Source organism: Sorex araneus, chromosome 7, assembly GCF_027595985.1.
Source record: "Sorex araneus isolate mSorAra2 chromosome 7, mSorAra2.pri, whole genome shotgun sequence".
In the NCBI taxonomy this organism is placed as follows: Eukaryota; Metazoa; Chordata; class Mammalia; order Eulipotyphla; family Soricidae; genus Sorex; species Sorex araneus.
In genome coordinates this window covers 58,397,422-58,671,065 of record NC_073308.1, presented here as the reverse complement: position 1 = coordinate 58,671,065, position 273,644 = coordinate 58,397,422, and the positions used below count along the sequence as shown (strand labels likewise).

Here is a 273,644-nt window from a genome sequence, read left to right as displayed (position 1 = left end):
GCAGGCCCAGAGGGCTGGGCTCAGGAGTGCCAGGTGAGGCAGCTGGGCATGGGGCCACTTTCTTCATTGACAGTCACATGTGGGGAACAGACACAGCCAGCTCGGGAGGGCGTGTGCTTCCCAGTCCTGGGGGAAGTAGACAGCAGCTTGCCTGTCTGCACTGGGAGAACTGGTTCTCTCCATTCTCTCCCCCCAGTCAGGCTAGTTACAGGGGGCCACACTAGCAGCCTGGAAGCCCTAGGAAGTGCCTCGTTTCTCTCTGAGGGGCCATATTTTCTGCAGGTAAAGCTACTTGGGGGTTCACGAGTGCCAGGTTGCTTTTTGATTGCCTGTATGCAATCAAATGCCTGTAGCATTATCTGGGTGTCTACACTCAGTATTTTCTAACTCTTAATAAAAGTACCTTGGGCTGTAACTAAACTGAGGACTGAATAAATTTATAAAATCGTGCTTGCAGCAGAAGCCCTAGTACAGCAGGTAGGGCACTTACCTTGCCACAGCCAACCCTGTTGTGGTCCCCATGGAGTGATCCCTGAGCACAGAGCCAGGAGTAAGCCCTGAGCGCAGCTGGGTGTGGCCTAAAAGCCAAATAAATGAAATAGTCAGTTTTGTTTTTATGTCATGTTTCACCTTTACTGGGAATCCAGTAGGAGAGGCTTCTTTAAAGAGCATTGTGGGTATTTTTTTTCTTTGCCAGAGTGGGATGGACAAGAAAGGGAAGTACAGCTCAGTTGAGACCATCCTTCCTCCAGGAAGCAGCAGGTCCAGCCACTAAACTGTCACACCGGACTGCTCTTAGTCTATAGAAAATCTAACATGTACCATCAAGTGGAGATAACCAGGAAAGCTTTTTGCTGAGTGAAATAATTCCATCACAAGGAAACGGGTACTGTATGATTGCACATACATGAGAGAGTCTTGGAGACTCAGAGATGGACTAGAGAGATAGTACCAGGGTTAAGGCACTTGTATGCGGCTGCCCCTGGTTCAAATCCCCAGTATCACATAGGGTTCCCCAAGCACGGTCCGATTGATACCTGCGCACAGAACCAGGCATAAGACCTGAGCTTCGCCAGGTGTGGCCCCGAAACAAAAACAAAACATTTCACTGAGACAGTAGACTGGAGGGTGGGCTACCTGCAGCTGGGGGTGAGGGGTGGGGCCCTGCGGAATTCATGGGGGGTAGCACCTGGGAAGAAGCCTAGGTGCTGAGGCTGGAGGGGGATGATGGCCACGCAGCAAGGGACATACCTGATGCACAGCACTATTTCCCCCCCCCTTTTTGGGTCACACCCTGCAATGCTCAGGGGTTACTCCTGGCTCCGAATTCAGGAATCACTCCTGGTGTTGCTCAGGGGATCATATGGGATGCCAGGGTTAGAACCTAGGTCGGCCACGTGCAAGGCAAGTGCTCTGCCCGCTGAGTACATACCATCGCTCTAGATCATGACTGTGGGATTCTTGAGGGTTCTGTGGACTCAGAAGCCCCACGCCTCACCTAAGGACAAATGGAAGGACCTTCAAAACCCTGAAAATGCCTGGCTTCCCCTTGTGGGTGCGGGATGATTGCTCTTAGCCGGCTTCCCACACCAGCCTGAGGCCCTGCGACAGCGCAGGAAGCTCTGTGGCCGTCACTCACTTCCTGAAGGGGAAATGTCGCATGTGAGCAGCAGGAGAATTTTCTTTATTTTTCTTAATTTATTTTTTACTCGAGCAGGCACAGAGCTATTATTTTTTAAAAATTTATTTTCACGGGGCTGGGGCGTTTGCCTTGCACGCAGCCGACCTGGGTTCCAATCCCAGCATCCCATATGGTCCCCTGAGCACTGCCAGTAGTAATTCCTGAGTGAAAACCCAGGAGTAACCCCTGTGCATCGCCGGGTGTGACTCAAAAAGAAATAAAATTATTTTCACTACATTGGTATGTTTTTGTTTATTTATTTATTTATCTCTCTATTGCTTTTTGGGTCATACCCGGCAATGCACAGAGCTTATTCCTGGCTCTGCATTCAGGAATTACTCCTGGCAATGCTCAGGGGACCATATGGGATGCTGGGAATCAATCCGGGTTGGCCGCATGCAAGGCAAATGCCCTACCCGCTGTGCTATCACTCCAGCCCCACAGCAGGAGAGTTTTGATGCACTCATGGGAGTGCCTCAGTCACAACAGGGTCCCGCCTACTGCGACCAAGTCCTAAGGCTTAAAACACAACTCCTTGTGTTTCCCTGAGTGGCAAGGCAAGCTTTCTCAGGAGTCATCTCATTCTTGGAAAAGACGGTCCACAATGGCCCTTTCCCGGACAAAGCCCAGAACTTGGAGTGTCTCTCCTCAGGAAAGGACAGAATGAGCCACAGCCGGGCCTGCAGTTCCCCCGGAGGTCTCCCTAGACAGAGAGATCATCTCTGGTATCTGAGGAAGTTTCCGCTCACTTCCTTTCCTCCTTTCACTGTCACCTCCTCTTTCACAGATGCTGCATGTTCTCCTTTGGGAGGAGGACACCCTGCCCCAGCCCCAAATACTTGGAGTTCACGGTCCCAACAGAACCTTGAACGAGGCCTTCCCTTCCACTCCAAATAGCACCTCCGCTGGCTCCTAAGTGCTTTCCCCGTCTGAGGGAAACCTTTCATTGGCTGGTGAGAAGATAATGGTGGTCCCCCTAAGTGGTTCCATTCCTTAGCACAGTGGCCTCTTTATCAAAGGATTTATTCATCTAGAGGGATTTTTTTTTTCAATTTAAAAATTGGACAAATAGCACAGGAGGTAGGATGTTTGCCTTGCACACAACCATCCTGGATTCAATTCCTCCGTCCCTCTCGGAGAGCCCTGCAAGCTACCGAGAGTATCCTGCCCACACTGCAGAACCTGGCAAGTTTCAGTGGTGTATTTGATATGCCAAAAACAGTAACAACAAATCTCACAATGGAGATGTTACTGGTGCCCGCTCAAGCAAATCGATGAACAACGGAAGGACAGTGCTACAGTGCTACTTTTAAGTTAAATTTTTTTTATTTTATAAAGTATTTCACAGTATTTGATTACATTTAATATTCAAACACCAATCCCATCACCATTATACCTTCCCACCACCACATTTCCGGATGTTTCCATCCCGAACCCCAAACCCTGCCCCAAAGCAGAACCAAAATAAAATATTTTGTATTGTTTGTTATGAAAGACTTGCGGAAACTTGAAGTGCGCTTTCCAAGGAGAATTGTAATTGGCTAGTAAAAGCTTTCCTCGGCCTTTGGGGGAAAACCTTCCCGGGAATGCCTGTCTCTGGGAGAGTGAAATGAGGCAGAGTCCGTGATCCTGAACACCGTCTATAGTTCAAAGCAGGTCCTGCCTCTCCTTGGCCCTGTTTGGGGACTGTAATCGGGTCATTTCTGGCAGTTGTTTAGAGGCAGATGCTTTTTAAAGAAATAGCGAAGGGGTTGGGAGGGGGTTGGGAATCCACCCAGATGTCCACCCGCCTTTGCCTTCATTTCCTCTCTGAATTTTCCTTTGCTGCCCACACGGCTTTGTAGCTCTGTGGTATCAAGTTCCCCTGTCCACTGAGCTATTGCGAAAGAGAGAGAAAATCCCCTTTCTTTTTTCACTTTTCGAATCTTCTCGTCCTTTGTCAAGCCATTACCATTTTTCATACGCCTAATGTTTCTATCATGAAAAGCAGGCTTGATTCTTAGTGCTTCATAAAATAAATGTGGGCACTCCCTGGGCACTGCTACCAGGGCAGCACAGTCCAGGACTTTAAAATGTCAGACCCTAGCTGGAGGCAGGGTGCTTGCCTTGCATGCTGTGGACCCAGGTTCGGTCCCAGGCATCCCATATGGCTCCCCCAACCCCACCAGAAATGATCCCTGAATGCAGACCCAGGAGTAAGCCTTGAGCCCGCAGGATGTGGTCCAAAAATAAAAAGAGCCTGTGTTTCAGTGTGAGTGCAAACAACAATGAAAAGTGCAATGAGCCAAGAATGCCAAGGATGGTCTAATGATGAGGAGGAGGAGGATAGCTAACCATGAGCTCTTCCTGGATGCCAAGCATTCTGTGAGGGACTCCATGAAGAGCCTAGTTTTAATAAGAGAAAGGAACTGGCATTGGAAAGTGCCCCATGCTTGAGCTATTACTAATCATCATTTAACTTCCTTCTTGGACTTAAAACTGCAAATGACATAATTTCAGACAAGGATGTTTTTGCTTAAGAGTTTCCTGTGAGCTTATAATACTTAAATGATGCCATGCACCTGAGCAACATTTGTCCAAAACTGAAAAAAAGGGTGCTTCTTCACATCACTGTATCACTGTCATCCCATTGTTCGTGGATTTACTCGAGCGGGCACCAGTAATGTCTCTATTCCTCCCAGCCCTGAGATTTTTTTTTTTTTTTTTTTTTTTGCTTTTTGGGTCACACCCAGCGATGCTCAGGGGTTACTCCTGGCTTTGCACTCAGGAATTACTCCTGGCAGTGCTTGGGGGACCATATGGGATGCCGGGGATCGAACCCGGGTCGGCCGCGTGCAAGGCAAACGCCCTACCCGCTGTGCTATCGCTCCGGCCCCTCAGCCCTGAGATTTTAGCAGCCTCTCCTTACTCGTCTTTCCCAACAGTTGGAGGCTCTGTCAGGGTCAGGGGAATGAGACCTATTGTTACTGTTCTTGGCATATCGAATACGCCACAGGTAGCTTGCCAGGCTCTGGTGTGCGGACAGGATACTCTCAGTAGCTTGCCGGGCTCTCTGAGAGGGACGGAGGAATCAAACCCAGGTCGGCCACATGCAAGGCAAACGCCCTACCCGCTGTCCTATCACTCCAGTCCTTTACATATTGATCGAAAAACTCTTATTAAATCCCTGCTATGTACAAGGTACTGGGTAGGCATTGAGGATGCGGTAGGAAGCTAAACCAGTTCTGGATTCCTGTTCAGGGCCTAGTGAGAGACAAGCCCGGCTTTTCAGGTGAGAGGCCAGTTACAGACGGAGCTCAGTGCCCTGAACTTGAAAGGAAGCGTATCTAGGCCAAAAGAGAAAGGAAGCGGAGACCGGGAAGAGCAGTGTGGGTCTAAGAAAGACATTATTTTATTTTTGACTGCTGGAATCTTTATTCTGTTCCAAAGCAAAATGCCAGCCTGACTGCACCGTGGACCTGAGGGTCACAGGACCTGGGGAAGCTGCCCCCAAAATCCCATCTGTCCCAGGGCCGGCCCTGGCTCTGGGCAGAGAGGGATTCTGGCTCTGTGTCTTTTGTGTTTTGGCTTCTGGGTTCACACCTGGTGATGCTCAGGGTTACTCGTGGCTCTACCCTCAGGAATTACTCCCGGAAGTACTCATATGGGGTGCTGGAGCTAGAACCCCGGTTGGCTACGTGCAAGGCAAACGCCCTCCCCCCTATACTATTGCTCCAGCTCCACTGCTCTCTGCTTTGAGCTCGGCCCAGGCCAGCCGTGGGGAGCCAACCGAGCCTGCCTGAACAACCACGGGAGGCGTTGCTGGGAGCCTGCGAGTGACTCCTCTGGGTTTTCACCTCCCGAGAGGGGGTTTTCAGAGGAGGATGCTTCTTCCCTTTTCTGTGAGGGGAAATTCAGTCACGACATGCCAGAGGAGCCGGATTTTCAAGTGAGACTTCACCACAGCAAATGCAGGGAGGGGAAAATGAAGTACTTGGGGTCCTGGAAGCCAGGGGAGGGAATGTTTGAAGAAGGAGGGAGAGGCTGGCACTGCCCTGGGCTCTGACAGGTCCGAAAACATGAGGAACAACAAAGAGCGGGGGGGTTAAAGCTCTCACAGAGGTCCCTCGGCACTGTTTAGCAGAGAGGGCAGAGAAGGGAAACCGGAAGAGAGCGAAGACCGAGCAAGGAGTGAAGAATCAGAAGCAGGAAGTGCAAATGGCTCCGTCTGAAGTTGGACTGTGGGAAGGAGAGAGCGAAGCTTGAGGGAGATTTTTGTTGTTTGGTTTGCAGTCCACACGGAAGAGAACCGAGCATGTGTTAATGTGAGGGGAAACCGTTTGGAGTGACAGGAAACAGGGGGCATAGGATGAGAGAGGGGTGGGGAGAGGCGAAGAGCAGCTGGTTCCTGAGAGACAGGAGGGTGACCATCTTGACCAGACAAGGCAGGGGCGGACACCCAGCAGAAGAACCCCCTTTCCCTGGGGGCAGGAAGAGTGTGGGTAGAAGTAAGAAGTGAGAAGTGGGGGAATATCTTTTTGGGGGGTAGTTTCTCAGAGAGCTAAAAGGTGGAGTTGTCGCTGAGAGGATGAAGGAAGGCAGAGCGCGCCAACACCTGGAAAAGTGCAGGAAAGCATGGCATAGTCTTGTGGCGGGCGCAGGCTAGAGACAGACAAACGGCTGCTCTCTGCAGAAGCAGGAGGCTTCCAGCCAGCTTGGGAATTTGTCACAGAGGAGAAAACGGGAACATAAAGGAGAAAGATGGCGGGGAGTGGGCTGTAGAACTTCAACAGGGGGGCTGGAGCAATAGCACAGCGGGGAGGGCGTTTGCCTTGCACGAGGCCGACCCAGGTTCGATTCCCAGCATCCCATATGGTCCCCTGAGCACCACCAGGGGTAATTCCTGAGTGCAGAGCCAGGAGTAACCCCTGTGCATCACCAGGTGTGACCCAAAAAGCAAAAAAAAAAAAAAAAAAAAAAAGAACTTAAACAGGGTACAGCTTCAGACATGGTGACCTCATCCGCTGCTGGTGGGACGATGTGACACTTTTTGCATTTCACATAGTTTTAGAGTAAAGAAATAGTTTACATCAAGGGACAATGAAGACACACAGGGGCTGCGGGGGAGGTCAGGTCCCCTCCCCTCTGTATGGACATTACAGCAGGCAAGAGTGTCAGTGGAGCTACAAGAGTGTTATGGAGTTTGTTTCTTCCATATAGGAAATACTATAAATTTCATCACAAAGTTACTTTTTTTTTTTTTGCTTTTTAGGTCACACCCAGCAATGATCAGGGGTTGGTTACTCCTGGCTCATGCACTCAGGAATTACTCCTGGCAGTGCTTTGGGGACCATATGGGATGCTGGGAATCGAACCCGGGTGGGCCTCGTGCAAGGCAAATGCCCTACCTGCTGTGCGATCGCTCCAGCCCAAGAGTGTCATGCAGATCTCATGCTCTGTCCCTCTTTCCCTGGGGTTTGGGTGGGCACCCAGCTCTCCAAGCAGAAGTTATGCATGTTCAGATGCTCAGGGTGCGACTTCCAGTCTGGATTTTCCCTGTAAAAAGGGGAAGGAACCCTCTCCTGTGAAATCAACAAAATTTGGGTCAAGTATGACTCTCCACCCAAGGCCGAGAGAATGGTCCTTCCCTCTGTGAGCTCCCACGTTGCCTGGCGTTCGCCCCAGTCCACACAAGGTAAGGGAGAGAAGGAAAAGGATGACTGACAGACAGGGAGGCAGCAGAGGGCCGGAGGCTGGAGACTCCTTTGGAGGCGGGACAGGAGTGAGAACAAGCAGGTCCAGGCAGTGCCTGCAGGCGCTAGAGGACAACCTGGTGAGGAAGGAGCTGAAGGGCGCTGGTGATGGTGGCTCGGTTCTGTTTGCAGGGAGAGAGACCACCGTGGTCCTGGAAGGGCTTGGAGAGAAGTGGGAGTCCAAAAGCAGGTGCCAACCTCCTTAGCCATGAGAGGGAGGGGTGAGATGCCAACATGGTGGAGGGCATAGGTCAGATGGCGCCCGCTGAGACCAGTCTTAGAGGAAGTGGTTTTTCTTCAAAAAGTGAAGGAAGTGACAGGGATTCTCATACCTGAGCAGGAAGTGTTGTTCCTGGATCTGAGCTCCTTGGGCACATGCCACGCAATGCCATCAAAGACACTGGAACTTCTCACAAACAACCTCTGGGTCATCTGAGTGGGCTGGGGCAGGGAGGTGGCAGTGGACACCTGGTTGGATTCAGACAACTAATTTAAAGCTCAAAACTATCAGAGCCGAGGGGCTGGAGCAATAGCACAGCGGGTAGGGCATTTGCCTTGCAAGCGCCAGACCCGGGTTCAATTCCCAGCATCCCATATGGTCCCCTGAGCACCGCCAGGGGTAATTCCTGAGTGCAGAGCCAGAAGTAACCCCTGTGCATCGCCGGGTGTGATCCAAAAAAAAAAAAAGAAAGAAAAACTATCAGAGCTGAAGGATGGGAAGGAGGAGCCGCAGGACACCCGGGGCAGACAGGAAGGCAGGCTGGAGGGCGGAGGGGTGACGGGGCAGAGGGAGAGCTGCAGTGAACCCGGTGGGCGGGGGGAGGTGGAAGCCATCTGGTAAGCTTTGTCTTTGACAGAGCATCCCTGAAGATCATGCAGGGCTCAGGTGTGCCTCCCTGAAAATCAAAATGTGCTTGGATGTGCGGGAGGATACGCAGGCTTGTTGCTCGGTGGGGTCGCTCCCAGTGGTGCTGGGGACTGAACCCAGGGCCTCCCCAAATAGAAAACCCTGACGTCATCTTCCGGACCACTAAGTTTTGGTGGTTTTTTGTTTGTTTTGTGGCGGGGATGGGGACAGATGAGATAGGCCACCGCCTGCATACCCAGGGACTATTTCTGACTATGTGCTCAGGAGTGACCCCTGGGGTTGCGCTGGGGACAGTGCACAGGACTGAACTGGGCGGGGTCAGTGAGCTCCAACACCCGTGAGTGAAATCCCCCTGTACTAGTCTCAGGCCTCGAAGTTTTTTCTTAAATGACTAATTTTGTCAATGTTCTCTTTTAAAAAAATATGCCCTCAGAATGGTTTTGTGTGAAAGAGATTATTCAAGAGTTTGCTCTTTTTTTTTTTCTTTTTGGGTCACACCCAGCGATGCACAGGGGTTACTCCTGGCTCATGCACTCAGTGCTCAGGGGACCATATGGGATGCTGGGAATCGAACCCGGGTTGGCCGTGTGCAAGGCAAACGCCCTACCTGCTATGCTATCGCTCCAGTCCCCCGAGAGTTTGCTTTGACCTTAGGATTTAATATCTAAGTTACTGATTTTTTTGGGGGGAAGGGGCTTTTTGGATCACACCTGGTGATGCACAGGAGTTACTCCTGGCTCATGCACTTAGGAATTACTCCCGGTGGTACTCAGGGGACCATACGGGATGCTGGGAATCAAACCCGGGTCGGCTGCATGCAAGGCAAACGCCCTACCTGCTGTGCTATTGCTCCAGCCCCTGCAGTAGTGATTTTAACATATGTGTTTCTGACCTGTTTATAATAATCAGAACAATCAGAATGGTAACATGACTTTTGGCACTGTTTTTTTTTTTTTGGTCTATCCTTTTTTACAAGCTGATCCAACTAAGTGTCTTCAATGGTTTAGACAGTGTTTATAAATACACAACCCTTTCTATCCTCAGTGTCTCGGCTGTCTGACTTGTCAAACTTCCCTGAGTCTTTAAACCACTCCCATATTACTAAAAAGGGAAAAACCTGTTTTTATTTGTTTGGCGACTACACCCAATGATGCTCTGGGTTATTCCTGGTGGGGCTATGTGGATCATATGGGACTGAGCCTAGCTTGGCTGCCTGCAAGGCAAGTGCCTTACTCGCTGTGCTATCTCTCTGGCCTTGGAAAAAAAAAAAGTGGGGTGGGGGGAATCTTAGAAATTAGCTACTGAGGGCCTTTCCCCTGCAGCCTCTGAGCCGGCTGGAGTTCCCGGGCCGAGCTCCAGACACGTGCGAGGGGCCAGCTGTGGACTTCAGCCAGATGTGGTCCCAGGATGACTTGAAAGAAGGGCATCCTTGTCCCTCCTGAAGCAGTAATTAGTGATGGCCTTCATCAGAGAGAACCGCACCTACAGTGGGGCTTCAGCCACCTGACAGCTGTGTGATTGACTGTAATATATGTCGTCATTTTGTCATGTAAGTCCTAGAAGCTGCAGCTCAGGTTGCTATAGTGAAATCAAGATTTTTTTTTTGGTCTCTGCCCATAGTCCCTGCCTGAGCTATTTAAGTCATCCTTAAGGGTACAGAATACCTCTAGTTCTGTGTTTGGTTCCTTGATGCTCAACAACTAAATCCCTTAGAATTTTCCCAGGTGAAAACTGTCTTGTACTAATGAGAACCGGTCACCAGAAAGACTAAGCAATTTGGGAATTGAACCCGAGCTCCTTATTCTCCAGAGTGATTGGGCTGGATAATGAAAGTCTCAGTGGATGGGATTGGTGAGCAGAGAGGGGCATATCTCCGGTGTGGAAGCTTGCTACCCCTTCCCACGTACTTTGTTAGAGACATTGATAATGTCTCGATGTTTTCTGTATCTTTACCATAATTATTTCAAATAAACTGTTCAAATAGCAAGTAAAAAAAAAAAATTAGCTACTGAGGGGCCAGAGTGATAGTACAGTGGCACTGAACTTGCCTTGCATGCAGCCAACCCAGGTTCAATCTCTAGCCCAGACCCCACCTCCCCTTCCCAAACCCTCAGGAGTGACTCATGAACTCAGAGCTAGGAGTAACTCCTGAGCACCACCGGATGTGATCCCCAAAATAAAACAAGGAAATAAAACCAATAGTCACAGATTTCTTAGCACAAAATATGCAAGTCCTTATTGTAAGTCTTTGAGAGAGGGACTCCAGGAGTTTATTTGGGCCAGGCGTGACTGTCTGTATGGCGAGCAAGAACCTCCTGGCTTTAAGGGCACCTGTGCAGCAGCAACATTTGAGCATCCCTGGAGACCAGCCTGGTGAGAGCAGCAGGGACATGGGCCATTCTGGCCCGTGCTGGTAGCTGGTAGACAGAGGTACCTGGGCCTTTCTGGAGCGTAAGGGGTGTGGAGCAGGCGAAGAGAAAGGCCTGGATTGAGGGTAAAATTCTGGTGTCAAGTCTCAATTCTGCCATCTGCATGTTGTGTGACATATTCTCCTGGATAAAGGAGAGGCAAGAAGGCTGAGGTTTCTCAACCTTTAATCTCAGGTGGTGATGACCAACTTTAACGACAGATAGGTAAGGTTCATAAAATGTCATTTATGACTCTTACAAGTGGCCAGATTTTTATTTATTTATTTAGTTAGTTAGTTAGTTTGGGGGCCACACTCAGCAGTGCTCAGGACTTACTGCTGGCTCTGCACTCGGGAATTGCTTCTGGCAGGTTGGGGAGGGGAATTATCCGGGTGCCAGGAATGAAGCAGGTAAGCCCCCTCCCCTCCCCGTTATACTATTTCTGCATTCCAAGCGGCTGAATTCTGAAAGCGTTGTTTTCATTTCCCTTATCAGTGTATCTCACTGTCTGATGCATGCATACTAGATTCAGTGACCATGTAGAAATCCAGTCTCAGATTTTATTTTATTATTTTTTTTTTAGCAACTTACTTGGAGAAACACAGACGAATGCAGCCCTGGAGGAGCAGGTTCTAATCTTAGCTCTAAGAAATCTTCCCACCACTCAGATGGTGAGGGGATGTCAAGGAGGGTCACAAGACTGAGGGGGAAAAAAAATTCAGATTGCTCATCTTGCAAAATCTTGCTGCCTTTTTCCCGATGGATGATCTTTCAGTTCTTTGCAGGCCCAAAGACAGTGGCTACAAATCGGGTGAGCGAAGACAGGTAAAAGGGGGTGGGATGAGCAGCAAACGCGGACTCGCAGGGACGGACAACAGCGCGGGAGAAGAAACGGAGCTGGACGGCTTTGGAGGCCCCTGACTTTGGGGAAATAGGGCTGAGTGAGTGGCCTTTTCACCAGTTGCGCAATTTGGCATCTGCGACCGGGGAAGCCCCACGTGAGCGCAGCTGGCATCTCGGTTCTCTTTTCCCTGCCCCGCGGCAGGCACCCACCCAGCAGAACCCACGGGCGCCGAGCTGGCCCGCGGGCGAGGGAGACCGCGCGGGCGCGGGGCACCGGGTCGTCTGAGCTGGCATCACGCGTGCGACCCGGTGTGGGCGTGTGGGCACCCCGGGAGCAGCGGGCGCTCTGCAGCGCGCATTTTGCGTCTGGACTCTCTTGCGGGTGTCTCCCCAGCAGGCCCCGTCAGTCCAGGAGCAGGGAGAAAGCGCGGTTTGGAGGCGCTGCGGCGGACACCCCAGGTAGGTCCAGGCGGGAGGCGCTGGGCATCCCGGCTCTGCGCTCGGCTGCACCCGGACCCCAGCTGGGCAGCAGGACGCGGGCGGGGAAAGCCCCCACCCCTAGCCCCTCATCCCCCAGCCTCTCCCGCCCTAGAGCATCCATTCCCGCGACCCCCGCGTGCTGCAAAGGCTGAATGTTGGAGGGGCGGCTGCACTCCCCGTTCCCGCGGGCAAGGTGGGATTTCTGGGTCTCAGGAGGCTTGGAAGAGGGGCAGGATTTGGGACCTGGAGCCCAGCACTGTCGAACCCGCAGCCCGAGGCATGGTTGTTCGGTCAGACTATCAGGTTAGAAAAGAACGTCGAGCACTGAAGCAGAACCAGATTCTTAGTTAAGACTCTGGAGTTCCCCCTAATTGTACTTGAATTTCTACCATGAGAACTCTTGTTCAGATCGTGTTTAATCCTGCGGAGCATAAAGCTAGTTCCTGGGGTGTCCGCAGAGCAGCTGCAGGGGTTCAGATGCTTCTAAGTTTGTGAGGGGTCTTGTCTGTATATCATGTCTCTCCCAGATCTTTGCAAAACAAACCGGTGAACAGGACGCTCTGACTTGAAAATAGAGACCGTGAGAAGGAAGTGGCCAGTGATTATTTGCAAAGGAAGCATTCATTGGTATTTTAGGTTCTTCCTGTTCTGAAAGGGAGAGGGGGTATTTATCATTTATTCATTTTCTGAAAGTTACCCCAAGCTGACAGCTTTATCCATTTATTTCCCCTTTTACTTAAGAACAGGATTTGGTTGTTAAGTATCTTTTTTTGGCTTTTTTGACTGAGCTTGACTCACAGCCACTGGTCATATAGCAGAATCATCCGGAGAAGGGCAGTTTGGTTCTTTGTGGGACTGTCACAGAATAATCATACACCCTCGATGCTCTGGTCTGCCTCATGTCCAGGTTTTATGTGCCTGGGTTTATTGAGACCTGGTAGAGTCGGTGATTCCTCCACCACACTGTATCGAGTTAGCAATTTTATCCTAAATATGTTGGGGGTGACCTTATTCCTTCCCAACAGTAAGTAAGCTTGCTTGTCAAAATTATTTCACCATTTAAAGTTTCACTTCCTTTTTTCTTCAAGCTGAAAAGCTACTGCAGAGTTGTTGACTGTGGTCTTTTTTCTTTTCTAGTATTACAGTAAAAAAAAAAAATACTCTTTGGCCCTTCTTACAGCCTACTGATTTTTGTTTGTTTGAGGGCCTTTCTCTGTGGTGCTCAGGGCTTCCTCCTGGCTCTGCACTCAGGAATCCCTCCTGGTGGGCTCAGGAGACCATATGCAGTGCCAGGATTTGAATTGAAGTCAACTGCGGGCAAGGCAAATGCCCTACCAACCTGTTCTTGCCAAGTTCCTTTTTCCATATTATTGAAGACCATATACTTAGAAGAGTTTCTCTCAATGAGAATCTATGAATAAAAAGTCAGTTTTAAGTCTTTCAATGTCTGGGTAGACGGGTACGTTTTCTCTGCCCTAGAAGGTTATTTTCAGGCAAGAGGTTTTGCTTTCTTTATTGCATGGACTCCAATATGCATTTGTAATCGGGGGCTTATGCTTTTCTTCAGTTCTGAAAAATTCTTATTCTCTCAGTATATGAGACAGATTGGGCTGTCTCTTCTCTCTTTCTTTCCCTTCCCCTTCTTCCCCCTCTATTCCCATCCTCTCTCTTCTCTCCCTACACTCCGCCTTTGTGCTCAGGGATCACTTTTGGCGTGCTCAAGGGAGCATCCGTGGTGCCAGGGATTGAACCTGGTTGGCCAAAGGCAAAGGAAACTCCTTACCCACTGTCTCACTGCAGCCCCCCTCGATTCCTTACAGATTTCAGGTGAGCCAGCTTTCAGCTGGGTGAGATTTTTGGGCCAGAGGGTGGAGATGTTTCAGGTTCCTACTTACGTCAGGCTCACTCTCTCCCTGCCCATGGCCTCATGGAGAGAGTGCTTCAGTTCTCTATTGGCCATTGGGCATGAGAGGTTCCCCAATTCCCCTCACCCATTCACCACAGTCCTAATAACCCTGACATTCATTTCTGGTTACGGTTTCACTCTGAGCCACAGGGTTTAAACTCCGCTGGATCAGAAGCTCACAGCACTTTGTCTCTAATGCCTGTCCTTTCCCAGGCCCGGCACTAGAAGTCCTCCCTGTTCTGGCAACATTCTGGATTCTCGAAGCAGATGATACTTTCCCTGCTGTGTCCAGACCCACGTCTCTCATTAGCGAGGCATCAACCCAGTCACTTAGTCACTGTCCTTAGTCGCTGTTCTTTCCTTTCTTGGTGTCTTCCTTACATTGAGTTATCTGCCCCATGCTCTAAAGTACTGGAGAAACCGGAAGGGAGATGACATGTCAAGTGATAATGATGAAAATGGTATGCTTAACTAAGATGGCTTCTGGAATACTAGTGCTCACAGCAGCTGCAGAAGAGAAAATTGTCTTTAGGAAAAGATCAGGGATGTAGCAATAGTACAGCAGATTTGCCTTGCATGTGGCTGACCTGGGTTTGATCCCTGGCATCCCATATGGTCTATCAAGCAGAGAAATTCAGGGGTAACTTACCCCTGAGAACTCCCTTGTATGGCCAAATATATATATATAAATCAATAAATAAATAAAGTGAGAAAGAAAGAAATAAAAGAAGGGAGAAAGAAGGAAGGAAGGAAGGAAAGAAGGAAGGAAGGAAAGAAGGAAGGAAGGAAGGAAGGAAGGAAGGAAGGAAGGAAGGAAGGAAGGAAAGAAGGAAGGAAGGAAGGAAGGAAGGAAGGAAGGAAGGAAGGAAGGAAGGAAGGAAGGAAGGAAGGAAGGGAGGGAGGGAGGGAGGGAGGGAGGGAGGGAGGGAGGGAGGGAGGGAGGAAGGAAAAAATCACATCAACTCAGAATTAAAATTTCTTTCTACAAACAATTTTGTTTTTGTTTTTTTTGGGCAATGCCCAGGACTTACTCCAGGGATCAAATATATTTCACAGCTTGTAACTTCAAAGGACTCCAGCGATGCTGAGGAATTTAAATGGTTTTAGTATTAAATTCTTAATTTAAAAATTAAAAATTCTTAATTTTGGGTTACAAATTAACCATAAATAACTTTTATTTATTTATTTATTTATTTATTTATTTATGAAAGCCATGGGGGTTAAAGCCTTTTCCTGGGATGTGGCTACCACAATTTGATCCCCAGAACTGCATATAGCTCTCTGAACACTGTCAGGAGTACAGAGTCAGGAGTAAGCTCTGAGCATAGCCAGGTGTAACCCAAACCATGCCCCTCCACCCAAAAAATCCCCACAAAATTGGAAGTTATGGCTTTATTAATAAATCAATAGATTCCCAGTTGTGATAGATAATTCTTTTTGTTGTGGTAGGGGTGTTGGGGTCACATACTTGGCAATGTTAGGTGGTGCAAAAGATTGAACTTGGAGCTACACTCATCCAAAGCAGGAGTTGTGCCACTTAAAGTTCTTTAAGAGGTGCTTGGTCACTCCCATTGGTGCTCAGGGTTTACTCCTGCCTCTGTGCTGGGAGTCGCTGCTGGAGGGACTTGGAGGACCATATATGGTACTGGGGATCAAATCCGGGTCACTTGCAAGGCAAGTACTCGCCCCACTGCACTGTCTCTCCAGCCCTGATATTCTTTTTCTGTCCCTTTCCTTACATTCCTTCTGCTTCACTGGTGTTTCCTGCAGCCATGGTATCTGTGCATGAGTGTACCTGCGCGTGTACCTGCTCATCTGCGTGTTCTGCCTCTGTGAAACGCTTTCTCGAGAACTCAATGACCATAGGCGGTCAAACACAATCACTCATTTGAGCCTTTGCCCTCTGTAGGTTGAACTACTGGACAATGCCACGTGCTTGGTGGACACTGTGGACATTGGGGGCCATCCTCATCCTCTCCCAAGGAGGGGTCCCCGATCAGACTACCCTATCTTGTGACCCCAGTGGCATCTGTGATGGCCGCTCTAGAGACTTCCACAGCATTCCCTCTGGGCTCACAGCGGCAGTGAGAAGCCTTGACCTGTCCAATAATAAGATCGCCTCCGTGAGCAAGACTGACCTGCAGGGGTGTGTGAACCTCCAGACTCTGAAGTTGAGGGTCAATGAAATAACCAGCATAGAGGAAGATTCCTTCCATCCTCTGGGGCTTCTTGAACATTTAGATTTATCCTATAACCAACTATCAAATTTATCATCCTCCTGGTTCCGGCCCCTGTCTTCCTTGAAATACCTGGATTTACGGGAAAATCCTTATCAGACACTTGGGGCAATGCCTCTTTTTTCTGCTCTCACCCACTTGCGAGTCCTGAGAATCGGGCAGAGCTCTACCTTCACGAAGATTCAGAAGACGGACTTGGCTGGGCTGATGTTCCTTGAGCAACTGGAGATCGAGGCTTTCAGACTGCAGACATATGAGCCCACGAGCCTGGCATCCGTGCAGCGTATCCGCCACCTGACCCTTCACCTGAAGCAGCACTTTTGGCTGCTGGAGATATTCATGGATCTTGTCCATTCTGTGGAATCCTTGGAGCTGAGAGGGACTGACCTGAAAGAGTTCCACTTCCCAGACCTGCCTGTCTCCAAAGGCAGTTCCCCGATGAGAAAGCTCACCTTTAGAGGCGTGGAGACAACCGATGCAAGTTTCACTGGGCTGCTGAGTCTGTTTAATCACGCCACAGGCGTGCAGGAAGTGGAGTTTGACGACTGCACCCTTGACGGACAGGGAGCCTTTTACCCCTCTGAGAGGCAGGTGAAAGCCACCAGGAGCCTGGAGACGTTAACCATCAGGACCCTACAGATCCCCAAGTTCTTCTTATTTTATGACCTGCAGAGTATCTATTCCCTCATAGGTGGCATGAAAAGCATCACGATAGAAAACAGCAAGGTGTTCCTGGTCCCCTGCTCCCTTTCCCAGCACCTCAAGTCCTTGGAGTACTTGGATCTCAGCGACAATTTAATGGTGGAGGAATACTTGAGCAACTCCGCCTGTGAGGGCGCCTGGCCCTGCCTCCAGACCTTGATTTTAAGGGCGAATCATTTGACGTCGCTGGAAAAGACTGCCACCATCCTGCTGACACTGAAAAATCTCACCAAGCTCGATATCAGCAAGAACAGTTTTCTTTCCATGCCCACAACGTGTCGCTGGCCTGAAAAGATGAACCACCTGAATTTATCCAGCACCCGGATGAACAGTCTGAGCTCCTGCCTCCCCGCCACCTTGGAAGTGTTGGACGTTAGCAATAACAACCTCCAATCCTTTTCTTTGAGGCTGCCACAGCTCAGAGAGCTCTATCTCTCCAGAAACAAGTTGAAGACACTCCCCAGTGCCTCCTGCCTACCCGCCTTGCGAGTCCTGAGCATCCGCAGGAATATGATCAATACTTTCTCCAAGGAGGAACTCGACGCTTTTCAAGAGCTGAAAGCGTTGGACGTGGGGAACAACAATTTTATTTGCTCCTGTGAGTTCCTTTCTTTCACGCGGGAGCAGCCAGGGCTGGCCCAGCTCCTCAGAGACTGGCCTGACCACTATCTGTGTGACTCGCCCGCCTATGTGCGGGGCCAACGGGTTCAGGACACGCAACTTTCGGTCTCTGAGTGTCACCTGGCAGCTCTGGTCTCCGTCACGTGCTGTGTCCTTCTCCTCTTGATCCTGCTCATTGTGGTTCTGTGTCATCGTTTCCACGGACTGTGGTACCTGAAAATGACCTGGGCCTGGCTGAAGGCCAAGAGGAAGCCCCGGAGGGCGGTCCCGAGGGACATCTGCTATGATGCCTTTGTGTCCTATAGTGAACACGACTCCTACTGGGTGGAGACCCTCATGGTCCAGGAGCTGGAGCACTTCGATCCGCCCTTGAAGCTGTGTCTGCACAAGCGGGACTTCATTCCCGGCAAATGGATCATCGACAACATCATTGACTGCATCGAGAAGAGCCACAAAACCATCTTCGTACTCTCGGAAAGCTTTGTGAAGAGCGAGTGGTGCAAGTACGAGCTGGACTTCTCCCATTTCCGGCTCTTCGACGAGAACAACGATGCTGCTATTCTCGTCCTCCTGGAGCCCATAGAGAAGAGGGCCATCCCCCAGCGTTTCTGTAAACTGCGCAAGGTCATGAATACCAAGACCTACCTGGAGTGGCCCCCTGATGAAGCACAGCAACAGGGCTTCTGGTTAAGTCTGAGAGCTGCAATCAAGTCCTAGCTTCCTCCCCAATAGGCCAGTGTCAGCCTGACGCGGGTCCTCCTGGGACCTACTTCCACCGAAGCCCATCTGACACAACAATCAGTTGCACGGACATAGCAAGTGAGTAGGACTCACTTGCTGAAACCACTAACCTTTCCAGTTGTATGGAGAGTTCTGTTCTATAAAAACTGCTAGAAGACTGGGAAGACATCATTTGAGGTGGGGTGGGTCCTCTATCCTGTCAGATCATCATCAAAATTTACTTCCATTATTACTGAAGTATTTATAGCAACTGAGCTTCTCTGTAGCAATTAGAAATGAGCAGAAACCAACAGAAGATTTCAAACCAAGCTGGTGGTTGGCTCTCTGCAAATGACCGCGGGCATTGTCGGTGCCAGTGAGAAGCCATTGTCAGTGCCCTTTCTCTACCACTGCTTTCTAGAGCAGCAGGAAAAATGTTCTGGTCACTCTGCCAAATGTGTTGCTAGGAAAACAGTGCTCCGTGCCCCATTAAACATTCCAGCATACACGAGGGTTTGTTTTCATGCCTACCAGGGATGAATTTCTGGGATTACATTGGTTGCTCGAGCTAGAGTTACTTGAGAGAAGGTCCTGAGTCCCAGAAACGCAGTGAATGATGTCTCCCTATGAAAGCAAGGAAGAGGAATACATCCACGTCTCAGCCTAGACGCAGAGGAATGACGCCTCTGACCCCCTGAGTGCCCTTCAGTCTTCCCCTGCTGTGAAGTGTAATTTGGGGTGTTCACTTACGCTTACAGTCCATGTTTTGGTCTGTTTTCTGCAGTTCTTGACTTTTCCTTCTTTGAAAAGTCTTGTCTCTAATTCTGGCACTTTCCACCTGTGGACTTGCCCTCATCTTTTGTACTTAAGGCCTCTGGAGAAACCTGTACTCTCTCTTGAATGTCACCCCTCCCCCTTTTTCCCTTCTCATCTCTCTCTGTTTCTCTAAATAAAACCATTTCACTTAAAAATAAAAGTCTTGTTTCTAATTCTAAAGCAAGACTCTCCTCCCCTTTTCCCTCTGAAACAGTACATATGTTTAACTTGATGTTTAACCAAGTACCTTTTTAGACAAATGCCTCCTACTGACTCCAATAATATTTGATGTGCAGTAAGTTTTAAAGATGGTGGCACTGCCACCACTAATGCCTACAGTCAAGATTTCATGAGTTCTTTATGGGTCTGGTGTGATTCCTGAAGCTGGGACCCATTACCTGCCTCTGGGTCTGCAACATCCTCAGCCCAGCGGGGTTGATGTGGTTACCTGGGATCTGGGGGACAGAAGGATCAGGCTTAGTGTCGCCTCAGGTCATTCACTTCACCTAACTCTCAGTGCTTTCCTGCCCTGAAAGGAGGGTGTAGACTGTCGCTATCAGTGCCCAGAAATGCCAGCAGGTCACTGAGAACATATCTTGGGTCATCATTGCCTCTGAGGGGTAAGGAGAGCAAAGAGGATCTAGATAAGGACTTTAGGTGTTTTCATGGCATGGCAGAGATGTATAGAGTCAGTGTCAGCTATTGTTATTATTATTAATATTTTCCAAGAAGTAATTAATCTCTTGATATACATTGGTTTAGAAAAAAATAAATATTTCTGTGATGGGTAACTGGTAGTGATGTAAGTGAGCGATATGTTTATAAGGGTTACACCCAGAAAACTAGGGTGCTCTGGGGGACACTTGGGAGCAGTAATGAAATATTTCCTGGGCCTGGCAGTACAAGGGACCAACAGGGCTGTGCCCTACTGTGCTCAGGGCTACAGAGTGCTCAGGGAAATATCCCACATAAATGCATCCATTAGTTGGGGTTGGCTACCTTCCCTCACTTCCCAATACTCATGGAAGCACTGGCAGTCACCCCCACAAACTAACTCCAGCATCACCATGTAAGTTCTATCACTGACCTTGCTTCAGAGACCCATAAATAAATCTCGAAAGAGATCAAAAACTGCAATTAATCTCGGACTTGCATATGACTAAACTAGACAGAGGTAAATCAAAGGGGGCAGGTCAACCTGGTGCCTGCCCAAACAGACCCCCCAGCAGCCACTTGCTTCCACAATCCAAAATCGCCGCTATACCCCCTGCATGACACCACCATCTCAGGACAGATATCACCGAAACATAATCTGCTAAAAATTCTGGTATGCAGGTTTTGTGACTGAAATCTCCAGGCTTTCTCGGGGTTGGGATGGGCTACCTTCCCGAACCTCTCTGTACTTCCAGAGGCCTTGGCAGTCATATCCTCACCTCAAAGCTGCCACCCAATTAAAAAGCTACTCCAGCCTTATCGTCCCAATAAAAATACCAAATGCCCTGAACAAACACCATGACCTCTTGGCACCTGTATTGCAGACCATAATGCACAAAAGAAAAAGGAGAGCGAGAGCAAGAAGGAAAGTGCCTCCCATAGAGGGAGGCTGGGGGTGGTGGTTAGGGGGCATGGAGGATGGTGGTAGGGAAACGGGGGACATTGGTGGTGGGAAATGTACACTGGTGGAGGGATGGATGCTGGATTATTGTATGACTGAAACCCAATTATGAACAGCTTTGCAATGGTCTATCTCATGAATATCCAATTTAAAAACTTTAAAAAAAAATAATGTGGAGTTCTGGTGAATTAATAAAATAATTAAAAAAAGAAGATATTTGATGCCAAAAATAATAATTTTAATAGTTCATAAATATTTATAATAAGACCTGATTTATACAATATTTAATTCATGCTATTATTGCCATATATAAATAATTTATTTTTCCTTTTATAATCTATGTTTGGAAAACTAAAACTAAAAATAATAAAATCTCCTGGGGAAAAAAAAAAAGTAATGTGGAGTTCATGCCCAATTCAGTCAGCTTAATCAATGGCTGAATAAATAGCAGTACTCCTACATCAAAAAATAAATAAATCCATTCATTAAGAGCATAATAGGCTATAACTCTTAGAAGCTCATTAATATGGTCCTTTTCCATATGAATTCCTGGGAGAACATTTTGGAGGAAAGAGCAGGCAGTCCATCAAACAAAATGACAATTCAGGAGAAAGAAACTGAGCAGGTGCCATGGAAATCAAATACAGGAATGGATTTTTTGCTTCACTCCTCTTTGCTACATAGAGCACACAGTTAGTTAGACTAATTTAAATATGGGCTTGATCTATGACTTGAATTTGCTTGTTTTGGGGACACACCTGGCAGTGCTCAGAGCTTACTCCTGGCTCTGTGCTCAGGGATCACTCCTGGTAGGGTGTGGGGACCACATGTGGTGTTGGGGATCGAACTTGAGTTAGCTCTGTGCAAGGCAGGTGCTGCTATTGCTCCGTCTCAATAGCATGACACCATAGATAATTGGTAGAATTATGTAACAATGTTAAAGTAATCTTGTTCTTTTTGCAAATGTTAAACAGATCCATCCACTGTAGAATTTTGGGAGATGAGATAAAAGCAAATATAATAAGAATCAGCTATTATCCCTTTACCTTAGGAATACGTTACCATTCATGTCATGTATAATTCCTCAATCATTATTAGAACATTATATATATTCTATATATAATCATAGATAGTATAGAATATACATATAGAGATAGCTTATAGTACTTTATAAAATTAAAATCAGAATTTTAAATAATTTCACTATATAAAGTAGCATTTTCTTTATACAATGAATAATAAGAAAAAAACTAAGAATATTTTTCTATTAGATTTTTTCTTGAGGTTATCTTAACAGTTTTGAACTTGAGAGTCACTCAGAATTTCATGCAGGTATCTACAGTTAGTTGGCCCAGAGTTCTAAAGGGTTATCAAATCCATACTTATGCAGTTGTCCATAAGTGACAAAAATGTCAGAGATTAACTGAAGGGCTGTTACAGAAGGAAAACTCTCTTTTCAGGAACACTTTAACTGTGATGTCTTTTATTGCTCAGTAAACTCTAATCTCAAGAGCCTTCTTTTAGTTCCTTAACCCTTGTACAGACCTAGTACATAACAAGTACTGAATTTTTGAATTGTTTGCTCAGTGGAGAAAGTGATAAGATTAAACCTTCTAATAAGTTGGATGGAACCAATCAAAGTAATGGAGCTTTGAGAAGTTTCAAAAAGGAAAATTACTGATGGGAAAAATTTGCTCCACCTCATTGGATAGAATTTGAATTGTATTAAGTTCAATTTTGGACAACTGGGGTGCTTCCATTCTGCTTCATCCAAGTGGAATGTCTTCAAGGACTGCAGAGCGTTCAGATGTCTGGTGTTATGCAGACAGTGGTGGCTGTTCTATGAATGACCAGCATTTAAAAGGAATTAACTTGCAGAGACCAACATTTCATTGTCAGCTTTACTTTCCCTGACGGTCTTCTCAAATGACAAATTTGATTCCTTCCTGCTGGACCAATTCATTCTTTCAGCAAATATTTACCGAATGCCATCTCACGCCGGGCACTGCTCCAGGTGTGGGAGATACAGCACGGAGCAAAGTTCCCTGCCTTGATGGAGGGTTAGAAGAAGAGTCACGAAGAATAACAAATACATCTAGGACTCGAGTTCAGGAATGGAGAAGCGCTTTGAAGACAATAAAAGCAGAAAACACCGAGGGGGTGTGTGTGTGTGTGTGTGTGTGTGCGCGCGCGCGTGTGTGCTTGTGTGTATTTGCAGAGTGGTCTAGAAGAGTGAGTCTTCTCTTCACTGAAACGCAGCCATGGGAAGGGGTGAATGCAGGGTAACCTCAGGAACCTCAGGGTAAGTTGAGCCCATGGGGTGGGCTAGATCCTGGAGGTCTCGGTACAATCCTCTCAATACAGAAGAGCTCTCTGATGCCTCAGCTGGCACGTGGTGCCAAGCATTCACTGCAGGAAGACCATATCCTGAAACTATACGTGACCTCACACCCTGCTGCTGCTTGGAACATGCCGAATGGACGAGAAGGTGTTGGTAGAGCTGAAGATTGCATTCGGGAAGTCCTTAGCCGACTTCCAAAGCCTCTCCCCTGTACTTCTCTTCGCTTTGTTGTTGCTGTGATGGCCAGAACTGCCCACACTCTCGGTTGTGGTGCTCATACACTTACCTCAGGTGTTCGCTGGAGATAAAACACTTGGTTGTGGTGCTGGGAGTGCCAGCAACGCTGCCTGGGTTGCACTTGGCATGTGGACCCAACTCTCAGCCTTGCAAGGCTGGCACTCTACCACTGAGCTATCCCTGGGAGCCTCCAGGAAACAATTGACCGATTAGATCATTATCAGCCAAAGTAGAGGCAGGACGTCCCCCGCGGGGTGTAAGCAAGTGTCTCATATGCATGGGCTGGAAAAGGACTGTAGTGTGGGTGGGGGAATGCCAAGAATCCTTTATTGTTTATTCCATTGTTCGGCTACTCTTTAAATTCTTTCCACATGGACAAATTACCTTCTGTGGAACACCAAATTTTATTTGGCTTTCCACACTCTTGGGGATCATGTCTCAACTTTTGAAAAGAACATCTATATTAAATCCAGGGACAAGGATTTTCTAAAAATTGCAGCATGCAACGTATTGCTTCTGGGGGCTCTATTCCAGCCCCAGTGAATAGTTAATGCCTTGAACTACCCCTATCACCACCGGTTGCCAGGCCACCAAATAACGAAGCCAATCCAGGATTTGTCCATATAAAATATGCGTGCGCTCCCAGCTAAATCTCAGTTAAGGAGGTTACTTGATATGAGCCAAGTAGCAGAAATATTCATAAATATCATTTGCAAATATAACCAATGTAATGAGTGTGTATTTCCTTTCTTTTGGTTTTTGGACCACACCTGGTGGTGCTCAGGGCTTAATCCTGGCTCTGCACTTGGGAATAACTTCTGGCAGTGCTCAGGGGACCATATGTGGTCACAAGGATCAAACCCAGATCAGTACATTCCAGCAAGAATCTAACCCCTTACACTAGCTTATTTTGGTCTTTTTGGTCAATAAATACTCACTTAAAAGCTCTTTAAAAGACCTTTGAAACATTTGGTTATCCTTATTCTTTCTACCATACCTAAGTCTGCAAACATAAATCAAAAGTTTATAACATAGTCCCCAAACAGAAAGAAAAGCACTGGGGTCACAGTGATAGTACAACATGTAGGCATCTGCCTTGCAGATGGCCTAGTAGGTTTCAATCCCTGGCATCTTTTAGGGTCCCCTGAGCACTGCCAGGAATGCTCAGGAGAAACCCCTGAGCATTGCCAGATCTGTCCCCCAAAAACAAGAAAGAAAAAAAATAACAGCAAGGGCCATGTATGAACATGTATGAACGAATAAAAATAAGAGCGAAAGGAGCGTATTGGAAAGCCCAGGTTAAGGGCAGCATGGCCTGGCTCTAAGACTTAAAGGAGGGTTGGAGCAATAGTACAGTGGGTAGAGTGTTTGCCTTGCATGCAGCAGACCCAGGTTCAATCCCCGGCATCCCATATGGTCCCCCCAGCACCGCCAGGAGTAATTTCTGAGTTCAGAGCCAGGAGTAACCCCTGAGCATTGCTGGGTGTGACCCAAAAAAGTAATAATAATAATAATAATAATAATAAGAAGAAGAAGAAGAAGAAGAAGAAGAAGAAAAGACCTAAAGGCCCTCCAAGCCCACTGTGGCTCTGTTGGAAGCCTGTCCTTGACTTGCAGCCCCAGAGGTGAGCTCGTTGCTCCCATGGCCATTGGTTAAAGCCGTGCCTTTTGGTTTGCTGAGAAACAGGGAGAGCACAGACAAGGGACGTGCTCACCACAGCATGGGCAGCTCCGTGATGTGCTCTGAAGACCCTCCCTTCCATAACTGTGGAGACCCTTGGTCAGTGGAAATCACTGTTCTTCTTTAGTAGAGATGTTTCCATCCCACTGACTCCTGGGAGAGAGACAGCAGGGCTGGGAGCAGGAGGGTGAAGACGAGTCTTAGTAGTCACCTCAAGATGGGGCAACTACCGTTTGAGACAAGAATGATATTTGGGCTTATTCACTAGGGATTCCTTAGCATCTCTGAAAATCCAGGTAGATGGGGCTGGAGCCATATGACAGTGGGTAGGGCACTTGCCTTGCATGTGGCCAACCAGGGTTCAATCCCATTTCATCCCTGAGTCCAGCAGGAGTGGTCCCTGAGTGCCACAGGGTGTGACCCAAAAGCAAACCTCCCCCCAAATCAAAGTTGCTGCTGTAAATTGACCGAGTGAGATGAGCCTAAGAGAAGATGAGACATGACATGGAATTTTCAAAAAGCCAAAATTGAGTGGGGGGAAAAATTCTACCTATTTTTTGGTACAAATAAAATCTGGAACATACTTAAATTACAACTGCACATTTGGGGCTTTAAAACATTCCATTCCACATTATTTATCCACTCAGACACCATGAATCTAATCTATGCATTATCTAACTATTATCATCATTGCCTCATGCATTTCCCATCTTTTACAATTCCCACCAGCATTCCCTTGAATGTACTTAAAGTGGAATATATAGAACAAAAAATTGGGATATTTCAATTTTGGCATCCAACTTCTTAACCAGAATTGTAGTACATAGGCACAGCATGAAAAAAGACCAGTAAATTGTTTTAAAATAGGTGGTTAGGTAAAATGTTTTCTGTTTTGATGAAAGATCATATAAGTAGAGGTTGGAAACTGTATCACCAAAAGTCATAAGATAAAATACTACCACTTAAAGAAAAAGGATATGGGTTACTGATCATCCTCTTCAAATCAACCTTCTCTTTGCAGTAAGGACAAGTCTGCTTTTTACCCACAATACACCATCCTCGGATGCAGAATTCATGAAAGCTGAAGCATCTTGTTAGGGAAGTTTCTAGAACTTAAAGGGCAACATCTGCATCACGATGATTGAAGGAAATGACTGCCAGTGTAGGAGATTGAGGTGGAGGGTGGGAATGGAACCCCCAAAGAGTGAGCTTGGACACAGAGAAATTTAACTAAGGAATTTACTAAACAATTTGGTCTTGCACATTTTTTTCCTGGCCTCACTTGACTCTCATATGAATTAAACCAGATTGTACCTGCCGTACTATCTCTCTGGCCCCTTGGATTTTGGGGGTACACATGGCAGTGCTCAGCACTTATCCCTGGCTCTGGGCTCAGGTATCACTCCTGCCAGTAATTAGGGGACAGTATGGGGTGTGGAGGATTGAACCAGGTTAGCCACATTCAATGCAAGTACCTTGCATGTAGTACTATTTCTCTGACCCTGAGAATCAGTTTTTTAAAAAATATTTTAATTATTTTGGTTTAGGGACCATACCCGGTAGTACTTCTGAGGGCCACTCCTGGCACTGATCAGGAGACTTTGTGGCCCTGAGAACATCAGATCAAACGTGGGTTCTTTGTATGCCAAGCGTACTTTGCATGTGCTTAGCCTGTTGAGTTATCTCTCTCACCCAAACCAGTTATTTTAAATACAACATAAGTCTAATAAACTGCTGAAAATCTAGGCATTTACAAATCATCCCCCAGTCAAAAAAAGTTTGGTTCTTTGTCCCCAAGGTTGGGGTGAACCCTGTAAAAAGCACCAGTACCCTGCTCTTCTTAGCACACATCACACAGAGGCATGCCTTTCTGCCCAGCTCCGTGTCACTCCTGGGCCATATGTTACTTCACTGGGACATCTCACTCATTTATCATGGTCTCTGCACCTTATGTGGTCTCTAAGTGCCTTTTCATTGGAAAAATATTTGAGGGAACTCAAAACTGATTACTTTGCAAATAAATTTGTAGATTTGGAGGGAAATTATTAACTCTAATGAGTTCTAGCTTATCACTTTATTTACTTCCATGCTCATGATTCCAACATGATTTCTGGGGTAAGATCTCAATGTTCATACACTGGTGAACAGCAGGGATGTGCAGCTCCCATCACCAAAGATGGGGTATCATGAAGGTGCAGACACGATCAGGCACCCCATATGATTCCTCGTCGTTAGATCTCTGTGCAACTAGGAGTTTCCATTGGTTGGAGACTATAATATCACTGTATCACTGTCATCCCATTGATCATCGATTTGCTTGAGCGGGCGCCAGTAATGTCTCCATTCATCCTACCCCTGAGATTTTAGCAGCCTCTCTTTACTCGTCCTTCCCAATGGTGCCGCATTAGAGGCTCTTCAGGATCAGGGGAATAAGACCCATCATTGTTACTGTATTTGGCATATTAATACACCACTGGGAGCTTGACAGGCTCTCCCCCGTGCGGGCAGTAAACCCTCAGTAGCTTTCCACTTTCTCCAAGAGGGAGAACTAGGCTATCAGATGTCGAGTGGCCACATTGCGGCTGTGTGCTTCTGAGAGCTTGGTTTTATAGTCTCTAGATGTTGGCTGTTGATGGAATTACACAGCATCGGGGGCAGTTTCTGGGTGTAACTGCCTAGCTACTGGAAAATGGGGGATCTGGGTGGAAGAGGCCGATCCGAGCAGCCTTGGAGATCTGGGCCCCGCACACCTGGGTTCCTCTGCCAGTTCCTTCATGTGTGAGGCTTGTTAGAATGTGTGAAGAATGGCCTTGAGCAGAGCCCCAGCAGTTGAAGACCTCCAGAACCCAGCCACACAGCCATGCTCAAGGCCACTTTCCACACATTTGGAGGCTATAATATATAGTATATAATAATTATAATTATTTATAATAATTTTATATAAATATCATATAGCACTGTAGCACTGTCGTCCCGTTGTTCATCGATTTGCTCAAGCGGGCACCAGTAACGTCTCCATTGTGAGACTTGTTACCAGTTTTGGCATATTGAATGTGCCACTGGTATCTTACTAGGCTCTGCCCTGTGAGCAGGATACTCTCGGTAGTTTGCCAGGCTCTCCGAGAGATATGGAGGAATCGAACCCAGGACAGCCGCATTCAAGGCAAATGCCCTACCTGCTGTGCTATTGCTCCAGTCCTAAATATAATAAATATAATAATCTTATATTCTTGAAATGGGGGTCCTTTTGTGACAAACTTGAGTTGCCAAGACATGCCCAATTCTAAGAGAGATTTTGGACCCAACCTCTTTCTTCCTTCATTCAAAAGGATTGGCTGAGAGTCCTATCTTCTAGGTGGGTCTAGACTTCAAGGTCACTAAACATTACATTTCTTTTTTTTTTTTTTGCTTTTTGGGTCACACCCAGCGATGCTCAGGGGTTACTCCTGGCTTTGCACTCAGGAATTACTCCTGGCGGTGCTCAGGGGACCATATGGGATGCCGGAGATCGAACCCGGGTCGGCCGCATGCAAGGCAAATGCCCTACCCGCTGTGCTATTGCTCCGGCCCCTAAACATTACATTTCTTTAAAATTCTCTGTCATCTTCAAAATCTCAAAGTTGAAAAGCTGCCACTGAGACAGGTTTGCAGAGCCATATTCAGGTTAACCCTCTTCTGGTTAATATAACTTATACTTACCCATGACTCATACTAAAAGGAGCCATTCATAATACTCCGTCAAAGCAAATTGAAAGGCGACTACATTTTGGATTACATAGACACTCACATCCAGCAACTCCAAAGGGCTTAGAGAAAAAATATTTCCATTTATAAGTGGCAGAAGGGGCTCTGTTCCAACCTTTGAGAAGTAAATCATATCAAAAACTAGAGCCAGACATGAAAAATTTCCACTAAGAATGATAGATTTAGGGAAAGGTATCATAAAACCACTGAAGAATTCCATGTGGGCTATCTTTGGGTTTCTTCCTTTAAAGTGTTAAGGTTTAAATGCTGAAGCAAATGCTCCTATTACATTTCAGACACATTTGGTCCAGTCTTTCACCATCCAGATTGTATAAAGGGCCGCTATCCAGATTAAACAGAATTGAATCATTGCTGCTGCATATTGAGGGTATTACTAATGGAGTTAGCTGGTAAAAGGCAGATAGATGGCTTACACCGTTGGCAAGACCACATCTTTGAAACAACTGGACATATAGCAATATTATAAAATTGATATTTTATTGTATAGGTGTATGGTGACTCTTTTGGACTTAGAATACAGATGATTGGCCAACTCAAGGACAACTTGGGTGCCTAAGAGTATTGTGTTAGGTAGCACAGCTTGCTTCTCTCATCACTCTTGATCCCAGCAACTTGGCACTAATGGAGGAGTTCCTTAATATGTTGGAGCATTGATGCTGGCCCTGCAATTTGTGTTAAGCCACATTTAAGTGTGAGCCACTGGTGGTGCACACCAGTGTCAATGTATTTTAAAGGTTTCTGGAGTAGATGGGTGATTACTGGTTTCCAGGTCTGTGCTTGCCTGGTCCCTTATACCTAACCCCCACACTCAGTAGATGGTCACTTGGGGCCAGAACCCATAGGAGGGGAGGCTGGTTTATGAACCATCTGCTAGTTCAAGTTTTGATCTTCACTTTGATAGTTTTTATCTCTACTTTTATCATCTAAAGGGTCCTGCTGTCTAAGGGGCCTTGTCTTCTTTGCAAACCCAAATCAGAGAGTTGATTCTCCTCACTTCCGTACTGACACGAGGGGATTCCTAGAATTACTTCTAGGTCAAGCATGCTTTGTTCTTCTTAGTGACTGGAAAGTCAGACACGGGACCCATCTGAGAGCCCAGATCTTCCCCGAATTGGAAACATTTTCTTTCCAAGCTCCATACTGTCTGCTCACTAATGACCAGCTTCCTCTAGGCAGCCCCAAGCCTACAACCTCCCTATTCAAGTGGTAGTGGCATGAAAGTTTCGTGTGTGTGTGTGTGTGTGTGTGTGTGTGTGTGTGTGTGTGTGTGAGGGAGGGTGGCTCATATACAGGGATGCTCGGGAACTACTCCCTTCTCAGTGTTTGAGGGCTGACTGTCGTCAGGGGACCACACAGTGGTGGAAATCAAATTCAGGGATTATGAATGCAAAATGCATGCATGCTCCATCCTGGAAAGGGGCTGGTGAGCCCACCACCTGCCCAAACAAAGCCCCCGTAGCTGAAAACATCCAGAACCCAATTGCTGCCATCCTCATTGTTGATTTCCACAGAATCTGGACTAGCCTCACGCATGAGAATGAATCTACTGAAAAGATCAGGCATGCGGGTTTTGTGACTGAAATCTCCAGGCCCTCATGGAGTTGGGGATGAGTGACCTCTCCCCATTTCCCTGTTCAGTCATGCCCACAAACTGCCTCTGGTGCCACATAAGCTCATTAAAAGGCCATGATCTAGAGACTCACAAATAAATCTCAGAGAGAGTAACAAGCTGCAGAGATGCCTCTGGACCACAAATCACCATCCAATTAAAAATTTAACTCCAGGGACTGGAGTGATAGCACAGCGGGTAGGGCGTTTGCCTTGCATGCGGCAGACCCGGGTTCGATTTCCAGCATCCCATATGGTCCCCTGAGTAACTCCAGGAATTATTCCTGAGTGCAAAGCCAGGAGTAATCCCTGAGCATTGCCGGGTGTGACCCAAAAAGCAAAAAAAAAAAAAAAAAAAAAAAAAAATTTAACTCCAGCGGTATCACCCTATTTAAAATTTTAGAATTCCTGGAGCACATGGCCACATTTGCAGCCACACGACCTCTCATAATTCAACACCACTGATGTACCCGGAGTAGCACACCACATTGGATGTGGTGTGAAGTAGAAGGCAACCAATCTTGATAATATATGTGTGTGTGTGTGTGTGTATGAATATCTCACAAGTCTCAACCATAACAATATGTTAGCAATCTCTTATGCAAGGGCATAATGGCTTCAGGGTGAGATACAACAATCTTCACACACTTTCCTCTAAAGAAATCTTTTGGGATCATTTTTAGCAGATCAGTCACAATAAACAATACAAAATAAACTATTTAGGACTTGCTTTTAGGGCAGGCTTGGGTGGTGGTGGGAAAATTTGAAAAAATGGTGGTGGGATTGGTGTTGGAATATTGAATGTAATAAATTATTGTGAACAACTTTATAAAAACAAAATAAAATTTAAATAAAAAAAAGTGCTCCAGCATGCAGCTGATTTGGGTTCAATTGCTGCACACCATATGGTCCCCTATGCACTGCCAGGAGTGATTTCTGAGTGCAGAGCCAGGAGTAAGACCTGAGCACTGCCAGATGTGGCACCAAAACAACAACAACAAAACAAAATAAGATATATCCCCCACGTGTTTCAGCTCTTAGGACTATCTTTCCACTCCAAGATTCCTTTTGGGGGGTGGCTGGCGATGTTTGGGCCACATCTAGTTGTGCACAGGGCTTAATCCTTGCTCTGTACTCATGAATCACTCCTAGTGATATGACATATCATATGTCATATGTCATACATATGGCCTGGGGCCATATGTAGAGTTTGTGTTTGAGGCCAGCTGTGTACAAGGTAAGTGGTCTAACCCCTCTAGTAATTCTCTAGCCCTCAATTCCTTTTAAAGGGAAGAGCTGGAAAACATCAGTCTGTGCTCAGGGATCACTCCCGGAGGTGCTCAGGGTACCATAAACAGTGCCAGGGAACAAACTGAAGTCATAATATGCAAGGCAAGTGCTTAAATCCATGTACTAGCTCTCCAGCTCTCAAGTTTTTCCCTTCTGTGAGAAGGGGATCATTGGAGGGGAAGGAAGCTCAATTTAATTAAGAGTTCCTATTTAGAAAGGATGATAAGGAAGTCTCAGAGAAAGACAGAAGAGGAACGGCCTAGGGTGTGGAGATGGAGCTAAACCAGCAGAGACAGAGAGAAGAGGGGGCAGGGAGGAAGCAGGTTCCTAGCCAGTCTTCCCCGACTTGCCATCTCTTGAGTCCAACATGGATTATTTAAAGATTGCCCCTCACCAGTGGCTTGATAAAGCCCCAGTGGTTTCTGGTGCAAAGGATACACGTGGTTGCAGGAGAGCTGGTAGGTGTTCTCAATGAGCCCCTCTTCCTCCAGCTCCACAATGATCTCCTGCCCGCAGACGGCACAGATATTATCTGACAGGCTCCTGGTGGGAATCCCGCTGACACTGTAGAACTGTTGGGAGAGGCACAGGGCACCGTGGGAAAAGAGAGCTAAGTCATTCCAGGAGGCGGGACTTACAGCGGGCTTTGGGGTAGGTGGCTGGGTTAGAACTTGAAACACTTTCTAAGGAATGATGCGACAGGGGCGCTCAGGATGCCAGACCCGCAATGGCTCCAAGGCACATTGCAAATCATAACTTCGGGTTCACTCTCTGCTGTGATGGATTCTACTGGGAAGCAGTGTTATTCAGAGCTGTATTTCATTCACACAGGAAACTTTCTATTTCTTATTTCCTCCTTCCTTCCTCCTCCTACTCTTCTTCCTCCTCCTTCTCTTCTTCCTTTCCTTCCTCTTCTTACCCTTCTTCTTTTTCTTCCTCCTCAGCTGCAGTCCAACCTTTCCACACTTGAGGTCGAAGTCGGCCAGGATTTGTGCCACTTGGCTAATGTTTGGTGTTATTAGAATAATATCATCAGCGAAGCGGAGGTGTAGTTCCCAACCATCTATCTTCACTCCCATTCCTTCCCATTCCAGTTGTTGCATGATGCTCTTGAGGGTGGCACTGAAAACTTTTGGTAAAATGGTATCACCCTGCCAAATCCCTCTCTTTACATCAATGATCACTTGTGAATGGTGAGATCCTGGTGGTGAATCCATAATGTAGCTCGAGAAGGATCTTGATATACTGAGTTTGAACACTCTCTTTGGCTAGGACTTCAATGACTGCTTCAGTCTCAACAGAATCAAAGACCTTCTTTAAATCGATGAACATTAGACAGAGCAGCATCTTGAACTCTCCAGAAACTTCAATGAGCTTGGTCACTGTGTGGATACGGTCTATTGTGGTGAATCCTTTTCAGAATCCAGCTTACTCTCATGGTTGTCCTTCATCTAGTGTTCTGCCTATTCTATTCAGGATGACTCGAGTGAACAACTTGTAGATGATGGACAACAGGCAGATTGGCCGATAGTTGCCAATGTCATGGATGTCTCCCTTCTTGTACGATAGAACAGTCCTGCTGGTTTTCCATTGGGACAGAACCTTGCATACAGACAGGTATTGTGTGAAGAGCCGAGCCAGTGTATTGACAAATACTGGCAGCAGATTCTTCAGGTGTTCGGGTCTGACCTTGTTTGGACCGGGTGTTGTACGTGTTGTTACCGATGAAATGGCGTGTCAGATTTCGGAAGGGAGGACATTGGGAACGACATATCCATCCTGCGGAATTTGATATGTGGACAGGTGAAGCTGGCTGTCAAAGAGATCTGAGTAGAAGTTGTGAATAATCCTCTCCATTGCCCTTCTGGAAGATGTGATAGATCAATCAGGACGTCGGAGAGCAATCATCTTGGTCTTGTAGTTGGTGAAAGACAGGCACATTGCGAATACTTTTCCTGGCTCCTGCCACATCGGCCAACACTGCTGCTCTTCTCTCTTTGAGGTCTTCCTTTATCGCTTCTCTGGACAGCTTTGTGAGTTCAGACGTTAGCTTGTGATTGCCTGAAGCTCCTGCCAAACCACGTTGGTGAATGAGCTCGAGAGTTTCTAAGGACAGGTGTCTGTTTGTGGCTTTCCCACTCTTGGCATTCCTTGCTCAGTCATGGAGGTGCTGAACCAGTCGATCATATTCCTCATCGATGTTGTCAATTAAGGCATCTTCCCACGTTGCTGCAATAGTGCCAAAGAGCTCCCAGCTGGTGGTCATTCTGGGAGTTCTCTTCTTAAACTTAAACTCTGCAGTCCTTTCTCCCCGCTCTGTGAAGTAGAATTTTGCATGAAGGAGACGGTGGTCTGATCCCATTTGGAATTTTGGGACAACAGTGACATCGGTCAGGCAAAACCTTCGATTGAATATGATTTGGTCAATTTCGTTGTGGTACTGTCCACCAGGAGACTCCCAGGTCCAATGTTTAGATTCGACCTTCTGGAACTGTGAGTTACCATGGATGGTCTTGGTCGACATGATGAACTCAGACAGTTTCTCACCCTGTTCATTCTATTCTAGGCCGTGGGTTCCAATGTGGAGTTCTTCGGGCGACCTTCCCGGTCCTACCTTGGCATTAAAATCACTGACAATGATCTTGAGGAAGGTGTAGTCTTCTTTATAGAACTTCTCTAGCTCCATGTAGAACTTATCAATTTCTTCTTTGAATTGATCAAGACAATTAGCGTGTGTGTGTGTGTATGTGCATGTGTGTGTGTGTGTGTGTGTGTGTGTGTGTGTGTGTGTGTGTGTGTGTATGAGACCTCCCAAGTGGTGCTCAGTGGGCGTGGGCCTGTCCAGTGACTCCACCAATCTTCCAGCGGTTCAATGTGAGGGCCAGAGGCTACTGCATTGTGCACTGTGTGGGCCCCGTGGTGCTAGCCATAACCGGGGCCAGCCAGGATGGTGCTTAGGGGCCTCCAAGGTTGCACCTGGTGATGCTGGAGGTCGGCGGGGTGCAGGGATTGAACTGGGGTCAGTTTTATATGACTATCCCCTATATGATCACTCTTGCCCCCTGACCAATACAATTCGTGATACGAGGAGAATTCAGGGAGCAACTGGTCTGGAAAAATCAAAAACACTTCCTCTTGCCCACACGGGACCACTCCTTCCTGTGTCCAGTGGTTCCTGGCACCCATGGAGCACTTACCCCTATGGTGGAAGCCATGTAATCCGAGCAGATCTCGGCAAAGTCTCTCCCCATGACGCCATAGTACAGGCCGTAGAACAATGACACGATGCCAAAGTCCATGGAATCTCGAGCCCGGATTCTGCTGGGACAAGAGTGTCAGGAAATCAGAACTCCCCAAGGCAGAGGGAGAACATGAAGGATCTCATATCCTGCCCCAGTACCTAACAGAGCTTATGGAGTATCCCCCCATTTACTTTTTTTTTTTTTTTTTTTTTTTGCTTTTTGGGTCACACCTGGCAATGCACAGGGGTCATTCCTGGCTCATGCACTCAGGAATTACCCCTGGCGGTGCTCAGGGGACAATATGGGATGCTGGGATTCGAACCCGGGTCGGCCGTGTGCAAGGCAAACACCCTACCTGCTGTGCTATCACTCCAGCCCCCCCATTTACTTTTTATATGACTATGAAAGGGTGAAAAATTCTCTAAATTTCCATTTGACCACACGCACAAAGTCTTTGCCATTATTTTCAGTTTGGGGTCACGACTGTGTTTAAGGCTTGTTCTTAGCTCCGTGCAGGATCACTCCTGCCTGTCCTTGGGGACCATTTGTGGAGCCAGGGATTAAGCCCAGTTAGGTCACGTGCAAGCCACGTGCCTGACCCTCCAGACTATCTCTCCAGCCCCAAAAAGTCTGTCTTGAGGGTCTTGAAACACTTTTTAGGACTCATAAGTAACTTCACTTAGACCAAGTTCTCAAGCTTCACTGTACAGAGAGACACACAAAAAGCTCATAAAAATATCCCTGAGTTGTTTCCAGACAAGGTTTTAGAAGCTCTTGAACCCAAGGTGCAGCGGACAGCAGGGTGGGGGACTCCATGGGGGAATCAAGAGCCTCTTGGGTGGAGAGAAAGAGGAATCTCAGCTGGAAATAGAGGCGAAAGTCACCTGGAGCGGGTATGAACACTTCCCTGAAGTGGACACCTCATATGACACACCCTATCCATACTCTGAGAGTTCTGCACCACATTTGGTAGGGTTCAAAGTAGAAAGCAGCCAATCTTTAGAGAAAAATATATTTTTTACATATATATGTATATATATATACATATATATATACACACACACATATATATATATAAAAGCATATGAAAACCAGTAACAATGATGGGTCTCATTCCCCTGACCCTGAAAGAGCCTCCAATGTGGCACTGTTGGGAAGGATGAGTAAAGAGAGGCTTCTAAAATCTCAGGGCTAGGACGAATGGAGATGTTACTGAGACCACTCGAGAAAATTGATGATCAACGGGATGATGATGATGATGACGATATATAAAAGCACACAAGGCTCAACCTTTAACAACATATTAGTGATCTCTTATAGAAGGGCTTAATGGCCCCTGGGTGAAATACAACAATCTTCACACTCTTCCCTCTAAGGATACTTTTTTGTAGCATTTTCAGCAGTTTTTCATAACAAACAATAAAAAATATAAATATACTACTTTGGTTCCCCTTTGGGGCAGGGATTGGGGTTTGGGATGGAAACATCCAAAATATGGTGGTGGGAAGGTGTAATGGTGGTGGGATTGGTGTTTGAGTATTAAATGTAAGAAAATATTGTGAACTTCTTTATAAAATAAAAATATTAAAAAAAAAGAACTGTAATCTGCTGGGTGTCCGTGGGCTGGGGTTGCCAGGGTGTGTATTTCCAGGTGATGAGTCCAGAAATCATCCCCTTATTGGGGCCGAGAATCCTTGCTCTCCAGCTCAGGCTTACAGGCAGCCTTCAAGGAATCAATCTTGTCGGACAAAAATATTTGAATTAGCTATGATCCTATCTGCTTTACATTTGACAAAATGGACATCTAGACAAAAAGGATTTGCTTAGAATGGCCATTGGCACAAACTAAAAGCAGGGACCAAGCTCTGATGTTGAAGTCCCCGGACACCAGGCAGATTCTGCCCCGCCCTCCCCCCCAAGGTTAGATTTTATCAAACACTCTAGGGCTCTTTAGGGAAAATATCTCTTGTTTGGGAGGCCCCTCCCCCAAACAGTGCTGGGAGGCTGCAGAGGTGACCTGGCAGTGCTTGGGGGACCCCGTGCTGGGGACCAGGGCCTGCTGCGTGCAGAGTACGAGCTTAATCCCTGTACAGTTTCTCTAGCCCCAAGGAAGAGGTGTCTTTAAAAGTGGATTTAGGGGCTGGAGCGATAGCACAGTGGGTAGGGCATTTGCCTTGCACGCAGCCAACCCGGGTTCGATTCGCAGCATCCCATATGGTCCCCTGAGCACCGCCAGGGCTAATTCCTGAGTGCAGAGCCAGGAGTGACCCCTGTGCATTGCCGGGTGTGACCCAAAAATCAAAAATAAATAAATAAATAAATAATAAAAAATAAGAAAAAAAGTGGATTTAGGGGCCATATTGTTAGTACAGCAGGTCGGGTGCTTGTCTTGCACGAGACCCATCTGGATTCGATCCCCCACATTCAATATGGTCTCCCAAGCTTGCCAGCAGTGATTCCTGAATACAGAGCGCGGAGTAACCCCTGAGCATCGCCACGTGTTACCTAAAAACCTAAAAAAAATGAAAAATGGATTTAGGGTTGGAGATAGCACAAGGATGAAACTCCTGGCACAGCAAGACACAGACTGCTTGCAGTGTCTCCCTGCCCCGGAATATTAGGGAAAAAACTATAGAAGGGTAAAATAATTTCATCGACATCCCAAATACTATCATTTCTATACAGATAACATGACATTTACTTTCCACACAGACTTTGAAATTCAGTATGTGTTCCGCCTCCTATTTACAATGCTCAGTTCCCAATAGCCACCTGAGCCAGTGGCTACTGCTGTGGAGGCTCCACGTGGCTTAAGGAAAGCAGATACAAAAAATATATTAGTTGGAAATGCTCACTCTGGACAAGAACTGAGTGTTGAAAGTAGAGAAAGGGATATAGATGATAACCTTTCAATACTCGCATTGCAAACCATAATGCCTAAAATGAGAAGAGAGAGAGAGAGAGAGAGAAACAGAGAGAATGAGAGAGAAACAGAGAGAGAAACAGAGAGAAAAAAAAGAAAGAAAGAAGAAAGAGACAGAGAGACAGAGAGAAGAGCGGTGCTGCCTTAGAGCAGGCGGGGGTGGTGGGGTGGCATGGAGGGGTGGGAGGGAAATTGGGGATACTTGTTGGCTCTGGGAAATTATACTGATGGAGGGCTGGTGTTAGAACATTGTGTGACTGAAACCCAATAATGAATAGCTTTGTAATGCTCTATTTCACAGTGATACAATAAAATAAAAAAATAAAATCTGTATCATAAGTTTTTTTTACAAAAGAAAAGAATTGAAACTTCATAACTTTTTCATCTTTTGTTTTTCAGTCCACAGCCAGTAATGTTTATGGGTTATCCCTGGCACTGAGCTCAAGGATCACCTTTTTTTTTTTTTTTTTTTTTTTTTTGCTTTTTTGGTCACAACTGGTGATGTACCAGGGTTACTCCTGGCTCTGTACTCAGGAGTTACTCCTGGAGGTGCTCGGGGGACCATATGGGATAATGGGAATGGAACCCAGGTCAGCCACATGCAAGGCAAAAGCCCTACTCACTGTGCTATCGCTCCAGCCCCCTCAAGGATCATTCTTAACGGTGCTCAGGGGTGTCAGGGATCAAACTAGGCATGATAGCACGCAAGGCAAGTGCCCAGCCTGCTGTACTATCTCTCTGGTCATGACATTTCAGAGTTTTATGGGAAGGAAATTTCTAGTTCAGTAAGAATAATTCTCTCATATATGGAGGCCAGTTGTTAATGATGATTTTTTTTTTATAAATGTGCAAATGGTGTTTAGATTCTCTATAAAACTTATGCTCGGAAAATACTCTTTGGGTGTTTTCTTTTTCTTTCCCTTCCCAATGACTAGACCAATAATAACTACTAAGCACAATGTTTACGTGGAAAGTTATAGGATCGAAGATGGCTTTGCACTGCAGAGAACTTGACTAGATAAGTGTTGCAAGCAAGGGCTTGGAGATACAACTGTCTTCATTGCAAATACTTACTTAAAAAGTAAGTTGAATCCACACATTGTAAACATGATGGCCAAGTAACCCATCACGCCAAAGGCATAGCTGAGTTTATAGATTAGGAGAAACCATTTGTAGACCAATCTAAGAAGTGAAGGAAGGGGAGAAAGAGAGAATGTGATATATTACAATACAGCATTTATCTAGTCCGAATCCTGCTATGTTATTTTTACTTCTAAATTTTATTAATTATGGAATATAATCTAATAATGCTCTGAGCTAAAGTCAGTGAAAAAGGAATTTTAATATAATTTCTAAAGCACAGGACTGTAGCGATAGCAGAGCGGGTAGGGCGTTTGCCTTGCACGCAGCCTGGCAAACTACAGAGAGTATCCCACCCACATGGCAGAGTCTGGCAAGCTACCCGTGGTGTATTCAATATGCCCAAAACAGTAACAAGTCTCACAATGGAGACATTACTGGTGCCCGCTTAAGCAAATCGATGAACAACGGGACGACAGTGCTACAGTGGTAAAGCACAATATAAAGAACTCCATATGCATGTGCACACATATGCAGACATTACAGTGTATTACATGACAAGTACTACAAGTATGTTGTTCCTCTTATGAAAATGGCCTTCACAAATCGTTGATTCTGTCTAGAAACTCTTTGGTCTCTCCCAACCTTCGCATTTCAAGGGAAAGTTGCTATTCATCTCCTCCACATTTTAGAGGGTGAAAACCAAACATTTAAATGGTTCATCATTAAAATATTTCACAGAAACTTAAGTTATCCTCCAATAAAAATTAAAAAATAATCCTTATCTTTTTGCCTTTTCTTTTTAAGTAAATAGATTTTATTTGGAGGGTTTCTGAAGGTGTGGGGAGAGAGTGAGAGAGGGGGAGAGAGAGAGAGAGAGAGAGAGAGAGAGAGAGAGAGAGAGAGAGAGAGAGAGAGAGGAATGCGCTCAAGAGAGAACATGGGCTTCTCCAAGGGTGGAAGCCCCTAGACGCATCTCAGCATTAGACAGGAAAGCATCATGAAAGTACACATCTCAAGAGGGGAGATGCGGGCAACACGTGCTCAGGCACCACATGTGCTTGACCACACGGGTGCAAGCAGCACACGGGCTTAGGCAGCATAGGCGCCTCTTTTTGCCTTTTCAGACTTTACAGTTTCTCTTCATCCCATCAGACTGGTCTGGATAGAATGGAATTCTAGTTCACGGAACAAAGAGCAAGCTAATGAGCACATGATGCGATTATAAATACTTTGGAAATGATCTGAAAATTCACAGAGATTGACAGTGATTTTTCAAATCAGCATTGGGATACTAAGGCCTCATTTTGTTTGTTTATTTGTTTTTTGGCTTTTTGGGTCACGCCTGACGATGCTGGGGGCTACTCCTTGCTCTGTATTTAGAAATTACTCCTGGTGGTGCTCGTGGGGGCCATATGGAATGTTGGAGATCGAACCTGGGTCAGCGCATGCAAGGCAAATGCCCTCTTTGCTGTACTATCACTCTGGCCCCTGCCTCATTTTTTTTTTCCTTTTTGGGTCACAGTGGCATTGCACAGGGGTTACTCCTGGCTCATGCACTCAGGAATTACTCCTGGTGGTGCTCGGGGTCCCATATGGGATGCTGGGAATCGAACCCGGGTCAGCTGCGTGCAAGGCAAATGCCCTACCCGCTGTGCTATCGCTCCAGCCCCTGCCTCATTTATTTTGAAAGTAATAAGTTGTTCGTGACTTAATATTAATCAGCTAGTTTCAAGTTGAAATACTCACTTCTAATGCTTGTTCTGCTTCAAGATGCGTGGCACACACTTTCTAGCAGAATAAAATTAACTCCTAAGCTGAAAGCAAGCATGCAAATAGTGCTCTGAGGAATGCTCACAACACTTTCACTTCTCTTTCTCCAGGCTTTACTAGCCAATAGAGCAAGTAATAACTCTCCCCTGTGTGTTGCATGACCAGTAAGGAATGAAGGTGAGTGAAGAGCACCTGATCTCCCAATACCCTGCTTCTGAAGGTTAAAAAAAAAAAAGCGCAGCACCCTCCTGCCTGCTCATGGAAATTAACTGTCATGTTACAAGATGAAAGGGATCTTGGGCCAGCAGAGGCGACCTACCGTGGAGTTCTCCCTGAGAGGGGCTTGCGTGTCGCTCTGAAGAGGATGTAGCTGGTGATAACCGAGAACATTCCCCACATAGACAGAAACCGCCACCAGTAGAGTTTGATGGTGAAATACAAAGGCACAACCCACATCTGCAGCAGCGTCACCAGCTGTCGGGAAACCAACAGAGAGTCAAGTTCGTGAGTAAATGACTCAGAGATCCTGGGGTTGTGAAGGTGGTGGGAGGGATGCTGGGATCATTGGTGGGGGAAATGGGCACTGGTGGAGGGATGGATACTTGACCATTGTATGACTGAACTGTAAGCACGGAATTTGTAAGTCTGTAACTGTACCTCACGGTCATTCACTAATAAAAATTTTTTTTTAAAAAAAGGAAGAATTTGACCCAGCTCTACATTTCTCCCTATATATGCTGAAGTCTTTAAAAATAAAATCCTAATTTTATGGAGGTATGTTTTGTGGCCCAGAATGTGGGGAGGGATGGGTGTTCCATCATTGTATGATTTAAACTCAAACATGAAAGCTTTGTAACTGTATCTCATGGTGATTCAATTAAAATAAGTAAATAAATAATTTTAAAATAAAAATAAATAAATAAATAAAACCCTAAGAATCAGTTGATTTTCAGTTCAAACTATCATGCTTCTTCATTTTATACTTCTGACGATAAAACAGACTATTTAATTTCATCATTGCATGGCAGAGCCTGGCAAGCTACCCATGGTGTACTGGATATGCCAAAAAACAGTAACAAAAATGGTCTTCATTCCCCTGATCCTGAAAGAGACCCCAATATACCATCGGGCTACACTAGCATGCGACAGGGACGAATGGAGATGTTACTGGAGCCCACTTGAGCAAATTGATGAACAACGAGATGACAGTGATACAGTGATTTAATTTCATCAACTTTGCAGACTTACAATCTATGATCATTGGAAACAATGATTTGGTTTAATTTTTATAAAACAAGTTTTCTCCCTGTGAATCTACCATCCATTTCTAGGAGATCTCAAATTATTCTCTCTTGGTGCAGGAATCTGTAATCAATACTGAAGAACAGTGGTCAAGTGTATGAACATGCTACTTTTTAAAAATAGGCCTTGGAGTTCAGAAATAAAAGGAAACTATCAAAAACTATGGTGCTAGGGCTGGAGCAATAGCACAGCGGGTAGGGCGTTTGCCTTGCACGCGGCTGACCCGGGTTTGATTCCCAGCATCCCATATGGTCCCCTGAGCACTGCCAGGAGTTTCCTGAGCACAGAACCAGGAGCAACCCCTGTGCATCGCTGGGTGTGATCCAAAAAGCAAAACAAACAAACAAACAAAAAAACTATGGTGCATTATGCATGTGGCTATTCAATTTGTTAGCTGTCTTTAACGTGTCTACCCAACACTCTATTTTATTGATATGTCAGGGGAAAGGTAAGAACTTTGCCTTAGGAATTCAACAGTTGCATGAGAAGTCAGTTTTGGGATAAGGATTACACTTCATTGCAGTTTCAAAGATACTCCAGAAGTTCCAGAGTCGTTAAAAGTTCTCATTTTTAGTAGCAACTGCTACTAAGAAACTAGGAATGTTGTGCCTCATAAATAAACACCAGGAGCAAGGGAAACCAAGGTGCATGCATGCCGGGGGGCGGGGAGGCCGCAGCTGGGAAGCATTAATAGTGCCGGAGGGGTCACCATCTGGGCATGCGCCTTAGTAACACAGCTGCATTGCTGGCACGCACGCGGCAGCCCTGCATCTGGATCCCATCGCCCACCTTCTCCCCACCCCCACACGAGGGCAGTAGGAATTTCCTGATGAGCCCAGATACTGCCCAAAGGTACCATGTCACATACATGAGGAAATGGCAAGGAATCGCGAAGCAAGACCAAACGAGATACCTTCTTATTTGTCTAATTGTGTAAAATGAAAGGGTTATAAATAGAAAAGAAATGAGGGGGACAGAGAGAGACGGAGGAAGGGAAGGAGAGAGAGAGGGAGGGAGAGAGAGATGGAGGAGGGAGGGAAAGAGAGAGAGGGGAGAGAGAGAGAGGGAGGGAGAGAGAGACAGGAGGGAGGGAAGGAGAGGGGGGGAGAGAGAGGGAGAGAGAGATGGAGGAGGGAGGGAAGCAGAGGGGGGAGAGAGAGAGGGAGAGAGAGATGGAGGAGGGAGGGAAGGAGAGGGGGGAGAGAGAGAGGGAGAGAGAGATGGAGGAGGGAGGGAAGGAGAGAGAGGGGAGAGAGAGAGAGAAAGAGAGAGAGACAGAGAGACAAGAAAGTTTCTGATGTTCATCTCCTCAGGGCTGAAAACCCCAAACTATCTGGGGGGTCGTGGGGGGTTGTGGGGGGTTGGGGTTCGGAGGAAGAGCAGAAAGATGGTGAGAGGTAAGCTGATTACTATCATGTGAATAAAGAACTCCAGGAAGTGTGCTGCTTTCAAAAGCAGTGAAGGAAATTGTGAACCAAAATGGAATAAGTAGACACTGGCCTCTGGGTGTATGAAGGACTGCGGATACCTTGGGGCCATGCTCTTGTTTCGAGCTTCGGCCTGTTCAGCTGTTTGCTCTTGCTACTCAAACCCTACAGGAGGCTCTGCAACGCTGTGTGTGTCGGAATGGGAACATTTGTATTTTGCCTCATTTCAAAAAGATCTGAGTGACACCCTTCTCTGTTGGCGTGTAATAGGTTCTAGCGTTACATCTCGACTAGCACATGCCCAGTCTTTGGGTTCTTTCTCCAGCCCCCCTGATTAATAAATATTCTTTATAAATAATGTTTTTTCTTTTTTTTTTTTTTTTGTTTTTTGGGTCACACCCAGCAATGCTCAGGGGTCACTCCTGGCTCTGCACTCAGGAATTACCCCTGGCCGTGCTCAGGGGACCATATGGGATGCTGGGAATTGAACCTGGGTCGGCCTCGTGCAAGGCAAACGCCCTACCCGCTGTGCTATCACTCCAGCCCCTGTTTTTTCATTTATGTCTTGGCTGTCCCCAAAATATTTCTCCTACTCTCATGGGTCCAGAGGTGTGAAAGTTGGGAGTCAGTGGACCCCCGAGAGACCCTGGTTCTCTGTTGCCTCCAGCCTGGCTCTTCCAGACCCTTGCACAAGCAGGGGCCCCCAATTTCCACGAAGTTGTTTGGTACCTCCACAACACCATTTGATTATCTTTCTTTTCTTTTCTTTTCTTTCTTTCTTTCTTTCTTTTTTTTTTTTTTTTGCTTTTCGAGTCACACCCGGCGATGCACAGGGGTTACTCCTGGCTCATGTACTCAGGAATTACTTCTGGCAGTGCTCGGGGGACCATACGGGATGCTAGGAATCGAACCTGGGTTGGCCGCATGCAAGGCGTTTGCCCTACCCGCTGTACTATCACTCCAGCCTCCCATTTGATTCTCTTGTGCCGTCTTCGCCTCCCTGGGGTTTCCCCAGCCTCCTTAAATGAAATTTGAAAACTTGCATACATCAAGGTCCACTCTCTGTGCTGCAGAGTTCGATGCGACTGGAAAATGCTCAGTGTCTCTGGGTCGTAACTGTAGGGCCATGCAGCTCTGTTTGGTCCCCTCTCAGGGACTCTGGGGGCGGCTCAGTGGTAAAAGTGCCTGTCCTGGAGAGGATGAAGCCATGAGTCTGACCCCCAGCACAGTCTGTTGCGAGCTGAGGGTGGTCAGATCCAGGTGAGTCCCCAGGGCCACGAAAATAGAAAAGGACAGACTCCCCAAATCTGGAGTCAGGAAGTTCCTCCCGCCCCTCTCTCTCTGCTTTTTTTGGGTCACACCCAGTGATGATCAGGAGTTACACCTGGCTCTGCACTCAAGAATTACTCCTGGCAGTGCTTGGGGGACCATATGGGATGCAGGGATCGAACCGAGGTCAGCTTCAAGGCAAACACCCTGCCCTCTGTACTATCACTCCAGCACTGAGGTTTCTTCCCTTGTGGAGTGTAAACTTCGTAATTCCTCAATGTTGAATGTTTCTCCCCATCTGGCCGGCCTCTGTCCCCAGTCACAGATCTCCCTGTCTTTCTTTTGACTTTCCAGACTGGGGCCGCAGTTTGTCCCATAACTTCAATTCTCTGATAGGGCCAAAGAATGTTCCTGATATTTAGTCTGGCTTTTTTAAATTGTAAGACGGGGGTGAGGTCTTTGAGGCTGTTTAGTGGGCCGGAAACTGGAAGCTCTTATTTTGAAAACGTCATTCTTTGAAAGATCAGGAAGTTAAGGCTCACTCTGGCTCACTGAATTAGACTTTTATTTTGGCACGTCAGCTGGCAATCCTCAAGGGTTACCCACTGCTCTATGCTCGGGTTTGCCCCTAGCAGTGCTCAGAGGACCAGGCAGCAGCAGGGACTGAATCCGAGTCTTCTACACACCACGTGTGAATTTCAGCTTGAACCATTGAGACATCTCTCAGGTCCAGGCACAGCCCTGTAAGCCTCAGCTCATCTTTTTTTTTTTTTTCCCTATCCTGCCTGGCTTCATCAACAGAGTTGTAGATTAATGAGTGAATAGTCACATTTGCTCTGGGAAAGTGTCAGGGAAAGGAGTCGTTTGTTAGGAAACTGATTTTTTTTTTTTTTTTTTTTTTGCTTTTGGGTCACACCCGGCGATGCACAGGGGTTATTCCTGGCTCTGCACTCAGGAATTACTCCTGGCGGTGCTCAGGGGACCATATGGGATGCTGGGATTCGAATCCGGGTTGGCCGCGTGCACGCCCTCCCCGCTATGCTATCGCTCCAGCCCTGGAAATTTCTTTCTTTTGGGAGGTGGGTTTGGGCCACACCTGGTGGTGCTCAGGGGTTGCCCCTGACTCTGCACTCAGGAATCACTCCTGGTGGTGCTCTGGAGACCATGTGGAATGCCGGGGATTTTAACCACGTCAGCCACATGCCAGGCAAGTGCCCTGCCTTCTGTACTGTCTCTCCAGCCCAGACAGGGTGACATCTCTGAACTGCAGCAACTTTAGGCAATAGATTCCTGTCTGCAGTACTGCCATTTGCAGCTAAGGAAACCACGGTTCTGTTCCACTGCTGGAGTTTATCCTTATCTTTGATGTAAGAAAAAACAGCTAATGAGGAAGGACTCTAGAACCTCTGTATAACTTATGAAGTTATTTAATCCATCTGAACTATATTTACAATGGGAAGAAATAATTACCTCCAGGCTAATTTAAATAATGTGCAAAAAAGCACTTATGACAACTACAATAATGTTATACGTAATTAATACATGCAGCTACAAACATTATGATTAGGACTAGTATTGTAATTTTAACAGTAACTTGCTACAGTGATTATAATTAACATCATAGATATGTAACATTACTATGGTTAGAGTTTGTAATACTAATTAATAGAAATAAAATTTTCTGTATGACTCTTCTAAAGAAGGCAACTTTTTTTTTTTTTTTTGGTTTTTGGGTCACACCTGGCGATGCACAGGGGTTACTCCTGGCTCTGCACTCAGGAATTACTCCTGGCGGTGCTCAGGGTACCATATGGGATGATGGGATTTGAACCCGGGTCTGCTGCATGCAAGGCAAACGCCCTACCCGCTATGCTATCACTCCAGCCCCAAGAAGGCAACTTTTAATTAATTAATTTTATTTATTTATTTAGTTTTTCTTTTTGGGTCACACCCAGCGATGCACAGGGGTTACTCCTGGTTCTGCACTCAGAATTACTCCTGGTGGTGCTCAGGGGACCATATGGGATGCTGGGAATCGAACTTGGGTTGGCCGCGTGCAAGGCAAACACCCTACCTGCTATACTATCGCTCCAGCCCCAGAAGGCAACTTTTTAACTCTTCTGTTTGGAGGTGGGGTGGGGTGGGGGGGTCAAGGCTCACTCTTAGCTCAAGGCTTTCTCTTAACTCTGTGCTCTGGGAAGTCTCCTGGCTGTGCTTGGGCAGGATCACCCCAGGAGGTGTCTGGGGAGTCATCTAGGGGGCTGGGGATCAAACCCGGGTCAGCAAGTGCCTTATCTGCTCCGCTATTTCTGCAGCCCCAACTTACGTGTCCAGATGACTCTGAACTCCCATAGCTTCCCTATAGTCTTAGATGCCGAGAGAAAAAAAAATTCACAGTGAGGCTCTTGCTGGAGGATAGGACAGCTTAGATGACCCTCTGTGGAACCCTGCCCATCAAATTCCAGCCCGGGACGCGAAGTGGAGTGCAGCAGGAAGTCCGTGGGTGTCCTGAGACAGTCCGTGCAGATGGCCAGGGGAGAGCGGGAACCAGCGCTGAGTCAGCAGCTGATGCTCTGGCCCATTCCCAGCTCTGGTGACGATGTCCCTGGAGTTCCCGGGATGCCTTGAGTTCCCTGTGCGCTGGTGCCTGGCTCAGGCCGTGAAGCACAGGCAGGGAGCAGCAGGGTGGGAAGGCCCAGCCGGACCATTAGTCTCACCTCGAGCCAAAGAATGTCAGCAGAGGCCACGGGAAGGAGGGCTCAGCCTCCTGCTCCTTGGGACAAAGATGATCATCGATGCACGGATGGACCAACTAGTAGAAACTATCTGAAGTATTCCCTTCTTTATTTTTCCACTTTTTAGGTCACACCTGGCAATGCACAGGGGTTACTCCTGGCTCTGCACTCAGGAATTACTCCTGGCGGTGCTCAGGGGACTATATGGGATGCCGGGAATTGAACCCGGGTCGGCCGTGTGCAAGGCAAAAGCCCTACCCGCTGTGCTACCCCTGAAGCATTCTTAAGGCCGGGAGTCTGTGAGCCTCCCCCAGAGTCTCCAGGGGCCACCCCGAGACTCCTCCCCATCCGGGGCCACAGCCGAGGCCTCTTCCAGCTCCTGGCCAGCGCCAGTGTCCTGCAGGCTCACTCGGAGAGAGCTCTGACACGGCTTCACACTCGCTTCCCAGGGAGGCCTCCGGCCACCGCCCCTAGGGCGGCCGTACACTACAGGGACTGTGGGATTTGCTGCAGGAGCAGTGACCCCAGGGAGCAGCAGGGAAGCGACTCGGAATCCGGTGAGGGTGGGTTGGGTGGTTTGAGCAGTAAAATCAACGGGGCTGGAGAGCTGTGATGGCACAGCCTGTGAGGGGGGCAGCGGGAAGCAGGTTGGCACCGGCCTCTCGCTGTCAACAGCAGCCATGCCCGGGGGCAGGAGGGGGGTCCCCTGGGTCATCCAGAGTGAGACTGTGTGGCAGCAGCAGTGCTTCAAGGGGCCTCTGACCCTCAGCTCTCCCTGACTCAATGATACTCCACGGCCTGGCTCCGCGAGGCCCCTCCTCCCTGGGTAACTCAGAGCTTCCTGTTCAACAAGGTCAGACTCTGTCGGCTGAAGCCACCTCCCAGGTCACTGGACTAAAAACGGTGGCAGAGCACCGGGGACCCAGTGGGGGTGTGCTGGGTCCCAATGGGTCCTTCCCTTCTTCCCGCCTTCCTCCCTCCTCCCTCCCTCCCTCCCTCCCTCCCTCCCTCCTTCCTTCCTTCCTTCCTTCCTTCCTTCCTTCCTTCCTTCCTTCCTTCCTTCCTTCCTTCCTTCCTTCCTTCCTTCCTTCCTCCCTCCCTCCCTCCCTCCCTCCCTCTCTCCTCCCTCCTTCCCTCCCTCCCTCCCTCCCTCCTTCCTCTCTTTCTTTCTTTCTTTCTTTCTTTCTTTCTTTCTTTCTTTCTTTCTTTCTTTCTTTCTTTCTTTCTTTCTTTCTTTCTTTCTTTCTCTCTTTCTTCTTTCTTTCTTTCTTTCTTTCTCTCTTTCTTCTTTCTTTCTTTCTTTCTTTCTTTCTTTCTTTCTTTCTTTCTTTCTTTCTTTCTTTCTTTCTTTCTTTCTTTCTTTCTTTCTTTCTTTCTTTCTTTCTCCGTGAGATACAGTTACAAAGCTTTCATGTATGAGCTTCAGTTATACAGTGATTGAACACCCATCCCTCCACCAGTGCATATTTTCCACCACCAATGTCACCAGATCCCCCCATCCCATCACTCCCTCCTGCCTCTATGGCAGACAATTTTCCCCATACTCTCTCTCTACTTTGGGGCATTATGGTTTGCAATGCAGATATTGAGAGGCCATCATGTCTTTTATCTACTTTCAGCACACATCTCCCATCCCGAGTGAGCCCTCTAGTCATCACTGACTTAGTGATCCCTTCTCTATCCCAGCTGCCTTCTCCCCAGATCATGAGGCAGGCTTCCAACTCTGGAGCAATATTCCTGGCCCTTGTGTCTACTGTCCTTGGGTGTCAGACTCATATTATGTCATTTTATATTCCACAAATGGGTGCAGTCCTTCTATGTCTGTCCCTCTCTGATTCATTTCACCTAGCATGATACCATCCACTTATAACCAAATTTCATGACTTCATCTGGGGCACTTCCTTTCCAGGTGAGGAGCTCGCTATGCAAAAAATCCATGTCAGTGTCATGCTGGAAATGGAATTAAACCTATGTCTGAGCGCACATGTCTGTCATTCACTGATGGACTGAGTCATAAGAAGAGAGGCTACAGGGCTATGAACTGGTTCCTTGGCAGTCCAGGCTGGTCCTGATTTAAGGACTGTCTCCAAAAGCTTGATATTAAGAAACCATGATAAGGTGTATTGAAGGAGCTTTTCTTTACTATAAAAGGGAATAATTAATAAGATTTGGTCCCAATCTCCTTCAACAGAGAGGGTGTACACATGAACAGAAAAGACAGTTGGTGATGGGTAACGGATTTGTGCATTGACTGAAAAAACAAGACACAGAGCCAGAGAGGTAGTACAGGGGTTAAGGTGCTTGTCTTGCATGCAGCCCACGTCGGCATCTCATACGGTCCCCCACCAGAAGTCACTTGTGAGCACCACAGGATGTGACCCTTATATTCCCTGGGGGTGGAAAAAAAGATTTCCTCTTCTAAATAAAGTTACTTAAATGCAAACATTATACAGAACTCAAAAGAATTCCTTCATTCCTTCCATTTCTGTACTACATGAGACATAATTTTAAGGATGTGTAAGAGAAGAATAGAATCCTAGTCTAGAGGCTGGAGTGATAGCACAGTGGTAGAACGTTTGCCTTGCACATGGCCCAACTTGGGTTTGATTCCTAGCATCCCATATGGTCCCCCGAGCACCGCCCCGCCAGGAGTGATTTCTGAGTGCAGAGCCAGGAGTTAGCCCTGAGCATCGCCGGGGTATGGCCCCAAAAGCAAAAAAAAAAAAAAAAAAAAAAAAAAAAAAACCCCAAATCCTAGTCTAGCCCACCTTCACATGCTACAGCCAAGTCTTCTTTTCCCGAGACCAGCCACGACCCAGGTGGGGTAAAGGTTGCCCGAAGACCTACTTCCTGTGCAACGTTCCCTATTCAGGGCCACATGTAACGCCCAACCATTGCTCTGCAAAGCCAGGACTAGCAGCTAGCAGCTAGGTCCACTGTTGGACATGCAAATTCTTGGGTCCCCATGAACTCAGAAACTGAGTGGATCTTGGGGGTGTGACTAACAACCCCTTCAGATAACTGTGGTGGACGCTGAAGAATCGAGGACCACGTCTTTAAACACTGACCTGCCAAGGGTTCCACAAGCCCAGGGTGTCCCCAAGGCCCCCACAGGGCAGCAGGGCTGGGGACTGGGTGGTGAATGGGTCCTGTGACCTGTGCTGCTGAGATGGGTTGCCACGGACCTTCCGTGGGGTGAGCGAACCCCTAAGCCCAGGCACGCTTGCCTCCTAATGAAACAAAGGCAGACGGCCTCGTTCCTGCTCCCCCCTGCCCTGAGACCCCTATGTTGGTTCCTTAAACCAGGGTCAGCCTCAAGGGACAGACCACTGTGTCAGGAGGGAGGGACGGTCTGGTTCATGTTTAGCATCACCCCCTTGCCTCTCTCCCACTAGACATCAGTATCTATGCCTGGGAATGTCCCCCAGGTGTGTCCTGGCTGTGCAGTGGCATCCAATTGAGGGCCACAGACCTAAGCAAGCCATTTACTCCAAAGTGGCAGTGAAGGAGGGAACCTGGCGAGAGAAGCAGCGTCCAGCAAGCCCCGCCCCCCCCTGCCACGCGCCCACCCCGCCGGTGACTCACGTTGTAGGACCTGCAGTGCCTTTGTCGCCACTGCACCAGCACCACCTGCGCGAGGACCAGGGCACAGAGGAAGATCAGGATCATCTCCACGTGCATGGACTCGTGGCCGCGGTGTGTCGTGTCCATCTGCTCGGGCTGCGGGGCTGGAACCGGAAGACGAGGGCGTCTGAGCAAGTCCTCCTGCGCGTGCGTTCCGAGAACAAACCCAAGGAAGCAAAACGAACGAGAGCCAGAAACAACTGGCCACGGTCCTGAGAGCAGCCGCGCTGGGTAAACAACCCTGAGTGACCGGGGGCAAGAGACCAAGGCTGGGCAAGAGACTGTGGCACACACACAACCAGGGTACGACTGGGCTGTACGAAGACAGGGCATCCAGCCATCTGCCGCTGCGTGGGTGGGTCCGAAAGGATTATGCGGAGTGAAAGTTAGCATCAGAGGGAGAGGGGCAGACACACAATGGTCTCTCTCAAATGTGGGGTATAGAGAAACACCGGGAAAGAATAACGAAGGCCCAAAGGCAACGGAAACAGAGAACTCATGTGGGGGCTGGGATTAGACTGGGGGTTGCCTGGACAGTGGGGGAGAGAAGTGGACACTCTGGTGCAGGATCGGGCACTGCGGTGTTTTATGTGTGAAACCCTACCATTAACAGCGTGGAAACCGTGATGCCTAAAAGAAAAGCGTTTGTTGAAAGAGAAGCATTTGAGAACTTCAGATGTATGTGTGTGTGTGTGTGTGTGTGTGTGTGTGTGGTGTGTGTGTGTGTGTATGTGTGTGTGTGAACTGCCGTGGGGTCACTGTGGGGTATCAGGTGCTGGGAATCAAACCCAGGGCCTCCCACTTGCGAGGTATGGGCTTTACCATTTGAGACATGGCCCTGGCACTCAAAGGTAGGGGTTTGAAAGTTGTGACTACAAGTTTCCCTGTTTTTCCGGGTTCTCCTATGGCCCCAGGTGATCAGAGAAGGTGTCTGAATTTGTCAGGAAAACCAACTCTCAGCAGCCTCCTGTTTCCCCTGGATGGTATGACTGTGGCCTGGCCTTTGTGTCTAGGCTGAAGAGTCGCTCTTGGGCCTGGGGAAATCGGGTTCGAGTCCCTGACTGGCCAGGTCCTTGCCCTGTAGCCTGGCGAAGTCACTCAGTCTCTCAGTTCCTCACTTGCGAGTTTAAACTACCCCACTGCCACCCCACCGCACAGGATTGTTCAAAACTGTAATCACAATCACAATATCCCGTTAATCACCAATTTCTTGGGCGGGCTCAGTAACATCTCATTTTGTCCTTTCCCTGAGATCTTAGAAGTCTATCTCGACTCAGCCCTCCTAACGATGTTGCACTGGGGGCTCTTCAGGGTCAGGGGAATGAGATCCAGCTTGTTGCTGGATTTTGCATATGAATACACCGTGGGAAGCTTGCAAGGCTGTCCCATGGGGGCAGGAAACTCAGAAGATTACCAGTTTCTCTCAGAGGGAGAAGTAGGCTAAAGATATCTTCTGGGAGCTTGCTCTTAAGTCTCTCTCTCTGGATGTTGGCCGTTGATGGGATTACATGCCTCATGCATGAAGGTACCGGCAGAGGAACCCAGGTGTGTGTAATCCCCAAACTGGAAAGCACCTGTTATTTGATTTGTTTGTAGATGAGGAATAATCATTATTCAATGGGATCGTATGAAATCACCATTTAAGAGTCAAAAGCAGAGGCTGAAAGATATTACAGGGGTCAAGACACGTGCCTTGTATCTGAATCTCCAGCACCGCAAGTGATACCCTGAGCATCACCAGCATGGCTCGCCCTCCTCCGTCTCAGTTCACTGGCACGGAACACTCTCCAGTAATTTTCAATATCCTCAAGTGGGAGCACAACCTAGAGGTGGCATCGGCAGAGATGCCACCCGTGGAACTAAGGAAACCCTTGAGTGAGCTGTACAAATTGTCTCCGTTGTAAGGAGGAAGACAGCTCCGCACGACCGGTGACAGGCGCGAACATTCAGAGGGTGCCCAGGGCTTCCGCGTCTGCCGGACTCTTAGTTTTGTGCAATGTGAGAGCGCCTCTTTGCGCGGTTCAAGCTCCTACTGCTTCTACTGCGGTGTGCAGGGGCAGCCTGGCTCTGCCGGCTGGAACTCTGGAGAGGGTCGGAATCAAGCGGCGGCCCAGACCCACAGCCATTGCCATAAGGGCTGAGTGTTTATCTCCACAGACTCATAGGCTCAAGGACCTCAGGACGTACATGTGGAACTAGAAGACTTAGTTTTTTTATTTGATGTTTTGGGTTTTGGCTCACACGTGGTGGTGGTGTTCAGGGGACATTCCTGGCTCTGCATTTAGGTGTCACTCCTGGGGGGGACCACAGATGGCCACAGATGGGCTGGGGAGCAAGGCAAGAGCCTCAGTGCTCTCTCTCTCTCTCTCTCTCTCTCTCTCTCTCTCTCTCCCCCTCTCCCTCCCTCCCTCTCCCTCCCTCTTCCTCTCCCCCTCTCCCTCCCTCCCTCCCTCTCTCTCTCTCTCCCCCTCTCCCTCCCTCCCTCTCTCTCTCTCTCTCTCCGACCCCCCCTCCCCTCTCTCTCCTCTCTTTACTCCTGGTAGTGCTTGGGGGACCAAATGGGATGCCGGGAATCGAACCCAGGTTGGCCGTGTGCAAGGCAAACGCCCTACCTGCTGCACTATCACTCCAGCCCCAAGAGCTAGAAGCTTTAAAGGGGTAAAATCGGGGCTATTGGCAGGCCCCTAATTTAGACTGACCAGAAACTCAGTTCCAGACACAGAGGAAACCCAGGAGAGGATGAGGAGAAGGCGGCCAAGAACAGAGGCCCCAGAAAAACCTACGACAACTGGATTCTCCCACCTCATCAGTTAGGAGGAAATAAACGTTGGTGATTAAATCTCCCCGAGAGGGGCTGAAGTGATAGCACAGCCGGTAGGGCATTTGCCTTGCATGAGGCCGACCAGGGTTTGATTCCCAACACCCCATATGGTCCCCTGAGCACAGCCAGGAGTAATTCCTGAGTGCAGAGCCAGGAGTAACTTACCCCTGTGTATCGCCAGGTGTGACCCAAAAAGCTAAACAAACAAACAAACAAACAAATAAATAAATAAATAAATAAATAAATCTCCCCGAGAGCTGCAATGACTGCCCTACCAGACAAGTGCAGGTTTCCAGGAAAGGGGGGGGGGGGCAGGTAGCCTCGGTTGTGATTTTAAGGTGCAGCCAAGATTGCGAATAAGAAGCAAGAAGAGCCCAGAGTTAAGACAAGGGAAAAGGGCTGGAAATGACAAACACTGTCCATGACTTGTAAATACTGATCACGGCTGAGGAGACAGCTTAAAAGGCTGGACGCTGACTTTGCACGGGGGTGCCCTGGGTTCCATCCCTGACACGGCAAGGTTTCCAGGCACTGCCTGAGCCGGGAGGAGCCCCACAGGGGCCACTGGGTGTGGCCCTAAAGAGAAGTAACCAACTCTCACCCCCACTCAGAGCCATCAGTCACAAACTCCTCCAAATTCCCGCTTCTGACTAGCTAGGGCATGCATTTAGTTTATAAGCCAGAAGAAGCTGCCAAGTTAATGTTCTGGGCTTCAAGAGTGCAACTTTTCAGCAGCACTTGTCCTATTGTTGGGTACTTCCGGTCCCCCTCTTGACTGTCATTCAAGGGCTGAAAAAGACCCCGCAGCTCGGTATAGGCCCATCCGAATCCCGGGAGCGCCCCCTGCTGGACGAAGTGCCAAAAGGACACCGCAGAGCCTGGTGAATGCTAGGCCTGAAGAATGCCATCCACTTCAGGAAACCCCCTCATTTGTCAAACCAAGAAGCTGAAATCTACACGATGTAGGACATAGGAATAAAATTACAAGGACATTAGCGTCTGTGGTGGGAGCTGAGCTTAGGAAATGAGAATGATTTTCGAAGCTCATGAAATACAGTGATTCTGCTGAAGAAATGCAAGTCAAGAAAAATAAAATGGGCGCAGGAGCTTGCATAGAGTTTTTGCAGCCCTAAATCCAAAATACTGACCTAATAGTCTATGTAATTAGATTTTCCACTTAGGCCATGAGCTGGAAGAGTGAAATTATCATCAAAGAAGACTGTAACGCGGATATAAAATGAAACATGCTGTACGCTATTCATCCTTTTTTTTAATATATATATATATGTACTGAAGACATTTCTAAAATAAGGGAAACTTTGAATTTTGTAATGGGTAATGGAATATACAAATGTAATACATGCTTCCTATTCTGATTAGGAAAACAATCAGAACTGATGCTCACGGGGGAACTTTGCATATTTATTTCATTTCCTTGTAAGGACCTAATGGCCCCACAGTAGGTACCAGAACACAAGGGAAATACCATGTAATGGAAACCAGATGCGTCATATTCCTAAAAGAAATGCTGATGATGCAATTGTGAGGAATGGAGCCCCAGCTCGGTGGGGATGCACAGGGCTATGACTGGCTGACGTCTCCGAGTACCTACAGCCTTGCAAACCCACCTTCTCCAGCCTGGGAAACTGGCACATCAGATGGCGATGATGGAGGTTTTTTTTTTTTTCTTTTTGGGCCACACCCAGAGATGCTCAGGGATTACTCCTGGCTCTGTACCCAGGAATTACTCCTGGCGGTGCTCAGGGGACCATATGGGATGCTGGGAATCGAACCCAGATTGGCCGAGTGCAAGGCAAATGCCCTACCTGCTTTACTATTGCTCCAGCCCCAGATGGTGATTTTGAGTTTTCAGACTGTTAAGTGGAAACTGAGATTTTCAGTCTAACAACTATTAAAAAAAAATCAGAATCACTTACTTCCATTCTTCAGCCGCAGAAAACTTTGTGTGAGAGATCTGAAAAACAGAAAGGAAAAAAAAAAACCCAAACCTTTCTCAAAATGTTTTTGTTTTCTTAACTTGTACTTAACATGGGAAACTCAAACTATGAGAAAAAGTGGTACATTTTCCCTAGTATGGGAAGAATTTAGGATAAAACCCCTGATAAGATACTTGCTTATGGAATGACACACAAACAAGCGTAAGTACGCATGCACATATGTGATGTGTGATGTGATGCCATGATTAATTATAAACCAATCCTCTCTTAGGTCACATGACCAGATGAGGCTCAGCAATTCATCAGGGCTGCAGGGAGCAACCTCCCAACGGGCACTTGCTCACCTTGGCTTCTGGGCCCAGGTGTGTTTCTATTTTGCTGGGGTCTTAAATGACGGCACTGAGGGGCCAAAGATATCATACAAGGGGTTCAATCCCCAGCAACACACACTCCCCTGAATACTGCCGGGGTCACTTCTGAGTGCAGAGCCAGGAGCAGCTCCTGAGTACAGCCAGGTGTGGCCTCCTCCCTACCCCCACCCCAATGAGGCCAGTGAGTATGAGCACAGTCAGGTGTGTGCCCCACCCCCTGGGCCCACCCTACTGATGCCAATGACTATCACCTCCAGATCCCAGGATGCAGAAATGAGAATTTTCAGTCTTGTGTGGAAGCTTGGCCTAGGGAAGGCAGGAGTTTGGCCTTGGCCCTACAGAGCCAGTGACTGTCCCAGAAACGCTTCTGACAGGCCCACAGAGGGTCTCCGTGCCTGCCCTAGATCGCTGTGCATCCCCAGTGCTGGGTCATTTGAAACCCTCCAGCCAGTGGCAGGAAAGGTCATGCTGTGCCCTCTTCAGGCGCAGAAGCTGCTGCACTGCCAGCCCGGACGTGTCAACAGGAGTTGTTGGAAAGTTAAACTCTACAATGAAGGCAAAGGTGTAGGGCAGCAAAATTCTAGCACCCCCCAAACATGCCTTTGGGAGATGGCTGAAGTCAAAGATTGATCTTATGGCGGGAGCTCTGAAATCTGGTTGGAGGCCACCTTTGCAACCTCATAAACACCAGCCTTTCCCACACTCGACCCTAAGATTTTGATCGCTGTCCACTGAGGAAGGCAGAGTCTAAATCTGGACTCCTATCTTGTTGTGCCTTCTTTCCTATTGCTCCAACTAATAGCTGTCAGACTGTCTCAGCTACTGTAACCACTGTTGTGATGAATTTAGGTGTGACTATATGCAGATATATCATAAATTATAATTATAAATAATTGTAGCTGCTAAAATGATTATTAAATTCGTGTTTTCACATTCTTTGAATTGATTCTAAGAGTAGACTTGCTGGATAAGATGAGAGATCTATTTTTAATATTTTGAGGCAGTTTCAAGCTGTTTTCCATAGAGGCTGAACCAGCTTACATTCCCACCAATATTTTCTCACTCTGTTTTCTAAAATTTCTGAATAGTAATTTATGTTCAAGGAACATTTCATCGTATGAAAATGAGGCAAAAATATCTACTGGCCAACACTCAAAGCTGGCTGTTGTAAATTAATAAACATTATAGAACATGTTCTTATACATACGATACATAAGGTATGGGACTTTACATACCTTAAGGTATGTGACATATAAGGTATGTGACATACATGTATGTGACTTTATTTTGTGCATACTCTTTTTCTTACATAAAGTATGTGATTTTATTCTGTGTACAATCTAGAGAAACATCAGGCTTGGGTACAACTCTATGCTTACATGCATACAAGTGCACAACTGTTTCATTTACCTTCCCTTTGCTGGGGTAAAGGTGTTATCCTTGTAAAAGCACAAGAACAACTGAATATAAAAGAGGGGCTCTATTTACTCACAAAGCTCGATGACAAAAAAACCTCAACACCTCCATACGGAAACAGCGAGAGGAGATAGCCACTTCCCCAAGGAAGACATACAGATGGTCAATAGGTATATGAGAAAGTGTTTGTCATCACTTATGATTACGGAAATGCAAATCAAAACAGTAAGGAGATGTGATCTCACACCAGTGACACAGCATATATCAAAAAGTCTGGAAGGAGCTAGTTGGGGTGGAGTCATGGTGAGAAAGGAACCCACATCCACTGGCAATAGGAATGTCATCTGTTCAATCTCTATGGCAAGCCGTATGGAGATCTCTGAAAATAAATGGGAATAAAACTCCCATATTATATCCAGCTATTTCACTGTAGGTGTCTATCACCAAAACACAAAAACATTAATTTGAAAGGATGTTTGCATATTCATGTTCAACACAACACTTAGTATTATAGCCCAAACGTGGGAGCAGCCCAAATGCTCAACTATGGGTGAACAGAGGAAGTTGTGGTATATATACACAATGAAATACTATGCAGCTACGAAGAAAGAACAACATCATACAATTTGCTGTGACATGGCAACATGGATAGAACTTGAGGATATCATGCTGAGTAGAGTGAGTCAGAAGGACAGAGATAGAGACAGAATGATCTCTCTCATATGTAGGATTGAACCAGACACAGTAAGGGAGCAACAAAAGGCCAAAGGCACAGAACTGGAGAGTTGGCCCACAGAACTGAGTGTGTGTGATGCGGTGGGAGAAGCAGGACTAGAGGGAGGGGCTCTGGGACCATGATGGAGAGAAACAGGTACTCTGGTGATGGGTGTATGCTGGAAGCAAATATGCATAAAACCATCATTTACAATATTGTAAAGCACAGTACTTACAAAAGCAAAAAATAAAATTAAATGAAATGAAAATAAAGGTATAGTAGTAGGAAATCCGTAAGTAGAAAGTCAGTAAATAGAACAAAAAAAGAATTGCTTTTTGGGCAATGAAATAACTGGTGGTAGGAGAGATGACTATTATACATGTAAAGGTGTGACGTTAACCCCTGAAAATTTTATACTATTATGGATTTTGGAAGTGGGACAACACTAAAATTTATCTGGAAGGATAAGCACGTAAGAGCAGCCAGGAAAATCCAGTATAGAAAGAAGCCCGAGGGTTGGCCTTCCAGACACTGAAATCCACCGCGGAGCCGCAGGAATGAGCTGAGAGCAGTTCTGGCCAAGGAGCGGGAAGAGATAAGTGACCAGACCACGGGGCCGGAAATAGATCCGAATACATAGGGCCGATGAGTCACTGCTAATAGTGAGGAAAAATGGATTATTCAATAAATGGTGCCGAGACAATTGGCTAGACATTTGGAAAAAATGCAAAGCTGGATCCATACCTAACTCTACTTCAAAATAAATTCCAGATGGGGCAAATGTTTACATGTGAAATATTCCTTTACGTGTTACTTGAAGGAAATATGGGTAAACATTTGTGTGGATGTATGTGGAGATGGCATTTCTAACTACGGTGCAGAGCCCAGAAGTGATAAAATTTAAATTAAAAATAAGCAGATTTTGAAGACATTAAAGCACAAGGAGTTTACTGGGGAGAGCTGAGAGGACGGGAACTCATGCTTGGTGTGCAGAAACCCTGGTACGGGGGCCGGGGAGATGGCAGAGTGAGGAAGGCATTTGCCTTGCATGTAGCTGACCCGGGCTCAGTCCCCAGCATCCCATATGGTCCCCTGAGCACCTCCAAGAATAAGCCCTGAGCACATCTGGGAGTGGCTCATATACCTAAATAAATAAATGAAAAAAATTAAATGGAAAAAAAGAAAAGAAAAGAAACCCTGGTGTGAGAATCCCCAGCCCTGAGCAGTCCTGACAGGGCAAACTGTTGAACACCAAGTGGGAAGAGGGTCCTGAACGCCACCTGGTGCAGCCCCCAGACAAAATCCTCCCCTGAAAAGTCCGATTCGCTCTAATCACTGTTATTGGAAAGGTACAGGGGAAAGTGGAACACCCCATCTGAGAGGGGGGTATGGCACAGGTGGGGTAAAGATATGGCCCAGCTGTATCTCCCTTGAACGGACGCCTCCCACTTTCCACTCTCCCTCCATGAAGCCCCGTGAAGCTCACTAATGTGAGTGGCAGAAACCCACCAGGAAACTCAAGCTGTACTTCTGCATTGCTTAATGTTCTGGGCCACACACAGCACCACGGCTGCTGGTCATATTCGGTCGCCCCACCCACCCCGGGTGGCACAGGCACAGCCATCTGGGCAGAGAAATCACATTCCATGATGTTCGCATTGTGACAGAGCCGCGCAGTGCCTCAGAACACGTGCCAGACAGCCACACCCTAATCTGCGCACTATTAGTGTCCTAACACGCCCATGGCATAAGGACTGCGGGTCTGGAGTGAAATTCATGTCACAGGGACAGGACGGAACTCCTGTGGATAGACAAAGTGGCAGTAGAGGCGGTGTATGGTTTTCTTTAAGGCAGAGAAAAGTTTGGATACAGAGGAGGGTTCTATGGTGAAACATCCCCTCCCTCCCTCCCTCCCTCCCTCCCTCCCTCCCTCCCTCCCTTCCTTCCTTCCTTCCTTCCTTCCTTCCTTCCTTCCTTCCTTCCTTCCTTCCTTCCTTCCTTCCTTCCTTCCTCCCTTCCTTCCTTCCTTCCTTCCTCCCTTCCTCCCTCTCTCCTTCCCTCTCTCCTTCCTCTCTTCTTCCTTCCTTCCTTCCTTCCTTCCTTCCTTCCTTCCTTCCTTCCTTCCTTCCTTCCTTCCTTCCTTCCTTCCTCTCTCCTTCCCTTTCTCCTTCCTCTCTTCTTCCTTCCTTCCTTCCTTCCTTCCTTCCTTCCTTCCTTCCTTCCTTCCTTCCTTCCTTCCTTCCTTCCTTCCTTCCTTCCTTCCTTCCTTCCTTCCCCTTTCCTCTCTCCTTCCCTCCCTTCTTCCCTCCCTTCCTTCCTTCAGAGTGCCAAGCCTGTGCTCCAGCCCTTGAGTCATCTGCCAGGCCCTCTTGCTTCTTAAAAATCTTCTAAACCGAGATGCTGGAGCGATAGCGGGTAGGGCATTTGCCTTGCATGTAGCCGACCCGGGTTCGAATCCCAGCATCCCATATGGTCCCCTGAGCACCGCCAGGAGTAATTCCTGAGTACAGAGTCAGGAGTAATTCCTGTGCATGGCCGGGTGTGATCCAAATAGCAAAAAAAAAAAAAAAAAAAAAAAAAAAATCTTCCAAACCGAGGGGCCAGGGAGATAGCACAGCGGGGAGGGCATTTCCACACCAAGCCCCAGACCTCGACCAAGTTCGCTCCTGGTCACCCTATTTGGTTCCCTGAGCCCCCCGCCAGGGCTGATCCCCAGCACAGAGCCTGAGTCAACCCTGGACATCATCGATGTGACTCCCCCCACCCCCCCAAAAAAAATCCCTCAAAACTTTTCTGGCATTTCAGGAAGTGCGTCCCCAGTAGCCCAGCTCCTGGCCCTGGCGAGGCCCGGTAAGCAGCCTGGGTCCGCAGACCATCGCGGCCTTACAAAGCGCCTCCTGCACCGGCAGGTGGACAGCCGCGGCCCCGGAAGTGGCTCGATCGGGTCCCGCCCACCGGCAGGGAGTGGCAGGGGGCCTGGGGTGGGGGGTTGCGCTGCCGGGGGCGGGGTACCCGGGCGGCCACATGCTTTGCGGGTACCGAAGCTCCCCGGGTGGGGGGCTCCAGAAGCATGCTCTGGTTTGGGGATGCTCCAGCCAGATGTCCCACCACCCCGAAACTCTCCTGGGCTGGCGGGCCCCGGGCAGAGCTTGCGAACCAGCTGCAGAAACGAGGCCCCGGAGGGGGCACTCGGGGGCCGGGAGGACGGTGCAGGGGCCGGGTGGGAAGGGAGCCGGGAGGAGGGAGGGAAGGGAGAGGAACGGAGGGCGGGAGGGATGCAAAGAGGCTCCCCCCGGGCGGCTGCCTGACGACCCCCTGGGTGCCCAGCCCGCCCTGCGCCCCCCGCCGGTACCTGCTCGTGCTGCGGGGGCGTCTCCAGCACCGGCGCCGCCACCCTGCGCGCCCCCCCGGCCATGCCTCGGCCGCGGCGCGGAATCGGGGCGGGAGAGGGTCTCGCAGATCCGCCGGAGGGGGCGGCCCTGCCTGGAAGCCGAGCCGGGCGTGCGGCTGCGCCCTGCCCGCGCCCCCCGCGCCCCCCGCGCCCCGGGGGGCCCTCCTGGGGGAAACCGGCCCCGGCCACCCGCGCTCCCCGAGCGACCTGCGCGCACAGCGGGAACCGGGCGCTGGCACCCCGAGGCTGGGCGGGAAGAGGCTCAGGGGGGTCGGTCGTAGAGAAATCGGTGGAGCAGCGAGTGAGACGCCGCGGGGGTCGAGGGGGGACAGGCCCTCGAGCGGCTGGAGGGGGCTTCCCAGGGGGCTGGGGTCGAGAGGGTCGTCCAGTCTCCGGGAGACTGAATCCCCAGTGGACTTCCTGCCCTGGTCCCCCGGACCCTCTTCCTCCATCGATTGTGGCAGTCCCCTGCTGAACTTGGTTCCCGCGGACACTCCAGTCTCCCCAAGCCAGGGGGGAGAACACAGACCCCCAGGGTCCTGAGCCCCTCAGCACAAGCGCCCTTTCCCGGCCAGCTGCTCTACTTTTATTTATTTGCTTATTCATTTTGTTGTTGTTGGTTTTTTTTGCTGTTGTGTTTTGGGGTCCTCGCACTGAACTAATGTATCGGTGAGTAGTGGTATATGAAGACTTGGCACATCTAATAAAGAACCGAATCATGTAGTTTGTCCAACATGGATGGAACTAGAGGATATTGTGCTCAGTGAGGTCAGTCAGAAGGAAAGGGATAGACGCAGGACGATCTCTGTGGTGTGGGGGGCCTAAAGATCCTCATCAGGGGCCAATGGGGCTTTTCTTCTTACCCTTCCAAGAAACCTCGCTGTTGCTTCCCATAGAATGAATGGCCAAAGACAACAGAACTGGGAGCTGGACCACAAAACTGAGTTGTGGGCTTTATGAAGGGGAGGTCCTTGGGATTTTGCTCCAGAGGAGGTACTTTGGCTATGGATGCGGGGTTGGATCAACATCTGCATGAAACTATCATTGCAGTACATAAATTACAAATATAAATAGGCAAGCAAAACCATAATGCCCGAAGGGGGGGGGAGAGAGAGAGAGAGAGAGAGAGAGAGAGAGAGAGAGAGAGAGAGAGAGAAGCAGCAGAAGCAGCAGCAGCTCTGTGGCGTGGGGAAGAAGAGGAGGGAGAGAGGAAAATTGCCTGCCATAGGGCAGATTGTGGGTGAGGGGCAGCAGGAGGGAAACTGGGGGCACCGTTGGCGGGGAAATATTCACTAGTGAAGGGATGGGCGTTGCAACATTATATGACTGAAACCAAGTCAGGAGCGACTTTGTAACTATGTATCTCATGGTGATTCAATTAAAAAAAAAGAATTTGGGGCTGGAGCGATAGCACAGTGGGTAGGGCATTTGTTTGCCTTGCACTTGGCCCACCTGGGTTCGATTCCCAGGATCCCATATGGTCCCCTGAGCACCGCCAGGGGTAATTCCTGAGTGCAGAGCCAGGAGTGACCCCTGTGCATCGCCGGGTGTGACCATAAAGGAAAAAAATAGAATTAAAAAAAAATGCTTCGACTGGTTGAACTCTACAAGAAGAAAACATCCAACCCCATCAAAAAATGGGGCAAAGAAATGAACAGAAACTTTACCAAGGAAGAAATACGAATGGCCAAAAGGCACATGAAAAAGTGCTCTACATCACTAATCATCAGAGAGATGCAGATCAAAACAACCACGAGATACCACCTCACACCACAGAGACTAGCACACATCCAAAAGAACAAAAGCAACCGCTGTTGGAGAGGATGTGGGGAGAAAGGGACCCTTCTACACTGCTGGTGGGAATGCCGACTGGTTCAGCCCTTCTGGAAAACAATATGGACGACTCTCAAAAAATTAGAGGTTGAGCTCCCATTTGACCCAGCAATACCACTGCTGGGAATATATCCCAGAGAGGCAAAAAAGTATAATCGAAACAACATCTGCACATGTATGTTCATCGCAGCACTATTTACAATAGCCAGAATCTGGAAAAAACCCGAATGCCCTAGAACGGATGACTGGTTGAGGAAACTTTGGTACATCTATACAATGGAATACTATGCAGCTGTCAGAAAAAAGGAGGTCATGAATTTTGTATTTAAGTGGATGGGCATGAAAAGTTTCATGCTGAGTGAAATGAGTCAGAAAGAGAGAGACAGACATAGAAAGATTGCATTCATCTAGGGTATATAGAATAACAGAGTGGGAGACTAACACCCAAGAATTGTAGATATAAGTACTAGGAGGTTGACTCCATGGCTTGGAGGCTGGCCTCACATTCTGGGGAAAGGGCAACTCAGAGAAGGGATCACCAACTATAATGTAGTCGAAGGCCATGTGGGGGAAGGGAGTTGCGGGCTGAATGAGGGCTAGAGACTAAGCACAGTGGCCACTCAACACCTTTATTGCAAACCACAACAGCGAATTAGAGAGAGAGAACAGAAGGGAATGCCCTGCCACAGTGGCAGGGCGGGGTGAGGGGAGATGGGATCGGGGAGGGTGGGAGGGATGCTGGGTTTACTGGTGGTGGAGAATGGGCACTGGTGAAGGGATGGGTTCCCGAACTTTGTATGAGGGAAGCATAAGCACAAAAGTGTATAAATCTGTAAATGTGCCCTCATGGTGATTCACTAATTAAAAATAAATAAATTAATTAAAAAAAATAAAAATAAAAAAATAAAAAAAATGCTTCGAGCCTGAGAAACAAAAAAGGCAAATGAGAAAGACAAGAAACAACAAGTGCAGGTGAAGGGGTGGAGAAAAGGGAACTTTTGTGGGAAAGTAAATTGGCCCGCTACTAGGGAAAGCAATATGGGGCGGGGGCCTCAGGCCAATTTTAGAGATAGAAATCTTTCAAAGTGTAAATTAACAGAAAATGATCAGGAAATATAAATTAAGGAGAAGACGTGAAATGATGAGACACTTTTGTAATTCTAGAAAATTAATTCTTGCATGTATTTCAGTGTGTTGGAATCCGGAGTTTCACAGGAATCCTTGCATACGTATCAAATTGTGATTCCCCCAGCGTTCTAACCTCACTGACCACTCATTCAGCTTTTCCCTGTCTAAGGGAACGGTTTTGAACCACTGGTGCCACCTAATGGTTAGATCTTGAATAAGTCCATTCTAGTTAAGTTCCTGCATAGGAAGTGTGCAGGATGTGCAAACTGTGACTTTAAGGAGTGTGGGTCTACGGCTAATAACATCATTCAACATGGGCTGGGATTGGTTATTTCCTCATCAAATTATAATGAAATGAGGCTGAAGGGAAGAGCATTCCAGAATCTGCAGACGTTGCTTGACAGATGAACTTTTCCAAGTAACTTTCTTTTCCACTTCACGGCTGTCCTCTTTTCTCATGTCTTCTTCCTGGTTATGGATAAAATGTGGTTTTGATCCTCAGCATGGCAGCTACGATGGGTGACTCATAATGTCTGCAGCCTGCATGAGTTGAGGTCACGTGGAAAAGGACTGGAGTGAACGTCTAGAGGATGAGTGGGTCCCTCTCTTCTCTGGGGGGAGGAGGGCGAGTCAACGTGGTCTAAATGGGCCAGAGGGGCAAATTCAAGACCACCAAAGCAATGTGAGTAGCCAAGAGCTTGTCTCCCCTCAGGTTAAAAGAACCACCCACTGTGATTCTACGCTTCAGTGACCTTTGGGACCAAGGGTAGACTGGATATCTATGGTGGCCATCTGTCCTTATGGGAGAGGGATGCTGAAACCAATCTCCAGGTGATGAAATGGTGCACTGATGCGATTAGGTCAACTTCTCATTGATCACTCCACTTCCTGGACTCTTAGAGACGGAAGATATTCCCTAACAATTGGCAGAAATTGGGCCTTAGTGAGAGAGGAGGTGAGATGCTGGACTTGCAACTTAGACCCTGGTTTGATCCCCCTGTGTGATGTACTGAACCATGAACCCACCCGGTGTCACTCCTCACCACAGAGGCAGGAATAGTCCCTGGGCAACTGCTGGACAGGACCCAAAAACTTTTTAAACATCAGCAGAAATTGTGTAAGCTAGTTTGATTCCAACTGTCAAGATTTGGGGCTGGAGTCCCAAATTTCCCTGGGCCAGCAGCCATAGAGGACCACCCCTTTTATCCTCCCTTAATTGATATGCTTTTGGGAAGCATTAATATTCAAGACCAAAGAAAGATAGTCTTTCATTTTTTATGCTTTAATTATTAGCATCACAACATCAGTATTTATGACAATATTTATAACTTTCACATTATACTGTGTAAATAAATTAAGGCTTTTTTATTTATTACTTCAATATGATTATCATCAAACAATATTTATTACATTATTTCAGCACAGCATTATTGTCCATAGTCACCGTATTGTGCTTAGGTAGTTCTATGACTTGTTTACGACTTGTGCCAAATCTGTACCCTTCAACTTCATCAATTTTTTTTTAAAAAGAAATTTTATTTTATTAAATCACCATGTGGAAGATTACAATGCTTTCAGGCTTAGGTCTCAGTTATACAATGCTGAAACAACCATCCCTTCACCAGCACCCATATACCACCACCAAAAAAAAAAAAAACCACACACACACCTCCCATCCCACCCCACCACCCCCCGCCTTGTAACTGATAAGTTTCATTTACTTTCTGTTTACTTTGGTTAAATTCAATATTTCAACACAAACCTCACTATTGTTGTTAGGAGTACCCCACTAGATTCAGACCTACTGTGAAGACAAATGAGGTCGCGCGGCCGCACTAGCGGCCGCACGGTTTTGAATTTCAGGACTTTAACAACTAAGTCCAGGGAGATTTCTTCCAGATATTGGATCATTGCAGGCTTGAAAATCCAATCTGTGGTCGTCATAATATGGCGGACACCGCGCCCTTCATCCCCGGAGAGAAAGAGGAGAGAGAGAGAGAGAGAGAGAGAGAGAGAGAGAGAGAGAGAGAGAGAGAGAGAGAGAGAGAGAGAGAGAGAGAGAGAGAGAGAGAGAGAAATACCTTTCCCCTCCAGGGCGGGCACGGGGCCGAGGCTTAGTTCTCAGGCTGGAGACATTCTGCGAGGAGTTGCCCATGCCGAAAGAGGTTTTGCTGGGTCTGGATTCACACTCGTGCAGCTGCGGAGAGGCCGCACATGCGTGCGGCCCCCGGGATCACATCTCAGCGGTGGGAGGGGCCGGTGCCTCCCACCTTCCCAAGAGCACCCTCGTGTCCTTTTGCTGCAGTTTTTGTCGTAAATCCCATCTGTGGTCGTCTTAATATGGCGGACACCACGCCCTAAATCCCCGGAGAGCCAACTTCATCAATTTTTTAAAATTTTATTATTACTTTATTTTTTTTAGTTATATGGGTAACATCTGTTGATGCTCAGGGGTTTCTCCTGGCTCTGCACTCAGGAATTACTCCTGGCATTGCTCAGGGGACCATATGGGATGCCAGGGATTAAATCTGGGTTGGCTGGGTGCAAGGCAAACTCCCTGCCTGCTGTGCTTTTGCTCTGACCCCCAACCTAATTGACCTTATATCCCAACTTCCCACATTTTGATAATCACCATTTCCCCTCTGTTTATTTATTTTTTTTGTAGGTTTGACTTTTTAGATTCCACAGATACATGTTATCTTACAGTACTTGTTCTCAGGTTGATGTTTTTGGACACCTGGAGATGCTCAGGGGTTACGCAGGAATCACTCATAGCAGTGCTCAGGGGATCATGTGGGATGCTAGGGTTTGAACCCAGGTCAGCTGTGTGCAAGGCAAGTGCCCTACCTGCTGTACTATGGCTCTGTCCCCTCTCTGGTTGAGTTTACTAGCTTGTGGTCCAGAATGTTTTGGGTGCTGGGATAGTCTCCTTTCTCATGACTGATTGGCCATTGGGCACCCAGACCTGATCCTTTTAGTTCATTCACTCCACAATATCCTTCTGAGTTGTTTTTACATCTTGACTATTGTCAATAATACTGAGGTGATTATGAAGACACACATCAAAATCCCATTTTCTTTTCCTTTCCTTTGAGTCCGTGCCCAGACGAGGAATTGCCAGATCATTTAGAAGCTCTATGTTTCTTTCATTCTTTCTTTTTTAAAAAATTTTTTTTAATGAATCTCCATGAGATACAATTACAAACTTACACACTTCCGTGACTACATTTCAGTTATACAATGGCCCATTCTCCACCACCAATATTCCCAGTATCCCTCCCGCTACCCCCACTCCATCCCCTCTGTGGCAGGTGCATTCCCTCTTATGCTCTCTCTCCTTTTGGGTGTTATGGTTTGCAATACAGGTATTAAGTGACTATCTTGCTCGGTATATAGTCTATTTTCAGCACACATCTCCCATCCTTAGCAAGCCCTCCAAGCATCCTTTGCTTGGTGGTCCCTTCTCTATCTCATCTGCTTTTCCCCCATCATGTGAGGCAGACTTCCAAGCCATGGTGGAATCCTCCTGGTCCTTATATATACTATCCTAGGTTTAGTCTCCCATTATGTTGCTTTATATTCCGAAAGTAAGTGCAATCATTTTATGTCTGTCCCTTTCTTTCTGACTCATTTCACTTAACATGATACTCTCCATGTTGATCCGCTTATATGCAAATTTCATGACTTCATCTTTTATAACAGCTGCATAGTATTCCATTGTGTAGATGTACCAGAGTTTCTTTAACCAGTCATCTGTTCTCAGGCACTCAGTTTTTTTTTCTAGATTCTGACTATTGTAAATAGAGAACAGCTCTGTATTTCTTAATTTATCCTCTTTCCTATTCTTCATGGTGGTTTGTACACCTGATTGTGGTGTGTGCTGGGGTCATGCATTTCAGTTCCGGAGCTTGCACACATTTAGTTGAGGAGATTGCATGCTTGTGGTGCAAATAGCAGTGCCACTGGGATCAGACATGGCATGTGGGGTGGTGGCTGGGATCTCACTGGCCCCAAACCTGCAAGTCAGGCCTCGACCCTGGAGACATATCCCCAGATCTGGCGTTAATCTCTTAAGACGTCTCCTGAACCAGTTTATATTCCATCCCAGACAATAGAATAGAATTTAACCCATCTTCAGGCAGAAACTCTTGCCCTGTATTCTTGACAGAGGCCAATCTAACTGATGTGTGTGACATTTCACCGCAGTTTTGAGTTTCATTCCCCTAATGATGAATGATATTGGCCATCTTCTTTTTTTCCCTTTCATTGGTTTTGGAGCCACTCCTGACAGGTCTCAGGACTTACTCCTGACTCTATACTCAGGTATCATTCCTGGTGGTGCTCCAGAATAACATATGGGGTCCCAGGAATTGAACCTGGTGGGCTGCATGCAAGGCACACACCTCTGTGCTATTGCTCTGGGCCCAGGAACATCTTTTTTGAGCATCTGTTGATCAGTTTGAGGTCCTCCTTGGGAAAATATCTACTTAGTTCTTTTTTAATTTCCATCTTAAAATGAGATTTTTTTGTTTGGCTTATTAATTTCTTTATATACTTTGAATGTTAACCATTGATTTGATATACTCATAGATTATGAAAATATTCAGATGACATGCCTATTCTGTAACTTTCCTTTTTTCTTTTTTTTGCAGTTGGGCGTCCGCCTTTCACGCGGCCGACCCATGTTTGATTCCTCTGCCCCTCTCGGAGAGCCCGGCAAGCTACCTAGAGTATCAAGCCCCCACAGCAGAGGGGGACGTGCGTATTGGATATGCCAAAAACAGTAACAATAAGTCTCTCAATGAGAGACGTTACTGGTGCCCGCTCGAACAAATCGATGAGCAACGGGATGACTATGTAGAAACTTTTGAGTTTGATATAGTTCATTTGTTGATTTGTTTCCTCATTCATTTTTTATGCTGATTTTTTTGGCTCAAGATCTTGCCCCCCAAATCATTTCCAAGATCAATTTATGTGTTTTTTTTTGTTTTGTTTTGGGGAGTGTGGAGAGTTAGGCCACATATGCTGGTGCTTGGGAGACCATATTTTGGGCAGGGACCGAACCAGAGTTGGCCACACGCAAGACAAGTGCTTTAACTTCTGTACTGTCTCCCCAGTCCCCAAGACCTGTAGTGGCGAGCAGCTTGATCTGCTTCTGAAGGTGCTGTGGTACCAGGTCTCATGTGGTACCAGGTCTCATGTGGTACTAGGTCTCATGTGGATGGTGTCGATCCATTTTGAGTGCATGTCTTGTGAGTGGCGGGAGACAAGCTTCCAAACACTGTAGCGCTACTGACCGCGTGTCCTCTTTCGGCTACAAGGCTCAGGGTTGGTCCTGTTCTGATGCTGTGGAGTTTTGGGAGCTGCGTTGTGGCCCTCGTCACCCTTTACCACTGTGCTTCTCTGGGAAAGTGCTCTGTGACTCTCCAACCACAGCCGCCTCTGTGCACGCTGGGACGGCAACCCGTTTGTGAGCTGTGAAGTCTTTGGATTCAAGTCTCTTGGCCCAGGGAAGCCCCACAACCAAATGACATGTGGTTTAAGGTTCACGTAACAGCCGGTTCATTTAAATAATGTTGGCCGGACTCAGCGTTCAGGGTCTCGGGTTTCTGGCTAATTTGGGAGAGAGGGCACAGCCATCAGACAGCGGATGGGCCCCCCAGACCCCCCCCAGAGAGAAAAGGCACATTCCAGCTCTTCGGGGTTTGCCCTGCAGGTTTTAGGACTGCGACTCTTCCCAGGGACAGCTTTTCAGCTCGGTGGGACAATTGATCTTGTAAAAAGAACTCCTTTCAAACCCCCAGCTCTGCTGCCTTCAAGCTGAGAGTTCAGCTCGGGTCATTCGAGTTTATTGAGCATGGGGGCCCCCCTCTCAGCAGGAGGGAAAACCACATTTAAGCCCTGGAGGGGGTGCCTACCCCTCCCCTCCCCTTGTTTGCCTTTTCTGGTGCCTCTTCTAAGAAGTCTCATCCTTGCTGAGTTACAAGCCAGACAGCCCGTCCCAGGCAAGCCCGTCTCCACCGTCCTACCTAGAACAAGAGTTAATATTTGTCAAACTCCTGCGCTAGGTGCCGGCCCTGAGCTCAGAGTATTGTGTTGGATAGCATTTTGGCTTCAAAGAGACCCGCGGTGACATATACCACCGTAACCCTGCACAGAGGGGGCCTCTGACTCCCAGAGACTCCGCGCTTTACTCCTCATCAATCATTCTCTCTCCAGCTCCCGGGGTACCCCCAGCAAGCCCGGTCCTGGCGTGCCTGTTGTCCTGTCACTTCTAGTGAAGTCCCAGCACTGGCTAATTATTATTCGCCCATGCCAAGGGAATCACAGGAGCCCTCTTGTCTCTCTTCTACAGAAGTCACATCCTGGGGACGGGAAGTTGGGAGTTTCTGACTTTCTCTTGACTTCAGAGGCTTGTTGCACTGCTTGGGGCTGAGACCACAGCCGTGGTCGCAGTGAGAGCTCACTGGAGCGCCGAGCCTGCTCCCGGACATGCTTTTGGCCTCACAGAGCCTGCTCTGTAACAGCAAACCCCTTTTATGCTCTCTACTAAGGCCAGGCCCTTTCCATGAAGGTCCTTCTTAAAAACACCCTGTTTGGTTGATATACTGTTATTAGAATTTTAATTTTGTCAGGGAGGACTATGGGGCCTGCTCTCTGCTTACATATGTCTTTTACCTTCCTAATTTAATAATAATAATAATAATAACAACAATAATTTTACTATTACATATAACTGTATACATTATGATTTATAACAGCATATTTATTATTATATAATATTATATATTACACACAATATATTTATATAACTATATTTATATATTTATGTATAATATAATTATATATAATATATAATATAATTTAAAATTGTCACTGCACTGTCACTGTCATCCTGTTGCTCACTGATTTGCTTGAGCGGGCACCAGTAACGTCTCTCATTGAGAGACTTATTGTTACTGTTTTTGGCATATTCAACACACCACGAATAGCTTGCCAGGCTCTGTCATGTGGGCTTGATACTCTAGGTAGCTTGCCGGGCTCTCCGAGAGGGGCGGAAGAATAGAACACGGGTCAGCCACATGAAAGGCGAATGCCCTACCACTGTGCTATCGCTCCAGCCCATAATTTAAAATTATATTATATAATTCATATAAAATTATATTCTATATATAAAAAGTTAAAATAACAATAATAATGTTCCCTTTCCTTCCTTTTGTTGTTGTGAGGACTTGGAGTTGTGATGTTGTGATGCCGAGAATCATTAAATGCAGCCTGACAGGATGACCCCATGTGGGGTGGACCGGGGATCAAACCCAGAGCCTCCTGGCTGCAAAGCAGGTGTTCTACCATCAAGTCACATGCCCAGACCCCTCTTCTTATTTAATCCTTAGAAGCTTCTCATCCACAGACCCAAAACACTCCGTTTGCTCACCAGGCCGTCTTAGACCTACAAGGAACACCCCTCCCGGCCTGTGCCCTGACAGAGTGGCAGATTTGCCTCTATTCTGCACAGTGTTGGGTTCAGGTCCAGGACCTGGTCTGCATGAACCTCTCGATACACAGCTCTGGAAAGCAGAATCCTGTTCTGATCTATATTCTTTGGGGTTTGGGGGCCTCTGACTTCCAGAGATATCCTACAGTTGGGTATGGAATTGGTTTGTCCTTTCTCCCTGACCACAGGGAGCTTTGTTTATTGGATTACACTCATCACAATGCTCCTGAGGCACTCCCGTTCCTGTGTGTTTATCTTTTTTTTTTTTTTTGCTTTTTTTGGGTCACACCTGGCGATGCACAAGGGTTACTCCTGGCTCTTCACTCAGGAATCACTCCTGGCAGTGCTCAGGGGACCATATGGGATGCTGGGATTCGAACCTGGGTCGGCCTCGTGCAAGGCAAATGCCCTACCCGCTGTGCTATCGCTCCAGCCCCCTGTGTGTTTATCTTTAACCTCTTCTCTGTGCTCTGCTTCCCCAACCGGTAAATCACCTTTATCCCCAAATCAGACTCTGTTGACTTGTAAGGACAGATCCTCCTAAGGACTCTGGATTTGCATTTGTAAGTGAAATATTGCTTTCCTCTTCTCCTTATGTCCTTTGCATAGTTATTTTAGGGCAATGTCCTTTTTGTATAGTCACAGGAAGACAGTTAATGCTATGCTTTTGTAACTTGGGAATTAATTGAATAATATTTACTTCTGGATATCTGTTTACTCGACTTGAGCCTCAGTTACTCTTAGTTCCTAGCACCCCAAAAGCAGGGTCCTGGCAAGGGACTAGATGGACCCAGGGCAAGCTGAGAGCTACCCTGGCATCAAAATGAGTCAGGCCAAGTACCATAATACTTAACTATAAGTTATGAACATGGTTCGTGGACAAATTCTAACATGATCTAAAGAGTAACAACTGGATTAGGACCTTGCTAGAGTTAGGAAAGACTAATCTTGCCTGAGCATTGTAGTCTGATATCTATAACAAGATGTCCACAAGAGAGCCACCCTATAAGTTTAATATATCTCTTACTGTGGCCATAAAAATTGACTGATATTATTAAGAAGTATAATTAAGATGAACGTTTAAATGGTTGTTGGACTAAGGAAAGGAGAAACACACTTAGATCGTATTATGCCCTTAGGCAGGTCCTCTTGCTGCTTGAGAATTTGTCCTAGAAGAAGCTTCCCCTGAGGGAAGGACTTTACATCTGTTGATTGTATGATCACACCTATGTGTAATTGTTGCCCCAAGCCCTCATGATTTGGGAATATAATTAAGGCTGTAATAGTGGGCAGGAGGAGAGGTAAGAGAATTGAGAGGGATAGAGGAGGAATACGGGAGTGGGTGAGACTGGAAGGAGGCAGAGGGAGACAGACGGGAATGGAATAAACTACAACTGATCACCACCAGCCTGGCCCTCATTTCCTCCTTCATCCACCCGTTGCCTTTGGGGGTGGGGAAAGTGGCCCAAGACCACTGACTGCAGGTGGCCAGAGAGCGCCACAGCTTCATATTTGCTTTTTGAATACACACCCGACCATGCTCAAAGCTTACTCCTGGCTCTATGCTCTGGGATGACTCCTAAAAGTGCTCAGGGTCCATATGTGGTGCTGAGGATGAAACCAGCTGTACTCTCTGGCCCCGTCTAATCTAGGTTCTGTCATTGCTTTCAGAACATGTCTGGTCTGGAGCTCAATCTAACTGACAGAGTAGTCATTCTGCCAGGTTACCTAGAGTCTACCCTGAGTGCTAGAGGGAGTGAGGGCAGGAGGTTTCCTGTCCTGTAATATAGCCACACCTCCAGCACCTTCCCACGCCTAGAGAACCAGAGAACTGAACATTGCACAGGGAGGCAGATGCAGACGTTGAATAACTGAAAGACCTCAGTGCATTGGCATTGCTTTCTGTAGCTCAGAATGTGCTTGTGCTACATTTTACTCTATAATGTGCCATTACTGGCGATCGTGAAAGAAGCTGAGATGTGGCAAAGGGGGAAGTCTGGGTCTGTTGCAGTCCACCTGTTTTCCTCTCGGGGAAGCCCGTGGACATCACTGTTATGTTCAGCTCCAACAGTCGCTCAAATTATGTGGAACATGGGAGTGTTGGCTCTGTTTTTGCTTTTCCAATTTACTCTATAAAAGCTGTGTTTCTTAAACAGCCGATAATAGTTGAACAAGTGCACCCAGGGGAATCAAGCACATATTTACATGCTTTGGGAATATTAGAGAAATGGAATGTTTGAGCTCTTGGTGAGTTGATTTGGTGGCGGGGTTGGAGGGGGGACAATTTTTGTTATTCAAGCTATCAAATGATTCTCGGCACAATTTTGCCCAGGCAGTTAGCCTAATTGTGACGCTTGTAAAATTGCTTATAGATATTTAATTTTTGGAGTAAAACATTTTTCTAAGTCTCCAAAGAAGGAAAAGTGTTAGAAGTTATCCTCAATAAAATAGTGAGTGACTAAGGACATAATTAGATTGTGATTTAAGATTTTTAAGATTTTTTTTTTTGCTTTTTGGGTCACACCCGGCGATGCACAGAGGTCACTCCTGGCTCATGCACTCAGGAATCACCCCTGGCGGCGCTCAGGGGACCATATGGGATGCTGGGATTCGAACCCGGGTCGGCCGCGTGCAAGGCAAACGCCCTACCCGCTGCGCCATCGCTCCAGCCCCTAAGATTTTTAAATTTAAGATTTTTTTTAAGTTTAAGATTTTTCCTGAAGATTTTAAGGAAGTCCATCCAAGTGGCCATTGTTTGGGGGCAGGGTTAAAGGACATTTTATCCTTTGGGAAGTGTGGAGAAGTCAGGGACCTGCCTCTACTTGTGGCGCTTAGGGTAATTTGGAAGAAAAAAGAAAAAAATTATGGGATTGGAATGATGGTACAATAGGTAGGATGCTAGCCTGGCACATGGCTGACTGAGTTTGACCCTTGGCACCCCATAGAGTCCCCCAACCCCTGACAGAAGTGGTCTCTGAGCACAGAGTCAGGAGTAAGCACTGAGCACCACTCTGGGTGTGGTCCAACCGCCCTGTCTTTTTTTTTCCAGAAGAAATGAGTTTATTTTTTTTTTAATTTAAAAATTTTTTTAAATTGAGTCACCGTGAGAACAGTTATAGGGCTTTTAGGATTGAGTCTCAGTCATACTATGCTCAAACACCCATCCCTTCACCAGTGCACATGTTCCACCACCAATAACCCCAACATAGCCCCCTTCCACTCCCCCTCTGCCTGTGTGGCAGATGATTCTCACTTTACTCTTTCCTTACTTTGATTACATTCAATTTTCGACAGGAAGCTCACTATCATTATTTGGAGTTTTTCCCCTAACAGTCAGACCTGTTGGATGGCATCATTAGATTGTATGTTTTCTATGTTGGTAACAAAGAGCATATGATGTTGCACAGTCGCGAAAGTGGCCACCCAGATTTGGAATTCTGGTATTAGGTCCAGAGGTATTTCTGCCAGCAGCCGCTGCATTCCGAGATTGGTTTCTGTGGAGCTGGGATCATGGAGGATCTGTTCAGGAGCAGAGGAGCTGTACATGGGCGACCGCTTGGGTCTCATTTGAGCAGGAGGCAGGGCCGGTTCTGCCTCCCCCATTGTAAGATTCCCCATGCATCCCGTCCCATCATTGCAAACTCCTACCTCTCTGTCCAGTTGGTTCTGAACGGTGGCAGTCGCCATGCTGTCCAGGGGGGAAAAGGCCAAGGGACAGAAACCTTTCCCCTCCCGGGACTGCACGGGGCCATAGCTTAATTCAGAGTCCAGGAGTATATCTTCCAGCAGCTGCTGCGTTTCTGAGATTGATTTCTGTGCCTCTGGGATAATGGACGTTCAGAGGCAGCGGAACCATTCCTGAGCATATATTTTGTATATCAGGAAAGGTCGCGCGGCCACATAAGCGGCCGCACAGTTTGGAGATGTTCCAGTCCCACATACCAGAGCCGTGTTAGTAGAAGCTCAGTGCTGCCAGGGCTCCATCTGGAGAAGGCGTGCTGGCTGTACCTTCTCCGTCTGGCACCCCGGTGTTGTTGGCCCGTTCTGGTCCGGAGCGATCTCCAGCTGGCGGTGCCTGCTGGAAGGGCCCGGTTTCTTCACTGCTGGATGTGGCAAGATGGCGCCGAGGGAAACTGTCCTGTCTTAAAGTAGGGTTTTTTGGAGAAAGGCTTTTATTTTTTCCCTTCGTTATTTAGTGTGTTTCTAGTCAAAGTCTATCCATAAAGCATTACTAACAGTGAAATGGGAAAGATCAGTCTCTTGGTGATGCGTCATCTGTGTGAAGTGCTATGTTTTACTCAAAATAATAAACCAAAACATTGGTTTATAATTTTTCAGTGCCTAATTGTTACATGAGAGAACGCTGCTCATCTCAACACTGAGAAAGCAAAGAGGAGGGCTGGAGATTCAGCAGCATTCAGGGCTCATGCTATGCTTGCACCAAGCCAAGGTCCAGTTCCCAGCACCATATGGTCCCCCCACCCCTCCATGGAGGCCCCCAGCAGCACGCGAGTGGACATAGGTTTGGTACTGGCACCACAGGCTTGAGTAGCACTTGGGTGGTATTGTGTGCTCTGGCTCTGGCATTGAATTGCCATCCCCTTAGACTGAGAATCGCTGATCCCTCCACCCCCATCACCACCTGAGCTACGGAGGCCAGAGCTTGAGCTCCCAGTGCCCCAAAGGTAAACAGAGCATGGGGCTGGAGAGATAGCACAGTGGGTAGGGCGTTTGCCTTGCACGCGGCCGACCCGGGTTCAAATCCCAGCATCCCATATGGTCCCATGAGCACCGCCAGGGGTAATTTCTGAGTGCAGAGCCAGGAGTAACCCCTGTGCATCGCCAGGTGTGACCCAAAAAGCAAAAAAAAAAAAAAAAAAAGAAGGTAAGCAGAGCAGCAGTGTATTATTGGTGGTTTGGGGTGAGCCTATGTCTTTCATGCTCTGTGAGCTGTGAGTCTAGATTGTGTTTAAAGTGCTGCAGTACTAAGGGGGACATTTCATTCAACCCAATGAGGAGGTTTTGGAGCAGGGGGGCAGATAGGAGACCCATGAAACTGATTTGTGTATGTCACATGATCTATTAAGATAAGACTCCTGTCTTTGCAGCTAGCTAACCTGTCATTTGTCTGCCAGCAGCACACCATCTTAGTTTTCAAGGTCACACACAATGGAAGCAAAGCAACTTCTCTACAAAAATAAGGGGCAACTGGTAGTATTCCCATTGGTCTTGCATTTGTCCTGCAGTCACTGATAAGCAAGCACTCCAAAACCTACCTGCACCATTTCTATAAGGAGTGAGTGATGCACAGTAGTTGCCAATTGTGAACTCTGGGAAAAGTAAGAACATGTTCTTGTCATGCATATGTGCAGCTAAGACTTGGGACCTTACACCAAATGAAACAGTCCTCAAGAGCTTTGAGAAGATGAGGATGTTGAATGTACTAGATGGATCCAAAGATGGTGGAGATGTAGACACATCTGAGAGGAGAGATGCTGAAGATGGCATATCAGATAACAAAATTAGTAGCAGCAGTGAGAAACTTCAGATTCAGGGTCAGTTTTTTAAGTCCATACCATACAGCACTAATACGTTTTCTCATATGTAGTATTTTGGTATAATGCACAAGTCAATGGCAATTAACTTGTTAAAATTTTGTTTTTCAGACCAGAAAAATGTTCCCTAAACCATCATAAAGAAAAGATGAATGTTAATTTGGACTATTCAATTTTAACATGCATTTACAAATATTTTGTGAAACTTAATTTTGCAACAAGAACCTTTAGTAATAAATTATTTTTAAGTAATACTGGCACAATTAAAACAAAAACTTCACATGATGGTCATGTTCCATCCTTTGAGTCTTCCTTCCTTCCTTTCTTTCTTTCTTTCTTTCTTTCTTTCTTTCTTTCTTTCTTTCTTTCTTTCTTTCTTTCTTTCTTCCTCTTCCTTCCTTCCTTCCTTCCTTCCTTCCTTCCTTCCTTCCTTTCTTTCTTTCTTTCTTTCTTTCTTTCTTTCTTTCTTTCTTTCTTTCTTTCTTTCTTTCTTTCTTTCTTTCTTTCTTTCTTTCTTTCTTTCTTTCTTTCTTTCTTCTCTCTTTCTTGTCACACTCAAGAGTGCTGGGGGAGGTATCTTCTCCTGGTTCTGTGCTTGGGGGTATCACTCTCAGGGATCCTCAGGGGAACAAATGATGCTGGAGAGGGAACCAGAATTCTTGAATATAAAATATATTCTTGAATATATTTCTCCCCAGATTGGCAAAAACCCCTGCAATTATGTGGTTAAATACAGTCCCTTTGGAGAGAATGGCCAGAGCCAGAAACCCAACCATTTTCTGGACCTAGGATAAGCTAATGATCTGGCATGAGAAACCAAAATGGTACCAGTCAATGAGGAGGTACTGCCAGGAAGAGTTATTGGTGAAAGGAAGATAAGATTGAAGGTGGGTTGATGTGGAGACATTTCCAGGCCTCACAGGCACAGTATTCACAGTTAGATACTGTGGATAAAAGAGTGACTCAAGAAAAGAACCTGTGAATAGAGGCAGACAGTAGGTGTCAGAAAAGGTTCTCTATGTTGAAGTGCTGACGTTCCCAGAAAGTCTATAATGTGAAAAAGACAGAGCCCCAGGGTAGAGTTGATCATTCAAACAGGGGGATACACTCAAATCAACTTGGATCTAAGCCTCAATTCAAATACACTTGCCATCTGACAAGCTTTTCTCTTTCCTCTCCATCTTTCCTTCCCCCTTTCCCCTTCTCCTTGCCTCTCTTCCTTACTCCTTTCTCGCCTTATTGCCATGATTAGGAAAGGGAGGCAAGAGGGAATGTAAACATTTCCCCCTAATTGTAAAGGGAAAGCATTTGGACTGTCCCCATTAAGTGTGGTGGTGACCATGGGGGTTAACTAGATGACTTGATCACATCGTGGTGGAGCTTCCTTCATTTTTGTAGTTTGTGAAGGGTTTTATTCTGAAAGGGCATTAGATTTTGTCACATGTTTCTCTGTATCTATTGATAAGAACATGTGAGATTTGTCCTTCATTCTATGACTGTCGTGTGTTACATTGATTAGTTTTCATATGTTAAATCAAACTAGCATTCCTGGGATTAATCCCACTGGTTATGGTTTATAATTCTTTTAATATGCTGCTGTATTGTTGAGGACGTTCACATGTATATTCATAAGACTACAGTCTTATTTTCCTGTGATTCTTTTTGTCTAGTTGTGATATCAGGATGATATTGGTTTCATAGAATGAGTTGGAAAGTGTTTCCTAGTCTTCTGTCTTTGGATAAATTTGTGAATGACTTTAGTAAATTTTTCTTTAAATATTTTTAGAATCCACTAGTAAAACCCATGAGCTCTTCTTCATGGGACTTAAAATTAATAATTCAGTGTCACTGCGTGGTAGAGATATGATTTGTTTTTAAATCAAATTGGTCTTGCCATGCAAGTTATTGGCATAAAATTGTTCATAATAGTCCCTTATAGTCCTTCTGCCTTCTGTGAGGGTGGTAGCAAATATTCCTCTTTCACTCCTTGTTCTAGTAATTTGGAACTTTTCTCTTTTAATTTTTTTATTATTATTATTTTTCTTTTTGGGTCACACCCGGCAATGCTCAGGGGTTACTCCTGGCTCTGCACTCAGGAATTACTCCTGGCGGTGCTCGGGGGACCATATGGGATGCTGGGAATCGAACCCATGTCGGCCGCGTGCAAGGCAAACGCCCTACCTGCTGTGCTATCGCTCCAGCCCCTTTTCTCTTTTAATTTATAGTGAATTTAAAGTCTTTTCAAACTTATTGATCTCGTTAAACATTTTTATTTTCAAATTTGTTCATTTTTTTGCTCTAATCCACCATAATATCTTTCTACTTGCTTTGCGCTTAATTTGCTCCTCTTTCATTTTGCTAAACGGTCAGAGGGTAAGGTATTTGCTGTGCATGGGGCCAACCTGAATTCTTTTCTCAACATCCCATATGGTCCTCCAGACACTCCCCGGAGTGATTCCTGAGTGTGTAACCAGGAGTAACACCAGGCGGGTGTGGCTTGCAATGCTGCCTCCTTGGAAAGAAAGAGGAAAGTTAGCTTGTTGATTTGAGATTTTTTTTTGATTTTGTGATATTATATTTCCAGGCACTTCTTCTGAGAGTTACTTTATCTACATCTTAGACATTTTATTATACTGAGCTTTCATTTCCTTTCATTTAAATTTCAAACACATTTAGGAATCTGCTTAAGTTTTACATATTTGTAAATCTCCCAAATTTCCCTTTGCTATTTATTTCTAATTTTATTCTTTTGTGGTAATTGGCCTTTAAAATATTTGAGGCCTGTTATATGGCCTGATGTATGGTCTGTCTTGGGGAACATCCTCTGTACACTGTGCAGTACGTTCAAGGATTTGGGTTGATCAAGGAGGAGCACTCCCTGCTTCCTGCCTGCTTGATTAATCCATTGTTCAAAGTGAACTTTGGGAAGCTCCTGCTACTATTGTCAAATGTTCTTTTTTTTGGGGGGGTCACACCCGGCAATGCACAGGGGTTAGTCCTGGCTCTGCACTCGGGAATTACCCCTGGCGCTGCTCAGGGGACCATATGGGATGCTGGGAATCGAACCCATGTCGGCCACGTGCAAGGCAAACACCCTACCCGCTGTGCTATCATGCCAGCCTCCTATTGTCAAATGTTCTATTTCTCCACATTGCCTTCTCTCTGGGACTTCTTTGCCTGAATCACTCCTTTCCATATCATAACAGTCATTTATGATTTATGTTGGTAGTCTGGCTCTGCTGGGCAGAAATTGCTTTTCTTGTTTGATGTATTTTTCAGTTTTATTTTCTTACTAGCCTCAGATCACAGGCTGCTGTGTATATTTTGTGTTTGTGTTTGTTCTGGGGCCACGCTTGGCAATGCTCAGGGGTCACTTTTGGGGAGGGTGTTGGGGGATGGTGGGAGGGAAATGGGGGACATTGTGGTGGGACATGTACACTGGTGGAGGGATGGGTGTTGGATCATTGTATGACTGAATAGCTTTGTAAGGGCCTATCTTTCACATATTCAATTAAAAAAATACTGTATACTGGCAAGACAGGATTCTAAGACATGGGGCCCTAGAAAGGGAATTTGTGTGTTGGTCATGATCGAAACATCAGCACCTTGGACAGCACCCAACACACAGTAGGTGTTCAGTAGAATATTGTTGAAAACCTGACATTCTGCTGCAGTGTGGGAACGGATGCTATTAGTGAAATCTCACGAAGATGGAGGTATTTGTATCCTCTTAGAGGACAAATAAAAATCTCTGTAGAATGTAGAAGGGAGGAATGCATGGTTTTGATGACTTCATTTCTTTTCTTCCTGGAGGAGGTGGTAAAATGAGGCACTGAGTGGCTCTACACCTGAACAATCCAATGTGCTCAAGAGCTGTAGAGCACGAGGGGCTGGTGGGACAGAGTGCTCAGGGTGGGACGAGACCTGGAGGCAGAACTGGTGCTCCTTCCTCTAAACCCAGGGTTTAGAGTTGTGTTGCACAGATGCGCAGCAAAAACCACTGAGAAAGGACAATGGAAGGCAAATTCCTGCCTCCCTGCCATGTCCCAGGTGGGAAACCTGCACATGACATGAGAAAGCTGGGAGATGGAGGGAAAGTCACTTGGAAGCATATTGGTGACTGTCACAGAGCCCATGCCCCAATTCTTTCCACTAAGAAAACAAGACAGGGGCCTGGGATAGCTCTCTGATGGAGTGAAGTCTGGAGTTCTATCCGTGGTACCCCAGCCCAGCCTGGTCCCGCACACCTGTGCCTGGAGAGACTTGGAATCCCAACACTAAAGAGAAGTGTGAAATCTCTGGGGCATCATAACTAAGGATGTGCGCACAGTACCAAGTACTCCAGCACTGCAACCAAGTGTCACCCCTGTTCCTCGCAGTAACAAGGAGGGAAAAATAAACTTAAAGGGACTGAAGAGATAGCACCGCTGGTAGGGTGCTTGGCTTGCATGTAGTTGACCTGGATTCAAAACCCTCCATGAAGCCCCAAATTGTCCCTCCAGCCCTGCAGATGTGATCCCTGAGCACACAGCCTGGAGTAAGTCCCAAGGACCACTGGATGTGGACCCCAGGCAAATAAACAAGCAAACAAACAAAAAAAGGAAAAAGAAAATAAAAGCATTCTTTTTCTAAGAGATTTCAAAAAAACAATCCCTCAAACCAAGACAGAAGACAAAGGAAGTGTAGGTAAAACAGGCTGTCAAGTTTATATACAAGAATATAATGTTTATCTGAAATATTTACAGTGATGGTTAAAGCAATATTTTTACAACTTTTAAAAGGTCAACTACTAAGTATCTTACAGGTCAGCTACGATGGTTTAATTTGCAAACAAAGTAATGATGGTTTACACGAAGCTTAAAGTACATAGTTCAATTATAAAAGTGGTCTGTTTTGCCCTTTATTTGGAGAAATCATACTAAGATGGTTAATGTGTTTTTTATAAGTGGAAGTCTTCTACCTGGAAATGCAATACATGCTAATGTCATAACTTCCCAACAAGGGTGGAAGATGACAAGTGGGTTGTTAGGAGATGTCAACACTGACCTTCAGACGGAGCTGAGAGGTGCTGAGATAACAGCCAGCTTTATCTCAACAGGGCGTGTGACCCAAACAGTCTGGGATCAGATAGAAAAAAACTTTTTTAAAAAGAAGCTATTTGCACGCCATGGACATTGTTAAAAAAAAAAAAAGTGAAAACCAGTTGCACCAAATCATATGAGAAAAAAAAAATTGAACCCAAATCACAGCTTAAAGTGTGCTACTTAAAAACTGTATAAAAATATAGTCCTGATTTTATTTAACTTTTTCTACAAGATCGAAATTGGGTTTTCCGTGTGTGTGTGTGTGTGTGTGTGTGTGTGTGTGTGTGTGTGTGTGTGTGTGTGTATGAAAACAGCTCTCCATATCTGAGACCTCCTGGGGCCTTACTGCTCCGGATATGCTGGAGGTGCAAATGTGCAAAGGGCAGCACGGGTGGATCTGCAGGGACTGTGCTGTGGAGAGCCCAGCCCTGGGGGGCGCAGTGGTCAGCGGCTCAGAGCGGGCCTGTGGGGAGTGGCCGCCACCAGCACGCGTGTGCAGGACTAGCACTGCAGTTTGCGGATGCTTCGGGAGATTCGCTTGAACTCTCTTTGCCCCTTCTGCCACCGCTTCACCGAGGTGATCACCAGCTCCCCGCCCAGCTTCTGTCCCATGACCAGGTAGGGGGCGTTGATGTCATTCATCTCCTCGCAGGTGCACTGCAAGCTGTCTTTAAGCCACAGCACCGATTTCTTCAGGTCCCTTTCAGACACGCCGTTCAGCTTGTAGATGGTCTTGCTCTTGGTCTCCAGGATGATCTTGGTATCTCTGTTGATGTAGGTGATCTCCTTCACTTTTATTTTCAGTGCTGCAAAGACCAAGGGGACAGAGTCACAGTAGTCAAGGAGGGAATACAGTGTAGACTGGATGCCTTCCTCACTCCAACCCACTGTGTGTGTGTGTGTGCGTGTGTGCGTGGGCACGTGCATGTGCATGTATTGGGGAGTGGGAACAGAGTTGGGGGCTTGGCCTGGGGAGGAAATAAGAGCTCCCTTTGGTTGATGGGGCTATCAAAGGGGTGTGGGCTGGGGGCGGCAGATGGCCCCATTTCTATAGACCCTAGGAGTCTGCGGGCACTTTGTTCCTGATCAGCCTTCCTTTCAAAATGCTCTTCTGTGGAACTCAATTAACTCTCCTTCCTCACCCTGGTGTTTCTGTGTAGGTTGCATGTGGTTTGTGAAACTTCAGCAGGAAAAGAAATGCCTGACTCTCGGGCGAAACTTGATCCCTCTGTGGCCATAAACTTTAAACTCAATTTATTACATCGGAGAGGTTTTTGGACAAACCTGTAAGGAAATTATATCACACAATCATTGTTTTCTAAAGAACAGACTACAGGGAAGGAGAATTGATCTTACAGCTGCATTTGATTTGGTAAAGTAACTAGGAAGAAAAAAAAAACAGCCAAGACTCTTTTTAAGAGTACAACATGTTTAGCTGTAAAAGTGTTTTTCTGAAGACCTCATCCTCATATGCTATTATTTGCCTGTCCAAGGCCAAGATGATTACAGATCATATATGCACCGCTTCCAAAATGGATATGTAGACTCATTAGAATGCTAAGCTCCAAAGTAAGTGGTTTACTATAAAAGACACTTTTTATAGTCATGAGCAGTATGCTGGAGAAAAGAAAAACCCTACAAATATACATTTGGGAATTAAATTTCAGGACACTCTGAAGGCAGGGAAAGGACAGCTTTAAGTTGGAAGAGTTCATCCAGTTCGGATCTGTGACCGGAGTCAAACGCAGAGCAGTGTGGTGACCTAAGTGCCATCATCCAGTAAGCCTCGGCTTTGGCTGGGTCTAGACCTCAAACTCCAGCTCCACATCTGCCTTCCCTCGAGGCAACAGCCAGTCCCCTGTCCTGGCTGAAACACTGACTTGCCCAAACGTGTCCTAAAACCCTTGGTGCCATTAACAATGGTTCAGTATAGGTGATGTGTGAGTGTGATTTCCTGGCTTTGGGGAGTATCATGCATTATTTAAATTAGTAACAGAGAAAGAGTTGTGTTTGTGCAACTACTTTGGGGGGGGGGTCCTTCCTCTCATGCATGTATGTACACTACCACACCACTCCCACCCCCACATACTTTCTATCTCAAAAAAGGGAATTGGGCTGAGAATAAATTTGCTGGTTTACCATGGAATGACTGAAACTGTATCTGATAAATCAAGGATGCTGTAATTTGGCTATCCATGGTTTTGTCTGTTAAACATATGAACCATGGTACTGGATTCTCAGAATTGTTGGAACTTATGTCATGAAACCAGACATGGAAAGGTCTCATGCTTCTATGGTCTCTGCAGATGGGGTGGGGAACTGGGAGCATCCCCCATAGCACATGGAGCACACTGAGATTTCACCTGCTCAGGGCAGACATTCTTGGGGCTGGAGCGATAGCACAGTGGTAGGGCGTTCGCCTTTCATGCGGCAGACCCCTGTTCGATTTCTCCGCCTCTCTCAGAGAGCCCGGCAAGCTACCCGTGGCGAACTGGATATGCCAAAAACAGTAACAATAAGTGTCACACTGAGAGACGTTACTGGTGCCCGCTCGAACAAATCGATGAGCAATGGGATGACAATGACAGGGCAGACATTCTTGAGCTCCCTGGATTAAAAACACCATCACACTCCATCAAGGAGATTTATTGCTCTCCTTTCTACAGATAAAATATTTCCATGGAGGGAACATTAAGCCACATCCCCCCTAGATTTAGAGATAGGGCCTGATATAAGCAACTGAAGTCCTGTGGTTTCTTTCCTGCCATGGAAGTGGTGAACGGGGATTCAGCATGTCGGAGAAGGCAGAGGTGATGAGAGGATCTGACCTCCCGGTAGGCAGACCCCCTGAGGCAGGCCATTCTGCACCTCTTTTTTCAATCAGCACCCTCTCCGTGACTAGGAGGGATTTTCTACTGGCCCCGAAAGGCAGAGTGCACAGTGAAGTGTGTAACACCTTCATGGATGGTTCGAACTAGAGAGATCAGATTGTCCCCAAAGGACAGAGGCACCATAGAACACACACCTTTTTGGGGGTGTACAGGTTTCAAAAGAGCATTCTTAGAAAAGGTTAAGTTATAAAGCAAGCAGGCAATGTGTGTGTGTGTGTGTGTGTGTGTGTGTGTGTGTGTGTGTGTGTATCTCCTCTAAATTCAGCTGTTTGGATCTCCATGCTAGAAACAAGATTTTCCTTTTTATTCCCCCCATGGAAGTCGGGGAAGAAGATCTGGTGCTTAAGCTGCCAGAAGAAATTGATATATTATATACAGTTCATTACAATACTATTTTGCTCTGTTGCCCTTAATTTAATCTTGTAGCAGTTTTATTTTTTTGGGGGGGGAACATCTTTGGAGATTTAGGATGGTCACTATCAATGCTCTTGACCCCTAACTCCCTTGAGGACTGGATATATTTGAATTTAGATTTACATTGCATGGGAGGCTTTTACTGAGCATAGGATATAGTCTTTCTCCTTGTTATCTCCCCCATCTTTCTTATCAATATAACCACTGTCACTGTCATCCCGTTGCTCATCGATTTGCTTGAGCGGGCACCAGTAACATCTCCATTGTGAGACTTGTTGTTACTGTTTTTGGCATATCGAATATGCCATGGGTAGCTTGCCAGGCTCTGCTGTGCGAGCTGGATACTCTCGGTAGCTTGCCGGGCTCTCCAAGAGGGGCAGAGAAATCGAACCCGGGTCGGCTGTGTGCAGGGCAAGGGCCCTACCTGCTATGCTATCGCTCTAGCCCTGGCATTGTAATGCTTTCCCTAAAGCTTGGGCTATGATGCTGTGGAACCAGTCTAAGGCAAACCCCATCCTCTTTCTGGAAGAGCCGGGGAGGGCAGGTGTGAGGAGCAGAGATAGGCTGGGTCTCATCTCAGAATTTCAGGGACCTGCATGGGCCTGTGGATAGCTAGGAAGGTATCCTTCAGCAGGGCTGAAGGACTGATTACTATCACCAGTACTTCCCAGGGTGAATAGAAATATAGTATTTCATTATTGCTTGAAAGAGCAGGGCACCTTACCAGCAAGTTTATTCCTCAAGTTGCAATGTTTTGAAAGGGCACCCACTTTTCAAAGCAAGCCAAAGGGGCCTGCTCTTGGAATATGATGAAACAAGAGTGGCTCAGACGTCTGGGTGAAGCACTTGGTCATGCCCAGCGCCAGATGTGAAATAATGGCCTGGATCTAGGGGCCGAGGGCAGAGTAGATGAGGTGCCAATGGCATCCTCTGTGGATAACCTCCAATGCCCTTTCCTTTTATAATTCTCCTGCAGGGCAGTGGCTTAAATTCTCTGGGATCAAGGAAACCACACAGTGTTTATTATCCTCAAGTACTTTATCACCAGAGCATCTTTTGTGTATCCTGCCAAAGTAAATTCTGTGTCCTTTTTTTTTTTCTCTTTTAAAATTTATGAGCTCCTCTATGCATCCCAATAACTGCCCAGTACCTTGGATAGTCACTCATGTTGGGGTATGAATCAAGGTCCCAGCATTCCTACTTGGTATTAGAGTAAAGTTTTGTGGTCAGCTGGAGCTAAGAAAATGGCCCGGAATTTATGCTCATTGCAAGAAAAAAAAAAGCCAAAGTGGGAAAAATAAAAGTACCCATTGCAAGTCTGAATTTGTCATTTGACTAAGGATCATCTCACAGAATATTGAGCTCACCTGTAAAGTTCCAACTCAAAACTTAATGGTGAGAGGGAAGAAATGAGGTAGAATAAATGAAGCATCGTAGGGAAGAGGGTATGGGTCTTTCCTTCCACCCCAATTTAATAAACAAGTTAGGGATTAGTCCCTTAAGGTCTTTCAGTTTTGTGATGTTTTGTGGCGGCCACACCTGGCAGAGTGGGCAGAGCACCTGGCGCTAGGGACAGAACTCGGGGCCTCACGGGGAAAGCTTGTGCCTACTGATCTAGAACATGCTCGAATATGGAATTTTGGTCGCTATAATTGGCGAATAACTTACCAAAGTCATTTTTACAAAGTGTTTCCATTATGTCGTTGTCATCCTCATTTTTATTTTTGCAGGCTTCGCATACCTTCGGAGCTAGAAATGCGAAACATTAGTTCAGTTTGCTCGAAAAGGAAACAGGTGGTGTTTGTAAACAACCCAAGGGAACTTTTCCAGACAAGCACAGCCACTGCCTGTAAGGCCCAGTGCCTGCCTCCTTTAGAGAAGGAAACTTATTTCTATGGCACTCATCCTGTTTTCCTAATTTTGTTGACGAGCATAACCCCAACCCCCGCTCTTAGGACAAATGACAAACACTAAAGCACAGAGCAGTTGGAGCCAGTCATCTGGGGCAAGTTTTGGCTTTTGAGCTCTTCTCCTCTAGACCCAGGACAAGGAGTCTCTGAAAAAGCAGACCTTTCTCTCTCTCTGCAAAAAAGTTCCAGAAGACTTTCCCCGAAGGATTTTGGAGAACTGGTAACCATACACGGTGACCAAAGCCTCTTCTCTGCCATAGGACAGCCGAGTAGCCTGAAGCCTGCAGGCTTTTGCGGGGGTGTCATTTCAAAATAGCTTCCGTTTTGCACCAGGAGAGGGGGGCATCGTGGGTTCACACCTGGCACCCTCCCAGCTAGGAGTCGCTACTCTAACGGGCAGCTCCAATAGGTCTGCCCATCTCACTTGTCCTCCCAAGTCTGGCCTTTCCTTATTTCTTTCAAGGTTACCTTTATTTATTACGTTTGTGCTTTTGTTTTTGGGCCACGCTGGCAACACTCGAACGTTGTGGTGCTTAGGGACCATTTGGGATGTCAGGGATGGGACCTGGGTTGGCCATATGCAAGACAAATGTCCTACCTGCTATACTATAGCTCTGGTCCCCGAAGGTTACCTTTATTTCTGGGACAGGCTCTTCCCCTCCCCCGCTACTGTTTCCAACTCTTAAATAACAAACAGAAAATCAAAATACCCACCAGGCAAACAAACCCAAAGCTTTTCTTGAAGCTAGCTGGAGCTGAGTTTAATACAAACCTGGAAATGTGCACCTTGATGGCACAACTCATGAAAAGACTCTCCTAAAAGGTCTGTGACTTTTGGGAAAAAAGATAGAAAGGAAACGTAGGTCCCTTTCTCCCATGTAGACATGTGTGGATTTTCATTCAAATACAATGGAAATGTTTGCAGGAAAAGAGGGAAAAAACCCAATAAGTGATGCATTCTATTAGAGTTTTTGACCAAATTAGAAAAGTTCAGAGTATTTTGAACAGGAACTGAACTCTGAATAGGGCAATGACTTTCTGGAGAAATGGGTGTCATGTTGATGCTGATACTGGAAAGAAAAGAAAAAACAAAAGCCACACACATAAAACTGCTCTTAACTCCTCCTCTCACCCAAACAAAATGAAACAGTTCCAATTAGGAGCGCTGGGAATGTATATAAAATGTTACTGACCTGTACTGGTTGGTCTGTGGTACATGTTGGACAAATGTTTGAAATATGCCAAACATTTGCAATAAATTAGAAATCTAACCAATAAGATGATTGCAAACTCACTGCGCCTGCCAGGAAAGATTGCTAAGGAACTTTGCATTTTCTTTAACTAATGATGGCTGTAGGAAAACAATTAGGGATGGAAGAGAGAGGTTGCTGGGGCCCCCAAAGGGATTAGGAAGCCCCTTTCCATCCCCTGGAGACTGAAATCAGCTCAAGGCACATTGTCTATGTTTTCCTTTCAGGAAGAGTATCAAGAGCCCATGAGGTTTTCATTGCTTTGATGGTTTTTGCACAGGAACTTCTCTGTTTTCTAAAAACGTGGGGAACTCTCGTTTGCATGATTTTCTCCAGTTAATTAAAACCACTCCTGAGATAGAAAGAAGCTTAGTGACAGAAAAAAAAAAAATCCTTCCCGGGGATTCCCTTTAGGGTCTGTCTTCGAGACACCAGAGCGGCCACAACCCAATATTCAATTTCCAACACAGCCCGAGCCGCTCGTCTTCCTCAAGTGAAACAGGCAAAGAACAAAAGTTCCTTCAAAGACGTGCGTTTGGGTTACGCTGCTGGTAAGGGAATGTTCCAGGTACCTAGAAGCCTGACCCCAGGAGCAGAATTCGGTTCCGGCAGGGCAAGCAGCACGCGGCTCGGGCTAGAGAGTTCACTCCCATCTCCCGCCGCCCTCTCCAGCCCCCCTCATCCCCTCGAGATCGCTGCTCCCCACTAGCATCTCCAACCACTGCACATCTACAGGGAAAAAGTGCGTTTCAAGCTCTGCCTTTCTCCTTCGCAGAATTTTTTTTCTATATAAAAAAAACAACAACAAACCACGCCACCCAGGAAAGATCAACTGCAAGGACGGGAGACGCGCGTGTGCGTGTGCGTCTCTCGATTCGTCGCGTGGACGGACCCGGGCAAGGGGAGGGACCGAGGCTCACCTTCCTCGGTGGCCGGCAGGAGATGGTCGCCGCTGGCGAGCGGGATGCAGAGGTCGTTGTCCTGGGGGAAGCGGTCGCACTCGAGCATGTCGGGCCAGGGGAAGCCGAAGGCGGACATGACCGGGGCGCAGCGGTCCTTCACCTGGACGCAGAGCGAGTGGCACGGCTGAATGGTCTCGTCCAGGTCGTCGAGGCACACGGGGGCGAAGAGCGAGCACAGGAACTTCTTGGTGTCCGGGTGGCACTGCTTCATGACCAGCGGGATCCAGGCGCCCGCCTGCTCCAGCACCTCCTTCATGGTCTCGTGGCCCAGCAGGTTGGGCAGCCGCATGTTCTGGTACTCGATGCCGTGGCACAGCTGCAGGTTGGCGGGGATGGGCTTGCAGTTGCTGCGCTTGTACGAGAAGTCGGGCTGGCCGAAGAAGAGCCCGCGTGCCGAGCCCAGGCAGCAGTGCGAGGCGAGGACGAGCAGCAGCAGCGAGCCGGGACCCTGCGGCATCGTGGGCGCGCGACCCCCGGGGGGGTGGGCAGAGGGAGCCGGGGCAGCGAGGGGGAGGGGGGACAGCTGGGGCCCGAGCTCGTCCCGGGCCCGCTCGCTCGGCTCCGGGCTGCCGACGCGCGGGGCCGCGGGGCTGGGGAGGCCGAGACGCTGGGCGCCGGGAACGCGGAGCGGTCGACGCGCCTTCGGCTCCGCAAAGCCCGTACGCAGCTCTGGGGGGCTCCGACCCGGGGGAGCGCAGAGAAACGCGGCTGGGGCCCAGCCAGAGTTTCCTTGGCCTTTTTTATGCAAATCTGGAGGTGGAGGAGGGGGCCAAGGGAGGAGCCAGCGGGGAGAAATCCGAGGAGGCTTGGTCACTGCGCTCCAGGTCTGGTTTTCCGTTGAGAGTGCCCTTCGAGCTCCCTGGAAGGAAATTCTGTTCCCCCCCACCCCCCCCTTCACTTTTTAGAAACCGTCGAGCGCGTTCTCTGGCATGGCTTCACCCAGAGTGCAAACCCAGAAACCAACCTGTGTGTGCGGGGGTGGAGGGGGGTGGTCGCCCCGACAGTGAGCGTGCAGAGCTCAGGCTGCAAAATTTGGGGGTGGGGGGTGGGGTGGGGAGCGAGCCAGCTCCGGGCCCGAACGCGCTCCGCCCCCGCCCCCCACCCCAGGACCGCGCCGGGCCTGGCGGGATCCCTCCAAAACCTGAAGTTTGTGCGCGGCGGGCTGGGCTGCAGGCCAGAACTGCACGCCCTGGAGACGCGGGCCCGCAGCCCTTCGGCTCTTCTGTGCCACGGTCCTTCCCGCACGCCCGCCGGACGCCCGGACGCCTCTAAGAATCTCCAGCCACAGCTCCTGGCCTGGCCCAGTCCAAAAAAAAAAAAAAAAAACCCAGAAGGACCGAGTCGGAAGGGCGCAAGTCTTTCACCAGGGAAAGAGGCAGAGCCCTGCAGCGCTGTGGCTATTCTTTTGGTGGGAAAGCCAGTGCGCGTCTCGATGATCGAAGGCTTGTAGGCCCGGGGACGCACACAGGCCCTTGCCCGGGCCGGGGGCTCGGCTGGGCACCTCCTACCGCTACCATTTCTGGTGCCAGCGACCGTCCACGGGGGGTCATCTTGGCCCGGGAGAGGCGGCACCAGGGTCCGAGAGACACTGTGGGGGCAGGGCCAGAGGCCGGTGTGCGGCCTTGGCAGAGGCATTTGCTTGATTGCGGGTAGGGCGCTGCGTAAGCGGTGTGTGTGTGTGTGTGTGTGTGTGTGTGGGGGGGCGGATAGTTAGAGGCCGCGCGGGCTTCCGTTGCTCTCCTGGAGCTGGGGGGGGGGCGGGGAAGGGTCGACCCTGCGCCCCCAGGCCCGACCACTAGTCAATTCACTGCTGTAATCCGGGCTCCGGGTGCCCATAGAAGGAGGGGGCTGGGGGTGGGGGGTTTCCTTTCCTCTAGCCGCCTGAATCTTCTCTAGAAGCACTTCGCGTTAGCCCTCCCCCCGACCCCAGCCTTCCTGTCGGGGAGGCGGTGCAGACCCCCGAGAGCGAGCCCGCCGGTTCTTTCATATGTAAGGCGGCGCATTGTTATTACTTCCCGCTCTCCCGCGCCGCGGTGGACAGCTGCCCCCGCTACCTCCTTCCCGACCCTGCGACGGCCGCGCAGCGTCTCTGGCCTGTTGTTTGTGGTCACACTGCCCAGAGCCTGGGGGATCCCGTGTGTGTGTGTGTCGGGGGTCCAAGCCCACCCCGTGTGTTGTCTCCTATCCCTTCCTGGCCCTCAAGCATCTGGGGCCCTGGAAGCCCCATTTTCCCTCTTGGATGGGGGTGTTGAGCAGATAAGGGGAGGGGCGACCCCAGGCACCATGCGTTGAACTGGAGCACCCCAGCGTCGTTTGGGGGTGAAACCCTAGCGGGAGCACACACACTGGGTGGAGGAGCTGTAAGCATCGTGCGTCTGCATTCAGGATACAATCGAGCAGCCCAGCTCTGCGAGCGCTTGGACTCGCGCCCGGGGTGCTGAGGGGACACCTCCAACCTCCCCTGGGGATCGTCTCAACACGGGGTTTACGGAGCCCGAAGCCATTCGGGCGGTTTGAGGCAGTCCGAGCCCTCCCGCCACGGAAGCTGCCAGCGGGGGCGCGGAGACCCCGGGATACGGTTTCCGGAGCGCACACCGCCCCGCAGGCCGCCAGGGGGCGCCGAGGAGCCGCAGCGGCAAGCCCAGGGTCCCCTCCCGGGCCGGCCTGGTTCGGGTGCCCGCAGCCCAACCTCGCGCCACCTGGGGTCGCGCCCCGCCCCCTCCCCCGCCACGCGCCGGACCCCACGACAGGCGCATCACGGGCTGAACACAGCCTGCGCGTGGCGAAGGGAATGAAGAGCGGAGCGAGCAGGACGCGGGTGCCCAACGCCGAGGTTGGGGGAGCCCTGTGCGCCTCCACCGGCCACTTGCACCCGCAGATGCAGGTCCGCAGCCGGGACTCCCCGCGTCCTCGGACCCGCGGGACTTCTCGATCCCTTGCACTGTTCCAACACCCGCCAAAGACTTGTGCTTCTCCAAACCGAGAAGCAGCCAATGTGCTTATCTCTGCCGCCTCCCCGGCCCGTTTAGCCCCGGTTCTTTCCAGCAAGGGAAACTGCCACCTGGCTGAGGGGTGATGCGTCCCCTCCTCTGGCCACCTGCTTAAAGGGCGCGGCCCATGGACGGTGGGTTGGCTTTCGCCCCCATCCCTCTGTGCCCCGTGCACATTGTTGCAGGCGGGCAGAACCCGGACGATCGTGCGTTGGACTCGGGCCCGCTTTCCGGCTCCCGGGTTTCCTGTTGTCCAAGCACTGATGAGACTCGGGCATCACGGAGGGTTCCTCCAACCCCGCCACAAATGCTCGGTGAAACCCTCAGGAGCCAGAGGAGTTTGGGGCAGGCGGGAGGCTCAGGCTCCAGTCTTGAGACCCTGCCCTGTGGAAGGGGTCTCCGAGCTCACGGCCGCCCCCTATCCTAGACCCTTGCGCCGCTCAGTCTCGGCGGGGAACCGGGGGTACGGGGCGCCCCACTCCCTCCAGTGAGTCGGGCGTCACCATCCGGCGCACCGACTCTCCTTTCCCCGAGGGCGCGCAGGCCGGCAAGGGGAGGGCGACACGTGTGCTATGTGGGTCCGCAAAATCCCGCACGCGCGGCGGCCTGGCTGCTCGAATTTGAGGGTCACCGCTGCTCCGAGCCTTCCCGTAAGTTCTGAAGCTCGGTTTTCCGAGTCGCCGATGGAAATGCACCTGAGGTGCACGACCACAGCGATTTCTGAGTCCCGGGATTAAAGCGATTCTCCAGGACAGGCCCGCAGCTAGCGCGGGAGGCATCGCGAGGGGAGGCGGCCCGCAGCGCACCGAGAGGCTGCAGCGGCCGGCAGAGGGCCACCGCCTGTGTCGAAATCCTCACTGCCACCCGCGGGTGGAGGCGATCACGATCATTTTGCACATAAGCGGGAACGAGGAAACTGAGGCACGGAGCGGTTAAGTAACCGGGAGTGCTCACAAAGCGTTAGGTGGGAGGGGCAGCTGCTGGCCGCCCCGCACTGGCGCTGGAGAGTTACGGCGGCCGGGACGGGCTTTGGGGACACTTAGTGCTGGAGGTCTCTGATCGCTTGGTCTCTCTGCTGTCCTCTGCCCACCAGCCCCTTTGGCTGGGGGAGCGACGCGCCGGCCCGCGCAGCTCTCCGTGCCATCCGCCGCAACCACCTGGGGGCGCCATCCCCCCAAACGGACTGGCCCTCTGAGCGCGCCACCGCAGCCTTTGCGTTGTCGAGGCTCTAAGACCGTTCCCATTTCCACGGTGACCACGAGGATGACTTTTCTCGGGGTGGTGGGGAGGGGGGCTGCTGGAGGGATGGGGAGACCCCGTCCCGTTCCTTCGCGTCTGGTCCCGCCCGTACCCGCGCTAGCACCCGAGCGCACGGTGGACTCGAAGCTCCTTGGGGGCAGATGCGCGCAGGCTGGGTACGGCCCCGTCCTGGCCGCGGGCTCCTCGCCCCGCTCCCCCATCCCCGGGGGGTGCAGACGCGCGGATCTCAGAGTAGGACGCCCTGTTCTGCCACGCGAGAGCCTTAGGGGCTCAGTTTAGGAAAATGAAGTGTCGAGTTGAAAGGTGAACCGTCTGCCCGCAGCCGAGCCAGGCGTGCGCGTTCAGGTGTCCCGGGAGCCAGTCCCGAGCTGAGCAGACTAAGCAGACACGAGACGCGGGGAAGCCCAGGCCAGGCGGGTGAGGAGATCTCTAGAGTGTCCAAACTCCTGCCCTGAGCCCGATAGTCCAGCCCGGGCCGCGATCGATGCCCGACCAGGCGACCCCCTTTTGCCTGGAAGCGTGAGCTGGCCGACGGCGGGCCCAGGAGGAGGCGCGGAGCTTATGCCCTGTTGGAGTTGTCTAGGGTGAAAGTTCCCTGGTGCCAAGTCAAGAGTCATCCCTGGTCTCTAGGCTTGGGGTCCTCCCTGTCCCCGGGCAGGTCTGTGAACTCTCTGCTTGCTCAGGTGAGCCCCCACACCCCTTTATTTGTTTGTTTGTTTTGGTCACCCCCGGTGATGTCCTGGCTCTGCACTCGGTGGTCACATCTGGAGTCGCGCGGGGTACCACACAGGATGCTGGGGTTGGAACCCGGGTAGGTTGCGTGCAAGGCAAATGCCACTTGTACTCTCTCTCTGGCCTCCATCCCTCCAGGTCTATGTGTTCCGGGTGCGGCTCCCGGAGAAAGGCTGAAGACGCACGGACACTTGTGGAGCTCTGCTGAGAGAGACTAAAGTCACCTCCAATGACGCGACACCTACACAGCACAGGCCTGTCCTGCGGCTCCCCAGCTCCCTCCTGTGCTGTGCCCTCGCCGCAGGGACCGGAGGCTTGGGGGAGAACGTTGCTGCTCGCCGCCAGCTCCCTTAGCAGTGGAATAAAAAACAGGCCCTTAGATCTGGAGTCAGACCTGGTGGGCACGGAGGCGTGTCTGAGTCGCAGCCCTGGGCCGCTTCTGCTTGAGAATCAGAGACCAAACACCGGACAACTCAATCAAAACGCCCGTGGCCACTCCCCGGCCTGGGCCTTCGGGAAGGAAATTGTGTGGCTGTTTAGAGCTGTCTCTTTCCCACAGCCTTTTGCTTCCAGCTTGAGGTCTCACACACGCAGCCCTAGTGTTGGGGGGGTCAACAAATGGAAAGCCGCTGGGGAGGAAGTGGGAGAGGGCAGGAAGAGACCACCAGACAGAGAGAGAAGGGACTGTCACTCTGGACCAGGCTGGGGTGCTGATAGGGAGCAAAGTGATATGCACCATGCTGTGTCAGTAACAGGACTGTGAACCATCGTGCCTAAGAGGAGGAAAGAAAAAGAAAAAGGTACCTGCCTTAGAGGCAGAAACTGGGGACCTCGGTGGAGGGAAGTGGATACTGGTGAAGGCATTGGTGTTGGAACATTGTACATTAAAACCCCAATCATGAATAACTTTGTAGTTCACAGTGATTCAATAAAAACATTTTTTTTAATGGAAAGTCCTGCACAGTATGGGCATGGAGTCTACTTTGTACACTTTATTAGGAAACTGGGTTTTTTTTTTTTTTTGGAGCATCTTTTCTATGCAAAAAGTTCTGCCAGATACATTTTCTTTCCTCTCCCTTTCTTCCTAGTTTTCTTGCCTCTGGGGCCTCAGGAGTTTATTACTCACTGATGTGTTGCAAATGCGGATAGGACTCTTGAAATGAAGCATCTCCTAATTGCTCACATTAGGAGATCCTGAATGGAAACAGCGAAATCTCAAGGCCATTCATGGACAGCAGCGCAGAAACGGGGCTCCATTGTTGGATTTGAATGGCAGGGGTCACCAGCTAAGCTGGTGTTTCGCTCTGGTGGGAATTTATTGCCATTAGATAAGAACACAAAGTCAGCACAATAAAGCCAGTTGGTTCTAAAGGAGCAGATGGAACCTGCGATCCCGCACACACATGTTTGACTGTTGGAGACAGACCCCAGAAGAAAGAAGTCCTTTATCATTTTTAGCATGCAGTCTTTTAGAAACACCTTTCCACATGCCATGTATTTGTGTGTCTATCTGGGTCTTTCTCCGTAATGGTTGATTGGTACATGGCCCAAACTAAAACATGGGTCAGATTATGTTAAGTGGTTCATCCTTTTATGACATACTCAACTTCAGTCAGTCACAGATATCCACAGCAGCAAATTAGAAAATGCATTTGTTTGGGGGTGGTTGGACTGAGAATTGAGAGCTAATAGCACAGTTTGTAACTTCAAACTATAGTATCCAGTGCACACAGTCTCTGCATGCTGTTGGAATTCATTGGCACAAAAGGTTAAGAAAGTGTCCTCAGAAAGGCTAATAATTCTTCATGGCTTGTAAATCTCCAGCAGAACAATGGGGGCGGGGTGAGGGAGTGAAATATTACATAGAAACAATAATTCCAAATTTAAATTGGGCGTCTGGTAGGTGGCCAGATTGTGACATGTCTAGTTATCCATTTGGCCTTGCTGCTCAGAGCTTTCCTATATCCATTTGGTTTCCTTGAAATCTTTAGTTTAAGAAGTAAATAAGTTCTGCTCTGGAAAGAAAAGAGGAAAACAACATCTTTGTGAATATTGTTGATTTGGGACTAAAGCAATAGTACAATGGGTCTTGCACAGGGTTGACTCAGGTTTAACTTTGGCACTCTTTTTTAATTTTTTTTTGCTTTTTTGGGTCACACCCAGCGATGCTCAGGGGTTACTCCTGGCTTTGCACTCAGGAATCACTTCTGGCGGTGCTTGGGGGGACCATATGGGGTGGCCGCGTGCAAGGCAAATGCCCTACCCACTGTGCTATCGCTCTGGCCCAGCCTTGGCACTCTTTATGGTCTCCTTTTTTTTTTTTTGCGTCACACCCGGCGATACACAGGGGTTACTCCTGGCTCTGCACTCAGGAATTACCATATGGGATGCAGGGAATCGAACCCATGCCGACCGCTTGCAAGGCAAATGCCCTACCCACTGTGCTTTCGCTCCAGCCCCTCTTTATGGTCTCCTGAACCCACCAAAAGTGATCACCACTATGAACAGTTTCGTGTGTGTGTGTGTGTGTGTGTGTGTGTGTAAAAGATTGTATTATTTCCAGCTGTGGCTCAAAAACAAACAAAAAATTGTAAATGTCATTGATTTGTCATTTTCTGTACCAGTTTCTAAACTGGGCTGGAGTGCTAATACAGCGGGTAGGGTATTTATTTGCCTTGCATGCAGCCACCCTGGGTTCAACCCCAGGCATCCCAGATGCTCCCTGGAACGCTGCCAGGAAAAATTCCCGAGTGCAGAGCCTGGAGTAACCCCTGAGCATCATTGGGTATGACCCCTCAAAACAATAGCAGCAACAATAAAACTATTTAGAAACACTTTCCCAACAAACTATTTAGAAACACTTTCCATGTCTAAATTTGCCTGGATTAGACCCTGGACTCCTCGCCAGGCTGTTTTCACTTAGGGCGTCCAGAACGGGGGCAGGTGAGAATCCTCCCCGCCCCAAGGGACCCAGCCCTGGCAGCTGACCTCCACTACCCAACTGCTGCCATGCTCCAGGCCATTTTCTGGATGCTCCGGCTGAGCCTCACGCATGAATGAAGTCCCACGGAACCCAGATAATGCAGAACTTCGTGACCTTGCACTCTGGACTCAATGGGACCTGGAAGCAGAGATCCTCTGCCTGCTATCCTCCAATCTCCGGTGACTCAGGGATCATACCCATAAGCCACACTCTGCCACATCCTGCTGGCACCAGATAATCTTCTCATTGGTCACCCTCCAGACCCCACTGGCTGCTCCTCCCAGACCAGAGTATAAAATGAGGCCTCCATAGCCATACCACTGGACTCTGCACCAGGCTGTTTTCGCTCAGGGCGCCTCAGAGGGGGGTGGGTGAGAATTCTACCCACCCCAAGGGACCCAACCCTGGCAGCTGACCTCCACTACCCAACTGCCACCATGCTCCAGGCTGCTTTCTGGACACTCCGGCCGAGCCTCACGCATGAATGAAGTCCCATGGAACCCAGAAAATGCAGAACTTTGTGACCTTGGACTCTGGACTCTGGACACATTATAAGACACTTCCGGGGTTGGAGCAATAGCACAGCGGATAGGGCATTTGCCTTGCATGTGGCCGACCCGGGTTTGGTTCTCAGCACCCCATATGGTCCCCTGAGCACCGCCAGGGGTAATTCCTGAGTGCAGAGCCGGGAGCAACCCCTGTGCATCGCCGGTGTGACCCAAAAAGAAAAGAAAAAAGACACTTCCTACCCATTTTCCATAATTACCACACCATATTTGATGGAGTTCAGACAGTAGGCAACAAATCATAGAGAATAATATACATATAGTATATATATTATTGTATATATGTATATACAATATACATATATTGTATATTGTATATATACAATATATGTACATACAATATATGTATATATTGTATATATACAATATATATGTATATATACAATGTATATATGTATACATGTATATATATTGTATACACATATATACATATATGTATGTATATGTATATATGCATATATATGCATACTATGTATATATGTGTATATATATATAGTATAATTCTCGGAGAGCCCGGCAAACTACTGAGAGTATCCCACCCACATGGGCAGAGCCTGTCAAGCTACCCGTGGTGTATTCGATATGCCAAAAACAGTAAGGATAGGTCTCATTCCCCTGACCCTAAAAGAGCCTTCAATCATTGGGAAAGATGAGTAAGGAGAGGCTGCTAAAATCTCAGGGCTGGGAGGAATAGAGACAATACTGGTGCCCGCTTGAGTAAATCGAAGAACAGTGGCATGACAGTGATACAGTGATACAGACCCTCAAAATGAGTTAGACTGAAGTTTTCTATGAGGTTTCTCTAGAATGAGTATCCTGAACTGGTGCTAACACACTCAGCCCAGTGCTCACTTGGAATTGCACACTTGTCTTGTGGTGCTTGCACCCCAAGTTGTGGTGTTCTAGGGACTGTACATTGTCGCCACACAGGAATCCCAGACAGTGGAGCTGGGGACCACTCTAGGGCGTAGGGAAAGGGCCTGGGGTGGAACCTAGGCAAGAGCTTTCATCACTGAGCCACCCCTGAGCCATTCCTCGGGTTATTGTTAAGTTAAAACTTTCTTCCTGTTATTAAGTTAAAACTTTTTTCCTAATGTTAGTTACTGATCCATTTTGAGGTGATAGCTGTGGTGTGAATATCGGGAGCAGGGAGTCTGAGGGTCCATCTTTCCTGTATCCAACTTTAAAACTTGATTCCTATCATTTGGAATCTGTGTATGTGTATGCGTGTGTGGGGGTGGGGTGGGGGGTGTAGAGTTTCGTGTGTGTGTGTGTGTGTGTGTGTGTGTGTAAAAGATTGTATTATTTCCTAGATGTTCTCACGGTATCTGAAAGACATGGCCATGTAGTTACTGGAATGATGATTTTCTTGGAATGTCCTAGGTCACCGGGCAAAACAGGAATTCTGCCCTGCCCTGCTCTTCAACCAGAATTGATGTAATTAGCAGCCTAAAGCCTCAAAGTTCCTTGTGGGGTTTAATTCCATCTATTCAATCAAAAGATAATTGAACTTCTACCCTGTGATCTGAGGTTAATCAGAAGGTCCTTGCACCTCTTTAAAGGACCTACGACTAAGTAATGGTATGTAACAGTAAAATCATCTCTTTGCATTTAGCTTAAAGTCAAAAAGGTGCATATTTCTGAGGATAAAGGCTTTCCCCCTTTACTCCTAAATAAAGGATAAAAGTCTAAAGATGCAAAGATCCATGTGAAGTGTGTTGCTGGGAATGAGGACCAAAAAGCCAGAATAACCACATGCTTTTTCTGGTAACTGATTTTTTTGAATTATGATAAAATACAGTATTTTATGTTTGTAATACATATTAGCAAATAATGAAAAAAACCTTCTGTAAAAATCATGTGCAAAGCCTTCTTCTGTACAAAAGAGGCCTTCTTTGGCCTTATGTAAAACCACCTTAAACTCACAAAGACGTTCATAGTCTGTTCAGTGTACATTTACTTTTAGAAAACATTTCCTTTCAGAAGATAGTCTCAGTGTTCTCAAACTCTGTCCCTGTGGAACAGACATAGGGAAATTCTCATCAGCTAGAAGATAGATGATGTATCCTAAATGGTTGTATGTCCCAAATCAACAGCAGTCAGATGGATAGAAGACTGAAGGGATGGATTAAAATTTAAATCACGAAATTTTTGTGTCCACTCATGAGTTTCTTTTCTGCTTTCAAAAGCTTCTTTGTTGTTTATAAAAGTAATACATATCCAGAATTAAAAAAAAATTCAGGCAGCACACAGAAAGGTCTAAAATGGAAAGTGGAACTTTCTTTAATTTCACCATCCAGATGTATGCAAAAATTGTGAAAAATAGTTACATTTTTATAACTGAAGAGAAAATTGATTCACACAAAACTTTGTAAAAGGCAACTGAATGAAATATACTTTTGGTAATGACATTCTATATATGAACAAATGGGGATTAGTCTTAATAAATTACTTTTTTTTTTCGGCTTTTTGGGTCACACCTGACCCAAAGCGCACAGGGGTTTCTCCTGGCTTTGCACTCAGGAATTACTCCTGGTGGTGCTCAGGAGACCATATGGGATGATGGGAATCAAACCTGGGCTGGTCGCGTGCAAGGCAAATGCCTTACCCGCTGTGCTATTGCTCCAACCCCTAAATTACTTTTGGGGCCAGAGAGATAATACAGGGGTTAAACCGTGCACATGACCAACTCTGGTTCCATCCCAACACCACATATGGCCCTTTTAAGCATCACAAGGAGTGAGCCAGGAGCACCATTGGGTGTGGCTTAAAACAATGACAAAGGTAAATAAATTAAATAAATGATCTTTGCCCAGTCTGAATTATGATGGGAAATCTGTTCAAGTCTGGAACTGGCAATTCTTGGCTAACTGGATCAACAATTCAATGCAAGGGCCAGAGGATGTGACGATGCTTGGACCGAGAGCAGCCAGGGATTACCTTGGTCCCCTTGGTTGTGCTAGTTGTGCTGGGGCTTTCCAGAAATTGCCAGTTGTTATTCCATGACTTCAAGACTTGAGTGGATTCCCCTGCCCAGTTTCTGACCATTTGTAGGGTGCTGCTTCAGTAGGGGTTGCATTATGCATGCCTCAGTCAAGATCAGCCTGCATAAGCACTTTGTTAAGTCTCTTCCAAGATGGAAGCTTGATTTTAGTATCTTCTGGCACTTGAACAAGTTGGCCAAAGTGCAGAAATGGTTGTCAGTATGTGCCTCAAGATGTTATTTTTCATATCAATTTAACTGAAGAGAGGAGTATTAGATTCGCCACGAAAAGAAAAAAAAGTGGCAACGGAGTTTTTTTGTGTTTTGTTTTTCTTAACCTCAAAAATGGCATGGTTAGAACTTGAGAAGGCTTCGTGCTTATTTTCCTAAGCTGTCTTCCCCATTCATGTTCTTCCAGTATTCTTTTGTGCGAAGAAAAATGTGCTCTGGGAACCAAAACATGCTGGTTCTTGGAGCTTTTACTTGGAAGTTTCCATTGTGCCCACAAGGAAGCTGATTGACACGTTGGAGTGGTGGATGGTGGTGTCCCTCCACAGTTACCCTCTCTTCTGGGACAGAAATGTCTTCTCTCTTTCTTGTGTCCTTCAAAGATGTGATCGGGAGAAGCTGAGGCCCCTCTGGTAATTCTTGGCCAACTAGATCAATGAATGGTTCAATGCAAGGGCCTGATAACATGGCACTGCTCAGACCCCAGATTAGCTTGGCCACCCTGATTGTGTGTGTGGGGCCTTCAGGGCTTTACTCATTGCTGTCTATGAACCACATGGTGCCCAATATGGAACAACAGTACTCTCTCCTGTCCTGAGTGGAGGAGTTTGGAAAGGGGGCCGTGTCAGGCGAGGTTCCTGCCTTACACATGCACAGTGATGCTCCTTTTGTTTATCTGGCTTCTGCCTGCCCACAAGCACTCTAGTGAGGATCGTCATGCTGGCATGAAAACTCTGGGAACCATTGTAAGGGCCATGTCTGTCTGAATTCTACTTTCCAAATTTATTTAGCATATTTAGGCATTCAATAAATCATCCAGTAGCTCAATCATCCAGTAGTTTCATCATTCAGCAGCTCAATCATCCAGCAGCTCCATCATCCAGCAGCTCCATCATCCAGCAGCTCCATCATCCAATAGCTCCATCATTCAGCAGCTCCATCTCCAGCAGCTCCATCTCCAGCAGCTCTATCATCCAGTAGCTCCATCATCCAGCAGCTCCATCATCCAACAGCTCTATCATCCAGCAGCTCCATCTCCAGCAGCTCTATCATCCAGTAGCTCCATGACCCAGCAGCTCCATCATCTAGCAGCTTCATCCAGTAGCTCCATTATCTAGCAGCTCTATCATCTAGTAGCTCCATCATCTAGTAGCTTCATAATTCAGCAGCTCCATTATCCAGCAGATCCATCATCTGGAAGCTCCATCATCTAGCAGCTCCATCTCCCACTACCTTCTCCTCCCCCATCTCCATCTCTACCATCCCCTCACAGTTCCCACCATTCAACTCCATGGCTGGTCATCCTCCTTTCCCACTGCCTATCCTCCAGCTCCATCATCTTTTCCTCTGCTCCACTGTTCACACCCACCTCAGGCTGACCATCTGGTTCTGGTCACCCCCTAATTCCCTCGAAGTGCCACTGGCCTCTGTTTCTTTGCTTATAAAAAATATTGCAATGCACTGCTACATTTAAATAAGGTAAACAATATTAAAAGATAAAAGTAATACTAAAATATAAGGATGTGCAAACATAATATTAAAGATATAAAGGTATATGTTGATTTTTATTTATATAGAAGTATATATGAACGATAAGCCAGATAATCTCCTGCCAGCGCCAAATAATCTCCTCATAGGCCACCCTCCAGATCTCATGGCCGCTCCTCCCAGAAAGGAGCATAAAATGAGGCCCCCATAATCATGCCACCGGACTCCGCACCAGGGGTGCCCTAGAGGGGGGCAAGTGAGAGCACTCCTAGCCCCAAGGCACCCAGCCCTGGCAGCCGACCTCCACTACCCCACCGCTACAACGCTCCAGGCTGCTTTCCCACATGCTCGGGCCGAGTGTCACGCATGAATGAACATACTCCTGGACACATCATCATAAAGGGAAATACGCATGTGCCTCTCAGAGAGCCTGGCAAGCTACCAAGAGTATCCCGCTTGCACAGAAGAGCCTGGCAAGCTTCTCGTGGCATATTCGATAGGCCAAATACAGTAACAATAACAGGTCTCATTCCCCTGACCCTGAAAAGGGCCTCCAATTGTTGGGAAAAACGAGTAAGGAGAGGCTGCTAAAATCTCAGGGCTGGGACGAATGGAGATGTTACTGGAGCCCGCTCAAGTAAATAGATGAACATTGAGATGACAGTGATGATAGTGATTCAGGCTTTAATTTGAATATTTACTGGGCTTTCATGTGCAAGGACAGTCTTATTGGCTATTTATCATTAAGACAGCCATCTTGCCATCCCTTATTTTTTGGGGGGGTGTGGTCATATCCAGTGATACTCAAGACTTACTCCTGGCTCTGCACTCACGGATCACTTCTGGTGGGCTTGGGGAACCATATAAAGTGCCTGGGATCAAACTTGGTTGTCCACGTAGAAGGCAAGTGCCCTACCCACTGTACTATCTCTCTGGCTCCAACATTTTGCTTTATAGAAACTAACAGAAGTGATGCTGCTTGGGTCCAGTGATCTTTCTAAGTTCTGTACTTGCACACAGAGCTGCTTTTCTGATGGGGCAAAAGGGAGTTTGGCACCTGACTGAGAAAGTTGATGGAGTGGCTCGGCAATCACACCTTGACCCCGGTTCTGCTTTGGTGTCAAGGATGGATTCTCTACAAAATTCTCTCAACCAGGAGGGGTGAAACCGTGACTCTCACTGCTGCAGTGGCAGAGGTGGGTCTCTCCCCAGTGCAATGATGGCTATGAATTGGGGGCATTTGTGGTGACTGGAGCAGTTTTCTCAGCTCTGCACTGTGAGCTGCTTTCTTTGATGCTCATCAACCCGTGGTTGCACCATTACTAAATAGCTGAAGACAGGGTTGGGGGGCCCAGGCCTGGAGGGGAATGGTTGCTGTGGGGAGGAGCCCAAATCAGTAGAAGGTCACTTCTCAACTCAGAGGGATGGACTGCGGAGTCCTGGCCTGTGGCTGGAAGTGGCAAAGAACCAGCAGTGAGGAGACAGCATCACAGCTGCATCCACATTTCATATCTGGTCCCATGTTTTTTTTTTTTTTTGGGTGGTGGTACATTTGGGTCACACGAAGTGCTCAGTCTATTCCTGACTCAGTGTTCAGCAGTGACCCCTGGTGGTTCTCAGAAGACTGTGTAGCGTCAGGGACTTGAACCAGAGGTGTGGCCATTAGAGCTATAGGTACGGATGACCTCCAGGCTGTCTCTTCCACCGTGATTCTGTTCCTGGTGTCAGGCTTAAACTACTGTTGCTGGTGGCTGCCTGCTGGGAGTGCTTCAGGGTTCTAGATTAGGATGCTGTCAAATTGGGGCTGGTGAACAAAACGGCACCTGGTATAAATTACAAGGATCTTTTTCTATGGTTATGCTTTGATTTGTGTCAGAGCAGAATCATTGGGACTGTAAACTTGTTTCTATCCAATCCCGGCATTTGTGACTGGGATGGCCAACTAACCTGCGGAAATACAGAGAGGCTAATGTTTGGAGGGTGAGAGAATAGAAAACTGCTCCCTCTTACTGAGAAGCCTTTTATGACTCCTATAAAAGTTCTTCAATATTGACCTCTCAGTGTCTGTGTTGCAAGCCATAATGCCCAAAAGTAGAGAGAGAGAGTATGGGAAATATTGTCTGCCATGGAGGCAGGGGAGGGTGGGAAAGGTGGGGATATACCGGGGATATCGGTGGTGGGGAATGTGCACTGGTGAAGGGATGGGTGTTTGGTCATTGTGTGACTGTAACCCAAACATGAAAGCTTGTAACTATCTCACGGTGATTCAATAAAATTAAAAAAAAAAAGTTCTTCAATGTTTTCTAATTGTCAGTTTTTTTTTTAGGGGGGGAGTGGCATTTGGACCACATGCAGAGGTGTCCGGGGGGAACTCAGGGGCTACTCTGGCTCTGAGGTCACAGGCCACTCCTGGCAGTGCTCAGGGTACTTTATGTAGTGCTGGGGATCAAACTGGGGTTGGCCACATGTAAGGCAAATACTTATCCTTGGACAGTCTCTCAGGCATCCAATTAGCAATTTTAATGAATCCTTATAGGAGTTTTCCGCTAAAGTGCAGAGGCAGTCAGAGCAAGACTGGAAGGATACGACAAAGGAAGTATCCCTTTGAAGATTTTATTTTATTTTATTTTTTTTATTTTATTTTATTTTTTTTTTAATTTATTTATTTTTAATTAGAGAATCACCGTGAGGGTACAGTTACAGATTTATACACTTCTGTGCTCACACTTCCCTCATACAAAGTTTGGGAACCCATCCCTTCACCAGTGCCCATTCTCCACCACCCGTAAACCCAGTGTCCCTCCCACCCTCCCCAATCCCATCTCCCCCCCACCCCACCCTGTCACTGTGGCAAGGCATTCCCTTCTGCTTTCTCTCTCTAATTAGCTGTTGTGGTTTGCAACAAAGGTGTTGAGTGGCCGCTGTGCTCAGTCTCTAGCCCTCATTCAGCCCGCAACTCCCTTCCCCCACATGGCCTTCGACTGCAATGTAGTTGGTGATCGCTTCTCCCTTTGAAGATTTTAGACACTAGCTAGCTGAAAAAAAAATGAGGACATATAAGAACCCGAGAGAGTAAAACATTTTTTCTTTTTAAAGAAAGAAAATGACTTTATGAATTAATTATTTTTAGGTGGTGCTGGGGATCAAATAAGTAAGGGTCTCATATAAGTAAGACAAGTAGTCTACCACTGAGTGATAGACCCCAAAGGCGACTATTATTAGCAGCAGTTGCAGAAGTGGTAGTTGAAGCAGCAGTAATTTTATTTGCTTTTTTTGGGCCACACCCTGCTGTGCTTGGGGTTTCTCTGGGCACATTGCTTGGAGAACCATGGGGTGAATTCACTTCCTTTACTCACATAAAATTCTTGAGCAAACTGAATTGTGTGGGGGCTATAACTATGAATACATATTTACGATATAATTTTTATAACATGCATTACAGGTCCTGATAGATTAGATTTTTTTTTTTGGCATTTTGAAGTGATCCAGCTATGAAAATACATTCAATGAAATGTAAATTGCCAGGAAATTAGATAAAGACGTAGATTGAGGGAAGGAAGATAAAGGAACCCTCCAAGCTATTTTGATGCTCTTGTTTTCCATGGAACCAGAAATGCCAAAAATTAAAAAAAAAAAAAAAAGAAAATGAGGCAGAACATGCTTCCAAGCTCCCCAGCGGAGGAGACGCCGAGTCTTGTCATAGACAGGAAATGAGGATTGCAGATGTTTTTTGAGATTCTTGTCCTCAGCATAGTTGCAACCCAAGAAAGCAAATCCTGCGGTTGAATTTGAAGTATATATTTGGTCCTGGGAGACAGCAGCATTTCCCAGGCTGATAAGTGGGCCGGGATGATGGAAAAAACTCCGACTGGTTCCAATCTGACTCCACGACCTGCTAACTGTGAGATCCTGGACCAGTTGTCTCCATTCTCCGTATCTCCATTTCTTTATTGAACATGCCAGCTGGAGAAGGCCAGCACAACATAAGGGTTGCTACTTAGTCATCTTATTCCACCTGGGAGCCAATAGTGCTCCATGTTCACCAGCTCTAACCCTCTGAGGCTTCCTCTGGGAAACTCCTCCATGGATAGAACAATGTGTTTGGAGATTTGCCCAGGTCACAACAGGTTCCCGTGTCACTTGCAGAGTTGTAATGCCACTCAGCTGTGCCGGAGGGGCTGGGACGGCAGAACACACCTCATCCCAGGGCAGAGGAATCAGACTCACTTGTTTCCTGGGCACGTTCAAGAGAAAATCAGACTCCTTAACTCCCTCGTTTGAAAGCGAGCTCATTATTTTTAAAAAATGTCATTACTGTTGTTGGAATTTGAATTTCAAGTCAAAGTTGTATACAAAATAGATGACCAGTAGATGAAATATTAACTGAAGGAGATGATTTTGCCACTCTGAGAAAAATCCTTGTTATTAATCTTCACCAGAGTGTTCTTAGGGCAACTGTTCCTAATTAAAAGCAGGTTAGGCTGCCCCATCCCAGCACTGTCTGGGGATGACAGGAACCAGTTTGTCTGCGCCCAGATTGACGGATGTGTTTTTGCACATGGCCAGTGTATAATCCATCCACTTTGTCACGACTCGGCAATGGTTGCTGATCCCCAAATGACACTCTGGAAGATGCAGAGCAGAAGAGTTTTGGGAAGGGAGCCCTTCCTTTTTCCAGCCAGGTGGGGGAGTTTGAGAGGAAGCAGTGGGTTTGGTGTTGACATGGCTTGCCAAACCTGGGGTCGGATCCCTCAGCCTGGTCTGGACCTCTGTGAAAACCAAGAGACAAATAACGCTTCTAACCTGTCTTCTGAGCTGGGGAAGAAGGCAGCTGGGCTAGAGAAGAGATCACTAAGTCAATGATGGTTGTAGAGATCACTCGGGATGGGAGACGTGTGCTTAAAGTAGATAAAGGACCAAACAGGGTGGCCTCTCAGTATCTGTATTGCAAACCATAATGCCCCAAAGTAGAGAGAGAGTAAGAAGGAAAGTGCCTGCCATAGAGGCAGGGTCTGGGGTGGGATGGGCGTGGCGGAAGGGATACCGGGAACACTGGCGCTGGGAAAGTTACACTGATGGAGGGTGGGTGTTCCATCATTGTATGATTGAAACTCGATCATGAAAACTTTGTAACTGTATCCCACGGTGATTCAATAAAAAACAAAAACAACAACCAACAACAAAAAGAGACATTTATATCTCCTTGATTACAGAGGATAGAATTCTCTACATTTCCTGCTCCACCATGCCAACCAACAGGACCCTGTAAGACAGCCACATATGTGAGTCTCACTGTGTGATCACAACTTTGTGTTGCTTTGAAAAAAATTGTGACATAAAATTTATGATTTTTTTTTTTGCTTTTTGGGTCACACCCAGCGATGCTCAGGGGTTACTCCTGGCTTTGCACTCAGGAATTACTCTTGGCAGTGCTTGGGGGACCATATGGGATGCCGGGGATTGAACCCGGGTCTGCCGCGTGCAAGGCAAATGCCCTATCAGCTGTGCTATCACTCCGGCCCCTAAAATTTATGATTTTTAAGTTCATTAACATTAGTAACGTGTTAACTTTTTAATTGAAGCACTGTCTGCATTTTAGGGTATGTTTGGTTCATTCCGACTATACCAAGGTGGCCTGAAAAGCAGATCAGAGCACTTTTATAAATGAGTTCTTTCCACAGCAGTGATCTAAAAAGACTTGGTGACATAGGAAACAGATGCCTTCCTTCCTTCCTTCCTTCCTTCCTTCCTTCCTTCCTTCCTTCCTTCCTTCCTTCCTCTATTTCTAGGTAGCTGACCCAAAGCATATTTATTTTATGATGGAAGCAATGGTTTGTCTCCAGGAGAAACTGAACTTAGCAAAGAAACATAACAAAATAGAAATGTTGGAAGACCTTGACCCCAGTGTTTAGAGAGGAGAAGGCAGAGAAGGAAAGAAATCAAGGAAGGAAGAAGAGAATGGGAAGTAATGGGTGAACAGGGATCAGGGGCAGTTATCCTGGTGATCTGTGTGAGGGGTGTAGCCATATATCCAAAACACAGACTTAATAACACTAAAAACATGAGATTGAAGCTGAACTTTGTAATGTGCCTGTCAAGTTGAAGGCAGGGGTTGGAGTGGGGTCAGGATGGGAGATGTGTGCTGAAACTAGATAATAGACTGAACATGATAAACTCTCAGTATCTGTATTGCAAACCATAATGCCCAAAAGGAGAGAGAGTGAGAGAGAGAGAGTATGGGGAATATTGTCTGACATGGAGGCAGGGGGAAGAAGGGAAATGGGGGGCGGGGGTGTATACCAGGAACATTGGTGGTGGGGAATGTGCACTGGTGGAGGGATGGGTGTTTGATCATTGTGTGATTGTAACCCAAACATGAAAGCTTGTAACTATCTCACGGTGATTCAATAAAATTTTAAAAAAATGTAAAAAAAAAAGAACTATGGGAACTTGGAGGGAAGTTGGCACTGGTGGTGGGATTGGTGTTGGAATATCATACACCTAAAACTCAGCTATCAATAACTTTGTAAACCACAATGCTTTAATTAAATTAAAAATTATTTAAAAAATGTTGGAAGACATTCAAGAGCAGCTGGTTACCCTTCCCACCCCCCACCCCACCCAAAGGTGATATTCCTGAAAGAGGCTCAGCCACTTTTTCCTCGTACCTGAATGCGAGGCCCTCTTGAGCATCCTCAGTTTTCCCGTCTTGAGATCCTCCAGCTCTCTTCTTTTTCCACTGTATCCACCCAGCATCTCTGTGATGGGAAAGGCGCTTCCACGGGAGTCAGCTCAGGGAGTCATTAAAAGAAGAAGAAGCTTAAACGGTAGGCATTTATGTTCTTTGAATTCCCAAGACTGGAAATTCAAAATCAAGACAGCAATGAGGTGGGTTTCTAAGGTCTCTCTCCCTGCTTTGTGGATTCTCATCTTTTGCTGCCTCCTCATGTGACAGACCCGCTGTGTATGGGCACGCCAGGTTCTCTTCCTTATTTGAGGGGAGGTTTGGCCACACCAGTCATCCTGATTCAGTGCTCAAGAGTGAACCCTGGTGGTGTTCTGGGGGATCACATGTGGTGCTGGGGATTGAACTAGAAAAGTGACTATTGTGATTGCTTGAAAGGAAAATGCCTTTACCGCTGTCCACACACACTTTCTCTCACTCACTCTTTTTTCCTCTCTCCCTATTTGGGTTTTAGGCCACATCCAGCTATGCTCAGGGCTAACTCCTTTTTCTGTGCTTAGGGATCACTCGGTGGTGCTCAGGGGGACCATATATGATGTCAGAATCTAATTAATGTGTGCAAGGCATCAATGCCATTGGGTTAGGACCCCCTCCTGATGTGCTCATTTAAATATAATCACTTCTTTAAAGATTTCATCTAACTAGCAGGTCCTGAAACATGGAAGTCCTACCATTCCTGCCTGGGGTTGCTAAGAGGTATCATCATCTCAGCACAACCCAATGCTCAAATGAACCACTTCTGAATGAATTAAAATGATGTCTTTTAATTTTTTTCAACAGGCTTCAGAAACCAAAGGAGGACTGGATCCCAAAGCTGGGAGAAACACAAGAAAACAGCTTCACAAGGGTTCCAGGGTACATGGGCACTTGAGCTGCTTTTTTTTTTTTTTTTTGCTTTTTGGGTCACACCCAGTGATGCACAGGGGTTACTCCTGTCTCATGCACTCAGGAATTACTCCTGGCAGTGCTTGGGGGACCATATGGGATGCTGGGAATCAAACCCAGGTTGGCCGAGTGCAAGGCAAACGCCCTACCTGCTGTGCTATCATTCCAGCCCCTTGAGCTGCTTTAAAATCATTGGTTTCCCAGATGGTTTGAACACCTGATCCTGTTGGTAGGTCTGAAGTGTGGGATTGTCTTTGGAGGTTTTCTGCTTACCCGTTTGCTTTCATTGCACCGAAAGATGTTCATATCAGAAACAGTGCCAGTTGTACTGGGATGATTTCTCATTTCCAAGCCAGCAAGGGTCAGATAATTGCAGGTATTGGATAAAGCCAACAGGTTCACGCTACATGGTGCAATGAACTGCTTCTTCCTTTCAGAGACAACTGTTGCCACTGCTTATTTATGACTCTTGAGCAGGTTAGGGGTCTTATATGCAATGAGACATATAAGACATTATTATTTCTTGCTTTTATCACAAATGAAATTTACAAGGTCTTGTGTGTGAGAGGTTCTTCACAAGCTGAAGATTCGTCCTCCATGGATTAATCATTAATCACTCAATTTTACTCATCACTGATTGCCAGCTCAGTGCACTCTGTTTCTGGTTTCCTGTTTCTCTTAAATGTTTTCATGTTGTGATGGGCACTTGCATTTCCTCTATTGACTTCTGTTTCTATTATTCTCACTCCAATTTTTTATGTTCCTAGTAGTCAAAAGGTCAGTCATTAAAATTAATATTTCAATGTCTTTTTAATTTTCACATTAGTTGTCAATTCTTTTCATTTGGACCTACTTAGGTGAATAGGGCAGATAAAGATTGTCTTTTTTTTTCTTTTCTCTTTTTGAGTCACACCTGGCGATGCACAGGGGTTAATTCTGGCTTTGCACTCAGGAATTACTCCTGGCAGTGCTCAGGGGACCATATGGGATGCTGGGGATCAAACCCGGGTTGGCCACGTGCAAGGCAAATGCCCTATCCACTGTGCTATCGCTCCAGTCCCATTAAAGATTGTCTTTATTGAGCAAAATATAGTGGTGCTTCCTCTCCTTAGTTTTCAAATATATATATCACAAGGTTATATAGGTATATTCTCTAGGACTGAAAAGAAAGCTTACTGAAAAGAAAGATCACCCTGTGTAATCTCTTGAGACCACAGAAAATTATGTGGATCAAGAAAATGCCTCGGGGGCTGCAGCAATAGCACAGTGGGTAGGGCTTTTGCTTTGCACGCGGACAACCCGGGATTCCCAGTATCCCATATGTTCCCCTGCACTTCCAGGAGTGATTCCTGAATGCAGAGCCAGGAGTAACCCCTGAGCATTGTCGGGTGTGACCCAAAAAGCAAACAAACAAAAGGCCTGGAAGTTCTGAGGGAAAATCCTGTTTCTTTCTTTTCTTTTCTTTTGCTTTTTTAAATTGCAGTAATCTCAGGATAGGTTCAGTATCGTGACCTTTGTGGTGTGTGCATCACAGATAAGATACTTAATCTAGAAACCACAGGAGACATATGTGATTTTCCAAGCTGAAGATCCATTCTCCACTTCCCAAACTAAAGGCCCACAGATAAAGGGGCCATTTCTTTAAAAAATTTTTTTATAAAATAGTTCACAATGTTTGATTACATTTAATATTCAGACACCAATCCCATCATCATTATACCTTCCCAACACCATATTTCAGATATTTCCATCCGGAACCCCAATCCCTGTCCCAAAGCAGACATGAAATAATATATTTTGTTTGTTATGAAAAAACACTGAAATGCTACAAAAAAGTATCCTTAGAAGAAAGACTGTGAAGATTGTTGTATTTCACCCAGGGGTCATTAAACCCTTCTACAAGAGATCACTAACATGTTATTAAGGATTGAGTCTTATGTGCTTTTATGTATATATATATATATATCTGTAAAAATATATTTCCCTCTAAGGTTGATTGCCTTATACTTTGAATGCCATCAAATGTGGTGCGGTACTCTCAGAGTATGGGTAGGGTATGTGGTATGAAGTGTCGTGTGGCCGTGAATGTGGCCGCCTGGTCCAGGAATAGGTTCACTCATGGGGAGGCTCAACCTGGGCGTGTGGAGAGCGGCCATGAGCATGGCAGAGGTTAAGTTCTGGAGGTTCTTGGCTGCCGCGGCTGGGTCCCTTGGGGAGGGGAGGGGCCTCACCCACCCCCCTCCGGGGCACCCTGAGTGAAACAGCCTGGTGAGGGATCCAGCGGCACGGATATGGTGAGTGTCATATTATGCTTCCTTCCTGGGGAGAAGGACATGTATTCTGGATGGTGGCCAAAGACAAGATTATCTGGTGCTGGCTAGAAGTGGCTTATGGGTGTGACTGCTGAGTTAAGGGGCCATTTCTTGATGGGGAAAGCCTTCTACAAAATATCAGATAAAACTTATTCCAATGAAAATAAGTTGGAATGCCCTCAACATCAGAAAAAGACTGATGTGGGTATCTTCAACTTAATTTCCATAAATACTTTCTGAGATTAAAGCATGATATAGAGTCCAGGGGGAGAGCTAACGGGCATGGCTTACATGAGGCCCAGAATTAGATTTTTGGCATCTCATGTTCCCTCCTTCTAACCCAGACCACTGAGTGCAGCCCTGGTGACCTTGGGTACCACAGTTCCAGCACCAAAGCCTGCCAGACCAGCACAGCTGCTCAATGACAATGTGGGTGTCCCCTTGGCCCCTGAGGGCCCAGGGAGCTTCTTTCTCCCCAAAATATGAGATAAACTTCACAATAGATATAAAAGCAAAATAGCTACAAAAATGAAATTAGTGGCAGGCTGATACAGCCACAACAGTTAAATCCTTCAGTCAAAGAAGGATTCAGAACAGAAATATTAGAAAAAATGGTAAATAATCTACCCTCAGGACTTCAACAATGAATAACAGCTAATGTCTCAGGCAACAGAAATAGGTCACTGTCACTGTCACTGTCATCCCATTGCTCATCGATTTGTTTGAGCGGGCACCAGTAATGTCTCTCATTGTGAGACTTATTGTTACTGGTTTTTGGAATATCCAATACGCCATGGGTAGCTTGCCAGGCTCTGCCGTGCGGGCGTGATACTCTCAGTAGCTTGCCAGGCTCTCCGAAAGGGGCGGAGGAATTGAACATGGGTTGGCCACATGAAAGGCGAATGCCCTACCACTGTGCTATCGCTCCAGCCCAACAGAAATAGGTAGGATTAAAAAGTAATTAATGGATTTAATCTCCAGTACCACTCACAGACACACAATTAGAAATTGTTTCTCCATGTGGAACTTACTTGACTAGGAGGCTTCTAGAAAGTACTCTGAACAATACTTCACTATTTCTCTCAGATATGTGCATTTCTGCAATTTTTAAAAAAGTGCCTTTCTGTACTGCATAAAATATGTGTATAAGAGAAGCACCTGTGGAGCCGGAGTGACAGAACAGTGGGTAGGTCATTTGTTGCACATGGTCTACAAGGTTTGATCTCCGGCATCCGCTCTGGTCTCCCGAGCACTGCCAGGAGTAATTCCTGAGTGAAGAGCCAGGGATATGCCCCGAGCATTTCCGGGTGTGACTCAAAAAGCCCCCACCCTCCAAAAGAAAAAGATACATATGAGTAGCATTCTTAGGGGCAGATTGGACATGAAAGTTACCCGAGAGGGGAGTCTCTTGCCTTTCTCTGTCAGCAGAGGTGAGGGGATGTTCCTGAGGGCGGGGGGATGTCGTCACGAGAAAGAGCAGGTGTGTCCTGTCTATATTCTCCCACTAATTGTTGTTTCAGTTGAAAAGTGAATACTAACACAAGCCCTTGTGCTCCTGAGGCCGGGCTGACTAGCAGCCTCCTGAGTTTGCCACGTGGCCCCCTGTTCGGATGTGACAGCCCAATGACAGCCACCTGTAACAACACTGACACTCCACATGGCTTGTCAGAAATGAGTGGTACCTCCTCGTGCACTGATAAATAGCTTGTCCCCTCCCCATCTTATAGGGTGATGATTTGGGACCCTTACAAAGGCCAGAGGCCACCAAGGCCAGGGCCCCCAGTGAGTGCATTACCTCACTCTTGAGAAATTCAGCCTGTTATTAGGCAATCTTTTTTTTTTCTTTTAGAAGAATGCTTTCCATTTTCCATTTCTGGACTACTTTGCATGTGACTTGGTGACATCATTTTCCTCTTAGGCTTATGAGGGCAGCTGTGACACTGAGATGAGGCCGACCTGGAAACTGCCTGGTGGGTGGCTCATAAAGAAATACAACCCAAACTGGTTGCAAGGTATGCAGAGGCCCTGCCTTTGGTTTTCCCATGGAAGCCCCTATTTCCACCAATTTCATGTCTGCGAAGGTGAGTCTCATCTAATGCCTTTCAGGTAGACCTTGGAGATTGCGCAGGTGACCCTGGAGGCCACGTTACCTAGAACCCCAGGCTCTCCTTTTCCTTTTCCTGGCACTCCTGGGAGCAATTGACAGTGGACCGGGGAGCAGAGAGAATCATAATTATGGCTGAGCCTGGTTCATCACTCAATAGGGACCTGTATTTCCACATGTGCCCTTATAAATCTCTTCACTAAATCAGGACCCTGATGTAAAGACCTGTTTCCCAAGGGAACTTTTTAATGTAAGCCAAAGTTTGGTTTGGGCTGACTGTAAAACAAAAACTTTGTGAAATGGGCTTACTCGTGATCATTGCAGCGTTAGTAGAAAATCTTATTTACTCTGCCTGAAAAGCTAAGCGAAAACCATCCCCAGTGAACAACAAAAGAAATAGTCTTCAAAATAATTAATAAAGCTCAATTTCTACATATATTTGTCCTATGAAAGTGAAGTGTAGAGTTGGTGGAGTAGGAAGTATATAACTTGGGGCAATGCCACTGTTATTCTGTTGCTTTCAAACTGAATAATGTTTTTCCCTTCTTATAGTAATTACTCCTAAGGGCTAAGTAATGGAACTGTGACAAATTGCATTATCTGGTTGTTCTGTGTCCTGGGACAACCATACAACCTAGAAACTGATTCAGCTGGATTCAGTGTGGATTAAATCTTGAGCAAGTACTGTTGTGGAGTTAGCCGCCAAAGGCACTCTATCCTGCTGTCTCGATTGTCCTCAGAGGAACTTCTGTCTGGTCAGCACTCTGAGAGCCAAGTCGTCCTTTAAAACCTGGATTGGTTGATGCAGTATGTCAAAATGCAGACAGGCTGCTCAAGCAAGCGCGCATGGAGGGAAACCAGTGCTTCGATGGCTGCTGGCTACATGATTCGTGATTTGTTTGGATAATGCCAGTTCTAGAGCTGTGCCTTTCGCTTCCTTACACTGACCCCTCAAACCTCTGAATCTGAACGGGAAAATTAGTCACTGAAACTAATATTAAAAATGACTGTTAAGAAATGGGCTTTGGAATCTTTGGAATCCTACAAAGAGAAATAAAACCAACCAACCCATCAGCCCAGGGGCCCACTCAATGTTGTGTGAACTTCTGGGTTGAAAATAGCCTGATTGGAAGAGGTAGTCCAGCAGGTGGGATGCTAGCTGTGCACAGGGCTGACGTGGGTTCAATTCCTAACACCCCATATGGTCCCCTGAGCTTCCCCTCCCCCTGGATTGAACCTTGAGCACAGTTAGGTGTGTCTCCCCTCACCCCTCTCAGTAACCTGCCTTTTCTGCAGGGAAAGGCACCCTCTGTGCTCCTATTATCATTTTAGAGATGATTTTGTGCATGACCTATAAACCCCAGAAGTCCTTAAAGTCCACAGGAAACTTTCCAGAGACACGTTTGTTAAACTTGGGCAAAAGTCATCCATTTGCCCAATTCCAGATTTCTTGGGATGGGTATTTGTTGCACGTCAGTCTTTGCAGTACTTGCTCTGACCATTGAGCTTCTTCCCTCCATTTTCCTTTTAGATGCATCGAGCACTGCTTATTTCTCAATTAGCAGAAGTTAGTTTGACCGTAGGGGAGAAATGTCCTTTACACTCAGATATACACGTCACTTAATCCAGACTGAGCCTCAGAGAGATTATAATATTATGTTTATGTTGTTAGTGAAAGAAAGCTTTAATACTGTAGTACACTCTTTAAACTGATCTTCTTGTTTATATTAATGCATTTTGAATTTCCAGCTTTTAGTCCAGTGTCCTTCCAAATTGATTTTCCTGTTTCTAATGCACATTAGGAACTAGGTTCAAAAGGCAGTGGGGGCTGCAGAGGATGAGTAAGATAAATGAAATAAAAATAAATAATTGACTTATGGAAAATGCTTAGCCTTAATAGATATCAACAAATATGCCTTAAAATCCCCCTATCAAATTATTTACAAAAAATAAAGAGAGTTGGCAAGGCTCTGATACTGAGCACTAGATTAGACTTCTGTGGGAGTGTCTTGAGAGAGATTCAACTCAAAGGTCTGGAAGGAAGGACAAGGTGGGAATAGGAGGGAATGTTCTAGAAGGATGAATTCTTCTGTGAGGACTTGAAGAAGCAATGAAGGCTGGCAGTGAGGGACCACACATATGTCATCCTACTATGGTTGACAGTTTTCCTTCCACCACTATCAAGCCTTGGAGATGCATCCTTGGCACATGAGCTTAATCTCATTCATTTGGATATTTCCATGATATACTGTAGGTTGAATAAAAACTTTATCTACCCATTATCAAAAGAATGGATAATTAGATTGTTTCCAAACTTTGTAGTCACTAACAAGGCTACTCTGAACATCTTTGCTTATGTTTTCTTCTGCACATTGAAGAATAATTTTCCAGGAGAGACTAAGGTGAGTGTTCACTGAGTCATGGATCATGCAGTAGGTAGCTTAATCACTCTAAATGTCTGTGCTAATAGAAATGCCCAGTAGCAATGCTCAAGGACTCTTATTTTCTACTAGCAAATAGGATCCAACAACTCATCAAAAAGATCATACATCACGACCAAGTGGGATTCATCCCAGGGATGCAAGGATGGTTTAACATTCGGAAATCAATCAACATAATCCAGCATATCAACAAAAGTAAAGATAAAAACCATATGATCATATCAATAGATGCAGAGAAAGCATTTGACAAGATCCAACATCCTTTCATGATGAAAACCCTCGCCAAAATGGGGTTTGGAGGAACTTTCCTCAAGATAGTCGAAGCCATCTATCACAAGCCAACGGCAAGCATTATCCTCAACGGGGAAAAACTAAGGGCCTTTCCTCTGAGATCAGGCACAAGACAAGGATGCCCACTCTCACCACTCCTCTTCAATATAGTACTGGAAGTACTTGCGATAGCTATTAGACAAGAAAAAGAGATTAAGGGCATCCAGATAGGAAGGGAAGAAATCAAACTCTCACTATTTGCAGACGACATGATACTATATCTAGAGAAGCCTAAAACCTCTACTAAGAAACTCTTAGAAACAATAGACTTATACAGTAAAGTTGCAGGCTACAAAATTAATACCCAAAAATCCATGGCCTTCATATATGCAAACAATGAGGCAGAGGAAAGGGACATGAAAAAAGCAATCCCATTCACAATCGTGCCCCAGAAAATCAGGTACCTCGGAATCAGCTTAACCAAGGAAGTAAAAGACCTTTACAAAGAAAACTACATAACGCTACTCCATGAAATCAAAGAGGACATGAGGAAATGGAAACATATACCCTGCTCGTGGATAGGGAGAATCAATGTTGTCAAAATGGCAATACTCCCTAAAGCATTATACAGATTCAATGCGATCCCTATAAGTATACCCATGACATTCTTCAAAGAAATGGATCAAGCAATCCTAAAATTCATATGGAATAACAAACGTCCAAGGATAGCTAAAACAATTCTTGGGAAAAAGATGATGGGAGGCATCACCATCCCCAACCTCAAACTTTACTACAAAGCAGTAACAATTAAAACAGCATGGTACTGGAACAAAGGCAGAGCCGTAGACCAATGGAACAGGGTGGAATATCCCTACACACAACCCCAAATGTATGACCATCTAATCTTTGATAAGGGAGCAAGAGATGTGAAGTGGAGCAAGGAAAGCCTCTTTAACAAATGGTGCTGGCACAACTGGACAACCACATGCAAAAAAATGGGTTTAGACCTTGACCTGACACCATGCACAAAAGTCAGATCAAAATGGATTAAAGACCTCAACATTAGACCACAAACCATAAGGTACATTGAAGACAAGGTCGGCGAAACCCTCCACGATATTGAAGATAAAGGTATCTTCAAAGGTGACACGGAACTAAGCAATCTAGTAAAAACAGAGATCAACAAATGGGACTACATTAAACTAAAAAGCTTCTGCACCGCAAGAGATACAGTGACCAGAATACAAAGACTATCCACAGAATGGGAAAGGATATTTACACAATACCCATCAGATAAGGGGTTGATATCAATGGTATATAAAGCACTGGTTGAACTCTATAAGAAGAAAACATCCAACCCCATCAAAAAATGGGGCGAAGAAATGAACAGAAACTTTACCAAGGAAGAAATACGAATGGCCAAAAGGCACATGAAAAAGTGCTCTGCATCACTAATCATCAGAGAGATGCAGATCAAAACAACTTTGAGATACCACCTCACACCACAGAGACTAGCACACATCCAAAAGAACAAAAGCAACCGCTGTTGGAGAGGATGTGGGGAGAAAGGGACCCTTCTTCACTGCTGGTGGGAATGCCGACTGGTTCAGCCCTTCTGGAAAACAATTTGGACGACTCTCAAAAAATTAGATATTGAATTCCCATTTGACCCAGCAATACCACTGCTGGGAATATATCCCAGAGAGGCAAAAAAGTACAATCGAAACAACATCTGCACATGTATGTTCATCGCAGCACTGTTTACAATAGCCAGAATCTGGAAAAAACCCGAATGCCCCAGAACGGATGACTGGTTGAGGAAACTTTGGTACATCTATACAATGGAATACTATGCAGCTGTTAGAAAAAAGGAGGTCAAGAATTTTGTAGTCAAGTGGATGGGCATGAAAAGTTTCATGCTGAGTGAAATGAGTCAGAAAGAGACAGACAGACATAGAAAGATTGCACTCATCTATGGTATATAGAATAACAGAGTGGGAGACTAACACCCAAGAACTGTAGAAATAAGTACCAGGAGGTTGACTCCATGGCTTCGAGGCTGGCCTCACGTTCCGGGGAAAGGTCAACTCAGAGAAGCGATCACCAACTACATTGTAGTCGAAGGCCATGTGGGGGAAGGGAGTTGCGGGCTGAATGAGGGCTAGAGACTGAGCACAGCGGCCACTCAACACCTTTATTGCAAACCACAACAGCTAATTAGAGAGAGAGAACAGAAGGGAATGCCCTGCCACAGTGGCAGGGTGGGGTGGGGGGGAGATGGGATTGGGGAGGGTGGGAGGGACACTGGGTTTACGGGTGGTGGAGAATGGGCACTGGTGAAGGGATGGGTTCCCAAACTTTGTATGAGGGAAGTATAAGCACAAAAGTGTATAAATCTGTAACTGTACCCTCACGGTGATTCTCTAATTAAAAATAAATAAATTAAAAAAAAAAAGGACTCTTATTTTCTCACATACTTGTATTTAGTGTTGGCAAGCATTTATTTGAACAATTTGATGGGTGTAAATCAGTTTATGTTAGCTTTTTCAGCTCTCCATTTACACATGAAATGCAAATTTCTGGAATATTTATGGGCATTCAGATTTGTTCTTGAGTAAATGCACTGTTTTCCTCTATTTTATATATTTACCATTTATTTCTGTTTTTTTTTTTTTTGGAGACACACTGGTAGTGCCTGGTGAACCATATGTGGTGCTGAGTTACAAACCTATATCTTTTCTATTTCTTCATGGACGTTATGTATTCTACATGTTAACAAATCAGTAAGGGGGCTGGAAAGATGGTGCTGAGGGTGGTGTACTTGCTTTACACACTGACCTGGGTTAAATCCCTGTTATCCCATATGCTCTCATGAGTGCAGGGCCAGAAGTGACCCTTGAACATTGCTGGGTATGACCCAAAACCAAAACCAAACAAAAATTAAGGATACAAATTTCAAATATTTTCATGTTTTTCATCTATTTTATTTTAAACCTTTATTATGGTCTCTCATTTCACTCAACATTAATTTTAATTTAGGCAAAGATTTCTATCTTTTTGTATATAATTTATACTTTCTATGACTTATTCTAAAATTCTGAAAATTTGTTTTGGAGGGTGTTATTTGGGCCACACACAATGATGCTCAGAGCTCACTTCTGGTGGTGCTCGGGGAGGCCATATATGGTGCTGAAAATTGAACCAGGGTAGGCCACATGCAAGGCAAATGCCTTAACCCCGTACTATATCTCTGGTCCCATGTTCTGGACATTTTGTTTTTCATAAGTAAGTTTTTAATTGGTCCAGAGTTGATTTTGTATATTTTCTGAGATAGTGTTATAATATTTTTTCAATAGCTAACTATTGAAATCTTGAAATAATTCCTTTTCTATTTTATTTATTTAACCACAGGCAGATAAATGACTTCATCAAGCAAAACTATAGAAATCCTCTGAAAGGCAGAACACACCATGTATTGCTATAGACACAGGCATTCCAGGAGGGCCTAAAAGATGGTGATTACTGATCTAATTGAGTTTGAATTCAAACTCTCTCATATGTAAACAAAATGGAAAAAAATGTTAACAAAATGAATCAACTTGAAAAAGTTGGAATTGAAATGAATGTAATTGGAAAGAAGTTTGGGATAGAAAGATGAGCTGTCCACATTGATTTCAAATGGTTGGAAGGATTGGAATATAAGCCTCTGCACTAGATTCTGGTAATTTTAAAATGAAATAAATAGAATGCTTATTAAGCCAATCCTAAGAGCCTGAACTAAATAAATGGGAAAAAATATTGTCAATGGGGAGCAAGGGATATGAAAATTGCTTTTTTGGGGGAAAAATGAATTGAACTGAAAGTATCAGGATTTGACTCATTTCAAACCATTTCCAATCTACTTTTCCTCTTTTCCAATCTACTTTTACCCTTTTGAAGAGACTGACGTACTAAACATTCACATTTCTTAAAACTTTTGCTGCCCCAGGTAGCCATGAGGCTGAGTTTTGGCTTATACTGCAAGTGGGAGCTTTTCTTCCTGTACAAAAGGGAAACTTTCTGGGGCAAAGAGTGAGACCTTCTTCCCTGGAAATGAGAAGTGGGATACAACTTGGTGTCATTGTCTTGTGATTCTAAAGGCAGATCTTTCGGATCTCTCTGCATGGCATTCTGAGCACTTCTGTCAGCCTAATCTTTCTACCCTTAGACTTTTTATTTACTTTTTTTTTTGCTAGAGAAAATAAACCCACATGTATACCAATATTTATAGTGAAAGTTTTTTCTTTTTGGGTCACACCCAGTGATGCACAGGGCTTACTTCCAGCTCTGCACTCAGGAATTACTCCTGGCCGTGCTTGGGGGACCATATGGGATGCTGGGATTTGAACCCTGGTCAGTTACATGCAAGGCAAATGCCCTACCCGCTGTGCTATCACTCCAGCCCCCAATAATGAAAGTCTTTGTGCTTTAAATTTATTTATAGCCAAATGTAGGCCACAGCTGGATTAATTCATTATACGTTCAGTAAAGTTTAGTAATTACTCCAGACAATACTGGGGGCCATATAGGATACTGGAGATCGAATTTAGCTTAGGCTTGTGCATGGTAAGTGCCCTACTCACTGTACTATCTTTTGGTTCTTGATAACTCATTAATTTATGCACTCATCCATTTAATAGATAGCACTGCAAATATATCAATGGTGAGCACTAATGAAGTGAAGTAAGACTGAACAAAAAGAGAGGCAATGGCTTGTATTTTGTGCATATGCAAAGTTTAGTCTCGGATAGTAGAAATAAGACAAAACCGTGGTGAACCCCGTGTGCACTAACATTTGACTTAAAGCTTTTATCAGATGATCTTCTATAAGGATCCGAGATTTATTGTGGCAACTTTGTTGCTATATAAACCTCTTTGTACCTCAAAAACTTTATCTTACAAATATATATCATGTGCTCCTACAGTCATATTATAAATAGTCATGGGGCTGTTTTGTAGCATGTTCAGTATTTTATATGGCACAGCAATTCATAGAAAGTTCTTTTTGGAACTCTGAGGCATTTGATTCAAGAGGCTCAAATACTCCAATATACCTGCTGTAGGCACAGGATGGTGTCTGTTCTGTTGGAGTGGCCTTGAAAGACACTTCTCGTCTACTATGATTTTATGTCACTCTCCTGTGCAGGTAAGGTACAAGAAGGCAGAGAAAAACACACTGAGAGCCAAGGGTCAGATTTAGAATATAAATCCTTGAGGCCTGTTGTCCTTTAATTATGATATTCCTTATCAGGACTAATGTCTTATTTGTACATTTCAGAGGTTCAATTTTCTTTTTTTTTTAAAAAAATTATGTGTCATTCTATTTTCTGGAGCACACACGGATCTAATCTGACTTCTTGCATTTCTGACCAGTCCTAGATCTACATTGGCAGTGAACAGCCTTTCCCATTTCTAGTTTCTGACCTAGATGAATACATCCCACAGCAAGGATAGGTCTGTTGCAACCTGCTTGCTCAGCAATGTCCTGGCACTCTGACCAAGGGCTGGACATAGGGAGGCCTAAGGTGGGGCTGGCGGGGAATCAGGGCACAGCCATGGAAGGGCCTAACCCTAGCCTTCCTTGGCCCGAGGAACCCTCCAGAGGATGAATTGGAAGGCATTTAGAAATGGTCAGTTCTCCTTGGATTTCATTAGCGTTCCATGAGCCCATTGTTAAGAGTTTTGCAATAATCCTGCTCTTGGCTTTGCTTGTGCAGCCTGTGACCTGAGTTGCCCCAGGGTCTACCCCTAGTACTTTCCATCTGATCAGACTTAAGACTGAGGGTACGGAAGATGCAGCTGAAAGTTCAGGCTTTAGGAGGCTGGAGGTACAATAAAGCAGGTAGGGCGCTTGCCCTGCATGTGGCTTACCCAAGTTTGATCTTCCACATTCCATATGCTTTCAGAAGATGGCAAGGCTTCCCCAGATGGCAAGGAGTAATTTTTGAGCATTGAGCCAAAGATAATCCCTGAACATCTCCTGGTGTGGCCTAACAACACCCCCTAAAAAAGGGGGGGAGCTTTAAATTATGGGAAACTTATTAATTCATGATGAGGGTCTGAAATGTCTTCTCCTGAAAAACCTTTTAACTAAGGTGTCCAGGCTAAATTTATTTTCCTTTAAAAATATTTTTTTTGTTCATCTTTTTATTGTAAATTTCTTAGACCCAGATGGTGCAGCACTGGACCAAGGAAGCCACAGTTGTTAGATTTTGCTTCTAGCTTACAGAAATACATTGTGAGATGATGTGGTGTTGTTAGGGTGTTTGTCTTTCTCTACCCTTTTTGAATGTTATGCTTTTTAAAAAGAAATTCTATGCTTATAAGATTAAAGCTTTGCTCTAAAGAGTTTTTATTTTCTACAAAGTCATTTACTCTTTTGTTTGTTTCAGAATTTGCTTGTCCATCTACAATGACCCCAGAGCATCTTTATTTGATATAAACAAAAAAAGATTCGAAAAATTCAATGAATCCCACTGTTGGTTAACATTAGCATTGGCTTAGGCTGAATTGGCTTATCCTGGCTTCAGAGCGCAAGTTATCTTTTGAGGTTGCTTCTACTTTGGAGAGAATAGATATTGCAACTTTCCATGGAGAATACTACTCGGTTGACTTGTTTTTCCTCTCCATGATGTTAGAAGAAAAAATCTCCTTGATCGGGAGGCTCACCTCTCGGCCAAAGTGGTGGTCCATCTGTGATACCATTGGCTGTGCCCGGGAGTCTCATGTTCTACTGATCTAGCACTCAGCCTTGGGATGGGAAAATAGTGCTTCTGTGGTTTTACATGGGTGCACCTGAGGTCTCAAGAAGGCCACAACTGAGCCAAATTCCTAAAAATTAATGGTGATGGTGGGACAAGACAATGACGATGGGGGTGGATGTGAGATGGAGAATAGATCTTTGAATTTCAACTTCCCAATGCAAGTCCGCAAGTCCTTGCTGCCAAGCGGGCCTACGGGCCAACTTGTTGAGTGCAGTTAAATTTGATACGCCAGAACCAGACACAAAGGACTAGACTGAACAATGCTGGCCTTGCTGTTTTCTCCTTTGTGTGACAGTTTTTCATTATTTCTTGTCTTTCAAAATTCCTTTACTATAATATCAAAAAACATGTTCATACTGTTCCTTGCAAAGATTGAGTCAATTCCCCACTATGATTTCTTTTCCTCCCCTTCATCCTTTAAAAATTGATTTATCATCAGTACACGATAGTATAGAAGTTCAGGGCTGCAGCTTCACACCTTTATATGCATATAGCACTCATCACATTTATCACTGAAGTTCCAGCAGCAGTCCACCAAAAAATGACCGTCTGTCCATGCCTCCTTCCTCTCCCTCTTTTCCTTTGGTAATCACCATAGTTTTCACTGAATCTAGGAGTTTTGTGTGTGTGTGTGTGTGTGTGTGTGTGTGCGTGTGTATGAGTTTGCTTACATGAGTGAAAAACATTTGTAATTGTTCTTCCTGTCCTTCCTTACTTAATTTAACATAATTATCTTAAGTTCAATTCTTTTAAATTGTGGTCTATATTCACAATGAAATGCTATTCAACTATGAGAAAAGATGAAACTTTTCAATTTGCTGCAATTTGGATAGAATCAGAAGTTCCACTAACTGAAATCAAAAGGAAAAAGACAAATACCGAAAGATCTCACTCATATGTGAAGTATAAAATAGCAAAGCAAGGACTTAGACGATCTCCACAGGCAACAACCACTGAGATATGCCCAACAGAATTATATGAGAATGCCAAGGGTGGACTAGGGGGAGGGGAGGGAGTTTGGGAATATGGTGGGGGATTCTTAGCACTTTAGTGGCGAGTATGGTGTGACCCTATTGGAAGTATAAAATAGTAATTTGGATCAATTACAAAAAATAATTTTAAATGTTCTATCCTTTTCTTCAAAGGCATAAATTTCTTTCTTTTTTAAAATGGCACAATGATGCTTTATTCAGTGTATATACTATAACTTCTTTACCCAGTTATGTGTTGTCAGTCATTTAGACTGATTCTAGGTTTTGACCCTCATGAATTAATACTGCTATGAACATAGAGATGCAAATATCTTTTTTTTTTTGATTTTTGGGTCACACCTGGCGATGCACAGGGGTTACTTCTGGTTTTGTACTCAGGAATTACTCCTGGTGGTGCTCAGGGGACCATATGGGATGCTGGGAATCGAACTTCGGTAGGGCGCGTGCTAGGCAAATGCCCTACCTGCTGTGCTATCACTCCAGCCGCCGCAAATATCTTTTTGATTTAGTGTTTTCATATCCTTCTGATTATTTTCTAAGATTATTTGTATTGCTGGATGATGTGGCATCTTCTTAACATTTAAATTCTTATTCTTATTCTTATTATTCTTATTTTGCACTTTAGGTCACACCTGGCAATGTTCATGGCTTATTCCTGGATTTGAACTCGGGAATTACTCCTGGTGGTGCTCAGAGGACCCTATGGAATGCTGGAGACTGAACCCTAGTCAGCTGCATGTAACCCTAGTCAGCTGTACTATTGCTCCGGCCCCCTCATAACATTTAAAAAAAAAGTCTTTTGGACCACACCTGGCAATATTCATTAACAGTACAGCTATAATTTCCTACTTTTTGAAGTATAATTTTAAAGTCAATTTCTTTTCTACTCATAAGACAGTAGAAAAGCAGAGGCTCGACGTATTCTGGTGATCACTGAGACAGTGCTTGGTACATAATAGAAGCTCCAGGACGTATTTGTGGAATCAATGAGTGGTTGTAGAATCAGTGACCTTGGGAATTTCAATCTCAACTTATTGGTGAGAACACAAATAACAACTAATGTTAATTTAAAGGTCATTTAATAAATGTTAGTTTAATTTAATAATTATAAAATCCTAGGGCTGTAGCCATAGTACAGAAGGTAAGGCACTTTCCTTGCACACAGAAAAGCTGGGTTCAATCCCCCGCATCTCAATGGCCCCCTAAGCACTGCCAGGAATGATCTCTGAGCATACAGACAGGAGTAGGTCTCAAGCACTGCTGAGTATGGCTCCAAACCGAACCCCCCGCCCCCCCCCACCTGGTAGAAAGGTATCAAAAGGTATGTTTCTGTCTTATAAATGACAAAAATCAAAGACTTTAAACACCTTAAGTTCTCATACTTGCAATGATCATATTATAAAATTTTGACCTGGGTTATTTCTTGTCTGTGCAGTTAGATTGGGGAGATTGGTAAGTGTTTGAGTGGCTCATTAAGTGAATGAATGTCTTAACTAATTATTCCGTGCTTCTTGTGTATTTGTTCAGAAAGCAGTTTTACAGCTAAATGATAAAAGACCACTGGAAATGGTAGTACTGCTCATAATATTTTACCAGCCCTGTAGCTACACAAATTTTGTTTTTAATTTATAATCTAGGGGTCAGTTATGGAGACTCAGTACAAGGAGTTATATAGGTACAGTGGATGAAAACATCAAACAGGAGAACATTGGTGTTTTGAAGACTAAAACAGCCTCTTTGTATTTTTTTCTTCTTCTTCTTTTTTTTTTTTTTTGCTTTTTGGGTCACACCCGGCAATGCACAGAGGTTACTCCTGGCTCTGCACTCAGGAATCACCCCTGGCGGTGCTCAGGGGACCATATGGGATGCTGGGAATCGAACCCGGGTCGGCCGTGTGCAAGGCAAATGCCCTACCTGCTGTGCTATTGCTCCAGCCCCAACAGCCTCTTTGCATTAATTAAAAATATGGATGACAATCCAAGTGAGACAAAGAAGGATTACGTTAGTGGTTCTTAAGCATTTGGGGTTCCTGGAGTTATTTGCTGGAAAAAAGTTATGGGGTTGATACAAAGTTATCTGTGATGGTACCCACCCGCATTTTGTCCATCTGACATAACTAAGGATGTGTGAAAAGACAGACAATTCTAATAGGATGTTCTTGATAGGACTGATGGAAACAACTTCTTAGTGATGTTTGACCCATCTTAGAGATTAAAGGAAAGAATGAAGGAACGAAGAGATTGAGAATAAAGGGAAGAGCTTCCAAACCTCACTACCACTATCACCATCAAGATCATCATCATTATCTGAATGAAAAAAGGTATTATTGATTGTTGGTTGATTAGTTGGTTGGATCTATACCAGGAGGATGACTTTTTTATTACAGTATTGGGGAAATAATTACAAAATTATAGTATTGGGGAAATAATTATCTTCTGATGAGGATGTGTGATATGTAAATATAAGCATCTATGCCATGGGGATGTGGCCACTCTTATTTAGCAAAATTTTCTTGTTCTTGTTCTTGACTCTTATTCTGTGTCAACTTTAAAATAGAAATGCAAGGGGATTTCCCTGATATTTGAAAAAAAAAGTCAGAAGAATTTTTTTAAATTTTGTATCGATTTATTGGAAATAAAAAGCCAGGAGAATTTTAAAGTTTGTTCTTTCTCAACCTTATAATCATAGTCTTGACCACCCACAGGCTAAACTAAAAGGCCCAGAGATAACTTTTCTAGACTAAAAAATAAGAATGAATTTATACACAGTTTAATTCAAAAGATACTTTTAAGGGTTATTAACATGGTGGTGTCAAAAGGTGTCATTTCACTCACAATGCATTTGCAAGATCTATTATGTGCGAGATTAATCACATGTAAATATTTAGCAGAAGTAAAACTAAATTATCTCCTGCAAAATGGACAGAGGAGTGAGACCCAGCCTGAGCAGAAGGGCTGTGTTTCACTCTCCTGAGCATCCCAACAGGGCTGCTTAGTCTCTGAAGCTGGACACAATCCAGAGGGATTTAGTTTTATGAGGTTTAATGTAAAGGTGTTGTATTTCATGAGATGAAATCATAACACAGTGGGATGCAAGAATTTTGAGAGATTATTTTTTCAGAGTATTGGCAAGCACTGTTCTCTAAGGAATTTTGCGTCCAAAGGAGAAATATAGATCTTCTTTCATTGGAGTGAAATGATAACTAATCTGTAGTCCTTATGGATGGCTGGGGTTGGACTGGTGTGATGGTTTGGAATACAAGTGGTCGTCTATGCTCTTCTTTGACCTCTTTTGGGATGCCTGTGTCTTCCAATACCTTTTTTTAAAAAAAAATTTTATTAGTGAATCACTGTGAGGTACAGTTACAAACTTATGAACTTTCGTGTTTGCATTTCAGTCATACAGTGATTGTTTACCCATCTGTCCGCCAGTGCCCATTCTTTTCCACCAATGATCCCAGTATCCCTCTCACCACCCCCACCCCATCCCCCACCACCCCACTCTGCCTTTGTGGCAGGGAATTCCCTTTTGTTCTCTCCCCTTTTGGGTGTTGTAGTTTGCAATAGAGGTATTGAGTGGCCATCATGTCTGGTCTATAGTCTTCCAATACCTTTAAAGTGTCAGGTACACGGGCAACAGGTCTTTGTCATCCTCCCCTCCCCGAGACTCCTAACCCATGATAAGGGACCTTTGTATTTGTTTATTGATCTATCACACTTCACCATTAAGCTATATACTCTGTTAAATCATATGCATTGATTGACTATGAATCTTGACAATCCTGATGAGAGCATTTGGCCAAGGCAAGAGGATACTATCGAGCTGTGTCTCAGGTTTCTTTCCTCTTTTACCGTTACTCTTATGCCTTCAGTTGAGAAAAGCGCTCTGTCTCTGTTTTACAGAAAGCTGAGCCATTCCCTTGACTTTGGTTTGACCTTTTTTTTTTTCTTTAACTTTGTGCTGGAATACATATAACTGTCCTTAGGCTAAACATCTCTCTACCTTCGTGGCCACTTCATCTCCAATTTCTTTGCAATGCAACATCTTGGACTAGGTTTCTCATGAGTGGCAGGAGGGAAACTAGACACTGTGGGGGTAAATCTGGTGCCTCTTCTGATTTCCTGATTTTGATGTGTACAGAAGGGAGTTTTCCTTCTCTGTTGCTGAGAGCCTTCTTGAAACATGGGGTAGGCCAGAATACTTTGGAAGTGCAATTAATTCAGCATGGGATTCTAGCAAAACTAATGTATGCCCCATTGTATGGAGCTCTTTTCCCAGGAAGATTTTTTTCCCCCCTTCTTCATTTCAGAAATAATAGATGCAATCTTAAGACTTAAAAAAAAATTCTGCTGTGGCGGACATATCATTTTTAATGATAAAAAGATGTGCAGATCGGAGCAGATGTGTTTGTATCAAATTGTGTGCCTGATGTATCTCATGTGTAGTCTCTAGTGAATTCTCATGGTAATGCTGATGAAACTTGCTTTTGTAGAGGAAGGGCTGCGGGAGTTATGAATTATAGCCATCCAGGAATAAATGTTACATTCCTTATCTTTCTCGAAGGCATTTCTGCAAAGGCATGTCCAAGCAGGCTGTCATCTGGAGAGAATCCAGCTTTAGGATGCTGTAAAGAGTCAAGCTCAGGGAGGTTAGACAGCTGGGGTCTAATCAGCAAGAGGTGCAAGCTCCTTTGCAGCTGTAGACCATCACCTGTCACCTTGGTTTCCAGGCTTTTCTGCTCACCTGAGCAGTGCACTCAGAGTGGAGATTTTTGCAGTCTGACCTGCTCAGAGGTTTTAGTGGAGGATCTTGGGAAATGGAATTTTTTTTTAACAGAACCAACCAGTTGATTATTATTATTATTGTGCAAGTCTGGAAGTTACTATCTGGGAATTATAAAGATGGGGGTGTATTGGTTGTGTTGTGGGGGGCACAGATGAGAAATAACATAAAGGGATTATTCTGCCTCTGCATTGGCTGAGAGGCAGGAAGAAGAAGACCATGTCAATGTTGTTGTCTTCTTCTTTTTTTCCCCTCTTTTTGGGTCACACCTGGCGATGCACAGGGGTTACTCCTGGCTCTGCACTCAGGAATTCCTTCTGGCGGTGCTCGGGGGACCATATGAGATGCTGGGAATTGAACCCGGGTTGGCTGCATGCAAAGCAAATGCCCAACCCGCTGTCCTACTGCTCCAGCCCCTGTTGTTGTCTTCTTGATAATGGCTCAGTTAGTCTACTTCTCTCCAAGTTAGTTTCTCCAAGACTGGTACCAAGGACTGGAGCACATACTTTACATACAGAGGCCCTGAGTTGATTCCAGGCACCTCATGGTCCCCAAAGACCTGTTTCCCCATCATACTACTGGGTGTGCCCCCCAAACCAAAAATATGTTCCCCAAAGATCTCCCTGATCCCCTCCCTCAAACCCCTCAAAGTATGTTTTCTCCCACTTTATTTAATTTCCCCACTTTATTTAAACACCGTGGTCTACAAAGTTGTTCATGATAATTTGTTACCCGAATTCAATATTCCAACCCCCAATCCTACCACCACTGTCACCTTCCCTCCACCATTATCTCCATTTTTTCTTGTATCCAGCACAATTCTTTTTTTTTTATTAGTGAATCACCATGAGGGTGCAGTTACAGATTTACATATTTCTGTGATAGTGTTTCCATCATACAAGTTTCGAAAACCCATCCCTCCACCAGTGTCCATTCTCCACCACCAATGAACCCACTATCTCTCCCACCCTCCAATCCCATCCCCTCACCCCACCCCACCTCTAACGCAGGGCATTACCTTTTGTTCTCTCTCTCCTTTTGGGTGTTGTCGTTTGCAATAGGGGTATTGAGAGGCCATCGTGTTCAATCTATAGTAAACTTCCAGTACGCATCTCCCTTTCCGAGCAGATCCTCCAATCACATTTTACTTGGTGTTCCCTTCTCTATCTGTTATCTCCATTTTTTTTTGCTTTTTGGGTCACACCTGGTGATGTACAGGGGTCACTCCTGGCTCTGCACTCAGGAATTACCCCTGGAAATGCTCAGGGGACCATATGGGATGCTGGGATTAGAACCCGGGTCGGCTGCGTGCAAGGCAAACACCCTACCCGCTGTGCTATCGCTCCAGCCCCTGTTATTTCCATTTTCTTAACCATCCCTCATGCCTGTCCCTGTAGCAGGCCTACAACAATCTATTTTCTGTTGCTTGTTACCACTAAATGGCTGAAAATACTTCAGTTAAAGAAAATTAGTGAAAGTTGCTGTATCTCACCATGGGGACATTAAGTCCTTGTCTGAGAGTTCTCTATGCTGTTGTTGCAACTTAAGCCTCTGTGTTAATGTTTTTGTTAGTCAAGATTAGTCGACTTCTATGTTGTGTTCCCATCCAATCTGGCGTGGTCCCACTGGGATGTTAGTATTTTAGTGTTTAGAGATGTTATGCGGTCATGAATGTGGCCGCACACTTCAGAAACTCCAGAATATTTAGTTGGGTAGTCTGGCTGGAGGCAGGGCTGCAGCTGTTGGAGTGAATGCGGAAGCCAGAACTTTGTCTCAAGTAGGTTTTTCTATGAAACTTGTCTTTTTTTTTTTCTAGAAGAAGAAAATGTTGTCACTCTCCAACCCTCCCCTTTTTGTCTAGTGGTCAGGAAAGGAGTGGGTATCTCTGCTCTACACCCACTATTATGTTGTTAACTTCATGTTAATCCCAATTCTGATGACCTTCCTGAGATTACTTTTACAACTGACTTCTAATCTTTCCCTTCCCCTGAAAAATGGTAGAGTTATATTAAATTGAACTCTCATTAGTTATTAATGTGGGGAAAATAAGATGATTATTTTAGTGGTGACTACATCACTTTCATTTGCTCTCTGAGTTCAGCTCTAACTGTGCCACACAAAGATTCATTTCATCTGGGTCCCAGCCAATAAATGTGGATTGGAGAGAGAATCAAAGAAGCCAAGTGGGTATTTGGAAAATTGCGTGTGCTGAAGTTATTTGATGCAATTAGCTGATATAAGTGATAGTTTTGTGAAGGTAGGGTTGTTCCTTTCTCCCCCTTTGTCACAATTCACAGCTATGGGTTTGATTCCTGGTAAGAAGGACAGTGTTTTTGCTTCTTTTGTTTCCAAATAAAAATACACCAAGTACATTAGGGTAAGACATGAAAACTAGAAACACACAGAGAGGAAGGTTTATGGTGAAAGCAAGTCCACTGCCCATTGCCCCAACAGCAGGCCTTTTCAGAATAGTTGCTCGAATACCCGTTCACTTGAAGTTCTGATGTGGCCGTTAAACTTCGTACCCAGGAAGGAGAGGAGACAGTAAATGACAACCCAGAACAGTTTCTATGACACTTTGTCAGTATGGAAGCCCTGGGGGGACTAGGTTAAGTGCTCAGCACCACACATTCCCCCCACTCTACTATGAGTGGCCCTAAGCACTGAGCCAGGAGTAGCCCCTAAGCATTGCTGGATGTAGCCTCCAAAAGAAAAGGGCAATGAAACCTTCCCCTCCTTCCTTTTGTGTTTCCTTCCCCCCTTTCCTTTTGCCTTTTCCTCTAGGGATGTTGTTGCCAGGACCAGGTTGCACACACTTGTTTGTGGTAAACCAGAGGTTGCACTTAGTTGTGGCCCAAGCAGCTGAGCCAGGGGTCCCACTCAAGCTTCTGGGGAGTGTGGGGTTCGAACAGGCAGATTCCCATATGCAAGGCAGCTGCTCTACCACGTTATGCTCAGGTCTCGAGGATACAGACTGTGTTGAGGATACATGCTTTCCAAAAGAATCCTTCAACTTATTACTTTATATCATTTTGGTATATATTTTGTCTAACTTTGTACAAGAGACATGTAAGTTTTATAGAAATCTTAAGTATGTAGGAGGGAGAAAAATTCACCCTTTTACAAGCACTTGCATTTCCTTAAATGATAGTCTTTGTTGATGTATTGTTTGTATTTTCTTATTGGAAATCACTGATTCTTAAAATGAGTACATTATAGTACAAAATTAAACGGATGCTAAATGCGAGATGCATGCATTAAGACAGACAGGAACTTGGTTTTAATTTACTGAGAATTGATGTATCCTCTCTCCTTTGTTTCTTTATAATAATATTTGGATGAGGATGAATCCACTTTAGGGAACTAACTCAGTTTCTCTTTTGGGAAGTTACCGACAAGACAACCATTTAACCATTTTTTTTTAAAGCCAGAAGAGAGAGTTAATTTTATTGGGATAAGGAAAGACAGTCTGAGACAGTTTTGAAAGTGTTGATGGGAAATAGAGCAGCTGGCAGAGAGCAGAGGTAACCATACAAAGTGTTCAGAAGTGAAATGGCTTTGGAGGTTGTTTTGTGGTCCCATCTTAAAAACTGGGAAGAGTTAAAAGAAATGGCTAATCTGTGTCTGTCTTTCTCCTAATTCCACTCATCCTGATACTCTCCAGATCCACCCATGTGGCAGCAAATTGCATGATTTCATTTTTTCTTTTAGCTGAATAGTATTCTACCATGTATATGCACTATACTTTCTTTATCTAGTCACCTGTACTTGGACAGTTGGGCTGTTTGTAGTATTGTAACCACAATGCCTAAAATAAAAAAAATCAAATAAAATTTAAGAACATACCTGTTATAGAGGCAGACTGGGGCCTGGGAGGAAAACTAGGGACATTGGTGGAAGGATGGTCACACTGGTGGTGGGATTGGTGTTGGAACACTGAATGCCTGAAACAACTATATTATAAACAACTTTTTAAGTCATGGTGAATTTAAAAGAAAGAGTTTACTGCAGATGGGCCAGCACATCTCTGCTCAAAGCAGAGTTTCAGCTAAAGTCAAACAAAAACTTCAAGATTGCTAAGTATGTTAAGGAAAGTGCCTCCATACCACTCATGGATGCTTGTTTTAATGTGTTAACGTCTGGTCCTGATGTTTTTCGGCGAATGTACTTGGACAGGAAAGACCCACCTAAAATACCTCATAAAGTGACACTGAGAAGCAAAAATATAAAGAGGGAGAGATAGGGGGCTCAAAGACACTCCAAGTCTATTTGGTTAAGGTGAGATGCACTCAGGAACATGGAGGATTTGTCAGGGATGGGTGCTTGTGGAGAACAGGTGAAATGTTGGTTATAGTCTCTTACTTGAGAACATTTGGTTGAACACACCAAGGTTGTGGAGTCAGTGGATTTGGGGGTGGGGATGGGACAGGGACAGGGACAGAGACAGGGACAGGGACGGGGCTGTACATGAAAATGCTGGCAGACAGAATAGGCTGTGTGAAATGTTTCTTTGACCAATGGTTTTTAAGCTATATCTGAGGATATATTGCATTTTAGAGGCAAAAGCTCCAGGGATATATCAACATTGGGATTGTCGGGGATGCCTCGGCTCCTAATTCTTTATGTGCCCAAACTTGTCAACTCTGCAGAAAGAGCCCAAACAAAAGCTACAGTTGATTTACTGTGTCTAGGCTCAGCGTAGAAGTTTATATAATATATTGGTCAATGATAGAGAGAGAGCCAAAATGATGACAGCAGGGATTAAATGTCAAGCCAGATATATCTTGTGTGACTGTTTCTGGATAAGGCCAGATCACACACTGGCTTGGTTTGGAAAAAAATGATGATTTAAACTTTCTTGACTCAAAGAGTAAACGAGTGCTGCTCTATTGTTCTTCTTCAGGGCCTCTGCCCCACAACTGACATCATAGTGGTCCATTACCCCAACTTTGGGGGTTGAGGACCTTCAGATGCATGGAGGGGACTGAGCTGAGCCTGACCTGGGGCCAGCAAGGTGCAGAGAAAGGAGCTGAAAATAGAGAGAAATGGTGACCTGAGGTTTTGTTTTGTGTGTGTATATGTGCCACTGTGTTGTGTCTAGGTACACATACACTTGGAGTGCGTGTGTGTGTGTGTGTGTGTGTGTGTATGTGTGTGTGCATGGAAGGAAGACAGGAGAGACCCACCTAAAATGCCTTTGGAACTTGGTGACCAGAAAATGATACTGAGAAGCAAAAATACAGAGAGAAATAGGTGTATGTGATGGAAGGAAGGTCACACTGGTGGTGGGGTTGGTGTTGGAACATTGAGTGCCTGAAACAACTATATTATAAACAATTTTGTAAATCATGGTGCTTAATTAAAATTAAAAGAGTTTACTGCATGCACATACATGGCTTCTGTGTGATGTGCATTCATCAGGACTACATATATGAGGCATATGTGCATGTGCCCCTCTGTTATACATAAATATGCATATTTGGGAGTATTTGTGTGCATCTGTGTGTGTGCAAACTCCCTGTGTGGTATGTGTGCACTGGGTTGCATATTTGGGGTTGAAAGCAGGTAGTTCAGACTTCTGAAGTTGGACATGTGCTTGTGAAGAACTGGTCACATCACTTCCGGCCTGGGTACCTGTGAGCCTGCAGAGTTCCTGGGCTCATCTTGGCAGACTGAAACGCAGTCTCGAAAGCTGCCTGCACTCCACGGGAAATAACAGCAAGAATATGAACTTTCTGTGGGCCATTGAGGTGTGACCCCAGGCTTGGACCAGTTTTTATTTCTTTCTTTGTTTTTTGTTTTGGGGCCACACCTGACTGTGCTCATGGCATACTCCTGGCTCTGTGCTCAGGGATTACTCCTGGCGGACCATATTATTCAGGGGACCATATGGGGTGGCAGGATCCAACTCAGCTAGGCCACACACAAGGCAAGCACTCTACCTGCTGTGCAATGCTTCAAGCCCCTTGGCACATTTTCTTTTTTAAATGGGAGCATCCCAAGAGCCTGAGCTGCAGGCCAAGGCCCACAAGCCACTTGAGAAGGAGTTTAAATCTCACTCACAACTCATGCTCAGACCCTTCAGACATGCTTACCTCTCTTTACCAACTATATAACTTTCTCCATAACACTTTCCCCATGGAAATTGGGTGAGGGAAACGGGGAAGCAGAGTCCTTAGAAGAAAAGTGAAGAAGGAATTTGAAAGGTGGGTCATTCAGCCTGAGACCCAATGTCTGGGGCACAGGGGCCAGCCACCCCTTTTCCTTAAGGCAGGGGGTGCTGCATGTGAGGAAGAAGGGAAACATTCAAACCAGAGAGCTCTCCCACACCCCAAATTATGCAGCTGAACATCATTCTCCCTTTCAGTCATGCCACAGAGCTCCTCATACATGCTAATTCTGTGGTTGGAAGTATTCTTCAGTTTTCCAAACAGGAATGACATGAATGGGCCTGTTTTCTGGCCTGCTGAAGACATTCTCAAACTTACTTGAACTCTGACCCCCTTTTCAGAAAAACAAAATCACCTCGAATCTCCCCGGGAAGTCTTCCTTCCTCAAGTTAACAAAGAGAAGGTGCCCTCCAATGGCACCCCAAGCTGCTACCACCCCACTTAATTGTTCCAGCATTCTCCCCGCTGGCAGTGCCACCCACCTTGTGGAACACTGATAGTGATATTCAGGTGGAGACTGGCAGCAGAGAAAGGACTGAAGTCTGGCTGTCTGTATGGTCCAAAGCAAGTCAGCCTGAAGGCAAGTGGCTGGAGTAACCAAGTGGCAATGGCTTTGGACCCCAGGAAACCCAGAACTGTGCACTGCAGCAAGCAGTAGGGGCTCAAGTCCATCTGGTTAAAAATTCTGGCTCAACCCTGCATCGAAGATCGTTACCCCCATCTGCTCTTCTAGAACCTCTCAGAAACCTCGGGCAGAGAGCTTGGAAGTGATTACTACCTGGCAATAAAGATAACCACTGTTCTCTCAGCCCAGACATCCAGTGTTACAGTCTCCTCCTGAAACTGGAGAGGAGCTTGGAGACTATGCTACACCACAAAGTCACAACACAAAATTACGTGAAGATAGGTGTGTTGAGAATGACCACCAAGTTACTCATTAGATAGATAGCACTCAATTTAAAAAATAATTCGTGCATTTACTTTTGAGGGGTACTCCCAAAGAGGACTCGAAAGAGCTATGCTTGGAGTATCACGTTTCACTGAAGTGAGAGAAGGAATCCGGAGTTCCAACCTCCGTTGATGGTCAAGAATCAGGGACACTGTCTCGTTGGCCAAGGTGTCAAAAATCAGATAGGCTGGACACGTAATGTGATTCAGAGATGATCGCTGGAATAGAGCTGTTACTGACTGGATCCCACGGGACATCAAAAGAGCATGTGGCTGCCCACCTACAAGATGGTCAGTCTTCTTCATCAAAACCCTGAACAAATGGTTTGAGGCTCTTCCTGTTCCTGGAGCAAGCAGGTACCATTGGGCTACACTAACATGCGACAGGGACGAATGGAGACATTACTGGCACCTGCTCGAGCAAATCAAAGATCAACAGGATGACAAGTGATACAAGTGGTACTTCACGGGGGCTCCCAAGCTATACTCAGTGTGGCTCAGAGGCTAATCCTGGTGATACTTAGCCGATCAGGCCCTGATGGTTTGGTGATACAATGCTGCTCAGGTCCAGAGGCACTATCCTCAGTAGGACTCTGGGTGCTGGGAATCAAACTCAGGACCCTGGACATGCAAGTCCTGCCCTCTCAGCACCTGACCTAGCCCTCAAGCCCTAGAATGTTGAAAATACCGGCACTTTAGAATATGGATGAGGAGGGGCTGCAGCAATAGGACAGCGGGTAGGGCATTTGCCTTGCACGTGGCCGACCCAGGTTCGATTCCCAGCATCCCATATGGTCCCCTGAGCATCGCCAGGAGTAATTCCTGACTGCAGAGCCAGGAATAACACCTGTGCATCGCCAGGTGTGACCCAAAAGGAAAAAAAAAAAGAATATGGATGGGGAAGGCGTGATGACTTTCTACAGTTAGGTTTCTGAGAAAGAAGTGTTGTGTGGGCTATTATTTAAGAAGAAAGTCTCTAAAATCCCCCCAAAGTGAGTAGCAGGAAGGGAGCTCTGGCTGAGAGGATGAAGAAAGAGCAGTTCGTCTCAGAAGCTGGCAGCCTGGCCTCCTCCCTGGAGGAGAGGGAGCCTCTGGAGAAATTCACAGCGGAAGATGGGAAAACAGCAAACCAGATGGCTTCATCAGAAAGAATGTCCACATTTAGCAGCAACTGTGGCCTTCGCATCAGATAGGATTCCTGGCCGCTCTGGGGTCAGTGCGCAGCCTTTGATAGATGTGCTCACATCGCGGTCCTCCCAGAGAAACATGAACTCATTTCTTTGTCCAGGGGCATTTCAGCGGCAGAATTCTCCCTGACCTTCCTCTCACCTCCCCGTCTCTTTCCTCTAGGGGTCCTCTTTCCTCTTGCCCCGTTTTGTTGAGGGATTTCCTTTTATCTTTTGAGCCTGCTTCCTTGGCCCAGCTTTCGGCCCATCCTGGCACCTAGCAAGGTCAGGCGGTGGCCTTTGTGCTGTTGGAACTGCACTGTGCCCAGCCAGGCAGAGATGATCTTGCAGCTTTTCTCTGGCTCCCGCTTTGCATGCACTTCCTTGCCAGCCCTTTGTGCTGGTGGCAGGGCCCCATTGTCATTGCCCTTCATTTTCCAGTCGAGAAGGCCAGTGATATGTGACTTGTTCATCAGCGCAGGTTGAGCTGAGATTCAGCGTGCTGGGGCCACCCCAGGAGCCTGAGGAAAACAGCAGCGAAACCGAACTGGGAAATGTGATTGCACCGAGGTGGTTGAGCTTCGCAGCCATTGGAAAAAATTCTAACCATCTAAGCCGAAGGTGGGAGAGAGAATAACTGGCTTAAGAGCTCCAAGGCGAATTGGGCCACAAAGAAGAGCTTGTAAACTCAGATTATTTCTGGGTGCAGGCATGTATGGATATTATTTCCGGGTGTTAGCACATCGGAAGCACACTGTGCCCTCTGGCTCGGCGTGATCACTACCTGGCTATAGTGTGGCGCATGAGTCTGGAAGAGTCTCCATTCACAGCTCTCTGAAACTCCAGTCCTGCCCTTCTGGTTTTTTTTTTTTTTCTTTCTTTTTTTTATCTTTTTAAAAAAAATTTATTGAATCACCGTGAGATAGTTACAAGCTTTCATGTTTGGGTTACAATCTCACAATGATCAAACACCCATCCCTCCACCAGTGCACATTCCCCACCACCAATATCCCGGGTATACCCCCCCTTCCCCACCCTCCCTCTGCCTCCATGGCAGACAATATTCCCCATACTCTCTCTCTACTTTTGGGCATTATGGCTTGCAGCACTGACACTGAGAGGTCATCATGTTTGCTCCGTTATCTACTTTTGGCATGCATCTCCCATCCCAACTGGTTCCTCCAGCCATCATTTTCTTAGTGATCCCTTTTCTATTCCATCTGCCTTCTTCCCTCTGCTCATGAAGCAGTCTTCCAGCTATGGGGTAATCCTCCTGCCCTTGTATCTACTGTCCTTGGGTGTCAGCCTCATATGATGTTATTCTTTTTTTTTTTGCTTTTTGGGTCACACCTGGCGATGCACAGGGGTTACTCCTGGCTCTGCACTCAGGAATCACCCCTGGCGGTGCTCAGGGGACCATATGAGATGCTAGGATTCGAACCCGGGTCGGCCGCGTGCAAGGCAAACACCCTACCCGCTGTGCTATCACTCCAGCCCCCTCATGTGATGTTATTCTATACTCCACAGATGAGTGCAGTCCTTCTATGTCTGTCCCTCTCTTTCTGACTCATTTCACTTAGCATGATACTCTCCATGTCTATCCATTTATAAGCAAATTTCATGACTTCATCTCTCCTAACAGCTGGGTAGTATTCCATTGTGTAGACATGTCAAAGTTTCTTTAACCAGTCATCTGTTTTAAGGCACTTGGGTTATTTCCAGATTTTGATTATTGTGAACAGTGCTGCGATGAATATATAGGTACAGATGTCATTTCTACTGTGCTTTTTTGCATCCTTGGGATATATTCCCAGAAGTAGTATTGTGGGGTCATATGGAAGCTCAATTTCTAGTTTTTGAAGGACTGTCCATATTGTTTTCCAGAAAGGCTGGACCAGTCGATATTCCCATCAACAGTGAAAGAGAGCCCCTTTTTCCCCACATAGACGCCAGCGCTGGTTACTTTTGTTCTTTTGAATGTGTGCCAGTCTCTGTGGTGTGAGATGATATCTCATTGTTGTTTTGATTTGCATCCCCCTGATGACTAGCGATGTGGAGTATTTTTTCATGTTCCTTTTGGCCATTTGTATTTCTTTTTTAAGGAAATTTCTGTTCATTTCTTCTCCCCATTTTTTGATGGGGCTGGAGGTTTTTTTCTTATACAATTCTACTAGTGTCTTGTGTATCCTGGATATTAATCCCTTATCACATGGGCATTGGGTAAACATTCTTTCCCATTCTGTGGGCTCTTTCTGTATTTTGGTCACTGTTTCTTTTGAAGTGCAGAAGCTTTTTAGTTTGATGTAGTTCCACTTGCATGGTCAGTGCTGTTTCATCCTTAAAGATGCTTTTAGCTTCAATGTCATGGAAGTTCTGCATACATTTTCTGCTATGAATCTTATAGATTCATGTCTAATATTGAAATCTTTAATCTACTTTGATCTGACTTTTGTGCCTGGCATTAGACAGAGGTCAGAGTTCATTCTTTTGCAGGTAGCTATCCAGTTTTCCTAGCACCACTTGTTGAAGAGGCTTTCCTTGCATTTCTTGCTCATTTGTCAAAGATCAAGTGGCCATATATTTGGGGGTCTGTGACAGGATATTCAGCTCTGTTCCATTGGTCTGCAGGTCTGTTTTTATCCCAAATACCATGCTGTTTTAACTACTAGTGCTTTGTAGTAGAGTTTGAAGTTGGGGAAGGTGATGCCACCTGTAGGATATCATTGGTTTGTCCTTTCTACCTTGCCACAGAGTTTGGGCTTATCTGGTAATAATCTCTAAACATTTTAAGACAACATTGGTATGTCCTGTTCTCCTTGCCACAAGGAGCTTAGGTATATCGGGTCACACCCATCAAATTGCTCCCGTGTCACTCCCATTCCTTTGTCTATCTGTAATCACTTCTATGCTCTCTTCCCCAACCAGTTAATCAGCTTTCCTCCCTAATCAGACTCTGTTAATTTGTAAGGTCAGACTTTTCTAGGATACTGAACTTGTATTGTAAGTTAATATTGCCTTTCTCCTCTCCTTATGTCTTTTTGAATAATTTACTTTAAAGCAATGTCATTTTTGTATGGACAAAGAAAGACAGTTGTTAATATGCTTTTGTAACATGGGATTTAATTGACTTTGAATATTATTCACTCCTGGACATCTGCTTTCCGACTTAAGCCTCAGCTGCCCTTACTTCCTAGCACCCCCAAAAGCAGGATCCCAATGAGGGACGGGACGGACCCAGGGCAAGCGGTGAGTTATGTGCTACCCTGGCATCGAGATGGGCCTGGCCAAACTGCCTAATGCTTAGCTAAGAGTTAAGAGTTAAGAGCTTGGTCATGGACAAATACTGTCATGATCCAAAAGCAACGAGGAGATGAGACTAGGACCCTGCAAGGGATAGGAAAGACTAATCTGGCCTGAGCACTGTAGTCTGAGATCGAGGTGACCCCAGGAGAGCAATTCTATAAGCTTAATACATCTCTTGCTATGTCCATACAAAATGATTAATATTATGAATACTTATATGTTAGTTGGACAAGGAGAGGAGAAACACACCCATGGGATTCCACTCTTGGGTGGGTCGTCCTACTGGAAGAGAATCTGTCCTGGAAGCAGCATCCCCTGAGGAAAAGAACTTTACCCCTGTTGATTGTGACCACACCCATGTGTAAGCCCCAACCCCTCATGCTTGTCCCCCCCTCACATGCTCCCTCCCTTCCTAAGTGGCCTCTGTCTCCAGGCTCTCCCCTGCTCTCCACAGTTTTCTCTAGTGGGGTTCTCTGACATTTCCAGTTGCAGAGTTATGATGGCTCTGCTTGGAAATGATCAAAGGCTTTTCAGAGCTTCTATATCAGCTCCAAACTTAACAGTATTGGGTTCTTCTGTCTGTTTCTAACTTCCTCTCCTCCCTTACTTCCCACATGACTCCGGTTCTCATGTAAAATCCCTGCAATGTTTAAAGTCCTTTTCCATCTCTTTGCCATGGTTTATAGCATTTCCTCCTCTGGCATCCTTTCTTTGAAGTCCACCTCCAATGCTTCAAAGTCCTCATTCTTTATGGCTCAGTGGTCACCTCTTCCTTTTCTTGTGGTAGGTTGCCTCCCAACTAACTCATTCTAAGCAGGAAATACTGTGAACCAAAAATGTTTCATAAACTAATATACCAAGCATCATAGCTTAGCTTCACCAATCTTAAATACGCTTTAGCATTTACATTACCCTATAGTTGGACAACATTTTCAAGCACAACACTTACTTTATAGTTTTCTTGTTCTGTTTTTAGTAGTGCTCAGGGATTACTCCTGGCTCTGCGCTCAGGGATAACTCCTGGTGGTGCTCAGGGGATTATGTGTGGTCCCAGGGATTGAACTTCGTTGGCTGCGGGCCAAACAAGCACCTCACCCACCATATTACACGTCTAGCCCCTTATTTTTACAATTTAACATTAAATATCTCATGTGCGATATTGAATGATATAACTTGGATAAGTGTAAACCTAGGGTCGCTGATACTGCCAAGTTTTATCGTAGTCACGACACAATGACAACCAAGAATAGATCAAAATTCATCATTTGATGCATGGTTTCTACCAAATGATATGATTCACTGCAATGCACCTGCACCATTGCACAGCTGAAAAGAAATGTAAATGAACCAACTGTAACTCGGAGACTAGACATCTACTTTAAGTGATGAATTAAGAAGGAAGAACGGAGGGAGAAAAAACTAGGGAGGAAAGCAGGAGAGAAAGGAGGGAGAAAGGAGGGTACAGCATCCTTACAACTCTCTAACAGGTACTGGACTCTCTTGGACTCATTCAGAAGGGGCGTCTGTGCCCTCTTCTAGCCCCTGTTAGCCAGACACCTTTACCTCAGCTGCACACACCTTCTGAGGAACTCTAAAAAGCACCAACACCCAGGTTGTATTCCAGAAAAATTAAGTGGCCATCTCTGTGACTGTGACCTAATTATTAGTACTTTTAAAAGCTTACCCAGCAGTTCCTCTATGAGACCAAGGATTGATATCAGTTAGCATGTAACATCTTGGTAAGTGATTTTAGCTACATAACTTTTCTTTGTCAAATGTCCTTGAGGGATTCTTTGTTTCTGTAACGTTGGTGATGTTTACCACTGTTATTTTTTTAAAATGCCCAGTGGATCTTCTTAAATAAATTAAAGAATGGAAAATAAATAAAAAGTCCATTTTTTAAAAGGAGGAATGCAAATTGGCTCTGTGGTTATCCCACAGGGAAAATTATGAGTTGAGATTATTCTGTATGTAAAATAATCCATTTAAGTATTTTCACATCATCAAACTGTAGGCGAGCAGCTAATATGCTAATTATTTATTTGTTAACATTTGTGTAATAAAGTTGTACCTTGTCCATATTATAATGGCAATAAATAAGATGCTTCATAACTTACAATGCCTTGCACAAAGATCCTTCTACTTCACGGGTTGTTGTTGAAATGAAATGAGTAAAGCTTCTGGGGGAAAAATAACCTTTCAAATATTATTTTAAATGAAGACAAATTTTTAAAAGCATCAAAGCACAAGGTATATTTGATGTGTTTGCCTTTCATGAACACCACTGATTATAAAGTAAAATGAAAGGCTAGCATTATTTTGTACATATCTATTTTTTTCCCATACACCATATTGCTGGTAATTGTGCCAATTGTAGCCCTCTTTGAGCTTCTGTGGGTGGGATGATGTACTTAGACTGTCACCTGACTTGTTTCGGGTAGGGTGATGCCCTACAGAAAAATTAGGAAGAAAGAAGTAATACTGCTGAGCTCATTCGCTTCTAGTTTATAAAGGCACAGAATGTCGGATGGAGCCTGATTTAGTGGCATGCTCTGGAGCCAAACAGACTTGGGGCCCATCCTGACTTGACTTACAGGCTGGAAAGACCTTGGACAAAGTGTTTGGTCTTTTAAATTTTGATGTTCTCATCTGTAAAATCAGAAATAAGCTTAGGTCTCATTCATTGGGAGAACTGACACGCATAATCTATGTAAGGTAGTTGACACATAGTAGGACCTCAGCTAAGGAACAAAGACTCCTGTAACCTTAGAGCACTATGGAGATCAGGGATTTCTTGCCCCACCACTCTTGTGACCTTAGCTGACTTCCTGTTAGTGGTTTTTCTGGGCATGTATCTTATTGGCATGTTTGTGTTCTGAAATATGTTGTTTCACTTCGGATCTGAGAGTTCTTCATTCTTTTTTTTTTGCACCATAACAGTTGCCTTTTTTCTTTCCTGTAAATTCATTGAGTGTCTGCATTTCTTTGCAGTGTTTTTGTCCTAAATTCTGTTGAGTGCATGTAATTAAAGTCAGTCAGGAGCTATGAAACTGAATAGTGTACTTACCCTAATACAGGGTAAATCAGACAAAATACTAAGTTTCCTTCTAAGAAATTCCCATTCCCATTTGAAAAAGATGGTAAACTGAGCACCATTTGCAGAACTTTCTGGAAATTCCAATAGAGAAAGTCTCTGTACTTTGGTCAGAAACAAGTGTTTGTTGGGCTTCTAGTAAATTTATAACCTTGTACATAGGTTGCTTAAACAAGCTACAGTTGTCTCTTATAAATCACAATCGTTCTCCAATTATAAGACCCAGACAAACACTTAAATTTTCTAAAAATAACTTTTTTTTTTGCTTTTTGGGTCACACCCAGCAATTCTCAGGGGTTACCTCTGGCTTTGCACTCAGGAATCACCCCTGGCGGTGCTCAGGGGACCATATGGGATGCTGAGGATTGAACCCAGGTCAGCCGCGTGCAAGGCAAATGCCCTACCCACTGTGCTATCGCTCCAGCCCCTAAAAATAACTTTTTATTTAATCAAAGAACCATAGTTTACTAAGTTATTTATAGCTGAGTTTTACGCATAATAGTTCAACACCAAGCCCACCACCAGTGTCACCTTCCCTCCTACAGTGTTCCCATATTTCATCTCCACTCCCCCACCCCAGCTGTCACCTTAACAGGCTCATTACAAAGCTCTGGTGGTTGAAGTTTGGGTCTCATGTTTTCAGTGTTATTCAGTCTATGTTTTGGATATGTAGCATGTCATTCTCCCACATCACCAGGATCACTGGAGTCCCGACCCGTGTTTGCCCATTACTTCCTTTTCTCTTGTTCTTCCTTCCCCTTGATTTATCTACTTCTCTGTCCTACCTCTCTAAACACTGGGGTCAGGATGATCTAGTCATACACCCTTACTACAACACATTTCCTCATCCAGTTATTCTTTATACCATATAAATGAGACTGTCCTATGTTTGTCTTTCTTCTTCTTGCTTACTTCACTCAGCATATCTTCCAGTTCCAACTAGGTTGTAGCAAATTGCATAATTCATTGTTCCTTACAGCTGCATAGTCTTCCATCACACACTCAAATCTTTTTTAAATTTATTTAAATTTATTTATTTTTAATTTATTTATTTTTATTTTTTAATTGAGTCACCGTGAGAACAGTTACAGGGATTTTAGGATCGAGTCTCAGTCATATTATGCTCAAACACTCATCCCTTCACCAGTGCACATGTTCCACCACCAATAACCCCAGCATACCCCCCCTCCCACTCCCCCTCTGCCTGTGTGGCAGATGATTTTCACTTTACTCTCTCCTTACTTTGATTACGTTCAATTTTCGACAGGAAACTCGCTATCATTATTTGGAGTTTTCCTCAACAGTCAGACCTGTCGCAATGGCATCGTTAGATTGTATATTTTCTATTGTTGGTAACAAAGACCATATAATGTTGCACAGTCGCAAAAGCGGCCACCCAGATTTGGAATTCTGGTATTAAGTCCAGAGGTATTTCTGCCAGCCGCCACTGCATTCCGAGATTGGTTTCTGTGGTGCTGGGATCATGGCTGTTCAGGAGCGGAGGAGCTGTCCATGGGTGACCGCTCGGGGTCTCATTTGGGCATGAAGCAGGGCCGGTTCTGCCTCCCCCATTGCAAGATTCCCCATGATTCCTGTCCCATCACTGAAAACTCCTACCTCTCTGTCCAATTGGTTCTGAACGGTGGTGGTCGCCATGCTGTCCAGGAGGGAAAAGGCCAAGGGACAGAAACCCTTCCCCTCCTGGGGCTGCAAAGGGGCCGTAGCTTAGTTCAGAGTCCAGGAGTATATCTGCCAGCAGTCGCTGCATTTCTGAGATTGATTTCTGTGCCTCTGGGATAATGGATGTTCAGGGGTGGCTGGGCCATTTCTGAGCATATATTTTGTGTATCAGGAAATGGTCCAGTGGCTGCATGAGTGGCCGCGAGATTTGGAGATGTCCCAGCCCTGCATACTGGAGCCGTGCTAGTAGAAGCTTAGTGTTGCCGGGGCTCCATCTGGAGAAGGAGTGCTGGCTGTACCTTCTCCATCTTGTACCCTGGTGTTGTGGGCCTGGTCTGGGGTCCGGAGCGATCTCTAGCTGGCGGTGCCTGCTGGAATGGCCCGGATTCTTCACTGCTGGATGTCACACACTCAAATCTTATCAAAGAAACTTTCAGAAATTTGGGAGAACTGAATGGTTAAATAATTGGTAAATAAAATTTTTCTTGTTTCCCTTCATATTCTTTTTTTTTCTTTTTGGGTCACACCTGGCAATGCACAGGGGTTACTCCTGGCTCTGCACTCAGGAATCACCCCTGACGGTGCTCAGGGGACCATATGGGATGCTGGGAATCGAACCCGGGCCGGCCTAATGCAAGGCAAATGCCCTACCCGCTGTGCTATTGCTCTAGCCCCACCCTTCATATTCTTTTTCTATCCATCATGGTACCAATTGTGTAGCTCACATTTTAAATCTTTCTTATTTTTCCTTATATATTTACTTCTGTAGCACTGTAACACTGTATCACTATCGTCCTGTTCATTGGTTTGCTCAAGTGGCACCAGTAATGCCTCCATTGTGAACTTGTTGCTACTGTTTTTGGCATATCAAATATGCCACGGGTAGCTTGCCAGGCTCTGCCGTGCGGGCAGGATACTCTCGGTAGCCTGCTAGGCTCTCCGAGAGGGACGGAGGAATCGAACCTGGGTAGGCCGTGTGCAAGGCAAATGCCCTACCCACTGTGCTATCGCTCCAGCCCATCTATTTCTGTCCAACCTAAAACTAATTTTTTAAGTATGCAACTGGACATTTAGCCCCCGCCCCCATATAGAAAGTTTTTGCAAACTCATCTGAAATTGAGCCGATGTAGTATGTACACATACATATATACACACACGGATGAAGTCAATGCCAACTTCAATTGAAGTAAAACTAAGCTATAAATTGGGAAGGGAAGCCCGACTCTTATGTGCCTCCTCCCTAAAACCAACTAAAATCTAGGCACGGGAAAAATGATCTGAGCTAGTTTTCATGGATCCAATAACCCATTTCATTTTATAAAACTGGCACTGTTGGTTATTTATGGGGTGAATTTAGAGACTAGTTGATTATGGGCTTAAGAAATATCCAGTGAACTGCTTATACTGGGGCACATGTATATTATCATTTTCTGTGCCTTGACCAAATTTTATAATAATTTATAGTCATCAAAAATTATCTTTAAAAAGTTTCATTTTTTTATTCAATACCAACTTTAATTCTTTGAATTTCTACTCACTGCTTAGCATTTTCAACTCCTGGAAAACTCATTAGCTTCCCCTCTCCCCCCGCTTGCTTTATGCTTTACCTTCTGTTACAGAGCTACGCTACCCCGGTCAACCAACATGTCTTTGGATTTTAGTGTTCAGAATTTTGTTTCCTGGTTCCAGAGCTGAGGAACTAATTTTCAGTCCTCCCCTGTATTAAATTTCGTCTACATTTTTGAATAGACTTAGTTGTCTAAATTTATCAAGGGAGAGAGGTAGGATATATCACTTTGAGTGGATTTTTTGGGTTTATTTTTGTACTGCACTGGGCAATGCTCAGGGCTTACTCCTGGCTCTGTGCTCAGAGATCAGAGGGGACTATATGTATTGCTTAGGATTGAACTGGGGCCAGTTGTGGGTGGGTAAATGCCTTAACCCCTGACCATCTTTCTGACTTTAATAAAACACTTCTTTAGTATTCTTCGACTTGAATACTAGGTTATGAAAGATTTCGATCTGAACTTCCTTAATTGAAAGATTATTCTAAGTCCAGAGATGTGGCTTACAGTGAGGAAACAAGGCCTTGGGGTTGATGCAGTGCTGGCACACTCACCACTGAGTGTGATTTCCTAAACAAACAAACAAACAAACAAACAAACACAACAAACCTGATAAATGTCTACAGCTCAGAATGCAGGTTTGCAGACTAGGGACTGTATTTAAAGGGTTAATGCTGTACATTTCAGACTCAGAAGACTATTATTTATTTACTTATAAATTTTATTTTATTATATTGAATCACCATGAAAAAAATACAAAGCTTTCAGGTTTAAGTCTCAGTCATATAAAGATTGAACCTTCATCCCTTCACCAGTGCACATGTTCCACCACCAATAACCCCAGCATACCCCCCTCCCACCCAGCCCCCACCTAAGTAGCTAATGATCTTCACTGTATTCTCTCTATACTTTGAATATATTCAATATTTCAGTAGAGAACTCACTATTATTGTTTGGAATTTCCCCTCTACAATCAGGCCTGCTGAAAAGGCATCATTTAATAATTTCTTTTCATTGCTTAGAATGAAGACTCTATGAGCTCTATGAGTTTTGGATTTTTGATATTTTAGCTCAGTTCACAGTCTAGATGCATTTCTGTAAGAAGCCGCTCTGGGTGCCAAAATGGGTTAGAAGACCTCTTGGAGCATAGTCCTTAGGAGCAGAGGTCTGCTTCCTGAGCAGCAGCTCCGGATCTTATCTGGGCCGAGGGTGTGCTGGTAATGCCCCTTTCCCATGATCGCCTATGAATCACAATATTGCAAAGTTCATACCTCTGGGTGGAAGTCTTAGGGGGTGGCTCTCGCCACGTGGATGATGCTGCCACGGTCATTTTCCACGCAGAAAAACAGGGTGGAGAGGGAGAATCCCTCCCCAGGCAGCACATAGTCATAGTACAGCTCACAGTCTAGATGCATTTCTGTAAGAAGACGCTCTGGGTGCCAAAATGGGTTAGAAGACCTCTTTGATCATAGAGAAGACAATTATTTAATAATAAAACATTTCTCCAAGATAGAACATTAGCAGCATCTTGTGTATTTATAAACATACAATGTGTATCTATCTATCTTTCTGTTATGGAGTAACTTGAGATTCTTGTTTGTTTTTTGTTTTTGGACCACATCTGGCAATGCTCAGGGGTTATGCCTTGCTCCTTACTCAGGAATCAATTCTGATGGTGCTTGGGTGATTATATAGAGTGCCAGGAATTAAACCAGGTTAGCTGTGTGCAGGGTAAGCACCCTACCTGCTGTACTATTGCTCTGGCCTCATTTGAGGTTTTTCAAGGATGTTTAACAAAGTTCAAGAGGCCCAGTCTCTGTCACTGTTGGGGTTGGCCAATTCAAGAGATCTTCTTGGTGGGTAGGGGGGAAAAGCTCTGACAAATATATTTCCAATTGAGTTTATTATGGACTGGAGAGATAGCACAGCAGGTAGGGTGTTTGCCTTGCATGCGGCCTACCCAGGTTCGATTCCTCTGTCCCTCTTGGAGAGCCCAGCAAGCTACTGAGAGTATTCCGCCCGCACAACAGAGCCTAGCAAGCTACCCGTGGCATATTCAATATGCCAAAAACAGTAACAACAAGTCTCACAATGGAGATGATTTTTTAAATTTTTTAAATTTTTAATTAGTAAATCACCGTGAGGGTACAGTTACAGATTTATACATTTTTGTGCTCATGTTTCCCCCATACAAAGTTCGAGAACCCATCCCTTCACCAGTGCCCATTCTCCACCACCAGTAAACCCAGCATCCCTCCCACCCTCCCCAGTCCCGTCTACCCCCACCCCAAACTGCTACTATGGCAGGGTATTCCCTTTTGTTCTCTCTCTCTGATTAGGTGTTGTGGATTGCAATAAAGGTGCTGAGCGGCCATCACAATGGAGATGTTACTGGTGCCTGCTCGAGCAAATTGATGAACAACAGGATGACAGTGCTACAGTGCTATATTGGAGATGTGTTACCTTATGCAGACTGTGATCTTTTGAAGTGCTTCCATCTATTCTGAGTTTGTGGCAAAGTTATCTGACTGTGGTGTAGGAAAATACTGATTCAGAAAGATCAGAAAATTGTAGAGCATCATCATGGTCAGTTATTACAGATCTGTTTATGGGTGGAGTAGTTTGGGGCATGATTTGGGGGATAATGACTGGACTGGTTCTCTTCAGACTATTTTATCTGTGCAGAGGTCTGTGCAGAGACTACTATCACCTCTTGGGGGGAGTAAAATTTAAGAACTCCACTTTCCTGGAGAGAAAGACACTCATGGGGGAAGGAACTGGAGTTTTCAGGTCAAGTAGGTGTGACACTAATCCACCTAATTCTAATCAACTGCTCAGTCTTAGAGGTAGGCGTAGAGTCACGGGCTCAGCTTTTCTTTTGTTTATTGAAGATGTAGCTATTGGCATGTTTTTTTTTTTTCTGTAAAATACTCCAATGGCCTCCTTACAGAAGCTTTTGTTTATATTCCTAGCCTGCAAAGACAATTGCATGTGTGAGTCAGACTATAAATTCTATGAGGGCAAGGGTCGTTTCTATTGAGTTCACAGATCTATCTCCAGGGTCTGGCACAATGAGGGCCAATAAATAACAGTGAATAAAATGTAGGAAGATGGATGTGTCTCTTTGGTACATCTACTGTTTGTTGTGATGAGACAGTGAGATAATTTAGTTGCAATTTATTTCAATGACCCCAAATATCTACACTTACAAAATATATTTTGATAAGTTTTTGCATTTTCTACATTAGTGGTCTTATTTTTGCAACACTTAGTTCTGAGTGGTAGACAACACAAGATAGGCCCTATATCTTTAGATGCTTTTGCTAAATCAATTGTCCAACACAATTCTGGCTGGTTGCTATACTAACTGCCCTGTCTTCAGGGTGCCCTTTTCACTGGCCATTTGTGATGCACCCTCTTCCTTGGATGGTTTCCCCCTGGATATCTCAACAATTTCTGGGTCATTGGAACCTTCTTCTGGGACATATTTTCTCATTTCCTCCTTTTCTGCTTGCATTGGGCTCGTTCTGAGAATTAGTGATTCGAACACCTCTTCCATGGATAAACACACACATACACACACACACACACACACACACACACACACACACACACACACACACACACACACACACACACACACACTCCCCTCCATGCTTCTGTTTTCCTCAAAGTTTGAGTTCGACTACTTTGTTTTAAAGATGCTACCTTGCTACCTGTTTCTGCTAACTGAAAGAAATCCAAAGAGGACTTTTTCTATTCTGGAGAAGCCCACATTCTCTCTTGAATACATCTCTCTGTCACCTTTGTTTCCTTCCCACTTCTCTAAGTAAATATCTTTCAATAAAACTATTTAGCTTCACTAAAAATAGAAAAAAAATCCAAAGAGGATTCCCCCTATTGGGTCAAAGGTGAAGGTGAAACTTGCATTCAGTGTCCGTTTTGTTTGTAACAGCTCTTCCGGGCCTCCTGGACCCTGAGCAGAAAGGGTAGCTCTGCTAAGTTCCTTTCCCAGACAAGCTTTAAAAAAAGTTTCATTTGGGGGCCACACCCAGCACTGCTCAGGACTTAATTCCTGCTTGCATGCTCAGGGATCATTTCTGGTGATGCTTTTGGCTCCATTTAATATGGGGTGCAGGGGACTGAACTCGGGTCACCTATGTGTGAGGCAAGAGCCCTTCTAGCTGTCCAATGTCTCTGGCCTTCAGAAATGCTTTATGCTAATAGAATGTATCTTAGCATTTCTGCTTTTACAATAAGTGAGTGTGTTTTTAGATTGTACATATTAGTTAGTAATATTTGGTAGATTGCTTTTTGGGTCCTGTAAAGCCAAAATCTTTTTTTCCTTTACTTTCTACCCTTTGTTGATGGAAATTTTCATAGAAGTGTGATACTTCGGGGCTAGAGAGGTTAGGGTACTTACCTTGCATATTGCCGACCCTTATCTAATCCCCAGCACCATATATGGTCCCCCAAGAACCACCAGGAGGAATCCCTGAGCCCAGAGTCAGGATAAAGCCCCAAACCTCACTGGGTGTGGCTCAAACACAAACAAAATTTAAAAAAGAAAAGAGAAGTGCTTGTTTCAAAGAGCAAGGAAAACCTGTACTGAAAACTGAAACTTCAGCCTGTCTATCTTTAAGACGCTAGGTCAAGAGATCCAAAACAAATCTGTATTTTGTAATTTCATAAACATTTTAAATTAATTTATTACTTTAAATATTCACACATGTCATATTTCATTTTTGTTACAGATTTGCAAACTTTAGTGCTTATATTTCAGTCTTACAATGTTTGAGTTCCCATCCCTCCACCAGTGCCCATTCTCCACCACCAATGATCTCAGTGTCCCTCCCTCCACCCCCACCCCATTCCCTCCACCCCACCCCTTTTGCTCTCTCTCATTCCTTTTGGGTGTTGTGGTTTGCAATAGAGGTATTGCGTGGCCATCATTTGGTCTATAGTCTACTTTCAGCATGCCTCTCCCATCCCGAGTGGTCCCTTCTCTATCTGAGCTGCCTTTCCCCCCAGGACGTGAAGCTGGTTTCTAAGCCTAAAGCAATCCTTCTGGTACTCATCTCTACTATTCTTGGGTGTGGGTCTCCCATTCTGTTACTTTATATTCCACAAATGAGAGTCACATTAAATTTTAAAGAAATAGATTTCTGGGCTTCCCAAGAGTTGCGCAGAAGGCCTGGGGCGCTTGCTGGTGGTTCCTGATCCCAGAGCTGCAGGCACAATGCAAGGGCCTGAGGCTACAGATACTGCAGCGCCAGACATCACCCTCTTTTTAAAAAATTTTTTTAAATTTTTATTTATTTGATTTATAGGGATGGGAGGAAATGCTTCTTTTTTTAAAAAAAAATTTATTGAGTCACCATGTGGAAAGTTACAAAGTTTTCAGGTTTAAGTCTCAGTTATACAATGCTCGAACACCCATCCCTTCACCAGTGCACATATTCCACCACCAAGAATCACAGTATAGCTCCACCCCATCCCCCCACACCCCTAGCCCCCCCACTTCTAAACTCCCCGCCTGTGTAACTGGCTTTATTTTCACTTTGATTGCATTCAATATTTCAACAAAATTCACTATTATTGTTTGGAGAGTCTCCCCCTAAAGTCGGACCTGCTGAAAAGAAAGCATTTGATAATTTGTTTTCCATTGCTGAGAATGAAGAGGTATGAGGTCGAGTGACCGCACTTAGCGGCCTCATGGTTTTGGGTTTCTGTATTTTAGTATTTTAGTAACTAAGTCCAGAGAAATATTTGCCAGAAATTGCATCACTGCCAACTTGTACTTCTCAGTTATATTATATTCCACATATGAGTGCAATCTTTCTATGTCTGTCTCTTTCTTTCTGACTCATTTCACTCAACATGATACTTTCCATGTTGATCCATTTATATGCAAATTTCATAATTTCATGTTTTCTGACAGCTACATAGTATTCCATTGTGTATATGTACCAGAGTTTCTTTAACCAGTCATCTGTTTTGGGGCACTCTGGTTTTTTCCAGATTCTGGCTATTGTAAACAGTGCTGCAATGAACATAGAAATGCAGATGCCATCTCTACTATACCTTTTTGCCTCTCCAGGATATATTCCGAGGAGTGGTATTGCTGGGTCAAATGGAAGCTCAATTTCTAACTTTTTGAGAATCGTCCATATTGTTTTCCAAAAGGGCTGAACCAGTTGGCATTCCCACCAGCAGTGAAGAAGAGTCCCGTTCTCCCCACATCCACGCCAACACCGGTTGTTTTTGTTTTTTGGGATGCGGGCCAGTCTCTGTGGTGAGAGATGATATCTCATTGTTGTTTTGATCTGCATCTCCCTGATGATTAGTGATGTTGAACATTTTCTCATGTGCCTCTGAGCCATTCAGATTTCTTCTTCGGGAAAGTTTCTGTTCATTTCATCACTCCATTTTTTGATCGGGTTGGCAGTTTTCTTCTTGTGGAGTTCAACCAGTGCATTGTATATCCTTGATATCAACCCTTTATCGGATGGTTACTTCGTAAATATCCTTTCCCATTCTGTAGATTGTCTTTGTACTTTGGTCACTGTTTCTCTTGAAGTGCGGAAGCTTCTTAGTTTGAGATAGTCCCATTTATTTATCTCTGTTTTCACTTGCTTGGCCAGTGGCGTCAGACATCACCCTCTCAGCGGGTGCTAGAAAGCCTCCAGGGATGCAGCTGAAGATGCTTAAAAGGCCAAGTGGTGCTGGGGATTGAATTAGGGTTTGCAGCACGCAAGGTGTGCATTTTATCCCCTGTAATATGTCTCTGGTTCCTAGAATATTTTTATGTTCAAGTAGGACTTACATACAGTAAATATAACCAGCCACAGCTTTCAGCAAGACCCAGTTTAGCAAGCTGAATTTCTAGTAATTAATTTCCTTACACACCATCAGCCCATAGGCACCATGGTAAATCTATGTACTTTCCGGCTAGTCCTCGAAAGGAAGGGCCTATTTTCCTTCTGACAGTGCAACATTTTCTGCTTCCTTTTCCTTTTCTATCTCCCTCTCCTCCATTTCCTTCTGTTTCTCCTACTCTGCTCCTTCTCTGCCTTCTCCTCCTCCTTCTTCTCCTCCTTGTCCTCCTCTTTCTCCTTCTCCTCTTTTCCTTCTTTTTAGAAGGATACATGCTTCATGTTTATTGTAGAAAAAGAGAGATATCTATAGAGCTCTTTGTCATGTCTAGGTCTGAGAAGGTCTCTATGACTTTTTTGCTTTAGTTTCTGGACAAACCCAGTGGTACATAGGGATTACTCCTGGTTCTTTGCTCAGGAGTTATTCCTGGAAGTGTTTGGGGGGCCACATGTGGTGCCAGGGATTAAACCAGGGTGGGCAGATGGCAAGGCAAGTACCTTAATTTTGAATTATCTGTCCTGCTTTCTTTTTATTTTTTTTAATTTTTAAAAAAACTTAATAAAATTGTTCACAGTAATGGATTACATTCAATATTTTGATGCCAGTTTTACCACCATCACACCTTCCCACCACCATTATTTTGAATTTCCCAACACCACTCAAACCTGCTGAACAGGCAGATGCTAGATAATTTATTTGTATTGCACGCTATGAATAACAGGATGTCTTGCAGCCACCCTAGAAATCTAAAATTTTAGATAATTAGGGTCTGGAGAAATCTCTGCAATGAGCAGCTCAGTTTCGAGATTCTTTCGTGTGTCTCTGGACCATGGCCCTAAAGGAGCTTAAGTAGCAGCCAGAGGCAGTTTGTGGGTCCCATGGGTGCCGGGAGATGGGAAGGGGCAGCCCATCCCTTATTCCATGAGGTCTTGTCCTGCCTTCTTTATCAAAATTTTGACCAAGGTCGGTGTAAATTTAAATCAATAGACTCTAGAATAACATTTAAAGTTGGGCCTCTAGACCTGGTTTAGGAAGGTAACTGGGGGTGGAGAGATCTTGAGCTGAATTTCCTCATAAGCTGTTCAGGAGAGGGTCAAAAGTGCAGGTGCAGAGAGAGAGAGAGAGAGAGAGAGAGAGAGAGAGAGAGAGAGAGAGAGAGAGAGAGAGAGGAGAGAGAGGAGAGAGGAGAGCACTACTAAAGGAGACAGAGAGGGCCCTAAAGGACTGTGATCGGGTTCCCTCAGTTAGTGTTCACTGTGACAAGCACCCTCCCCAGCAATAATGTGTGGGTGTGAGTAATAAACAGCCCTCAGATCTGGAATTCCAGACAGCCACAAACATATCAACCCAAATGGAAAGTGGCACGGCGAACAGCACATCTATAATTACATCTTATTTTATTAGTTGCAAAGGATAATTGCATCCAGAAGATCCCCAGCAGAAACGTAGGCAGCAGAGATAATGTATATGTTGCTCCGAGAAAATAAAGTGGTAGAGAGGGTTCAATAATGCTAAGTGGTTTTCTAGCACTCATCACTGATTAAGCACCATCTGGACTGTAAGGAAAACAGAGCAAGGGGAATAGCCAGAAGTCAGGATGTCAGAATCCTCACTGGACGCTCTAATCGTTTAATCTCAAAACTCTCTGCCCTAAGGTTTTGAGGGGAAGAAATTGCTCTGTAAACAGCAGGCAGAGTTAATGCTTGTGACGGGATACTTCGGATGCTGGTTTTAGAAGTGCTGAGGTTTAGACCAACCCTGAAGCATGCACACTTGGCAAAGGGATCTTGGTAGCATGTCTTTGCCCTTTCAAGGCAGCCTTTTGAACTTGGCAAAGGCACCGAGTGCCTCGCCAACCTTATTCCATATAAACAGAAGAAGCACAGAGCTAATGAATAATTTGATTGCCGTAAGCACTAGCATCTAGGAGCAAAGAGATACTGGAGGTCAAGTTTCATATCTTGGAATATTATAATGTTCCTTTATTAGGATCAGGTCAAATTATTTTTTATTACTAAGATAGCTATCAAGTAGAAAAAAGGGCCTGAAACTTTTCATCAAGATACTAGTGGTGAAACTTTGTTAGTGATGAAATTGTCCAGAAACTTAAACTATTCCCTTGTACAGTAGAAAAATCATTAACAACTTTCAAACACTTTTCATATAAAAATGGCAGCCTCAGAAATCATAGTTACTGTAAAAAGTTGTTAGTTCATATTACCTTCTTATGATCTTTTGTATTTCTGAGATGTCTGTTGTCATTTTTTTCTCTTCTCTTTTTGCTATGGAAAGGAATACCCAGCCTAAGTGGTTTTTCTTAAACTCTCATGTGTTGAGTTTTTCTATATATTTTCATCACCATGCAACTTAAATGGCAAAAACTCTTTGGGTTTAGACTCTCTTAAAATCCTTAGTAGAGTTTGAAAGACATTATTCATCCAAACTTTGGTTAACTGATTAAAATCCAAAGAAGATTATTGGGGAAGTCATGCCCTCAACCTGCCCCCAGTGCTATCTTGCCGCACACAACAGTTAAGAGTCCTGGCGGGCACCACAACACTGGAGAATTCTCCGGGCCCCATACCGAGCCGATATCACCAGGAGGCCCCAGATGGTGCAGGTGCAGTCTCGCCGCCTTCTCCAGAAGGAATCCCGGTGACCATGAGCTTCTACAAGCATGGCTCCAGTATGTGGGTTTCAGGACTATTCCTCCAAACCACACGCAGCCGCTTATGGGGCCGCACCACCTTTCCTGATATGTAAAGTGAGCAATGGAAAATAAATGATCTAGCATCTGACCCTGGAAAGCAGGCTTGAATGGTGGTGGGAATATCCGAGCAAAATATAATGCCCAAAACTAGAGAGAGAGAGAGTATCTGAGCAATTGTCTGCCATAGAGGCTGAGTAAGGACTGGGATGGAAGTGGAGGGATAATGGGGATATTGGTGGTGGAAAGTTTGCACTGGTGGAGGGATGGGTGATCGATCAGTGTATAACTGAATATCAGACATGAAAATTTTGTAGCTGTATCTCACGGTGGCTCAATAATTTTTTAAAAAAGATTATTGGGGCTAGGGCAATAACTCTAAAAGCTGGAGCATATAATTTACATGAGGAAGGCTAAGGTTTTATCCCCAGCATGTCATGGTCCTTTGACCTCTGGGCTGGGTCTAGCTGTCAAGCTCCACTGGGCGTAGCCCCCCGAAGCAAAACCCTTCCAAAAAACAAAGAGTATTTTTACTTCAATCTCAAAAGATGAAAACTGCAAATCATATTCCGGGTTGGTTTTGCAGCAGCCATTTTGGAAGGAGTGGTACCCCAAACAGCAGAGGAGTTTCTGCAAGCTCCTTCCCAGGAAGGTGTTTTCTTTTTCTATTTTGGAACAGAAATAGGCTTGAAAAATCTGAGGTGGGGATGGAGAGCTAGGACAACACATAAGGTGCGCGCTTTGCATGTGGCCAACCTGGGTTTGAGCTCTGGCACCACATACGGTTCCCTGAGCCACACCAACAGTTATCCCTGTTGATAGAGACAGGACAGTCAGGAGGAAACCCAGAGCCCAGTACCCCACAAAGATGGGGGAGGTCATCAAAGAGTAACTTTTTGGGTTGATCTCTTCTGTAATGTGAAAGTTTTTTTTTTTTTTGGAGGGAGAACTGAGGACACCTTGTTCCAATCTGAAAGCCCTTTGGGTGGAAGGTAAAGCAGGAATCACAAGTTCTTGTATGAGTCGTGGGAGGGAGCTTGGGTCTACAGACCCGGGAGTGATTGCTGGTCCTGGATTGTTACTGCTTCCGGGTGCCAGCCATATTGTTGGGAAAGAAGGAAAGTTTCAGAGAAGCCAGAATTCTGGATTTTTATGTGAAATCTCCCAATTAAAAATGTTGGCAAATATTAAACAAGCCCAATAGCATACGGATCCAACAAGGTATTTCTGCGGGTCTAATCCGGGCTCTGACCACTCATGTGCAACCTTTGATTTAGAAGACAACTTTCAGGGGTTAAGTTTATTCTGGCATTTGCATGTGTCAGATCTCACCCTCCTTGCATAGCTCTGGAGAAAAACATTAATATGGAAAATAACATGGATAGTTGGAGAAAAAAAACATGCTAATAGGTTTAATCCTTCTAAATCTGGTTATATGCTGTGACCTCTCCCGGACTTTAATTTTAGTAAGTTGATTCCCTTATGTCCATGCCCATTAACTGAATTTTCTTTGTTCATTTTAAAGTTCTCTGAAAAGTTGGATCGCTCCAGGAACCAGAAAAGACTTAATTACTTAGCTTATTCCTAAAAATAAAATGGAAAACAGTACTGCTTACCCGCTTAAATTGGGACCTTAGACTACAGGGTAAGTCTGAAAAAAATTATAGATACAAGCAGGCAAGGTATCTACATGGGCCAAAAGAAACAACACTTTTATGTTATGCTTTGCTTAACTTTGGCTATTACTCGCTTGTTAATGGCAGTATAATGATGGATGATACACAAAAAGCAGGCAAGAAGCATGGAAATCTTGTATTAGAGAAAAGGTGAGTATATTTAATTCTGAAATTTGATGAATTATATTATTAATAGGCACCGAAATAGACAATTCAGACGTTAGCGTGTTTCATAATGGGGTGAGGGATACTGTGATTAAATTAAGTTGCTGGGTTCTGCCTCTTGTGTTTCTGACTAATAAGTTTGGGTGGGACACTAATTTGCACATTTCCATTTCTAGTAAGTTCTCAGGGGAAGCCATTGATGCTGATTCAAGACTAATCTTGGAGAACCACCTTTCTAGAATATCTCCAGGTTCAATATTTATAGGCATCACATCTGAAATGTCCTGGGTCTACCTTTACATAACTTCTTCAGGTCTATGATTTATGAATTGCCAAAGATGATAAAGCTTTTTGACCATTGGACTGAAAATCTGGCACTAGTTTTGTGAGCATTGATGACATGTTAGTCTAAGCAGATGAAACTCTTTACCACGTATGAGTCAGATTGGCTGTTTGTTGGATTTTTGTTCTAAGCATTTTAAGAAGTAACATTGGTTTGCCTCCCTGCAGGGAGCTTAGTTAATTGAGTTACTCCCACCACCGTGCTCCTGGGGCACACCTATGTTTATCCGGCACTCTCATTCTTCTGTGTTTATCTTTAAGCTCTCCATTATGATCTTCTTCCCCTATCTATTAATCACAAATATCTTCAACTCAGACCCATAACCTGTAGGTCAAATCCTCTGAGGGCTCTGGGTTTTGTATATATGAGTGAAATATTGTTTTCTCTTTCCTTTATGTCCTTTGTATAGTTTATTTTAGATCAATGTCCTTTTTTGTATAGACACAGAAAGACAGTTGATGCTGTGCTTTTGTAACATGGGAGTTAATCAACTCTGAATACTATTTACTCCTGGGCATCCATCATGTTTACTTGACTTAAGTCCCAGTTGCCCTAAAGGGTGTCCTGCCGAGGGATTTGGATGGACCCAGGGCAAGCCATAAGGTACCCTGGCATTGAAAAGAGACAGGCTAAGCACCATAAGAAGAATAAGTCAAGAAAATGGTCCTGAAACAAACTCTGACATGACCTAAAAAGAAGTTCAAGGACCCTGTTAGGATTAGAAAAAACTAACTTAGCCTGAGTACTGTAGTCTGGGATATATATGAGATGTCCCAAGGAAGAGCCACTCTTTAAGCTTAATATATTTCTTACTGTGTTCATACAAAATGAATAGAAGTATTGTATCACTTGTATCACTTGTCATTCCGTTGATCTTTGATTTGTTTGAGCAGGCGCCAGTAATGCCTCCATTTGTCCCTGTCATGTGCTAGTATAGCCCAATTGTATCTGTTTGCTCCGGACCACGAAGAGCCTCAAACCGTTCGTTGTTTTGGCAGTCTAGTTTGTCCCTGAGATTTTATCAGCCTCTCCTTGCTCATCCTTCTTTTTTTTAAAAAATTTTTTTTATTAAATTTGTATTATGAAACTTTGTAATTAACATACTATTATGATGTCCTTGCTCATCCTTCTTAACACTGCTGTATTGGGGGCTCTTTCAGTGTCAGGTGAATGAGGCCCATTGTTGTTACTGTTTTTTGCATATCGAATACACCAAGGGTAGCTTGCCCAGCTCTGCTTTTGGATGGGGTACTCTCGGTAGCTTGCCGGGCCAGGCTCTCCAAGAGGAATGGAGGCTTTTAGGATGGCCTCTAATCACCCTTACAGGTGTTCCCATGGGTCACACCATGTTTGAGCCCCATCAAATATGGTGTGGTAATTATAAAAAATGGATATTAAGTGTCTTATGATGGCCTCACAGTGGAAGCATTATTAAGAAGAAAATTTCACATGTTTGTTTAAATGGATTAATAGCAAAGGAAAAGAGAGAGCAATCTCTTCTTAATGGTATTCTAGGCTTGGGTGGATCTCCTACTTGGTATCTAGTGTGCTGGAGCCCCTAGATGAGGCTGTGTCCTAGAGTGGATCTCCCCTGAAGGAAGGGTGTAATATCTGTTCATTGTTTATGATAATGTTCAACCACAGCTATGTGTAATTGTTACTCCACCACCTTTCATCGTTTCTCTATAATTAGCACTATTTATTATAGTCCTTAGGGCCAGTTGCTAAGCTAAACACTGGTTTAAATGTTTATTATTTTTAGATGTGACAGACATAGAAATCAATAGCTGCTGATTAGAGGATCATATTCTCTATAATGTGCATGGGTCTTATCTAACTAATTGAATCCCTTAAGACTGAAAATTTGGGTTTTCAAAAACAGAAATCCGCCTCAAGGCTGCAACTTAAAAATCCTGTCTAAGGGGCTGGAGTGATAGCACAGTGGGTAGGGCGTTTGCCTTGCACGGGGCTGACCCGGGTTTGATTCCCAGCATTCCATATAGTCCCCTGAGCACTGCCAGGTGTAATTCATGCGTGCAGAGCCAGGAGTGACCCCTGTGCATTGCTGGGTGTGACCCAAAAAGAAAAAAAAATTCTGTCTGAATTTCTATCCTGAATAGCTTCTGTGAATCCAACGCACACCTGAATTTCCAGTCTGCTGAACTAGTAAGTTGGCTTTTGGAGTTGATAGCCATCAAACTCATTGTACTAGGGTATTAGTTTGCATGTATGTATCATTAGCCTATTTATGTATCAGCTATCAACTCCATCTACCTATTATCTCTTTGTCCATGTATCCATTCATCTCTACCATCTAGTAACTCATTCCACCCACTTGATAAGTGTGTTTCTCTGCAAAACCTTGATTTATACAATGGAGAGGGATTCAGCAATTTGCATTTTAGTCTTCTCTGTCGGTGATGCAGAAAGGTTAAACTCTGAGGCTTACTGGTGGGAGTGTTTGAGGGCAAAGAACACTGTGGAAAGGTCACCATGAGCTTAGAAACGCCTTATGCGTTTGTTCAGTAGGTATTTCTCACAGGTCTCCCCAAGCCTGAGAATGACTTCCAGCCCTGGAAATAGTAGCAGAGGAGATAAATGAAACGATTTCTCCTCAGACAACAAAGACCTTATTCCAGAGAACCCTTTGGGTACATTGTCTCGAAAAATTCAAACAAATAAACCTTTGCATGCATTTTAAAGGTTACAGCTGTCTCTAGTCCCTGGTTCTACACTAGGGGCTAAAAATCTGACTCTAGCCATATTAAGTATGACTTATCATGATGACTCCACACTTCAATTTTTCTCTAGCCTCAGAGTCATGCTTCTCGGCATTTAATTGTCAGTTTTTCCATTATTTCAGTAAAAATATTTAAAATTTAAAATTCAAGAGATTTTTTTTACTCTGTACCAGGCATTGTATTAAATCTTTTTTCCCGTCAGGGGCTCACTGGTTCATTGTCTTTCTTTTTTTAAAATTTTAAAAATTATTTTATTATTTTTTAAATTTTATTTTCTTTTTATAAAATTCACAATAATTTGCTACCTTGAATATTCCAATACCAATCCCATCCCATTACTACCCACCACCATTTTTTTTTATTCTTTTATTGAATCTCCATGAACCCACCACCATATTTTTCTTTTTTTTTCTTTTTTTATTGAATTACCATGTGGAAAGTTACAAAGCTTTCAGGTTTAAGTCTCAGTTATACAATGCTCGAACACCCATCCCTTCACCAGTGCACATATTCCACCATCAAGAATCGCAGTGTAGGCCATCTTGCCACATTCAACAGAGAAGAGGCCAGGCATTCTGGTGAGCAACTCGGCCAGAGAAATGCTCCGGACCCAAAACCGGGTCAGCAACACCGGGGATCCGGACGGAGGAGGTGCAGCCACAACACCTTCTTCAGATGGAGCCCTGGCGACACTGAGCAGCAACTAACACGGCTCCGGCTTGCGGGACTGGGACACATCTGAACTGCGTGGCCGCTAATTTGGCCACGAGACCCTTTCTAAAAACTGAAAACATGCAATCTTTTAATGGAAAACCAATTATCAAATGCTTCCTTAGTAAGGCTGTCTTTCTTTGGGGAAAACTCCAACAACAACAGTGAGTTTAGTGTTGCAATATGGAACGTAATCAAGGTAAAGAGAAAATGAAGTGAAATTCATCAGTTATACAGTTTGGGGTGGGGGGCGGGGCGGTGGGTATACTGGGGATTTTGGTGGTGGAATATGGGCACTGGTGAAGGGATGGTGTTTGAATATGGTATAACTGAGACATAAACCTGAAAACTTTGTAACTTTCCACATGGTGATAAAATAAAAATTTAAAAAAACAAAAGAAAAAAAAAGAATCACAGTATACCTCCCCCCACCCCCAACTTCCCCAGCCCCCCATCCCACCTGTGTAACTGATAAATTTCACTTTACTTTGATTACATTCAATATTTCAATAAAAAACTCACTATTATTGTTTGGAGTTTCTCCCCCCCCCCCAAAGTCGGACTTGTTGAAAAGGAAGCATTGGATAATTTGTTTTCCATTGCTGTCATTGTCTTTCTTTTGTTCACAGTTAGAAAGCTTTGCTAGTAAGCTAGCCAACAAGATACAGCAGAAATGTCTTAAAAACTTGTGTGAGAGAAGAACAAAAGCAACTACTGTTGGAGAGGATGTGGGGAGAAAGGGACCCTTCTACACTGCTGGTGGGAATGCCGACTAGTTCAGCCCTTTTGGAAACAATATGGACGATTCTCAAAAAACTAGTGGTTGAGCTCCCATTTGACCCAGCAATACCATTGCTGGGAATATATCCCAGAGGAGCAAAAAAGTATAGTCGAAATGACATCTGCACTTATATGTTCATCGCAGCACTCTTTACAATAGTCAGAATCTGGAGAAAACCGAGTGCCCTAGAACGGATGACTGGTTGAAGAAACTTTGGTACATCTATGCAATGGAATACTATGCAGCTGTTAGAAAAAATGAGGTCATGAAGTTTGCATATAAGTGGATCAGCCTGGAAAGTATCATGCTAAGTGAAACCAGTCAGAAAGAGAGAGACAGACATAGAAAGACTGCACTCATCTGTGGAATATAGAATAATAGACTAGGAGACTAACACGCAAGAATAGGAGAAATATGTCCTGGGAGGTTGACTCCATGGCTTGGAGGCTGGCCTCTCATTCTGGTCAACTCAGAGAAGGGAACACCAAGTAAAATGTGGTCGGAGGTCATGTGGGGAAAGGGTGATGCGTGCCGAATGTAGACTAGAGACTGAACACAATGGCCACACAACACCTTTATTGCAGACCACAACACTGAATCAGAGGGAGAGAACAAAAGGGAATACCCTGCCATAGAGGCAGTGTGGGGTGGGGGGAGTTGGGACTGGGGAGGTTGGGGGGGATGCTGGGTTTACTGGTGGTGGAGAATGGGCACTGGTGAAGGGATGGGTTCTCGAACTTTGTATGGGGGAAACATAAGCACAAAAATGTATAAATCTGTAATTGTACCCTCACGGTGATTCACTAATTAAAAATAAATATTTTAAAAAAAAAACTTGTGTGAGAGAATTGCAAGCGCGCAATCCTGATGCTGGCTTAACAGGCGACCTCTTCTCTACCTAATGATCTGAAGTAAGACTTCCTGTGAGTTGATGGGCTTCTATTCTTTGTATAACTTCAGAATCAAGCTACAGGGACACTAGTTATGCCCCCCACTCCTCAGCCCAGTAAGTGCAGGTACTAAATTTAGTTTCGATTGGCCTCCACTTGGTGCCATATTTATCTCTGGGGTATGTGTGTGTGGGGGAGGAGGCAGGCAGTGGTTGTTATTGGAAATGAAATGTTCCTGAGAGATAACATTGAGTCTTGAACCCATATATTTTGATCTTCCGTTATCTATTGGTTTCATTTGGCTCTCTTTTGCGATGCTCTAGATATTTAGAAAACAAGTCTCAATCACCATATATAATAGAATTAAGGTAACAATGATTCGGATTGATAAGATGGCATTTTTTCCTTGAATGTTCTACTTAGTGAATGCAGGTTCCAAGTTTGTCATAAGGAATAGATTTTCCAAGGGGTCCCAAAGAAATGTGCTGCATACTTCATGTGCAGATAAGGAAGAGCTGAAGTAGATTAGTATCTAAGGAATACATGTATCCTGCAATAAAGAAGATTCATGCATCCATTCAGACATAATTTTAAGTTCTTAGTTCCTACTTCAAAATATATTTTTGAAGATATCGTTTTAAAAATAATCTGATTGATGTTCAAATTAATCACGGTAAAATAAAAGTTTATTTACCAATGAAAATAGGAGTATTTGTGCATCACAAATATTTTAGGCCACAATGTTTGCATTAGTGATCCCTTCTGGAGATAATTTCAGGAAAGACATCCCAGTTGGAACCAAATTTTTGACCCTTAAGTCATTGCATTTTATGTTGCATTTCAAGACCACTTCCTTATCATTGTATACTTTGACTCTTTCTAAAGTTGTGTATATAAGTACATGTCTATGCATACTCGTATGTACATAAACAGACACACCATAATCACATATCATCAATGAACAGCTTGATTAATTTACTTCAGGTGAATTGACTCAGGCAACCAGTACCTGGATGGAGACAGAATATTACTGACACCCCAAACACTCCTTCATGCTTCCTTTGAGTCATACCCCTCCCTGAAGGGTAACCACTATAATTGTCCTAAAGACATAAATTATTTTTGTCTGGTTTTGTACTTTGTGTAAACAGAACCATACACTGTACTCCACTTTGTTTATATTACCTTTAATTGTTTTGATTTGGATATATATATATCCATATATATGTATATTGACTACATTGACTACATTGGCCAACATTTGAATAAAACAGTGAAATCTTTTCAAACATAAAAAAGTGGTTTTTAAGAAGCACTTGGCATACATGTCCCAGTGTTTACTTCTCAAAAGACTGAATATTTGTGTGTGTGTTTGTGGGGGGGTGCGGCTGCTTTTCTCTGAAATCTCGAGGTTTACGGTCAATAAGAGCAGAGAGGCTGGGGATATGGCACAGAGTGATAGAGCACATGTTTTGTGTGTGAGGCTCTGAGTTTGATTCTGGCACCAGTAGACCCCTGTGCACTGCCAGGCATAAACCTAGTAGTTCCTGAGCACTTCTGGAAGTGGCTGGGCACCACAGTGCTTGAGCACCCTCAGAACTATCAAACACATGTCATGGACGAAGCAGGACCAGGAGTGGGCCTTGACACCCACCCCCGCCCCTACCCCATCACCTCTAGGTGTGGCCTCTAAAAAGAAAGAGTTGATATGAGAACAGATGGCATTTTGCAGTTGACTGCAACCTGGATGAGATTTGAGGGTATCATGCTAAGTGAAGTGAATCAGAAAGTAAGAGATAAATACCAGATAATCTCACTTATATGCAGGGTGAAAAAGAAACAAAGAAAATAATGAGACCATCTCCCATGGAAACTAAGCTTGAGACATAATCAATAGCACTGGAAACTGAGTGGGTGGTGCCAAGAGATTCTCAGGGCTTACTCCTGACTCTGTGCTTAGGGATCATGGGATCACACCTAGCAGGGCCTAGGGGACCATGTGTGGTACCAGAGATTGAACCGAGGTTGGCCACATGCAAGAAAGTGAAAATTATATTTGAGGCTTGTCTTATATTTCTACGTAGCATTGATTTAGAGTGTCAATGGAACAAAGAACTTCATTTACTTAATGAATAGTAAAATATCCTGAATGATATAATCTGATGATGTTATCAGATTTTTTTTTAAAGAATCGCTCTCAAGTACTGCTCAGGAGGACTCAGTGCCCACCAAAGATTCTTGGCCAACATGATCCGGTTCTACACAGAAGCCTGGGGATATGATGCTGCTCAGGTCCTGTGGTGTGGGGGGTTACCTGTGCCCTGCCATGCTCAGAGATCTCCAGAATTACATCCAGGGATTCTCAGAGGACCATGAAGTGCTGGGATTAAAACCGGCTGGCCATGCTTACTGATGCTATAACATCTCCTAGCATTTTAGTGTTCTCATCAAAAAGGTCCTGCCCCCATATATGTGTGTAGCATTCCTGTGCATACACATACCCACACACACCACAGTCCATCCTGAATTTATTTATTTATTTTTAAATTATGGGTCAGCAATTCTTCAAGTGTAGTCTGGGTTCCCAGGGATTCCTGGGTGTTAGGTTACTTTTTAATTTTATTCTATTAACACCCACACTTAAAAACATTTTTTTATTAAAAATTTTTTAATTGAATCACTGTGAGATACAGTCACAAGCTTTCATGTTTGAGTTTCAGTCATACAATGATTGAACACCCGTCTCTCCACCAGTGCACATTTTCCGCCACCAATGTCCCCAGTATCCTCCCCCTTCCCAGCCCTTCCCCTGCCTCCATGGCAGACAGTTTCCCCCATATTCTCTCTCTACTGTTACACCAACACTTTTGGTTTACAGTCTGACTTTTATGTGATTTTTCACAGCTTGAGAGCTGAAGCTGATAGGAAAATCTTCTGCTTTTTCTTAAGCAAACAGAAGAGCTTCATAAACCTGAACACATGACCACTATTCTCATATGATCTTTGTGGGTTTTGGAAAATAGAAATTTCATAAACAATGTTATTTAAGTTAACATCAAATACTTGATTAGACTAACTGAAAGAGATTAATAAGAGGCCGGAGACATGTGGCATAAAGAAAAAAAAATGAAGGGGCTGGAGCGATAGCACAGCGCTAGGGCGTTTGCCTTGCACGCGATTGACCCGGGTTCGATTCCCAGCATCCCATATGGTCCCCTGAGCACCGCCAGGGGTGATTCCTGAGTTCAGAGCCAGGAGTAGCCCCTGTGCATCACCGGGTGTGACCCAAAAAGCCAAAAAAAAAAAAGAAAAAAAATGAAAAGTGAAAAGTTGAGTCTGAGCAATAGTGAGCAATAGTACAGTGGATAGGACACTTGCCTTGCACACGACCAACCAGGGTTCAATCCCTGGCAACCCAGATGGTCCCCAAGCCCACCAGAAGTGATCCCTGAATGCAAGAGCCAGTAGTAAGTCCTGAGCACCACTGAGTGTTGCCCCCAAGTAAACACAAACAAACAAAAAAAAATAAAGAAATATTTTAGTTTCTTATTAATCACCTATGAATTTTTTTCCACATCTAAGCCTTATGTCTGTGTTTCAAAACTTCTGAGTTTTGGGGGACAAATTATTTTACTACTTGTCATAAAGATTTTTAAAGTATCTCGAGGATTTGAACCTTTTTGTTAGAGGGCACTTGATGATATGCCTGAGTCACCTGAATGTGGATGGTCACAGTTCTATAGCTCCAGCCCTGGTGGATCTTGAATGTTGGTGATGAAGGAAAACCTCCCAATGAGTCAAACATTTGATAACTGTACATGGTATCCTTTTGGCCAGGAAGAAGAGATGTCCTGATTTATACACAAAGTCTATTGATTTGATTATAATTTAAAGGTTTTGAAAGGAATACAATTGGCAAACTAGTGGCAGGGAAATCTTAAGAAGATGTCTATGTAAACTGGCCTCTTCAAATGGAGAGAACATTACTATACTTGTATTCCATTTCTTTGAGTTCACAAAGAGCTCAGGTATCCAGGTGAACAAGATGATTGATTCTGTGCCACTCAGTGTGTTTCTTTTCCCAGCCCTCTTTTCTCTGGTTCAATGAGTTCATGATAAACTAGTTAAAACAGCAGGACTAGAGGTTTAACAATGTGAATTTCCACGTGATGAAGGTCTGGGTTTTATAGCGTAATTTGTTTCCTAATCTGCCATCACTAGGTACCAGCACCCAGCTTCAATATGGCATCATCCCCGGAAACCATCCAGCCACTGTTAGAAACTGATTACATTGGACCTTTTCTCTCTGGAAGAGGCAACATTTGTTCTCACTAGAATGTACACTCGGAATACAAATATGCCTTTCTCACTTCTGCCAAAATCACCATCTGTGAACTTTAAGAGTGCCCATTCATCATCATGGTGTTTCACGAAGCTTGACTCTGACCAACAGATTAATTTTACAGCAAATGGAGTGTGGCAATGGGTTCCTGCTCATGTAATTCACCGATTTTAACAAGTTTTCCAACAGTTTTATGCAGTGGGCTTGACAGAATGGTAGAATAATTTTTTGAAGATTCAGCTACAGTACCATCCTGCATAGCTAAGGGAAACTTACTTAGAATTTTATGTATATATACCATTTCAGCAACTGATGTGTGGTGATTTTTTTTTCTACACAGACAGTATTCATGTGTCATGAAATCAGGAATTGGAAAGACGAGTGGGTTCCTTTGCTATTAACTCTAAAATTTTATTAGCATTTTTTTTTTGCTTTCCATGCTTGTGACTTCCCAGTGCAGTGTAGAAGACTTATTTCTCAAAGAAAGAAGGTTTCTACCAGGAAGCAGCAATGGTTCTATTACGATACCAACAATAGCGTCTGGTCTGCTGAGCTTCTGAATCAATAAGCATTGATGGAAGAATAACTATGCTGGCTGTGTGAGGGGAAGGTTATGATTTTTGATATTTTTCTATAATGAGAGATTGCAAGACATCCACCAACTCCCTGGCCCAGAAGACTCTTTGAACTTCTAAGTTTTATGGTAAGAGTCAATGTCACAATTATGACAATATGATTCAGGCAGAACTATAATAGTTAGGACACTTCAGAAATAACACCTAGGGTCATTTTACTAGGCAAAGAACTAGAAGGGGGTAAAGAGGAGATGGCCTTCAGAATATTCTTTATTCAGAATAAAAATATTTAAATTCCAGTTATATCACATGACTAGTTGTAAGAAGAATGATTACAATATTATGAAATTCTCCCTTGTTGAGTCAAAAATTTCCATATGTATATATAAACAACCTGTTTGTTACTCTTTCATTTCTCTACCATCTAGCTATATATTTCAGTAATTAAGTTATAGGATGTCAAAGAGAAGTGTGACTCAACTGGAAGAATGAACATTAAAAGATGAATAAAGTGAGTTTGTGTCTTTTAAAAATTGAATCACCATGAGATACAAAGTTGTATTTGTATCTTTTTTGAGAGAGAGGTTAATGCCTTAGTTAGGATAGGAGTCTTGAGTTGTGTAATAGTAAATAGAGCCATTTGAAATTATTTTTATTTGGAAACTAACTATAGTTAAAAGAGAGAGATGTATATACAAAAGGAGGACTGTGGTGGCTTTGTCATGTGTCAATTAGGCTAGAACTAACATTCCCAGAATTCATTTCCTCTGTGGTTTGGGTTTAGGATGAGGTTAGGGTTGACTACAAAAGAAATAAGTATGAGATTGAGAGGGCAGAAGTGAGGCAGCGGGCTCGCTTATACTTTGAGGCTGGTTAGGGGAGTAAGGCTTGGTGCTCTTGTGCACAGATGCGGATCATCTTCTGGCTCATATTGTATTCTAGCTTCTTGGGACACTTTCTCCCATTTTCTGTCAGATACCCTTCTTCATTTTCTCTTAATTGTAAGCCAACTTTGTGCATGGCTTTATGGTGAAGGGTACCACCATCTTCTGTACATTCCCAATGTCACTGAAGCTGAGGGTGGTGGAAACACAAATATGGGTTCCCATGCATCTCTATGGGTTTGTATTACACTTACCTTTTCTTTGCCTTCTTGTTCTGACTGGAGCGATAGTACAGTGGGTAGGGCATTTGCCTTGCACGCGACTGACCCGGGTTCAATTCCTTTGTTCCTCTCGGAGAGCCTGGCAGGCTACTGAGAGTATCCTGTACGCACGGCAGAGCGTGACAAGCTACTCATGGCGTATTCGATATGCCAAAAACAGTAACAACAAGTCTCACAATGGAGAGGTTACTGGTGCCCACTCGAGCAAATCGATGAACAACAGGACGATAGTGCTACAGTGCTACTTGTTCTGAGACCTGCACAACTTTAACACATAGACAAAACAGCCTTACATTGGATTTTGAAAATCAGTTTGAGCATTGCATAAAGTAAGTTTCTGAAATAAAATCTTATTGTCTATCACTCATAGGAGTAAGCGTCTTTGTTCAAATCTGAAGCGATGCAAGTGGATACTATTTATTTTTGAACCACTTCCTTAACAATATAACTTGCATGATTCATCTTTCTGTTTTATTGAGCAGAGAATGAATTCACTTGACAGTTTTATTTTGTGCTTCTTCCTCATCATCATTTGTTTCACAATTGCCTATCATCACTTCATATGTGCCACATTTCAACTTGTGTTGGCTAGACAATATGTGATTGTAGCAAGAGGTAAGGATGGTTCCCGCCCATTAGAGCTGTTTTACAGGACCAAAACAGTCATGTAAAAGTGAATTTTATTGCCACACTACTAAAGAACTCTAAAGATCATTGAAGAGTGACCACTGAACACCCTCTAATGGCCAAAATCAAGTAGCTGTTTGCTTGTTCTCATACCACTTAATATCTTCTGAAGCAATAGGGGGCATTGCTAACTGTTCTCTATAAAGTGAAGTCTATGGGAGCAGAAGTCTTATTTGTCTTGTTTTCTGCAGTGTCCCTACTGCACATAATTGTATTTGAATGCAGAGGTGTTAAGAATTGTTGAAGAGGGGATGGAGCAATAGCACAGCAGGTAGGGCGTTTGCCTTGCACGTGGCCGACCTGGGTTCGATTCCCAGCATCCCATATGGTCCGCTGAGCACTGCCAGGGGTGATTCCTGAGTGCAGAGCCAGGAGTAACCGCTGTGCATCGCCAGGTGTGACCCCCCCCAAAAAAAGCAATAAAAAAAGATTTGTTGAAGAAATAATGGAATGCATGCACTTCTTAAAATTTACTCTTAATGTTTTTTTTTCTGAGATACTGTTTTTTTCCCCTCTAATTCCCCTACTGAGTGTTCCTTCCCCCTTTCACTCGCTTATCTCCTGTGAAAATATGCCTTTCTTTTTCATTTTCTACTTACTCCTTTCAATTATAGTTCTAAACAAATGTTTAATGAATATCTTATGTGAACCAGAAAGTATGTTCACTATTTGTGATTGACTCAACAGTGAATAGGTAAAACCTATTTCTTTTTTTGTTCTTTTTTGGGCCACACCCGGCGATGCACAGGGGTCCCTCCTGGCTCTGCACTCAGGAATTACTCTTGGCGGTGCTCAGGGGACCATATGGGATGCTGGGAATCGAACCCGGGTTGGCTGCATGCAAGGCAAATGCCCTACCCATTGTGCTATTGCTCCAGCCCCGGTAAAACCTATTTCTGCTTTGAGTTCACACAATTGAATTTAAACACTATTTTTCTTCCGTTTTTGTTTTTGGGTCACACCTGGCGATGCACAGGGGTTACTCCTGGCTCATGCACTCAGGAATTACTCCTGGCGGTGCTTGGGGGACCATATGGGATGCTGGGAATCGAACCCGGGTCGGCCGCGTGTAAGGCAAATGCCCTCCCCGCTGTGCTATTGCTCCAGCCCCGAATTTAAACACTATTTACATGAAGATGGCATCCAACATTCACCTACTTATTGAAATTTTCTTAATGGATGCCCTTAGTTTAATTGTAATATGTTCACAACTTAATTTGCTGTTATTTACTCAAACATTCTCATGTACAGGTACTTGCATCCTTTTGGCTACCCTTAAACTTTCACAGCCTGTCAATAATTAATTCTTACTTCTTCTTTTTTATACCTTCTTATTCATTAGCATCAACCTACTTTATTTATTTATTTATTTATTTATTTAATTTATTGAATCACTGTGAGATATAGTTACAAACTGTCGTGTTTGAGTTACAATCACACAATAATCAAACACCCATCCCTCCACAGTGCACATTCCCCACCACCAATCTCCTCAATATAACGCCCCCCCTTTCCCACACTCCCACTGCTTCCATGGCAGACAATTTCCCCCATACTCTTTCTTTACTTTTGGGCATTATGGTTTGCAATACAGACACTGAGAGGTCATCATGTTTGATCCTTTATCTACTTTCAGCACACATCTCCCATCCCAACCGATCCCTCCAACCTCCATTTTTTTGGTGATACCTTTTCTCTTCCAGCTGCTTTCTCCCCCCACCTCCTCCAGCCCCCTCGATCATGAGGCAGGCTTCCAACTATGGAGCAATCTTCCTGGCCCTTATGTCTATTGACCTTGGGTATCAGTCTCATGTTAAGTTATTTTATACTCCACAAACGAGGGCAGTCCTTCTATATCTGTCCCTCTCTTTCTGACTCATTTCACTTAGCATGATACTCTCCATGTCTATCCACATAAGCAAATTTCATGACTTCATCTCTCCTAAGGGCTGCATACTATTCCATTGTGTAGATGTACCAAAGTTTCTTTAATCAGTCGTCTGTTCTGGGACACTCATGTTATTTCCAGATTTTGGCTATTGTGAACAGTGCTGCAATGAACATATAGGTACAGATGTAATTTCTACTGTGCTTTTTTAGCATCCTCCGGATATATTCCCAGAAGTGGTATTGCGGGGTCATATGGAAGCTCAATTTCTGGTTTTTGAAGGAATGTCCATATTATTTTCCAGAAAGGCTGGACCAGTCGGCATTCACACCAACAATGAAAGAGCGTCCCTCTTCCCCCACATCCACACTAGCACTGGTTGCTTTTGTTCTTGTAAATGTGTGCCAGTCTCTGTGGTATGAGATGATATCTCATTGTTGTTTTGATTTATATCTCCCTGATGATTAGCGATGTGGAGCATTTTTTCATGTACCTTTTGGCCATTTGTATTTCGTTTTTTGAGAAAGTTTTTGTTCATTTCTTCTCCCCATTTTTTGATGGGGTTGGGTTTTTTTCCCCCTCACCAACCTACCTTAGCCTTTATTAGCTCTCAGTCCAATGAGCTAAGATTTCCTTTGAATTTTGATACAATCACATGTTGATAAATTCTTTGTAATTGGAAATACGGTAAACCAAAAATGCATTTAATACACCTTTACTTGCCAACTGTCACAGCTTGGCCGAGCTTACCTTAAACATGATTAGAACATTTACTTAGGTTTAAATTGGGAAAAAATTATTTAACATAAAGCCTTTTGGTAATAAAAGATTGAGTAGCTCATGTAACTTGCTAAAGGCTAAAATAGAGGAGTTGTATGTGCTTTCACCACCACTGCACAGTATCAGTTGTTCATCCTCAGGATTCTCTGGCTCATTTTATACTGTATATCACTACCACAGGAAGAAATTAAAATATGAAGATTTGTTTTTGCCTTTTTTGGTCACACCCGGCAATGCACAGGGGTTACCTCCTTGCTTTGCACTCAGGAGTTACTCCTGGCGGTGCTCAGGGGACCATATGGGATGCTGGGAATCCTACCCGGGTCGGCCATGTGCAAGGCAAACGCCCTACCCGCTGTGCTATAGCTCCAGCCCCATGAAGATGGTTTCTACGGAATGAATACAAATCTGACTTTTTTAAAGAAATAGTTAGAAGTTAGACTCTGGTAAATTGGGAGCTATGTGTTCTATTAATCATCGAACTCTTCTCTTGGAAGTCTGTTCATACCCTTCCTCTCAGTGCTGCCAGGATAATCTCTCAAAAAGCTTCATGGCTCCATGGTAACTGACTCTATTTTCTTGAGAATGGTAACTGACTCTATTTTCTGTCCCCCAAATGTCCTGGTTTGCATCTAGCCACTTATTTTCCACCCTTGTTGGACTTGTGACCATTTTTCTGTACTTTGTTTGCTTGGCCAACCACTAGCCAATAAAAGCCCAAACCAGTGCAGTTGAATAAGTTATTGTTGTTTTTTCTGTCATTCTTTACTTGCAATTTCCCGTGTTTCTCTGTAGGAATTCTTCACTTGCTTTCCACCCCCTAGTGGATTGTCAACCCTAGAAGGTCTGTTTTATTTATATTTATGTCTCTGACAATAATGTAGAATATAAGAACTGGTTATAGAAATTGCTAGGTAAATATTATTTAAAAATATATGATGGGGGGCAGATAAATAGCTCAAGGGACATGATTTGCATGCAGGAGGTGCATGTTTGATTCCAGGCAATTCATGGTTTCCTGAGAACTCTCAGGAGTTAATCATAAGCACCAATCCAGGAGTGGTCCCTGAGTACCATTAGATGTGGCCCCAAACCCAACACACACACACACACACACACACACACACACACACACACACAAGAAACAAAGCTCTTTATCTGGAGAGGAGGAGGATGAATAGAAAAGTAAGGTAGGAAGAGATTTCATTAAGCAGGACAAACCATAAACTTAGAGCCTGGGGGTAGCAGACAAATTTTACATGGGTTGTGATGAGTGTGAAGATGATGGGGATATCTGTATGGGAAAGGGAATGGAGAGCAGCTGCAGCTGTAGTAGGCTTGAAGCACTTCTGACAGCAAAACTTATTCTCCTACCAGAACTCCAGAAAAATCCTTTTATTTTGGGAAGATAAAATCCTTTTATTTTATCTTGCCTAATTCTAGTGTCAGACAGATTTTTCTCTCTACCTCCATTTATTTCTCCTTGATGCTAGAGCCTTTAAAGATAAATTTAAAAAGTTATTTGACTGGTGGAAAGCACTCAAGTTAAGCAAGTTGGAAGCATTTACCATTTGATGCTTAGCTTTCTCTTTCCAGCATCTCTATCTTTCCCTCTCTATCTACTCCATCAATATAAAAGTCTTTCAAGTGGACGCCAAGAATCGTAAGCAAGTTTAGTTAATAAAGACTGTGCATGTGTGATTGAAGGTAATCTCTCTTCTCACCCATTCACACATGCAAGTGGAGAGATGTAAGTCACTGGACCTGGGTCTAAACCCTGGCCTGCTGCATCCAGCGAAGAGAGGGCTTGCAAAGGCTGTTCATTCATGCCTCAGTGACTCAGCGTGGAGTGGCTTTCCGAACTTGTAAACACAATCAGACTGCTTTGATCTGGTAACTCTTTCATTTTGAAAATCTTTAATTTTTTTCCAAAACAGAGGAAAAATGTAGTTTACTTTTTAGAGTAGAGATAGTGGTGAGACGAGATATTTATGAGTTATTGTAAAAGACCACAAGGAACAGAAGCCCGGGAAGGCAGCCTGCTGACAACTCTTTGGACCAGATTGGGAACTGGGTCTCAGCAGGAGTTGGGGTGGACAATGAAAACCACAACCTCCCCAGAAAATATTAAACTGGGTGTGGAAGAGATTTCATGTCTTCGTCAGGCATCAGGACTTTAGAACTTGCTACCAGCATGGCTGTGGTGAAATGCTTAGTGCTGAAGACTTATTCCTATTCTGACCACTCATGATGCAAAGGAGCTAGTACCTCCGAATTTAGGGTCATTAATACTAAGTGAACTTTGCAGAGGGGTGATTTTTGTTGCAGGGGCATTCTGCAGTCATTTTTTTTATAGCAGAAAATTGTGAAGGGTTTCATAAAACAAGACAGTTATGTTTCCTACCCTTTTAAGAATGTCATCTGTGTGGCTTGAAAAGGCTTAATTTTCAAGTTAAGAAATTAACTTGATTTGCTGCAGAGTCTGTCATATGCAATCTATTTATTTAGATTTCTTTGGGAGACAATAATAATCCTGGGAACTCATATTTTGGGTCTGATATCATACCTAGGCATAGGGCTTGCACTGAAGTATCAATGTGACTCTGGGTCTAATCTTTCTTGTGGGTGGGGGGGGACACACCTGGCTATATTCAGGACTTACTCCTGGCTCTGCACTTAGAGATCACTCCTGGAAGGGCTCCAGGACTATATGGGGAGCCAGGGATCGAACCTGGATTGGGGGTGTGCAAGGCGAGTGCCTTACTCACTGTACTCTCTCCAGCCCTAATCCTAAGAAGAAGGTCCATTACAAGACTCAGTCCTGAATGAATAGAACGCAGGGTGGTCCTTGCAGTCTGAACTGCTTCCCTAGAGATGTTTGATAATGATACTGTGTATTTTCTTTCTTTCTTTCTTTCTTTCTTTCTTTCTTTCTTTCTTTCTTTCTTTCTTTCTTTCTTTCTTTCTTTCTTTCTTTCTTTCTTTCTTTCTTTCTTTCTTTCTTTCTTTCTTTCCTTCCTTCCTTCCTTCCTTCCTTCCTTCCTTCCTTCCTTCCTTCCTTCCTTCCTTCCTTCCTTCCTTCCTTCCTTCCTTCCTTCCTTCCTTCCTTCTTTCCTTCTTTCTTTCTTTCTTTCTTTCTTTCTTTCTTTCTTTCTTTCTTTCTTTCTTTCTTTCTTTCTTTCTTTCTTTCTTTCTTTCTTTCTTTCTTTCTTTCTTTCTTTCTTTCTTTCCTTCCTTTTTTGGAGTCACAGCCAGCATTGCTCAGGGGTTACACCTGGCTCTGCACTCAGGAATTACTCCTGGTAGTACTTGGGGGACCATACGGGATGCTGGGGATTGAACCTGGGTTGACCACATGCAAGACAAATGCCCTACCTTCTGTGCTATCACTCCGGCCCTCATGCTGTGTATTTTCACTTGAAATCACATACGCTTTTTCACTTAGATCATGTTTTGGGGTCCTCCAAATAGGTTTAGAAGAGATTGATTACATTTTGAAAAAAGAAGTAGAAAGTGAACTCATGTTGATGCATTTGTATTTGCCAATCTATCTAAAGCTCTTCAATCCCTTCTAGTAATGGTCAATGTTGTCTTCATTGTAGTGATTGTTGACTTCATAGAAGTGCAGGTGACCAGGTTCCTGGAGACATAAATGTTTCCCTCATCACAGGGCACATATCCTACGGAAAACGTTGGGACTCTTGTCTTGTTCAGTCACTAATATGTGTCTTTCACAGTCCCTTTCAGTTCATTCTCCACAAGTGTTAGCCAGGTAACAGAAACAAAATTGACACTGAAACTTTTCCAAAAAATCAGACCATGGACTTTTTGGCACATCTTACTCTTACAGGTGGAAAAAATCCTTTCCAACATCTGAACATAAAACTGAACAGCCTAATTAGAACAAGATTTCTTAGAAATAGGAAAAGTATTTCCTATTTACTGTAGAAATCTGTAATTTTAAACGGGGGAGTTTTTATATAAAATGTTTGGGAAAGAAGTAGCCAATATAACAGATGTGCTTGAAGTTGAACGGTGATGTAACTAATAGTCCCTCAGCTGACAAGGAGAAAGAGGTGACACTCAGCTCTGATTGTATGAGACATGGAATTGAAAGAGTTTAGGAGGAAAGAGACAGAAGGTAAAAACTCATTCTAGCATATTTTGCCCCCACCCCCAACCTAGGCAAAAGACAAGATCAGTTGTACGAGGTTTTGTTGGTAGGGCTTAGAAAATTTTCATGTGGATCGCATATTGTGCAACCTTTCAATCCTTCATTGTGAATCTGCTGTCCTTTGATTTTACCTTTCACGTTAAAACATCTTTATTATTTTCCCTTGGCAGTGCTGCTGGGGATTGAGTGCAGGCGGCAGACAAGCAAGCAGGGACTTGCCCACAGAGCGTCTCATCCCTTGTGAAATGAAGGTGTCTCCTTGGCTTCTTCTATATTGCTCTCATTTCTCTGCTTGCTCAGAGCCCCTTGCTGGGGCAGCTCTGGCACAAGAGCATGGCGGTGCTTACGGACTCAAAGATGAGAAGATGCAGGCTGCATGCTCTCTCCTGGGCTTTCGAGCAGCCAACATACATTTTCTTTCTTTATTTCTATTTTGGGGAGGCACCAGCAAATACACATGTATGTTTGCACAAATATGGCATCTATTAAGGATAAAAATATAATATTCTTTGCTGAAGACTCAAGCTTAGCCTATTATTTTTTTATTTGGGGGGCTTCCCAAGAGATGCACAGGGGCCTGTGGATCCTGCCGGGTGGTTCTAGAGAGTCAAGCAGCAGTTCCATGAGTGGAACCTGAGGGTGCAGTGCTGCTTGGGTTCTGTGGTACCTGGGAGTCCAGGGGTCATTGGGTGGTGATGTACTCAGTGATATAGGGAAGACCATACAGTGCTGGGGAATCAAACTGGGGTCTGCTGCATAATTAATCCCAATACAGTATCTCTAGCCTCATCTTTTTGTTTCTTAAAAGAAGAGAAGAAGTCATGTTTGATGTCAATAAAATAGGATTGACTGTAAAAAATTTAAAAGCGCGTGTGCAGGAAGGGTGCAATGTGATGTGTGTTGTGTTGTTCGAGGGCTCTTGGGGCAGCACTCTCTCTCTTGCTGCTTGTGTTCGGTGCTCTCGAGCCGCTGTGTATGGACTGGATCAGAATGGCTCCTCCTTGTGCTCTGCTTCTGTGTGTGCCGCTGTGTTCTCTTCTGTCTGTATCTCTGTCTCTGTAGTCTCTCCTCTGGTCTCTTCCGACCTCTCTCTGTCTCTGCTTCTGTGTCTTCTCTCTCTGTGTCTTCTCCTGTGCCTTCTGTCTTGCCTCTGCCCCCTACTTCTCTTACAGTCTCAGTTTATACAGCAATCACATAGGGTGGTGACACAAAGGTGGGTTGAACAATAACAAATCAACAAAGAGGGGTAAGACCATTTCTCCAAAAGATTAACAAAATCTCATCTAAAAAGATTACTCCAGATTACTAGGAGATTTGATCAAGGGTGGGAATCCAAACAAGGGTGTGTTGCTTTCTTCCTTCCTCAGCTAGTAATCTACTTAAATGGTCATAGTAAATTTACTTTTAATATTTCTAGCAATGTCATTCTATATGAACACAGTAAGAGATATATCAGACTTAAAGTTTGGTTCTTCCTGAGGATATTCACTATATATTCCAGACCACAGTCCTCAGGCCAGGTTAGTCTTTCTAACCCCAGTAGGGTCCTAGTCTCGTCGTTACTTTTGGATCCTGACAGCATTTGTCTATGACCATGCTCTCAACTTATGGTTGAGTATTGTGGTGCTTTGGCCTGGCCCATTTTGATGCCAGGGTAGCTCACAGCTTGCTCTGTGTCCATTACGTCCCTCGTCGGGACCCTGCTTTTTGGGGTGTTAGGAACTAAGGACAACTAAATCAAAAAGGCAGATGCCCAGCAGTAAATATTATTGGAGTCAATCAACTCCTAAGTTACAAAGCATAATATTAATTGTCTTCCTGTGTCCATATAGAAAGGACATTGCTTTAAGGTAGACTAAGTTCCCTGTGGCAAGGCTACCAGGACAAACCCAATGTTATCCTACAACTGACTTTTAAAAAACTCTCTGGTTCATAGCCAACTTCAAATTCTAGACTTTGAAACAAAAGTTTGAAAGGGGTATTCCCCTCTAGCACATTCTCCTGCAAATGCATAAATAATTATCATAAAACAAATATAGAGTGGATTTTTAATTCTTAAATAGGAAATTTCATTAATGAATTGTGGCATTTCTATATAACAACATTTAGATACATAAAAACATCACAGGGGCCGAGGAGATAGTTCAGTAGTTAAGGTGAAGACTTTGCTTGTGGCCTACCTTAGTTTGCTTTCTGCCATCATATGGTCTCCTGAGCACTGTAGGGAGTGGCTAAAAATATATATATGCATATATACATATATGTATATATATGTGTGTGTATGCATGCACACATAGAAAATTTTATGTTTAATGTGTGAGTGCAGAGTCTCTGGCCTGCATACCTGGCTGTCTTCTCCGGGGCCCCTCAGAGGGGATGGGCTCCAGCTTCCCTCCTGGCCCAGAGCAGAGCTCCCACGGATGAAGACCTCTGGAGCCTTAGTCACAGCCATGCTCAAGATGCCTCTCCACACGTTTGGACGAGCCTCACACATGAAGGTACCGGCAGAGGAACTAGGTGTGTGGGACCTGGGGCTGAGACCACCAAGCCTGCTCAGATTGGTACTGGGCCTCTTCCGCCCAGATTCCCCATTTTCCAGTAGCTAGACTGTCACACCCAGGGACTGCCCTCCAGTGCCCTGTAATCCCATCAACGGGCAACATCCAGAGACTTAAAACCAAGCTCCTGGAAGACATCTTATAGCCTAGTTCTCCCTCTTGGAGAACCTGGCAAGCTACCGAGAGTTTCCTGCCCATATGGGAGAACCTGACAAGCTCCCCATGGCATATTCATATGCCAAAACCAGTAACAATGCTGGGTCTCATTCCCCTGACCCTGAAAGAACCTCCAATGTGGCATCATTGGGAAGGATGAGTAAGAACAGGCTTCTAAAATCTCAGGGCTAGGATGAATGGAGACGTTATTGAGATCGCTCGAGAAATTCGACGATCAACAGAATGATGATGATGATGATGATGATGATGATGATGACGATGATGATGAACGTGTAAGTGTTCTTAGCTTATGGGTAAAATCAATTTTCCCCACTTAAGTAATTTTAAATGATTGATTCATCTAGATAACAATAGAAAGTCACAGACACCATAAAACACTGCAAAGTAACCTAGCTTCTCTGGGTCTCAGTTTTTTCAACTGTGAAAGATGTTTGACATGCTTCCTTCTATCTAAACTATGAACCTTTCCCCCTTTTCTCTTCCCTTTCTTTTTGTTGTTGCTGCTATGTCTGGTGGCGCTTTTGGCTGTCATGCTCATACACTAGGTTGTGGGATACTGGAGGTTCCACTTCTGGTGCTGGAGAAAAGAACAGCAGTGCCAGTGATGATGTTCAACATGGGGCAGTGCTGGGAATTCACCCACACAGTAAGGTACCAGCAAAGCAAGGTGGGCTTTCTCCCACTGAACTAAATCCCCTGGCTCTGCAAGTCTATTTCCCATCTCTTGCTAAGTCAAACAAATGATTATATTTTCTCTTGCAAATGGGAGAAGTAGTCATGTTCCTTTGGAGGTTCCCTTATAGTGACTCCAATCTCAAGAACTGGCTTTGGGTATGGAGCTTGTTCCTTAGCCATTCAGGCTTTTTTGTTTGGATGTTTTGTTTTGTTTTGGTCATACCTATCTGTGCTCAGTGCTTACTTTTGTCTCTGTGTTCAGAGATCACAATTGGTTAAAAATTCGCCTTCCTTTAAAACTAGTCATTGTTTACGTATAATCTGGTTTTATTTTCTTCATAGAAATTCACATTTGTAAGACCAACTGGCCCATTTATTTGTTTGATCTTTCTTCTCCTTGGGGAATGTATATTATTTCCTTGAGAGCAAGAACTTATTTTGGGTTACTATTGTAGTCAAGAGACATTTCTCAATGAACAAATTAGTGAATATGCTACTCTAGTCTTGTCCCTTAGAAGCTGTCAAATGAACAAATATTCTGTAATTTTTATTAACCAATATAGTAGCTTGTAAGTTGAAGCTTCCTGTTAAACACTTGAAATGAGGCTATTTTGTGGTGTTGCTTAATTTTAATTCCTTTAAATGTTACTATATCACATGTGGCTGGTGGCTACTGTGTTGAATAGAGCCCAGCTTTTTCTGCTTTCAATATTTAGTAAGATTACTAACCAAGAGTAAGATATCAAAGTGATGCCAATCTTGAAAACAGTAGCCATGTTCCACTTATGCTATTTTCTTTTAGAAAAAATCTCTCATGAAATCAGTGGAATAAAACAACCTCATTCAACAAGTCCCTGGAAAACCATCTTTTAGAAATGTGTTTTTTATTGTTTTCAGTTGGAGCCACAGGAAAGTTTATTAGCTGTCCTACACTTCTCAGAGCTGACCTCTTGCTGGTATGGTTTCCTCTGTCAATAATATGTTTATTGTGTGCTTAGAGATTGAGTAGCTTCTTGAATGATAGGATATCAAATTACCTTGAATTAAAAGAACACCATTACATGATTGAGTTAAAAATATACATCTTCTCAGAGAAAGGCATTCACTGTTATATGAAACTCTTACTCCAAGTTATAATTTATTCAAGGAAAGCAAGGAGAACCGACACCCCCATTCACAATTTAGTCAGCACAAAGATCTTTTTGTCAAGACACTGTTTATGTACCCACAACACTTTCAAGGCATCATTTGGGGTGTATTAGCTCACAGGTGATTTACATTTTCTGTTTAGCATCACTTCTTTTCCTTAGCCCATGGAGGAGACTGAATGAAGAATTTTTTCCAGGTTGCAGCTTTCCTCAGCTTAAGGCTATAGAAATCCCCCCTGTATTTGGAAATGTGCTGCTCAGGGAATAGCAGTTTTAAGGCTGCTGACTTGTCCATCGTTTATCATCATTATATGGTGTCTGTCAACAGGAACCATTTCCCAGAATTCCATAAGGAGTTGTTCCGTATAAAAGCATGGAGTCTTGTGACAAGAAAAAGGGCCTTGCAAGGAAAAGTAATAGGAAAGAGGGTGGGGGACAAACAGAAGCTTTTAGTACCAATTCATGGCTGGCGTCATCTCCATTAGCATTGGGACTGTTTGATGTTGAGTTCAGAGAACATGACCAGGACCGTTTTCCATATGTTATGGTGATTAATGGGAGTATTGTTAGGTAATAATAGTTTAATAACATAGCCCGAGCCAAGGAGGCACACCAAGAGTGTACATGTAATTCTAAAACCAAGAGGAACTGTGGCGAAAACTGCAGGAGCCAGGAAATTGGGTTCTGTTCTCAGCTCTACCACTTAGAAAGGATTGCCAAGGAGAAAGTTTTCTCAAAAGAAGGTCATAGAGCCTACTAACTGGGCTTGGTGGGGAAAGAGAACTGTCTTAATTCTCTAGGAAGAATGGGGTCTTGGTGATTTTTAACATTTCTGCATCTCATGAACTAAAATATGCTTTTTGAAAAAAAAAACAAACCTCTTCTGAGTCATAATAGTTGAGATAACACAAATAATGCATCAAGCAGGGGGATAGGCAATTCCATAAATCTATAGATTAGATTTAACATTTTCAAGTAAGATCCAGATTATAGTATGTGGATATGCTCCGACACATGACACAGTGTCTGGTTGCTAGTGATATGAAATCTCGTTGCTTGGGAAATTTTTCTCTTGGGAGTCTGCAAGACTTCAAATCTGGTCAACTTGTAGCAATATATTCTAAAGGGATTCTCCTTAATCTCAGATGGCAGCAGTAGTTAGTAGACCAGAGAGCTAACATAGCCCAGTGCATTCAGAATCTAGGCCAATGGGTTTCACTCCGGAGTTCTGGAACTGTTTAAGGGATAAATAAATTTCTGTATAGTAAATTGGCAACATGAGACTATTTACCCATTGGTATTTCTTTTTGCCAAGCAAAATTGCCACCTGAATTAATGCCACCTGCTCTTCAGTTTTTATTCTGAACCTATTCATCAAATGGATCTCAGAGTGAATGGAAATAACATTCAGAAGTAAGAGTGGATTTATATGAGAAGGGAGGAAAGAAACTAGCTAAACATCCTTCTGGACCATGCGGCATGCTTTGTGGGTCATTGTTGACTATTTAGCCCATCATACCATCAAGAGAGCCAGAAACCCACAAGGAGGAAGACACTGCAAGACGCACTAAAGCATGTGGGAAGCAAGGGATTGTGATTTAAAAGAAGGAGCGAGAACTTTCCCCTCTCCTTCAGTGGTTTAAATCTTTTCTTATAACCCCTGGATGTTCTGGGGATGAAGAAACTGGATCCAAGTTTAAGATTAGGTATAGGATTAGGTAGAGAATTTCATTCTATATAGGGACAGATGGTGGCTACTTTTTCACCATCTGTCTGAGCACAGACAAAAGGGGATTTGAAGGGCTATTCATATCAATCAAAATCAAAGCATAGGAGATACTGGGTGACTGCAACTATTAATGTGAAGTATCCGATTTATTTATTTGCATATGCTGCAACACAACAGCACCAAAAATAAATCCCACTTGCTTTTATTTAAATCTGATGTTCAAGAGGTGTCTATACTTCAGAGTTAAAGGGAGGATTTGTGTTAGTGGGAGTACAAGGGTTTGTCTTTACACTTTTTCCTTTGCACCCAAACAAAGAAAAGAGTTCTGATTACCATGGGTCAAAGACGAGACTAGTCTTTGGCGCTAGTGCAAGACTGTGGATGCTTTCTGTATAATTATAGCGTGGATTCAAGATCTGGACTTGGAGTGAGTGGTCTCATTTTAGACCTATCCTTCCAGGGAAAGCTTGTCCTGCCCTGGTCAGTCCCTGAGGTAGCCCCTGAGGTAATCATATGAGCTCTCCATTCCGTAAGAAACCTTGTTTTTGTCTCTTTTCCCTTTTCATATTTCCTTTGTTCGCATTCAGAAAGATTGGGTAAAGATAAGACTTGCCTGTGGACTAAGGATCAGCCTTCTCTCCTCTGTGACTTTGGTATGAAGGGAACAGGACTTGCACAAAGGCTCTGGGTAATAAAAGAGTGCCTGCCGGGTCTTCTTTTCAGACCCTGTATTGCCTCAGAAACATGCACTGCCGATGCTGATGCGGAAGGATCACGGAGTTCTCACCATTGCTCAAATCTGAATTTAGAAGAGAGGAATTTGAAAGTAAATACTATCAGTGCCTATTTTGAATCTCCTCATATTCAAATCTTGCTAAAAGCCATCACCACCACCACCACTACCACAACAAAAGCAAACCTGCCACAGTCTTAACTTCACACTGGGTGACTCTAGCTGGGTTTATCTGCAATTGTCTGAAAAATTACAACAGAATAAAGTGGCTATTGGGTTAAAAGGATGTAGACGTTTGATCTCTCCCTTTCATTCTATTTGGGTCTCTAATTAAGTTGTAAACCTTCACAGTAGGCTGGGAATAGGGCAATGCTGTCAGGTTGGAAGTCAGATGCTTGGAAGGTCAACCCTTGGTTCTCCCTCATTACTGAGCTCAGTCTTCTAGGTCCTTTCATCTCTGAACTGAAGAGGTTGGAGTATATTAGTCTCCACTGTCCCTTTCAACAATAACATGCAGAGATAGCAGAGGAAAACCTTAGTCATTTCATTTTGAGAAGAAGATTGGGGACACAAGTTTGCATATGAGGAATAACAATATGGAAGGCACATACATGCCTAATTGTTTAATTTAAAGGTGACATTTTTGATTTCTTGTTAGCTAAAAATTAGAAAAACTGGAGATATAGCACAGTGGCAAGGGCTTTTGCCTTGCATGTGGCCGACCCTGGTTCGATTCCCAGCATCCCATATGGTCCCCTGAGCACCGCCAGGGGCTAAATTCTGAGTGCAGAGCCAGGAGTAACCCCTGTGTATCGCTGGGTGTGATCCTAAAAGAAAAAAATTAGAAAAACTTCCTATCTGATATAAATTGAGGCAAAAGTGTTACTGTAGTTTGTGTATATTGTGGTGAAACTGTTATATAATCTCTTTAATACTTGAGTTGTTTCTGAAAACCAAAAATGTACCATTCACAGAACTAGTATACATTTTATTCTTATTATTAATTTTTTTTACTTGTGTATATCTTATTTTAGAAGTGTGTGTGTGTGTGTGTGTTTGGGGGGGCCATACCTGATGATGTTCAGGGTTTAATTCTGACTCTTTGGACTCCTAGCGGTGCTTGGCGGGGGTGGGGGGGCATATATGTCACCAGGAATGGAACCCAGGTTGGCTTCCTTCAAGCAAGGACTTTCCCTTTGTTCTATTGCTCCAGCACTGTGTTCTTATGCTGCTCTCTAGAGAAGCAGGACCAGAAAATGGATCCCATGTAACTTCAATTTTATAGCTATGATCTACTATTATGCCAACAATACTGCATATTTTTGTTTTTGATTAAAAAGTCCCCTTTTTGGAGTTGGAGCAATAGTATAGCAGTTGGGATGCTTGCCTTGTATACCAACAACCAGTGTCAATCCCTGGTACCCCATTTAGTCCCCAGAGCACTGCCAGGAGTAATCCCTGAGTTCAGAGCCAGGAGTGAACCCTGACTACTGCCAAGTGTGGCCCCCAAACAAACAAACAAACAAAAAATGCTTCTTATTCTTTGTAATCATGATGATGATGATGAAGATGATGAAAATGATGATGATGATTGGTTTTGGGGTCACACCCAGCAATTCTCAGGGTTACTGCTGGCTCTGCACACAGGAATGACTTTTGGTGAGCTTGGGGGATATCTGTGGTTATTATTTTCATTTTAAACTCAGTTTCACAGAATTCTTTCTGGTCAGGAATTTAAAAAAATTTTTGACCAACAATTTTTTGCTGTTGTTGTTTTTGGGCCATTCCAGTGGTGCTCAGCGGTCTTGGTGGGGCCTGGGAGAACATCTGTGGTGCCAGGGATCAAACCTGGGTTGGCTGCATACAAGGCAAATGCCCTACCTGCTGTGATATCGCTATGGTCCCCTTGACCTAGAATTTGTTGAGCTAGGAGCAGGCTTAAGAATCCTGGAAAGGTGTTGCTTCTATCATGGGAGAGAGGATTCTTGTTCCTTACTGTTAAAATTTTGCTCAAATTGTGTCCTTTATAGACTAAGATGGAACTAAAGAGTGTCAGGTCAAATGAAAAAAGGTCAGAAGGAGAAGGACAAATGCCCCATGATCAGAGGATCTCACTCATAGGTAGAATGTGAGTGAAACAAGGCAAATGAGTCATCAGGGTCCAGTGAAACAGAGCTTTGGACTCTGACAGAGAACTGAGGTTACCCGCAGGGGTGGGAGTTGAAGTGGAGGAAATGGGATAGTGGTAGGTCTTTGGCACTTCGATGGGGGGATGGGGAAGATGAAATTTGATGTCAGAACCATAAACAGCAATACTATTGCTTTTTTCCCCAAGTTTTTTTTGCTTTTTTGGGGTCACACCTGACAATGCACAGGGGTTACTCCTGGCTCTGCACTAGGAGTTACTCCTGGCGGTGCTCAGGGGGACCATATGGGATGCTTGGAATCGAACCTGGGTTGGCTGCGTGCAAGGCAAATGCCTTACCCGCTGTGCTATCACTCCAGCTCCTCCCCAAGATTTGTTTTTTAAATATTAAGCATTGTGATTTATAATACTAATGATAGATTTCACAATACAATGCTTCAGCACCACACCCTCCACAAGAGTAGCTGCCCCTACGTCTTTCTTCCTGCTCTTCCCTCCAACACGGTACACTCAATTCTGTAGATCAGTTATTAGGCTCTGCTGCCTTTGGCCCCTACGATTCAATTACCAACATCAACATGTAGGAAAGTAAATAATTGGGGCGGGAGTGATAGCACAGTGGGTAGGGCATTTGCCTTGCACGTGGCCAAACTGGGTTCGATTCCCAGCATCCCAAAAGGTCCCCTAAGCACGGCCAGGAGTAATTCTTGAGTGCATGAGCCAGGAGTAACCCCTGTGCATTGCTGGTGTGACCCAAAAACAAACAAAAAAAGAAAAAGTAAAGTAAATAAAGTTCTTCCCCAGAGAGAGAGAAAAAAGTATCAAGTCCAAATTGGAGAATATGGTTAAATAGTTTTTAAAGCTGTACCAGCATGGAGATCTGTGATTGGAACAAACTGTCCTCTTCTTTTTTGATATACGGATACTTAGTTTTAGCCTATCCAAGCTTAAATTTCCCTAGGTCACACTGCCCTCTGCTAAAGTGATTTCAGATGAGGTGGAAGAATTTATGTAGTAGTTTGTTCCTTTAGTGGAAAGTTATTTTTTTTTAAGACAGAATTTTACTCTTCTAAACCCCACCGAGCATCATATGCACATTGATTCAGCATGGACGTTATGAACACTTTGCTAAGAATTTGCCAAACTCCACATTTCATTCATTGTGTTGTTGATTGTATAGTCCAATTGCTGTTAAGCTAATAGATATGCAAAACATGCCTTATATATAACCTGGCAGAGTGAAAGTGCTTTTTGAAAAAAATTTATTATTATTTAGTAATTGTGCTACACCCAGTGGTGCTCAGGGCTTACTCCTGGCTCTGTGCTCACGGACCTCTCCTGGCAGGCTCAGGGGACCATATTGGGGATCAAATCCTGGACAGTGCATGAAAGGCAACACCCTACTTGCTCTGGCCCCCCAAAGTGATGTTTATTTTTTATTTGCTTGTTTTTTTGGTTCTCATCTCATGGTGCACAGGGCTTACTCCTGGCTCTGTGCTTAGGGAGCACTCCTGGAGGTGCTTAGAGGACTATGCGTGGTGCTGGGGTGCAAGGCAAGCATCTTTCCAATGTACTTTCTTTCCAGTCCCCTGAAAGTGCTTTCCAGAGAGAATTTCAATAAGGGGAACATTTTCACATTTGGTCTTGGCATTCCTTGTGAAGAAATAAAAGACCAAAACCTAAAAAAAAATTAAAACTTGATGTGGTGACTATCACCTTCAAGAAACTTGCAGGGAGTCCAGCCTGCACCTTTTCAGAGTTGAAGTTTATCATTATAACTCAGTGGGAACCAGGTAGTTTCGACGTTTGGCAGATCTCTGGGTTGCATTAATAACTCCCTTAAGTCCTTTCTCACCTGAGTCTGAATGTTAACCCTCCTTGTGGAAGACAATGAAGATTGTTAAAAAGGAAGATATGAGTGGAAATGAGATTCATGTGAAGAAATAATGCAAAGATCCCATATTAACAGTTTACATTTTGTACATCTAGGTTTTAGATAGTCATTCAGTTGATAATAATACAGAAATGAATGATTAACCTGATAGAGTAAGTCATAATGGGTGAAGTTGGTTTCCTGATTATAGAACAAATTTCCTGAATCACCCCCTGCCAGATTCAGTTGAAAAAAATTAAGTGAGTTAGATAAGAATTCATGAACAAAAGTAGATATAAAAATCCAGGCCACGTGAAGAAAAGCTACATATAAAACCTCTGTGTTATATTTGTATTAAGTTCTTGTTTTTAGGTATGTGAAAAAGGAAATTGCAAATTAAGTCTATATAGGAGAAAGGCCAAGGCTTTTAAACTGTGCAGTATTGTTTGGCATAAAACATGTTCTTTCCTCAGCCCTCTCCTCTCCCAAACACAAAACCTATACTGTTTGTTCTCTTGGAGTGGAGGAATGTAAAAGGTTAAGTCCTTAATTTGATAGGTATTTCCAGAAAAATAATAATAATTAATTATTAACAATAGTTCATTTTTCCCAGTAGAACACATGACCACTAAAAAAAAACATACAGAAAAGTTGGCCTTTTTTTCCCTTTTGATCTTCAGTTCTGTGACTTTCAACTTTTATAGATTTGGGTTACCATCGTTATAGACAGGCTGCAGAATAGTTGCATCACCCCTAAACTCCCCTGCCTTTCCCCTACTATGTTCTCTCTCTGTGCACAGAAATTTTTTATGGGGAGACACATGATCCTCAGTTATCCTTCTGACTCAATGTAAAAAATGTATTTTCTCTTTCTTGCACACCTTGGAATTCACTCTGACCCAGCGGTAGAGTGCGTAGAAATTGTCTCGAGCAGCATTCAAACCACATGATCCAGCTGTTTGGAACTAGAAAGAGGGTTGAGTAGGTATAATTTTAACCCCCTGGGACCTGGGCTGGGGAAAGGGTGGCTCTACAGAGGAAGGACATTGGCGAGGCACAGAGGTGGGAAAGCGTAAGACATGGGGAACCCGCCGGAAGTTCCGTTGGGCTAGGGAAGGACTCGCCCGCGCTCGGAAGCGTGAGGCACAGTGGCGTATTAGGAAGTGCGTCTTGTTGAATGGATGTTGGGAGAACATTGGCTCATTTCTGATCTGCTGAGAGATTTAATCTCATAATCATTGTAGGAGAAACAAACCAGACGTCGAGGACGAGACCTGTGCGATTCCAGAAAAGGATGCTCATGGCATCTGGTTCCTTTATTTGCTCTCAGCGTGGATGAGCCAAATGTTGATATCAGAATCCTTTGGCCCAGTCCTTCAGATAACACCTCTGTCAGTCTGTGTCCTGTGAGTAAGCTGCCCTATTCTGTTAGTCTAGGTTCTTTAAAAAGGTGCTACAAGTATAAAACAAAACAAAACAAAACAAAGTTTGAGCTGGCATGGAGTGGACTGCAGTGACTAACAATAAGGTGAGGGTAGGACTCCTTGGGTTGATGACATTTGGACAAAGGTTGGGAGAGGATGTATGGATAGTCACACGTGCACATGTGTGTGCATGCGTGTGTGTGTGTGCATGTGCGCACATATATGTGTCTTAACTTTCAAGTTAAGAAACTGTAAAACTGTAAACTATAAATTTCTTAACAGGAGTCATGTTTTATATTACTTGATATCCATATGCTAAGCTCATAGTAGGTACCCAAGACACATTTATTGAATTTAGTGCATATCAGATTTAGAGAATTGCTACCAGGGATGAATTCAGTATGAGTGAACAGTGAGATGATTTAATTTACCCTGAAGACATTCTTTCAAAAAAATAACATAACTTTCCTTTCTCTTGCCCTAAAGGTAAAACAAAATATAAACCCACACACAGAGAAGATAAAACCACAGTGAATAACCCCAGAATCATAAAACAGTGATGAAAAAAATCACTCACAATTCCAGGGCTGGAGTGATAGGACAGCGAGTTTGCCTTGCACGTGGCCTACCCGGGTTCGATTCCCAGCATCCCATGGTCCCCTGAACACCACCAGGACTAACTCCTGAGTGCAGACCCAGGAGTAACCCCTGTGCAATGCCGGGTGTGACCCAAAAATGCAAAATTATGACTCATAATTCCAACTTTTGATAGGATCTCTGTTAAGTGTTTTGAGATTATATTCTCACCTACATAGTATTCTAACTTAAAAAAAAAGTTAAGATTAGTGCTCGGAGGAAGAGCTCATGGCTTAGAGCACCTGCCTTGCAACTCATGAAGTTGCAAGTTCAGTGCCTGGTGTTGCCATATGCACAGAGCATGACCCTGACAGCTCTGCCATGATTTCCAACAGTGCCACACCCAGGTGTGTGCAAGTTTTACAACAAAGGGTTATGATCCTTTATTGCAGCTCATCTTATAGTTGCAAACTCCACAGTTCACATGTCAAAAGCTCCAGGACCTGGGGTGTGACTGCTGGCCAACACACATGTGAGCAATGCAGTACCCTCCCCGCCCTCGGTTAGCACTGCAGCCAGAAAGCATGTGTGAGCACCACCAAGAGAGTCTGGCTTTACTGTTCTCGTGCTGAGGGCTGGTGTGTGAGGGCGGGTACACCAGAGTGGCTCCAAACAGGCTGGAGATGAAGAATGAGAAGGGGAATAGACCCCAACCATGTTGAGAGAGATCCTGCATGACTCTGTGCCCATCAGTGATAGGAAAAGGTAAGGCAAGGTGATTGTGTGTGTGTGTGTGTGTGTGTGTGTGTGTGTGTGTTTGTTTATTTCAATTTCTCCCTTACCACCTAAGGTTACCCTCTGAAAACAAACTTAAACTGCGAGGAGACAATGGCCTCATTCTCGCTCTCCCTTTGTTAAAGAAAGGTTCCTCTTTTCTTCGTGGATGCTCTCTGTGAAAGAATTCCTTAGAAGAAAAAAGAAACTGGTGCATTAATTTCATGCATCATCACTGTATTCTTTGAAACAATGGATTGCATCTTAATCCTGCACACATTCTTAAGATGAAGACTCCATCTGGGAGGCCTAACCTTCCTTGGAAACGTCTGGGTCACACATGTGCACATGGTCTTTTGCCAAGTGCTGCATGGAGCACGCAATTGTTGGTAAGGTATGCAGGGATTGGGGGGACCTCAGACACAGACTCTGGTCTCAGGGTCACCTGACAGAGCCATCATTTGGGTCCAGCTTCAATCACTCAAGACATTTGCTTTAAATAATTACCATCAGACAATCCTCTCTTTGGGCTATTTTTTGCTATTTTAAATGCAATTACACTGAAAATAGTTGAAAATATTTTACTCTGTCAGTTTTACAGTTTTCCTTTGGGTTTGTTCCTGTCATTGAACTTTTAAAAATGAGACAAGAGCTACAGAATCCCTACATCAGTCATCTAATGAATCACTCATGGTCATCCTCTGAGACATTCACGAAAGCCACTCCAGTAAATTCTTCTTTCTCAGCTTTGTATGCTGCTCCAGTCACAGCTAATGACAAATTTGCTTTGGGGCACTTGGAGCCCACCAGGATCTGGAGGGTCATATGGTGTCACTGCCAAGCTCACAGAGCAGATCTGCAAAAGTCCGAGGCCTTGGGCTCCATGATGCTCTTTCCATCCTGAACTGCTGTGGCTGCAGTGAATAGTCAGTTCATTCAAAAAGAAATAGCATTTGGCCCCTGTCATCAGAAACCCAAATAAAATACAAAAACACAATACCCTGAACTGAACTTTATCTGCCTGATGAATGACCCACTTGAGTAAGTTAGCAATTTTATTTAAGACCAAGGTGGCTCTTGGCTGATTCCAGCCTTCTACCTGCATAGTAAATTCTTGTTCTTTGCAGTTTTCTGTCTTATAAAGCCCCTGTGAACGTAATTAGTAGATACAGAATTGTATATTCCTCCAAGGGAAAACACGGGGTTGGATTCTTGAGAGTGCCTGATTTGTTTTCCACAAACAAATGAGGCGTTCCTTCTCTGTGTTTCTGTGTTAGAGCCTTCTATATCAGAGCCACAGTGCTTGCTCAGGCCTGAAGGAAGCTCCTCTAGCACTGATTTCTCCAGAAGGCACATGTTCTTGTGCCAAAGAGCTAAGGTCAGGGGCTATTTTGAACAGCTGTCACCACCACCAACAAAAAAACCAAATGTAAAAAACACGTCACTAAATCAGCCACGGAATGGAGACATGTCAGGAGCCTGAGAGCTGATAGAAACAGGCAGAGTGAAGGTTTATTCAGCCTCCTTTGGGACCGTGTCTACTGGGGACTCCCGCATGTGCACATATGAACCACACAAGTGCCATGAGAATTGCTACTGGGGTTGCAAATAAGTTTCAGCAGGCAAAGTTGCAAGTGGAGAATTTATGAATAAAGAAGTTTAATTGTACATAAATTTGTACCCATGGCCATACATTGAGATCTCATTCATTAATCCTTCTGTGTTTGTTTTTTTTGGGGGGGGCCACACCTGGCAGTGCTCAGGGTACCATGCAAGACTAGGGGTACCACATGCAAAGCACAGGCTGCCAGGTGGAAGGATGCACTCTAGTCCTTTGGTCCGTCTCCCCTGTCCCTCTTCCACTAAATTCTAGCCCTCAATTCTGCTTCCACGTGTGGTGTTGTGGTGGCAACTTTATCCAGGCACCCATAGAATCCATTCCTCTTTAATTTATTTTGGGAGCATCCTAAGTGATGTTTAGGGGACCCAGGGACCACTTCCAGCAATTCTTAGCCAACTGGACCAGTGCTTTAATGCTAAGGTCCAAGGATGTGACGTTACTTGGACCTTGCACAGCTGGGGTCCCCAGGTCCACCTTGCTGGTGTTCAGGAGCTTTCAGAGCTATGTCTGTCTGGTGAGGTTTAGGATGCCATGTGGTGCCAGTGATCACACCTGAGCTGGGATATTCAAGGCATGTATTCTAACTTCTGGATGATCTTTCCAGTCCTCTTTTATTTATTTTAAAAAACTACTACTGGGGCTGGAGCGATAGCACAGCGGGTAGGGCGTTTGCCTTGCACGCGGCCGACCCGGGTTCTAATCCCAGCATCCCATATGGTCCCCTGAGCACCGCCAGGGGTAATTTCTGAATGAAGAGCCAGGAGTAACCCCTGTGCATCGCCGGGTGTGACCCAAAAACCAAAAAAAAAAAACTACTAATAAGAATTATCAATATTAATTTCTTTGCCCTTCCCTTTGTTTCTGCAGTGTTGTGATGATCAGGGGTTGTACACTTTACTTGTGTGTTCACTGGTAGAATTGCCTTTGGCAAGCTTATGGTGCTAAGGATCTCCGTCCATTCAATCGGCTGAGTTCCGTCCCCGCCCGAAGCTGTTCCTTTAAGTGTGCTGGCTTCCTGGTGGCTGTGCTACTGAAAGAATCCTGAAGCCTGGCCCAGGTCTCTGTGCTGCTAATCACCACATGTCACCGTGAGTGGGCTTCCTCCTCTCTCACATGGGACTAGGCATCTAGGGTGAAGAGGAGAGTCCTCTCCAGGCGTTTCCCCAAACCTGTTATCTCACGTCCAATTTTTATTTTCTTTTTTATTAGATGGTAGGGCGCCATGCTTCACACAGTTATTCTTAGCTGAATTTATGGAGCACAATGTCCCAACACCAATCCCACCACCAGCAGTGTCAACTATTTTTTTCTTTTTTGGGGCTGGAGTGATAGCACAATGGTTGGGCTTTCGCCTTTCATGTGGTCGACCCGTGTTCGATTCCTCTGACCCTCTTGGAGAGCCCGGCAAGCTACTGAGAGTATGGAGCCCTCACGGCAGAACCTGCCAAGCTACCCATGTATATTGGATATGCCAAAAACAGTAACAATAAGTCTCTCAATGAGAGACATTACTAGTGCCTGCTCGAACAAATCAATGAGCAATGGGATGACAGTGACCCAGCGATGCTCAGGGGTTACTCCTGGCGGTGCTCGGGGGACCATATGGGATGCTGGGAATCGAACCCAGGTTAGCCGTGTGCAAGGCAAATGCCCTACCTGCTGTGCTATCACTCCAGCCCCAGCAGTGTCAACTTCTTTCCACCCTTGTCCCCAGGTTCCCTTCCCCCCACCCACCCCAGTCTATCACCTTAGCAGGCCATTTTAAAATTTGATTGTTATAGTTTGGATTGTCCCCAGAGTTCTGACTTTAGCCCTTTAGCACTTCAACTATATTTAGAAATAGACTTTATTCCCTTGGTTTTCTATGGCCAGCGTTATGACTTCTAAATCCATACTCTTTCTTGGAAGAGAGTTCTCTCAAGCTCCAAATCTTTTTTTTTTCTTTTAAGTTTTCCTCTTGACATGTTGCCATAAAGATCCACTATGCCCTGCATAGCCAAAGGAGTTTTTACTGCCTTTGGTACCACCTAGACTGATTCCTTTTTCACTGCATGGGACCTACCTTCGTCAACGGGCCATTGCATACCTGATATCTCAAGATTTAAATCTGAGTTATCTCTCTTGTCTCTTCCTCTTGCCAAATACCCTGTGAGTCACCTTTGTACTGTCTCCTCTATAAGCTCATTCTGTCTCGTGCCCTTGTCTGAGTGGGTTTTCTAGCCCTCATTGAGCTTGGCAATCAGCTTGCATTCTCTCTCTCCACAGTGCTCCCAGAGGGAGCTCTTGGAACTGCAGCTATGACCTGTGTCAAAACCACTCACTCTTCTATTTTGAATCATCATCTTTCAGTAACACATCCCTGCCCCCGCCTCCCCCTGCCCCCTCCCCACACACTGCTTAATGCAGTTTATACATAATAAGGTTCTTTCACAAAGCGATCTCTTTTGTCTCCCACAGCACACTTTATGCTGAAGTGATACAGTAAAAAAGTATACCTTCGGTCTTTGCTTCTATTTCATTGGAATTTTTGGATGAATCGGGCAGATGAAAGTGCATTTTAATGAAATTTTTGAGAAATTTCAACCACACCTACTCTATGCTAATGAGAAAACATTTTGAGGAGGCGTAGATAACTTCAGTGTGTGCACTGTTAACCAGAGAAACCAATTTTCTGGTTAGAGGGGCTAAAATTTCAGCACTGCCCCCCAATCTCCAGAAAGTTAATCATCCGTGGACAATGATTTAATCAATTGTGGCTGCTAATGGAACGGCCAAAAAAAAAATACCTAACCCACAGAGAGCTTCCAGGTTGGTTCACATAGGTGCATCCTGAGGGAGGGGTCTTTGCACCCAAACTCATAGGATGGAAGTTCTGTGCTTCGGACCCTTTTAGACCGAACCCAACGGAGCTCTTTGTCAGACTCTGTTCACTTGGGTCTTTTATAAAGTTCCTCATAAAAACTGGTAAGAGTAAGTTTTCCCTAGTTTCCTCACATGTGTGAGCCATTTTAGTTGATGAAACCTAAGAACTGGGGTGTGGGGATCCCTAATTTATAATTGGTCAGTTAGAAAAGTCCAGGGGCTTGAGTTAGCATCTGAAGGAGAGGCAGTCTTGTGGCACAGTTTTTCATCAATTACAAACTGCAGGGTTTGTGCTGACTTCTGGCAGTTAGTGTGAGTGTGAATTGAGTTGCAGGACACTGGTTAGTGGTCAGAGAGCTGGAGAAATGGTAAGTGCGGAATAAAACCCCAACATATTAGAAACACTATGAGTAGAAACAGATCCTAACCAAGTATATTTTTGAAGTTATGGAAATATTTCGTTGTCTTTCTGGCTTTTGACTCTTCATGAGCTCTCTCTTTGCTGGGAATGATTTTTATGTACTTGTTGTGAGTTCCTACTCACCCCTTAACACATGACTCCAGGTTTAACTTTTCTATGATGCTTTCTTTTGACACTTGCAAGTGCAGGCACTTCTAGATCCAAGCAACCTGGGACCTACAAACAAAACTTAATTATATCATTCTATAGAAAAATGAAAAAAGTTGTGATTTTGATCCTTAAGATATATCAGAGAAATAGGCAGTTCCAGATTGTCAGAACATGACACTATCACGACTCTCATGACGTAAAGCAAGTTCAACAAATGGAGACTTGTGTCCGAGAATGATCATTTTATTTTTGTAGGACACCCTTTGCTTCCTCCCCTCTTCCTCCTTAATTGTTTTCCTTCACTGTGGTTACACTTAGGTCACACTAATATGACAGATAAACATCTTTCATTGGTCAAATACCCTTTTTCAAGTCCAGAGTTACAATGAATTCAATAAAATACTACTGACTTCAATGTTTCCTCTTGTCTATAATACATCCAAATCATCCTTTTTTTCCCTCCTTGAAGTTCTAGAGGTAATGTTGAGGAAGTTAGTCTTCATTGTATTGACCAAAAATTGCCCCATGTTTTGTGAGCTCCAGGAGGCAGACCTGGATATTGAATTCCTGAGTCTGGGCTAAAAGGCAAAATAAAGTCTTTGGTACCAGTTCTCTCTAAGTCCACAGCATCATGCAGTTAGCAATGCCCTTTTCTTGGCAGACTAAGGCAGTACAAACTATGAGCTGTCTGATTTCATTCCCATTGCAGGGCACAAGTGACCTCTCCTGTTGCCTTTGGTCTTTTGTTCCCTTACTTCTGAGGTTCAAATTGTCTTATGATGCCTGCTACATATAGGGACGAATAGAATGGAGGAGAGGATTGCTTGGGCAGTGAGGTTGATGCTGAGTCTTAAAATTTGTAGAGGGTAGTTGTCTCACAACGGTCATTCTTTGCACAGTCTCTCCGAAAAACTCCCATTTCATGTCTCTCTATGCTTGAAATAGAAAATTTCCCTGGAAAAGTTATTTATCCTTTTCTTTTTACCTGATTTATATTTCACTTGTCCGTGATGGGCGTGGGGGATGAAGAGAATCCCTTTTACTTGGCGTCTCACCTTGTGTGTCTCCTGTATTTAATTTGGAGAAAACAGGTTCCCTATTCTCATCTGCCTTGATTCAGAGATGAAGTTCCTCCTTTAAGAGTAAAACAGCTGCTTGTTTAAAAAATATCTAGAAAGAAATTCAGATTAAAATGGACTATTTTCCTGAAGCCATTCTTCTCTTATCATGATAGTCTTTGTTGGAGCCATGATTTGTCTTTGTTTCTGTGATTCTTGGCAACCCTTTAGAGCTGATTTACTTCCTTTAATATGTGACATAACTCTTTAGACAGTTTCAATTTCCTAAAAATATGAGTTTCATGACTCAACTGAAGCCAGTTTTAGAAATGAAGATGTCCACTGAGAGAGAAAGTGAAATGATTCCTCAGCAAAAAGGCTGCATCCATTTGTGATCAGAACATAAATAATTTCTGTAAATTCTAAAACTTTACATTCTTTTAATGACATTTAACTTTTTATTATTGAAATATCCCCTTGGCAAAATAATCTAAATACTAAGTATGTTCTATGGAAGTTTGGGTGATACCTGTGAGGGATAAATAATCCTCTCTAGTTTCTCTCTTCATTCTGCTTACTTTTCAGTATCTGTCTTTCTCAAATTCTATTGAATCCATTGAATAGTTCCTTTGTCTTCAACTCCCTATTACACTTGTATGCATTTCCTCTATATTTAAGCAATATTAAAAATGACTATAATTAATCATTCTCTGATTCTCTTAGTTAGCTTTATTCACTCAGTAAAATTTCAAAGTAAAGTAAAATTAAATGAAATTTACAAGCACTGCCAAGTTCCAAACCTACTGACCTGGCCAAATGAACTTAGGAAAATGCTCTCCAGTATAAACTTAATTTTTTTCACTATTGGTTAAAAATTCTTTCCAAGACATGTCAGACAAATGACACAGAAGGAAGCATTTTTAGATTGGACTAATTAATATTTTAGATGTATTGAGGTTCTTATGATGGAGAATACAACATAGTTAAACAAAGAAATAGAAAAATAAGTATTGAATTAATTATATGAAATATAGGGTACATTTATAATGAATAATAAGTCTATTCTTCTAAGCTCAACCATTTTCAGCATTTCTAGTCTACTTTCTAGCCAATAGGCTGTGCTTATGAAAGTGTAGGTTTAGCTGAATAGTACCTGTTATTATTCTGATTGACAGTTAGTTTTAGACTAAACATTCCTGAGAAAGCTGACCCATTAAAGAGGTTGATTGGGAGTCACTTGAATTCTTCCCTTGCCAATGATCAAATCATATGGGCATTCGTGAGCTCTGTAAACATTTGCCACAGATATGTATTGAGTCTTCTGCTAAGAATGATTAACTCATTCCTCTGTATATATTTTTATTTTTTAGTTATTTTTAAAAAATTTAACCACCATGAGATAAACAGTTACAAATTGTCCATAATTGGGTTTCAGTTATGCAATATTCAATTCCCATTTCTTCACCAGTGCACACTTCCCACCACAAATGACCCCAATTTCCCTCCCTCCCCCCCTTTCTCAGTTTGCCTCTATAGCAGGCACTTTCTTCTCTTTTTCTCTCTCCTTTTGGTCATTATAGATTGTGGTACAGATACTGTAAGGTTATCATGTATATCCTTTTACCTACTTTTTTTGCCAGTTACTTTTAAAAATTTTATTTTATTTTATTAGTGAATCACTGTGAGACAAAGTTACAGACTTAGAGGTTTTCATGCTTATGTTTCAGTCATATAATGATCGAGTACCCATCCCTCCACCAGTGCCCATTTTCCACCACCAGTGGTCCCAGCATCCCTCCCACCACCCCCACCCTGTCCCCTTCACCCCACCCTGCCTCTGTGGCAGGGCATTCCCATTTGCTCGCTCTCTCTCTTTTTGGGTGTTGTGGTTTGCTACAGAAGTATTAATTAGGCATCATGTTCAGTCTATAGTCTATTTTCAGCCCGTATCTCCCATCCCTACTGGGCCCGCCTAGCACCCTTTGCTTGGTGATCCCTTCTCTATCAGAGCTGCTTCTTCACCTAGCATGTGAGGTCAGCTTCCAACCTGTGGAGTACTTCTCTTGGTACTTATCTCTTTTGGAGGTTAGTCTCCCATTCTGTTACTTTATATCCCACAAATGAGCACAATCTTTCTATGTCTGTCCCTCTCTTTCTGACTCATTTCACTTAACATGATACTTTCCATGTTGATCCATCTACATGCAAATTTCATGACTTCATCTTTTCTAACAGCTGCATAGTATTCCATTGTATAGATTTACCAGAGTTTCTTTAACCAGTCATCTGTTCTCGGGCACTCGGGTTTTTTTCCAGATTCTGGCTAATTTGAACAGTGCTGCAATGAACATATTGGTGCAGATGTCACTTTTACTATACTTTTTTGCATCTTCAGGATATATTCCCAGAAGTCCTTTTACCTACTTTCAACAAACAATTCTTGTTCAGAGTGATCATTTCCAACCGTCATTGTCGTAGTGGTTCCTTCTTTATCCTAGCTGCCTTCTCCCTGCTCCCATCACTTGTGACACACTTCTAACCATGAGCCAGTCCTCCTGGCCCTCGTTTCTATTGTCCATGGGTAATTGACTCATACTGTGTGTTTTATATCCCACAGATGAAGTGCAATCATTCTATGTCTATCCCTCCCCTGACTCATTTTGCTCAGCAAGATGCTCTCCATGTCCATCCATTTATAAGCAAGTTTCATGACTTCATTTTTCCTAACAGCTGCATAGTTCTTCTGCTAAGGATGATTAACACATTCCTCTCTATATTTTTAAAACAAAACAAATACTAATCTGTAGTTTGTCCCCAGAGTGATGTCAGCATTATTGTTACACAAATTGGAATAAAATGTTATGGATCTGAGTTGGGAATATCTTTCATCAATCCATCTAAAGGAAAAACATGGGTGTAGGGATATTTGAACAAGGAAATAGTTAAGGTTATTGGAAGAAGAGATGGATTTGATTAGGATTCTAGAGCTAGGGTTATTTTGGAGAAGGAAAGAACAGAGAGCCTAAGATCTAGTTGAGAGTTAAAGAGAAATAAGTGCAAAATAGCTTGCTAACATAGCATGTGGCGAGGGCCAGATTTTGATCTGCTCCCAGCTTATTTATTTACTTTGGATTGAGAAAGCTGCATCAATAGTTTGGTTTTGAAATCACTGATTTGAAATAAATGAGACATTTTAATAAAATTCCAGATTTTTATAAAAAGTTTTTGGATTTTACTATGGGAATGGAGAGCATATTCTTTTTCAAATATTCTTCTTGAAAGTATAATTTATCTTCTTAGGGAATATGTTCAGGTGAAAAGGATAAGGGAATCTTTCTAGTTTCCTCACATGTGAAGTGAGGTTAGCATCCAGATGATGGGGAAATTTCTTCTCAGTGTCATGAGTTTGATGTGAATATGTCCATGGAGGAGAAAATCCAAACTAGGGGAATCTGGAAAATAATGTAGGATTTAATGTTATTTTTCTTTTTAATCTATGAGATAAAAAGGCAACGACTTATTTGGTAAATTAAAGAATTCCATACATAGATTATTTTCAACAAGGTAACTGATATAGGAATCTATGTGTGCCAATAATAATTTATCACGTAAAATAAACATAATTTTTAAAAACACTGATCAAATTGGATTAATTTGATGGCCACAATGCAAGGAATTGGAAAGTTACATGTTATTGCCTTTACCAGGCCTTCTAGAAATTACAGTGAATTGTAGTGACAATATTATTGTCGTTGTCGTAAAAATATTCTGCTATTGGTAGAGATAAAGCCTCTGTAAGTCAATACATTCTGCTTAGAGAAAGAGATTTTTAAAATTTAAGACTCCAGAGTCAGTCACTGGAATAAAGGTGTGCTCTCGAAGAGATAACACTAGTTCAGAAGTCTCTAATGGAAAAAATTGCTCAGAAGGTTTTGCTAATCTCCTTTCCTTTGCTTCAGCAATCAAAAAAGAGAACCATCATTTTCTTAGTGATCCCTTCTCTATTCCAGCTACCTTCTCACGGCCTCCCTCCCCCACTCTCCCATCCCCACCCCCCTGGTCATGAGGCAGGCTTCCAACTATGTAACAGTCTTCCTGATCCTTGTATCTACTGTCCTTGGGTGTCAGTCTCATGTCATGTTAATTTATACGCCACAAATGACTGCAGTAATAGGATTTTTTTCAGAATGAGGAAAGCCCTTGTCATTAGTGGGCTAGAAATAGATTAAAGGAGCAAGACTTACTGGAACCCAGAAGAGCTGTAGGTGGGAGTTTTCCACAGCACTTGAGACTTCAGAGAAGCAAAAAAATCACAGCTCTGAACACATTTTTCTTTTCTCTTCTTAACGATATTGATGCTGGAGACAGTATAGATGTAAAGCACTTGCCTTGAAGGCTTCCAACCCTGGTTTGATCCCTGGCGCTGCATGGACCCTGAGCACTACCCGGAGTAACCTACGAGCACAGAATCAGGAGTAAGCCTTGAGTACGGCCAGGTGTGGTGCAATCCCTCTCCCCAGAACTGCTGCTGGTGCTTCCAGACTCAAGACCCATAGAACCTTAGTTCTGCCTTCACAGATTGCTGTCCCAGGAGATTGCTGAGAAGGCCAGCCAGGGAGAGTAAGTTTGGAGGAACACATTTAAGAGTCACCTCTTACCAGCCATCCAATGCCTTCGTTGAGGACAGTCAGTAGAAGGGAAATAGCTTCTGAAGCAATCCTAAGAGAGGATCCCTTACTAAGTTGAGAATGCAAATTCCTTCAAAGAAGTACTTCCTAAGCATGTTCACTGGGTATGATTCAGCTTTATTCATTCATGGTCATGTTTTGTCTTTTTACAGAAACTCTTAAAAATAATTAAAGAAAAATCTGACCACCATGACTCACAATACTGTTAATATTAGAATTAAAGAAATAAAATATTTTTGTACCATACCCACAGCTGAAGTATCTCTCTACCACTGTTTCTATCCCCTCACTTAGCTAACTCAGTTTTATAAATGGACTTTCAGATTTGTCCAGCTGGTTATCCACTGGTCTGTCCAGTGGATTTATTCACTCATTTGTTTTTAGGCACTTGGGTTGGTCCCAGATTTTGGCTAATGTGAATTGTACTTAAATAAACATTAGTGAAAAAATATTTTTGGATGGATGTGTTTGTATTCTTAGGATAGTTGCTAAGCAACAGAGATACTAGATCACATAAAGTATCTAGTCTTAATTTTGGGGGAAGTCTCCATATTGCTTTGTATTAAGATGAATCAGATGACAGTCCCATGAATAGTGGATGAGGTTTTAAATTTTTTTTATATGTTCAAATCTAAGATACTGTCATAGTCCTTTAGTTAGAACAAATTCTTTGCTGATATTTCTAACAGAAATAAAATGACTAAAGTGCATCTATATCTTTTTTTTTAAATAAAGCCATCCTCTTATACTGGCTATGCACATGAGTGAAGTAGTCTTGAGAATCTAACTTGGATCTGGGAATGAAGAACTTAAAAACAAAAATTACGTCGATCTGTAATAATCCAAACCTGCCTGTACTTGGCAGTTATTATTTCATTGAACTCATTTCAAAAAATGCCTTGGCAGGCTCCATGATGTCTTATTTTTTCTGGAAATTAGGAACATGGGCAGCGATCATGAATGCCAGCGACAAAGAAGACAAATTATACTGCATCTGCTCTGGAAAGCGTTGAAAGTGTTGGTCCCCAATGTTTGACTTGCTGGATTTGAATATGGATTACCTAATTGGGCTTCTAATTCTCTGGTATAATCAGGTCATCTTTCGTCCAACATAGGAAACTGAACATTCCTTCCACCCGCACCCCCCGTGAATATCATGTCAGTTTTTGATCTTGGTAATTCAACAGTTCTTATTCTCAATCACACTTGGTGTTGAATAACGGTGGCTCAGTGACTTTAAATGAGAAACCAAGAGAAAGTGTCAAGTAAATTATACATTAGAGCAAGTAAATTGTGACAAAAAATATGATATTAGGACTGATCTTTGCTTTTTAAGGAAACTCAAAGTTTGGGTAATTTTAATGGTGAATTCTAATAAATATTAAGGAAGAAAAAAATTTTTACACACAAACTCTTGCAGAAAATACATTATGAAATCAAATTAAACTCAATGCCCCAAACTGTCAAAAGTATTAGCAAAGGCAACAGAAATGAAAGCAAGCACATGGAACTACATCAAATTAAAGAATTTCTGCATGGCAAAAGAAACATAGGCTAATATTAAAAGACACCCAATTGCATGAGAGAAAATATTTGTACTCAACACATCAGATAAAGGATTAATATCCAAGATATATGAAGTACTCACAAAGATCAAGAAAAAGCAAGCAAAAAACCCCCAAAAAACCATATTAAAAATTGAGAAAGGAAATGAGCAAATATTTCTTTGAAGAAGACATATGGATGGTCAGTAAGCACATGAAATAGTGTGCATGATCACTAATTGTCAGGGAAATAAAAATTAAAAAGGCAATGAGATATCATCTCACATCAGTGAGAATATCAAGTATCTAGGAATAATCTGTGTTGGTGGGGATGTGGTGAACAATGAACTTTAATCTACTGTGGGTAGGAATGCTGTCTGGTTCAACCTCAATGGAAATACTATATGGGTTTCTCTGAAAAGTAAGAATTGAGCTACTGTATGACCTGGAAGTTCATTCTTGGTATCTAACCCTTGGACATAAACCATGCATTCAAAATGACATATGCACACAATTATTTATTGCAGAACTTAAAACAGTAGCTAGGCTATGGAATCAACCAATGATAAATGAGTGTTTAATGAAGGTGTCATACACACACACACACACACACACACACAATGAAATCCTATGCTGCTGCAAACAACAAGGAAATCATGCAATTTACTGCAACTTGGATGGAACTAGAGGATATGTTAAGTAAATCAGAGGAAGAACAAATACCAGATGATCTCTCTTATCTGTGGCATATAGAATAACAGGATGAGAAAATGCAAGGTATCAAAGGGTGAAATATGTAGATCACCCTTGGCCCTAGAGTACAGAGATGAGGACAGGGAAGGAAAAAAATTGAGGGGGAAAGAAGAAGTGGACTGAAGGTAACAAGGGGAAGGGATGTGGGCCCCTGGCACACTGGTGGTGTACAGATATGAGATATCCAAACCAAAGAACCAACAAAGCTCAAAGCAGGAGATCCACTTAAAAATGTGCCTGTCTAAGGGGGCAGAGCCAGTAGTAAGCCCTGGGCACAGCTGGGTGTGGGGGTCGACCCTGCTTCCCCCCTCTGCCACACCCCCTTCCACATACACACAAATTAGTTGGTTATAAAGATTCACTGTATCACTGTATCACTGTCATCCCATTGTTCATTGATTTACTCGAGCGGGCACCAGTAACGTCTCCATTAGTCCCAGCACTGGGATGTTAGCAGCCTCTCCTTACTCATCTTTCCCAATAATTGGAGGTTCTTTCAGGGCCAGAGGAATGTTACTGTTTTTGGCATATTTTTGAATATGCCACTGGGAGCTTGCCAGGCTCTGCCATGCGGGCGGGATATTCTCGGTAGCTTGCCGGGCTCTCCGAGAGGCAAGTTCATGAAGATTAGACTAATTTTTAAAGGAGAGTAACACTTATAAAATATTAATAAATTGTGTTTTGAGGTAAAATAGACCTCAACTTGAAACAAGGAATAAACAGGACATTCCACACCTACACTCTGTACTCCCACAGAGAAGCAGGGGTACATTCCACACCTACACTTTGCACACCCACAGGGCTGGATTTTCCATGTGTCACACATGCACAGCCTGCAGGAGGTGAGCTGCCTTAGCAACGTTCAAGTGAAAATTCACAAATCTGAGAAACGTGTTTCGTTATTGGGGATGGGAGTGGCATTCAAATCAGGGTGCTGTGCAGTGGGAAGAAACTTTATCTGTCAATTCATGCAACATATAAGGATCATCTCATCCGAAGCATATTCCTGTTCCTTGTGTGTGTTCCATATAACATGTGGCATAAGAACCTACTGACATAATATGGTGGGCGTTTTTTTTTTTCTTTTTCGGTCACACCTGGCAAAGCACAGGGGTCACTTCTAGCTCAGCACTCAGGAATTACCCTTGGTGGTACTCAGAGGACCATATGGGATGCTGGGAATTGAACCTGGGTCGGCTGCGTGCAAGGCAAACGCCCTACCCGCTGTGCTATCACTCCAGCCCCTGGTGGTATTTTTTGATTGACTACAGGATCAAGTCTTTGAATGGGTCAAAATGTAACTTCCAGTCTTATTCATTTCATTTCTGTCCAAAGACATTCTCTAGGTGAAGCCTAATCACTTCAGAACTAGCAACATAGACATTTTTATGACTCGTTTTGAGGGTTTGTCAAGATAGCAATGGCTCTTGAAACAAGTAATACAATTGAATTATTCAAGAAGTTCTGTAGATGTTATTTTTACTATTAAATTATTGATGAATTATTGATTTATAATACTCTATGACTTAACACCTTGATAAATGTGTGGACCTTATTGTATTGCACAGACCACCAAAGTTCTAAATACTTTTCACCAGTATCAGACTGACTCCCTCTCCCTGTTTTACCCACCTCTCCTTTCTTTCCCTCTTGTAACCACATTTGGGATAAGATATGTCATCATTTTGGGCCTTGGATGTATGGAGTGATGTGAAATAATATATGACATGAAAATTATGACATGTATAATGTATAATGATATAATGTGTCCCAGAGGAATACTATGAATGTTCACAAAATATTTATTTCTAATGACAATGCATAAGCTGGAGTGATAGCACAGCGGGTAGGGCATTTGCCTTGCACATGGCTGACCCATGTTCAATTCCTCTATCCCTCTTGGAGAGCCCGGCAAGCTACTGAGAGTATCTTGCCTGCATGGCAGAGCCTGGAAAGCTACCCGTGGCATATTCAATATGCCAAAAACAGTAACAACAAATCTCACAATGGAGACGTTACTGGTGCTTGCTCGAGCAAATCAATGAGCAACGAGATAACAGTGATAGTGATACAGTGAATGACAATGCAATTTCTTTTCTTGTTCTCTTTTAGTTTCTAATCCTGGGATTCCTCGGGGATTTTTCTGAGACATTTTTTGGTTTCAGTCTTAAGCACTGCTGTTTCTCAAGTTTTATGAGTTGCAACAGAAAACATGCAGTTCTTGACACCTAATTATTACTGTTGACATGCTTCTAATGATTATCAGAATTCACCTTATTTTATTTATTTCTAAGGGGAAATTTGACTTAATAACACAATACTTGTGGCAGATATTTAACCAGCTGATCTCTATCAACATTGCCCATTATGCTGAAAGAACAGTAACTTCGTATGAATTATTCTTGCCTAGGTTTGCTGTTGTTGTTCTGTATTCTGAATTAGATAACACTCTGGTTAAAATATTAGATTTCTCACAATGACAGGGTGAATCTATTGGGAGGTTAAATCACTTTGTAACTAGTGCCATTTAAATTCTCATTAAAATATTTATTATTTTTTTTCTCCCCTTTGTCATTGTGATGACTGGGTATCAGGAAGAATGTGATAGCGTTGGGTTTGTACATTCTTCTTTTTTTTTTTTGTTTTTGGGTCACACCCGGCAATGCACAGGGGTTATTCCTGGCTCTTCACTCAGGAATTACCCCTGGCGGTGCTGAGGGGACCATATGGGATGCTGGGATTAGAACCTGGGTCGGCCGCGTGCAAGGCAAACGCCCTACCTGCTGTGCTATTGCTCCAGCCCCTGTACATTCTTCTTTTTAAAAAATTTTATTGAATCACTGTGAGATAGTTACAAGCTTTAAGGTTTGGGTTACAATCTCACAATGATCAAACACCCATCCCTCCACCAGTGCACATTCCCCACCACCAATATCCCAGGTATACCCCCCTTTTTCCACCCTCCCCCTCCTCCATGACAGACAATATTCCCCATACACTCTCTCTATTTTTGGGCATTATGGCTTGCAACACAGACACTGAGAGGTCATCATGTTTGGTTCATTATCTACTTTCGGCATGCATCTCCCATCCCAACTAGTTCCTCCAGCCATCATTTTCTTAGTGATCCCTTCTCTATTCCATCTGCCTTCTCCACTCCACTCATGAAGCAGGCTTCCAGCTATGGGGCAATCCCCCTGGCCCTTTTATCTACTGTCCTTGGGTGTCAGCCTTATGTGATGTTACTCTGTACTTAGCTTCACAGTCTAGAGAAGGTCATGTTCCTTCTTGAGCACACATCTTTCTCTTCTTTCCTTTATTTCCCAAGTAAAATTATTTTACTTCACTATTTGTCTTCTCCTGAAATTTTTTTCTGTGAGGAAAGGCCAGGGCACTAGAAAGCCTGGGTTCGGTTTAGGACTGACCTTCTTTTCCTGCAAAGAGCAATTCCTTGCTCCAGCCTGGTTTCATGACGCCCCAAGAAACCAGAAGGCGGGGTTGTTTCTCACTCCAAGCGAAGCAAGAGGCATCCAGGGGCAGTTTGACCCCTGGCTCGTGGGGTTGGTGTGACCTCAAGTCTGTACCATGCAGGTGCAGATTTTCATCACACACTTCCCCAGGTGACTGAGGGGGTGTAGAGAGGGAAGTGATTAATTGCTTTCTTGAGGCTATCATCTCTCTTTTCCCATAAGCCATCATGGGAACTCTTCTGGTGAGAGTCACTTTTTCCACTTGCAACAATAGTGTTGTAAATAAATTCAGCCTCAAAAAATTATATGTTGTGGGCTGGAGTGATAGCACAGTGGGTAAGGCATTTGCCTTGCATGCGGCCAACCCAGGTTCGATCCCCAGCATCCCATATGGTCCCCTGAGCACCGCCAGGAGTAATTCCTGAGTGCAGAGCCAGGAGTAACCCCTGTGCAATGCCGGGTATGACCCAAAAAGCAAAATAAAAAAAATTATATGTTTATATGATTGTATTTTCACTTAAGATTACAGTAGTGTGATCTTAAAAAATGACTCTACTTCAATAAAATACTAACGGAGATACTAGCAGTATGTGCTACTGGTGAAACAGTTCTAAATAACTCATTTGATGCAGGATTGGTCACCATAAATCTTTGATTTGTGAAAAGCACGTGATCTTCAGAGCACAATAAAATGAAGTACAATGAAATAAGAAGGTGTGCCTGTAAACATTTATCTTAAATTCTCTTTTTAATACAGTAAGGCTCCCTAATTTGTTCCTCTAACAATGTGTCATCTTGTGTTAGTTCATCTGCAACAGGGGTGACTTAGAAGTCCTCTGTGTCCTGGGCATGACATTCCTACCGAGTGTTGGGGTTGGTCCCATGTTAGCCATTCCTTATGTTAATGTGTTACTCATGGTGCGATATTTGGATTTATAACAAGTGTTACAGATTGAGAGCTAGGAGGGTTCTGATAACATAAATTAGAACGAACACTGTGTCTATAAGAAAAATAAAACTCAAAACAGGAAGGCTTCTGAGTTGCAAGACCTATCTGTGAAGCCAGGGGACAGGGTGAAGAGAAGAACCTTTGAAATTCAGACTTCAAGGCCTAGAGAACTATCCACCCTCTCAGAGGAGAGGTCCTACTGCTGAGACAAAGGCTAGGGAAATACTATCAGAAGAAAATCATTAGCAGTTCCAAGATATGCCCTTGACAACATCCTAGCAACAGACTTTGGGCCAGTTTGGTAAAACTGTATGAAAATAACTTTACAGGAAATAAATGGGTATATTTCCCCAAACCTGGATTACCTGTGTTTCTACCCAAGATGTATATTCTCAACATGTTTTCCATCTTGGGGATTCACCCAGTGCTCTGTTGGGAAGAGTGCTCAGCTCTCCACGGTGGAGAAGTCTGCATTCTCTCTCGAGTGTCAAACTCTCTTTCTCACGCCTCATGTTTTCCAAATAAACTTTTAATACTTCAGTATTCATTTCCTTCCTGAAATTCTTTTTTGGTGAGGGTAGGCAGGGACCTCAGGAAAAAGGAACCTGGGTGGAGGCTAGGGATGATTTTCCTTTTCTTGCGAAGGGTAATTCCTTGCTCTAGGCAGGGTTCCATGGCTCTCCATGAAATTTGGTGACAAGGATTGATTTCCCTGGCCATGCAGAGGAAGTGAAACTTAGGTACAGTTGGACGACTGCTGTGTGTGGAGCTGGTGAAATGTTGGACCGGTGCAGTGTAGCTGCTCATTTTAGACTCTGCCAGTGGTAACTCTTCCAAATCCTTCCCAGGTGAGAGAGGTAGGTGAAGAGGAAAGAGGTAGATCCTCCTTTTGAGAGTATCACTTCTCTTCTTCCCACTTCACATAAGTCAGCTGTGATGGAAGTATATATTTCAAGGGCCATAGTGATAATACAGTGAACAGGGTCCTTGACTTGCACGTGACTGACCTAGGTTTGATCCCCAGCACCCCATATGGTGCCCCAAGCCCTCCCAGGAGTGATCCCTGAGCACAGAACCAGGAATAACACTTGATCACTGCCGAGTGTGGCCCAACAAACAAAAATGAAATAAATATTTTGTCATTCAGATAACCAAAGCAAATATTCATAAATATTTGATCTTTAGTCACAGTTCTAGCTTCCAGCTCCCCAGAGCTTTAGAATTTCCTAAGCGTTGACAGTGATAAAAACGTCTTTAGTTTTCGTGAATTGGTGACTTTTGGAAATACTAAGGGATAGGGGTTGATTGCCAAGAAAAAGCAACTGCCACAGGGGTGGGTAGCCTGTTCTTCTGCCAAGGGCCATTTGGATATTTAGACCATCTTTTGTGGGCCATACAATACATGCAGATGAGTATCGGGCTGCAGACTAGAAGCACATGTGTCTGTCCTGTCATGTACTAGGGTCAAACCACACAGTTTTTTTGTGGATCTCCTGCAGCCTGGATCCAGAGTGTGTGGGAAGTGAGAGGGCTGGAGGTTGAATTTAATTGCAATGAATTAATCAGTTATGCCTGAGTAATGACGTCTCCCTGAGATCCGCCAAAAGAGAAGCTTCAGAATGCTTCCAGCTGGTGGAACACAGTACTGAGAGCCAGTAGGCTGGAGAGAAAGCTTCACAAGGATAGAAAGCTCTTAGTTTCAGGCCTTATCTTAGGTACTATCACTGAAGAAATAGGAGGGAGGGTCTAAATAATCAATGTCTCCCATGAGCCCCTTATTTACATACACTATCCAATTGGTCATCAGAGTTGCCCACAGGGATTCTATTTTACTTATTTTTAATTTTTTTATTTTATAAGTTAGTCCACAATATTTGATTACATTTAATATTCAAACACCAACCCCACCACCATTATACCTTCCCACCACCAAATTCGGGATATTTCCATCCCAAGCCCCAATCCCTGTCCCAAAACACTACCAAAATAATATATTTTGTATTGTCTGTTATGGAGAACTGCTGAACATGATTATGAAAAAGTGTTCATATAGGAAACAGTGTGAAGATTGTTCTATTTTGGCAGGAGCCATTAAGACATTCTATAGGATATCACTAACATGTTGTTAAAGTTTGGGTGATGTGAGCTTTGGTATATAGATCTGAAAATATGAGTATACAGATATATATATATATTTCCCTTTATGATTTGTTGCCTACTGTCTGGACTCCATAAAATATGGTGTGGTAATTATGGAGAATGGGTAGAGAGTGTCTTATGATGTGTTGTGCAACTGTGAAAGTGTTGAGCGGTCCAGGAATATGTTCACTCATGTGTGAGCCTTGGCCCGAGCGTGTGGGGAGCGACCTTGCACATGGCGGCAGTTGGGTTGTGGGGGGCCCCGAGTGAAACAGCCTGATGTGGAGTCCGGTGGCATGGCTACGGGGGCCTCATGTTTTACTCCTTTCTGGGAGAAGTAGCCGTGTCGGGATTCTATTTTAAGTGTGCAAGTTACCCCAGTATTGATCCATGAGTGCAGAGCCAAGAGTAAGCCTCAAGCATGGCCGGGAATGGCTCAAAACTACAAAACCAAGAACAAACAAAATAAATGTCCCAGTTACTATAGATTTTCTAGAACACTTTGTTATGCTAACCTTCTAGTTACACTTTTTACATGACTACACACACACACACACACACACAGAGGGAAAACCATGCATATAATATGCTGGCTCATTAAGAAATAACTTATTTAATCACGATGGTGGTAAAATAGATATTAGTTCAGAAACTACTTTAGCCTAGAAAATGATGGGAAATATATTTAAGATCAGAATTTACAAGAAAGCTCCTGGAAAGGTTAAAATCATAATTTACAGAGTGCCTAAGGGTTGAAAGTTACATTGAGTCTTTGAGCAATGAAACATTGGCAAAGGAAATGTCTTAATGAGGCTATTTTTTTAAAAAAACCCAAAGAGAGAAAGAGAGGGAGGGAGAAGACTGGAGTTCTATTTGTATATAAAAAATCCCATAACCTCTTAACAGGTGTTCCAAGAATAAAGAAAACCACTGTTCGTCTCTCCTTTGACACTTCTTCCATGTCACTCTGGTTCATATCCAAGCTCAGGGGTAGAGTAGGGGATGATACAATTAATTTGCTCCTCTTCTCCAGCTTCAGAATAAATAAGGGAAGTAATTTTTCATTTTGGATTGGGAAGCAAATCATTTTGAAAGTACTTGTACAAAGTAAAGTGCATTTTGTCTTAGTTTTTCCCTTCTTCCATGCATCTTAGAAGGAAAAAAAATTTCAGGTTGAATTTAGGCTTTTAATCCATTTAAAATTATGGGATATCAGAAAGCTATAAATCTTCCAACCAAATAGCCCCAGAATAGAAGAGAAGTCATGTGGCTATTTCAAAAGTATATGTTTTTTGTTTGTTTGGGGGCTACACTTGACAGTATTTATAGGAGTTATTCCCGGATCAGTGCTCAGGGCTGTGGTTGGCAGTCCTCAGGGGACCATATGAGCACCAGTACCCCCCAAAGAGATTTAAAAAGAACTCAAAATATATCACATTTGATACTTGGATTTAATGTCTGTGAGAAGGAAATAGAATCAAGATTCTTGACCTGTTAAGAATTTCTTAAGAAGCAGGAAATGAGATTATCATCTTTTGAGAGGGGCCAAACACTAGGGGAAACACTGTGTGGCAATCAAAATAAAAAACAAAATAAAAACAAAACACCCTCCTTCTGCCCTAACACATCATAAAAATAAAATCCTAACCAAAACAGTGAAAACTTAAAGAGTTGTAAACAGAACGTCGTACAGTGAAAGATCCCAATAAAAAGATGTAGTACTATGTAAAAAAAAATGATCAGGCTTTTTGAAAACTGTGGACATCTGGCCAGGTGGAGTAAAAAAGTGAAAAAAGAGAGTCAGGTCCAGTTGTAATCACTGGGAGTTTCTTGGAACCTCTGGACAAACCCCTTAAGCAGGTTCTCTGAATTCCAGTCTACACAGCCATGCATCTCTGCCAGGTTTGGTTCTTCACTCTACAGTTCATCAGGGCATCTGCTATAAACTCAGGCCATATTCTATTTAAAACATTTTTTTTGGGGGGGGAACTGGAGAGATAGCACAGAGGGTAGGGCATTTGCCTTGTACTTAGCCGACCCGGGTTCTATTCCTCCGTCCCTCTTGGAGAGTCTGGCATGCTACTGAGAGTATCCCACCTGCATGGCAGAGCCTAGCAAGCTACCCATGGTGAATTCGAGATGCCAAAAACAGTAAAAACAAGTCTCACAATGGAGACATTGCTGGTGCCCCCTCAAGCAAATTGATAAACAACGGGATGACATTGATACAGTGATACAGTGAATCACCGTGAGATACAGTTACAAAGCTCTCATGTTTGAATTTCAGTCACACAATGATCGAACACCCATCCCTCTACCAGTGCACATTTTCCACTACCAATATCCCCCCTCCAACCCCTTCTCCTCCTGCCTTTATGGCAGACAACTTCCCCCATACTCTCTCTCTCTCTCGTCTTGTCAGGTCTTATTCTAATGCATATATGAAATCTTTATAGAGGAAAATCCAAACTAAGCCTGGACAGCGGTGTGGAGAGCAACTCTTGTCTTTATCGGCTTGTGCGACATTTTCATTCCTGTCAACATGGGGCTTTCTTCAGTCAGTGGGTCCATTTTCAAAAAGAGAAGTAATCTGAGTCACAATCTTTTAATTTCACTAAATCATTCATGGTAAAACAGCAACTCATGGTTTGGGCCATGGTTTTGATTAAAAACAAAAACCAAGCAAACAAAACACCGCCACCCCCACATCGTTGCTGCTCTGTGCCCCAGAGAGAAGTGAGCTTATCCAATATTTGTCATTCTTTCTCTGACTTATTTCACTTAGCATGACTCTCCTTTCACCCACGTTGCCACAAAAGGCAAAATTTTATTCCCCCAATATTTGAGTAGCATTCTGTTTTGTATATACGGCACCATTCCCACTCATGTGTTCTGGGCACCAGAGTCATCTGCAGATTATGGCTATTGTAAACACAGTGCTGCAATAAACATTACTGTCACTGTCATCCCTGTTGCTCATCGATTTGCTCGAGTGGGCACCAGTAACGTCTCCATCTTGAGATTGTTGTTACTATTTTTGGCATATCGAATACACCACGGGTAGCTTGCCAGGCTCTGTCGAGCGGGCGGGATACTTTCAGTAGCTTGCCAGGCTCTCCGAGAGGGGCAGAGGAATAGAACAAACCCGGGTCGACCACGTGCAAGGCAAATGACCTACCGCTAAGCTATTGCTCCAGCCCGCAATAAACATAGGAAAGATTTATTTATTTATTTATTTTTGAATTAGTGTTTTATGTTCATTGGATAAAGAATAGGAGTGGAATTACTAGAGTCTAAGGTGGCTATGAGGTTTTTCCCTTGTTGTTCACTTAGCTGCAAAATTTAGCACTTTCTTCTCTGTTCTCATTTGCTTCTCTGGCTTTTCAGTATTTGACAATAGAGTGGTTACTGAGTATCCCTCTACTGATGACACAAATCTTTCCTTTGATTTGTCAAAAATTATTCCATCTCTTTTCCCATAAATCTTTTAATTATTTTTCTTTTTCACTTTTTGGTTTTATGACAGTGCTTGGGGGGTCACTGCTGCCTTTGTGCTTGGGGGGGGTCACTCCTGGTGGTGCTGGGGATGTTATCTGGGCAGTTCCTGCAGATGAAGCAAATGCTCTAACCCTTTGGCTCCTCTCCAGCTCTACTTTCTTTTATAAAAAATTCAAATTAATTAATTAATTATTGTGCACATCGGGCTACTTCAACAATCTTTTAGGTGCTGTGCTTGCTGGGGGTGGGTGTGGTTGTCAGATAATTTTTTTGACATTTGTTAATATGAATAAGTGATTTAAAAAAATCTTTTGAAGTAATGGCTGAAGCTAATTGATATATTTTTTTTCTTTTTGGGTCACACCCGGCGATGCACAGGGGTTACTCCTGGCTTTGCACTCAGGAATTACCCCTGGCGGTGCTCAGGGGACCATATGGGATGCTGGGAATTGAACACGGGTTGGCTGCGTGCAAGGCAAACACCCTACCCACTGTGTTATTGGTGCAAGGCAAACGCCCTACCCACTGCGTTATTGCTCCAGCCCCTCAAGTTAGTTGACATTTTAAAAATGTTGAATGAATCTTGCATCCCTGAGAAATCTTACTTCTTTATGGTGTGTAATTCTTTATATATTCTTGTATTAGTTATGCTAACATTTGTTGAGTTTTTCACATTTACGTTAGTGAGAAATATTGGTCAGCAGATTTCCTATAATGTTGTTGGAGTCATATAAGAGCATCACAGGGTTTAGAGAAGGAGTTATGAAATATTTTCTCAGCTTCTATCCTCTTAAAGAGGCTGTAGAGAACTGATATGACTTCTTCCTTAAATATTTGGTAGATTAACCAGTGTTTTCTCATATGTTTTCTTTCCCTTGAATGATTGCAAATTCTCTGAGGCCAGGAACTTCATTTGTTCATTGCTTGTCAAGTTCTTGGCTAGCAGAATTTTATGTTTTGTACTGCTTACAGGCAATCTGAAATCTACAAACCATCAGTGAGGTCCCTGCATCTCTCCTCTGGCCTTAGCATTGCATGTGTCTTTTAGGTGGGGGATGGAGGGAATCGGAGGAGTTTTGAAAAACATTACAATCACTCTTCTCAGAAATTTTTTCTTTGGCCGATGGAAATGTTGTAACACACAAGTCATCATAGTGATTTTTTTCTGGGTGGTGTTAGAACTAGATCCTGGTGAATTCACATGGCCAGGCGTAGATTCTTTAAGGAAGAATAGCTTGATGCAGGCCTTGAAGGACTTGACAGAAAGAGGAGCGGGAGCAATCCAGGCAATTCCAGGTTTCCAGAGTAAACCTGTCTGCATGTGTGAGCAGGTTTGCCTACATGTCCTGTCACCACTATTTGGTCCCACCACCAAGACAAAGTATTTTTACTTATGAAATGACATATTTACTTATGAAAAAGTATATTTGTTCATTTAATGTTTTGTCACTTATTTTGTTTTGGGCTCCTATCGGACAGTGTGTGTGTGTGTGTGTGTGTGTGTGTGTGTGTGTGTGTGTGTGTGTGTGTGCTGGAGGTTACTCCCCGTGGTGGCAGGGATAGAATCCTGCCTTCCCCCCCATTCTAAGGCATGTGCTCAGCTCTTTCAGTCATCACTCTTGCTTCCTGTTTTGGAAGTTTTAAAGTTAAACAACAAATTAAGACCATTTTACAAGACAATTCACACCCAGACTTGCTGGATTTGTTTCCTTCACTATAAAGTAAGCATATTAATACCAGCTTTATCAAGTGATTAAAAAAACAGCCAATGAATGACCTACTGGTTTCAAATCCTGGCTCTGCTGATGTTTCACCACTGTACACTTGGACAAGTCACTTAGTCTCTCTGGGTCTCAGTTTCTTCTTTAGTGAAATAAGGGCGATAATAAGTACTTTGTCATGTTGTTTTAGAGCATCATGGATGAATACGGGTGAAGGGCGGGAGCAGGTCGAAGGTCGGTGGTCATTAGTCTTGGGTGGATAAGCGGTGGGAGAGTGTTGCATGGCATTGCACATAGCTAGGGGGTTCACGCGTGCATTTCTAGGCATGTGTGTCTGTCATCCATGCCACAGAAGTGATAGTGGTTAAAGGGATGGAAATCTGTAACTCCATTGTCCTGAATCAAATTCTGGATCTCTGAGGTGCTAGCTGTGTGACCATCGGTAAATTCTTCAACAATCTCTGTTTCTAAACATACTCCTTTTTTTTTTATCAAGAAAAGTAACTATAGTTATGTTGGTGTGTAGTCTTGTAACATAACTACACAAAGCAATATATATGTATATATATATTTCTACATAAAGCTTTTTTCCCAATGATTTTGATAGATCTGTGACCTTAGCTGACGCAGTCAGAGACAGAGACAAGGAAGTAGGAGAAGTTTATTGGGGTGCCCCCCCCCCCACTCCGGGCAAACTCTATGAACCTCAGGTGAGGCTCAGATAGAGCTGCACCCTGGGAGAGATTAAGGGAATTTTAAAGTTGTCTTGGGTGGGAAAAGGGAACCAAGACCAGTGGAACCGATATGCTTGTTCCGACTCCTGTTATCTGTCGGGGTCGATGGTGAGGAAGCATGGGGTGCAGCCTGGTGGCCTCCTGATGCCAGGTGGGCCCTAAATTCTGTCTTCCACACTGGGGGCAAGGTGATCTCTGGTTCCAGGAATGTTGCTGTCTTATCAGCAGTCATCATTTTGTCCAGGTCACCATTTTGTCTGAGTAAACTTAACAGATTTGGAATAGTAAACACTCAGTGGATATTAGCTGTTGTTATTAGCTTTTATTTGTAATAGATAACTGAGACCCGACTGTACTAGTTCTATTAATTGTACAAGTTTTACAACACAGTCTGACCTTGTGTGTCCCTTCTGACTAGTAAAGTAGTTGAGGAGCAGCTGAATAATAAGTCCCAGCCTTGAGTTTCGCTTATTCTGCTTCATAACATGCAAACACTTAATACTAATCTGGATTTTTCCCACCCTGGCTAATCATTTCTTCTCAAAAATGCTGACCAAATCTGAAAATAATCTTCAGTTCTGTCCTTAATTTAAGAAATAATGTTTTCCAGCATGGCTAGCTTTCTCAAACCACTCTTCCACTGAATTACATTCATTACTGTGGTGGGCATTCATTTTTGTTAAATTAATCTTTTAAGAGTGAGTAATGACCATACGAGTTGGAATATTTGTCTTCTCTGTGTGGGATGCAGTTTAGAAGTTCAATGTGACCTTGTAAGAACAGCAAAGATCAGTGGACCCACCTTTGTCCCATGAAGAGGGCAGTTGCTGGTGTTACTTTGAAAACAATGGGTTCACCTAAGGTGGCATTCTGGTGTGTCACTGTCTGCAAGGAATCTCCAGGATGTCTTGTTGGGAATGATGATTACCGTTGTTCCTGAACACTCTCTCATGTGGACTCTACTCTGAGATTGGTAAAGGCTAAACTATAGTGTTGTGTGTGTGTGTGTGTGTGTGTGTGTGTGTGTGTGTGTGTGTGAGACAGAGAGAGAGACAGAGAGACAGAGAGACAGAGAGGGACAGAGACAGAGACAGAGAGAGAAACTAACTTCACCACATCACACAGCTCTACTTCTATAACCATACAATAGGACCTATATGGATTTATTTTCAATAGAAATGCATCTGGCAAGTGCACTAACTTTTCCCTGCAGGGCATTTGATATGAGTTGAATCTATGTTTTCTTTCTGTTGTTGCAGATTTTTGCTTTTGCCTCTATTATATGGACATGCATTATGTTCCCCTTGTTTCTGATCTTTGAAGTTATAGCTGCAAAGGAGAGACTGCAAGGTTGCAAGGTTACTCCTAGGCAATTGTGAGTCTCACCTTTGATGTTGGATCATGGATGAGGAAAGTATTTTCAGAAGTGATGCCTTCCTAGTCAAATGAGAGGGTGGTTAGATTCCCTGGGAGAGGGCTCTACAGCACAGGTGGGCTTGGGCAGGAGGGTGTCTGTGTCTGGGGCAGTGGCCCCTCTCTTAGGGTTGGGAGATCTGAAGAGTGGGCACTGTGCTCTTCAACCTTAAATCAGTCCCCAGGCTCTCTGAGGCCAGCGCCAAAGAGAGGATCTTCTTGTGTTTTCTGGGAACTAAGAGGCACTTAGAAGGAAGCCAGGGCAAGGGCGAAAGGGCAGTTCCTGACCTGCCACTTTCCTCTCTGGGGCCATGTGACACTGTGGGGAGGAATTCTCAGTGCTGACGAGTTTGCTGCTGGCCGCACTGGGTGAGACGTCAGAATAGGTTTAATTGGGTTTAGAGAAAGAAAAGAATCTGATATTTCCTGGAGCCAAGTGTTGTGAAAGAAAAACCAGGCATGCCCTATTTATAGGCCGTGAAAAGAAGTTGGCGGAAAGAGAGCATGACCCTGAAGTATTTGTAGAGGACCATAGTGTGGACCTGGCCGCGGGCACACTGGGAACTTGACCCAGTAGGTGAAGATAAAGTCTGATCCCCATCTACAGGGCTAATCCTATGCCTTTGTGGGATACTGTGCACAGAAAAAGTGTTCTTTTAAAGAGTTATCATTGGATCACTGTCTTCCTGTTGTTCATCGATTTGTTTGAGCGGGGTGCCAGTAACATCTCCATTCGTCCCTGTCAAGTTCAGGGTCAGGGGAATGAGACCCATTATTGTTACTGTTTTTGGCATATTGAATACGCCACGGGTAGCTTGCCAGGCTCTGCCATTAAAAAGTTAAAAGTTAACTTTTAACTTTAAAAGTTAAAAAAAATTTAATTAAAGAACTGTGATTTTCAAAGTAATTGAAAGTTGAGTTTTAGGAATATATCTTATTACCAATCCCATCACCAGTGTCAAATTGACTCTTCCAGTCTTCCTATACTCCATCCTTCTCCCCACCCCAACTGCATCCCTTGCCCCACCCGTCACTTTGACAGGCACACCACAAGATTTAGTGGTTCTTGCTTAGATCTTATGTTTTCAGTGTTGTCGAGACTGTGCTCTGGATCTATGACTACAGCACTCTCCCACATCACCAGTGTAACCGAGGGTCCAAGCCCTGTTTCCCTGTTACTTCCCTTTCTCATCATCTTTCTTCTACCCTTGATTGCTTTCCTTCTCTGTCCTTCTCCTCCCTAAACTCTAGGATCAAGGGTGATCCACCCATCCCCCCTTTTCTACATTACATTTCCAAATTTCCTTGACTTTTCGCTCATCACCATGGATACCATGGATAAGTGAGACCATCCTGTCTTTGTTTTAATTCTGGCTTAAATCACTCAACATGATATCTTTATTTTCCAGCAGCAAGTGGCATGCTTTCCATGTTCCTCGCAGCTGCATAATATTCCACTGTGTGTATATAACACATCTTCATCACACTCATCTGTCACTGGCTGGATTCCATAGGTAGATTCCATATTCGTTGCTGCACTTAGCACAAGAAAGCTTTCTAAGTACTCTGACTCAGGTTTCAACTCAGAAAATACTCAAGTTCTATCTCTTAGCTTGAGACCTGGGGAAAAAAACCCAGGTCAAGTGATAGCCAAGGTTACAGGCCACACTTCTCAGCTGTATCCAGAAGCATTTGCTTGAAGGAACCCTGCCCAGCATCAGAAAATAATACCATTATTTTTTCTGCAGTTTACCAGAAAGACATGGAGGCTTTGGATTTCAATAGAAAGCTCAACCTTCTTTGGGCAACACCAAGAATATTTACAGGGAATGAGATTAAGGGCTGGAGCCATAGCACAGCAGTAGGGCATTTGCCTTGCATGCGGTTCGATTCCTCTGCCCCTCTCTGAGAGCCTGGAAAGCTACCAAGAGTATCTCGCCCACATGGTGGAGCCTGGCAAGCTCCCTGTGGCATATTCGATATGCCAAAAACAGTAACAACAAGTCTCACAATGGAGAAGTTACTGGTGCCCGCTCGAGCAAATTGATGAGCAATGGAACAACAGTGACAGTGACAGTGAGATTAAGGGACAATAACCAGCTCTCCCAAACATGTCCAGATCCTTGAAACCAGGCGCACACTCTGATCTAAACGTTTTACTTCCAGAGTTCTCTGACTTTTATGAACTCTTTGGGCACTGTGAGGTGTGAACTCATAGCAACATTTAAACATAAGTATAATAAAACATGAATTAAATAGAAACACATTATGCTGAAAAAGAATTAGAAAAAAATAGGAAGAAAAACAAACTTCTTTGTTAAGACATCAACTGTTTAACAACGGGGTGTAGTATTTACCATAATTTTAGAGGAGTGATGAGCAAAAAGTCAACTTTGAGAAATGTAAACATATCTATGTTTTTATTTATTTATTTTGGTGACCAATTTAATGAAAGTCTGACAATTAAAGGGAATGAGTACATTTAACTTAGATATGTGATAATTAAGATGAACATATTCTCATTCAAATTTGTAATCTCGAAAGTACATCAGATTTAGCATCAGATTAATTTTTTTGATAAAAACTGATAAACCTACATGGTGTGTGCATATGTGTAGGAAATTTGTGCCAATTTAGAAAAACTTCCTATTTTTTCTAATTTCACTGTTCGTTTGCAGCCTCCTAGGATCTGTTTCTTTGAAGTTCTTAGGAGAATGTTGATTGTTTCCAGGTAAAACAATAAGGTCATAAGACAACTCGACGAGAAGTTTTGAACCGCTTGTTGCTTCAGAAAGAGAGGTCGGTGTGTGAAATCAAAACACGTTTCAGGCCCATACACAGAGGAGTTTTTCAGATGGTGGCGGCAAGAGCCAGATCTGGCAGAGACACGGCAGCTCTCAGTGCTCCAGACAGACAATAGGGTCGTAAAACTTCGGTGTGAGTGACTGTGGGTGTCCCTTGGATTTTCTGTCTCGGGGAGAGCGCCGTTTAAATGAAACTGGCTGGCCATCTGCCTGGGAGTGCCAACCTGGAGTGAGACTCCTGACGATGGCAGCAGAACCGCTGCCAGATGGGGGAGCTACTGCAGCCCCCTTAATATCAAAGCCTCCGTGTTATTAACGGAGGCAGAGTTGTGTCTGGAGAGGTTCTTAGCGTCCAACTTGGCACCACCGTGGAGCACGTGTCCTGGAGTTGAGAGGGCGCCCCGGGATCTCACCATAGGACCCTTCTGATTGGCCGCCTCCATTTCTTCCCTGGACCAGCTGGCGCCACTGCAGCATATTATGAAGGGAAAACCTCTCTGAGCACCTGGGGACCCAGGATGGGGGCGTGTGTCCCCTGATCAGACTCTGCTGGACTGGTGGCCACAGCCCATCCAGAGTGCCTGAGCTGTGAACGATAGCAGCCCTGGCTCCCTGTCCTGGTCCCTGCTGGGCAGTTGCTGCTGTCACCCCTCAGCCCCAGGGGGAGCAGCGCCGCCAACAGGTCAACCTGGACCACGGGGTGAGTGCATCAGGAGCCTGATGGTACGTTCAGGCTTTCTGACATCCCCAAATTTACCCTGTGTCTCTGGCCAGACTCCAACAACTCAGGACCAAGATCCCGGAGAAATTAAACAGCCAAAAGTTAGGTGTGTGGGAACATGCCCACAAACCCCCTCCAGTTCAGCCATATAAGCCCATATATTGGTCTTTCTTCAGAGATCCATATATAAATCTCAAAAGAGATCAAAAGCCTCAGTTAATCTCAGACTTGCGCAAGGCTGAACAGACTGGGGTACTTCAGAGGGGGAGGGTTAGCCCAGTGCCTGCCCAAACAGAGCCCCCAACAACTGCTTGTTCTCACAAACCAAAATCGTTGCCAATTGGGATTGTCGCCAATCCCAAGACAGACCTCACCAAGATATTAATTTGCTGAAAACTCAGGTTTTATGATTGAAATCTTACAGGCTTTTTTTGGGGTCCGGATGGGTTACCTCCCCCCATCTCCCTGACTTCAGGAAGTCTTGGCAGTCATGTCCACACCCTAAAGCCACTTCCCAGTTAAAAAAGCGACTCCAGCTGCACCTTCTTGATAAAAATACTGAATGTCCTGAACAAATAGGATGAACTCTTAGTATTTGTACTGCAAACCATAATGCATAAAAGGAGAGAGAGAGAAAGAGAGGGGGAGGGAGAGGGAGAGAGAGAGGGAGAGAAGAAATGTGCCTGCTATAGAGGCAGGTGGTGGTGGTGGGGTGGGAGTGGGGGGGAGTGGGAGGGAAACTGGGGACATTGGTAGTGGAAAATGTACACTGGTGGAGGGATGGGTGTTGGAACATTCTATGACTGAAACCCAATCATGAATAACTTTGTGATGGTCTATCTCAATGTGATTCAATAAAAACAGAAACAGTATTATAAACCATGATACCAAAAATAAAATTAAAAAAATTTCCATATACAGGTAGTGTGACCACAATCTTACCTAAAAAGTAATTTGGTAATTAGTTTCCTACAAGAGAACTGTTTCTATTTTCTATGCACATTACCATAAAGACAATCTTACATCATGAATCATCATCATATGAGCTTCTTATGACTGATCTTGCATCTATTCTGTGGGATCTCAATTTTTTTCCATTGTATCCGTGTGCATCATTTGGCGTATTGACAAGCATTCCTTTTGTATGCAATTCAGCAAAAATAATGTAATATCATTTTGTATAATCTTCCTTTCACAGGTTCTGTATAACATTTGCAAGAAACTATGGAATTGTGGAAATTGTTTCAGTAATGAAAGTCTGTTCCTCTAAAAAAAAAAAAGAAAAAGAGAGAGAGACAGTTCAGGCTTTTTCCTGGCGCCATTGATTGGCTTTGGTGACCAGCAGCCACTCAGGAGTCAGGAGAAATGGAAGCAGTGATCCAGAACAAAGTAGAAGGAAATGTGAAAAGGACTCTGCCTGGGAAAAGGGAAGGAGTCAAAGGTCAGGCGACCCTTAGAAAAAGACCTATGCCTGCTATCAATCTGGCCACGACGCATATTTTCTAAGGAGATGGCATCAGAACAAGAGGCAGCAGTAACAAGCCAAACTATCGCTGATTCTTGAGGTTTGTCTCTTAAAGGAAGAATTGATGTTTCTCAATTTCCCATTGTAGTTACTGGACCCATGATAACCAAGCAACACGCACTTGCCTGTTTTCTTCAGAAGAGTGTTAGAATTCTATCATTTACTTGCAGAAATAAACCACAACGTGTTGCCTAGGTTTTCAGTTGGGCGCTTTCAGAGCAAGCCTTCTTCTTGGATACCTATCTGAAGAATATTTCTCCACAGCACAGATCTGTCTCTTACATCCCACCCACTCACCAATACACAGAATTATAGACTTAATTTTTGTCTAGTGTACACACATTCTATTATCCTTACCTCACTATAATTGAAATTTATGTGGCTAAGGGAAGGTTTGGGTGAATAGTTTTGTACACAGAAAATGTTAGATAATTTAAAATTATCAATGCTATTTAAAAAGAAATAACAGCATAATTAGCAGGTGACCAAGGCTACTAAGGCAAAAACACACATTATAAACACACAGGTGGGCATAAGCATGGAAATTTCCACATTCGGGGAAGGAAACTTTCAACATTTGAATGGTATGTGCTGATGCAGTAGTCAAAGGGTTTATGTTTAACTTAAATTTTAGGTATCATTTTTGTTTCAGAATATTATGGACTTCTCTCCAGTGCAACATGCAAGCTACTGGTTTCCAACATATGAGACATTATTCAGTTTATCCAAGGGACTCCTCTCTGAGAAAAATCACTTTCTGGTAAAGATTTTGGAAGTGAGAATGTGGTCAGAATTGTGGGCATATCATCTTCACGGTGGGTTTAGGGTCACCGGAAGGAGTGGTGGGTACATTGGTTCACAAAGGTTCTTCCTTTTCAGGATTTAAGGTGAACATCAAGACCAGGATTTGGGGCTATAATCTTTTTCTCTGTTCTAGAACATTCTTTCTAGAGAAAATGCCAGCTTTACAAAGTCTTTTATGGATAGGACATTTAATTTTTTTTTTTGGTCAAGATATCTAGCTAACAAACTTCATTCCTTTACTCTATAAATTTTCCTTTGAAAGGATTAGGGTCTTTGTACTTCTTAAGTCTGAAAAGTCAATATTTCTCTTGATAATTGCTATTGTGGGAAACTGCAGCCTCGTTTTGCTTCAGTTAACCGTTTTTTATGATATCTGGATATTTTATTTTGATTGATTTCTTAAACAGAGGGTCAAATTCTTGTCCTAGTTATTCATTTGGAGACAGTTTTATGGGAATCTGATCTTAAATTATCAAGGAACATGGAAAAGTAAAGATTCAGCTAGCTTCTGCCTTCTTCATAAACAAACTCAACACAGTTTACACCTTTTAATTAGCATCTGGATAGACATCAGTTATTTAAGGGCTAGGTTTTGTTAGAAAAGGACGTATTTTGTAAACCAAAGCAAAATGTTTCTTCCTTAAAGTTCCTATAAAAATGACAACAGAACAAAAAGAGAGAGAATTTTATGACTCACAAAAAGTTTACCAAAATTTAAACAGCATTTTTCTAGACATGATCTCAATAATATTCTTTCTTTGGGGGAAAGTAAAATGATGACTGAGGATTATTCACTCCACTTTCAAAAGTGAGCCATCAAGTAGAAGCAGCTGACTGCTAAATGGTCAGGGGTTCATTGGTGCTCAGAATGGGATCAATTCTCCGTGTGAGACTTATCTGTTGAGCCACACCACTAGCTTGCTAAATTGCTTAAATAAAAGCCTGGGCACACTCTTTTCAAAGAAGACCTTGAGATTCACATTTGCTTGATGGGGTGACCACTTCAGACTCCCATGGTGTCATGGCCAATTAATTTTTTATTAAGTCACGTAGCGGAGGTCTTCATATAGCTATAATTCTAAGTGTGGTAGGTGGCTATTTCAGACAGTTAAGCACCAGGACAAAAGACCAAAGTTGCTGATACAGGATGAATCTGGGTTTGGTCCATTTAACTGCTCTCATGTGCTGAGACAGCCAGTTGGACCCTGGATAAGGCTCTGGCAGGCAGTCACAATTTTTTCTTGTATAGTTAAATAATTTGTCTCTTTTTAGATTTAATTTTGCCTCATGTGGTTCACTTTTTGGCCACCTCAATACATTTTGGGACAACGAAATGGGATATTTCCATGCAGGCTTCTCAGATTGTTCCTTTTTATCCTTACAAACAAAAGAGGTTGAGACTGGAGAGATAATAGAGCATGTAAGTGCTTGGCTTGCCTGGGTCAACTTGAATTCAATCCCTGCTATTGCATATTATTCTGCGAGCACTGCCAGGAGTGATCCCTGAGCACAAAGCCAGGAGTAAGTCCTGAGCACCACCAGATATGGCTCCAAAAAACAAATGAGGTCTTTGTATTGTCACAAAAGTGACACCTAGATATTGTAGAAGGTTCAGGATAATCAGTTATTGTTTCATAAAGCATATACATGTGTATCCTTATACATGGATGTCGTATTTGCATATTTTAAAGTACATTTTGTTCATGATAGACATCTAATTTTGAACACATTTTCATAGGACTACATGTTGCGAACACTTTTAATGTCTTGATATAGGTTATCTACAAATTAAAAAATAATTTTTGGAGAACATTTATCTATAATTTTTAAAGCCTTGCAGTATAGGTAAACTTTCACAATTTAGGTAATACCTTTTAAACATTTATGCAAGTTTTAATTTTCATTTATTGAAACTAATTCTCCTACAAACATTGCAGAAGAAATCGTAGACATTTCTTTAAGCAGATTCAAATCATTGCTTTGGAACAACTTCCTAACTGCAAAAATATGGAGCCAGAGATCCTGGGCATTGTGAAAGCTTGTCATGTATGTTATTATCACACTGTCTCTCCCCAAACCCTGCTCCCATGTATTCCTGGCCTATTCATTCCTCTACCTTTGGCTACTTTGCTGATTCTATCTTTTAACTTGATGTACTTTCACAAAATTGCAGCCTGGGTTTTCATATGAAATTATATATATATATATATTCCCTGGTATTTCATACTTTTCCCTCAAAAGCAGGTGTGTCCTTAAAATTTTTCTCAGCACAGAGCATTCAGCAGAAAGGGATAACAGTCCCTCAAGAGGAAACTTCTTTGTCATCAAGGCTTTGGTTTTATCACCACTGTGGATGGTTAGAGGCATCGTGCACTTGGAGCCCACAGCCACCTGTTTCCACTGGTCCGACAGAAGACAGGACAGGGCTGGACCAGACCAGCTTTCGTGGCTGAAATTGGACCTACTACTAAGAAGGGCTCTGAGTACTGCTACTGCTCTTCCGTTCAAGTCCAAATTGAGATAAAGGAAACTGGAGGCATTTCTCAAAGAATTGGTTACTGATAGAAGCTGCCAACCTATAGCAAACAGAACAGATTCCTGCTTTTTTTAAAAAAAATTATTGATTCACCATGAGATATAGTTACAAGCTTTCATGTCTGGGTTACAATCACACAACGATCAAACACCCATCCCTCCACCAGTGCACATTCCCCACCACCAATATCCCCATTATACCCCCACCTTTCCCACCTTTCTCCATGGCAGACAATATCCCCCATGCTCTCTCTCTCTACTTATGGTTTGCAATAACAGATTCCTGCTTTTAAAATGGCAGTGATTTAAGATCCAGGGGAAGCCTTGCTTCTTTCCCTGTGTTGGTAGTTGCTGCTACATCTCGTCTGAAGGTGTTCTTTAGGAGCAACTGGGGAGAAAGGCTATGCAGTGGGTCACTGCAAATTTGATAGCACCTATATTGATGCTGCATGGCTGAAGGTCTCCTTTCTGGTAGAGCCTGTTTTATTTATTTATTTTAAATTTCTTTATTGAATCACCATGAGAACAGTTACAAAGCTCTCATGATTGACTTTCAGCCATACAATGATGGAACACCCATCCCTCCACCAGTGTGCATTTTCTACCACCAGTGTTCCCAGTATCCCTCCTGCCATCCCCGTCCCATCACACCCTCCGCCTCTGTGGCAGGCACCTTCCTTCTTACTTTCTGTCTCTTCTTTTGGGTTATTATGGTTTGCAAATACACATACACTGAGAGGTTATCATGTTTGGTCCTTTACCTACTTTCCGCACACAGCTTCCATCCCGAGCGATCTCGCCAATCATCATTGACTTAGTGGTCCCTTCTCCATCCCAGCTGCTATTTCCCCCGCACATGAGGAAGCTTCCAAATGCAGAGCGAACCTCCTGTCCCTTGTCTCTACTGTCCTTAGGTGTTATTTTCATATTATGTTATTTTATATTGGTGGAGCTTGTCTTGTGTTCAGCTGCTCACTAATGGCTCAGTCCCACAGGGGAAAAAGGTGTGTAACCTCTGCTACGTGTCTCTTACTGCCAAGCAGGGTGTGTCTCTGGGGGCCACTCTCTTGGGCCAAACCTGAGTCCACAAATGTAGGATGGGGTTGGGGAAGGGCGACTGAGCTTCAGTTGTAAACTAGAAAAGCTCACATTGGAAATCAGTGTATCACTGGGCTCCCTCTTGGAATGCATTCTCACCAGTTTTTCTTTGTTGTTGGTGATAATAATGAAATATTACTTCAGCTAGTAACTAAAAAAATCTTTTAAATTTTAACGGGTTGCCTTATTTTTTCTGAGATAGTGACTACATGCACACAATAATTCAGAAAAAAAAAGAACAAAAGCCATGATGCTTTGGACTTTCTTTAGTCTGCCAACTTAAAAAAGCCCCTAAAAAAGAGAAAAAAAGTTGTGGCCCATACCAGGAAACATAGGCCTTTATTTCTAATTCAAATATAGTAGAAGAAAGCACAGTTTCCAAGATAATCTTTTACCTCTCACCTATTTCTTTTGTTGGCTTTTGTTTTTTGAGTCACCTCTAGCAGTGCTCAGAACTTACTCCTGGCTCTGAGCTCAGGGATCACTCCTGGCAGGGCTCAGGGGACCATATGGGGGGGTGCGATTGGGGATCAAACCTATCCTCTCTACTATTAGTACTGCTCCAGTCCCTACCTCCTCACCTTCTCACCTTCTGACTGACTCTACTCACAGGCCCTGCTGCAACCCACCCTATGTGTGTGTGTGTGTGTGTGTGTGTGTGTGTGTGTGTGTGTGTAGGCCTTCCATATGTTCCCTTCCACCATCTTCTCCAGTTCCTTTCCCTACTCTCTCTCCCACTCCTTTTGCTTTTCACCCCTCCCATCCCCCAATACTTCTCCAATCCTTCCCTTTTGTACTGATTTGCATGAAGATGGAGTTTGCATCTTCATAATATGAGCATTTACTTGAAAACAAACAGTGCTTATATTGTGTGTGTGTGTGTGTGTGTGTGTACTGATAACAGCATCCTCATATGCATATATTCTCCCTGACTTGCCTGTTTCTATGAACCAGTAGTGGAAATAGGGCAAAGTCACATTATTTCAGGTCCTGGTGTGGGGGTCTGTTGCTGAAGAATGAAATCCTTCTGCCTCTTCAGAACTAAAAGAGGCAGTATTTGTAAAGCATTTCATGCACAGAGGATTTTTTTAAATGAAAAAGTGGTTTTAATTCATTTATTCCTTTCTTATGTTATCTTATGTATAAACCACTCTCTTTCACCCTCATAGGGGTTATCTGATATAAATTTTTGTGTATTCCATCTTCACTTTTTGCTCTTACTTTCTCTTTACACACACACACACACAGACACACACACACATTCCAGAGCAGTCTATTTCACAACTTTTGGAAGCCAATTATTTTACTGTGAATCTCTGCCTCTAGTTGCATTCTTAAGTCTGAGTTCAAGTTTGTAGGCATCTGGGGATGGAGGGAAAGGGGCAATAACTGTGTCCCTTCACTCTGCCAGAATATTTGTTTTTCTAGCAGGAGGGAATGAGTTGGCTTTGTTTCAAGCAGGGCTAGGAATTAGCGGGGTTGAAAACCAGGTCACTGGCAGGTAAATGCAGGCAGGAATCATTTTCCTGCAGTGCTGGCCCCATGAAAGCCAAGGTGTATCAACAATAGTGCGTCTTCCACGGTCCCTATAATGAGGAAGAAAAAGTAATCTATAAAATAAGCTTTAATGAAACCTCATTAACTAAGAAGGGAGGAGTTTAATTAGAACTGAGCTAAATATTACATTTATATTTTCTGGGGCAGTCTGTTAAACAAGAGCTTAATGTGTACAAGGTGAAGAAATGTTTACTTAAAGATTTTAAGCTAATCAGAAGCGTTCGGCTGTTTCCAAATGATTGTCATAATAACCACTATGTTTTTAAAAAAGTAATGGTGACTCTACAAAGAGGTAATAAAGCTGTATTTCTTTTAACATATGAAAATATTTATTTTAATATCCTATCTGAGTCTTGTGAAAATTCAATGTCACAGGACAGCTCTTATATTTCTAGTTGCTCATTGGGACACACGGAGCTTTAGTTGTCATAGCAGGCAAATTCTGAATCCCAGTGGCTTAAGAGTTCTCTCTCAAGCGGGTCAGGAGGTCAATCTGATGGCAAGAGAGCTCTTGGTCTGCTTCAGTCTTGCAGCAACACCAAAATGCAAACCTGTAACATAACTTCAGCTGAGAAAGAAGAGACTAAGGATGTACCTTGGTTTATAACTGCCTGACTCAGATCAGTATTTTTCTACATCACTAACTTGCTTTAGTCATTAGCCTAGAAGCAGAGAGGTGGGGACACAAATCTGGTGACTTTTATGGTTCCTTGTCACACACAAATTAGAAAAACTTGATAGTAACTCACTGGTGTAAATTTATAGAGATTTTCAATGTAGTTTGGGTCGTTGGCCTTTCAGGTGTGATTTCTATGAGCTTTTACGGGGGTGCCTCTCTACGTAATATAGTGATGAGTGGAGTTTGCTACTTGAGATAGAATCTCATTTAATCCTTAAGGTAGCACTGCACTGTAGCACTATCCTTCCATTGTTCATCTATTTGCTCGAGCGGGCACCAGTAACGTCTCCATTGTGAGACTTGTTACTGTTTTTGGCATATCAAATATGCCACAGGTAGCTTGCCAGGTTCTGTTGTGAGGGCGGGATACTCTCGGTAGCTTGCAGGGCTCTCCGAGAGGGACAGAGGAATAGAACCCGGGTCGGCCACGTGGAAGGCAAACGCCCTACCCGCTGTGCTATCACTCCTCTCTGACATTTATGTAAGTGTTTTAAAAAAGCAAATACTTAATGAAAAAGAAATGCCCCAAGGTCCCAATAAAAAAGGCAACATGGAGAAATACAGAGTAGAATCACCGGTTGGACCTGAGAGGTTAGCTTGGGGAAATACCGGCTGGTATGTTTCCTGGAGTTGTTAGTGCAGATTTGATGGACCATCTGGTACTGTTTGTCTCTGCAGAGCCCCATAATTTTAAGTCAATGAGTATCTGTATTACATAGGAAGAAACAATACAATTAGATGATAAAATCTAATTGCAACAATGATGAACTTCCCCAATGAAAGTCTAAAGCTGTTGTCATTTGGCATATGCAGAGGACTCCCTGGGTAATGAATGTCAGAGCTGGATCAAGGAAGGGTGGCTATGGAGATTTTTGAATGTTTTACTTCCAGGCCATAACCAGCTCCTTGTATGTCCAAAGCCATTAACACGTGAGCATAAGTATCTTCTGGTATTCTTGGACAATAAACACAGTGCTAGAATTTCAGCATGTTAAGGCAAATTTTTTTTTATCTCTATATGAAAATCTGTGTATCTTTTCATGTGGAAGCTGAAAGAGAGAGAAATACACTTTCTAATTTCCTGATAGGAGCAGTCCTAAAGTCCCATTGTTAAGATTAATGTAAATCCCCATTTCCAATTGGTTTTTACTTTTACCGTCTCCTTTTGGGGGCTGGGTCACACCTGGTAATGCACAGGGTTACTCCTGACGGTGCTCAGGGGACCATATGGGATGCTGGGAATTGAACCAGGATCAGCTGCGTGCAAGGCAAATGCCCTACTCGCTGTACTATGGCTCTAGCCCCCTACCTTCTCCTTTTGGAGAAGAGTGTTCCCTTGAACTGGTTTTACTATAGAATGAGCAGTACAAACAAAATTGTGAGAATTGTACAGAAGTTGGGATTCTGCATCTTTCAGGTTGTTCTTTCATAGAAATTACCGAAAGCAGATGTTAGTTGACTGGATAATTTTTTTGTTTGTTGTTTTGGGGCCACACCTGGTTCTGCTCAGGGGTTATTCTTGACTCTGGGTTCAGGATCAGTCTTGGCAGTGCTCCAGGGGAACCTTATGTGGTACCAGGGATAGAATCCAGGCCAGCCACAAGTGCCTGATCTCTGTGCTATCTCTGCCCTGGATTATTTGTTCTGGATTCTTATAGTGTTCTAGGCAGTCAGGGAAGCATCTTAGATGAAGTATAATATAGGCTGGATACAAACCAGTGCTTATAAATCCTGGAGTCGGCACAATGTTACAGAGATCAATTGTTGCTTTCTGGTCACAAAAATTTCTCTTTTAGTTTTTTAAAAAAGACAAAATTTAAAAGCTCTGGTTTTAATTATAAGTGTATTTTTGGCATCTGAATATTTGGAAAATAGTCTTGTGAATTAGGCTGGATTTTTTGTTTGTCCTTTGACATTTCTCTTTCAAAGTGTCAAATGCCAGTCACATTTCAAGTTTGATTTTTAGTTTATTGAATCTCAGCTCTTTTTTTGAAAAGGGTCTGGTTTGGGGCTACACCCAGTAGTGTTTAGAGTATACTCCAGGCTGCATTCAGAGATCACTCCTGGCAGGGCTCAGGGGACCAGATGGGATGCTGGGGATCAAACCCAGGTCAGCCGGATGTACTGCAAGTGCCCCACCAGCTATATTACCCCTGCAGCCCCTGGGCATCAACTCTTTCTCCGTGTTGTTTTAAGTTTTGAGGGCACAGACATTGAAGGTGGAAGAGGTTTCTATTTCATGAAGCTCACACTCCAAGCCCTCAGCCTAACTATATAAGATGAGCCCTATGTCACATAATTTTTTCATTGGGTCACTAGCTTCTTTCACGTCATTGATTACATTTCCATGATTGTTCACTTTTTAGCCTTTCCATACTTTTAATTTTTAAAAAGTTCACCAAGAACCTAGACCTCACCTAAAGACTTTTGAATAGACCTCTGCAAACCAATGAGGAAGGAGGTTGCAGTAGTTTTTTCAAGGGAGCAGTGTTCCGTGGAATGTATTTTTAAATCTATGGCTCCAACTTAAGAATGTTGTATCCTAGTGATGAGGAAGGCTCATCAACAATAACAAAATCCAAACTTCCTGCAAATCATGCTAGCATGAGGGGTCCAAAATTTGAAAAATAGCTTTAGAGAAAATAAAAAGTCATCATCAGAATGGACATGAGTTATTAAAGATGACTTAACCAGAATATATTTGCGTTATTAAACTTGAGATGGGAACTTGAGAGACTGCTGCCCTTCCAGTCTTCCAATGCCCTCTGTCCAACATGTTCTGAAACACAATCAAGAGAAAAGCCCCACTGGCTAAGACAAATATTGCCTAGCTGTGCTGTAATTTGAAACAGATTTCCATGTCTTTCCTTTGAAAGCTTCTTGGGTCTTAGAGCTAAAGGCATGAAACAGAAGTTGTGGGTGTGAATGTTCTTACCAGTCTGAGGCCTGGGAATCCATACCTTTTAGCAAATATTTGGTCAAGGTGAAAGCCATTGAAATCAAACCAACTTTATGTAGCTCCCATGTGTCTTTGCAAACTTGAGCCTGTGCCTTTTTTTGTATTTAAGGGCTCCTTGCTGACTGGATTTATAAGCAGAAACTGGACAAAGTGAGAAAATAGGCTGAATATTGATCCGCCTGATTCCACACCCTCTACTGTCCACTCTGTTGGTTTTACTAAAGGTGTCACATTCTTTGGTCACCGACCTGGCATCCTCTATGATCTCTCCTTGTTATTTGCTCTTAACATTAATCAGTTTCCAAGTACATTTTTATTCTTCTGCCAAAATATTCATTTTTTTCTGCTCTGTTTCTTCATTCTGTTTCTTAATGTTCCAATCTCTCTTTCAAGACTTCACTGTACTCAAATTGCTTTCGTCAGTCTGACCAATATCCCTGGACTGTTAAACCCAAATTCTTGGTGCTGTTTGAAACTTTGAACTCTTCTCTCTGAGTGATTTAACACTTCTGTAGAAGGGCGCTCTCCCCTTTCCTAGGTCTTTTTAAAATTAAATTTAATTTTTAAAAAAAATTTATTTATTTTATTTTTTTAATTAGTGAGTCACCATGAGGGTACAGTTACAAATTTATCCATCTTCATGCTTGTGTTTCCCTCATACAATGTTTGAGAACCCATCCCTACACCAGTGTCCATACTTTCAGCTCACATCTCCCTTCCCGTGCGGGATCTCCAACCACATTTTACTAGGTGTCCCCTTCTCTATCCGGGCTGCCTTTCCCCCAGCATGTGAGGCCAGCTTCCAAGCCATGGAGCCAACCTCCTTGTATTATATACTACTATTCTTGGGTGTTAGTCTCCTACTCTGTTATTTTATATTCCACAGATGAGTACAATCTTTCTATGCTGTCCCTCTCCTTCTGACTCATTTCACTTAGCATGATACTTTCCATGTTGATCCACTTATCTGCAAAGTTCATGACTTCATCTTTTCTAAAAGCTGCATAGTATTCTATTGTATAGATGTACCAAAGTTTCTTTAACCAGTCATCTGTTCTTGGGCACTCGGGTTTTTTTTTCCAGATTCTGGCTATTGTAAACAGTGCTGCGGTGAACATGAGCGCAGATGTCATTTCTACTTTTTTGTTTCTCTGGGATATATTCCCAGAAGTGGTATTGCTGGATCAAATGGAAGCTCAATTTCTAATTTTTTGAGAAGTGTCCTCCCCTTTCCTAGTTCTTCAGCTGTGAAAGCATCATCATTTCCAGCTCTTCCTTCCACTGCCCTGGTTCTAGTGAATGAACCTGAGATCCCCCTTTTGATGGTTTCTAGTGATCGCAAACATTCTCAGGTAAATTTTTTTTAAAGAGGGAGCAGGGGAAGGAGAGGAACATTTTTTATTGAAACCACACATAAACGTGTCAGGTGTCTCATTTTAGCAGTCCTGTATTGCCCTCCCCTTATATTTAAAAATTAAAAAGAATATTGATTGAAGTACTGTGAGTTACAATGCTATTAGTGATGGTTTCATGTGTACATAATTCCAACACCACACCCATCATCAGAGCACCCATCATCTAACCACAAGAACCACCCCCCCTTTCCCTGTGTGCTCAACTTCCCCGTCTCTCAACTGCCCCTGCCACCACACACACACACACAAACAACTCAGATCTGTGGATCGATTCTCTCATTTGGTTGATCTTTGGTTGATACTTTGCTAGGTATCTTTAAGTCCCTTACGTGAGAGAGGTCATTCTGTATCTATCCTGCTTTTTTTTTTTTTTTACTAACTTCATGTAGCATAAAATTCTTTGGTTCCTCCATGTTATGAGAAATTGTCCTTTCTTAGAGATAAATAGTATTTCACTATTTGTACCACAAGTATGTGTACCACAACTTCTTGGATTTACCCATACTCGGACATTTGGGTTGTTTACAAACCTTTGTACTAAATGTTGTGACAAATGCAGTAATATATTCCTTTGAATAAATGTTTCTGTGTTTGGGGGATACATGTCAAGAAGTGATAGCACTGGGTTGTATGAGACTTTTAACTTTGCTCTACCTCGTGTACTCAGATTGTAGATTAACTGTCCCTAGAACAAAGGGTTTAACTCTAGATTCCCAATTCTGTTCTACTGGTCTATCTTTACTCTAGTACTATGCAGTTCTGATTGTCTACCTTTATAAAACAGTTATATCATCACATGTAGATTTTAATTCTTATACACATATATGCTCAATGATACTGCTTGCTTTTTCCCTGTGACAAATGAAAAAGTGATCATGTTTGAACTTTTTGCATTGTGTTGTTTCTATTCACTTTCTTCCCTTTGATTGTGTCTTCTTTTCCTGCTTTTTATTAGGATAATCACATTTACCTTCTTCCCATGTCCCTGTTGCCTATGTGTTTCTTTTCTTTTTGGCTTTTGGGTCATGCCAGGTAGTTCTCAGGGTTTACTCCTGGCTCTGTGCTCGGGGAATTTAGGGTTGTGGGAATTCAGGGTTGAACCCAGGTCAGCCATAAATACCTTTCCCTTTGTACTATCTCTCCAGTCCCATGCCTGTGTGTTTATTTTCACATTGTTTATAGACCTAATGCCTTCTCGTCCCTACATCTCAACATAAAATTTTCCCATTATGGATGCCTTTCCTTTATCACACACATGTCTAATTCTTTATTCTCTAATACAGCAATTAGGTACGTATATGTAATAAAATTTTATAATTTTCTTGTCTATTTCCCACTAGATTGTAAATGGGATTACTTTAGTTTAATTTATCATTGTATATCCAGAAGTTAGCACAGGACTTGGAACAGAAGAGATGCTTAATAAATATTTAATGACTGAATTAAAACTCCTTCCTTTATATTTCTCCTTTTGTTTTCACTGACACCACTCTTATCTCTTGTCTGAATCATCACTACATGTTTCTTTTTGTGATTTTCATACATTTTATTTTCATAAAGTAGCTCACAATATTTAATTACAGATAATATTCAAACACCCACCAAACTGAACCAGCAAGTGTCTTCCCACCACGATAAGAGGGAAGTGTGCAAAGGTTGATTTCATTCTGGGACCCTTTAGGCCCATATATAAGAGAATACAAGCATGTTCAAACCAAACATATGTGTATGCTTTAGGTATATCAGTGGGCTAGAGTATAAGAGGTAGCATGGCCTCAAATGCAGTGGTGCAATCCAGGAAAAATTGCGTCACTCTCTTCAGGGAGTTTTGTTTTGTAGTCTCTGAATCCTGGCCGTTGATGAGATTACATGGCGCTGGGGGCAGTTTGTGGGTGTGACTACCAAGCTACTGGAAAATTGGGGATCTGGGTGAAGGAGGCCTTATCTTGATCCAAGCAGGCTTGGAGATCTCAGCCATAGGTCCCGCATACCTGGGTTTCTCTGCTGGTTCCTTCATGCGTGAGGCTCATCTGAGCATGTGGAGAATGGCCTTGACCATGGCTGTGGCTGGATTCTGGAGGTTTTCAGCTGCCAGGGCTTTGCTTGGGGCAAGGAGGGAAACGAGGGGGCCCCAGTGAAAGCAACCTGGCATGGGGGCAGGAGATTCTGCCACTACATGTTTCTTATTGGTATCATTTATTTATTTGTTTGTTTTTGGGTCACACTCATTGGTTCTCAAGGAATTCTAGCTCTGTGTTCAGAGATTACTTATTCTGGTGGGGCCCAGGGTACCATAGGAGATGCCAGGAGGTCAAATATGGACCAATTGTATGCAAGACAATTGCACCATCTCCCAATCTTTGTTATTCCTTATCAATCTACTGTATATTTAAAAATTGTTTTTGAATTAATTTATTGAAGTAATATTGGTTTATACCATTATATAGGTTTTGGACTTTGAGATGTTAAACTTATAAATTCACATCTATATATGCCACATTTTTAGTCAACACCAGAAGTTCATACAGTTCACCCCTTTGATATCTTTTTATTTTCTAAAACTATACTAATAGAGGTCACACTAATTATAAAGTTTTGGGTTTTTGAAGGATTCAAATTTCAGTAGGAATGTGTTGGCAGTTAGTTCAAAACTTCTTGTTTCTCCTAGAAAATGCACAAATAATAGGAGAGCTAAGCAAGTATACTCAGAGTACATTTAATTAAAGAAAACACAACAGCCAAATTTCCTACAAGGGATGCAAAAGGTGGAATTGAATAGCAAAGCCAAGTTTGTTCTGCAGGTTGATCAGAGTTAAAGTCTTAAGAGGGCCAGTTCTCAGGGATGTCTAGCAATTTTTTTTTCAAAATAAGAAGGCTTGGCTGAAGTGATATTCAAGAGGTAGTGACTTGCCTTGTACGTGGACTACCTGGATTTGACCCCTGCTACCACCAGGTGATGTTCTGAGCACAGAGCTCAGAGAGGCTCTGAGCACAGAGCCAAGAGGAAACGCTGAGGGTCACTTTTTAATGTCTTATAGCCTTGAACTCTCTTTCTATCCTCTAGCCTTGTGAGAGTTCTGATCTTTGTTCTGCCTCTCAGTCTTTTTTTTTTTTCAAATTTTTATTTTATTGAATCACTGTGACAAAAGTTATAAAGCTTTTAGGTTTAAGTCTCAGTCATACAATGACCAGACCCCCATACCTTCACCAGTGCACCTGTTTCCCCACCAAGAACCCCAATATACCCCTCTCCCATGCCCCACCCACCCGCACCTGAGTGGCTAATGATCTTCACTTTATTCTCTCTATACTTTGAATACATTCAATATTTCAACAGAAAACTGACTATTATTATTAGGAATTTCCCCCAACAATCAAACCTGCTGAAAAGGCATCATTTGATAGTTTGTTTTCCATTGCTGAGAATGAAGATTATAGGAGCTTGCTCAGCTGCTTTTGCGGCCACGCGGTTTTGGTTTTCTGTTGTTTTAGCTCAGTTTACAGTCTAGATACATTTCTCTAAGAAGTCTCTGGGTGCCAAAATGAGTTAGTAGACTTCCCGGATCATAGTCTTTAAGGAGCAGAGGGGCCGTGTCGTGCGCGGTTGCTCTGGATCTCATCTGGGTGGAGAGTGTGCCGGTAGCATCCCCATCCCATGATCTCTTGTGCCCCACGTCACTACAAGCTCGTACCTCGGGGTTGTGATTTCTAGAAGATGGCGGACACCATGTGGGCACTGCTTCTGCTGTCGCTGCTATCTTCCCCATAGAAAGAAAGCTTTGGGGAAGAAAATCCTTCCCCCTCCCCTGGAGGCAAGGGGTTGTAGATCAGCTCACAGTCTAGATGCATTTCTATAAGAAGTCTCTAGGTGCCAAAAAAAAAATAAAATCTGCCTCTCAGCCTTTAAGCTATCACTTCAGAAAGAACAAATACGCAGAAAGTTTGTCATATTTGTCTTGCTTTCTGTGTTTCCTTTAGTTTGCATTTTCCTTTGGTTACTATTCAATTTTTTTAATGGGAAAGGCTAGCTTGAGACCATCAATTTATTATGATGGCAATTTATTATGATGACATAAATGCTTCAATTTCAGCATTTTTCCTTCATAATTTTTATTGTTCTTTATTACTTTCCAGTGTTTAATTGCCATTTGGTGTCATTTCCATTTTGCTTTTAGAATTCCTTATAGCATGAGGTTTCTGGTAGCAAATTCTACTACTTTTTTTCAAAATTGAAAGCGTCTTTCTTACTAATGTTATATATTTTTTCTGTTTATAGAACCCTGTATTGACATTTTTTTCTTTAATCACCATTAAAATTGCTCTACTCTCTTCTGGCCACTATAGTTCTGATAGGAATTAGCCAATGATTGAATTCTTATTTCTCTGAGTTCAATGTGTTATTTATAGCTACTGCTTTCCATATTTGCTCTTTTGTTTTGCTTTGTTTTTCTTTGAATCACACCTGGTGGTATTCAGGGACTATACTTGGCTCAGTGGTTGGGGACCATATGGTGGCAGGGGTTGAACCTGGGGGTCCTTTATGCAAAGCATATTTTCAAGCCCATTGACCTATCTCCATACTTACTCTTCATGTTTGGATTTATGCTTTAATGTTCTAATTTGATATGTGGTTAACTTCTTGGTGTTCTTAGAACAATCTAAACTGGCAAATTTATACCTTTCATCAAATTTGCAAAATGCTTCATTATCATTTCTCCTTGAAATAGTTTTTTTTCTTTATTTTCCCTTTCTGGTCTTTTTTTTTTGAGCTCTAATTACAATGCGTGTTCTATTACTTGAACTAATAGGTTCCTGAAATTATGTTTTTCTTCATCATCTTTACCTACAGACTGAACTAAGAATAGAAATGCTAGATGAAAATATATATTTAATTGAAAGTGGAAAACACTTCCTGAGACAGAAAGTATGCTAGATTAATGAATAGACATCTAAGAATAGCAGTATAGCATACAGGATAAAACATATAGAGCTATGTGAAAAATTAGGTGGTTTTCCCAATGTACCTGTTGGATGTTTCAATTTCCCAGAGACAGTGTTTGTTGTAATTGATAAGACCATAAAATTATGTGCAACTAATTGCATGTTAAATCAATTTTGTAAAATAAGGTAAGCCATAGTTCTATCTGGGCTGTGAGAATATAAATGAATACTTTATTACCCAAGAAATTAGGGGAAAATATGATTTCTATGAAAATACTTATTAGTACAGCATGAGCTTGTGTTACTTTTCTTTTCCCCATATATTTAAATTGTGGTATACATTTTTATCAGGAATATTTAAATTAGTGTTACATTTATTTGGAGGATCAGGAGTTAGGAGTGAGATATGGCAGAAAACCTGGAGATTGTACTTTACAAAAAAAGTAAAAAAGCAAAAGAAAATAGTCCTATTACTTAGAAATATAAAATTTCACCAGAAACATGAAACAACGAAATCATTTTTCACATAAATCAGATTTTATTACTTTAGGACTTTATTTACATGTAAATATATAATTAAATTCTGTAATTGCTATTTCTTAATGAGTTCTTAAGTAATTGTTGCAGATTTTCTCTCTTAAATTAAAAGAAACTTTCTTCACAAAATAAGCTTTATTATTATTGCTCTGTTAATGTGTGTTTGGTTGAAGTCAGGAATAAATGATTTAAAATATTTGGAGGCAATATGAATAACTATATTATGAATAACTCTATAATAACACCAAATACAAACATCTACCCACAAAGGGCTAAGTAAGATCCATATGCATACACAAGGGGTTTAATATCAAAGGGAAAATGTTGCTATACATTTTAATCCTTCTGTGGTAAAAATACTAATTTTAGTTTAGTGGGGTAAATTGGTTATAGCATATGAATAAATAAATATATTCTCTACCTCCAATCCATTAATGCTCAATTTAAATGTAAGAATTTCAAGATAAACTAATCAGAAACGGTTTTTCTAAAATCAAGCCAACCATCAAACCCCTTGAAAAATACATTTTCCTCTCCTCTCTGCTTTAAGAATAATCATTGATTTTCATTTTTTCTCTGCTTCTGGGCAAATAAAAGCATATGACGGTCATATGAGAGTCTCCTGCTGGTGGGATTGTGGATCGATTGATGCGCATCCTTGGACAGTGGTTCTTTTCTGTTCTTTGAGTGCTGACCTCTGATACTGGACACGAGTGGAGGTGCATTCCAAGAGAAGACTTTAGTTCCTTTGGGATCTTATGGAGAGAAATTGGGTTTAGTTCCTTTAGGTCAGAACTCCAACCCTTCTAGCTTCTTGTCCAAAATACTGCAATGGGTAGTGGAAGAGAGCGGTAGGTACAAGTAGCTTTGGTGCTGGCATCTTCCTAGGGCTGATGTCTTGAAACAGACAAACACGATAAGCTCTTGTGGAATCTCTAGCAAAAATTTTTTGTACAGTCTTCTAGTGGTGTATTGTGACTATTAATTTGCTAAAGTTTCAAGAAAGAATGAGCTGAGATGTTGGGATTTCCTAACTACCTTCGCTCAGGAAGGGCTAAGCAGATATCCTTTGCTCTCTAACTCCCTTGCCTTCTCATTTTACTTCGTAACTCCTACTTAGCTTCTGAAGAAGGAATGCAATATCAGACATTCACCTTTTGTTTTGCTTGTTAAGAGATATTAGCAGACATGGTTAAAGATGCAAATCTTACCTGTAGAATGAAAGTCTTAGTTTGCAGTGAGCTAAAACAGTTATTTATTTAAAGTCAAGAAGAGGTTCATCTCATATCTTCAAGGGGATATGTTGACTTTAGACAGAAGATATAATCTAAAATATATTGTATGAGCTGCATATTCCACAAATACGATTTTCTGAGGTATTGGAATTTCAGTTATTGTGCTAGATGAGTTTAGCTGGTGATTAATTTGCACCTTTCTGGAATACATAATTTTCAAGACAGCATTTCCTGATTACTTGTTGCTGTTTTATTTCTCATGTGAACATGCATATGTTGCTAAGGAAACTCAATCTTTTATTGCTATTTACAAGGAGTCTACTTATTGTGGCTGATCCACAATTTCAAAAGTTCTAATTTGTTAACAGATTATCAGTTGCATTTGTCTTTGCACTGATCCATTAATCCTGTTCCTGTTGCCCATTGGCACTGAAATCCCAGCAAAATTTAAAATATGGATATCAATACATTTGTTCACAACTATTGGGTGTTATTGGGTCAAACTCTGGGGAGAAATTTTAATTGAATTTCAATGAATAAGGTTTATTAGTTTAACTGAATAAAATTCCAAAAATTTTATAATCTCCAGAGTCCCTGCAGATCTTTGAGTCAAGAGCAAATCATTGAAGATCAAATGCTTCATATGCTTTATATGCATGAAAAACAGTGTCCTTGACCAAGAGAGGAGAGGTTCTGGGATAACTGTGACAACTTTTTAGATTTTAGTTTCCACACAACAAGAAGATTCTGTGAGTTTTGAGCTACTTATATTACAGTTAACAAGGCTAGCCTTGCTGGGAAATGGTTGAACTACCCAGGTGACCTCAAGAGCAAAGGAAAGTACTCTCAGTTGCTCCAACTCCTCAGGTCTATGGCTTTCCTAGAGGAAACTGAGATCATAAATATTTTAATGATATTTATAAATACAAGTCATGTTATGCAGAGAGGTAACATAGGTACAAAGGCTGTTGATAATGAACATCTTTCCCCCTTTTTTTTTTGGGAAGAGGGAGGAGCTGGAAGTCACTGGTAAGTTAGGTGAAAGTTTTCTCCTCAGATGGAAAAAGAAAGATTTCCATAGAGTCAGAGTTTTGTATAAGAGCTACCAGCCTGTTATAGAGAATTGTAGTTAAACTTGTTTTCGTACAGCTAGTTGTAGGTTTTTACATGCTTATGGTCTCCAGAGGGTCATTCATTAGCATCATGAGCTAATGTTTACACTGAGCACCAAGGGAATACTTCAGAAAGACAAACATCCTGCTTTATGTAGATATGATTTAGAGTATTGAAAATACTCTGCAGTAGCATTTGTAGTTTTCAAGTGCTCCTCTACAGTACCTGTTTAGGAATTAGTAGATCATTTTATTCTTTGTCATTGATTGTGAAACACAAGCTTTCTTCTCAATAGTTCTCCTACTCCAGGGAACTTCATACACATTTATACACATGAATTAAGATGCAATAATTCAGGATTTCTGAACATCCTTATTTAGGCTATTTTCTTTCAAAACAAAAAATGTATTAAACATCCCTTTTAATGAAGAGAAAGCAAACACTCTAAAAGATATAACATCTGCTGGAAATAGAATCTAAATTGAAAACTTGTGCAGACGTAAGGAGCACGGGAGACAATATAGGGACAGGAAGTATGGCAAGATGTTAATGCTAAAACCAGTTTTTAAAAACATCATGCATGATAGAAAGTGAATAGATGAAATTTGGAGTGGGGGAGCAAAACAAAACAAACCCAACCCAACCTAAGCCCTGCTGTGGCCTGAAGATTGACAGCTGTGCTGAGTTGCTCTAGGCATAATTAATCTTGTAATATAGTCCCAGCGAGCTTCTAGATCTTAAAGATGGAAGGCCATATGCACTGACAATCCAAGGATTTATACTTTCCTCTAGGAACTGTCCTTCTTATCTAAATACAAAAAAAAAAATCATCGTTCCTTTACAAGGAACCACTTCTTACTTTTGAAGTACATTAATCACTTAAGGAAGTTTTATGCTTTCTCCCTTTTCCTCCCGCTCCCCATTTTAAACTGCTATAGACAGTAGGAAAGAAAAAGGTAATTGTAAAAGATTTAAGATTTCTGGATACTAAGCAAAGTAGAAGTGTTATGAGGCTCATGTGAGATAAAAGTGTAAAATAAACATTGCGCTTAAAAGGTGAAATGATGTCTGATTGTGAACTAATGCAACAAAGTGCAATATTGCATATTCCTGAAAGCTTTGAGGGCTAGTCCCGTGACTGGTGAGTGGGCATCTTATGTTTGCTCGCTATAACAATATGCCATAGACTGAGTGGCTGAAAGAACAGACGCTGATTCCCCAGTTTGGGTGAGAAGTCTGAAATAAGGGTGTTATGGTCAAGTTCTGGTGATCCCCTCTTCCTGGTTACATACTCAAATGCTTTTCCTTGGCCTCCCTCCTTCCCTTCTTCCACCTTTCCCTCTTCTCTCTGTCTCTGTCTTTGACTTTTTATCTGCTTCCCCTTCTAAAAAGAACCTTAATCCCATCATTAAAACCCACCCTCAGGATCTCATTTCACTTACTACTTCTCAAGGATCTCAAATCTAAATATTATCAGATGGGATAGCACTTCAACATGTGAATTTTTAAGTGATGATAATAGTTGGCCCTTAGTAGTAGGCAATTCAAGCAGTCACTGGTGGGTAGAATTTCAAATTTTCCACAATCTCTGCACACTCTCTCAACAATAGAACTGCTGCTTCTGATGGAAAGCTTATCCCTGAAAATACTTCCTTAAAGGATTGCTATAACAAGGTACCTGAACCACCAACTGAGCATAGCTGCGAGGGAAGGAAACACAGGACAGATAATGCACAAGGGAAGGAGTGTAAAAGTAGGATGATAAGTTCTTGATGCAGTTTCCGGTGGGCAGGGCAAACCCTTGGCAGTCATGGTGGAAAGCTCTAGCACTGCAGGAACAACATCAGACACTGTTTCACCTATGGGAAGAGAAGACAAAGGATCAGGAGGATTTAAAGTGAGAACCATGTGGAAGACACAGACTGCACTTCATGTAATGCAGTTGCAGCTTAATCGGGCATGCCTCACCTGGTTCCTTTATCTCTGAGCAGGTCCATTCTCCTCATAAATGCACCTTTGTTTTCTGTCCAGCATACACACATCACGACCCGTGTCTGAGAATGTTGGGAATTTTATTAGGTCCATAAAGTTTTAGCTGTAGTCTAGTCCAGTGAGGCCAAAATAAATAAATAGAGTGTTAAGGGTAACATTTAAAAAAAAAGAAAAGAAAAAAAGGGTTTAAAGAAAGAGAAACTACTGAAGCACTAAAATAACTTTGTCAGAGAGGCTTTAGAGGGTATTTCTCTTTACCAAACAAGAATTCTGTAAGGCGCAGACTGAGAATGTGCTATCCAAAGGTGGCCAACAAGTGTACATTTTTAGATTTCTCTGGGAATATTATGTTATGTGGACTTAGCAGAAGAGGCTGAAATGATTGACCATTGACTGGTCACAGGTATGAAACTAACTGTATTTCAAAAATATTGAGGTGTTTAAGAATTGGGCTTTATGGCAAATATAAATGACAGAATTAATTGCTATTTATGATGAAACAGATTTACTACTGATCTTTTCTTTTCTCTTCCTCCCTGAGGTTCAAAATCTCTACCACTTACATATTCCCAGCTAGTGTCTCTGGTGGTTTATGATAATAATATTAGTTAAGATTATAACTATTATATGTAATGTTTTGAGCACTTATAGGACAGACATTGTTCTAAGAACTTGAATGCTTGACTCCATTTATCTTTTACTACATTGTACTGATGATATCTTAGATTGTTTATTTATTTTGTTTGTTTTTTGACCACACCTAGTGGAGTGCAGGGTTGACTCCTGACTCTACACCCAGGGATCATTCCTGGTAGTGCTCGAGGGACCATATGGGGTCCTAGGGTTGGAACCAAGATTGGACATGTGCAAAGTAAGCATCTTGTCTGTTTTATCTCTCTAGACCCTCTAGTTTCTTAATGTTGAAAAAAACTAAGATCAGATGACTTGAAGAAAATCAACAGCTGGTAAATATATCTGTCAATAGTTAAGATAGAGTTGTGTAGGTTGGGGCTGCTTGTGTTCTCATAGGTAACAATGAAACCAAACTAAACTCAAACCAAACCAAAGTTAAATAGAAAGCAATGCGTCAAATATGCTTTGCATAACCCATTTTTTAATTCTAAATATTAAAAAGAGAAATTAAGAGTATGCATTCATGAAAGTTTAGGTGGATTGTTTTTTATGCTTGATTATATTTGAAGTTAGCCTCTCAAACTGTTAGTAATGTTGATCAAGTTACATGGTTGGAGAGGTTGCCATCCCCATCTACTCTGGCTGTAAAATTATTTGAATTAGCTCCATCCAAAACAAAATTACATGCTTGAAAAAAAATTTTTGCTTTGAAGAACATTTTTCTTCAAGAATTTGGTTTCTAAACTTTTAAATTTATTGATGTGTTGATTTGGTAAGCAAGAGAATGGAATGGTGTGACAGAGTAACATACTGTTTACTGTGGGATGGAGCACTAATGAGAAAAGAGAAAAAGGTGAGATTAATATGTGAGGGATGTTTGTGCCAAATTATGTCCTGGTTCATCACGAGGTTGAAATGTTTGCTGCTGTTGAAATAGAGAAAGAGGTTGTAGAGATGGATCATCACAAAGTTAATAGCAACAAAGATGTGTTGGAATCCGATGATTCTTCCCAGTAGCAATTAGTAGCAGGGAACCCTTTTGTGAATAGCATTTGGTTTAGGATCACTGTATCACTGTATCACTGTCATCCTGCTGCTCATTGATTTGCTTGAGCGGGCCAAAGTAACATCTCCATTTGTCCCTGTCTCATTCAGGGTCAGGGTAATGAGACCCATTATTGTTACTGTTTTTGGCATATTGAATATGCCATGGTAGCTTGCCAGGCTCTGCTGTGCGAAATTCTGCATCGCTCTCTTCTGGGAGCTTTGTTTTATAGTCTCTGGATCTTGGCCGTTGATGAAATTACATGGCGCTGGGGGCAGTTTGTGGGTGTGACTACCAAGCTACTGGAAAATGGGGGATCCGGGTAGGGTATCTGGGTGGAGGAGGCCCAATCCTGATTTGAGCAGACTTGGAAATCTCAGCCATGGGTCCTGCATACCTGGGTTTCTCTGCTGGTTCCTTCATGTGTGAGGCTTGTCCGGACGTGTGGAGAGTGGCCTTGACCATGGCTGTGACTGGGTTCTGGAAGTTTTTGACTGCCGTGGCTCTGCTTGGGGGCAAGGAGGGCAACTCAACCTGCCCCCCTCTAAGGGAGCCCCTGGTGAAGACAGCCTGGAGCAGGGGCAGGAGGTTCTGCCTTGGTTTAGAATATTAACATGTTTTGTTCTTTCTATTCTGTTTGCTCCTACACCGAAATGTAATCCATAAGGTAGGTATTTTTGCCAGCTTGGCTTCTCTCTCTGTCTCCAGCCCCAAGGACAGCACCTGGCAGATATTAGACACTCAATGAAACCCTTCTGGAATTATTGTATTGGAATTTTATTGGGTTTGTACTTCTGTTGGATTGAATCTGTAGATTCACCTTTTTTAATGATCAAGAACTTTATGCTGAAGAATTTGAAATGAAGTGAGTTCTATGTTATGCACATTTAAATGAGATTCAAAATCATTAAATTCAACAATGGGAGTCGCTGATGTTTAACAGGTGTCTTTATTAACTAGTTTCAGTTTACTTCATCCTGCAATGGAACAAGGGTAATGGAAAGAGAAAAGAGTAAAGGAAAGAGGTTAGCAATGAAGCCAAGCTTGTATGTCTCAGGAAATTTCAGGGAGTCAGCCATCATCACTGTGGCAGTGTGTTGAAGGGTGAACCCTGTAACAGATTCACCCAGAACCTATGAATTTGGTCTCCTTTGGATTCGGTCTTGGCTGAGGTCACTAAGGTAAGAATCTAGAGGTGAGATATTCTTGGATCAGAGCGGGGCTGGGGCCCTTCAAAAAAAAAAGACCAACAGAGAGAGAGAGAGAGAGGAGCAAGTGAAGGAGAAAAGAGGAGTTGTACAGCTTGAAGCCAAGGAAGCAAGTGAATCACAGGCAGCCCTCAGAGCCAGAAGAGTGACAGGACACAGGCTCTCCCACAGAGCATCCTGAAGGAGCCAACTTGGCTGGTACTACCATTGCACACACTTCTGTTTCCAAAATGTGAGAACATTATTTTAATTGTGGGAACTATTATAGCAGCCTGGGAAAACAAAAGTGAAGGCGGGGGTAATCAAGGCAAAGAAAATGCATGTTTAGAAAGGATGAAACACTTGGGGATGTAATGAAAAAGGAATTCTCATCCACTGCTGGATGGAATGTTGAATGGTTCAAGACCAGTGGAAAATAGTAAATTTAGAACTGAGCTGCCAAATGACCCAGCAATCCCACCTTTGAGTATCTACCCCCAGGAAAGAAAAACCTTTGTTCAAAAGGACTTAGGCACACCATTATTCGTTACAGCACTTAGTACATTAGCTAAGATATGAAATTAACCTAGATGTCCAACAGCAGATAAATGGAACATGAAGATATCTATATATACATATATACACATATGTATATGTGCATGTATACACACACACATATATATATGTATACGTATACACACAATGAGATACTATGCAGTTGTAAGGAATAATGAAATCATGCAATTTGCTGCAACCCAAATGGAACTGAACTATGTCATGTTAAATGAAATAAGCCAGGGGCTGGAGGAATAGCACAGTGGGTAAGGCATTTGCCTTGCATGCTGCCGACCCGGGTTCGAATCCCAGTATCCCATATTGTCCCCTGAGCACCGTCAGGGGTGATTCCTGAGTGTAGAGCCAGAAGTAACCCCTGTGCATCGCCAGGTGTGACCCAAAAACCAAAAAAAAAAATGAAATAAGCCAGAAGAAAAAAAATAGCATGATCCTAGTTATATGTGGTATTTAGAGAAACTACATGAGGGAATACAATATTGTAAAGGGGAAATACCTAGATGACCCTTAGACCCAGAGTATAGGAAGAGGAAGGACAGAACAGAAAAGAAATCAAGGGGGCAGAGAAGATTCCCAACGGGAAGCAGTGGAGCGGGTGTTGGGGGTGTTGGTTGGGCAGGGCTCAAGGGTGTTCTGGTACGTTGGCAGTGTAAAGGAAGGATGCAGCTAATTATTCACACAACAGAGTCAATAACACTGAAATAAGAAGACCCAAACTTTAACAACCAAACAAAATGGTTCCTGCCAAGACACAGATTGTGGGGCAGTGGGGGAGGGAAGTTAACACTGGTATACACACACACACACACACACACATTCAGAATCTCTTGTTTTCATATGCAATTAAACATTTTTAATGAGTTTTGCACAAAATGTATCTCCTAAATAGAGTGACCACTGAGAGTACATGCTTAACCCAGAGATCTTGCCAAACCACCACATGAAGCAACTGTCTATGTTGCTGGCTCTGCCTGACCACATTCTGGGCTCTGGTCAGTCACCAGCTTGGCTTGCTGTCTCAGCAAATATACATCCTCTGTGTGCACACCCCCACTCCATTCCTTTCCCTGTTTAGATGGAGAAGGAGTCCAGGTAGGAGATGGCTGCCTTATTCAGGAAGTTCTTCAGAGGCTCGTTGTAGAAGGATATCCCATCGCAGAGCCTGTGTTTGATTTGAGGCTCTAGTGCCTTGAGCATGGAAGCCCGGGGCCCATCCTGGCACAGGGGACGTCCTCATTCTCTTCCGCACTTCTGAGTGTGGCCCTTCTACGAATAACAGCAGAACCAGAGACTGCCAGAAGTATCCAGTGTAGAAATAGCAAATAACCCTCAGCTTCCCAGCATCAAGTTCCCATGGTGGCCTATTACCGCCATTCTCCTTGTAAGGAAAGCTTTACAGGGTGCCCCTACACAAGTTAAAAGAGGTAAAGAGTGGGGCTGGAGCGATAGAACAGCGGGTAGGGCATTTGCCTTGCACTTGGCTGACCCAGGTTCGATTCGCAGCATCCCATATGGTCCCCTGAGCACCGCCAGGGGTAATTTCTGAGTGCAGAGCCAGGATTAACCCCTGAGCATCACCAGATGTGACCCAAAAAGCAAAAAAAAAAAGAGGTAAAGAGTATTTTCTGGGTCATTACTGGGGCTTAAAAAATGTAACAATTAAAAGAGAGCCTCAGTTATGCATGACCACCGGAACTCTCAAATAATCCATCAGCAAGCACCACATCTGTGAGGATTCAGATGCTGCAATGCTCTCTCTCTCTCTTTTTTAATGTATATTTTAAAATATAAAATGTATATTTTATAACGTATATTTATAAAAAATATATATTTTTTGAATCACTGTGAGATAGTTACAAGCTTTCATGTTTGGGTTATAATCACATAATGATCAAGCACCCATTCCTCCACCAGTGCACATTCCCCACCACCAATATCCCCAGTATACACCCCCCCTTTTTCACCCTCCCCCTGTCTCCATGGCAGACAAAATTCCCCATACTCTCTCTCTCCTTTTGGGCATTATGGCTTGCAACACAGACACTGAGAGGTCATCATGTTTGGTCTGTTATCTACTTTCGGCACACATCTCCCATCCCAACTGATTCCTCCAGCCATCATTTTCTTAGTGATACCTTCTCTATTCCAGCTGCTTTCTCCCCTCTGCTCATAAAACGGGCTTCCAGCTATGGGGTAATCCTCCTGGCCCTTGTGTCTGCTGTGCGATGCTCTCTTGAGAAGCCTGTACCTGCTTGGATTACAATATTGGAAGAATCCCTTTGGCCTCCATATGCAAATAAAATCTTGGGTTTCCAAATGCTGCTTTTTTCGTCTGCTGAAATCAGCATGTGCTCTGAAGGGTATTTGTTTTCATTTCAACCATGGAACTGATTTTCCAGAAGAGCTTTTGCTCTTATAAGAAACCCAACTGTAGCACTGTAGCACTGTCGTCTCATTGTTCATCGATTTGCTCAAGCAGGCACCAGTAACGTCTCCACTGTGAGACTTGTTACTGTTTTTGGCAGATCAGATACACCACAGGTAGCTTGCCAGGTTCTGCCATGCAGGCGGGATACTCTCAGTAGCTTGCTGGGCTCTTGAGAGGGACTGAGGAATCAAACCCAAGTTGGCCACATGCAAGGCAAATGCCCTACCCGCTGTGCTATCGCTCCAGTCCAAGAAACCCAACTAGGCCTACTGATTCACCAAGAAAAGAAGAACCCAAAGGGCCAAGAATCTGTCAGTTCCATAATCAACCCTTGTTGCCCAAACACTGGCACTAAGGTCTGAGAGGCTTCTGACCCGGAGGACTTTCTGAGGGAGGCAGACGATTGACTAAGGGAGCAGTATGGGATAGACTGAAAGTGTCACTTCCATACTCATAGCTCTGGGGAGAAGGTTTCATTCCCGAACTGTGTTTCTGCTTAGGACAGAGCTGAGCTGCCATTTTGCCCCAGGAAGAGACCAGCTTGGAGGGAAAAAACTCAGTTTGTCTTTCTGAAATCTGGGTATAGTAATTTTTTTCAAACCGAATTAGATTCCCCTCCCAGCCCCTCTGATCAGCCCCCACCCCACCATTTTTGAGTTACAATGAATTTATCAGTTGTGTAGACTTAAGGTGTCTCATAGAATGACATATCTGTTTTGAAATGATTGCCACACTATTTAGTGGACATAGGCACGACCTCACATATTTATCTCTATGTGACTGACATTTAAGAACTATTTTCTTAGCAAGTTTCTTTTCTCCCCCTGGCATCTGATTTTATTTTTCTTTATTATTATTTTAGAAACTTTGTCTTAAGCATTGTGGTTTACAAAACTGTTATTGGTCTTAGTGACTTTCAAGTATACACAGTGTTGTAAACTGTGGTCACCATGCTAGACATTAGCTTCTAAAATCATTATTAGATTATTGATTTATTTTCCTCTTCCTTTGTGGTCATGACTTGCCGTCTTACACACACCTGGCTGCTAAGCTCCAGACTGCACAGTCTCTTGTGATGTTGGGGTTCCTAAGTAACAGAGATGCTGAGATGGTGTTTGATATATGTGGGCAGCCCCAGGAGATCAAACTCATGACCTCTTGTATGGCAGATTTTGCCACAGAACCATCCCTAAGTCTCTTTATTCATCTTATAACTGGAACTCTGTGTCTTGTAACTAACATCTCCCCATTTCCTTCACCCTCTGAGTGCTGGTAGCTATCATTTTAGTCTTTGTTTCTACAAGTTCAACTTTTTTTTTTTTTAAGATTTCCCCATAAAAAAGATTTCCCCATATGGTGAATCATACAGTAGTTGACTTTTTGGGTCTGATACGATTTTTTCCACACAAAAGCCACAGGGTTCATTTATGTTGCTGTAATGCATGCAGCACCTATCCTTTATGCAGCTGTATAATATTCCACTGTAATATTGACCTATCCACTCAATGGATCTGCAGCCTTTATTAATTTTTGTTATACTTTCTTACATTAGACCCAGATGGGGTAAAGCCCCTGGACCAGAAGAGCAAGGAGATGGCAGGGAAAGAGTGAGAGTGATAGACTTTGAAGATAGTTCCATGTGGTACAGATAGTGCCTTTGGTACTTGCTAGCTTTTACGTAAAAGAACAAATCTGCCTGTCCCTCTCTTTCCTCACTGGACAATGAGGATAGCCGTACAGAATTCAGACATTGACGCTGGGGAATTATGCTCTGCAAAGTGTGTGGTATCTGGTGTTTGGCTTTAGGCATCTGTTCTTGAAACCCAACAGCCTGCTCCCATTTGTCCATATTCTAATTCAGACAAGCACACAGACAGGTGGCAATCAAGCAGATGGGGCAGGGAAACTCTTGGAAATTTCAGGAAGACTTTGAAATAAGATAGGTTTGAGAACTGCTCTGCCCAACCCCTGGCTAAATGCCTAAAACTAGGTCCCCCAAGAAGTTCATTAAAGAAAGATTTAGCAGGAACAAAGGCCCAGCTAAATGATAGTAAAGACCCCCAGAATGCAAAACTTCTTTTAATTGAAAAACAGAAACTGTCATTTTCTTGCCACTGGAGACTTTCTCTCTCTCTCTCTTAATTTTTTTTCCAAATGAGTTGGTTTAATTTCAGATGGTACAGGATAAGGGCTAGACCAGACACTTGAGAAAAGTACCCTTTGGCATGGCTATGGGCTAGGTTTACTGATTTCACAGCTACAGTAAAAATAGCTGAGAACCAGAGAACAAGAAGCCTTATGAATTCTTTCTGTTTTTCTTTTTAAAATATTTTTTTAAGGAAGTTTATTCTTAAATGTACAACAGGTTCCAAAACACTTCATTCTAGGTACTGCTGGCAACCGAGGATACACAGGGAATCCAGATGTTTTACCATTAATAGAATTAAAGATCACCATTATCTCCAGCATAAGAAACAACTTACTTTTGCCAGATCTCTTAATTCCACCAGTGGCCAGGGGGCCCTTCCCCGCGGCCTTGGCTTTTAGTTCCTGAGTTTCTTCTGCTCCTCTTTCTGTTTCTGCTGGAATGCCTTACCTTCCTCATCCATTTCCTTGGCCTGTTTCGTGGGCTACTTCAGGGGCTTTTTTTTTTCCACCTTCGCGGCCGGACATGGCGTCTGTCGCCCTTTGCCTGGGCTCTGCCGCAGGAAGCCTCTCTCTTAAATTTTTTAAAAATTGAAAAACAGGGGGCTGGAGTGATAGCACAGCGGGTAGGGTGTTTGCCTTGCACGTGGCCGACCAGGGTTCAAATCCCAGCATCCCATATGGTCCCCTGAGCATTGCCAGGAGTAATTCCTGAGTGCATGAGCCAGGAGTGACCCCTGTGCATCGCTGGGTGTGATCCAAAAAGAAAAAAAAATTGAAAAACAGTGAGATACACAGTTTAATCATGAGCAAGGTTTTTCATGATTGGGTTTTATCACATAATGCTCAACACCCCTCATGGGGGGGGCGCCCTCCCCCAACTCCACCTACTTCTTTGTCAAAAACTTCTCTTCCTTTCTTTCTTTCTCTCTCTCTCTCTCTCTCTCTCTCTCTATCTATCTATCTCACTGCTCTTTCTATATAAAACCAGTTACTTTACTTAACTAGCTAGGCAAATGAGTGACAATGAAACAGTTTCTCAGTCCAGATTCCAGCCACTGACAGTGGAGTAGCTTCTGACTGGCCCAAAACAATCCAGAAAGAGCTTGGGTCAGAGAGTTTGAGGGGCAAGAGGAACTGATTGCAGAAAACCCTCACTTGAACTTAGAGTCCTAATTTGGAATCAGGTAAACAGGAGCTTCTCTGCTTTGTCCTTGACACACCCACCCACCTCAGAGAGAGGGTGCGGGCAGGTCTGGGGAGGGAGAAGAAGAGGAAAAGGAGAAAGGGAGAGGGAGATAGAGAAAGAGATGGAGAAGGAGAGGGAGGGAGAGACAGATGGAGAGGGAAAGAGAGGGATAGATAAGAGAAGAGAAGAAAGAGAAAGATAAAGGGACAAAGGAGAAGGGAAATGAGGGAGATAGGGTAGGAGAAAGAGATGGAAAAAGGATGAAAGGATGAGTTGAGAGAGAGAGAAAGTGTGTGGAGTCAGCTAGGGCTAAGCCCTGAGCATAACCAGGCATGGCCATACCTCAGAAACCAAAACCAAAACCAAACAAACAAATAAACTCAGAGAGAAGAATATGGTCAATAAAGGCAGTGAGAGCTGACAGCTAGGGCGAATAAGAGTGTGAGCTTTGGGGTGCTTTTGGTTTTTGTTTGTTTCGGTTTGGGGGCCACACCTGGCAATGCTCAAAGATTATTCCTGGCTCTGCACTAAGGAATTACTACTGGTGGCCCCCCGAGGACCACATGGGGGACCATAAGGGATGCCAGGAATCAAACCCAGGTAAGCCAGGTATAAGACAAGGGCCCGACACAGCGTACTATCTCCCCATCCCCAAGAGAGTGAGCTTTGGGATTTATCTCCCATTCTTTGTGGGCAGTCCTCAAGGCCTCTCTACCCCCAATTTCTCTGTTTTATAATACTCAGACATCTTTCTTTTACTGAGAGACACATGACAAATACATGCTTCTTCAAAATCCATAAGAAACAGCTGTCAAAACCTAGCTACGACTCTGTACTAAGCTAATGTACTTTAGTTTTAAAGTGAGACTAAAAATCTGTAAAAACATATAAAATCATTTGCATTTGTCCTAAGTCAATTCAGCATTCCACCACAGCAGCCCTGCAGAGGAGGAGAAGCAGCGAGCAGGGAGCCAGCAAGTCTTGCTGCAAAGATGGGTGGATCCCTCTGCTTCAGCTCTTGGCAAATCACTTCAACTCACAGCATCTCCAGAGATACGCACACAGCCCGAGGATTAAATGACTTAAAATTGGCACAGCATTTATAATAGCGCTTGGTCCGTAGCAGACACTTCTCAGATGGTTGTGCAATTCAGGATCCTTTTGTAAATGACTATCATTTTGCTTTTGGGTTTTCAGATACATAGATTTGAATCAAGTCTACTCCTGTTCATGGCAAAATTAATAAACACTGAATAAGTCAACTACTCTCCATCCATTTAAAGTCACCACGCTTTAATGGCTTGAGATTGCTTCAAAGAAGGTAAATCTTTTCCAACAGTCATTTGCTATAAAATTCCCTACATGAACTCAGAAGGATAGATTCCATTCTGTTTTTTTTTTTTTGCAATGGCCTTTTATTTCAGCAATCCTTTCTAGAGACTATTTGGAAAATTGGGGCTCAGATGGGTTACGTGCCATACCCGGTAACTTTGCCAGCAATGGCTGTAGAGTCATAAAGTTAGCTGACTGTAGAGCGTAGAGCTTCAGAAGTCATTAAGATCAGGATTCCAAACCAATGAAAGAGCCGTCCCAGTGAACAGATATTAAGGCTTAGGTTACATTAATACAATCTGTATCTGGCCAACTGATACTTTCTGGATCCTGTCGGGGATGAGGTTGGCTGTATGTTATGTCCTGGTCTTAGACATAATCTGAATACATTTGGGGAAGGAAACTAAGTTCTTGGTCACACATGCGTCAAGTACTTGGTACTTGCCAGGAGAAAGATAACACAGAAATGTACATTTAAATGTTATTGCCTCTGCAAAAACTTTGCAGATATTCATTCAAACATCCAGTTGAGCACTCTTTTTCCTGTGGCTCAGGCTGGCGTCTGACTTATCGTTAGGAAAAGATTGCTTTGGCTTCCAAGGGTCTCTTGTAAATTCTCCAGGCTGTTTGTTTGGAACTCTAAAGAGACATCTTTCCTCTAGAGAGCTTCTTTCTTTCCAACAGCAGATAATAGAACGCTGACGCCCGAGTTGATTGCAGAAATAGCCTCGCTTCCTGTGCTACTCTCCAGGTAAAGAATCTGTTCAGGAGTCCCAGTCGACAGATCTCTCAGGATCAGAATCCACAGATTTTCTTGAAAAAAAATTCTCCCATTCTTTAGGAGAGGGGCGGTTTTCCTCTGTGCATTGATTTCCATGTGACATATTAGCATCTTGTATGGATTCCAACCAAATCAGTATCTCCCAGGGACAGCAAATCAAGAATCCGAGCCAGCAGGAACGATTTTGAGATGCACCCCACAGACAGATGGGCTGGTCTTGGCTGGAGCCCCCCAGCCGGCAACACAGCTGACAAGGCAGTCTAACCTGTCACCGCTTTGCGAGTCTTTGGAAAGAGTGACTACCTGGGAATTGTCACGCTTGTCATCAGACCCGAGGGTAAGGCATTTCAGGAGGTAAAGCCAGCCTGTTGATAGTACCCTAGTGTGTATATGAAAGTCAGTGGTTAGTTACATGAGAAAAATAGTAACAGGCAGGCAAATGCTGTTCTCCACACTTGGCATCAAGTCTCCAGTGCATTTCCACACCTAAATGTACTTGCGAGGCATGTTGCTCGTGATTATTGCTGAGCCGAGAGGCCTTGCCAGCTTCTAATTTTTTAAACGATTCCAATCATAAGCTTTTTGGCTCTTGACTGCAATGCAATCTCAGTGCTCTGTGATGAGCGGATCTGCTAAAGGAAGTAGGGCTGAGATACAAGAGGAGGCGGAGTGAAGAAAGAGTGGTGATTTGAATTAGCTCATGGAGAACTTGAGGAAACAGGCATAGAGTAGATGTTCTCAGAACACTACTATGGCAAGTGGCTTTAAGAAGATGGTGGGATTCTTAATGGCATCCCACCTGTTATTCCTTGACATCACATTAAACTTTCTACACATTATGAGCATGTTTGTGTTTTAAACTCTTCCTCCCCTCCCTTCTCCTCTCCTCTTCCTTCCCTCTTCTTTCTTCCCCTCATCTCTCCTCCTTCCCTCTCCCTCCCTCTTTCCTTTCTGTCTCCAATACCCACCCCCGGCTTCCTCTCTTTCCTGTCTCCTTCCCAAATTTCCCTTCATAATGTCTGGGTTGGAATTTAGGGGAGGGCAAAATACTCCCACAGTGCCCAGCTTGGTGTTGCTCCCTGCCTGGGTTTTATTCTTTTCCAGATGCCACGGATCTAAGACAAAAAGCCTTTGGTGCAGCTGTGGGGGGTTTTTCTAAGTCCTATTCTGGGACCATGGGGATCTGACAGATCCAACAGCAGTGGCTCTGGAAGGGGATTGTGTAGTCTAGGGAATAGCAAGAGCACCAAGCCAACCTCAGCATAAGGCCTTGGGGTCTTTATGGCGGTGTGGCCCTGGGCAAATCACTCAGTTTCTCCCACCATCTTTTTCCTCTCTTATTTACCAACACAGTTGGGCATTGAAATCTCAGATTCCTCTCAACTTCCAGGGTTCATGACTCAGGAGACTCTAGAGGCTGCCAAGCATGTCCAATTTCTTTTAATAAGACTCATGTTATGATGGGACTCCTCCCGAACATTCACAAGAGTAAATAAGAATCAATATTTATTTTGGAGTCACAGTAATTGAAGGTGACTGTCTGTGGTGGTGTTTTCAGCACCAGGGAGCTTGTGAAGCATGAATGGAGCAGCCGAGTGTGCTGAGGTCTCAATCCGATTTTCTATTGAAAATTGGAGTTGATTGGTTTGTCTTTTACCCATGAGCCCTGGAAGTATCAGATCACACCAGAACTCTAAGCACTTATTCTCATGGTAGGTAGCATTGTACAATTCTCAACAGAATGCCACTGTTGTAAATCACAAGTGCCCTTCCCCAAATTATAGGAGGGAATTATAATCACAGCTATATGCTCTGTCTTATACCATGCATTGACAATGAAGGAAATCATTGAACAAAATTTGATTTGCAATTAAATACTAGTGACTAAAGAGAAAAGTCAAACTAAATGAGAACTTTTAGTTAGAAAATGTTGAGAAAAGAATTAGTGTCATCTTACAATCTAATTTACATCATAATTTTTATTTTCTGCCACTCCCCGTGGTACTCAGTGAATCATGGATTGAATTTAAGCGAAGAATTTGCTCTTTTGCCATGAGGCACCTTCCTGGCCTGCATGATCATCTTGAGCAAAGACTCTTAGCTGGGTGTGGGAAACTCACTAGGGAGAAAGTTAGGATGCGTTGAAAATAATGTCATAAGAGCTCTTAAGTAAAATTGTTCACAGTATTTAATTTGCCATAAATTGGATGGATTTAAGTTATCCCTTTTATGTGTATTTGTTTCATATATATTCAAGTGTTTCTAAAAATGTAGGGAGAATTGCAAAAGGGGTATTGGGGCTGCAAATAACTTGGGCGATTGTTCTTGACTTGATGGGAAATTAGGTTTAAAGTCTGATGAACTCAAAGACCATCTCTGAAACAATCTCACCAGTGATCTAGACTGTACAATGCTAGGTTGTCACCAGGTTCTAAAATATGTCAGCACAACCCTGTTTTATCACTGTGATTACTTTCCATGCATGCACTTTATCTGTTGCAAAGAAATTAGAACATTTGAGTTGATCTAAAAGTAAAAAATAGCAATTTAAATGATGGAGGATCTTTGATGGCAGGTGGAGGTGTAATAGCTTTGTACATCAAGACCAGAAATTGAAACTCATTACATGTTACTTTAAGTACTGCAAAACAATAATAAAATAAGCTCTATTTTCATATGAAGTAATAATGAACATTTTCAAAGGGTTATTGTGATAGCTAAATGAGTAACAATAAATGTATAGCAGTTGCAACAATAAGTGACCCAGAGCATGGAAACATTGTCTTATAAGCCATGATCAGCATCACTGTATCACTGTATCATCTCATCTCATTGTTCATTGATTTACTCGAGTGGGCGCAAGTAATGTCTCTATTCCTCCCAGTCCTGAGATTTTAGCAGCCTCTCCTTACTCATCTTTCCCAATAATTGGAGGATATTTCAGGGTCAGGGGAATGAGACCTATTGTTACTGTTTTTTGGCATATCGAATATGCCACAGGTAGCTTGCCAGGCTCTGCCCATGCAGGCGGGATACACTAGGTAGCTTGCTGGGCTCTCCAAGAGGTATATACTATATGTGTGTGTGTGTGTGTGTGTGTGTGTGTGTCTGATTTGTTGCCTACTGTCTGAACTCCATCAAATATGGTATAGTAATTATGGAAAATGGATAGGAAATGTCTTATAATGTGTTTTGTGTGGCAGCTTTGCACAAAAAGTGGTCTGGAAAGTGGCCTGGAGCGTGGCAGTGGTTGGGTAGTGGAGGTTGGCTGCTGGGTCCCTTGGGGTGGGGAGGGCTCTCACCTGTCCCCCTCTGGGGCGCCCTGAGTGAAAACAGCCTGGTGCAGAGTCCCACATACATATTATATGTGTGTATACACGTATATGCATACCCACCCCCATATATATATGTATATATATATATATCTGATTTTTCTTTAAATACTGTCCAGTATTTTAAAACTCAGTATGTAATATGATCGTTGAAAAAGTATGTTTGATTTTTTTTTTTGTTTTAGGGTCAGATTTGGCAGTGCTCATTTGTTGTTATTAGCTCGCGAGTAACCCCTGGCAGTACTCAAAGGACATTTTGTGGTTCTGAGGTTTTGAATTAGACTTAGTGGCATGCAAAGCAAGTCCCTTACCTCTTGTATTACATCTTAGGCTACATTAAAAATGTTTTTAGACCTGAAATGAACGCCTCTCTATATCTTGTGCCACATATCCAGTATATTGGATAATGCTATTGACTCTACCTTTATTATGGATCTAGAATTTCATTACCTCTCATCAACTCCATTACTATCATTGTTTTACTGCCACTGTTGCCTTTATTCAAGTTATAAGCAGTTTTTTTTTATAAGCACCAACGGCCCACACCCAGACACTTAAAACCAAGCTCCCTCTAGGAGAACCTGGCTAGCTAACTGAGAGTTTCCTGCCCACATGGGAGAGCCTCGCAAACTCCCATGGTGTATTCATATGCCAAAACCAGTAACAATGATGGGTCTCATTCCCCTGACCCTGAAAGAGTCTCCAATGTGGCATTGTTGGGAAAGACGAGTAAAGAGAGGCTTCTAAAATTTCAGGGCTAGGATGAATGGAGACGTTACTGAGATAGCTCGAGAAATTCGACAATCAATGGGATGATGATGATGATGATGATGATGATGATGACGATGATGATGATGATGATAAGCACTTTTACCAAATGATATCAGTGACCATCACACTGGTCTTGCAGCCTTTGCTTGTGTCTTAATTCTTCTCTATCTGGAAGCCAGAGTTCTAGGCCACTTTCCCATTCAACAGCTTCCAATGGCTTCACAGAGGTCCAGGCCCTTGCTAGTCCACAGACCTTACATCCCACTAGCTTCTCTCCCTTAATTTTAATGTCTTCTTGCTTTGTCTGGAGTGTGTTTTGCTGTTAGTCCCCTGGTCTTTGAATCGGTATGTGTTCCATGCTTCCCTCTCCCCCTCACTTCATCCGATACTTTCCTTTCTGGAGCTGTTATGGAGAGAATTCCATGCTGAGAATGATTTAAGAGGAGTGTACTTTTGTGGGGTGATATCTGTTGGCACCTATTTAAAGGGTGTATAGCACAGATGGGTGATGGGTGAATGTATGTGGGTTCAGATCAGGATGCATAGATCATGTGTAGAACTATGAGATGGTGGAAGAAAATTCAGAAGAATTGGTGGTTGTTTAAAGCAGGAAGCGTACATACTGATTTTCTCAAGTTGCAAAACTGGCCCCTGGCACATCCAAGATGTTACCTGATGTTATAACAGATGCATCCCATTCGTTTATTGTCCAGGTTAGAAACACAAACCCTCTGCATTATTAATTATTATTATTATTATTATCATTTTACTTTTTTGGGTCACACCCGGTGATGCTCAGGGGTTACTCCTGGCTCGGCACTCAGGAATTACTCCTGGCAGTGCTCAGGGGACCATAGGGGGTGCTGGGGATTGAACCCAGGTGGAGCTACCATGTGCAAGGCAAACACCCTACCCGCTGTGCTATCACTCAGGCCCCACAGAGACCTTCTCAACTCTTGCAATTTTCTATAGCTTTGTGATTTGTAAGAAGAGACTGGAGGGGCTGGAGCAATAGCACAGCGGGTAGGGCATTTGCTTTGCATGCGGCTGACCCTGGTTTAATTCCAAGCATCCTATATGGTCTCCTGAGCACTGCCAGGAGTAATCCCTGAGAGCAGAGCCAGGAGTAACCCCTGTGCATTGCCGGTGTGACCCAAAAGAGAGAGAGAGAAATAAAAGAAGAGACTAGAAATGGGATGTTACAGAGGGCCTAATGGGAAGGCTGTGGCTTTCTGGAATTCCTTTGAGCCAGGGATCAGGAAATCTAGAAAGCCATGAAGTAGAAGCGCTGACCAGAGAAGCTGGACCAACAGCCTCACATGTAAGTTTCCATAGAAATATTTCCTGAGTTCCCACCCCTGCATTCTGTTTCTTGGAACTTGGGAAAATCAGTACTTTCCCTTCCTGCTCTAATCAACCACACTCTTCTGGATTTTCTCCCACCATCTCCTAGTTCTACACATGACCTCTGTGACTAATATAAAGGATGGACGATGCATTCTGATCTGAAGCCGCACACAGATTCTGGGACGGTTACCACGGCCCTACGGTGCTTAGTCAAAAAAGGTGCTTTTGAGATCTCCCGTTGTACCCTGCGCCCGCTGCACGCCAGCAGCTCGTCTCTACAGCCTGTACGGTCTCCCCTGGGAATAATTTCAAGTCGATTCTGGTGGGGCTCCCCCACCCCCACCCCCACTCCCAAAGCCCCAACCGAATTAAACTCTAATTCTGCCTCCCACACGGACGCGTGGAATCCGCAAGTCGAAGTCGTGAGAATGGACTCACTTCTCCGAGATTCTTTGAGGAGCCTCCCTGCCTCGCAGCCCTGTCCCAGAACGCGGGTTTCCATGCATTATCCTCTCTCCGTCTCCTGCAGGTTCGACTTCACATGTTGGAGAAATCGCTTGCTCTGTGTTTTCCAGCTCTGGGCAGGAGACATGCATTAGCTGCGTACCCCCTGCTTCCTGGAGCTGCAGAATGGAAACTGGTCTCTCCGTGACTCAGGGTGAGGGGGCTGCACTGGGGGCACCGCGGTTCCCCCTCGGGCCATCAGATTTTTATCTCTCTGATTTCACAGTTGCTTAATGACATTTTCAAAAGTCCCGTGGGTTCCAACATTGTTTCCACCGTTTTGTCTCTCTCGTATTAGGGACTGACATTCCTGTTGCTGTGAAGGAAAAGGTGCCTTTTTTTTTTTTGGTCAGGAGAGAAAAATGAAAACCTGGTTCCTAGAGCAGATTCCGGTGTGGCTGGAGACTGAGCTGACCGGCTGCTTTAGATGTTGTGGACGAGTCCCAGGCTTGGGGTGGCAGTTTCCCACCGTGGTACTTGGCAAGTAGAGGGGATCAATTAGGGCCACGGCTCCACCTTCAAAGCGTTCCTGTGGCCCAGAGACACAGTGTGGTGCAGACAGGTCAGGAGTAGATGGGGGGGGGGGAACCTGAGTGTCCCCACCCCTTTATTGCAGTGTCTCAGAAGCGCAAGGCAAAGGCTGTACCACACCCCTCTGCCTTTCCCTCCCCTTTAGTGTTTTAATTTCATTAATTAATTGATTCATTTGTTGGGGGGGTTCAAGTGGTGTTCAGGGGCCCCTGGGCCCTGGGTTCAGTGTGAGGATCTACTCGGGCCACCCCTTGGGGCTTCCTGGCTGTACCTTGCTGACCTCGGGGACGCTGAGACCCCCAGGGATGCGTGTACCTTTACACCCGGTACCATCCCTTCGGCCTCTTTAATGTTTTAATGTTCAACACAACAAAACTTGAGTTTTTCAATAAAATCTAGATGTCCTGTTTCCCTGTTAGGATTGTCTATAATATACGTCCATAACGGAAAATAATTGAATAGGAGCACTGGAGCACTGGAGCACTGTCCTACCGTTGCTCATCGGTTTGCTTGAGCAGGCACCAGTAACGTCTCCATTGTGAGATTTGTTGTTACTGTTTCTGGCATATTGAATACACCATGGGGAGCTTGCCAGGCTCTGCCCTGAGGGCGGGATACTCTCGGTAGCTTGCCGGGCTCTCTGAGAGGGATGGAAGAATCGAACTAGGGTCGGCTGCATGCAAGGCAAACGCCCTACCCGCTGTGCTATCGCTCCAGCATCTGACTTAAAATAAAAGTGTAATTCCCTGCTTTCCATCACATTATATTCTCCCTAGAGAGCTGCTTTGACTTTTTTTTAACTTTATTTTTTGGTGTTTGGCTCTGGATTTCTAAAGAATTCAATGACACCTTTAATCTTTGGCTTTCCTTGTGAAAGGTGAAGTGCAGCTCTATTATAAGGCACATCCATACTTACCTCCATACTTACCTAATTTTCCTAGATTAAAAATTATTTCTAAATTTCAATATTGATAGTATTATTGCAGCATCTAGATTCCAGGTTGCTTTGGAAAATGCCATGCCATGCTGATTCCTGGCCCTTGTCACAGGTTCTGCTTTTTCTGTGTGGAATTGCTTAGGAATTCTTCTTTATTACCAATATTTAGAAATGTTACAGTGATTTATCTTGGTGTGGCTTGTTTTTCATTCATTGTCCTTTGTGGACCATTTCATTTTGGAAACTCATGGCCTTTAGTCTGGGAAAGTTTCCCACATTATCTGTTTTTGTTTTCTGTTTTTACCTCCATCTGTTTATTTGGTGATCTTTTTGCAACTCCTGTTAGTCAGAGGTCAGACCTGATTGATGATCTGCTTTCTTTTTTTAATGCTCTGTAAACAATTTTTTAAAATTGAATCACCATGAAATATAGTTACAAAGCTGTTCATAATTGGGTTTCAATCATATAATGTTCCAACACCTGTCCATTCATCAGTGTACATTTCCTACCACCAAGGTCCTCAGTTTCCCTCCTACCACCCCCTCACCCCTACCTCCACCCCCATTCTTGCCTGTCTCTATGGCAGGCATTTTTCTTCTCTCTCTCTCTCTCTCTTTTTCTCTCTCTCTCCTATTGGCATTATGGTTTGCACGTAGGTACTGGAAGGCTATCTTATTTTTCCCTTTACCCACTTTCAGCATTCAATTCTTATCCAGAGTGATAATTTCCAACTATCCTTGTTGTGGTGGTCCTTTCTCTATTCTAACTGCATTCTACCCCCACCACTTATGGCAGGTTTCCAACTGTGGATCAGTCCCCCTGGCTCCTGTTTCTATTGACCTTGGTTATTAGTCTCTATTGTGGTTTTTTTTTGTATCCCACAAATGAGTGCAATCATTCTGTGTCTTTCCCTCCTCTCTCTCTCACACATTTCACTCATGATGCTCCATTTTTAAAAGTCTCTTCTCTCCTATTTCTATTCTGTATATTTTCCCCATTTCTTTTAAAAATTTTCAATTTTGCTTACCTTCATGTTTATTTCTCAGTTTGTTTAGTTTCCATGACTTTTACCTTTGGTCTGAAAGCTTTTCTTCCTTCCTTCCTTCCTTCCTTCCTTCCTTCCTTCCTTCCTTCCTTCCTTCCTTCCTTCCTTCCTTCCTTCCTTCCTTCCTTCCTTCCTTCCTTCCTTCCTTCCTTCTTCCCTCCCTCCTTCTCTTTCTTTCTCTCTTTCTTTCTTTCTTTCTTTCTTTCTTTCTTTCTTTCTTTCTTTCTTTCTTTCTTTCTTTCTTTCTTTCTTTCTTTCTTTCTTTCTTTCTTTCTTTCTTTCTTTCTTTCTTTCTTTCTTTCTTCTTCTCCCTTTCTTTCTTTCTTTCTTTCTTTCTTTCTTTCTTTCTTTCTTTCTTTCTTTCTTTCTTTCTTTCTTTCTTTCTTTCTTTCTTTCTTTCTTTCTTTCTTTCTTTCTTTCTTTCTTTCTCTCCCTCTCTTTCTTCCTTCCTTCCTTCCTTCCTTCCTTCCTTCCTTCCTTCCTTCCTTCCTTCCTTCCTTCCTTCCTTCCTTCCTTCCTTCCTTCCTTTCTTTCTTTCTTTCTTTCTTTCTTTCTTTCTTTCTTTCTTTTCCTTCTTTCATAAAGAAATAACACCCTGTTCTTATTATTTGTGTACAAGGAGGCCATGTTGTCTTCCAGCTCTGAAAGAAATCTTGGGATTTTTAGATTGAGTTTTATTGATGTGTTTTCTACTGACCCTGCTGGCCTCTGTTTTGTCTTTTGGGGTATTGAGTTTCTTTCTCTATGTTTCATGAATCTGGTGGTCACTTGACTGACCATGAGGGGCACTCATATTGAGTTCGCTGGAAATCAATACACTTGAGTAGTAAACATTATTTTCAAAAGTGCCTTTGTTGGCTAAGCATGTTAGGGTCATGAAACTGACCCAGAATCTGTGTGTGGCTTCAGATCAGAATACATAGTCCATCCTTACATAGCCCATCCTTTATATTAGTCATGGAGATCACGTGTAGAACTAGGAGATGATGTGATCTTCTTAGTTGGAAGTTTCCCTTGAGGAAGTTATTTACTTCAATAACCAAATCTATTGATTTTACATAAAACCAGACAAAATACTTTAGAGAGCAGTGTGAAAAAGCTAGTTTCTTTAAGAAAAACCTTAAGGACATTTTAAATTCAAGTCATGCCAATTCTTGCACTGCTACCAGATAACGAGTGGAGTATATTTGATCTGCTAATAAAGGTACTCAGTTTATTTATTAAAATTTTTAATTATTTTATTTTAAGTCACAATTATAATAATTTTAATATTTATGGTTTTTATGTATACAGTTGCCACACATGACCATCACCATCTAAGTGTCTAAACCCCTCCACTAACATTTTTATGTTATTTCTCATCCATATCCTCATTTCCTTACTCACTCCCACACTTTGCTTGATATTTTCAGATCTGTAGTCCAGGGCCAAGAATTTGTTGACATTTAATATTATTCTCTTGTTTTTCCATATATCACTGACGAATGAAATAATTCGATATTTGTCTTTTCTCTGATTTTTTTCTTTACATAATACTTTCCTCTTCTATTCAAGTTGCAACAAATTGCATTATTTTATCTTTTCTTACTGCTACATAGTATTTCACTACATATGTGTATGTATGTGTTTCTATATATAATTTCATTATTCTTTCACCTTTCATGGGTCATTTGTGATGTTTACATATTCTTGGGTTGCTATGAATATAGGTGTGTACATGCTTTTTTGAATTAAAAAAGTTTTTGTGTTTGAGAGTAGATGTCATTATTATTACTTTTTTGGGAGAAATCTCCACACTGATTTCCATAGATGCTGAACCATACAACTTTCTAGTTTGGATAGTTTAGTAGACATGTTGAGAAACATGTCTGAGAATGTCATGAGATATTGTCAGACAAATATTTTGAGAACCAGATCTTCGATTGAGAAAGAGTCCACGGTTTTCTTCAGCAGATCAAAAATTCTTTTCTCTACCAATTAAAAATCATCATCCTTTACCAAAAAAAATTGTTTTCCACTAAGCAAGCATCACATGAAACTAGGATTACAAAATGAGATGTTTAGTGAAATAAAAGTATAGAAATGAGTTTCCAACAAAACTCCTATGATATTTTGTTTGTAACTCACAGAGTTAAAAGCTAGCTTACTGTCTATGTGATGAAGAAATTGATCTTTTTTAAAAGTCCTATCAGCCTAGTCCCTAAGGAAGAATTTTATTTCATTTTGTGTGCTTCTTTTTGTTGATAATAGCCTGTGATATCAAGGACCCAAGTAAACTGGAACTCAAATAGCTATTATAGAAATTTTTGTTAAAATCGTTCTTGGCCAAAATGCACAAAATGAAAAGGAGAGAGAGAGAGAGCAAGAAGTCAAGTGCCTCTCATACAGGGAGGCTGGGGGTGGGGGTAGGGCATTGGGGAAAGGTGGTGGGGAAACGGGGGGGGGGAGAGCATTGGTTGTAGGCAATGTACACTGGTGGAGAGGTGGTGCTGAATGATTGTATGAATGAAACGCAATTATAAACAGCTTTGAAATGGTCTATCTCACGGATATCCAATACGGATATCCAATTAAAAAAATTTTTAAAAAGTGGTTCTTGGTTGCTAACATTATTCACAATTTATTCTTGGTTGAAAACATTATTCACTGTTTCAAGCTCAAAAACAAACAAACCAAACCCAAAAGCCAGCCAACTAAAACAGAAAAATTCTAAGAAAACATCTATCAATTAGTTTTATTCACCATTAGTCAGTGATTACCTCTATTATTTACGTCCTCACACTGTAAGATTGTATCTGTATGAAATCTTAAATGCAAAGTAGATGCTTGTGACTTTCCAGAAAAACTCAAGAGAAAAAGGCAATCCATGCCAAGCTGCTTTCAGAGCAGGAGTGGGGAATGTCTGACTGTGAGCCATCTAAAGCCGATGATATCCTGTGTTCTTGGTGTGGGATGTACATGGTGGGACAACACAGGTACTTCTTGACAGCTGCTTGCACTTGCTTCCCTGTACTGGATGGCCCACAGATGATGTTGTAACTTTACAAAGGGCCTTTGGCAAAAGAAAGGTTTTCTACTCTCATTTTAGAGAAAGATTTTGGAATTGAAAGTCCAGAATAAAATGTATGGGAGATGTTTTGGGGGAAATCGCAATATGACAGATATTAGGAAGGAAAAAGCAGAAGAGAACAAGACATAAAAGGAACATTAACATAGGCTATAAATTTGTTCTCTTTGATATACTTTAAGCTATTTAAGAAAAGATTTTTTTTAATTGCTCACAGATGTTGGATGTTCTTTACTTGGAGGCTATAATTTGCAGAGGTTGTGCTTTATAAAGGTGCAAAAGATACAAATGCTCTTCAGTTTGTGAAAATAAGATTCTTCAGTAAGAATGCAATGTCCATATTTAGTAAAAAACGTGGACTTTTTAATGACTTTTAACTAAATGAATTGTATTACAAGAAGGAAGTTTGAATGAGGCCTCAGGAGATTGGCCTCAAGCTCTATGATTTATGCATGAGCTACAGCAAAAGTCAACAAATGAACCTTTAAGCAACTGGCTGATTTTTCTTTTTCATCATTTCTAGCAATTCCTGGATCAGTAGATTCTTTGGGTATATCACACACAAAAAGTAGCGAGGTGGTGGGGGTGGTGGATATGAACAACTCTAAGAAAGATGTAGAGAAATTTAAAATTCAAGTAATGTTTTTGAAGGCCTAATCTGGAAAACAGATTTTCTTCCTTGATCACTGAGAGTTATTATTTGACACATCTTGCCAGGGAACAAACAGAGGGACTCAGTGACTCAGGGGCTAGACTCACTCTTTTTCTTGAAGGAGCTCAAAAATATGACTCCATATAACACTGAGGGGAGAACTAGAAACTCACACAAGTTTGTGGGATCAGGAAGCTCTCCAAGCCCGGAAGTACTGGGATAGAACAAAAGTTTATGGTAGTTAGTGAATTCAGCCCAGAAAAATCGGATCAACCAGGAATTACTGGATAGATATAAAAGAAGGAAATGGGAAGTGTTGTCAAGTGGTTGTCTAATGCAAAAATCATAAGTTAGGAGAAAAGATCCTGTTAGAAGTTTTAGAATATAATGTCATTTGCTGCTTATTATTTATATGACCTTGAGCAAATATTTAATCCTCATAAACTCCATGCTTTCAGTGCAAAATGTGGATATGAAGACTTACTTTTTTGTAAGTATGAATGGATGGAAAATGCCTATTAGTTCCCAACAGGTACTTGTTCAAAATCTGAATCATTCTTTCTAAGACTGAAGTTCTTTCTCAGTAGCCAATCTTATTCTAGTCCCCAACCACACCTACTTTAACCATGGCTACACCCTTTACCTGGCTCCTTATCTCTTCGCTCACACATCTCTAATCCTGTTCCACTGCACGCAGATAGGGCATGTTGAGGAAAATGATGGCTCTTGCACAGATGTGGCTGAGCTTGAATTTCTGACTGATCTTGACTTTGTCATGACCCTAGACAGGGAAATCCTTCCCAATCATGTCCTATGAGATACTCAGTGGGAAGAACTAGGGACATTAATTTTCGGGCAGAGATGATAAAATCAGACAAGTATGAGAACTCTTGAATTATTTGTTCAACGTGGAATGATTCTGAGGACTATGGAGTGTCTCTCTACCCCCAGGTAGCCACTTTTGGGGGATTGAAGAGACCATTGTCATGTCAAGAAGGGGGAGATTCCAAGAGTCTTCAAGGTCTTCTGATTCTTAAAGTCCAGGGTTTCTAGAAGCACATGGTGGCCATGTGCAGAGTGACAGCGGTGAAGGTAACTGTGGGTTCTGAATGGAGCAGTTCTGGGTACAGGGTCCAGCCTAAAGGCTTGAACTGGTCCCTAAAATTTGCCTCTAGGCATGGAGAAGCTTTGTTACCTTAATTCCACTGAGACTCTCCATGCATCTTCCTTCCTTTCTTCCCTTTCACTGGCTGGCAATTACACGCTACAGAAAGTGCACACAAGAAGGGGCTTGTTTTGGTTACTATGTCGATGGGTGGGAGGGAGCTAGGGCTGGTGGCTGATTCTCTGGGGTGACTGGCATGGGGTTATGGGAATGGGGGATAAAGTCCCTTGTCAGTTCCCAAAGCATTGCCTTGCTTGCACCCTGGAGCCCGTGAATAGTGTTTAAATCAATGGTCAAACTGGAGTGGGGGCAGCTGAGTCCTCATTACTCCCCAGGACTAATTGACCCCTTCTGAAAAGGTGCATTCTTGATTTGGTGAGACCCTGCCTCATCCGGAAAGGCCAGTGAAGCAAAAAGATCGAATGTGAAAGGGTGGGGGTGAGGGGTCAAGGGTGGCATTGAATGGAGAGAAAGGTGGGGAGCATTTGCTGAATCATTTCCACCATAATAGAGGAGAACAAAGGCTTGCTTCGTGAGAGCATTTGTTAAGGACTCAAGCAGATCAAGCTGTCTCCAGAGTCTGGTGACCTGTTTCCTGCCCTGGAGAGTCTCAGTTTTGTCATTTTGATGAATCTCTAAACGGGGGTTCCCTGAGAGCATCTCTGATAATGAGTAAGTGATTTAATACAAAAGGTTCTTTGAGAGAGATGTCTAAATGCGAAGCTTGAGGGTCAAGCTCAACGCCACCCCAATCCCTGCCATTGAGTTTTGATTGTTCTTTACTGTCAGACTTATTAAGAAATGTGAAAGAGAGAAATAAGAAAGGAAAGAAGTAGAAAGCAGCATCAACTGACCTTGCTAGAAACAACCCTTTCCCTGCCCCCATTTAAAAAAAAATTCTTTTTGAATCTCCTGATGATGATGAAATGTTCAGGCATTCATGCTCTCACTGTCCAAGAGTCAAAAACGTTTATTAAGTATGTGCGAATCAAACTTCAGAGGGGTTTGATCAAGTATTTAGTGTGATGCTTTCCACAGTGTGTGTGTGTGTGTGTGTGTGTGTGTGTTCAGAGATCATAAGAATATGAATTTCCAAATAAGCTAAATAGCATTGCCATCTATTGTCATTGGTATACTTTTGTCAGTGTGGTAGTAACAAAACAAGTCAGAATAGAATTGAGCATTGGAGATTCTGCTGGTCTGTGACAGGATGGAAAGTCAAGCTGTCGGGTGTTAGGGAACCTCCCATCTCTGATCTCCTTTCCAAGTAGTTTTTCTTCTTGCTTGTCTTCTTCCCGCCCTTCCCTTCCACTCCTTCCTAATCCAAGAGTAAGAGAGTTTTGACAGTTCTACATTGGGACTATCATTTTCTGATAAAGTTTGACCTATTCTCCCTCGTGCTTGATGTACTTTTACAAGGCAGATATCCACTACCAAGGGGCTCGAATGTGGGTGTATAAGCACAAACATCACCATTTAAAAGAGCATGTACCACAGAGAACGGAGCAAGGAACCGTTTCCTCATATGGAAAGAAAACACCCAATAAAACTCAAGCAAAGAGCCCAAAATAGCACGACTTCACTTTTGAGTACTCTTATGCAGAGCCACTTACCCAGGGCTAGGACTAATTGGTACCAGGTGCCTTGGCAACATGCCAGTTCCGTGGATCCCCCACTCCGTGGGAAGACGAGTTCATAACACATTGTCTGGTGAATGTTTGAAGTTGATTTCTGACGCTGTGTCTAAAGATGGCAGCCTTCCTCTGTGTGCATAAATAAATCCCCCCAAAATGGGGCAGGATCTAGTCCTCCAGGCTGGCCTCCACTGTACAGAGGTGACATTCTGTTCCCATAATAATCAGAGCCACATTACGAGGCTGGCATCTGTAAAGGCTGACACTTGGCATTTCAGAAGTCAGTTTTCCAGGTAAAGTCTTACCTCAAATTTGAATATAAGAAAAGGGCAGATTTGGAATGGCTCTGGTTATACGGGGGATGGGGTCCAGGTGCTGCCCATTTGGTTTCTCCTTTGATCCCCACAACTCCATTAAAGCCTCTATCACTTTTTTTTAATTGAATCACTGTGAGATGCAGTTATAGACTTAAAAACTTTCATGTTTCAGGTTATATTTCAGTCATACAATGATTGAGTAGCTATCCCTCCACCAGTGCCCATTCTCCACCACCAATGTTCCCAGTATCCTTCTTGCCACCCCCCATCCCACCCCTTTGTACCCCTGGCACATTCAGGCACATTCCCTTACTCTTTTTCTCCTTATAGGTGTTATGGTTTGCAATACAGGTACTAAGAGGTCATTGTGTTTGGTCCATAGTCTACTTTCAGCACGCATCTCCCATCCTGAGCGAGCCCTCCAATCATCATTTACTTAGTGGTCCCTTCTCTATCCCAGCTGCCTTTGCCCCCAGCATGTGAGACCGGCTTCCAAGCCGTGGAGCCATCCTCCTGGCCCTTATCTCTACTGTCCTTAGGTGTTAATCTCCTCTTATATTACTTTATATTCCATAAAGGAGTGCAGTCATTCTATGACTGTCAGTATTTGAGGCACTGAAAATAAAATCATTCTGTCAAAGGAGATGAGCTCTGTCAAAGATGAGGATTCTAGCAACAGGAGAACCTGAACAGCGGCCCTCTGCTGTCTTGTCAGGATCTCACTGGGGCCACTGGGCTTTGTGTGAGAGAGAAACAAACAATTTGAGCATGTGTTTCTGCCCCAGAAACCCTAGAGCCCTTGACAAGCAGGCCACTGGCCAGGGACTGGCCATCAGGAATCTCCCCCAGACAAGAGCATGATACAGCTAACCAGGCCTAAGTGTGTGAGTGTGCTTATGCCTGTGTATGCATGTGCATGTGTGTTTATAGCACAATTTCCCCTCTAATTAAAAAAATACAGTTCATAAGAAAAAATTCTAAAACACATTAAGCATAATGAAAAAGTTACTGTATCACCATGCAAAAGCATTTGAAAGTGCCTAGACTTGCATTATTTTCTTTCCCTCCTTTACTATTTCTCTCCTTCTTTTCTCTCTCTACACTTCATGTCATCAAAATAAAAATGAGTTACACTGTTGGCAGTCTCCTTTCAAGTGAATTCCCATTT

The 273,644-nt window shown here is 43.8% G+C and overlaps 3 protein-coding genes and 1 pseudogene across 6 annotated transcripts; 1 reads left to right on the top strand and 3 right to left on the bottom strand.

Annotated features, from left to right (window-relative positions):
* The first annotated feature begins 10,968 nt into the window (after positions 1–10,968).
* Positions 10,969–41,021, top strand: TLR2 (toll like receptor 2). 2 transcript variants are annotated; one of them, XR_008631090.1, is made up of 2 exons: positions 10,969–11,991; positions 40,680–41,021. XR_008631090.1 is itself a non-coding variant. In XM_004606172.2 (2 exons), the coding sequence occupies exon 2, from the start codon at positions 15,844–15,846 to the stop codon at positions 18,193–18,195; it is 2,352 nt and encodes a 783-aa protein (XP_004606229.2). In that variant the 5' UTR covers positions 10,969–11,991; positions 15,828–15,843; the 3' UTR covers positions 18,196–18,223. The 2 variants fall into 2 exon arrangements, 1 of the variants encoding a protein (XP_004606229.2); XM_004606172.2 differs by lacking the exon at positions 40,680–41,021 and adding an exon at positions 15,828–18,223.
* Positions 18,718–61,812, bottom strand: RNF175 (ring finger protein 175). 3 transcript variants are annotated; one of them, XM_055144832.1, is made up of 10 exons: positions 61,560–61,812; positions 55,685–55,722; positions 50,888–51,029; positions 40,889–41,043; positions 38,791–38,898; positions 34,749–34,869; positions 31,990–32,123; positions 25,868–25,969; positions 23,257–23,853; positions 18,718–18,822 (listed from the first exon to the last, which is right to left on the bottom strand). In XM_055144832.1, exons 1-9 carry the CDS (start codon positions 61,620–61,622, stop codon positions 23,733–23,735), a joined length of 984 nt encoding a protein of 327 aa, XP_055000807.1. In that variant the 5' UTR covers positions 61,623–61,812; the 3' UTR covers positions 18,718–18,822; positions 23,257–23,732. The 3 variants fall into 3 exon arrangements, with proteins under 3 accessions (XP_055000807.1, XP_055000804.1, XP_055000805.1); XM_055144829.1 differs by lacking the exons at positions 18,718–18,822; positions 38,791–38,898 and having other exon boundaries at positions 22,815–23,853; positions 34,749–34,872; XM_055144830.1 differs by lacking the exons at positions 18,718–18,822; positions 38,791–38,898 and having other exon boundaries at positions 22,815–23,853.
* Positions 61,813–83,194: 21,382 nt separating this feature from the next.
* On the bottom strand, positions 83,195–90,577 carry SFRP2 (secreted frizzled related protein 2). Its single transcript, XM_004606171.2, has 3 exons — positions 90,079–90,577; positions 87,667–87,747; positions 83,195–83,499 (listed from the first exon to the last, which is right to left on the bottom strand). The coding sequence occupies exons 1-3, from the start codon at positions 90,575–90,577 to the stop codon at positions 83,195–83,197; spliced, it is 885 nt and encodes a 294-aa protein (XP_004606228.1).
* Positions 90,578–139,388: 48,811 nt separating this feature from the next.
* Positions 139,389–254,399, bottom strand: LOC129406458 (translation machinery-associated protein 7-like; annotated as a pseudogene).
* Between the last annotated feature and the right edge of the window lie 19,245 nt (positions 254,400–273,644).

Excerpts from the sequence above, each read along its gene's own strand:
- TLR2 (XM_004606172.2), top strand. The coding sequence starts at position 15,844 with ATGCCACGTGCTTGGTGGACACTGTGGACATTGGGGGCCATCCTCATC.
- RNF175 (XM_055144832.1), bottom strand. The coding sequence starts at position 61,622 with ATGGCCGGGGGGGCGCGCAGGGTGGCGGCGCCGGTGCTGGAGACGCCC. Across the intron at positions 51,030-55,684 it reads TCTGCGGCTGAAGAATGGAA|CCCGCAGCCCGAGCAGATGG; the intron begins GTAAGTGATTCT and ends TCCGGTTCCAGC. Across the intron at positions 41,044-50,887 it reads GGCACTGCAGGTCCTACAAC|CTGGTGACGCTGCTGCAGAT; the intron begins GTGAGTCACCGG and ends GTTTCCCGACAG.
- SFRP2 (XM_004606171.2), bottom strand. The coding sequence starts at position 90,577 with ATGCCGCAGGGTCCCGGCTCGCTGCTGCTGCTCGTCCTCGCCTCGCAC. Across the intron at positions 87,748-90,078 it reads CCTGCCGGCCACCGAGGAAG|CTCCGAAGGTATGCGAAGCC; the intron begins GTGAGCCTCGGT and ends TCGCATTTCTAG. Across the intron at positions 83,500-87,666 it reads ACTTTGTAAAAATGACTTTG|CACTGAAAATAAAAGTGAAG; the intron begins GTAAGTTATTCG and ends TGGTCTTTGCAG.